This window comes from Camelus dromedarius, chromosome 31 (assembly GCF_036321535.1).
Source record: "Camelus dromedarius isolate mCamDro1 chromosome 31, mCamDro1.pat, whole genome shotgun sequence".
NCBI lineage: Eukaryota > Metazoa > Chordata > Mammalia > Artiodactyla > Camelidae > Camelus > Camelus dromedarius.
The window spans coordinates 16,041,165-16,328,407 of record NC_087466.1 but is presented as its reverse complement, the minus strand read 5'-3'; the positions used below and the strand labels follow the sequence as shown (position 1 = coordinate 16,328,407).

At 43.4% G+C, this 287,243-nt stretch overlaps 7 protein-coding genes, 2 long non-coding RNA genes and 1 pseudogene across 23 annotated transcripts in view; 7 read left to right on the top strand and 3 right to left on the bottom strand.

Moving 5' to 3' along the window:
* RPH3A (rabphilin 3A) overlaps positions 1 to 18,560 on the top strand; it is an 89,284-nt gene extending 70,724 nt beyond the window's left edge. For 2 of the 3 annotated variants that reach the window (XM_031442762.2, XM_031442765.2), the window contains 8 exons: positions 1,917 to 1,991; positions 3,371 to 3,480; positions 6,845 to 6,971; positions 8,591 to 8,647; positions 9,349 to 9,503; positions 12,718 to 12,799; positions 15,475 to 15,571; positions 16,386 to 18,560. In XM_031442762.2, coding sequence (XP_031298622.2) covers positions 1,917 to 1,991; positions 3,371 to 3,480; positions 6,845 to 6,971; positions 8,591 to 8,647; positions 9,349 to 9,503; positions 12,718 to 12,799; positions 15,475 to 15,571; positions 16,386 to 16,516 — 834 coding nt within the window. In that variant the 3' untranslated portion in view covers positions 16,517 to 18,560. The remainder of the gene's footprint in view (positions 1 to 1,916; positions 1,992 to 3,370; positions 3,481 to 6,844; positions 6,972 to 8,590; positions 8,648 to 9,348; positions 9,504 to 12,717; positions 12,800 to 15,474; positions 15,572 to 16,385) is intronic. The other variant, XM_064481209.1, reaches the window with a different exon arrangement.
* Positions 18,561 to 22,582: 4,022 nt separating this feature from the next.
* On the top strand, positions 22,583 to 47,491 carry OAS1 (2'-5'-oligoadenylate synthetase 1). The gene is made up of 13 exons (XM_064480952.1): positions 22,583 to 22,856; positions 23,686 to 23,974; positions 25,419 to 25,603; positions 27,717 to 27,955; positions 28,662 to 28,814; positions 34,210 to 34,408; positions 34,637 to 34,864; positions 35,694 to 35,982; positions 39,758 to 39,942; positions 42,329 to 42,561; positions 43,467 to 43,620; positions 44,722 to 44,875; positions 46,274 to 47,491. The coding sequence occupies exons 1-12, from the start codon at positions 22,680 to 22,682 to the stop codon at positions 44,854 to 44,856; spliced, it is 2,466 nt and encodes an 821-aa protein (XP_064337022.1). The 5' UTR covers positions 22,583 to 22,679; the 3' UTR covers positions 44,857 to 44,875; positions 46,274 to 47,491.
* Positions 47,492 to 70,412: 22,921 nt separating this feature from the next.
* OASL (2'-5'-oligoadenylate synthetase like) lies at positions 70,413 to 87,398 on the top strand. 5 transcript variants are annotated; one of them, XM_064481207.1, is made up of 6 exons: positions 70,419 to 70,867; positions 75,451 to 75,508; positions 76,494 to 76,669; positions 82,229 to 82,470; positions 84,635 to 84,779; positions 86,381 to 87,398. In XM_064481207.1, exons 1-6 carry the CDS (start codon positions 70,670 to 70,672, stop codon positions 86,879 to 86,881), a joined length of 1,320 nt encoding a protein of 439 aa, XP_064337277.1. In that variant the 5' UTR covers positions 70,419 to 70,669; the 3' UTR covers positions 86,882 to 87,398. The 5 variants fall into 5 exon arrangements, with proteins under 5 accessions (XP_031298628.1, XP_064337278.1, XP_064337277.1 ...); XM_010995246.3 differs by having other exon boundaries at positions 75,373 to 75,508; XM_010995245.3 differs by having other exon boundaries at positions 70,420 to 70,867; positions 75,223 to 75,508.
* A 1,623-nt stretch (positions 87,399 to 89,021) lies between these two features.
* On the top strand, positions 89,022 to 101,301 carry C31H12orf43 (chromosome 31 C12orf43 homolog). 4 transcript variants are annotated; one of them, XM_064481205.1, is made up of 9 exons: positions 89,022 to 89,172; positions 89,411 to 89,555; positions 89,707 to 89,780; positions 90,814 to 90,831; positions 91,158 to 91,200; positions 91,380 to 91,478; positions 93,750 to 93,823; positions 94,370 to 94,460; positions 94,964 to 101,301. In XM_064481205.1, the coding sequence occupies exons 1-9, from the start codon at positions 89,052 to 89,054 to the stop codon at positions 95,316 to 95,318; spliced, it is 1,020 nt and encodes a 339-aa protein (XP_064337275.1). In that variant the 5' UTR covers positions 89,022 to 89,051; the 3' UTR covers positions 95,319 to 101,301. The 4 variants fall into 4 exon arrangements, with proteins under 4 accessions (XP_064337275.1, XP_010993551.1, XP_010993552.1 ...); XM_064481206.1 differs by lacking the exon at positions 89,411 to 89,555 and having other exon boundaries at positions 89,026 to 89,172; XM_010995249.3 differs by lacking the exons at positions 89,411 to 89,555; positions 89,707 to 89,780.
* HNF1A (HNF1 homeobox A) lies at positions 96,930 to 112,437 on the bottom strand. 2 transcript variants are annotated; one of them, XM_031442769.2, is made up of 11 exons: positions 111,655 to 112,241; positions 105,040 to 105,239; positions 103,307 to 103,493; positions 102,680 to 102,921; positions 101,719 to 101,870; positions 101,383 to 101,584; positions 100,526 to 100,717; positions 99,275 to 99,396; positions 99,047 to 99,191; positions 98,833 to 98,894; positions 96,930 to 97,587 (listed from the first exon to the last, which is right to left on the bottom strand). In XM_031442769.2, exons 1-11 carry the CDS (start codon positions 111,981 to 111,983, stop codon positions 97,399 to 97,401), a joined length of 2,022 nt encoding a protein of 673 aa, XP_031298629.1. In that variant the 5' UTR covers positions 111,984 to 112,241; the 3' UTR covers positions 96,930 to 97,398. The 2 variants fall into 2 exon arrangements, with proteins under 2 accessions (XP_031298629.1, XP_031298631.1); XM_031442771.2 differs by lacking the exon at positions 98,833 to 98,894 and having other exon boundaries at positions 111,655 to 112,437.
* Positions 109,826 to 128,166, top strand: LOC116150000 (uncharacterized). Of its 4 annotated transcripts, XR_010378591.1 has the most exons (6): positions 109,826 to 110,173; positions 111,660 to 111,875; positions 124,909 to 124,994; positions 125,943 to 126,032; positions 127,311 to 127,365; positions 127,492 to 128,165. It is a non-coding gene; the product is annotated as an uncharacterized LOC116150000 (long non-coding RNA). The 4 variants fall into 4 exon arrangements; XR_010378590.1 differs by having other exon boundaries at positions 111,544 to 111,875; positions 127,311 to 128,166; XR_010378588.1 differs by having other exon boundaries at positions 127,311 to 128,165.
* Positions 128,167 to 142,829: 14,663 nt separating this feature from the next.
* Positions 142,830 to 249,676, top strand: SPPL3 (signal peptide peptidase like 3). Its single transcript, XM_031442773.2, has 11 exons — positions 142,830 to 143,370; positions 213,282 to 213,359; positions 232,240 to 232,328; positions 238,078 to 238,197; positions 238,946 to 239,024; positions 240,326 to 240,438; positions 244,913 to 245,019; positions 245,507 to 245,670; positions 246,426 to 246,625; positions 247,684 to 247,793; positions 248,539 to 249,676. Exons 1-11 carry the CDS (start codon positions 143,348 to 143,350, stop codon positions 248,608 to 248,610), a joined length of 1,155 nt encoding a protein of 384 aa, XP_031298633.1. The 5' UTR covers positions 142,830 to 143,347; the 3' UTR covers positions 248,611 to 249,676.
* Positions 159,753 to 160,562, bottom strand: LOC105101983 (small ribosomal subunit protein eS6-like; annotated as a pseudogene).
* Positions 249,677 to 256,658: 6,982 nt separating the features above from the next.
* LOC135319745 (uncharacterized) lies at positions 256,659 to 265,057 on the top strand. The gene is made up of 2 exons (XR_010378587.1): positions 256,659 to 261,861; positions 263,850 to 265,057. It is a non-coding gene; the product is annotated as an uncharacterized LOC135319745 (long non-coding RNA).
* Positions 265,058 to 284,132: 19,075 nt separating this feature from the next.
* ACADS (acyl-CoA dehydrogenase short chain) overlaps positions 284,133 to 287,243 on the bottom strand; it is an 11,056-nt gene continuing 7,945 nt past the window's right edge. For both annotated transcript variants that reach the window (XM_064481202.1, XM_031442774.2), the window contains 7 exons: positions 286,896 to 287,007; positions 286,327 to 286,478; positions 285,858 to 286,028; positions 285,638 to 285,775; positions 285,366 to 285,461; positions 285,100 to 285,156; positions 284,133 to 284,922 (listed from right to left, as the gene is read on the bottom strand). In XM_064481202.1, coding sequence (XP_064337272.1) covers positions 284,770 to 284,922; positions 285,100 to 285,156; positions 285,366 to 285,461; positions 285,638 to 285,775; positions 285,858 to 286,028; positions 286,327 to 286,478; positions 286,896 to 287,007 — 879 coding nt within the window. In that variant the 3' untranslated portion in view covers positions 284,133 to 284,769. The remainder of the gene's footprint in view (positions 284,923 to 285,099; positions 285,157 to 285,365; positions 285,462 to 285,637; positions 285,776 to 285,857; positions 286,029 to 286,326; positions 286,479 to 286,895; positions 287,008 to 287,243) is intronic.

Here is a 287,243-nt window from a genome sequence, read left to right as displayed (position 1 = left end):
CATTGTCTTGCTGAAATAATTAAGAACTCCTCCTTTTACTCACAAAGGATCCCAGTTTGGATGATCAATGATGTGTGAAATGCTTAACATAACTCCTAGAGCAGCACACCCAGGTCACTTCTTCAGCGAGCACCTACTGTGTGTCATTCACTGGGACGAACACTTAGATGTGTTTATACCTCATCCCCACAAAACACAGTGAGGTAAAGACCTACATTATCTTGTTTCATCTTCATAGGAACCTCTGAGATAGGGATTGTTATTGGCCCCATAGTACAGATGGGAGAACTGAGGCTTAGGAAGTTAAAGCCTGGGGCCACACAGCTGGTAAGGGATAAAGCTGGATTTGAGTCCAGATGCAACAGTCTCAAGCTCTATGTCCTTAACCATTCATTCACTGTCTTTGCCTTCAGCTCCAGAAATAGGGAAAGTCACACGTTACAGCCCCCTTGGGACAGGGGTACAAAAACTCAAAGGCTCAGGAGCTGGGCTGGTAACAGAGTTGAGAAAAGTGTGTAAGATGTTAGGGAGTGACAGTAAATGTGATAAAGTCTTGTGAACAGGACCCAAACAAAGATGTCCAAGTGCAGATTTGAAAAACACAGCGTCTGCCAGTTTGCAACCTCACAGTCCAAACAGACATTCCAGAAATGTTTATTCAATCCCTACTCTGTACCAGGCACTACCCTAAACGCTGGGGGTATCAGAGTGAGCGAGCGTAGGCTGCACCTTCATGGGCTCTGTTGGGAAAATGGACAAGAAGCCACCACTACAGCATTTCTTGAGTATTATACACCCTCTGGGGCTTTCTCCAGATTATTTTATCCCATTTAATTTTCACAGGAAAGGTTCTGTCATCATTCCCATTTTACATATGGGGAAATCGAGACACAGAGAGATTAAGTGGACTTGCCCAGATCACACAGCCAGGAAGTGGTGGAGCTGGGATTTGAAGCAGTGCTGTCTGGCTCAAAGGCCTGTGCGCCTACCCACTCGGCTACCCCGCCAGATTTCCCCCTTGCACCCCACTCTGTGGCTTCTCTCCCGGTCTAGTAGAAGCAAACATCGTTCATACTTACTCCCAAGGCCAGAGCTCAAACTTCACAGGTGGGATCTCATTTAATCCTCCAAGATTCCATGAATCAGGGACTATGATTGGCCCCATTGAACAGATGAGGAAACTGAGGTCCCTGGAGATCACAGAACGCAAAACATGGGATTGGGGATTAATGTATGAGAGGGGACAGTGGGAGCCCACAGGTGAGACACCTGCCTCCGCCTGGGCAGAGGGGGATGGACAGAGTGTACCTGAGCCCCAGGAATTTTGGAATTGCTCATATTAACGAGCCTAAATTAACTTCTATCCCAAACTCCTCTCCCACAGTGTCACATTTGAGCCTCATGCCAGCTCTGTGAGAGGGGGCCAGGCAGAGACTATGGTCCCCATGACATGGATGGAGAAACTGAGATCTCAGAGTGCAGGAGCCAGAACCCAGCCTCCTTCCCCTAGTCTTTCCTCCTCTCCTGCCCCTTCTGGGGCGTGTCCTCACAGCCTCCCAATAACAACCCAGCCTTGACGGGACACTTCCTAGGTGCCAGGCCCTGGGCCAGGCACCTTACAGGTGGGATCACCTTTAAATCTCCCCACCCAATGAAGCATCCCATTTGACAGGCAATGAAAACAAGGCTCAGAGAGGTTACAAAACTTGCCTAAAGTCACACAGCCAGTAAGTGACCTGGCCGGGCTTTAAACCCTGTCCGCCTGATTCCAGTGCTCATTTCAAGATACCACATGTCCCTTCTCTTTCCTTGGGAAAGGAAGCACACAGGGTGGACGGATGGCCATGCCCACTCCTATGGTAGCTGAGCGTCCAGCCCTCCCCAGGCCCTCAGGCTGTTGCCTCCTTCTCTTACAGGGACTGAAGCCCATGGATTCCAATGGCTTGGCCGATCCCTACGTTAAGCTGCACCTCCTGCCGGGAGCCAGCAAGGTACCATATGGCCTGGGCCTCTCGGCAAGCCAGGCACACAGGCTCTGGAAGGCATCCAAGGTTCCCAGCTTAGAGCCTAAAATAGCCCTATCTGCCCCCAAACCCCCTCCTCCCTGATTGGCAAACTCCTTGCAATGAGTAAGGGATGGACCAGAGCCATTCTACGTCAAGAGGCAGGGGTTCTGCTCACTTATCCAACTCAGAAACCGGGGATCCAGGAGAGAAGCAGGTGCCCTGATGCTGCCCTTGACCTGCTCAAATACCTTCAGTGGCTCCCCGGTGCCGACCTTGGTCCACCTCCCACACTCAGTTTATGCCCCAGCCAAACTTCTCGTCTCTCAACAGAAATCTCTCTCCAGATAACTTGAGAAAATATTCTATTATTAAGAGAAAATATACCCCCATGCCCCCCACCTTTCTCTTCTGCTCGCCTGCTGATCATTATTTTGCTCTGGGGAGGGAAACTGGGATTAATTCTCCTTTCTTTGAATTGACCCACTCAGGGGACATGGCAGGAAGTGGAAGCGTGCCTTCTTGGGTTTTATTTTTTGCTTTGTTGTGTTGATTTGACATGGATGCCCTGAAAATGAGGCTGACTGTATACTTGGTTACATGATTTTAAGAAAATGCCTTTCAAAAATTTGCAAGCATTAAATACCCTATAAGACAAAGAAGGACACACATGCGTGCCTACACACATACTTTATGTCACTCTTTTTGATTTGGATCAAGGAAAGGCAGTCCCGTCTGGCCATGTTGGCCACTACTCCTTCTACCTCCCCAGTGACATTTGCTTCTCCTTGATGCTCTCTCCTTTGCCCACTCCTAAAACCAAACCTACTTTGCCAAAGAGTCCAATCAATCATTTACATGTTAGTATGAATTAGATGTGTCACAGGCCACCAGCTGCATTTCTAGCCTTCTCTTTTAGAGTAAAATGAAAAATGTTGTCCCCTCTAAGGAATTTCAGGTATGGAGGATGCTATTTGGGGAAACAGAGGGAATCATTCCAATATACCCAGAAATTATTTCCTCACTGCCTGGGAGTGGGTGACTCTCATTTCTGCCTCCCTGGCCTAGAAATAATACTGTTTCCCAAAAATAAAATCTCTTTGCTTTGTAATCTTTATGAAAAGTTCAAAGAGAGGGCCCAGTACCTGGAGGGAGGTGTGACCCAGTGTCCAGTGTTGGGGATGGACCCTGGAGGATGTCCCCCACTCTCTTGAGAGTGTGCATTTGGGAGGAACAGAGCCCCTGGACGCTCCTAAGGGGAGTGGACTCCTGTCACCCACCCACCCCAAAGAAGCCCAAAGGAAGGGGCTGCAGAGCTAGCTCCCCATTGAGGCAGATGTCTGTCTGTCCATCTCTCTGCATTCTAGTCCAACAAGCTTCGTACAAAAACCCTGCGGAACACCCGAAACCCCATCTGGAACGAGACTCTGGTGTATCATGGCATCACGGACGAGGACATGCAGAGGAAGACCCTCAGGTGCCTGACGGGCTAGGGGCTGAGAGGGGACTGAGGCTGGGCAGACCGAGGCATGCGTGGCTCCTGGGGGCCACTCTTTAAAACATCTCGGAGTAGTTTCTCATTTCTTTATTTCTTCTAAAAAACAATCTATATTTCTGGCAAACACTTCTGAAAATACAGATAAGTGGAACTGTTAACATCTTGGTGTCTGAACGTCTGGGTTTAATATGTGTCTGTGTGTGTGTGTTTGTATGCAAAAGTATTCTATAAAGTTGAGTGTTTATAAAAATGGGCCATACTGTTAAGTGATCAGCCAGTTTCACTTAACCATATACGGTACTCATGCCACTGCATGTTCTACAATGTTGTATTAAAATGCATTTTAAATGATGTAAGTAATAAGTGAATACATTCTTCTTGTGAAGAATTACAGAGAAAGCAATGCTGCTTTTAAATGTTAGTTCTCTCCCCCAGCCTCAGTTTCCTTCTTCTGTGAGTCTGTGTATATTTGTTATATACATACATATACTATATATATACACACACACTATTTACAACATAAGAAATGTCACATTATGTGTATCTGGAAATTGCCTTTTTTCTAGACAATGTATCTTGGGGTTATGGCCATGAGAAGACATTTAGAGCTACCTGATTTTCAACTGCTTCAGAGTATTCCACAGAATGGATTTATCACAGATTTTTTAAAATGTTTTATTATTAAATGTTATGGTACAATAGCCAAGATGTGGAAGCAACCTAAATGTCCATTGACAGATGACTAGATAAAGAAGTTATGGTATGTTTATACAGTGGAATACTATTCAGCCATTAAAAAGGATAAAATAATGCCATTCGTAGCAACATGGATGGTCCTTGAGATTATCATTCTAAGTGAAGTAAGTCAGAAAGAGAAAGCAAAATACCATATGATATCACTTATATGTGGAATCTAAAAAAAAGACACAAATGAACTTATTTACCAAACAGAAACAGACTCACAGACATAGAAAACAAAATTATGGTTACTGGGGGGAAAGGGCATGGGAAGGGATAAATCAGGAATTTGAGATTTGCAGATATTAACTACTGTATATAAAACAGATAAACAGCAAGCTTCTACTGTATAGCACAGAGAACTATATTTAATATCTTGTAGTAACCTATGCTGAAAAAGAATATATATGTGTATGACTAAAACTTTATGTACACCAGAAATTGATAAATTGTAAACTACCTATAATTAAATTTTTTTAAAAAAAGATAGTACTGCTCAGAATAAACAACTCTAAATTGAGAAGGGAAAAAACACTTGAGGATAAATAATAAATAAATAAATATTATGAATATACAGAAAAGTAGAGAATATAATAAAACAAACACCCATGAACCCAAAACTTAATCTTTTAAAAATCTTAATATTTTGTTGTATTTGCTTCAGCTTTTTTGGGTAAGAAATAAAGCATGCCATAATTACCTCCCTCCCCCAAAATTAATTAATTAAGTAATTAAAAATAGAAAGAAATCAAGCAGTACAGATGCACATTGAAGCTCTTGAAGAAATTACTTCGTCTGGAATTATGTATCTACAAGCATTGCATGGTATTGTTTGGCATTTTTAAATTTTTATGTAACTGCTTACCATTTTATTTAGCCAGTTCCCTGTGGATGGACATTTAGATGCCTTCCAGCTTTTCTCTTTTACAAACAGATTTGTAATGAGCATCCTTCATGCTTCCTCGTGTTCAGATGAGTATTCCCTTAGAATAGGAACAAAGGAGGACTATTTGGTGGATCATAGGATCTGTGGTGGGGTTATTTCTGCTTTTTCACAATTATAAACAAAACTGGGGTAAAGATCTTTATAGTGACATATTTCTGCACTTATCTTCTGTCTTAGAGATAAATTCCTGTATGTGGCATTACTGGGTCCAAAATGGTGATTATTTTTAAGTCATTGGAGACACACTGTCCTGCAGAAGAATGGGGTTGCCTACAGCCTGTCCAGCTGAACAGAGACAGCTTCTTTTTCCAACTGTGTACAGTATGGGGCTTGGCAGGAGGCCATTTGGCCCTCTAGAACTTTGAACGCTGTTCAACAAATGTTGATGGCCAGGGAGTGAGGTGTTGTTAGTCTCTGTCTGCCCCCCATGCCTTGGGGGAACAAGTCCTGTCTTCCTCTTAGTATATGTCAGGCTGATTACTGTGTCTTGACTGGTCCTTTTGGCCTCCTAAGGGATCTTTCTCATGACCTGCTGTTTCTACACCTCTAGTCTGCTCAATGCTGTGCAGAGTGGATTAGAAAAGACAGGTTAGTGTTCTAGGATTCAGGAGACCTGGATTCAAATCCTGGTTCTGCCTCTTACTAGGGAAAAAATGATTCAGCCTTAAAGTGGGTAACTTAGAGGTTTGAGGGGAGGAAAAATTAACTGAGGTCACTAAGCTCCTAGCCTCGCTTTGCAAAAGGTGGTGCTTAAATCGCCATGAAGTAGATGAAAAAGGGGGGCTGAACTTTATTAATCATCCAGGAAATGTAAATTAAAACTACAAGGAGCGACTATGGCCCCCTCGGAAAGGCTCAAATTCAAGACTGACACAATAAAGTTAGAAGGAAGAGCAACCAAAACCTGCAGAAACTGCTGGTAGGAGTATAACTGAGGGAACCCCTTTAGAAAGCTGTTTAGAAGTTTCTACCAAGGCTAAACTTATGTGTAGTCCATGCATCAGCAATCCCACTCCTAGGAAGGTACACGATAGCGGTATGTACACGTGCATACGGAAAGCCGCGAACACGGACGTCCCATTGCAGCCTCATTCGTAACAGCTAGAGACAGAGCTCAAAGGCAAGTGCCCATCCGTAACAAAATTATTATGGTATCTTTACACAATGGAATACGAAAAAAAGGACAAACTACTCTAGACATGGATGAATCCCACAGACACAATGTTGAACAAAAGAAACCAAACATCAAAGAATCTCTATGTCTGATTTTATTTATATAAAGGTCAAAAACAAGGCACTGAATCTTGCCAAGAGGACGAGACCATGGTTATCTCTGAGGGAGGCAGTGACTAAGAGGGATTGTGAGGTTCTCTGGGAGCTAGCGTGTTCTATATCTTGATCTGTCTGGGTGGTGGCTGCACGTGAGTGTATGCATATGCAAAAATGCAGCAAGCTAGAATTTTAAGATTTGCGCGAGTTACTGCTTGTTAAGTTATGCTACAATAAAGAATAAAAAGAATCTGACCTAGTGCTCAGTGAATAGGGAGTTGTACCATTCCCGTGCACATCACACACTCCAGTATCAATCACAGCTCTTAGCACATAGTAGGAGCTAATATATGCTCTTCCTTCTTCCCCCACCCTTTGTGGCCCCCACAGGATCTCTGTCTGTGATGAGGACAAATTTGGCCATAACGAGTTTATCGGAGAGACCAGATTCTCCCTCAAGAAACTGAAGCCAAACCAGAGGAAGAACTTCAATATCTGTCTGGAGCGGGTGATCCCGGTGAGTGCCTTTGCCCCGAGGGTTCTGTGGGGGAACAGAGTTGTGGGGTTTGGGGTGTTGCCTTCTTCGGGGCCAGCAAAGGATGTGATGGATCTGTAGGTCACCACACAGTAGAGGGGCTGTGGCAGCTGTTGGGAGGAGGGTGAAGATTTCAGGTCAGAACATCGGGGTTGCATCCTGGCTATGCCTTTCACCAGCCCTGTGTTAGCACCACTTCTGAAGGGCCATGTGGTGTGGCAGGTTGGCCTGCCTGGGCACAAAGCCCAACTCTGCCATTTCCCAGCTCCCTGGCCTCACCAAGGGTCTGAACTATTCTGGGCCTCAGTTTTTCTTATCTATAAAATGGGTATTACAACAACACCTGCCTCATAGGAGGGTTGTGTGAAAGACATAATTAGAACAGAACCTAGTACATGATAAGCACTCATGAATTAACTGTTATTATTATAGGAAATAATACTGCCTTACCTGCCTGTCAGTCATGAAGTTAAAAAGCATCATGCAGTTAAGCAGAAGTCAGGATAGCAAAGTGCCTAAGAGCGTGGGCTCTGGAGCTAGGTTCCCTGGGTTTGAATCCCAGTCTCTGCCACTTATAGTATAACCTGAGCCAAATTACTGAGTCTCTCTGTGCCTCCATTTTCACATCTGTAAAATGGGATAATGTAGTCCCAAAACCATAGGTCTCTTAAGGATTAATGTGAGAGCACATGTAAAGCGTTAGAACTGTTCCTGTGAGATGTGATGCTCACCTTTTGAGAAAGCTCAAGAACCAAATTGAGATTGTTCCTTAGTCTGTGCTACAGAATATGGTGTGGCTCACAGGTCGTCCATCCTCAGGCTGACCATCTGGTGGGAGGATGCTACAGGACTCCCCCTCCTACCCTCCATGGCTTCCGCATGGGGAGCTGGCCCACTGCCCGGGGGGAGCAGGCACACAACAAGGCAAATTGCAAGGAGGAATTTACACTGAATGCCAGGCTCCCTATAAATCATTAAAGATGTGCCTGGCAGTGAAGCATTTCCTCTGGGTCTTTGCCTGATAACAGCTGGTTCTTCAGGCTTCCTCTTCCTCCCCTCCCTCAATGAGTCCAGTTGGTCAGGACAGGGGCCAGGCCCCCGTCTGGGTCATCAGCTCCTGGGTCTGCCCACCTTGCCATGATGGCAGCAGCCACAGAACTCTGCTGATCATCTCCTTGGCTCTTTGCTCTTAACCCTCCCAGGGACAGCTCCCCTCATATGCCCCACCAAGGACAGGGCTGACAGGCTAGTCCTTAAGACCCCTGTGCCACTTCAGCCAGAGCAGAGGAAATCTTACCTGTCTTATTGGCTGTGTGACCTTGGGCAAGTGGTTTAACCACTCTGACCCTCAGTGTCTTCATCTGTAAAATGGGGATAGTAATACAGCCTACATCATAGGCTGCTGTGCATTGACATGGTCTCTTAAATGGTTAGTGGTATATACATCTTAGCTAAAGGAAGGAAAGCTGAAGGGCCATGGAAGCTTGGCTCCCTGTGGCTCTGGATGCTAGTGGAGTGGTGAAGGGTTTCTGGTCTTTCTTCTGTCAGGAGATGCGCCCCATAGACAATGTTATCTTTTGTTTCTATTTCTTTCCTTTAAGATGAAGCGTGCGGGGACCACCGGAACAGCCCGAGGCATGGCCCTTTATGAGGAGGAGGTGAGGCCTGAGTGGGTGTTGAAGCCAGTCAGGGTCTGGCATCCCCCTTTTCTCTCTCTCCCTGGCCTCTTTCCCACTCTTTCTCCCCAAACCATGAGAGATACCCTTGCCTAAGGCATTAGAACATGAGACTAGGAGGCCACTTTTCCCATCTGGGGCCCCCAAGGTGGGGAAGCCCCATCCTCTCGCACACCCAGGAGACACCATTGATGTCCTCGGCCCTGTTGGTCCTCTGCTGCCCTGGAGCAAAGCCATGTTCCCTCTGTGGAGACAGAGGGCAGGTTCTTTGTGCTGTGTGTCTGGCAGAGGCTGGGGTTGGGCTGCAGGTCCATGCCCTCAGTCCAAGTTCCTCATGCCACCCCAGAGACTACACTTTGAGAAGACTGGTTGTAGCGGGGTGGGGAGTCTGAGCTCAGAGTCGGGCTAGGACCAGGGTCAAGCTCAGCCTATGATCAGAGTCAGGCTCAATTCGTGTCTAAGCCAGAGTAAAGCTACTGGTCTCCCTGTGCCTGGGAATGGGCCCCTAGACTTTCGTCATTTTCTCCTCCCAGGAGGCTGGTGCATTCACTCTCCATGGTGCTGATTGCACTGGCGCTGGCCCAGCTCTTCCTACTTGCCACAGGCTCTGTCTTAATGCTCACCATCCATACTGTCTGGACCCCTCCCCTCCTATACCCACACACCCTCTTCTCCTACTGCAGCAGGTGGAGCGTATTGGTGACATAGAGGAACGCGGCAAGATCCTGGTGTCCCTCATGTACAGCACACAGCAGGGAGGCCTCATTGTGGGCATCATACGCTGTGTGCACCTGGCGGCCATGGACGCCAATGGCTACTCAGATCCATTCGTCAAGCTGTGAGTCAATGCCTTGGGACCATAAATGGGCCGCAAAGCCGGTGGGTGGGTCCTAGATCCTCGCCAAAGGAGGACCAGAGAGCTTCCCTAAGATCATTGTGCAGTGAGGCCCAGAGAGGGCAACAAACCTGCCCAAGGTCACACAGTGAGACGGATGTCCGAAACTGGCTAGAGTGTGAGTCTGGAGTCTCAGATAGCCACACTGGTATGTCACCCACTTGTATGAGAAAATTTTGTGACTCTGTTTCCTCCTATTGGAGAGGAGCAGTCAGCAAGGTTGCAGTAATCCCATTTGTAGCCCCCAGGAATCAACAACACATCCTTCCATCAAAAGAAGCAACCTGGCTTTTTCTGGATTCAGTCTGGAAATGCTCGAAGAAAAGACCTTAGATTTCGGGGTTATTCCAGTCATCTCAGTCACGGGGAACAAGAGAGACTTTGTGATCTGTTAGTCTGGGTCCTCTTGAGAAGATACCAAGAGGGGATTAAACAGATAGGATATCACTAGAAGAAGTGCCTGCGTGAGGGAAAATGAGGAGAGAGTCGGGTGAAACGGGACAGCTGTGAGATGGCCATTGGAGTCTGACCCTGAGTGAGGGGAAGAGGGAGCGGGGGTGGGTAGAAGCATCCCAGATGCAAGTTCAGCAAGGCCATCAGGGAGTCCTCAAGCCAAAACGGGCCATCAGGTGAGCCCACATCCCTCAGGAGCAGGTCTGCCATAAGTATCCCTGCCGTGTTCAGTCAACACCTGGAGCGTGGCTTGGCACATGCATGGTGTGGATTTCCAAGCCCAGCAGCTGGATCCTTGGTCAGTTATGCTTCTTGTAGTTGGAGGACCACCAGGCACATCCTCCTGGCTGCCACTGAATAAGACATGGGGTCCTGCTTCCCTGTGTCAAGTAACTATAAGCAAGTTACTTGACCTCTCTGAGTCTCAAGATTCTTCATTAGTAAAATGAAGACAAAACTTCTGTTTATTTCCAAGAATGGCCATAAGGATCAAATGAGATATCCTGTAAAAGGAATAAAATTGTGCCTGGTACAGAAATATTTAGCTACTCTCAATAGAATCCTGCCTTGCCTCTGGCAGTAAAATGTGTGTTTACAGGTTTGTGGTTGAGAGCCTGAGCTCTGGGTCCAGACTGCTTGGTTTGAATCCCGGATCTGATAGTCTTCAATATTCTCTAGCTGTGTGACCTTGGGTTCATGCCTTCATATCTCTGGGGCTCAAGTCCTCATCTATAAAATGGGAGAAGTAATACTGCTCATTAGGTCCTGTCTTCTAAGAAGCAGACATGAAGATGAGATGTGTAAGAGATTTGTTGGGGAAAGTGCCTGTGAAGGAAAATTGAGAGGGAGCTGGATGAGGACCACAGAGACAACAGGCCTGGTACAGGTCTGATCCCTGTGGAGGAGCCGGGAGGATGGTTGGGCAGGACGAGTCTTGGGTGGAGGTGCAGTCCTGCAGAAGTTTCAACCAGGGTGATGGGGAATCCTTGAGCACAAAGTTGCCCATTGGAGGAGCACTGCATCTCCCAGAAATGGGGCTGTCCGCTGTCGCTCCTGGCTCAGGTATTGGCTGGGAGCAGCCTGTGGGGCGCATGGTCACATGAGAACATGGTGGTGAATTCAGAGCCCAGCAGCTTGTCAGTTTTGCCCCCTGCAGTTGCAGATCTGACAGGTGCATTTTCGTGGGATCTGGTACATAGTAAGTGCTCAATAAATGCCTGCCGTGATGTTTATAAATAATTACCGTCACGGTCTTCCTCATGGCAAAGAGTGTTTAAGTAATGTTCTCTCCAGCCTGGAAAACGCTCCCTCCCCTCTTGCCCTCTGCCTTTCATAACAGAAAGCAATGCTTCCCTTAAGGTCATGGCTAAAAATGAAGCCAGTGTGGACTTTGCTCCAGATTTTCTTTGAAAGAGGACTTAGTTAACGAAAGAACACAGATGTCAGGAATGAGTTCAATTTTTAGGAGTAATTTGGTGTAATTTTCTCATAGGGTCCAATAGAGAACATTAGCTCATAGGCTCCTGTGCTGCACTCCTTTGGACCCCAGCCACATGCAAATTGTTTTCCTTAAATGATTCTCCCCACCACACCTTCTCCCATCCACCCAGCCCTCCAGAAGAAGTAGATTTGCTGCAGTCACCAGTGAAACAGCTGTCCTGGTGGCTGTTGTAAAGAAAGGGAACAGGAGATCATTAATCAGTTTAAGATCCAGAATTGCCCTTTATTTTCACTCAGCACTTGATACCTTTCATTTCCTCTTTTGTGTCTCTTCTTTACGATTATCATCAAAAGCAGTTCTGTGAGTGAGAAAGAAAAGTCTGCTCTCTGCAGATTGGGACATGGGCATGCTGAAGTTACATTCATGTTCAGAGTTGCACAGCTAGTGACAGCTTGCATCGGAATCCAAATGTCCAAACTCTTAGGATTTGTTAGCTCATTTTGTTTATTTATCCAGAAAATATTGATTGAGCACCTACTATGTGTCATGCATTGTGCCTACACTGGGGAAGAGATTTCTAGGCAGAGGAAATAGTATGTGCAAAGGCCCTGGGGTGGAAGGCAGAGTGAATGATGGTAGGGTGAAGCACATGGTGCAAGATCAGGCTGGACAGGAGAGGGGATCCAACCAAGTCTTAATGCCACATCAAGGATTTTGAACTTCACCCTGAGGTCAAAGGGGAGACACTGAATAGTTTTGAACAGGGGACTGATCGTAATCAGATTTGCATCTTCTCCTTTCTGTCCATACTCTCATCATCTCTCTAGGACTTGAGGGCAACTTAAGAGATAATCAATAGTGAAGCCTCAGGCACCATCATCCAGGTACTTAATTTGATCCATTGAGAGAAAGGCCTGGCTAAGGGCAAAGACTCCAGAGGGAGCAGCTGGATTGAGTCCCCAGCTGAGTGACCGGAGGCACATGTCTCAACATCTTTGAACCCTCAGTTTCCTTGTATGTAAAATGAGTGGTTGTAATTCTACCATCTAAGGTTTGTTGAGGATTAAATGTGCATAGGATGCTTAGTGTAGTGCCTGGCACCAGGTAGATGCTGTAATGCACACTGGTCATTATGAATGTTGACTCATTTTCTGATCTGTTCATTAATTGTTCTCCTGACATGGGAAGGATCTTTGGGGTCATCATGAGGCTGTTCTTATTCATGAGTCTTCATCCATAATAGCCTCTCCTCTCTCCTCTCAGCTGGCTGAAACCAGACATGGGAAAGAAAGCCAAACATAAGACTCAAATTAAGAAGAAAACCTTGAATCCTGAATTTAATGAGGTAAGGCTGCCCCATTTTTTGTCCTACTCTGGGATATTTCCTATATGTGAGAGAGGAATCAGCTCCCTGCTAGAAAGTTGTGAAGCATGTCCAAAAAAAAAAAAAAAAAAGCTTTCTGTCATAGATCAACTCGAATTAGCTAAAGGAGAAGGAATGAGTTCCTTGTCACCAGGAGGAGTCAAGCCTGAGACAAAAGCCAATAGATTTGGAACAGCACAGGGAAGTCTTTGCATTTGAGGTGAAATTGAATTGAATCATCTCTAAAGTCTTTACCAATTCTAATAGTACAGAATGCTGCTATTTGAGGGAATAAATAGGGGTAATTGTGCCCTTTACCACTCACCCAGTTGGCACAGCCCTCTCCCTCTCCCTCAATCCCCAGGTCCATCCAGTGCATCAAATCCTGCTAAAGCCACTGTCAAGATACCCACTGAATGTGTTTCTTCCTCTGTATTCTCACTGTTTCTTGTCAAACATTCCATGTCTGGACTATTGCAGTAGACTCCTGACTCACTTCCCTGTGGTTGGCCCATCCTCCACATAAGTGTGAGCTTTCTAAAACATGAATCTGAATTTATCACCCCTTTGCTTAATGCAACAATAGCTCTCTAACTTCCTAGCATGCCAACCAAGCCCTTTCAAACTCACACCCCAGCCCGGCCCCATCTCGCACTCCTTGTCCTCTAGACACACTGAATGCCATGCAGGTCCCTCCCTGGCACACCTCTCAGCTTTGCACCTGCTGCTCCCTTTTCCTGGGATTCCGTCTCTCTCCTTTCCTCTCTGGCCAACTCCTAGTCATCCCTCAAGAGTCAGTGTAAGAGTTCATTCCTGCAGCTCTGTCCCCAGGCTTGATGCTTTCCTCCATCTTCTGCTGTCCTTCTGGATTTTAATTACCCATTGGCAAGCCTGTCAGATACTGAGGATCCAGAAATATCTGTTGAATATAATGATCTTAAGTTGGGTCAGAGTCCCAGCATTGGTTTTTACCAAATGTTGAAAAATGGGAAAGCGAAGCTACCATACATCTGTTTTGTATTGTTTGATTCTTTAAAAACAAGCACCCACATGTGCGCATGTGGGGAGCATTCTGTGTAAACAAGAGCCCAGAGCACTTACTGGCTGGTTGGTCCTGTACCCAGGTCTCTCTTTCAGCTGGACCCCTGGCTTCCCAACTCGGACTTACAAATTTTGAGTAAGGAGCCAAATATTGCTGCCCTGCCCTACCTTCTCCTGATATGTGAACAAGTCACAGAATAAGAAATCCTAATAGTCACTAAACTCATTAGCAGTAGAGAAAAAGGCAAATCAAGACCAGACGTCGTATCTCGTAAGAAACTGGCATGCAAATGTTGTAAAATGTTGATACCCAGGATTGGGAAGCATGTGGAGAAATGCACACTCTGTGGGTGAGAGAGAAGAGTGGTCCTAGTTCTGAAGGGGGGGTTGTCAAAACGCTACAAAAACCTTAACATTTTAAAAGTCAGATTCCATTTCTGTCGAGAAAGGAAGTATAGTCACATATCTGAAAATTCCAAACGTATCAACATGTATCCAATCCAAATCCCCTTCTTTCCCCAGCTCCACCATCCACTTCTGTCCTATCTTAATCCATTTCCGGGATTAATATATATATGAAGCAAATATCTGTGCAGCCAGCTTTCTTGCTGTACACAGAACGTACCATAGTATATACCCACTGTCCTTAAAATTTTACAAATTCAGAAAACACTTTTTGGAATTTATCCTAAATAAGTCACCTTGGATTAACACAATGATTTAGCTACAAGGATGCCTTGTATCTTATCATTAATGATAGTGGAAAATTGGAAACAACCTAAATACTTAATTATTGAGCATTAGGTTATGGTCCAGCCACATAACTGTTAGAGGAAGCCATTAGAATAGTGATGTAGGAAAAATATTGCTAACAAGTAAAGTTGGTTTTTACTATATGTTATAAAATGGGAAAAGGAAGCCACAGTACTCATATTACTCATATTATATTTCTATAATATAATACTCAAATATTTCATATGATAGAAAATTCAAATTAATAGTCATACTAATTTTTTAAAACATACATCAATGTGGTCACACACGAGGAATGTCGACAATGGTCATTCTTGGGTAGATAGAGTACATGTTCTGGTTTTGGGTTTTTGGGTTTTTTTGCTTCCTTGTTTGCTGTAAAGGAGAACATGAATGAATTTGATGATTAGGCAGAAGAGTTATTGACAGAATCAGATTATCTGAAAACAAGCACCTAACCTTCATGTCAGTATCAGTCCCCTCAAGGACCTTTAATCTCTGAATGATGGAGAGGATGGAAAACTCACTTCAGACGTTATCAGAATGGAAGAACTGAGTTCATGGCCATCTGGCTTCAAGGAAACTTGACCAGGACCAGCCCTCTTAGAAAACCCCCGCCAGTCTTCACAATTTCAAATAGAGAGTCATTGGAAAAGAGAATTACAGAGCTTGAGGGGCTTTGTTCTACAGAGTGTTTGTTGAAAGGGGATTGTCAGGCCTGGGGCAAAGGTCCCCTTGATTCCAGACACTCAATACAAGGGCCTCCCCTTGGTCCATGAACCCCTAGGACTCAGCCCCTTAGCTCCTGATGCCAAAGGCTCAGAGAACTCTTTCACTGACGTGGCTTCCCCTGCTGAATCCAGGAGTTTTTCTATGACATCAAACATAGTGACCTGGCGAAGAAGTCACTGGACATCTCAGTCTGGGACTATGACATCGGCAAGTCCAATGATTACATCGGTGAGTGCTCCCAGCTCCCGGGGAAAACCCATCCTCTATTCTCCCAGGAGAGGATAGCCTTAGCCAGGGACGCAGAGGGTCGAGGCCATCGCTTTACTTTGACAATTACGTTGTCTAAACACTAATTCGGGACCCATGGTCCTCATTTGGGTCCAATTTGCAAATGCCTTTATGTGAAAGAGCTTTGAAAGCTGGGAAGATTAGGTCATGATAGGTTATTTGCTGAACAGTTCACCTCCAGTGGGATAATTAAATTACAGAAGAGTGGGATGTGTGGCCCCTGCAGAACATAGGGTGCAAAGGAAGTCTCCTTAATCCATTTGGAAGTCCAGATGAAGGTCCTCGTGTTCCCAGTACACCTCCAAGTGGTGAGGAAGAACAGTCCTTACATGTGGAGCAGGGAGGGAATTCCGGACAACAGAGACAGCATGAGCGAAGGTGTGGAGGCTGGACTGAGCCGGGGGTGAAACTGACTTTTTGGAAATAGACAATGAGTCCCCAGAAGTAGTAAGAGAGAATTTCAGCAGATAAAGTGGTGTCTTGAAGAAGGTCTTATAAAATAGACCATGAAGTTATGACTTGATGCTACAGTAGGGAGCCGTTGCAGGTTCTCGAGTAGGCAGTCTGTAGGCAGAGAAGGCCAGTGGTAATAATACCTTAACAACAGCCCTCCAGAGAGAATGGATCCCAAGTGGCTGGAGGACATCACTGCTTGGTGGCAGTTTTTCTCCAACTAGACATTTGGGTCCAGAATGAAAAGTCCTGTGCGTGCTTCCACTCTGACCACCTGCCCCTATCTTCCCGCCTTGTCCAGGAGGCTGCCAGCTGGGCATCTCAGCCAAGGGAGAGCGCTTAAAACACTGGTACGAGTGTCTGAAAAACAAAGACAAGAAGATCGAACGCTGGCACCAGCTACAGAATGAGAACCACGTGTCGAGTGATTAGGATGGAGCCCAGGCCCCCAGCCCCATGCCCCATCCCCCCAGCCTACCCCAGCTGCCCTTGCGCTCTGGTCTCGTCTCTACACCTCCCACACCCCATCCCTCCCAGAGCCTGCCTTTGAGGTCTGCCCCACACCTTGGACGTTGCCACCCAAAGCCTCCCCTTTCTGTGATGCTGCGATGCAGCCCCTCTCTGATCCCTCAGGGTTGGAGCCACAGGGATCAAGATGGAGAGATTTTCACAAGAAGGTTGTTAATTTAACAACTACTCAGCCTGGGTAAATTACAAAGGTTCTTCATCATTTGGGACTGTTTTTAGACCCTCCTTGTCCTTGGACTCACACTCACACACACATACACGCACACACACAAAATTTGTGTTTCCTACATCTCATCTGCCTGTATCCTCAGTTGTCAGCAGAACTAGACAAGGCTGTGAGGCTGAGCATTGGGGCAGACATGGGGCAGACATAGAGCATCCAGGCTCCCGTCCAGGTACCCACCTCTTCCACATCAGACACCCTAATTGCCATGAAAACAGACCCCCGTGTTTAAAACCTGCCCCCATGACTAGGAACCCAGCTTCCCAGCTACAGATGCATCAGGAAATGACCATGCAGAATACCCAAAGGGGCTTACTTAGTAGTCCCCCTCTTTCAGGATGTCCTCTATTTGCTTCCTAGCAGAAGACAGCTCCCATCCTCCACCAGCCCTCCTTCACTCTCCTCCTCCTCCTCCCCGTTCCCGGTCCCTGCCCCTGCACCACACTGAACTCGCCCTCTTTTCCCCCACTTCTCTGCTCTCCTCTCACCTCTCTCCCCTTCTCTTTTCTCCCTCCCTAAGGAGATAAAATAGCAAAAGCAAAAAAGTGTATCTTAACGCAGCCTCACCTTCTCGCCTCCCCTCACCAGCCTAACCAGCAAACTCCGAGGAACTAACAGAACCCGAACTCCCACATGGGTCCGCGCTTCTGTAACCACACACCTTTCCTGTTGGCAGAGCTGGTGTCCTCACGGGCCTCAGGCTGGCTGCTGGCACTGCCCCAGGTGCACGACAGCATCCTGCAAGCTGTGTAGACGCCCCAGAGAGGGGCTTTCTCAGCCCCTGGCCTCCCCACGTGGGTGCACAAGGTGTTTAAACCAGAGTTCTGGGTTGCAGGGGGCCTCCCCAAAGCCCCCAGCCTTTCTCTTTCCTTTGCTCTGAGTTAAATGAATCAATGACACCCCTTGCCCCTGAAACTCTCTCTCTCTCTCTCTCTCTCTCTCTCTCTCCTTCTCTTGCACCGACTTCATTGTGTTGGGAGTATAGATCCCCATCATGGATCTCAAACTTTACAGAGTGACAGATCCTGACACCAAAGGCTTTGTCCCATCATGGATTCTTCAGTCTTTCTTCCAAAATAAAAAATGTTTTAAAGGAGGAAAAGGCAACGGGGACAAATGTTGTAAGTTTAGGGGTCCGACAGTCTTCAGTGCCCTGTGAGAATGGCTTGATTTCTCTGGATTTCCAGGAAGTCTTACCCCATGAAAATCACCTCCCTCTGTCCAACACCCCGTCATTAGCTACAGAAGCCGTCAGACAGACACTGAAACTCACTTTCTCCAGCCACACACCTTGTAACCTTCCATTTCAGTGCCCTCCACCCCTAGCTCCCTTGACAAGTCATGGGAAGTCACTGATTTCTCGCCTTGAATAACCATTTTCTAGACACAGAGTACTTAGTATTTCCACCTTCTCCGAGATGGCCAGTGGCTTCCTGGCTGCCATCTTCCCTACTGACCCTCTCTCTCCCCAGTGGCCCCCTTGGTGCCCACTCTCAGCCCACCTCCTTTTCATGGTTGCCTGTAGGAGAAAGCATGCTGGCTGTGTCGCCCAGGCCTAGCGCTGGTATCGGTGCTGGAATCAGCATGCAGCTAGCTCACGGTGCCCCCGGTCCGGGCACACGGTCTCCCAGGCACGTGTCAGCACCTCCCTGCCCTCTGGTGCATGCAGAACCACCCATCACCATTCTTTGTGATGATGTAGGCAACAATAAAGTAGCAATATCCAGGAAAACAGGTGGCCTGGGTTTTTCCTTTCTGGTTTCTGGCAGTTCTTTCTCCCCACCTAGGGTACGTGACGTTCCTTGGATAGTCAGTATTTAATGGGCGTCTACTATGTTCCAGCCACTGGGGATACGGTGGTGAACAAGGCAGATGTGGTCCCTGCCCCTGTGAAGTTTGCTTTCTGGTGGGTTTCATCTTGGGCAGGGGGGCTCAAGCCAACTTGGCTGACCTCACATCCTCCTGGAAGAATGGTTTTGGCTGGTGTCCACCCAATCAGAAGGCGGCATCCTCACCTTCTCCCCTCTACTCCAGCCTTGGGGTGAAAGTCCACTTTGCTCTAAAAGTCCCTAGGGGTTGTGGAATCAGATAATTTCAGGGCTGAAAGAGACCATCGCGTTGAGCCACGGACTAGTTCAACTAACACACTTATATGACAGATAAATAACCCAAAGCCCAAAGCAGGTAATGACACATCCAACGTCTCATGGCAGCAATGCCAGGAAAGGAGCTGAATCGTTGGACCCCCCCGTACAGTGCTCTTAACGCTTTGATTATAAGAAAGCGATCATCAAACACCTCCTTTGTACTCTAGCTCTTTCCAACTTTCCATCCTGCAGTGAGTCTTTTCACAGATGGCCCCTCGCTTGAGATTCTCCTGAAGGTGAGCTGAGTAGGTTAACCAACTTCCCAGAAGGATTCCAAATCTCACTACAGGTGAGATTTTTGGCTTAAGCCAAAAGTGCTTAAGCAATTCCTCGAGAAGGTTGGTTACTTCTCAGAAGGAGCTGACAGTTCCATCCAATGGAAATTGCTCTTCCATGCCGAGCTTGAGACAATCTCCTTTGCTCACCCCAAGAAGGGTGGTTCTCGATGTTGGGGGCAGAAGTTGACATATGGGAGTCACCTGGGGAGATCTTTTTTTTTTCCAAACTACCCATGTCTGTCTGCCACCTGCACCACCACCCCGCCTCCTTTGGATTCTGTTGCACCCTGGGGACCAGAGGTATATTTAAAACTATTTCCTGAGTGTTGGCTTCTGCTTCCCGCCTCCATCATGATTATGCAAACCGCTGCCCTAGAAGTCCATCCTTTTTTCCTGCAATTCAGCTAGCTGCCACCAAGGGGGGAGAGGCGCTGATTAGAAACACACAGGCCTCTCGGGAATGGCAGGAGACACTTGGCCCCACTCTCCCTGTGTTCATGGCAGATAACTGATCAGCGTGGCAGCTTTCCCACCGAACCCACTAGCAACATGGGCATCCTTCTCAACACAGCATTCTGCACACAGCAGCTACCACCAGTCAGCCATGGGCGGCCGACAAGAAGCCTAATTTCCATCTCTACAGTGGTTGATCTCCTTCCCTAGGCGTGGGGATACGCCGAACAGGCTGAGATGAATACACACAAGGGAAGACTTCATAAATATCGGTCCACCTGACTTGGCTAATTATTATTATTATTATTATTTTGTCCCATGGAAATCAAACAACGTTACAAGAGGCAACCTGGTGTGGTAGAAAGCACTTGACCAGAAAAACACACCAGCTTTTTAATCCACTCAGTGCAATATTCAAATCCTGACTGTCACTTCTGAGGAATCTAACCTTCCTGAGTCTCAGTTTCCTCATCTAGAAAATGGGAACAATAATAAATACTTCAAAGAGATGACACCAAGTGGCCAAGGTCTGGTCTCGCCTAGGGGCTGACAAAGGTGAGGCTGGGAAGGGGGAAGGTCAAGGGGCTGGTGGGTCCTTGAAAGTAGTGCACACGGCCAAGTGGACTAAACCCTCAGGACTCTGACATCTGCTGGGCTGGCCCCGACTCCGCTCAGTCAGATCTGCATGGGCCTGATGGGGTTAATTAATAATCCACACACCATGGAAACACAAAGTGCTGTGCGTACACATAACAGGTAGATTTTGCTTGGCTCTGGCCCAAACTTGCTGTGTGACTTTGAGCAAGTCCCTTCCTCCCGTGGGCCTTCAGCTCCGTAGGCAGGATGTCCGAGCACCATGATTCTCTAACTTGGCTGACAGGGCCCAAACACAAACTTTCATTTCCCAGTTGATCAAAGAAGAGCTAGACCTCTCTGCTGAGGGCCCCCTGACTGGAGTCCTGCATTCTCTGTCTTGCATAAAACACACAAGAATGAGCCGCCTATAATTTCCTGTCCCTGTTTCTGTAACGGGAACAAGAACTTAGAACCACCTGCAAAGGCATGAGGGCATGATTTGGGATTTTCCCAATGATGCCCTCAATCTTTTCCAGTTGTCTCGCGTACCTAGTTCTACTCAATGTTTCATGGAACTTGCTTTGATCACATCTTTCCAAAGAATTCAGTGTGGTTTTTCTAAGGACAGATCTCTTTCACACTCACGTGGAATTTGTTCACACATATTTTGTTGAAAGTATATATTTCATTAACAAGTACAATTGCCCAAAACACATTTGGGAGCAAACAGAAGCTTGGATATACTTATAATCCAACTGTATGCACAGTGTCACATAAACGGACACCCCTCCCCCTTCATGGTTCCAGATGCCTCAGGCATAAGTCAACATGTTATACAGAAGGAGTGTGAGTGTCAGTTAACTGATAAGCGGGTTAAGGCAAGGGTGATTCAGAAAGAGAGCCAGTTGGGCACTGATAGACTATTTCACCCAACAAGAGCTAAATACACATTCTTCTCAAGTCCGCATGGGAACTATGTTCACCAACATAGAGCATATTCTGGGCCAGAAAACACACATTAACAAAGGCAAAAACAACAGATAGCAAACAGTTTATGCTCTCTACCACAATGGAATTAAACAAGAAATCAATTTTTAAAAAAGATACCTGGAAAATTCCAAAATCTTTTTTTTTTAATTATGTTTATTTTGTATTCTTTTGCGGGGAGGTAATTAGGTTTTTATTTATTTTAATGGAAGCACTGGGAATTGAACCCAGGACTCTGTGCATACTAAGCATGCACTCTACCACTGAGCTATACCACCCTCCGCCTGAAAATTCCAAAATCCTTGGAGATTAAATAACATGCTTCTAACTAACACATGGGTCCAAAAGTCTCAAGGGACACTGAAAAAATATTTTGCACTCACGGAAAAGGAAAAAAAAACACCAATTAAATTTTTCACATTCAGGGAAAACAGTGCTTAAAGGAATATTTTTAGCACTGAATGCATATATGAGAAGAGAAAAACTAAACTCAGAGAGGGATGACCAGGTGGACCAAGAGATGAGAATATTCTGCAGTGATTTCATAATTGGTGGAGATGAGACATTACAATTTGGCAGTCCCATAAAATGTCCAAAACAGACTGAACCCTAGTGTAAACTATGGACTTTAATTAATAATAACATATCACTATCAATTCATCTTGCAGTGAAATGTACTACACTAACATTAGTAATAGGGGAAATTATGGATGGATTGAGAGGGGACATCAATGAACTCTGTACCTCAATTCCATCTTTCCATAAACCCAAAACTGCATCAGGAAATACAGTCTGTGATCAAAAGGGGGAAACGCATAGGACAATCTCATTTTAAAATGAGAGACACTGTAAGAGTTTGTGTGTGTGTGTGTGTGTGTGTGCTAGCCTAGGAATAATATCTGAAAACATCTACACCAAAATGTTTATACTTATAGTCTCCGAGGTTTTAGGGTCATGAGTGGTCTTTAAGCTTCCTGATTTTTCTGATATTTTTGGTTTGGGATATGCATGCACAGCTGTAAAGATCATAGGAGACTATAAAACAACTTTTTAGACTACAGAAAAGACAAAGGAAACCAAAAGATGTTTTTACTTGATTTCTTTTCGATGAGGTACTAATCTTGGTTAAAAAGCAAAATTTTTAGAACACTCTGAGAAAGGCCAGATATGCTAGCTGCTGGTTAAAGGCAAAGTCTCAGAAAACTGAGGGAGAAGCTGGGAGACACACATCAGGATCAAAGGGGTGGTTGATTGGCTAAAAGGCAAAGAACAAGGGTTTGGCTCCTCCCTTCCAAGGAAACGAAACTAACAGCAGCCCAGTCCCCGGCAGCAGGAGAGACAGAGGCTAAGAGGCTTTGCCAGCCCGCTCTGCCTGCGCTGGCTCTCCTGCAAGGAGCATCGTGATGGCGCTCAGAGATACCCGAGCCAATCAACTGGACAAGTTCATCGAAGACAACCTCCTGCCAGACACCCCTTTCCGCACCCAGGTCAGAGAAGCCGTCGACATCATCTGCACTTTCCTGAAGGAGAGGTGCTTCCGAGGGGCCGCACACCCTGTGCGGGTGTCCAAAGTTGTGAAGGTGAGCCCGGGACTGCCTGGCCGGGGACAAGGTGGCTGAACCAGTAGGCATTTCCATAGAGACAGAGAGAGAGAGAGCAAAAGGTTGAGTTCTCCGGGGCTGAGGTTTCTGATTTATCTGGGCCAGAAATGTAACCACAGCTCGTGAAAACAGCTCCTGGGGGGAGGTCCTCCACCTGTAAGTGTTTACCAACTGCCCAGGTGAAGCCTGTCAACCACCTATGTCCCGTCCTTTTCCGACGTAGGAAACCCGAAGCCCGGCTCTGCCAACCATCTGCTGATCAATGGCCAGGCTGGGGACTCACCATTTCTGCAGAGTCCCGAGCTGTTGAAAGTTTTGAAAGCAGATAGCACCTACTGGCTGTGAAACCTCGAGCAACTCACTTAACCTCTCTGTGCCTCAGTTTCCTCAGCCACAATTCCCAGTAGCTTACAGGGCTTGCAGATTAAGTAAAATACAGCATGTCACCCACCCGGCATGGGCCAGTCTATAGTATTAATAATACAGGATCAAAAGGACAGGGGGTACAGAACACAGACCCTCGAAAAAGGCAACCAGGTTGTGAATTGCATCTCTGCCACCCACTAGCTGTGTGGTTGGGCTGACACACAATCTCTCTCCGCATCTGTTTTCCCATCTGTAAAATGGGAACAAACAGTAATAGTAGGTAAATCACAGAGTCCCTGTGAGCATTCTAGGAGTTAAGTCTGGTAGTGCCCTCAGAACAGTGGCTAGCACTCAAAACTGTTAGTGATTGTTCTCAGCATTTTACATAGGGAGGCTCTTCTCAGTAATAAATGTTAGTCCTCATTCTCATCACCTGTTTTAGGGTGGCTCCTCAGGCAAAGGCACCACCCTCAGGGGCCGGTCAGATGCTGACCTCGTCGTCTTCCTCACCAATCTCAAAAGCTTTCAGGAGCAGCTTCTGCACCGAGGAGAATTCATCCAGGAAATTACAAGACAGCTGGAAGCCTGTCAGAGAGAGAAACGATTTAAAGTGAAATTTGAGATCCACAATTCGTCAAGGGCGAATCCCCGAGCTCTCAGCTTTATGCTAACATCCCCCCAGCTGGACCAGGGGGTGGAGTTCGATGTACTGCCCGCCTTTGATGCCCTGGGTGAGTGTTCCCGGCCATAAGGGGTTTCAGCTTTTGTCCTGTGTCAGGGCTTCCTTCTCCCTCTTTTCATGTTTCTGAGCAGAAATCTGCCTCCGTTCAAGAGTCTGTTGAAACAGGGCATCCCTTCAGCATGGTGGGGGAGATCTTAGCATCTGTCCCAGGGCAAGAATGACTAGGGTCCTACTCAGCCACCACAGCGACATTAAACAACAAATTGGTACAGTTGGGGGCGAGACATTTCTTATAGAAACCCTGCCAGGCTCACTAGTTCTACTTATGGCAAAGTGTGTGAATCTTATCTTCTAAAACTGAGGCAGCAACAGATGCAGCCTACTGCATATAAAACAGATGACTAACAAGGATTTACTGAATAGCACGGGGAACCATATTCAGTATCTTGTAATATTGAATATTTATATATAACTGAATCTGCTATACACCTGAAACTAACACAACATAAAATAAACTATACTTGTAAATAAACTATACTTCCATTTAAAAAAAGAACAGATAAATCCAAAAGAATCAGTCAGCATAGATCTGATGTAAACTCAATATGTTAATTTCATACTTTATCCAAAACATGAGAAAACCTCATTAAACATATGCTGAAGGTTGGAATCGATAGATAATGTGCAGGAACATTTGGACAGGAAGCAATCCATCTCTGAGACTCAATTTCCAGTGAGTGCAGTCAATGTGCGAGGCATCGTTCTATGGCCATGATTGAGACAGACAAGGAAACTTTCTCCTGGAGCCTAATAATAATAATGTAAACACCATAAGTGATAACTTGCTGTGACGAAAGCTAAACATAGGGATCCAACAGAGAGCAGTGGGGGCTTGGACGACTTTTTTAGATGGGGTGACAAGGAAAGACACATCTGACCCAAGGCCTGAGGGATGAGAAGAAGCCAACCATGGGAAGATCTAGGGGTTCCAGGACGAGGAAACAGCAAGTGCAAGGCCCTGAGACAGGAGTGAACTTGGTATATTCGAGGATGTGAAATAACCAGAGGAGTAAGTGGCAAAGGGGTGAAGACGGGAGGTGAGGGGGGAGGTGGCAGGAGACAGACCACACCAAGCCTCTAGGCTACCGTGAGGACTTGGGATTGTATTCAGATGACCTGGGAAGCAAGAAGTGGAATGATCAGAGTTTGAGAGGCCTCTGTGTGGGCTGGGAAGAGAATGGGCTGTGGAGGACCCAGAAAGGAGGCTGTTGCCATCTCTGCTGTGTCCAGGTGAGGAAGGATGGTGGCTCAGCCGGGGTGACAGCAATGAGGATGGGAGAAGGGAGGACTGGGGGTCGACCTCAGGCCTCCTAGCTCTGGGCCTGGTAACCTTTCCCTTGCACCCCGGGGCCCGTGAACTTGTCTCCCCAGGGTGGCTGAAAGATCCTCCAAGCAAAGCTGACATCTTCACCTTATGGATTCATTCCCAACAGGTCAGTTGACCAGAGGCTACAGACCCGACCCTAAAGTCTACATTCAGCTCATTGAAGAGTGTGAGTCCCTGGGGAAAGAGGGCGAGTTCTCCCCCTGCTTCACAGAGCTGCAGCGAGCCTTCCTGAGGGACCGTCCAACCAAGCTGAAGAGCCTCATCCGCCTGGTGAAGCACTGGTACCAGGAGGTACGGCCGCCCTATCCAGACAGGGAGAGAGGAGGAGGAGGACAGAGAGCAGGACGACAGTGAGGACAGGAGCAGGAGGGAGGGGAGGGGAGAGAGAGGTGTTGGGAGGCAGCAGGGATGAGGCAGGGGGAAGGGGAAGAAGGGAGGGGAGGGGAGGGGAGAGGTGAGGAGGAGGGGAAGGAGGAGAGGAAAGGGAAAGGATTCGGAGGTAGGAGGGAGATGGACAGAGAGGAATGGAGTGGAGGGAAAAAGGAAGGATGGGAGAGGACAGTGGTCAAGGAGGGAGAGGACAGAAGGGACAGGAAGGCAGAGGGGCTGAGGTTGTGCGGAGGAGGGTAAAAGGAAGGGAGAAGGGTAGGGCCTGGGACAGGGATGGGTGTGTCCAGGTATCTCATTCCTCCTGGTCATCCTGTATCAGGAAATGACAACCCCATCTTTCCAGTTCATCTGGACAAAACCATGGGTCTGTCTTACCTTACACACACACACACACACACACACACTCATCCAACCAGTCAGCAAATGACTTCGTCCTGTATCTAAAATACATCCACTGTCACCAACTGTCACCACCTCTATCACTGCCATCCTGGCCCAAGTCACTTGGAAGGCTCACAGGATCTGCCTTTGACCTCTCTGAACCCCCATCTCTGCCCCTTCACCATTCCCCCACACTGTGCCATCCCCCTTATTGTTTCTCCAAAAGGGAAGCTCTGCTCCAGCCTCAGGGCCTTTGCATGAGCTTGTTTGTTTATTGTCTGTCTCCCCACACACACAAAAAAATGTCCATAAAAGAAGGAATTTGTATATTTTATTCACTGCTGTATCCTCAGAACCTAAAAGGGTGCCTGGCACATAATAGGTCCTCAGGAAGTAATTGTTCAATAAATTGAATGGAAACCCCACCCCACCCCCACCCCCACATCCTTCAGCCAACTTCCTAGCTGTCTGAATTTAGGCAAGTGACTTCACCGCTTGTGCTTCCTGTTTTCTCACTTGCAAAAAGTAACATCCTACAGCAGTAGTAAATCACATCCCATAGTGACCCCTGTATAGACTGTTTGGGGTGGTATGCACATTTTAACTGTATTAATTCCTGAAATCCAAGAGTATGGTATGTCTTTCCATTTATTTGTATCTTCCTCAGTTTCTCTCATTAATGTCTTAAACACTTCAGAGTGCACGTCTTTCAGTTCTGTGGTTCAGTTTACTCCTCGGGTTCTTTTTTTTTAATTCATTTTGATGCAACTGTAAATGAGATTGTTTTCAAATTTCTCTTTCTGATAGTTTGCCATTCATGTATAGAAATGCAATAGGTTTCTGTATATTATTTTGTATCCTGTAATATTCCTGTATTCAATGTGTCATTCTAAAAGTTTTTTGGTGGTGTCTTTAGGGTTTTCTATGTATAGTATCAAGTCACCTGCAAATAGCAATAGTTCAAATACTTCCTTTTAAATTTGGATGCATTTTGTGTATGTGTGTGTCTGATTGCTATGGTAGCACGTCTAATACTCTTTGGAATAAATATGGGGAGAGTGGGTATATTTGTCTTGTTCCTGATCTTAAAGGAAACGTTTTTAGCTATTTACCATTGAGTATGATGTTTGCTATGGGTTGGTCATATATGGCGTATATTGTGTTGAGTTATGCTTCCTCTATACCCATCTTATTGAGATTTTTGTATTAGAGGTGGATGTTGAATTTTCTCAACTAATTTTCCTATATCTGTAGAGACGATCATATGATTTTTACCCTTGGTTTTGTTAATGCAATATATCACATTGATTGATTTGTGGATATTGAACCATCCATGAATCTCTGGAATCAATCCAACTTCGTGACGGTGTATGATCTTTCAACATATTGTTAAATTTGCTTTGCTAATATTTTGTGGAGGGTTTTTGCATCTATGACCATCAGGCTGATAATTTTCTTTTTTTCTAGTACCTTTGGTTTTGGTATCAGGGTAATGTTCTCCTCATAGAATGAGTTTGGAATCATTTCTTAATCCTCAATTTTGTGAAATAGTTGGAGAAAAACAGGCATTAATTCTTCTTTTAAAAATGCTGCTGAACAAACACATTTTTCTAATTTTTTTTCCCCTTCTCAGTGTAAGAGGAGGAATGGGAAAGAAGGGGCACTGCCCCCGCAGTATGCCCTGGAGCTGCTGACAGTCTACGCATGGGAGCGAGGAAGCGGGAGCCCAGAATTCAACACGGCTCAGGGATTTCGGACAGTCTTGGAATTAGTCCGGAAGCATCAGGACCTTTGTATCTACTGGGAAAACTATTACAGCCTTGAAAACCCTATTATTGGACGTTACCTGAAGAAGCAGCTCGGGAAACCCAGGTACTGTGTCCCCGCATGGCTGAGCCCCCCACGTAAATGAACCCCTGCCCACAGCGGTGGCACCTTGGAAATGCAGGGAGTGGGAGGGCTCCCCATTTATTGGTCATCATCAATTACTAATCACTGTGCTGGGCACGTGACTCCTACCATCTGATTTAAATAATCACCTTGATCCCTGCGAGGCAGGCGCTATGCTAACCATTTTACAGATGACTGAGGTTTGGAGAAGTGCGAGCTTGCTGTAAGACTAACACACTGTAATAGAAGAGTAAAATGTGGGTTATTAACACTGACAGGTATTGACCTTCTGTTACGTTGCAGTCCCTGTGCTGAGCGTTTCGCGTGCTCGTCTAGCTCCTCCTATGACCACCTTTGAGGCAGGTTGCTTACATCTCCCCACTTCACGAATGAGGATACTGAGGATGAGAGATTCAAGTTAACTGCCCGAGGTCACAGTGCTAAGAAAGGGCAGAGGTGAGAGTCAAAGCCAGGTCCATGAAGACTCAAAAGAAAAGCTCTTTCTCCTTGTGATCAACACCCAGCATAGGGCAGGCACTCAGGACACAGCCCTGGGAGCCAAGCCCTGCGGGGCCCCTCCTGCTGCCTGTGTCCCAGCCTGCGCAAGGTTGGGTCTTTGCTCTGCCCGGAGCTCTGGCCTCCCAGAGACACCCCAAGACCTCACTTGGCCCTCTCTGTTACTCTTCAGGCCTGTGATTCTGGACCCGGCTGACCCTACTGGAAACGTGGCTGGTAGAGACCCAGGCAGCTGGTGGCTACTGGCCCAAGAGGCGGCAACCTGGCTGCGGTATCCATGCCTTACGGAATGTAATGGGTCTCCTGTCAGCACCTGGGAAGTGCAGTGAGTCCTCCTGGTTTTTATTGTGAGCTGACACTGATCGTGCGTTATAATAACAACTTCGAGAAACTTTGTGTTAAAGTCATTTTCTCCTGTGTCTTTCTACTCTTTTAAAGGAGTTACTAGAAAATGTCATGTTGCACCTTTGGTTTGCCTGATATGATGTTCTGCCCTAGAAGGTGAATCACTGGGTTAGGCAATGGGCCTACCAGTTTACATTGTCACTCTGTCACACTGTCTCAGTACGAAAAAAACAGCATCCCATTTACAAGCCTATCCTTTAAAAACTCCCATAAGTACCCAGCAAAGAACCAAGCACGTTCTTAGCACCGGGGTGGCTGGAGAACAGTCTTTGGCTTGTCCATCTCACTATTCCTCCTTTGAGTCCTCCAGCACCTCTGGGAGATGGGTTTTGTTCTTATTCTCATAATAAAAAATTGAGATGTGGGCACTCGCTCAGGATCTCCTGGCTAGTGAGAGACAAGAGCCTCAACTTGAACCCTGGTCCTTCTCACTCTGAAGCTCATGCTCCTAATCACCGTAGTGTGGTCTTCATGCATCTTCAGTCATGGAATTTCTATGCTTCCCTCTCGTGACCATGAGAAGGGATCCAGCAGAGCCCCAACTAGAGGGAGTGTAATCAGCTGAGGGCCCCAGCTGCTCCCTCTCAGATCCGCCTGCACGTTTACTGCCTCCCTGCAGCTCCCAGCCAATGACCGAGGGTGGCAGGGATATGAAGGCAGCCCCCTCCCTGCAAGACACAGGCCCCTCTGATGAGTGACCTTGGCTCCAGGGCGCCCCACTGGCCTCGCGGGATCTTCTCGAGACTGCAAACCAAACAGTCCTTCCATCTTTCCTTCACCCAGAGTCAGACTGGATCGGGGTTGTCAGCTTTCCCAGCCTCTCCCAGACCCCTGCCCAGTATCTCTCACGTGGGTGTTTCTCCCTGTCAAAATCCCCGACATTTAACTCTCCACTGGCATCTGCTCCTTGGAGTTACCCAGACCGACCCAAGCCCTTCTGCTGCCACCGTCTAGGTAGGTGTGGGCTGTTCCACAAATCCAAGCTGTGATAAAGGACTGAGGCCCACCCTGGTCATCTCAGTTCATCACCTCTTCTCAGTCAATGTCACTGCCGACCAGGCGGCTCCTAGAAGAGGCCACCACCTCCGCCTCTCTCCGCCCCATCTCCAACCTCACAGCTCCTCCTGTGCGGTCCAGCTGTCCTCATCAAGCCTTTCTCTTTTTGTATTTTCTGACGCTTTGACACCTGGGGCCTTGCTGATCCTGGACAGACCACCCTCCTGGGGCCCCTTACTTCCTAGACACAGCACCCAGCTCCCCAGAGAGCTTGCCTTTCCTAGGGACACCTGTTCAGCAATTCCAATCTGACCCACAGCCCAGACTCAGAGCCACTCTGGGCCACAGTGCCACCTGCCCCGCTCACCCCAGGACCAGACAACTGAGGAAGACCCCCACTCTCCAGAGCCCACGTAGCTGAGTCACACTGGCCCAGCCAAAGGCTGCCTTCCCTGCCTGGCCTGGCCTGGCCTGGCCCCGGGAAAGGTCCCCATATAAGCTCTTGGCTTTGCTTCCTTCCAGCTCCCTCTGCCTCATGAAAGACCCTGGTGCTTCCCACGTGGCCCTGCGTGGCAGGCTGTCTCCTGCTTGTACAAATCTGTGAGGGTCATATTGAGATATTGTCTTTAACGTCAGCACAATAAGTGTCACTGAAAAAAAAAAAAAAAAGACTGAGAGTCCTGTAGTCTCTCCCTCCAACCTGTTACAGTTTGGGACTTGACTCTCCAGGCTTTTCTCTGACTCTGCCTATTTCCCTGTCTCTGTGGAGTTTTTCTAAAAATGGGATTCTGCTCCCTGTGGGATTGTGTTACATGCCTGGTCCCATTTATCACAGGTATCCCTCCACGCTGAGAGGAAAATATTGGAATCACATGTAAGGCCGGACTGTGTATTACAATCTGAGTGATCCACTTGCGTTGTTTTCTGAGAGTGTTTCATCATTATAAATGATGCTACAGTCATTAGTCCATTAACTGAATGAGTAAATACTCAAATGCTTAATTGAAAAGCCACATAGATCATGTGGTGGTACTATTTTTAATCTGGGGGGGGGGGGACTCCCATTCTGTTCCCAGAGTAGCTGCACCGTTTTGCATTCCCACCGGCAGTGGACAGAGTTCCAGTTCCTCCGCATCCTCACCCACACATGGGTCTTTATCAAGACACACACATATGTATCTAATAGCTACGCTCACAGGTAAAAGAGATCCCCTATGATCTGGATTTCCATTTCCCTCAGTAATGCTGAGCATCTTTTTCATATACCTACTGGCACCTGCAAACCTTCTTTGGAGAAATAACTTTTCAAGGCTTTAGCCGATTATTCATCAAGATTTTGCTTTTTTGCTATCAGGTTCCCAAGCTCCTTGTTATTTTGCAAATAAACCCCTTACCGGATATATGGTTTGAAAATATTTTCTCCCTTTCCATTGGCTGCTTTTCTACTTCATTGGGTGTTTGTTGTTTTTTTTTTTAATTTCCTGTGTAGGAACTTTTTAGTTGGAGGTAGTTCTACTTGTCTGTTTTTGTTTTATTACCAGCCCTTTGCATACACAGTCAACTAATCTTTGGTGAGTTTGTCAAGAATACAGAAAGGGGGAAGGACAGTCTCTTTGACAGTCAAGCTAGGAAAACTGGAATGCCACATGCAAAAGAATAAAATTGGACCTGTTTCCTACAACATACACAAATATCAACTCAGAATGGATAAAGTCTTAAGCATAAGACTTGAAACTGTAACACTCCTAGAAGAAAACAAAGGGAAAGTTCATGACATTAGATTTGGCAGAGATTTTACAAATATGACACAAATAAAACACAGGCCACAAAAGGCATCCCATTTTATACGGTGTGAGGTAGGGACCCAGCACCACTTCTTCTACCTGGATGCCCAGATATCCCAGCAGCATTTGTTGAAGGGACCATCCTGTCCCCACCACTCTGTGAGGCCACCTGTGACATATGTCCAGAGACTGCCTAGTTGTGAGTCTGTTTCTGGACTATGTTCTCATCCATTGGTGAATTTTGGTATCCTTGAGTTTATAGAATCTTGACTAATTACTCTAGCCTGGTATTCTTGATTTCTTGTAGAAAACTCTGTTCTCTTTTTATCAAAAATCAATGTCTTCTCATGGCTCTTTTTATTTCTATGTTAATATTATACTAACATCATTCTCTGTTTATATAATACTCATATACTATTTCTACATTAACGTCACCCAAATGCAGGAGGCATTTGATTAGAATTCCATAAGTTAGTCCAGGAAAAATGGCGTCGATGTAATATTGAGAATCCCAATCCATAAACTTGGAGCTTCTTTCCATTGCTTTTACTCTTCTTTCATGACTGTAACTAAGTTTTCTAGTTGATCGCTGCATTGGTCTTCTATGTGTTTTGTCATATTATTCCTAGACATTTTTTCTTGTTCGTGTACTTAGTATGTTTCGTTTCATTTCATTTTGTAATGGTTGGTCTCAGGAAGACTAAATGTTTTCAGTAAGTGTATTTGCTTGTAGCTTTATGAGTGATCTTTATACTTCTCTGAATTTTCTGGCTTTATTAACTTGTTGCTGTGAATTTATTTTACTTGTATTAACACAAGAAACAATAAAGCAACTTTCTTTCAAAGCCTTTTTTGATAAGCCTTTGTCAGCTGAGGTCTGACAGTGTGTGCAAAGCTCGCAGACCTACGTTCTAGAAAGCTCTAGGGTGCCGCAGTTTGGAGCTGCTGGTTCAAGGACAATTTCAGAAGGTTTGGAAACAGAGGAGCATGTGTGTAAGGGATGACGGGAATGCTGGTATGAAACTCAAGCACCCGAGTCATCAGCTCCTGATTCCCCAGGGACAAGACCCCATTCTGGGCAACTTCCCGCTGAGGAAAGGAAACTGAAAAGGACTAAGGTTGAGGCAGCAGAGATGAGGGTGGAGGCCTCTGAGATGTGTTGTCTGAGATGCCTGGGCCCTCGGCTCCACCAGGGGGCGCAGAGTGATGTGCTGCCCGCCTCCCATGCCCTGGGTGAGGGCTCCCAGCCACGTGGGAGTCAGGGCTTCTTTCTCTCTCTCTATTCACACTGCTGAGCAGACGTCTCCCACAGTTTGAGAGCCTTACCGAAACAAGATGTCCCTTCAAAGTAGAGAAGAGAGCATAGTATCTCTCCTGGGACAAGAATGATCCAACCATGCAAGCGACGGTGAACAGCAAATTGGCACAATTTGGGCGCAAGACATCTCTTAGAGAACCCAGGCCAGGCTTACTTGGCTGGCTTAGGGCAAAGCGTGTCAACTTTCTCTTTCTAGCAACGGGGGAGCATTGATCTGTCCCCTGCACCTGGGGGTCTGAGAAGCGCACGTCTGTGGGGTTTGCTGCATTGGAAGCACTGTAACAACACCCAGCAGTATCGCTATGAATAATTACCATCACTGTCTTCCTCCTGGCAAACAGTGTGCATTCATGGTCTCTCCAGCCTGCGAGATCCTTCCTCCTGTTTCCCCTTCCCAAAGGCCTCTCCTGATAATAGAAAGCAAACCTCCCTTAAGGTCACGGCTAAAGGCAGGCCGGTCTGAACTTTGCTCCAGATTCTGTCAAGTGAGGATCTACTTAACAAAAGAACACACGTCAGGGATGAGTCTGATTTGTAGTAATTGGCCTTTATTTTCTCACACTGTGCATGAGAGAACATGAGCTCATGGGCTCCTGCCCCTTAAATGTCCCTAACCCCTTACATCCCAGCCACATGCAAGTTGCTTTTCCTAAATCGTTCTCCCCACCACCCCTTTTCCCATCCACCCAACCCTCCAGAAGCAGCAGAGTTGCAGCAGCCAGAAGCTGCGCTGGTCATTGTGAAAAAAGGGACCAGGAGGCCTTTAACCAGTTTAAGATCCAATAAAGATTTGATAGAGTCAGGTTTGCCCTTTATATTTGCCCAGCATTTGGTACCTTTCAAAGCCCCTATTGCGTCTCTTCTTTAAGATTGTCCTCAAAAGCAGTTGTGGGTGTGAGAAAGAAAAGTATGCCCTCTTTACAGATCAGGACACTGAGGCACACCCAATCACACTCGTGTTGAAAGCTGCACAGCCCAGGGCAGTTTGAAACATTTCCGTCAACCTAAAACTGCTTTAGAAATAAAGTCTGTTTATCGAAAAAGTAAAAAGTACATGATGATGCCATTAAAAAAAATAAGAGAGACTATGTTTCTATGTATGTGTGCATGAACCTAGAAAAATATCCAGAAAGATCTACAGCAAAATATTTATATTGTACCCTTTAAGGTTTATATCATGGATGGGTTTTATAGTTCCTGATTTTTCTGACTTTGAGTCTGTTTGCAGTACACACTACTGATGCTGTAAAGCTCATAGGAAACTATAAAATAATTGTGTCGGCAACAAAAGAAAGGAAAGGAAAGCAGAAATCTGTCTTCATTCATGACTTCTCTTGGATGAAGCACGAACTTGAGTTAAAAAGTACATTTTCAGAGGGCAGTCTGGAGAAAGGCCAGACATTCCAGGCTGCCTGTTGAAGGCAGAGAATAAGTCCGGGAGAGTAGAAGAAGCAGCTGGGGGACCAAACATGGTTTGCGGTCAAAGGAGTGTTTGATTTGCTAGAAGTCAGAGACTCAGGGCAGAGCTCTTCCACGGAAGCGAAACTAAGAGCAGCCCAGACTCAGGGCAGAGCTCCTCCCTTCCAAGGAAACGAAACTAACAGCAGCCCAGTCCCCGGCAGCAGGAGAGACAGAGGCTAAGAGGCTTTGCCAGCCCGCTCTGCCTGCACTGGCTCTCCTGCAAGGAGCATCGTGATGGCGCTCAGAGATACCCGAGCCAATCAACTGGACAAATTCATCGAAGACAACCTCCTGCCAGACACCCCTTTCCGCACCCAGGTCAGAGAAGCCGTCGACATCATCTGCACTTTCCTGAAGGAGAGGTGCTTCCGAGGGGCCGCACACCCTGTGCGGGTGTCCAAAGTTGTGAAGGTGAGCCCGGGACTGCCTGGCCGGGGACAAGGTGGCTGAACCAGTAGGCATTTCCATAGAGACAGAGAGAGAGAGCAAAAGGTTGAGTTCTCCGGGGCTGAGGTTTCTGATTTATCTGGGCCAGAAATGTAACCACAGCTCATGAAAACAGCTCCTGGGGGGAGGTCCTCCACCTGTAAGTGTTTACCAACTGCCCAGGTGAAGCCTGTCAACCACCTATGTCCCGTCCATTTCCGACGTAGGAAACCCGAAGCCCGGCTCTGCCAACCATCTGCTGATCAATGGCCAGGCTGGGGACTCACCATTTCTGCAGAGTCCCGAGCTGTTGAAAGTTTTGAAAGCAGATAGCACCTACTGGCTGTGAAACCTCGAGCAACTCACTTAACCTCTCTGTGCCTCAGTTTCCTCAGCCACAATTCCCAGTAGCTTACAGGGCTTGCAGATTAAGTAAAATACAGCATGTCACCCACCCGGCATGGGCCAGTCTATAGTATTAATAATACAGGATCAAAAGGACAGGGGGTACAGAACACAGACCCTCGAAAAAGGCAACCAGGTTGTGAATTGCATCTCTGCCACCCACTAGCTGTGTGGTTGGGCTGACACACAATCTCTCTCTCTGCATCTGTTTTCCCATCTGTAAAATGGGAACAAACAGTAATAGTAGGTAAATCACAGAGTCCCTGTGAGCATTCTAGGAGTTAAGTCTGGTAGTGCCCTCAGAACAGTGGCTAGCACTCAAAACTGTTAGTGATTGTTCTCAGCATTTTACATAGGGAGGCTCTTCTCAGTAATAAATGTTAGTCTTCGTTCTCATCACCTGTTTTAGGGTGGCTCCTCAGGCAAAGGCACCACCCTCAGGGGCCGGTCAGATGCTGACCTCGTCGTCTTCCTCACCAATCTCAAAAGCTTTCAGGAGCAGCTTTGTCGCCGTGGAGAATTCATCCAGGAAATTACAAGACAGCTGGAAGCCTGTCACAGAGAGAAAAAGTTTAAAGTGATGTTTAAGATCCACAATTCGTCATATGCAAATCCCCGAGCTCTCAGCTTTGCGCTAACATCCCCCCAGCTGGACCAGGGGGTGGAGTTCGATGTACTGCCCGCCTTTGATGCCCTGGGTGAGTGTTCCCGGCCATAAGGGGTTTCAGCTTTTGTCCTGTGTCAGGGCTTCCTTCTCCCTCTTTTCATGTTTCTGAGCAGAAATCTGCCTTCGTTCAAGAGTCTGTTGAAACAGGGCATCCCTTCAGCATGGTGGGGGAGATCTTAGCATCTGTCCCAGGGCAAGAATGACTAGGGTCCTACTCAGCCACCACAGCGACATTAAACAACAAATTGGTACAGTTGGGGGTGAGACATTTCTTATAGAAACCCTGCCAGGCTCACTAGTTCTACTTATGGCAAAGTGTGAATCTTATTCGTGTAAAAATCAGGCGGCATAGATCTGGCATAAACTCAATATGCTAATTGCCTCTTTTATCTAAAACCTGAGGAAGCTTCATGAAGCCTCTGCTGAGGGTTAGAATCTACTGATCATCTGCAGGAACATTTGGACAGGAAGCAAGACCTGCCAGAACCTCAATTTCCACATTAGGAAACCTGGGACACTGCAGTACTGATGTCACACTGTTGTCTCCAGTATTAGGAGATTGTCTCCATTCAGCCCTTACACAGGGCCTGGCACATAGTGGGTTTTCAAAAATGTGAGTTCCCCCACTGTGCATCAAGGCACCCCAAGACACCACAGTGACTCACAGGGGTGAGCAAAATCAAGGGGAGAGTTCAGCTTTAAAAGTTTTAAGGGAAACATAGTGATATCAGTCAGACCCCAGGAAAACTAGATGTGTGGACTAAACTACCTACGCACAGCTGCTTGGGATTTCTTTGGGCCTAGAGGACGGGTAGGGAACACACTGAAACTCTAAAGGCAGCGGTAAATGAGACTGTTTGGGAATTTCTCCTTGTTGCCATGTCCTGTGTGGGATGCTGGGGTACAGTGGTTGCCAAGAAGTAGGAGAGAGAGCAAGAAGGGGTCGGGGGTATGCCAGGCAGAGGGTCGAGTACAGACAAAGAGCTGGAGGTCAGAAGAGATCAGAGTGTGGTGGGGGAATGGCAGGACCCTGAGGATGAATGGAGGGGAGGGGGCAAGGACCAGGTGACCGAGAAACGAGCCAAATCAGCTGATCCTGCAGAAGCCTGTAGCCTTAGGAATCGGTTTCTAAACACAATGGATAGCTGTGGAAGATTTTAAGTGGTGAAGTAACACGATCCCGCTTGTGGTTTAGGATGGTTGAGGGGGAAACTGATTGGAAGAGAGGCATCCAATCAATAACCATCAGCACAGATTATCCACTGAGCACCTACTGTGTGCACGGCAGAGTCCCATGATCATGAATGAGCCAGACAAAGGAACTTCTCTCCTGGAGCCCAACAATAAAACGATCCACAAGATGAATGCAGTGATACTTGCTGTAAAAATTAAACATGATGCTCCTAGAGCGTGATGGGGCTGGGAAGGCTTTTTTTAGACAAGGCAACAAGGGAGGGGACATCTGACCCGAGGTCCGAGGGATGAGAAGAAGCCAACAATGGGAAGATGTAGGGGTTCCAGGAGGAGGAAGCAGCAAGTGCAAAGGCCCTGAGACAGGGACGTGGCTCGAGCTTGAGGCACGCAGGGCTGGAGACGCTGGGTACTCGGGACGCAGAGCAGCTCGGAGGCGATGAGTAATAGCTCTTCAAGTCTGCAATAAAAAATGGCCTCCAATAAAGCTACATTGCAAAAAATGGGAAAGAAACAGAATGGAAAGAGTTAAAAAGTCGAAGAGGCAGAGCCTGAGGAATTTGTGGTGGAAAAAGTGCTGGGCTGTCGTTCTTAATTCTCAAAAAGCTGGTAAAGAAAAAGATGGAACAAAAAGAAAATCTTTATCCAACAGTGAATCGGATGATAGCAAATCAAAGAAGGAAAGAGATGCTGCTGATAAACCAAGAGGCTTTGCCAGAGGTCTTGATCCAGAACGAATAATGGGTGCCGCAGACAGCAGTGGAGAATTAATGTTTCTCATGAAGTGGAAAGGTTCAGATGAGGCGGACTTGGTGCTGGCAAAGGAGGCAAATATGAAGTGTCCTCAAATTGCAGTCGCTTTTTATGAAGAGAGACTAACCTGCCATTCTTGTCCAGAGGATACAGCTCAGTAATTGTTTGCATTGCTTTTTATATATATTTATATATATATAAAATCTGGGTCTTGGGTTTTTGATTTATTAGTGTGAAGAAATATTAATATTCTAACAAAAATCAAGTTTGATATGTTCGTTTTGAAATAGTATTGGGGAAGTTGTTGGGTTTTTTTTTTTGCATCTATAGCACTGGTAACTTTGAACAAATAAAAGCTTTCTGTAGTTGCTTCCTTTAGCAGAAAAAAAGACTTGATATATTATTATTATTATATTATTTTTATTATATTATTTCCTCTGCATTAGGGAATAGCTTTTCTAAATGTTGGGGGAAATCCCTAGTCATTACTCAATCAGAATTTACATTTAACTCATATGCCTAAGGACCATTCTTGGTTTTGTGTGCATATATATATAAAATACATATGTAAATGGTTTTCTTTTCATTGTTTTTGTTTGTTTGGTTTTAATACATTTACCAAAACAAACAGTATTTCACAACCGTGGATAAGCCCATGTTTCTGGGATTCCATCATTTTGAGCAATCTAATAAATCACTTCAAGTTAAGTTGAAAATTTTTGAAGCCTTAACTTTTCAAATTAGATAAGTAATCTTCTAATTAATTGGACAGTTTAAATAGAATGTAAACAATTTAAATTGGACAGTTTTTTAAAGCAGCCATTTCAGAATCCGTATCCATATCTATAGTCATATAAATGCAATTTTATTTGCAAAACCCCTGAAAGAAAACTTTTATCACTACTGACAACTTCCCCATCACCCAAATGAAAAAATTAGACAAATTCTGGTGTTTTTTAATTAGCCAAGCAAGACTTGCTTAAATGGACATTTAAGGGTTCCTTCTGGTGAACTGTTCCTTTACAGGAGATTGAAGTCCCTGTGCTATATTTACTGAAAGCTCGCGATCCATGGAATGTGTAAGACTTGTTCATGGAAACCTAATCAGATGGTTAGAGATGCTGTCAATTTAGGATCTGCAGGAATAAATGAGTGAACAGACGTTTGTAATCTAAACTCTTGACCTGCATGCTTTTTCTTTACTCTAACCCATTCCTTACATTGTACGTTCTCAGTATTTGGGTTATTGGTTCAGCAGAAGCCAGGAAAAACAGTAACTTTGTAGTAATCAGAATGTTACTCAACTGTATATTGTTTACTTTATTGTGAATACTGGTGAACAGTGGTCAATAAATAGTTTTATATTCCTTTAAAAAAAAAAAAGACCCTGAGACAGGAGTGAACTTGGTATATTCGAGGATGTGAAATAACCAGAGGAGTAAGTGGCAAAGGGGTGAAGACGGGAGGTGAGGGGGGAGGTGGCAGGAGACAGACCACACCAAGCCTCTAGGCTACCGTGAGGACTTGGGATTGTATTCAGATGACCTGGGAAGCAAGAAGTGGAATGATCAGAGTTTGAGAGGCCTCTGTGTGGGCTGGGAAGAGAATGGGCTGTGGAGGACCCAGAAAGGAGGCTGTTGCCATCTCTGCTGTGTCCAGGTGAGGAAGGATGGTGGCTCAGCCGGGGTGACAGCAATGAGGATGGGAGAAGGGAGGACTGGGGGTCGACCTCAGGCCTCCTAGCTCTGGGCCTGCTGACCTTTTCCCTGCACCCCGGGGCCCGTGAACTTGTCTCCCCAGGGTGGCTGAAAGATCCTCCAAGCAAAGCTGACATCTTCACATTATGGATTCATTCCCAACAGGTCAGCTGACCAGAGGCTACAGACCCGACCCTAAAGTCTACGTTCAGCTCATTGAAGAGTGTGAGTCCCTGGGGAAAGAGGGCGAGTTCTCCCCCTGCTTCACAGAGCTGCAGCGAGCCTTCCTGAGGGACCGTCCAACCAAGCTGAAGAGCCTCATCCGCCTGGTGAAGCACTGGTACCAGGAGGTACGGCCGCCCTATCCAGACAGGGAGAGAGGAGGAGGAGGACAGAGAGCAGGACGACAGTGAGGACAGGAGCAGGAGGGAGGGGTGGCCTAGAGGGAGGGGAGGGGATAAGGATGGGGTGGGGACAACGCCATCCTTCCAGTTACTCTGGCCAGAACCATAGGTCACCTTTGATTTCTTCACACACACCCATCCAACCAGTCAGCAAATGATACTCATCCTGTATGTAACATATACCATAATCCATAAATTGTCACCACCTCTATCACTGCTACCCTGGTCCAAGTCACTTGGGAGGCTCACAGGATCTGCCCTTGACCTCCTGAGCCCCCATCTCTGCCCCCTCACCACTCCCCTAGGCCATGCTCTCCTCTGTTAGTCCTCCAAGGAGATGCTACTCCAGCCTCGGGGCCTTTGCATGTGCTTACTTGCGTGCACATAATGGGAGCTCAGTACATAATTAGTGGATGCATTAGTGAGTGCTGTATGCCCACACAGACACTACAAACACAGACACACACACTTCTGTTCGCTTCAAAATAACTGTCTGGCTTTGGGCATGTGAGTGAACGTCCCTGAGCTTCCTGTTTCCTCATTAGCAGACAGCCACATGGCACAGCAATAGGGAACCACATACCAAGAGTGTCTGGCAGAGTTCGTCCTAATAAATGTGCTTTCTCTGAGATGCTGCAAGAGAACATACCCTAAAAGCTAACGTGGACTGTGTGCCTGCCTCGCCACAGTTCATCCTTTGTGGATGTGACATTCGTTTCTGTTTACTTGTAAATAGCCCATATTTAAGCACTGTGGTGCTTCTGTGAGCTGGGTAAGGGTAGGTATTATTAGTAACCCCATTTTACAGAAAGAGAAACTGAGCATCAGAAGACACTTTCAGCTAATAAGCAGCAAAACGAAAACATGCATCTGGGTCTTCTGATGGAAGGTTTGGCCTAATACATAATAAGCATTCTATATCATTTTAGATGAATAAATTGAGTTATAGAAAATAATTCAGGATAACCTTCCTACTTTAAAAACAACACTTTAGGCAAGGTAAGACAAGCATTTATTTGCTAGACGTTTCAGTTCACTCTCCAGGCATTATGATTATGGTGCCTGTGCACTTTAGAACTTACAAAAGTGGTTCCTGACAAGTGCAACCCTGTTCTCCAGGACATAGTAACCTCTTGAGAACATTTTCGTGATGAGGGACTGTTGCAGAAAAGTGTGTTATAGCTCAGCGTTACAGCTCATTGTTACAGCTCAGTCGTGACAGCGATCCAGGCAAGACACCAAGCAGCACTCAGGCAGTTGGAGAACTAGAGTTTGTTACCCTAATGGGCCCAGAGGACTTAACACTGGAAGCTCTGGACCCTATCTGTGCGTTTACACAGGCTTTTATAGGCTGCCAGTTTACACTTTGCAACATTATATGCAAATAAGGTATAACAAAAGTTGACTAATTAGAAACAAGCTTTGTAGAAATGGACCAATCAGGAGTGAGAGAAATAACCAATCAGGAGCGAGCTCCATGCAAATGAAGTACTACAAATGGACCAATCAGGAGTTAGCTCAGGGCACCAATAGAATTTTAGGGGTAAGTTCCACTCTCCTAGAAGTAAGCGTTTCAGAGCCAAAAAGTGAGATAATGCGGCTGGGCCAGGGAACCGGATGGTGCTGGCAGGAGAGTAGTGGCCCTGCCTGGGGGTCCTGCCGGTCTTTTTTATGGGGCTTCCCACCTCAGGACTAAGATACACTGGTAATGATCGGAAAGAAGCCAGGAATACTAGGTGTTTTCCAATGAGCAAGACAGTTCTGCTTAGCAAAAAAAAAACTTTATTTCCTTCTTTCTTTTTAATTCCTTCCTATTCTGATGTACATTTTACTACTACACAAACAAACAAATCTTTTTAAAAAAGAAAAAAGTTTCAAATTCAAGTTTTGTGGATTCATTACCATTTGCCTTTTTATTGTTGTCGGTCATCACTCTGGGTGTTTTGTTTCTTTGTGTGTCTGGTTATTTACGTGCTGGTCATTGTACATGAAAATTATTTGTGAAAGAATTGGAGGCTTTGGATTAAATATCTTCCTCAAAGAAAAAAAAAAACTTGTTTGCTTCTCTAGGCTCTCAGGAACACAAGTCCTTATTCTCAGTTACTTTTCATAGCATCCTTCTGAGGTCCGTGCTAATATTACTATTCACTTGGCAGAGGAGAACAATGAGGCGCCAAGAGTCGACCCTGTCTGCTCTCAGAATCAGACAGTAGTGGAGCCAGGATTCAAACCCACATCTCTCAGAATCCAGAGCCCAGGCCTTTCACCAGGGGTCAGTTGCTTTACACAAAAGCCGGACAGACCTGTTTTTTCTGATTGTTCTTCCTCTCAGTGTAAGCAGCAGCTTGGGAAGCCACTGCCGCCTCAGTATGCCCTGGAGCTGCTGACAGTCTATGCTTGGGAGCAAGGAAGCAGGAAGACAGAATTCAACACGGCTCAGGGATTTCGGACAGTCTTGGAATTAGTCCGGAAGCATCAGGACCTTTGTATCTACTGGGAAAACTATTACAGCCTTGAAAACCCTATTATTGGACGTTACCTGAAGAAGCAGCTCAGGAAACCCAGGTACTGTGTCCCCGCATGGCTGAGCCCCCCACGTAAATGAACCCCTGCCCACAGCGGTGGCACCTTGGAAATGAAAGAAGTGGGAGGGCTCCGCATTTATTGATCATCATCGATTACTAATCACTGCGCTGGGCACATGACTCCTACCATCTGATTTTAGTTATTTAGTTACTTTGATGGAGGCACTGGGGGTTGAACCCAGGACCTCGTGCGTGCCAAGCACACACTGTACCACTGAGCTGTACCCTCCCCCACAACTACCATCTAATTTTTTAAAAAATGTGTGCACAACCCTGTGGGGCAGGCACTGTGCTAACTACTTAACAGATGGGTAAACCAAGGTTCTGAGAGGTAGGGAACTTGTCGAAACCTTAACAGAAATGAGCAAAACGGCTGAAATTTCACCTAAAACACCAACAGCTGCAGCAACAATGACAGTTGCCACCAGGGATTAGGAGCTTGCTCTGAGACTAACACAGTTTCGTAGAGGAGGAAAAATAACGCTTATTATAACTGATATGTGTTGACTTACCATGTTCCAGCAAGTCCGCTGAGCGTTCACACGCTCGTCTAGGTCCTCATGCAGCATCCTTTGAGGTAGGCGTGTACCGCTCTCCCCTTTTCACAGATGAGGGCACTGAGGATCGGGGGTCAAGGGACCTGCCCCAGGTCACACCACTAAGAAGGGGCAGGGGAGCGATTCGAACCCAGGGCTCTCAAGGCCCCAAGGCAAGGCTCCTCCTCCTGCTCACAGTCCTCCTGAGGGCAGGCAGTCAGGGCACAGCCCAGGCAGCAGTGCCCCCGGGCCCCTCCCGCTGCCCTGAGCCCCAGCCTGCGCCAGAGCCTCTCCACCCCCAGACACAGCCCCCGCTCCTCACCTGTCTCTCTCTAACGTTGCTTTTCAGGCCTGTGATTTTGGACCCGGCGGACCCTACAGGAAACATCGGCGGGGGAGACCCACGCAGCTGGCAGCGGCTGGCGGAGGAGGCTACAGCCTGGCTGAGTTACCCGTGCTTGAAGAAATGGGATGGGTCCCCAGTGGACTCCTGGCATGTGCCGGTGAGACCTTCCTCCCTTCTGCCCTGCACACCCCAAGCCCCAGCTCCACACAGCGTGGGCGGTGGGGTGAGAGACCACTTCCTTCCAAAGACATTGCCTCTGCTGGAGGTCGCCACATTCATACAGTTCCAGGATGCACTCTCTATTTTATAACCATCGGGCCCCATTCAGAGGGTTCCCGGATTTTTCGCATCCCTTATCCAGAGTTCCTTCTTCAATTAGTGCCCCCTTGGCTGGAAGTAACTTTTTTAACACCTCCGGCTGGCTCATCCACTAAGAAGAAATACACACAGTAACAACCACTTCTGAATGAATACCTACCTGCTTTGGGTTCAGTCTCTGTCCTAAGCCCTTTAAAACACATTATCTCATTAAATCCTCACTACACCCCCCTGAGATGTGTGTTGTGCTCCCATCTTACAGATGAGAACAAGGGGCTCAAAGAGGTGCAGTCACCTGCCCAAGGCCGCTCAGCTAGGGAGTGGTAGAGCTGGGCGGCCACCCCAGTGGATCACACGCCAGTGCTTATTTCACTGCCTGGTAGCCTCCAGGGTCACGTGACAAACGAGGCCCAGAGTAGCCGAGGACGGGGGCGTGGCACACAGCCAAGTAGGGACAGAGGGCCCAAGCTTGGTCTCCCCACTACAAGAGCCGAGGTCTTTCTCATGTAGGGTGGGGAGGGTTGATGATGCCCTAGGTGGGTTTCCTAGGAAACAGACCGTGGGATGAAGTTTAGAGTGCACAGTGTTTCAGGGGGCCCTTGGCACCAACACCTGTGTAAAGGAGGGGAATGAAGCAGCCCAAGGAGAGGTGCAGCTGGAACGCAGCCCAGTGACAATCTCAGCCCCCCTGCCCCCCAACCCTTCAGGGAGCCGTGGAGATCCAGTGGCCATTAGAGTTGTCCTGCAGAGGAACAAGGTGGCCAGGTCTGTATTCCCCGACATGGATCAGCCACTGAGTGTGGACACCTCAGGGGCTGGGGTGGCCTTCCTCAAGGGGATCCAGGGGGCATGTCCGTGTCCAGCAGAGATGCTCACTGAGAGCCAGTGCCAAGGTGGGAGGACCAGCTCTCCAGTGTGATCGTGTGCTTTACCCTTGCAGCCCAGAAAAGACAGTTACTGGACACATGAGGCCTGTGATGATTGTCAGCACTGGGAATTCTCTCCAAGACCCATTACACTCCAGGGAGGGCGCCCTCCCTTGGAGGAAGAGAACTGGAGCTGTGTCATCCTCTGAACACCGGAGGATTTTAAAGGCAAGTTCTCCAGAGCCACCTGGGCCAGCCCCGTCATTTCTAGGGGTGGAGTTGGGGGGTGGTCCTTGATCTGTAGAGGGCAGAGAGTTGGTGTCAGACCTGGGACCACAAATCCAGGTCCCCTGGCCCCCACCCTTCCCGCTGTTCTCCGCTGTCTTCTTTTGAAGGTAGGCTTTCCCCAAGGCCCCCTCCCCACTGGAGCCTGTCCTCTGACAATATTCTCAGAGAGACAACAGGAGAGGCTTTGGCCAAAGAGTGGAATCTCAGCCTTGACTTTCTTCTGTGTACCTGGTGGGAGGGTTAGGGTCTAATTTATAGTCCATAACAATAGAAATAATAGCAAATGCCATTCAGTGGGTGTTAATTAACGACAAGGCACAGAGCCAAGATGTGCATCTGCATGTTGTATGTGTGTGCTGTGTATTCACTGATTCAGCTGCCCTGTGGGATACAGTGGTCACTAACCACATAAGGCTGTTGGGCACTTGAAACATAGCTGGACCAAATCAAGATGGGCTGATCTGTATACTTTTCTGAATTTTCTGGTTTTATTAATTTTTTGCTGAAAATTTATACCACTTATATGACTGCAAGAAACAATGAAGCAATTTTTCCTGCAAAAAAAAAAAAAAAAAGAAGGTTAATGAGTACTTCCGCTGAGCTCTGATAACGTGTGCAAAGTCGGCAGGACCAGGTTCTAGAAAGCTCTGGGGTGCTGGTATTGGGAGCTGCTGGTTCAAGTCCAAATTCCTGAGACTTGGAAACAGAGGAGCAAGTGTGTAAGGGTCAACGGAAATGCTTATATAAAAACTGAAACCTAAAAACTGAAGTCCTGAGTTTCTGATTCTCCAGAGGTAAAACCCCAGACTGGGCAACTTCCTGCCGAGGAAAGGAAACTGGGCGGAGCAGATGTTTAGCCAAAGGAGATAAGGGTGAAGTTGTAGAAGGAGATTAGGACTAGCTGGTAGGCTATCAAAGAGGGGAAAATGCATATTCAGTGGAAATCCAGGGTTGCAGTAGGAACCCCAGTGTGCTTAGCTTCGTGCTGAGCTCCCCACAGCTCATCAGGAGCTGGGTTTTAATGTACTGCCACCTCTGAGGTCCTGGGTGCGTGTTCCCAGATACCCCCTCATCCTCACACAAACCCCATCGCTGCCCACCCCTCACCTGCGTCTGCAAGATGCCGGGGCACCTCCCTGCAGCTCCTCAGAGCCCTTCCCACCCTGCACAGGGACCCTCTACTTCCTGTGTTTTGGGCTGGATCCAGTCCCAGATCCAACCCCTTTATCCAATCCCGTATCTCCCTCAGCGGCTTCAGTCTCCATTTCACCCAAGGTACCTCGACGTAGGAGCCAGCAGCACTGTTAATTGTCTTCATCTCTTTCCTGTTCTTTCCAGAGGTCTTGGGTGAGAGTTGAGGACCCGTGCCGATGATCAGTCCACCATCGTGATCCAATTCTTGAACCTTCTGCTTTCTACCTTCTTAAAAACTCATCGAATGTGTTCTGGCCCCTTGGTGGCTTGCTTCCTCAATCTCAAACCTGTTGAGTCACACGGTACTTTTAACACACATTTGCTGTCATTTCAGTAGGCTCTTGAGTGTGTGTGCAGCCTACCATCTCAAATGGAAGATTTCTAAAGTGACCTGTGAATCTGGAAGATGACTATGACTAATGGGGTGAGCAGGAAAGTCACGGTTTTATGTCTGAAGTCACCTGGCTTGCATTCCCTCTGCAACATCCAGTCTTCTTCCTGTACTTGAATGCCTCCCGTGATGTAGCACTCACTACTCAAAATATAAACTGGGTGTACACACTGACAGTCTACCATCTCTCCTGCGACTTCACCACGACCTCTGAAACTCACCATCTGACCACATCTACGTCCTTTCAGTTAAGGTGGATTTCAGGAAGCCTTTGTTAGCTTTGTCTCCTGACATGTACTCAGAGGCAGAGAAAACACTGGATTCCTGACCTGATGGGACAGAGGACGAATGAGTTTTTGAGTGAGCTAGGGAGGAGGAGAGGGACTCTGGCATGGGCCTGGCCTGCCAAAGAGCTCAAAGGTGCAGATTCTGATCACCTGGCTGGAGGGGCAGCGGGGAAACAGACGCGGCCAAAACAGGAAGGGACAGGCCACCATGAAGATGGCAGCAGCCAGGGACGGCCACGTAGCTTTACATCTTCACGCTGAGGGCACCTGCTGCCTAGTTCTCTGCCGGCCTCACAGGGATTTACCTGTTACAGCTTCATCAGGTTTTAGTACGTAATTGTGTGTGAGAGTTGCCACTGTAAACTGATTTTCCTTTCTCATTTTTCCTCTTTACAAAAAAATTCCTTGTCACAGCTACAGAGAACAAACTAGTGGTCACCAGTGGGGAGAGAGGAGAAGGGAGAGGGGCCAATATAAGGGTAGGGGATTACGAGGTACAAACTATCAGGTATAAAATAAGCTTCCAGGATATATTGTGCAACACAGGGAGGATAGCAAATATTTTATAACTATAAATGGAATATAACCTTTAAAATTGTGAATCACTATACTGTATAACCTGTATCTTATATAATGTTGTGTATCAACTACACTTCAATAAAAATTTAAAAAAAAATTCTTTTACATGCAATATAATGTATACGTGCAGTCAATCTGTAATAATTCTACCTAATAAAACTTCAAAAAGGAAAATAAATTCTTAATGCTTACAGGTAGACTTTAAAATGATGTGTTAGAAGTTTTAAAAAAAACGGAATGTTTGTTGGGATTGCCCTAAGTGTATAAATTAGTGACGGAGAACTGGCAGCCACACCCCTGTGGCTACTGGACAGTCAGCTGCAGTTCAGAGGACACAGCTCTCAGAACGAGCCACCTAGGCCAGCGCCCGAAATCCAGGGGCAGACCCGCTTGCCAGTTGCCTGCCTGGCTTCACCCTTCTCACAGCAGTGGCTAGTGCTGTGACCCAGGGGAAAATTTTTTTAAAGCTAAACCTGATCAATCAGCAATTGAAATCCAAGCATAAGCATCAGAGGTGCCCCCTTGGTGGCCTGTGAAGAGGCCCCCTTCCTCTGCAGCCAGAAGGCAGAGAGAAGTAACTGAGTCCAGAACTGAATCCCCAGAGATGCAGAACTCCAGAGGAAGTGTTGGCATTTTAAAATTTTCACTTTGATTTTTTCATTTTTATAAAATTCTTACTGAAATGTAAGTCACATGCCATAAATTTCACCTTTTAAAGGGTCCCATTCAGTGGTTTGAATATAGTCACGAGGTTTGTATTCATTGTATTCACATGGTGAGCCGTATCATAAGATACACTCATGGTACAAAGTCCAGAACATTTTCATCGCCTCCCGAAAGAAACCTGAAACCCAGTAGCAGTCACTCACTCCCTCTTCCCTCCAACCCCTTTCCCCTAATCCCCGCCAACCACTAATCTGCCTTCTGTCTCCATTACAGCGTTTCATAGACGTGAATCCTACAACGTGTGACCCTTTGTGTCCAGCGTCTGTCACTTAGCATTAGGTTTTCAAGGTTCATCCATGTTACGGCGTATATCAGTGCATCATTCAATTTCACCACCTGAAATCAATGCAATGTTGTTACACTTCAATTTAAAAAAAAAAAAAAAAAAGATGACCTCCAGCCCCCTGTGAAATGTTTGCTTAACAAAGACTCACAGAGCCCTAGCCATGAGCTGGGTCCTGTTCTAAGCACTTTACAAGTATTTAATCCTTGCAGTTAAGCCCACGAGAGGCACTGTTGCGATCCCCACTTTACAGATGGGGAGATCAAGGCACACAAAGACACAGATCTAGCATGGAGCAGGCTCTCATAATCCAGCTCCAAAAGCTGCATTATTAACCACCGGGATTCCTTCAGAGCAGCAGAAACACCCACAGCTGCGGGGGGCGGGCAAGACGCTGGAAGGAGGGAGTCCGCAGGGAAGGCTGTGAAGTTCCTTTCCTCCTGGCGGGAGTTTCTGTTTTCCGGCTCCTGGCACAGGAGTTTCTCCTTCTCTTCTGCCTCCCTCCCGGGCCTGGCCGTTAGCTGTCCGCTCAGCAGCCAGCCAGAGCCACGGGAAAGTGGGAGTCCCAGCTCTGCTCACTGCCTGCTCAGAAGCTGCGCGAGTTTATCCAGAACAAGCTGAGGCCCTAGGAAGACTGTCAGGGACAAATCGACCAGACCGCGGATGCCAGCTGTCCGAGCCGTTCCCGCTGGTGGTAGCCAAGGCCAATGTGAGTAGAGAGCTGGGATCTGGGCTTCCGAGATCCAGAAGGCAGAGCGACTTGGTGCTGAGCACCTACTGAGTGCCAGGCTCCGGGCCCACAAGACGTCATCTTCTCTTCCCCACACTCTAGTGAGATGCTGGGATCTGGTGTAGTGTTTAGGGGTACAGCCTGGGGAGTGCTGCCCTTTACTACTGTGTGAACCGGGGCAGGTTGCTTAACCTCTCTGTGCCTCAGTGTCCAAATCCATAAAATGGGAGAGGAATACTACTCATCACAAAGTGTTACGAGGCTTCTTGCACAGCGTTTGGTACATACTTAGTGCAATCAATTAACTGTGATTGCTATTATGGTTTTTAATTGTTCCCATTTTACAAAGGAGTAAATTGAGGCCATAAAACTTCAGTAAAACTACCCAAGGATGCTCTGCGATTTCTCAACAGTAAGCAGGTGGGGGGCTCTCATCAGTTAGAAATGTTTGGTGTTCTGAGCACAAATCCCAGGGCTGAGGCTGACGATTCTGGATCTTTGAGTGAGGGAAGGCTCTGGGAAGCTGTCAGGACCCTGAGGTGCAGAGGGGATTATTGATGCCCACGCCAAGCCCCATGCTCTCTGGCACTGAATCCCCTGCTCTGCAGTCTGAGTGCTTTCTGGCCTCAGCCCTGACACACCCCCACTAGTCCTAGCAGTAAAGATACCTGGACACTTGGTGCCACCTGCCTTGTCCCAGAAGAGGAAACTGAGGCCCTAGGAAGTTATTTAATAGCTGGCACCTGACCTTGGATTTTAAGCTCAGGTAATCTGCTTGGGAGCATGCACCCTTAACCACCACGCAATCCTACCTCTCAATATTGTTAACCTTTTTCTGATTATAATAGTACACACAAAAAGGGTGCAGATCTAAGGGTACAGCCTGATGGATTGCCACAAACAACATGCGCATGTAACCTACATCTGGATGGAGAACTAAAACATTCCCAGCCCCCACCCAAGAGCCCCTATCTAGTCACCGCCCTCAACCCTAGGCAAACACTCTCCTGACTTCTAACAGCATAGATCTGTTTTGCCTGTTTTTAAACTTTGTGTACATACAAGGCGACCAACCATCCAGGTCCGCCCAGGACTGAAGGGTTTCCTGGGTCACGGGCTTCTGGGTGCTAAAACTGAGACTGCCCTGGGTAAACCGGACAGGTTGGTCCGCCTTTATAAAACAAGTCATGCCCTGTACGGCTTTAGCGTGTGGGTGTTTCAACCCATCTGTTGGTGGAATGTCTGGTGTCGTGTGCAGCTGTGGTTTATCATCCATTGTTGTCGTGTGCCCAGTGTGTGGGGACACCACACGTGTCCATTCTATTGTGGACGGCTGTTCGAGCTGCATGCAGCTTGGGGCTCACATGGAAAGTGCTGCTGTGCACCCCGATTCTGGTCTTTGGGTGGACAGATGAAAGCCTGCCACTCAGCCTTACGACTGTGTTGACACTGGGGGCTTTTGCTTGAGTTGAGAAACGCTGCCGCCTGCTGGGGTGCCCTGTGACTCCAAAGGGTCCAGTCTCACGTCCACTTCTCCGTTGCTGACAAGGGTGCTTCCTGCGGCCAAAAAACAGTCTTGAGGGGCTAGAAAGATCAGACTAGAAACAGTTACTTAGCCGGGACTTTAGGACAATTAGGGTTGAGAGTATGTGCCTGCCTCAAACAAGGGCTGAAGTCAAGGTGAAGAGACACAGTGTGACTCAGAAATCCTGTGTTCTCTCCCTCTGGTTCCCTGCAGAGTGGTTAGGACCCAGACCAGAGCGCCCTCTGCTGGGCTCACTACATCATTATAAGAATGAGCAGCTCTTCCTCACGTGTAGTAACCAGAAGATGCCACCAGATGGCGGTAGAGCTGCACATTCCAAATAGTCCTTTTTCAGAGGGAAACAATAATGGACGCTTTCTGAGAAAAACAACCTGCTAGGGAATTTTTAAATTACTCTTTATTTGCTAAATATTAGCCTAACTAATCTGGCCTATTCTCCACACCAACTTCCTTTAACTCTACGTCTCGTTCCACTGCCGCGGGCCACCACTGCTCTCTCCCCAGGGTCTTTGACCCAAAGCAGGACTCCCCCATTTACTTGACTTCTTGGTGTTTGAGTTTAATTTGTAAATCTGTAAATGAGCAGCTCATTGCACTAACCACGCAAGAGTTTCACGAGGCTCACATATTTCACTGAACACGAAGGGCTTAAACTGTGCCTGGCATAGAGGAGATAATGCTCTTTCCCTCACTCGCCCTGCACGCCAAGTGCCCAGAACTGTGCCCGGCTACTGGTAGGAAGTCAATAAATACCTGTCGAGGCGAACGGAAAGAATAAATTCTCTGGCTGCTGTCTCCTGGTTGTGTGAACAGTAGGGCTCCGTAAGTGAGAGAGCTAATCCTGTGCTGAAATTCTGGAATCTACTGCCATCCTATTATATTTGTTTTTGCATTCCCACATCAGTGGTCCTCAAAAGTCAGTGGATATCAGAATCTCCTGGGGAACTTAGTAAGAAACACAGAGGCCCTGTGCTCTCTCCCACTTGGGGGTCAGATCTCCTGCAGAGCTAATCTGCAACCCAGAGGCCCAGGCTCACTGACACAGGCCGCTTCTTGGCTTGTGTTCCACATTAGCTGTGCAGCAGGATTCTGCTAGGCACCCAGTCTGAGAACCACTGCCTTGTATCACCCTCAACTCAGGGGGTCCAGCTCTGCAGGGAGTGACCCTGCCCACTGGCCCCCATCCCCGGCCTCCAGTGCTCTGCCTTCACCTCACCTGCCTGTACCCTTGACTCTCTGATCTCAAACATTCACTGGATAGGCTGAACAGCAACCTATACTATATGTGAGACACAAACTTCATCTTCTTCCGGGTGTATGCCAATGGTGCCAACACCGTTTTTTTAATTTTTAAAAAATTTTTATTGAAGTGTAATTGATTTACAATGTTAGTTTCAGGTGTACCATAAAGAGATTCAGTGAAACATGTACATACATAAATTTCTTTTTCTTTTCAGATTCATTTCCATCATATGTTATTACAAGAAATTAAATACAGTTCCCTGTGCTCTACAGTAGGTCCTTGTTGTTCATCTATTTTATTTATAGTATGTGTGTGTCTGTTAATCCCCAACCTCTGATTTATCCCTCCCAGCCCTTTCCCCACGCCGATAACCATACTTTGTTTTGTATGTCCGGCAGTCTGTTTTGCCAACACCATTTTTTAAAACTTTTTTTATTGAGTTATAGTCATTTTACAATGTGTCAAATTCCAGTGTAGAGCACAATTTTTCAGTTACACATGAACATATATATATTCATTGTCACATTTTTTTCTCTGTGAGCTACCACAAGATCTTGTATATATTTCCCTGTGCTATACAGTATAATCTTGTTTATCTATTCTACATTTTGAAATCCCAGTCTGTCCCTTCCCACCCCCCCCGTCCCCCTGGCAACCACAAGTTTGTATTCTATGTCTGAGTCTGTTTCTGTTTTGTATTTATGTTTGTTTTTTTTTTTTTTAAGATTCCGCATATGAGCGATCTCATACGGTATTTTTCTTTCTCTTTCTTGCCAACACCATTTTTAAAGTAACCATTCTTTCCCTACTCTTGGAACTCCCCTTTTTCGTTTCTGTGTTTCTCGTCACTCCATTTGGTACTGTTCAGCACGTCTCGGCAACAACCATGCCACCTTCACAACAGTCATTTTATTTACTTGTTTTTTTCCATAACAGTCACTTTAGACTTTGTTTTATTATCCAGCAGAATGAGCAAGCCCTTACCTTTCATGCAGATACACCAGACCTCTTACAGATTAAGCAGTGGATGTGTGCTATCAAACCACATCCGACCTTCCTTGTGGGCTCACTGAGGCCAGGTTCCAGGAACACCAAAAGTTGTGTTTCTCTTGAGGGCTCAAAAGATCCTTGGAGATGACAAAAGCCAGCCCTGGTGAGTTCTCAGTCTGCTTCACCAAACTCCAGGAGAAGTTTTTTAACAACCATCCCAGAAAACTTTAGGATTTGATCCTCTCAGTAAAGTACTGGTATCAACAGGGAAATTTCAGTTTGCCTGTCTGTTGCCATCATCCCTTCCCCTTTTACTGAGATCATTTACATCCGGTAAAGGACCATGATCTTAAGAATACAGCTCAGTGCATTTTTATAGCCTTTTAAGCCACACCCAGATCAAAACAGGACACATTTCCGGGACCCCAGTAGGCTACCCACTCCCAGTCCACATTCCCCTCAGAGAACCACTGTCCTAACTGTCTGTCACCACAAATTAGCTTTGCTTGTTTTCAAACCTGCTGTCAATGGTATGTACTTCGTGTCCACCATCTTTTGCTCAGTAGTATGCCGGAGGGACTTGTCTGGGTCGTGGCACATGGTGGTAGGTCATTGTTTGTAGTATTTCACTGGAGTAACACACTGCACACTGATGTATTCTACTGCTGATGGATATTTGGGTCATTCCTAAACTGGGGCTATTATGAATTAATATGTTACTGCCCAGGGAAATATAAAAATGTAGGTGAATCAAAAATCATGACGCTTATTTTAAATGTTTCTGAGATTCAAAATATGGGAAGGTCATAACGAACGTTCATAAATTGTACATTTAAAAAATAGCCTTATTAATAGTGAATCCTCAATGAAATTTGAGAGTTTGCTACTGTTGTTGTTAAATCTGTTCTCACATATTTTGGCTTCTTTTCTTCCAATATAAAAAGCCTGGACAGGTTTTAGTTCTTGACTGTTGCAGACAGACTTAACAACGTTTCATTGGAGAAATAATACAAGTACGTCAAGGCCATCTCACAGCCGCCCTCTAGGTGGCGCTGTCAAAGTATATGAAAGGACGTCGCTCCTCCCCGTTCTGATCCAGGCTCCCTGCCTCCTAGATGCTACTTTATGAAACGCCCACCAGAAGACAAGGACCCGTTTGACCCTGCAGCTGCTCACTTCTGTAAATGTCTCTGTCTCTTGATAACTAGGGATATCCTGACTACATGCTCCCGACAGGATTGTTTACAGAATGACAGCGGATTAAATCCACAAGTAAACGTTCAGCCTTCCTTCTCCCTGAGAACCTTCACCCCTGAATGACGTGGCCATTGCGACTTGACCACCCCCAACGCCCCAATCAACTAACTATTCCTTCCTCTAGGAATTTTTTATTTTGTCCCAGGACAAAGCATTGCTTTATGTTGCTCTCCCAGGACAATTTATAAATATTCCTTAAATAATCTGTCACTATTTTGTTGTTGGTGGTGGTTTAGAATCATCTATGAACTTAGCAGAGAACTGAGTGTGTGGCCGTGATCTTGGTTATGAACCACAAGGGATATCAAGTCAATAGTAAACAATGAACAACGACTGTTGGCTTGACATATAATTGAATTTAATCACTTGAAATCAGTCTGATTTGCTGTCTATTTTCTCCTGGTTTTCTTCCTCCCTGCACTCTCCTGGTTCTCCAGGTGACATCTCCTTAACAGTAAAAGAACTCGAACAGCCTCACACTTCCTGACCTGAGTAAGAAACCCAGTTAGCCAGAAGGGACTTCTGACTTACAGAACTATGTGATGGTAAATGGCTATTGTTTTAAGCTGAAAAATAAATTCTGAATTAATAATGTAATTGTATTCGTTGACTAAGTGGGTGGTATTTACCCACTCACACTTATCTGATGACCCAGACAGATGTACCCTATGTTTCTTTGTCCATGGTTTCATTCATCAGGGACACCTACAGAAGATGGGGCTGGTTTTCAAACCCTGACCATGATGCTTTTGTAACAAATTTATAGTCTGTTACATTTACTTCAACCATTTCATTTTTCACTTTCCTGGTCTGTTTATTAGAATATTCAAAATTACATGTGAACCTGAGGCGGGAAGCCCCGTAAAAAGACCGGCAGGACCCCTAGGCTGGGCCACTGCTCTCCTCCCAGCACCGTCTGGTTCCCTGGCCCAGAGACTTTACCTCACTTTTTGCCTCTAAAGAGGCTAACTTACACCTAGAATTCTATTGGTTCCCTGAGCTCACTTCTGATTGGTTATTTCCTTCACTCCTGATTGGTTATTACTCTCACTTCCGATTGGTCCATTTGTAGTACTTTATTTGCATGGAGCTCACTCCTGATTGGTCTATTTCTATTTCCTGGTTGGTCAACTTCTGTTATACTTTATTTGCATATGATGTTGCAAAGTGTAAAATTGGCAGCCTATAAAAGGCCTGTGTAAACCTACAGACGGGGTCCAGAGCTTGAAGTGTTAACTCTTTTGGGTTCCCTGGTGTGATAAACCTGAGTTCTCCAACTCTGTGAGTGCTGCTTGGTCTCTCGCCCCAATCGAGGTTGCTGTCACCACTGAGCTGTAACACATTTTTCCGCAACACACCTGGCATGATATAATTTTTGGTGAGTGCTCATCTAGAAAATGGAAAGTTATGCCCTCTTCTTTTACCCCTTGAACTCAACTCTGCTCCGGGGTCATGTCCCAGCCAGGCAGGAGCTGCAGATGGAGCTGGAGTTGCTGGTAAGTTTGGCTACTCTTCCTCCACCTCAGCTCAAAGCCCAGAGATGATTCTAGACTTTGATTCCAAATCGCACGTTTCAAATCTCCCTAGGTTTGGACTGTGTACCCTTTATTTTGTGTGCACATTGCTTAAAACTAGAAATGACATTAAATGAGGACATGTGAACTATTTCCATGTTAAGGATGAAAGGCTTTCAGGAAACAATAACATTTAAATTGCAATTGACCTCATTAACCTATCCAGCTACTATTCCTTCGAGAAGCCACCTTGGAAGACACAAGGGGAAGTTCTCTCTGCCTTGCCTCTTTTGAGAAGCCTCTTGTGGTATAATAAACAATATATTTCTTCTTCATCCCTGGTTCCTGGCACGGGGCTCCTAAAGGCCCTTAGAATTTCCTGAATTCCTTGGGACTGCACCTGTGTTTATGATGCTAATAAGGTGATGGGGGAGGGTGTTGAGATTGCATCAGTATGGGGCTGGTCACCAGAGAGATCAAAGATGTGGTTGGTTCAAGGATCTAGAACATTGGCCATCTGTGAGGGGAGCGGCCTGAAGACTGGGCTATAAAAACTCTTGAAAGAGATTCAGGGAATCTTCTAGTTTGACGGATACATTGTTGTTCTGGGCTGGAAACTCTCCACCACCCCATCTATCTTGCTCTATGCATCTCTTCCATTTAGCTTTTCCTGACTTGTATCCTTTGTAATAAACTGGTAAATGAAAGTAAAGTGCCTTTCTGAGTTTTGTGAGTATTCTAGTGTGTTATCAAACCCAAGGAGGGGGTCGTGGAACACCTGAATTTAGGGTCAGGTAGGTAGAAGTGTGAGTAGCTTGAATACCCCATTTGTGACTGGCATCGGAAGGTGGGGGCAGCCTTGTAGGACTGAGCCATTAAACCTGTGGGGTCTGACTCCAGCTGTAGGTAGTTAGTGTCAGAATTGAATTGTGGACACCTGGTTAGCTAATTTGGAGACTCAGTCCTGGTTGGCAACAGAAAAGACCACACACCCAGGTACTTGAAACATGGACACGTCTGCTGTCTTCACTGCATCAGTTTACCGCAGAAGGACCCTCATGGGGGGTCCTCTATGCTCTGAGATTTCTTGGAAGAACTGCATCAGGCTCAGTTGGCAGCGGGGGATGTTGATTTCCAAGATCACAGATTTGAAACCTTAGCTGAGAGCTCGTCTTCTAGGTGAACCCAAGGATGCTGAAATTGCCAGGTAAGAACCTCCACCCACTGTCCCCTTCTCTTCTGATTAAATGTATTAAATTTATTCTTTGAAATTCGGGGAGAGCCTAGGAGGCTAAAGTTTTTTTTTTTTTTTTTTTTCGAACAAGCAGGCAGAAGCCCTGGTGGGGTGGAGTTTGTCCCAGGAAGTCCCCATAGGGTCCTGTTCAGTTACATTTCCCACCTCTTCTTAACCCTGGCCCAAGTTCAAGAACTTTTTGTCATAATGAAGCCTCAAGTTGAATCTCTGTTGTAGGCAAACCACCTATTTCTAATGCTGATTTCCTCAAGATATGTAACACAATCTTGCCATTTTCCTTAGATTTCTAGGGAGGAAATATAATACTAATGTGTGTCTAACTGACTTGGGATAGGATGCGGGCAATACAGATGGGAAAAAAGCTAAGTACTTCAAAATTATACTGCCCATTTGTCTTAGGTTGCTTATTTTCCTCATTCAAAATTTGTTGTAAGTGATCTACCATGAGACAGGATATGGGTTAAGATGGGTCATTTATTGAATCCTGAATTGGGAGTTCAGGAAAGATTTCTGTGGAAAGATTTTATTGACTGTGGAAAGAGCAGAGATAAACCAACTTAAATGCAAAAGGAATATATGGGGGCCTGCTCTGATTGGGCCATGCATTCTGTCTACCTGCTCAATTATTTTCACTCTCCACGGGCTAGAGAGATCCAGTGACAACCTCAGGATTTCTGACAACCTGAGGAGTGTCCAATGTTGGTATTCATTTCCAACAGAATTAGAAAGCCTTCAACCTGACATTTCTTGTGTGTGTGTGTGCATGCGTGTGTGTAGATAGATGGATGGATGTCAGCGACAATTTGCTGGGGTCTTTTTTCTTTGTTTGTTTGACAGGGGTGGTTAGGTTTCTTTATTTTTGACAGAGGTACTTGGGATTGAACCCAGGACCATGTGTATGCTAAGAATGCACTCTACCACTGAGCTCTACCCTCCCCCTGAACATGACACTTTTTAATTGACTTGCAAAAAAAATCAAAGGTAAAGAAAAATCTTGAAAGCAGTCAGTTATACATAAAAGAATGTCAGTTTCAAGACTTGTGATTTCTCACCTGAAAACAAAAGCGGGAATAAGGTCTTTCAACAACTGAAAGAAAAGAACTAGTAACTCAGGACACTAATGTAGCAAAGATCTCCTCCAAGATTAATGGCAAAACAAACGTGAAAATAAAGCCAAGTCTGGTGAAGGTGAAAGAAAACAAAAAAGTTCATTATCGGGTAACTCAATACAAAATGATGAGAAAGGAACTTCTTCAGGTTGAAGTCAAGTGACACAAGAGTTTCTAAAATCAGAGCTTCAGGAAGAAAGGAACAAAGCACCAGAAGTCGTACCATCTGGATAAATGAGATAGCCTATTTTTCTCCTCTGCAATTCTTTTATTGTATATGTGACATTTGAATGAAAAAATGATACCCCAGTCTCAGAAGGTGAAGTTCAATTCATGTTGATATATTACACATGGCTACTATAACATAAAGGCCAAAGGGTAAGAAAGTCTATATTGCTGTAAGTCTTCTACCCTTTACTTTCATCAAAGCAAAAATTACACCCAAGAAAGTTTAAACAGACAAGGAAGATGATATCTAAGGCTATTGCAATAAGGGGAAAAGGCCAGAACTCAGTCTGAGCTCAGCTTCCCTGAAACAAAAGGCAGGGGAGTTTTCAGTGCTGAGGTGAGGTTGATCTGTGGAGTGTGTCCAGCACATTGAGTTATGCCTGAGTTTGCAATGGTTTTTCTTGGTGATGAAGACATCTCTGTGTGCTATTTAGTACCCACCAAAGTTAGGCTCCTGCTCTCCCACAGAAACTGGGAAATATATATGGTATATATGTCCCTCCCAGGCCACCCCAGCCGCCACTTCAGTTGCCACCCTAGCAGGATCTCGGTGGCATGGGCACTTCTGAGCGGCGTTCCCCTCAGATGGCACCCAGGGAAAGGGCGAGAGGATGGACAGGCGCTGATGCCAAAGCTGCTACCTCCGGCAGCGGCCGCTGGGCCAGGTACCCTGCTCCCCAGCAATTCCCGCTCTGCGGCCGGGGTGGGGTGGGGGGACCGTCCTGTACAGTTAGTTCCCAGACAGCTCTGGGGCCCTGGCCAGGGTAGATGCTCATCGCCCTCAAGGCAAAAGCCTCTAATCCACAGACTGCAGGAGACTCGGAAGCGCCAAAGGGTCGGGGGAAGAGTGGGCGGGGGGGGGGGGGGGCGCATCCCCATGTATACAGCCGTGGGCCAACCCCCAACCCTCTACCGTGTCTTCTGTGCATGCGCCGTCCCGCGTGGGCCCTGTGCACATGCGCACATTCTATGCTCGCAGGTTACAGAGCTGCGTCCCGGCAACAGGCCAAACAGTGTGCTTGGCCTTTGACAAAGTTGGCAGCTAAAGGGCAGAGCTCAGGGCCCAATTCTGTATCCAAGAACTGACCTTATCCAAGTGCTCTATAGGCAGTTACCTGGGCAGATCTTGCCCCTCGGCCCCGCCCCCGGCACCGGGGGGGTCAGCACCTGCCAGGAGGGCTCGGCTGCCTCCAGCCCGCTCCCCGTGCTCTCCGATTTCCCTGGGCTTGTCCAGGTCACCCAGCTGTCCATGAGCTGCTAGCCACTTGCAGGCCAGCCTATAAGTATCCAGTGACTTTGCATCCACGCTTGGTCATAGCATCTCTGAGACCACATTCAATGATCTCACAGACCCTGCCCTCATTTCTGGGCATCCTTAGCTCCATCTGCAGGCGAGGCCATCAGAGGAAGGCGGTGCTGTGTACTCAGACCTCCACGATGTCCTGCAGCTCAGTGACTTCAGTGGGCATAGTCACTGTCTGTGCGGTGCAGGAACAGCTACTCACCCCTAAGCTGCCCACAACACCCAGGTGTACCCGGGACTCGTGCACAGAGATGGTATGGAGGGCCCTTGGTGAGAGCGGGAAAGGGATGGCCAAGCAGGAGAAAGACCTGGCAATCAGAGAGGAAGGAGGATCAGAGGCGCCCACATGGCACTGGGGGTGAACAACCTGAAATGAGGCACCTGTGGGTCCAAGAGGCCTCTCTTCCTTCACATGTCAAGTCCTGGGTCTCTACAGAGAAACCTCCACATCAAGAGCTTAGAAGACAGATCCAACAAGAAATCCCAGACCTCCTCTATGAACTCCTGCCCCCAAAGAAATGCCATCAGGGGCTCATACAGTTCCACCCGAGGTTTCCCGCCAGTGCAGAGGAAGAGGGGTCCTGCACACACCTGGTTGCCCCCAAAGTCCTCAAAGAAAAGAAGGGAGGAGAGCCCTTGGCCTCCCTCTGCAGCTCAGGTGGTTTCCCAGCAGAAGAACCAGCCTGACTAGGATGCACATGGAACAAGAGGGCAGAAAAGAGCCTGAAAGAACTGCTCACTCACATCTCATGGTCCCATGCCCCGAAGACGCAGGATTCCTGTTGCCACACAGGCAAGGGGAGCCCCTGAGGCTGCCCACACCCTCTGGACTGGATTTCTGAGTCACCGCTGAAGACCTAGACTTGGAGAAGGAAGCCAGCATTCCACCACATCAACAGCACACTGCGGGGTGAGACCCAGGCCATTTGGGGCTGCGGCACCAGCACCGCACAACCTTCCTGTTCCTTCCTCCTGCCTGCCTCAGGGGCTGCTCCTCTGCCCGCTGTCCCTCCAGCCCCCAGCAGGAATCCACAGCTAGAGGGATGCAGGAGGAGGCAGGACCCCCCCCCCCAGCCCCAGTGAACATCCGGGCATCTGCTGGAGGGGCCACCTCGGTGCATCCGTTGTCTGAGAGGAAGCACAGCTCACCAGGCCTCCTCCTCTCCCTGTCACAGCCCCTTCCAGGCACCTCTTCGCACTCACAGCCCTCAGCCCCATTCGCCTTGTTGACCTGGTATCAGACAGGGCTGACCTGTCTGTTGGGCCCCCAAGCCCCTCGGGCTCTGCTCCCCCTCTTCCCCAGGCCTGGCAGCTGCTGACTGGCTTGCTCCCGCTGCTGCTAGGCTTCCCTCCTCTGCTTCAAGTTGAAGCCCATCTGGGAGCCTCCTAAGAAGGGGGCAGGAGGAGGCCCTTTACCACCCAAGGCAGCTGTCCCCGCTGCAGCAGGTGCCATATCTGCCTTCCCTGCAACCCCCAGCACCTCCAGAACGGAGTCCCCCTCACCCATGTGTATAGACTCTCCTGTCCTCGCCTCACAGAGCCCCCGCCATCACCAACCCTAGTGCCCCTCCCCCCACAAGCCTGCTGATCACCTCTGCTGTCAGTTCCAGCCCCTGGACCAGCCCCTCTGCAGGCCTGGCTCCTCCGCCAGCTCCACACACTGAGGTCACACCCATGAACACCACTCGACACTCCCAGCATCTCTCCTCTTGAGGGCTCCCCCTACCTCTAGTAGAAGCATCTTCCCATCTATGCAGGCTCTGCAGACGCCCGCAGTGATAGCATGGACTTAGTCACCACCGCTCTGGACACTGAGGTCACCCCCATGGACACTACCCCACCCTCCCAGCATCTCCTCTTGGGGGCTCTCCCTACCTCTGATGGGAGCATCTCACCACCTATGCAGACCCTGCAGATATCCCTCAGTGATAGCGTGGACTTAGTCACCACCACTCTGGACACTGAGGTCACCCCCATGGACACTACCCCACCCTCCAGCATCTCCTCTTGGGGGCTCCTCCTGCCTCCAGTGGGAGCATCTTCCCATCTATGCAGACCCTGAAGACATCCCCCAGTGATAGCATGGACTTAGTCTCCACCGCTCTGAACACTGAGGTCACCCTGATGGACACCACTCCACCCTCCCAACCTCTTGTCTTGGGGGCTCCCCCTATCTCCAGTGGGAGCACCTTCCCATCTATGCAGTCCCTGCAGACACCCCCCAGTGATGGTATAGCCTTAGTCACCCTCACCACCTGCCTGTCTGCACTCAGGTTGTACGAACCCAGCCCAACTTTGAGACTTCCTGTTACCCCTGGAGCCTCTGCCGAGCCCATCTTTGCAGCCCCTGATGGGCAGCAGCGCAGAGCCACTGCCTGTGACAGCTCTCCCCAGTATGGAAAATGGCCAGCTCCAGCCCCAACCTGGGATGCATTCTCTGCTCCAGGTCCACTAGCCTTGCCCCCACCCCAAGCATATTCTGATGCTTCATCACCCAGAAACTCCACCGTGGACACCCGCGCCAGCACCCAACCGATCTTTGCTGCCACCTCGACTGTATTCCCCCTGGCTCTGCAGCTGCCACCTATGTACCCAGCACTGTGACCAGGGCTGGGCCCCACACTTGAGGGCACTGCTCAACATCTGACATCTCAAGTCCAGCCCCCTTCAGGTTGGGGGTCTCAGCAGCATCTAAGGGCTTCAGGAGCCAAGTGGCTGACCTAGATCTGAGCTGCCCCTTTGCAGCTCTCAGCATTACGGGAGGAGTAAAGGGAAACCAGAACACCACACACTGCTGTGGGGGAAGCATTGGCCTGAACACCTGGGGCCCTCCTCACCAGAGCACCCCCATACTGACCAGGGGACCCAGCACCCAGCCTGGATTTGGAGGCCCTACATCCCCCATCTTAAGTCACATGCCCGGGGGCACACCCAGGCAGAGCCCCTTTACTGCCAGCCGAGGGACCGGCACCACTCCCAGCAAGGCTGCCCTTAGGGGCATGTCTGTCCTGGCCTCTGCTAGCAGCCCTGCCTCCTCAGTGAGCACGGCAAGGAGCAGTCTTGCTGTTAGGGCCCCCTCATCACCTGTCCAGGCCTTGGTTGGACACAGAACTGCTGAGCGGTCAACCAAGTCAGTTTCCTCCAGTTTGGGATCCACTCCCTTGGGGTCGAAGAGGTGAGTGATGGCCTGAACTGGTAACTCTGGGGAGAGGCAATCAGTGTCCATCCTCCTTCAAGGCTGGACCTTGTGTAGGCCCCATTTGGATGTGAAACAGAAGTCTAGTCCTAACCTTGGTAATCCTGGAGCAGCCTGGGCACCCCCTGTACAGCATTCTGTTCCTGCTCCCTGCCTACGATCTTGTCCCCAAAGATGCTTGATTTGAGGCTGTTGTCTCATCCCAGTGGTCAGAGTGCTTAGGACAAAGGCCCTTGTCCTGTCCCCTCGGGTCCTAGAGCGGGGGGACACCCCTGTTGCCTACAGCTGACTCCTCCCCTCTCCCCATTTTCCCCCCAGGACCCTCACGTCGCCTTCATAACTTATAATAAAGTTTTGTTCTTGTTCCTTTGCATAATTCTCAGTCTGCAGTCTGTAGATCAAATGTGAAAAAGCATTGGCTTGTATGAGTGGTGACACGGGAAACCAGACGTGTTTACAGTCTCCTGTGACCCGGCTCATGGGGTGTGGAGAGAGAAGCATAGCTGACGGCTAGAAGGACTAACAGGTGGACATTAAAAGTGTGTTTGGGGTTTAAAAGATGCAGCCCAGGATAATGTGGGCCCAGGGGGAGAGGTAAACAGGGAGGATCATCCTGGTCTGTTGGAATTGCTGTTTCTCACCCACCTCTCTGACCTGGAGGAGGCTGGACCATCCCGACTGTACCCCAGGAGCCCACACTCCACATGTTTACTGTTTTCTAATGTAGCAGTTTGACTTTTTGTTGCTTTCAATAAGTCTTAGGCAAGTCATGTGTACATACATCTTACCCAGCAAATACATGTTCATGCTACCCAGGCAGTCTGCAGATTCAGTGCAATCCCTATCAAAATTCCCATGGCATTTTTTTTTACATAAGCAGAAAAAAACAATCCCCAAATTTGTATGAAACTGCAGTAGATTTCGAATAGCCACAGCAATCCTGAGAACAAAGCTGGAGGCAATTGCTTTCCTGATTTCAAACTATCCTGGAAAGTTATAGTAATCAAAATAGTATGGTACTGGCATGAATACTGACACAGACACCAATGGGACAGAATTAACAGCCCAGAAATAAACCCACACAGGTACAACTAATTGACAAGGGATCTGAGGATACTCAACAGAGAAAAGATAGTCTTTTCAGTAAATGATGCTGGGAAGACTGGACAGCCACATGCCAAAGAATGAAACTGGACTGCTATCAAACACCACTTATAAAAATTGTCTTAAGGGGGAGGGTATAGCTCAAATGGTAGAGCGTATGCTTAGCATGCACAAGGTCGTGGGTTCAATCCCCAGCACCTCCTCTAAAAATAAGCAAATAAATAAATTGCCTCCACCAAAAAATTTTTTTAAAAATTAACTTGCCATGGTTTGAAGACTTAAATGTAAGCCCTGAAACTGGAAAACTCCTAGAAGAGAGTGTAAAGAAAAAGCTCCTTAACTGTGGTCTTGGTGATAGTTTTTTGGATATGACACCAAAAGCACAAGCAATAAAAACAAAAAGCAGTGTTACTCCGTCAAACTGAAAAGCTTCTGGAGAGCGAGCTAAACAATCAACAAAATGAAAAAGCAACCTAGGAAAGGGAAAAAATATTTGCAAATCGTGTATACGGTGAGAGGTGTATATCCCAAATCTATAAGGAACTCATACAAATCAACAGCAAAAAAAAAAATCTGATTTTAAAGTGGGCAAATCAAGACATGGAAACAACTAAGTGTCCATCAACAGATGAACAGATAAAGGAGAGGTGGTATATACATACACGACGGAATTTTATTCACCACATAAAAAGGAGGAAATCCTGCCGTTTGTGACAACACAGATCGATACTCGAGGGCACTATGCTAAGTGCATTAAGACAAATGGAGAAAGAAAAATAGTGTATGAAATAGCTTATATGTACAACCTTAAAAAAGGAAAAGAAAACAACCTCATAGATACATAGAACAGATCAGTGGTTGCCAGAGGTGGGAGGTGGTTGAAGTAGCTGGAAGTGGTCAAATGGTACAAACTTCAAGTTATAAGTTAAATAAGTCCTGGGGGTGTACTGTTCAGCGTGGTGACTATAGTTCACAATACTGTGTTGTGTATTTGAAAGTTTCAAAGAGAGTAGATCTTAAAAGCTCTCATCACAAGAAAAATAATAATGATTTGTAACTATGGGTGGTGATGGATGAAGCTGGTGGTGATGAGAAAACATGGAGGAAGCTTAAATGCCTATTGCTAATTGAAAGAAGCCAGTCTGAAAAGACTGCACACTGAATGATTCCAGCTATATGACATTCTGGGAAAGGCAAAACGACGAAAACAAGAGGACGTGTGCCCTCAGTGGGCAGCACCATCTCTCCTTCCAGGAGCCTGGAGGGGAGCAGCATTGCTCAGCAGCTGGTGGACCCTGGCAGATACAGGGTCTTCTCTAAAGTGAGTGTCCGGGTGCTGCAGACATTCCCTCCCAAGATCCAGGTCTTTGTGATGGACTCCAGCCACCAGAGCAAGCCTTATGCCATGGGCCCTGATGACTCCAGCCGTGACTTGAAAGAGAACACTGAAGAGGCTGGAGGACCTTATGTGGAGGGTAAACTGTGCGATCAACATAGCCTCTCAGACCTGCACCTCAAGGATTGTGACACCATCACACTCATTAAGAGAGGCCACAAGTCCCCATAAGTGCCCACGGTCGGGCTGCTCGTGATGTAGACTTCCATGGTCCTGTCCCCCTGCCCACCCCTTTTATCCCCAGGCTGCTGTGCTCTTTCTGAAGCATAAATATGAACATTACCCTCACCTGCTTAAAAAAATCTGCCAATGTGAATTCCCTGGAGAGAGGAAAGAGCTTGACATGGTCCCAAAACTGACCGATTGGGTTTCAAGGCAGGGAAAAGAATGGAATCTCACTTTAGAAGCTTATTGAAGTTGTCCAGGGGGAGGTGATAATGAGTTGGGCCGGGGGAGGCGTGGAGGTGAAAAGAAGTAGATGGATTCAAGGCCCATGGCTGATGGTTAGAATGTGGGACAGGAGGGAAAGAGGGAAATCAAAGCTGTCTCTCAGTTCTCGTAGCGGGTTACTGATAAGCACGCAGTTGAAGGGACCCTGCTGAGATACTAGAAATGGTTTCTTATCTTGATCTGAGTGGTGGTTACAGGGGCATATGCAAATGCATAAACTCTACCCAGCCATACATCCAGGTGTCTTAGATCGGGTTCCCAGAGAAACAGATTCTGAGATGGACATGTATGTACAGTAAGTTTACTAGAGGGTAATTCTCAGGAGCAACACCTGGAAAAGATGTGAAAGAAACGGGACTGAGCAGAAAGAAAAGCTGAAGTGTGTTACAGTCACAGCAAAGACTTCAGCCAACCCACAGGAGCACTGGAGCTGTGTGATGGCCGTTCTGAGTTGTCCTCAGCTGAAGCAAGGGACCAGGCCTCTAAGCCCCTAATGCCAGTCAGTCATTACATGCAAGCAGCCCCAGGAAAAAGGGTATCACCATGGACAAAGCAGCCTCCCTTTAACTGAGGGTGATGCTCAAGCAGGGACCCAAGTGAGCGTTGTCAGCAGCAACACTCCCACCAGCCGAAGAGGTGAATGTCTCAGTCCTGAAACGGGGATCTGGGTGGCGCATAACAGTATCCACTACACTTCAAGTCTGTGCACTTCATTGTGTGTAAGTTACATCCGCTGGAATAATCAAGGAAATAGAAGGACACTCAGATTTCTAGCCACATCTGGTGGATGGTGTACCCTGTAATTTTTGCTATTCATACTCATATCATTAGCAATTCTGATTTGAGGTTCGTCTCCCCTACTGTAATAACAGCTCACATTTATCGAGCACTCACTATGTACTGGGCATTAGCTGAGTACTTTTCCGCCATCATTTCATTGAAGCATCATTATAGCCCTAGGATGTAGGCATTCTTATTATCGCCACTTTTTATAGCTGGAAGGAGCTGTTATTGGCTCCTTCCCCTGCCCTCTCCAAGCTCACCTTTCATATCCCAGGGTAGAGGAAGAGGGATTTCTCTAGAGCTGTATCCTCTCTGGTCTGGGGCCAAAATGGCAAAAACAGAGAATGGATGTTGTAGTAGCAACTGCTCTCCTCCCTCCCCACATTCTTTTCTCCTTTTCTTCCACAGCAGCAGAGTTTTTAGGTAGGCACGTCGCCAGAGTCTGAAGACTACATTTCCCAATCTCCCCTGTGGCCATGTGATTAAGTTATGAGCAATGGCATTGATTTGTATTTCATGCATGAATTTACATGTTCAACCTCGACAACCTTGATTTGTCTGTTGGGTCCAGAGTCCCCATGAGCTATTTTCCTCCTGCTTTATATCTGGCAAAGAGGATGGAAAAAATGTTGTGATATTAGGCATTTGGCAGCATTTGGGTGAAAGTTCCTGTCCCCTGAGTAAGTTTTAAGACTGGGTATGGCTTTCCTTCATGGAGAAGGCTCCTAAGAGCCACAAGTCCAACAGAGCTACATCTTGCCTGAATACAAGATGAATGATGAAGATGAGCAGGGAACGGGCTCCCTAGTTTTTTTACCTTTCAATGGGGGAGTGTTCAGAGCTCTGCGGACCTCTGGGTGCCTGGAAGGAAATGGGCTGATATGAGGTAACATGGGTTCAACATTGCTGAGGGAGATCAGGAGGCAACCCATGAATTTGACCCAGTTCCAAGAAGAGAATCAGAGAAGGAAACCCTAGTGTTTCAAGGAGGAAGGACCTTGAACTACCCACCCTTCCATTTCCTCTCCACCATGGATTTACTTCCTTTTCTAACCAGCCTAGACCCCATGATCAAGCCTACAAGTCACTCATTAGTTGATGTCTTCATCTTTCCTGCCCGTTTGTCCGTGTAGTCCATTCAGTTTTGGATCAGCAAAGACCCCTTTTGTTGCAAGTGGTAGAGACCCAATTCAAATTAGTCTAAGCAAAAATAAGTAGACTGTAATGGCCCATAAGAGTCTAGGGGTAGCTAATGTCAGGCACAGGTGATTCTCAGAATCCAGATGATGCCAAAAGTTGTGTCAGTTAGTTTATGCCACCTAACAAACCATCCCCCAAAACCCATTAATTTGCTTGTGGTTCTGTGGATCAGCCGAGCAGTTTTTCTGCTCTGAGCTGGCTCCCCCGAAGCTGAAGGTCTACAACATCCTCACTAACATGTCTGGCAATTGGCTCAATATCAACTGGAAAAAAAGGAATGCCTTAACTACGTGTTCTTCATTATCCAACAGGCTAGTGTGAGCTGGTTCAATGGTTACTGGGTTGTATAAGTAGCAAGAGACAGGGCAAGCCCCAACATAAGCCTCTTCTTGCATCATGTTTGCTGATGTCTCACTGGTCAAAACAAGTCACGTTCCCAAGCCCTGCCTCAAGGGATGGAGAAATAGGCTCTACCTCGTGAAGAAAGGAACTGCAAAGTCAGCATTGCAGAGGGGTGCATACAGGGATGGGGAAAATTTGAGAAGCTTGTTTAAAATTTCTTGGATAATCTCTCTCCACTTAGCATAGAAAATGACCCTGCTCTCTACGGGGCATTCTCCGCTGCTCCAGAGGAGCCTCTGTGGGCATCCACTCAGCCATCAGGATGCACAGCAGACATGGAAGTTCCAGGGAGTTAACACCCCAGGGGGCAAGCCTTGACCAATGGAAAGACAGGGAACCAGTGAGTGCATACTCCCCTTTTCCACTGCTCTTCCACCTCTCTGGTGTGTAATTTTGAGGCACATTCTGCATGGCTCCTCAGAGGGTCCCCAGTGGGATCAAACCTCAGCTGCCCACAGTAGTAATCAATTTCATAATATTTCTTGGATTGGTTTTTCCTTCCTCCTCAATTCCCCAGCCCTGTCCCATAGGATCATTTCCCAAAACAAGTCTCATATAAATCCTTGTCTCAGACTCTGCATTTGGAAGAACCCACACCCAGATAACACTCATCTTTATTTCCCTCCTTGCCAAAACCTAGTCCACACCCTCCCTACCCGCCACTAGCTCTTCCGCCACCTCCGTAGAAATGTACTCAGCTGGGTGGCATTTTGACAAACCATAAAGCCAACACACAACCGACTCCATGATCCCTTTTTAAATCTTGAAAGCTGCTGAATTCCCAGAGATTTCATGAAGATGAATCCAAATTAATATGTGAGGTCTCTTGAACAACGTGGTGGTTACCAGTGGGGAGAGGAAGGCCGAGGGGCAAGATAGGCATAAGGGATTAAGAGGTACTGTGTATAAAATAAATAAGCTACAAAGATGTATTGTACAGCACAGGGATTACAGCCAATATATTTTAATAACTTTAAATCGAGTATAACCTATAAAAATATTGAATCACTATGTTGGACACCTGAAACCAATATAATATTGTAAATCAATTATGCTTAAAAAAATTTAACCAATATGTAAGGTCTGAATGTTTATTGTTGGAATAACTTTTAATATTGCCTTGAATTTCATTATTTGTCATTATAAACATATGGCAAATGTTTAGAGTCTCACTTTATTGTTGACCTACATTTGTGAAATTGCCACTACTCTTGAAACTCTTATAATATGGGACTATTTAAGGACCAAACACAGGAAATAGGGGGACTTACAGAATTTGTCATTAAAAAGATGATTCTTTCCATCTGGGGTTAGCCAGTTTGAAAACTGAAATTGAAACATGTCATGATTGAGGTTTGTTTTTTTTCAAAATAGTGTTTAAAACAGTAAACCTATCTCTTCCTCTAGCTCACGCCCTGTCTTTGTCCTCCCTTTCATGAAACTTCTTGAAAGGATTCTCTACATTCCTGCTGCTAGAGGAAGTGGTGAGAATGAATGAGTGAATAGCACCCCCAGATTCAGGAGTGAATGGCCAGTCCAGGTAGATCTCTCACCTCCCCACTCCTTCCCCTCCCCCAAGACAGATCTGACAGCTGAGTCCTGGGCCACACCCTTCTCAGCCTTATCCTCTGCTGTGCCCTCTGCCTCCTGGCTGCATTCCCAGTCTTTTAAGACTCATCTTAAGCAGGTGTCCACTAACACCACAGGTGACCCAAAGGAAACTCTTCTGCCTGAATTTCCATCAGGTCTCTGTGCCTTTTTTTCTACCTAGCACTGGTGACACTGGATTCTCAGAGTCTCTTGGCTGCTCTGGGAGCCCTTTGGGATAGGAACCACGTCTTCTTTTGTCTTCTTAGCATCATGTCTGGCACCCAGGAGGCACTCAATAGATGTTTATTGACTGAATAATAATACTTGCACTTACTTAATACTTTCTCTGCTAACTGTTCTCATGCATAATCTGCACAACATCCTTGGGATAAGGATTATTATTATTAAGCCTATTTTAAGGATTAATTATGTAAGGATCAAAGAATTTAAGAGTCTGGTAAAAGGCAGACTGGAATTCAGAGTTCGTTTTGTGTGACCCTAGAATTCCCACTGTTCAGCCCAGCCTTGAGCAAGTCCTTCCTCTTTGGGACCTGTATCGTATGACAAGGTGGGGCGATTGGATTGTGGATACCATCCAGCTCCCATCTGCTAGGGAAGTTGCCTCTTCCGGGGCCAAACTCAAGCCAGTTTCAGTTTCCAAATCATAAAAAGGAAACTAAAACTTTAGAAATGAAACCTTCAGTGGAAAGGCTGAGCGAAAGCCACTCCTGTTAAGGTGGCTCCAGACCTTCCAGGCTAAACTCAGTGTCCTTCAGTGCCCCTGCTGCAGTGGACGGTCTCCAAAAAGAGGCGCCCCAGGTCAGCCAGACGCCCTGGTGTCCTCTGCACTCTGGTCCTTTATTCCACAGGGTGCCGGAGGTCAGCTGAAGAGGAGCCCCCTTAAAGAAGAGGGTGTGTGCCACGAGCTGCGTAGGTGTGTGGCTATATATCTCCAACACTGGTACCCTCAGGACAGAGATGGCACTGCCACAGGAGCTGTTTGACACCCCTGCTTACAGGCTGACTACCTTCGTGCAGCAGTGCCTGCACCCCAGTCGGGAGTGGAAAGAGGAGGTGCTGGAGGTTGTGAGGACTGTGGAGTACTCCCTGAGAAAGAAGTGCTTCCAGAGGAAGAGCAGACTGGACAAGGAGGTGTGGGTGCAGAAGGTGATCAAGGTGAGACTGCTGCCCTCCATCCCTGGGCCACACAGAACCGAGCATGAGGGTCCACGTCCCTGAGGATGCTGGCAGACCTCTTGCCTCATTATCCCTAGCCCATGCCACTGACATCTCAAGACCTTCCACCTAGCTGCCGGCACCCCAATGCACTGCTGCCTTGAGCAGAATGAGTCCAGTAAGGAAGCCAATGATAATAGTTCACTTTTTTGGATGCACTAGCTTAGCCCCTTAACATGTATTATCTCTAATTTGCGTACCCTGTGGGGTATGTGTTACTCTTTCCCCATTTTACAGATGAGCAAAATGGAAACTCAGTGAAGACAAGGTTTGTAACAACCAAATGCAATGCAAGGTCTCTGATTGGATCTTAGTGTGAATGGACCATCTGTGAAATATAATTTGAGGACAGCTGGGAAATTTCAATATGGCCTGAATATTAGATAACATATATAAGGGAATTTTTTTTTAAGGTGTAGTAGTTTTGTGGTTATGGGAGGAAATGTTCTCTTTGTTGGACCCAAATGCTAAAGTATTTAAGGACTAAGTTCCTTAGTGTCTGTATTTACTTTAAAGTGGCTTCGTTGAAACAAGTGTAGCAAAAAATTTAGACTTGTTGAATCTGACTGTTTGGAGGTATAAGGGTTCATTGTATTCGCTTTCTATTTTTCTATGTTTAAAATTTTTGATAATGAAAAGTTTTTCTTTACTGAAAGCTCAGAGAGGTAAGTTAACTTGCCCAAGGTCACACAGTTAGTGGTGAAGCTGGGATTTGAACCAAGATCTATCTTACTCCACTCCAGGCTGCCTCCATGGAGATTTTTTTCCCCCAAGCCCTTCCTCCAGCTGCGTCATGTCACCTCCCCTAGCTAGGATCATAATTCAAGAGGGTCAAACAATTAGAAAGGTGAGATGAGAAAAACAACTTTTAAGGAAAATAATTTTGCTTTCCTAGCATTTTACAGTATGATGACCCAACTCATACCCAGAATCTGGACACTTAGATAAGGGCTTGAGTTTAGGATACCCCCGCAAGTTCCTGCTTTGACTTTCCTGGGGCACCTTTTAAAATAACCACTTAAAAGAGTTAAGCTTGTGAAAAGCTGGTAACCTCCAGCCCAACCACCTTATAAGTAACAGGTGCTTCTACCCTGCTCTGTGGCTCATTTCTGGCTGGGACAGAGGACTGCTCTTTCCCTGGCTCACTTGCGTCCCCTGACTTTTGGGATCTGTAAGTAATCAATCTTACGACTGCTTCCCTTGTATGGGTGTATTGAAACTGTGCCTTCCATCCAAACAACTGGGTAGGTTTCATTTCCCCACAGAGGGAGTTTGGATGCTGAGGGAGCTACCTGCCCACACTGTGTGGGTGGCTTGTGCTCCCTCATTCATCAGGTCATAATCTACATATTCTTTTGGGTTTTTTCCCCCTTTTTTTGGGGGGGGGATGCAGTAATTAGGTTTCTTTACTGATTAATTGTTTCTCTATTTTAATGAAGGCACTGGGGGTTGACCCCAGGACCTTGTGCATGCTAAGCACACACTATACCCTCCCACCAACATATTCTTAATTCAGTCACCAGCTCCAGTTTCCCAACACAAAAGGCCCTGGTGACAGACTATCTTGGCCAATCCTGCATGTAAGCACTAAGGAGACAGAGGCACAGAGAGGGTGAGCGACTTCCCAAGTTCACACAGCGAGCTGGGGACAAAGGCAAGACTCGCATTAGGACTCCTGATTCCCAGCTCAATGCTCTAGTTCCGCCTTGAAGCTTCAGGGCCGAATCACTTCTTTACTCTTATCCTTAGCACCTGGATCCTGAAGCCATACAATTTAAGTGAGAAACCATACATTTTGACATCAGACGTGGGTTTGACTCTTGGCATCTTCTCTTACAGCTGTGTGACCTTAGATTTACCATCTTTTCTCTCAAACCCTTAGTCTTCTCATCTGTAATTGGGGTAACGCTGTCATCACCTTCATCATCTGTCTCTCATCAAGTAAATGGGGTGATGCAGGCTACATGATTAGTCAACGCTCAAAAACAAAAACATCGATATAAGCTCTTGTTCGAACTTTCTTCTGGGCCTGAGGCATCAGTGTGACTCATGTAGACCCTCCCAGACCACCCCCATGAAAACCCTGAGAATAATGGGGTTGGAGTGGGGGATGTCTGGGGATGAGAGGATACCTCAAACAATATGAGTTTTGAAGGCAGGAAGTGGTATTTACCCAGCCCTCAGATCCTGACTGCAGACCACAGCCATTTCTTCATCCTTGAAACCAATCGGTAATAGAGACACCCAAAAAGCAATGGTCAATGAGAAGTTAACATTTTATTTGGGCTCTAAACCCTCCCCCCACCCCCTGAAAATCTGGTGAGCTGTGCTGGTCCACATGAATGCGTGCTTGTCTTTAAATAGTTTAGATTCTAACTGAAGCAACTCATGAAGCCTATGCTAGAATGCCTTTCTCTCTCTGCCTGTATCTTAGTACAGGGAAAGGTGAGGAGGGCAGCCTAGGAACAGACTTCAAGGGGGATGTGCCCTTCATCCACACACAGGGTGCCATCCCCTGCCCTCTCACACAGGGTGGAAACCCTGAGTCTGGTTGCAGTTGGAGAAAGAAAATGGAAAACTAAGAGGGAAAAAAAAAAGATGGCAGACTCCTCCTCCACAGAAGCAGGGTCTGGCACGTAGGCTTGTGTCACAGGGAAGAAAGGGGTAGAGGAACCACACCGTGTGCTCTGACCCTCTATCTGACCGTGGCTATGAGTCCTGGCTATGAGTCCATGGCAAGATGGTTAACCCCCAACTTCCTCCCTTTTTCTTATCTGTACCAGAAGGATAATGATACTAGTTCCCTCACCTCAATCAGTGGGGATGAGGGTTAAAAGGTATCAGATGTATAAAGGGCTTTCAGTAGTGCCAGACAGTGAGGGCTCAGCTGCTGACAGCTGGGTTAGGATCAACTCCACCCACCAGCAGAGGAAGCCGACCTGAGGTCTGATGTATCCCTGGAAAATTTCACCTCCCGACTTGGAGTGAGAAAGAGGGAAGGACAGAGAGTTGGAGGGCTTTGTATATTAGAGGAAACAGGTTCAGAGAGCAAGTCTAGAATCTCAGAGCATGAAAAGGACCCCTTAAAAAATCATCCAGCTCAGGCTTCTTCTGTTCAGATGGGAAAGTCGAATCCCAGGCAGCAGAAGAGCTGATCTAAGTCAGCAAGATTAAGAGGAGGAAGAGAGATGTATTGCTGACTTTCTGAGGGCCGGGCACCACGATCTTATCTAATCCTCCCAATAACCTGGTGACTCACATTCCATCATGACTTTCACGTTACAGAAGGATCCCACAGCTGAGAAACAGGTGCCAGAGGCAAGGTCAAAATCGGGCTGCCCCATTCCCCAGCCCGTGGCTGTTATCCATCAGGCAATCCTGTGCCCCGCTATTTAATGCTCATAAAATTGCTCAGACCCCTCACTTCCCACACCCCAGGATCCTCAAACCACTCTGTGGAGTAGACAAGCCTGTTCGCTCAGAAAGGGATCACTCCTCAAATAAGGTGAAGTCTCAGAAGCAGAGCAGGGTAAGGAATAAGAAACCTGGCTGTGGTAAGTCAGAAACAGAAAGAAAAATACCATATGATATCATTTATATTTGGAATCTTAAAAAGAAAAAGAAAAAGATGAAGGTATTTAGAAAACAGAGACAGACTCAAAGACATAGGATCAAATTCTTGGTTCCCAGAGGGGAAAGGGAGTGGGAAGAGATAGACTGGGAGTTCAGGATTTGTAGATACTAACTACTATATATAAACATAGATGAACAACAAGGCCCTACTGTATAGCACAGGGAACTATATTCAATACCTTGTAATGGCCTATAATGAAAAAGAATATGAAAAGGAATATATATGTATAAATGAATCATTATGCTGTACACCAGAAATTAACACAACATTGTAAACTGACTGATTTCAATTCAATTTTCTTTTTTAAAAGCAGGGGAGGGGAGAGTATAGCTCAGTAGTAGATTGGTCCTAGGTTCAATCCCCAGTACCTCAATTTAAAAAAAATAAATAAACCTACTTACTGCCCCCCTCAAAAGAGGAGAATGTAGGCTGTGGAGTCAGCCTACTTGGGTTCAGACCACCCCCTGTGTGACCCTGGACAAGCTGCTTGTCCTCTAGAGATCTCTTGTTTTCTCCTCTTTGAAGGGGGATGTTAGCAGTAACCACCCATCCCTGAGGGCGGTGGTGGGCATTGAACAGGATAATTCATCCGGGTAGAGAGCCTCAGGGATTGCCTGGTCCAGGTAGAGGCCTTGGGGTGATGGGACTCTTTGTTGCGCAGGTGGGCTCCTTGGGGAATGGCACCATGCTCGGGAACACCACGGAGGTGGAGCTGGTGGTGTTCCTGAGCTGTTTCCGCAGCTTCCAGGAGGAGGCCAAGCACCACCAGCGCATTCTGAACCTGATTTATGAAAAGCTGCTGTATTGCCAGGACCTGCTGGCCCTCCAGCTCCAGGACCTCAGGCTGGTCCAGGGAGCCCCCTGTGAAGTTGTCTCTTTCACCGTGCAGACCAGGGAGACTGGAGAGCCCATCACCGTCACCCTTGTGCCTGCCTTCGGGGCCCTGGGTAAGCGGAGGGGAACCCACCCGACTCACATTCCCGCCCTCCCTGCAGGACCCTCAGCTCCCTCAGCCCCCGGTCATGGCCGAGTGCAGACACCCGCATTCACGCGTTCAGCCCATGTCCTGCGCTGGGCGCTGTGCCCCCCGCGGTGCCTGGGACTGACCAACTGTGGCTGTCCCGTGGCTCAACTTGGGAAACAGAGGTATCAAAGAATCATGCACATAAATATATGCTTGGAGAGGAGGTGAGACCCAGGGAGGGAAAGGAGTAAGCGCAGCCCCGGCTGCTCCCAGAGCCGTTCCCGGGCAAGGGGGCGGGGCACCGTGCGGGCTCTCCCGCAAGCCGACCCTGAGACCCGGGTCTGAGGATAAGCAGGCCCAGCCAACGCTGTCAGCGGAGTCAGGCAGTGAGACGGAAGGGAAGGAACATTGCAAGGTGCACACCGAAAAAGTCAGCGTGGTCAGCCCCTGGGCTTGTGACCCTGGGGAACTGCGGTAAAAGTACGGAGCACCGCTCAACCGACCGTGTCCCACGTGGGATGTCGGAATGTCCCGCCCACCAGCTTCGCGACAGCCGTTGGCTGAGGGAGCGGGAGCCGTTAGCGGTAGTGACACCTGCCCACCTTTGAGCACATGGGCTATCTCCCAGCCCAGCTCTCTTATCCGGAACTGGTTCTCCCCTGTGATGATGGAGGTTCCAAATCACTGAGAGAGCGAGATCCAAAACAAACATTAAGGGAAACTGAGGGTGTTGGGCACAGCAAGAAAAGAGGACAGTCCTTGAGTGGCCTGCCGAATAGAAAACCCACTTTTGATTCTCCCCAGAATGACAATCGAGAAGGGAAACCTTTAGTGTCTTAGGCTATGTGGTCCCAGGCTCCCCTGAAGAGAGACTCCAGTGAATTAGCAGGCTCTCCCCCACCGGCTAACTCATCAACCTGGGGCTTCCTAAGCGCTTACTCTCTCCCTTTTGCCTCCTCTCTCCTCAGAGCTTTATCTTCACAAACCTCAGCCCCCGCCAGAGGTCTATGTGAGTCTGATTAAGGCCTGCAATGTCCCTGGAAATTTCTCGCCATCCTTCAGTGAGCTGCAGAAAAACTTCATCAAACACCGGCCAGCGAAGCTAAAGAGCCTCCTGCGGCTGGTAAAACACTGGTACCTGGAGGTGAGGCGGCTACTAGGATGAGGGCAGGAGGGGAAGATGGAGGAGGGAGGGTAAGAAAAGGCAGGAGTGAGGTCTGCCATCTCAGCAAACAGCACCCAGGGGCGATGGAGGTGGGGTGGGAGAGAATGCTAGTCGTTTGAAATGTTCAGTGAAATATGGGAAGAAGATGGAAATGAAGGAGGATAAGAAGAGGGAGAGGAGACAGAAACAGAGAAGGAAGGAGAAAAATAAGGAACGTACAGTATTTCAACAAACAGTCCTTGTAATGTTCCGGCTACAGTCCAGTGCTGGCTAACGTTAGCTTCTCTGGGTTATCTGGATGTTAATCTCAGCTGAGTCAGGACTAACAAGAGGAAAGATTCATTTAAGTCCATCCTGCACCTATTCCCCCTTCCAAATGATTGGAGTAGCATCCTGTCTCCTGACCCTTACTGAGTGAGCACATTCAGAGAGCAGCTTCTTTTTAGATTTTTACATTTGAGATCTGCATGGTGTCTGCCAAGTATATTTCAAAATACCCAGATGGACAGAGTCATCTGGACTTGTGAAAGGAAGACTCAGAAACAGACAAAAAAAAAAAAAAAAAGAAAAGAAAAGAAAAGAAAAGAAAAAGACGCTTTCTTATTTTAAAAAATGATGAGTTGGATTTTAGACTGGCTTGGTTAAAAAAGAAAAAAAAAGTATTTAAAGATAAAAATCAGAAAATTACCAAAGTTAGTTTACAGTTACTATGTCCATAGTAGAAAAACAGCAGTTTTCTCACATGATTATCACCTCAACCAAGGTTGTGATGTATCTTCAGAAATTAGCATCACCGAAGCCAAGAATGAAATTGGTTTCTTTGGTCAGGCACATAACAGCAAACAACCCTAGGTTCTGCTGGATTTGGAAAACTAGAACTCAACAAAATGATCGGGGTGCTTTGCTTGTTTGTGTGACTAAGGATACATATAATATGCACATTTATGCTAATGTCCACAGAACAACACACCAGTTTTACTTCTATAGCTCTTCCTTTGTTCAAGTCTTTGCTTCTAAGACAAGAATTTGACTACATATGGTTTTGTGAAACAGTTTTTTGATTCAGTATTATTAATTTGACATTTTCTTTTATGTGAGTTTTATTTAGCTAAGTGTTACAAGATGTGTTAATCAATACACAAGGACACAAAGAGTTTATATTATGCATGTTAAACAAAACTAGAGTCCTCTGATGTTAAAAAGGTTACTAGTTCATTTTTGGCTGCAGACTTCATAATGTCCTGGGAGTCGTCATTTACCTTCATGGTTCAAAAGTATTTTATGGTTCTTACCAATTCATCTGCTAGGGTCAGGGTCCAAGGAACATGTAAGTTAGCATCTCTGGGTTCTATCCGCCAAATCTTACCTGTAAGCGGGTATCACTGATTTCAGAAATGCCCAAGTTTATTCATGCTTGTGACCTACCAAAAAAAGTGTTCTTTTGACTGTCTGTAGTGCTGGGCTTTCAAAAGCTTTGCAACAGTAACAGTTTCCAAGAGAGACTTTATAAGCATCATTTCCACATCAGAAGAGTTGTCCTTGATTTTTTTGTTTTTTGGGTTTGGGTTTTGGTTTGTTTTTTATTTACCAACAAACTGATGTTTATTTTCTATCTTTTGAAGTAGTTAATTTAATGCCATTCTGGGAACAACATGAGACTTTGTTTTTTTTGTTAATTTGTTTTGTCATTTTAAGTGTACAATTTAGTGGCATTAATTGTATTCACAATGTTGTATAAATATCACCACTATCTATTTCCAGAATTTTTTTTTTTATCATCCCAAACAGAAACTCCTCTTTCTATCCTCCCCCTGGCCATGATGTCTGTTATATTTTCTGTCTCTATGAATTTGGCTACTCTAGGCACCTCTTATAGGTGGAGTCATGCACTATTTGTCCTTTGGTGTCTGATTCTTAATCGTGAGATTAGCAATACCTAATTGAGATTTCTGACATGGATACAAATTTACTTATAAATTTGATGTATTGATTTATCTAATCGTATCCTAGTAGGAAGGAGGACAAATTTTTCTGAACGTAGGTAAACACTACATAGTCCTGAAAAGGATCTTAATATAAAGACACTTTGTGAATATTCAACCATCATTCTAAATAGTTTTGTAAGCAAAACCAACTTAGATATGCTATTATTTTACAGAATAATTATATTTGTTTTCCTGAGGATTTGTTACTTCATGATCTATACTAGGAATTTGTATGGGGATTTTCAAATTCTGAGGTGTCAGGTAGAATGATCTATCATTTGAAGAATGTATCTTAGCTTGTACATGGATAGCTGTATATTGATGGTAGGAGATTCAGCAGAAACAAAGGTTTTTTTCCTCTTCTCCTATAGCCATTAAAAATAGAGCATTAACCTGGGTAATTCTCATTTTGTTAAGCAATCTGCTTTTATGAATTCATCTCCCTTTTTTAAAATTAATTTTATAGACTTGTTTTGGTTTTTTGGTTTTGTGTTTATGATTTTTCTTTGCAGGGAGAGGTAATTAGGTTTTTGTTTACTGATTTTAATGGAGGTACTGGGGATTGAACTCAGGTTTGAGCATGCTAGGCACACACTCTACCAATGAGCTATAGACTCTCCCCACCCCAAGTCACCTACTTCTGAACTAAAAGATTCTGGTAAATTCAAAAGTCCCCTTTGGCGACCATATGAATCCTTATCTACAAATTTATTACACTCCATTAATTTCCTATAGTGGAGTTGTGAGGAAGAGGTGTTTCTGCAGATATATTATATCATAATGAGACCACTCTTTTGTGAAAAGCTTTTTTCACTTATGTACACAAAGACAAAAGGAACTGACAGCTTTAGTTTTACTACTTTAATTATGGGTCCAAAATAAACACAGCATAATATCTAATAGTCCATCAGCTCCTAATTTTATAGGGTTGTTTTTCAGGAGTCGTGAACACACACACACAGACACACACACACACACCAATTTTTGAGTGATTTAAATTCGTAATGGCATGAAAGACAACAATAATGGAGCTCTCAGGAGATATCTGAATTCTCAAGACAAACAGACTGAAAGAGAGAGAGAGAAGCACAAAAATACAAATTCTCATCAACTGCCACCCAGCAGAGATTGATTAAAAAAAAAAAATACAAGTACAATCGAATGAATAAAGGCGTTAGATGTCTAATCACTCTACCCAGATCAAGAAACAGAGCACTGCGGTCATCTTCCCTCCCCTCCCCAGTGTCCCCCACTGCTATGCTGGAGTCAAAACTCTCTCCCTTCTGTGGATAACCCCCATCTTGATTCCCATGATAGTAACTGTCTTCCCAGCAGAGAGTCAATTCCTACCATCTGTCTCCCAGCAGAGGCCACCAGATGGTCAAACCATCAAACCAGACTCCCAGGTTGTAGTCACCAACAGGGACATAAGTGGCCCAACACAATTAAGTACAAGAACCAGAATCAGACTTGACCAAGAATCAGATTTCATCTAGAATCAGAAAGAAAACCAGAGCAGAGGTGGGGAGGGAGTAGACCAAGTCAGAAGAGTAAAAGCTGTGGTTGTCACCCTCCAAATTGAAAAGGTGCGGCATGTTTGAATCTAAACAGCCCATGGGGTGGGTGCATTTCTCAGGCAATGTGGTTTCCTCAGCTTTGGAAATAAGTCCTCTGAAACCATCTCAGTGGGACCTCCAACTGCAAAAAGAAACTAAGATAAAAATCATATATTAAATCAGAGAAGTTGCCAGGGAATCAGGCTGCAGAAGGAAAGTCTTGATTCAATTAAAAAAATTCAATAGGTGTTTAAGGAAAAAATGATCACCAAGATTATTAGGTTTAGAGCGTCTCTGTTGATGCTGGGGAAAATAGTGATTTTTCTCACATGCTTATATCTAGAAAGGTCATGACACACTGCAACTTCACAAGAGTCAGAGAAATCCAAAACACGAAGAAATCAGAGCATTACTAAACATCAGCACTGGAAGGGAACAGAAATCCTTTCTTCTTTTCTTCTTAATGGACCATTAAATAGTCTATTTAAGATCCTAGAAGGAATGAGTGGCTCATTTTTCCTAAGGCTTATATCTTATGATTATAGGCATTCTGCATTTTCTTTATCATCTAAGTTTTAAGAATCTCACTAGTAAAACCTCACCAGTATTTGAATTGTATTGTCATGAGTTTAAATTCTTTTAAAAAATTATTTTATTAGTGAAGATTTACAGCTTTGTTAGGTGTGAACTCACAAAATGTTACAAAAACAAATTAATTAATAAATACATTTGAATTTCATTTAAAAGATTTTTAAAGTCAAAGATAAAGTTGTTTTTGTTAGTGAGTCAATAACTTACAGGCAAGGCGTGAGGTTTCATTTATTTGGGGGGCTAGAACTAGACAAGATGACCCTGTTCTGTTTGTTTCAAGGTCAAAGTGGGGTTTTGTCCATTTGACTGTGGGGTATGATACAATACTTATTTGTAATGGCCAGTGGACAAGATGTCAGTTTTGCTTCCACAAACCAAATAGCTGGAAGTTTGACAGAAATTTTCACTTCCTAGCTCAATGTTAGAGTGGTTTCTAGGCAGGAAGTGACTGATATCAGTTAAGATGCTTTCTTCTGCAATTAACACACACCAAAAAAAAAAAGAAAAAAGAAAAAAGAAAAAAAACAGAAAAACCAACTCATACTGGCATAACAGAGAGAATTATCAGCTCATGTGTGAAAACCCACAACAGTGAAGAGGGGACTTCAGATGCTGTTTGGTGAAGACTCCAGCTCTGTTTATGGTACTTTCAGCTTCTCTCAATTCTTACATCACCTTGGTGCTCAGGCTGGTTTCCCTCATGGTGGCAAAATGGCCACATCTGTTCCTGCCCTCACATCCACATACAAGAGGGGACTTTTCTTCCTTCGACCACTGAACAAAAGAATTAAGCTTGACTCAAATTGAGCCAACTTAGATCACAAGGCTTCTCTTGAACCAATCACTTGGCAAGGGGAATAGGTTTATACTGATGATCCTGTCCAGTTAAGGCCAGCCCTGGAGATGAGGGGCAGGTCAATCCCATTCAAACAGCAAGACTACTATACAATGGAGAAGGAAGAAACACCTGTTAGAGAGGCAACCCTGATGCTCACCATAGATTCTCAGCTACTACCTAGTCCTGTAATCCCCCAACACACACACTATTTTTTGTTTTTTTGGCTAAGAAGACTTTTCCTTAAAGGAAACCTTTCAGAAGCCCAAATAAATTTAAATGGAGCTGCTTAGTCTGGGGTGCTGATGGCAGACCCCAACCTGCTCGCTCTTTGGGACACCTCTTCATCACTCCATTCCAGGAGTAACATCTGTCACAGTCTGAAACCAACTAGACTAACCCAGTCACTTAAATTCTAAAGTAGAGAAACCCATTTAGAGCCAGAGAGGGAAGGTCACTTGGCCAAGTAGGTAGCAGAGCTGGGACAAGAATTTGGATTTTCCAGTTTCTGGTCCAATGTCATCTTTACAAGGAATCTTGGGGTCTCTTCTCTTTCCATGTCTTTCAACAGTACGTGAAAGCTCTGTGCCCCAGGGCCAACCTGCCGCCTCTCTATGCCCTCGAGCTACTGACCATCTATGCCTGGGAAGTGGGTACTCAGGAAAATGAGAATTTCGATCTGGACAGAGGCCTGGTCACTGTGATGAGCCTGCTCACAAAGTATCAGTCCCTCTGTATCTTCTGGACCAAGTACTACACATTCCAGAACACGATCATCGAGGACTTTGTCAGAAAAGAGCTCAAAAATGAGAGGTACTAGATCACCACATGCCAACCACACCTCAAAGAGGAAAGAAAGAGAGTTGAAGGAAAGGTGGCATCAGGTTTTATGGGTGGGCTTTATTCAGTAGGAAAGCTGAAATCTCACCCCGACAAGGATGACAACTCAAGTTGGCTGCCTTTCAAAATTACCAGGGCCTTAGGGGCTATAAGCCTTTTCCTTGTTCCTGAAGCCACCACTCCACCCTGCTTTAGCCCTCTTGCCCTCAGATAATTTCAGTGCTTTTTAGTGACAGTGTGGGAAAGTGGGAAGAATCGTGGAGACTCAAGTGTAATCCCAGCTCTGCCATTTTCTCATCTCTGTGAGCCTCCATTCCTCACCTGCAAGACAGGAGTGACTGGCATCAGTTACTGTTGGGAGAGCTAGAGGAAATATATGTAAAGGGCCTACGGTATCCAGACTATGGGAGATGCCCGATAAATGTTCAATATTATAGCACATGCTGCCAGTGCCCACTCATACTCCCTGGGCCTTTACCATTTCAGGGAAGACTGGTTCAACCTCCCAACTGTCAGCACCTTCGTCCCTTTGTCTGTGGTTTTTCAAGTTCCCCCAGTGACTGGTGGAAGTTGGCATGTAAACACCCCAGCTCCCTCCCATCTCAGATGGAAAGACTCTCTGGGTCACATATTCTGTACTGGTTCCCAGAGTCCACCCAGTGGGACTAAACCCCAGTTGCTCACAGTGGTAATCACCTTGATACATGCCTTGTGTTGTCATCCTTCCCTTCCCTTCCCTGTCTCACTTTGCCAGTCCCTCACTGGTGCTTCCTGGCATCTCCTTCCAAATAAATGACCTGCACTCAAATTCTTATCCTGGGATCTGCTTCTGGGGGAACCTAGCTTGAGACAACTCTTTATATTAGAAGCAAGCAGTATCACAAGAGTGTTTACTGTTCCGTTATGTGACTGTTTTTTACAAGGAAGAAAAATCAGGTCTTCTTCTAAAAAGCCTTATTGTAGGGATGCTCAGAAAATTGACCTTGGAAAACCACTGGGACCTGAGCAAATGCATAGACTCCCTCTCTCTCTTTTTGCCACACGGTCCCTTTCCTCTCGCTGCCTCTGCCTCTCTCTCCACACCTGCCCTGCTCCCCTCTTACTCTTAGTTGATGAGGTTGACTCCCATCATCGCTGGTCCAAATTCCAGAGGGAACCAGTCTGTTCACTGGGCACTGGCCCTGCACATCAGGTCACCTGGTGGGTCACTTTGAGTCAGGTGACCCTACCCCATAGGACAGCCTGGCACTGCTCCCTGACTCCTTTAGGCAGGACCATTTCAGGAAGCCAGGAATGTTGGGAGTCGAGAGCATGGAGCCTAAAGTGTCCAGTTCACAGCAATAACCTTCTATCACATTCTGTCACATAGATAAGGTAGCAATGCGCACCTGAGTCAAAAGCTCCCAGAGTACAAGGGCCAGGTCTTGATCATGGGTTTGACATCCTACACATGTGGTCACCCTGAGCAGCCCAAGTAGGCTATTAGACCCCCTTCAAGCCAACATTCTTTAAAATATTTATTCATTTACCTGGAGGAGAAATGCTTAGAGGCAGCCCAACCTGTCGTCTGTTGAGGCAGGAGAGATGGGTACAAGTCCCATCTTCAGGTTGGGAGAACCTAAGGAGGTTTGTGCCTCAGTTTCCTCATCTGTAAAATGGGGGAAACCATCATCATCATCATCACCATAGCTCCTTCCTTACAGACTTGTTGTAGGAATTAGAATAGGTTCATTCAGAGTTTGGCCCAGTGCCTCAATAGCCCCCAGTAAATGGCACTGGTGGTGTTACTATCATCCAGAGCAGTTCAGCAGCCCTAGCCTCAGCTCACTTATGTAGCCTGCCCAGCAAAACAAAAGCTCTGAACTTAAGAGGCCCACCTGCCTGAGTAGGGTCTACAACTCAAAAATTCTTTGCAAACACCTACAGTACGCTCTCCAAGAGAAATTCTTGGAAATAGAATCCTCCCTGTTCTGTTACTCTCTGGTGATGTTTTGGGGGCCCTCCTGGACTGGCTGCTCTGGGTTCTGGACATAGCAGAAGCACAGAGGCTGGAGTAGATGATTGCCAAGGAGGCTTCTTCCTGGCTTACAGGCCCCCAAACTAGAGCGAGCCTGCACACCCTCTCTCTGCATTGCAGGCCCATCATCCTGGATCCGGCTGACCCCACCCACAATGTGGCGAGAGGCTACAAATGGGAAACAGTCTCTCAGAGGGCCAGACAGTGCCTGAAACAAAACTGTTGCTATAACAACAAGCACCAAGTCTGCAGCTGGAACGTGAAGGTAATGGCTCTTCTCTGGGCTGCCAGGGGCTTGAAGCTCAGAATGAGAACACCACATAGTATTTACTTATTTACTTTGGTGTCAGTGGAGCCAATAGGGCGTGAGTGTCAGTTTGAGGCCTGGCTGCACCACCCACCAGCTCTGTGAACTTGGGGAAATTATTCAACTCTCTGAGCCTCAGATTCCTTATCTTCAAATTCTTGTTTCCCTGTTCTTTCTTCTTTCTGTAACCTTCCAAAGAATCACTGGGATTCTTTGCTGTCAATCATTCTTTGCATAAGTTGAGCCCACACAAGTCAATTCAATCAGCTGTTCCGTGCCAGCACTGGGCTGATGGGAGGTGGCCAACGGGGCAACACTGGTACAGAAATAAGGCCTGGCCCCTGCTTGAAGAAACTCACCAGATTTTGTCAGGAAACAAGTCCGTGACACAAACTTGCACAAAACTGCTAATCAGAATCACCAGAGAAGACACTCAGAAAAGAAAAAATGCCATTATAATATTATAATGTGATGCCAAACCTATGGTATAGGTAAAGATCGTAATAATGTATTTTCATCACATTGTGCTTTTACAATTTGCAGAGCACTTGTCCAGCAACAGTTCTGCAAAATAGAAAGATCAAGTACTATTATTATCATTATCTTTAACATTATTATCCCCACTTTACAGATGAAGAAACTGAGGCTCAGAGAAATTAAGGTGATTAACCAAGGTCACACTGCTAAGAAGCAGCAGAGCCAGGATTCACATCCAGATCTTTGTGGGGCTGTGGAATCAGAAAACAAATGTCACCAGAAGTCACCAAGGAAGATTCCTTGAAGTGAGGGCTTGAGGTGGGCCCCAAAAGCCAGGGAGGGATGTAGACTCAGAATGAAGGGTACTCCATCCAGGTAGAGGGTCAGGGCAAAGGACTGGAGGAGTGTGCAAAAGACTAAGCTACTTGGAGCAGAAGGCATAAGCAGACTCAGAGGATCAGGCACAGACATTACAAACTGGGGCCGTACCAGCCAGAGGAGGCCCACAGATGGGCTAAAAAGTATATCCCTCTGGATTTTTCCTGAATATAAAAACCCTCATGCATAGATTTTCATCTTGAAAAATCAGAAGAGTTGGCAATGCTAGGCCTCTTCCTTCTTGAAAGAAAAAAGGATCAGCTTGAACGGATTAGCTAGGGGTCTGCCTACCATCCCCCTCCCCCAGCACCTTCCAGATGGTGTTCTCCAGCCACCTGGGGCTCTTGGGCCCTTGAGTGTGGCCTCAGGTGGTGATAAACAGACTTTGGAGTCTGACTGACCTCAGTTCAAATACCTGCTCTGCTCCTTGCTCCTTTTGTAATGGTCAGTAAATAACTTAACCCTGCTCAACCACGGTTTCTTCATCTGTAAAATGGGCTAATAATAGAACCAACCTCACAGGGCCACCGCGAGAACAAAATGTGTTAAGAAGACTATGAATGGTGCCCAGCCCAGAGCCTGGAAAGGGGTTGGCACCCTCTAAATATGTGCTGCTGTTGTTGCAAAGATGAGGACAGGTGAAGGGAACTTTTGCACTCAGACAGGGATGCGGACTTAACCCATCTCTCTCCTCTCCCTTCCAGAGCGCACGAGACATCCAAGTGACAGTGGAGCAGTGTGGTTACCCTGATTTAACTCTCACGGTGAACCCTTACAAGCTCATAAAGGAGATTAAAGAGGAGATCCAGGAGACACTGGGCTCCTCGGCTGTACTGCGTCTGTCCTTCCAGGAGCCCAGCGGGGAGCGGCAGCTTCTCAGGAGCCGCGACTACTTGGCCAGTTATGGGATCTTCTCCAACACCCGCATCTGTCTGCTGGAGACCGTTCCTCCTGAGATCCAGCTCTTTGTGAAGAATCCCAGTGGTTGGAGCCACTCCTATGCTGTTGACCCCAACAGCCTCATCCTGGATCTGAAGCAGCAGATTGAAGAGAAGGAGGAGCTGTTCAGAGAGGAGCAACAGCTGGAGTTCCAAGGCCAAGTCCTGCAAGATTGGTGGAGGTTGGGGATCTGTGGGTTCCAAGACAGTGACACCCTTATCCTCTCCAAGAAGAAAGCTGGGGAGGCTCAATTTCTACCCAGATAGTGTCCTCTAGGAGACGTCTCTGTGCATTTCTGCCATTTGATCCAGGTCCCACCAGCTTCCCCTTACCTCGCCAGTGAACAAATGAGGAGGCATATGAGAGACTAGATGCACAAACTGACAATGGCAAGACTGCACTTGACAATAGAATTCTGACCCACCACCTCAGCAGCCACCAGCCCGGAAGCCAAACCACAACCTCTGCATCAGTCAACCCCAAACCATCAGGATTTGGTCAATAACTGCCAGCTTCCCTATTTCCCCCCTTCCAACTTAGGACCAACCAGAGAAAGCCAAACAAGCTCCCTAACCAATCACATAGGATGCCCTGCTTCTAGTTAGCCCGCCTCCAGCTTCCCCATGGAAACAACCACAATTAGGATATACCTGAAGCCTTCCCTTTTCCCCAGTATGAAGCTTCCCCATTGCCCTGACTGTGTTGGAGTCTTTGCCAAACACAAGTGATGGTGGCTGACTCCCTTGCTACTGCAACTTGGAAATAAATAACCTTTGTTCATTCTCTTCTGGGTGGTCTTCATTTCTTTCCATAGGTGCTAAGGCTGTCCTCGGGGGTTAATGTTTAGTCACTTGAGCCTCTCAACTCTGGAAGGTGAAGACCGTGGGGAAACTGAGATGAAGACAGGCAAAGTCTGGGAGAGCGAGGATGACGCAGTGTTAAAAATCTGCTCAATTCCTAAAACACACACACAAACAGTACCTAATGCTCCAAGGACTTAAGGAAAGTAATAGCATCTTTATTGTCAAAGGACATCATGTGATTAGGTTTACTCCAATCAACCCATAAAAATTTCCTTTTTTCCCTTCCCCTTTTGCCCTGTTTTCTAATGGACTACTCACCATAAGGGTTAAAAAAAAAAAAGATACTTCATAATTGGTTCTCAATAGTCTTTGGGCACTTTATCAATAATAATCTGTTTCCCACCTCTTTTTGCCTTCCGGGGCAGAAAGAGTGCCACTTTTCCTTGGGGTAGACAGGGTAGCCCACATCTTTGTATCCCTCATAACACCCAGTATAGCCCACGTTCTAGACAGTGGGCCGATTCTTGTTTCATAAAATGATGAACAAGTCTCTTTCATAATAGAAAATCTGAAGCCAGAGAGTTTATTTTAAAAATGATTTTTACACAACTTCAAATATAAAATAAAAAGAAAAGCATTACGAAGACAAAAGTGATTTCGTTCATCTTTCACAGTGGAGTATCTTAATTTTGGAGATTCTAATGTGTTGGTATTGGGTGGATCTTAGGAGTCAGTATTTAAAAGTTTCCCAGATGTTTCCCGTGTGCAGGCAGAGTGAAGTCTTGATGTTAGAAAACCGCAGAATGTTTCCCAAACCAAACCGTGCATCAGAATCACCTAGGAGAGTGCCTCTCAAACATTAATGTGCACACAAATCACCTGGAGGTCCTGTGTAAAGGCAAGTTCTGATTCAGTAGTTCTGGGCTGATGCCAAGATTCTGCATCTGTAGCAAGCTCCCATGAGTTTCCAATGCTGCTGGTTCACAGACTGTATCAAATAGTCAACGCCCTAGAATATTGGAGGAAATACAGATTCCTGAGTCCCACCACTTGGAGACTCTGATTCAGTTAGTTTTAGTGAGACTCAACAATGTGCGTTTTAATGAGTTCCCTGAAGTTCTTCCGATGCCCAGATGGATTTCGGAATTACTGGAATAAATGGAAATATTGAAAGTGCCCTGGATCAAAACCTGCAAACCAATCCTGGCTCTGTCATTAACCCCCTGCGTGACCTTAGGCGATTCCTTCCCCTGAGTAGGTCTCATTTTCCTCATCAAGAAAAGGATGCATAAAAATATAACACACATGATTACAAAGAAAACAAATGATCCTGAAATTCAGTTGTCATTAATAGTAAAAAGTCACATTTGGGATATTACTATGTATGAGTCTTCATCCATGCATTAAATAAGAGATTAAATCATGCATTAAATAAGAGATTAAGTCGATCTCTTAGGCCCTCCTAGCTCTCACGTTTGAGGAAACCTCCAAGACCTTTTGCGACCAATGGCGGCCTGAGGCTGAGAACTACAATCCCCACAATGCCTTGCGCTTTTCCGCTGTCTTGTAGGATCGTGGAGGCGCTCCCCACAATCCTTTGCGGTGGTTCAAGGTGGCGGCGCCCAATGGCACCATGAGCGATATGGAAAGCAGCAGCAGCAGCGACGCGGAGGAGGTGGAACGATGTCGCGAGGCGGCGATGCCGGCCTGGGGCTTGGAGCAGCGCCCGAGGGGGCCGGTGAAGCCAACAGCCGGTAGGGGACTGTGTTCAGGGAGTCTGGCCGAAGGGCGTAGGATCTTACCCTGCGGCCTAAGAGGATGGATGGTGAGGAGGGAGTCACCGGGATTCCACTTCTTTCCCCGAGAAGGCTCCAGGGTTGGGAGGTCTTTAATCCACTGATGAGGAACTGGTCGTCCAAACCCTCAGACGCCTTTAATTTTAGGGCAATGTACACTTTTGACTCCTTTTTGCAACATTTATTTTACACCAAGGCACTATGCCGAGAGCTGGAGATAAGATAAAAAGAAGCAGACCATGTACTCCGGTAGCTTACAAATCCAGGGAGAGAATGGACATGCAAACGAAGTGTCCGAAACAACATAAAACTTCATTATGTCCTCAGACTCACCCTGGAAGGTCAGTAATCTATCCCTATTTTATAGATTAGAAAAAACAAAGGCTTGGGGAGGTAACATGACTTGTCCAAGGTCGTCAGTAGAGGAGCCAGGGCTCAGCTGAACTCTTGTCATCTGGGGCCTGGGATCTGACTGCTTCTGTTCCGTGACAGAACCTCACATCCACTGGTCTGTGGTCGTGACAGAAGAAATCCTCTTCTTCCTGTGATCACTCAAGAAGGACCAGGTCTTTAAAGACCGTGTATCCCAGGCTTCCAAATTCCTCAAGTCCAGGAGCATCGGGCACTTCACATCCTGCATTGTGCTCCAGAGCCGGCGACACAGACCACAGCGTCAGCTGTGTCCCCTGGAGTGTTTGATGCGCTGTGGCCCTGCTTTGGGTCGAATTACCAAGTGTCCATTTGGCTCAGTTGGCCTCTTAAAAACACAAGCACATTTTGTCCCAGGATTCACAAAGCTCAGAGCCATCTTTCACTCATCTCCCACACTGTCTGTCTAGACCATCAGCAAAATCCCATTGATCCATCTTCAAAATACTCACATCCCGAGTCCTGCCACTTCTCACCATCTCAGTTACTACAGCAGTCTTCCGCCTGCTTCCGCCCTTGTCCCTCTGCAGTCTGGCTCCTCACAGCAGCCCCAGAGATTCTGTAAAATCCTGAATGCATGTGTGTCCCTCCTCAGTGCGCAGCCTTCCTGTGGCCCCTCACCTCCCTCAAGGCCCAAGTCATCACGTGGTCTGGCCCCTACAAGTTCTCCGTTTCTGCTGTTACCCCTGCTCCCTGGGCTTCAGCCCCACTGGCCTCATTGCTGGTTCTGAAACACACCAGACAGGCCCCTGCCTCAGGGCCTTTGCAGCTGCTCTTCCCTCTGCCTGCAAGACTCTCCTGGATAGCCATGGTCTCCAATCTCTGCTCACGTGTCACCTGTCAGTGAAGCTGTCTGCCCACTTTTATAAAGTGATCCCCAACCAGCACTCCTTACCTCCCTCCCCTGCTTTGTGTGTTTTCCCTGTACCTATTATCTAATTTTGTGTTTTAATTGTGTGTGTTTTTTGTCATCTGTTTCCACCAACTAGAATGTCAGCTCCATGAGGGCTGGGATCTTCATCTAAGTTGTTCAGCAGCTGGAACACCAGCCGGGTAATATTAGACCTTCAGTGTTTGGTTGAGCAGGTGACCGCCAGGCCAGGCATCCCCATTGTCTTAGCTTGAAAAATGTGATCAGCATAACTGAGTCCCCTTCTCTCTCCTCCACAGCACTCAGCACACAGCCAGGTACGTACTAGGTACTCAATAAATACTGAAATCAAATGATCCTTAGACTTGCCTGTTCAACATGGTGGCTAAGAGCAGGGCTCTAGGGCCAGACAGCCTGGGTCCTCAACTCTGTCGCTTACTAGCTGTTTGACTCTGGCTCAGCTCTTTTACATCTCCTTGCCTCAGTTTCCTCTTCTGCAAAATGGGGATAATTGTGACCCCTCCCCCGTGAGGTTGTTAGGAAGATTCAGTGAGTTACGCATGTAAATCACATAAAATACAGCACTTGACAATTGTTACTGTCATTTCCTCTATAAATGCCTCAGCGTTCTGTTTCTCCACAGGTGCTGCGAATACTCAGTTGCCAACCACCCAGCCGAGCTTCAGGTACCATGCATTGTGGGTTCAAATTTCATGTATTTGTTCACTGATGTTGCTCCCCTGCTGTGTGGCTGAGGCTGGGTGAGACCCTGCGATGTCAGAGTAAACCAGACATACATTGTCCCTGCCCTCACGGGGACAGCTTCTAAGCTTGCAGGAAGTGAGCCTTTTTGTGTGTGTTGTAGGCACAAGGCGAATGAGCACGAACAAGATGGCAACGAGCTTCAGACCACCCCCGAATTCCGAGCCCACGTAGCTAAGAAGCTGGGAGCCCTGCTGGACAGGTAACCAGAAGCTTCTGTTCTCTTCTCCCACCCTCAATCAATACACACAGTAATGGCTCCTGTGGGCTGGCATCCGTCACCTCACTGCTTTCATAATCACCCTGCCACATAGGGTCTGTCCAAATGTAGAAATAGAGGCTCCCCTCTGAGTAGAAGCACTTGCTTGAAGTCATAGGAAGGAAGGAGCAGAGTGGCTTTGACTCTGAAGGCCATGCTCTTAACCACTGCGCCCGGCCACCAGCAGAGTAAAAGGGGAGCCCGAGATGAGCGAGCTCCTTCCCACCGCAAGAGGGCAAGGGACCGACAGAATTACTGCTTCTTGGGTGCTTTGTGTATGCCAGGCACTGAGAGAACACAATCTGTAAAGATCCAGGCCAGCGTTCCTAAAGTGGGGGCCAAGGAACGCGAGTCTGGAGCGTGGCTCTCGACAGAAGGGGTCCAGCAACAAAGAGGCTGGGAAACGCTGCACTCTGTGTGCCCCCCGTGCCCTGGAGATTTGGATTCCTTGTAGAATAGTCAAGGCTCTGAGAAGCCCTGCTGTAGAGACCTGTGTGACTTTGTGTAGCTCAGCGTCTTCCAGAGTCATGTGGCCACAGTGCCTCTGTTCTACGGAGGACCCATAGCGGGGCATGGGGCACGTTTCAGGACAGGCTGGTCTAGACCCGTTTCCGATGGACAGAGGCCTAGCAGGATTTAAAAGGAAGATGAGGACATCCAGGCCACAGTCTTTCAATTTGAAATAGCCATCTAAAAGGACAAATGAACCTCCCAGAGTGCACAGTGGCTGCTCCTCTGATACAGAACGGTGGGCCAGGCCTCAGCAGGCTGCACCCCACATTAGTGCTCGTCCCCTGACCCGAGAGTGTGCTGAACGTGTTGAGGAAGGACAGTTGGCATTTTAGCCCATGGGAGCGGTTTTTCTCCACCTGGCATTGCAGTGACCTACATCGGCCGTTTCCCCAGGTAGAAATCCAGCAGGATGCTAGTTACACATGGTAACTAGAATATTCCCTGCAGCATTTCCGTATTTCTCTCTAAAGAAATGGTGCTCCAGTTGGTCCTGTGTTACATCAGGGTTTCTCAGCCTTGGCACTATGGACATTTGGGACTGGAGCTTTCTGGGTTGTGGGGCCATACTGTGCACTGCAGGATGGTCAGCAGCATTCCTGGCCTCTACCCACTAGACCCTAGTGGCATTCCCCCTCATCTTTTGTGACAACCAGATATATCTGTAGACATAGCCTGATGTCCCTTATGGACCAACCTTGAACCACTGCTAGATGCTCAGGTCAGAGTCAGCGCCTGGTTGGCATCATCTCCAGTTTTATGTGAGGGGTCCTGTGAGGCTCATTTTTTATTTCTACAATGGTAATCGTCTTCATCATTGTCATAGCTGCCGTTTACCGAGCACCTGCTTACAAGCCAGGCTCTGTGCTGAGTGCCTCATATCCCCTATCTCATTTCATCCTTGTGACAGCTGTAAGAGGCAGGGACTGTGACCATTCCCAGTGTACAGATGGGTAACAGAGACTCAGAGAGATGAAGTCCCTTGTTAAGTGACAAAATCAGGATTCAAAACCCAGGTCTGACGTATGAAAAAGCTCCATGGATTGTAGCAAAGTTGGTTTCCTAGTTGTGATGATGGACGCTAGTCACGCCCAGTATTACCACAGGGAGAAACTGGGTGACAAGTATGTGGGATCTTCCTCTATGTTATTTCTTGGCACTGCATCATGTCAGTATGCAGTTATCTCAAGCTTTTTAAAAATTTAAAAATTAAAAACAAAAACCAAATAAAACAGGTTTGCCCTGCTCTAGGCACCAACCTCAGAACAATTTTTTCTAGATTAGTCATATTTCCTTCTTCCTGCTTGCTGCCAGGAAGCTCAGAACGCAGTGTGTGCCCTCTGTCTAGCAAGTGTATGGGACTTCCTGACCACACTCCTGGTTCATTCTGTCCCTTGTGCTCTTATTTTCTCTTTGCCTCATTTAAAATCGCACTCTTCTGTTGGACTGAATATTTTCAAAACTTCTTCAGCACTTTCTGGAATCAAGTAGGGTTTAAACAAATGAGGCACTGCAGTGGGAGCTAGCAAGGGCTGTAAGCATGAGCGTCTTTATCGGGCCAGTATGCTCTCTCCTTTTGCACTTAACATCACATTACCCTGTCCCCTCCACTTAAAAAAAAAAAGGTTTAATTAAAGTTTTTTTTTTCCTTGTCACCCCAGATCACATCCTAAATCAACCATCTCCTCTTTCTTCTTCCCTTAGCTCCATTACCATCTCAGAAGTAGTGAAGGAGCCAAGAAAGGCTGAAGTACAGAGAGTCACCCCAGAGGATGATGGTGAGCAGTTATACTATTAATAACAGCTCTCGTCTATTAAGCACCTGCTGTGAGTCTGGAGCCGGGAATACAGTTTTGTATGCAACCTTCTTTCATCCCTGCAGCCCCTGTCTGCGGCTGGTATTGTGCTGACACTGTTTACAGGGGGAGCTGTGAGGGAGGCTGGGGCTCCAAGAAATGCAGGCACTTGCCTGAGGTGACCTCGTCTGTCTGGCCCTGAGCAGGAGCGCCTCACCAGTGCACACTACAGACATCCTGCTGGGGTCTCTGTCCCATGCCCGAGTCATCTGCCACTTGGGAAACTGCCTGAGGCAGGAGGCTCAACTGCTGCCTTCCAGATGCCTCAGAGGGCGTGCTGACCTGATTTGGCAGCTGGCCTCCTCTCAAGCACCCCGTCCTCTCGCTCCAGCAGGCAATAAGCGTGCCCCTCATCCTGTGAGGCACCATTCCCTGTGGACTGGGAGCTCCTTGAGGGCAGAGGCAGGGCAGCTGAGGCACCCGGGGAGGGGGCCCCTGGGATGCTGACTCCGCCCCTTTGGATTTCAGGCTTCCGGCTTTTCTTCACATCCATCCCCGGAGGCCCTGAGAAGGAGGCCACCCCCAAGCCCCAACAGAAACGGTTGCCTTCCAGCTCCAGGTGAGACAGCACACCCTTTCCTCAAGTGCCCTCGCTTTGGCCTTGTTCTGTCTTGGCCAGTTCTGCACCCCACCGCCTGCCTCCCCCGAATAGTCTAGCCGACTCTGGTCAGGTCCAGAAGGACCCTGTCAGGCAGCTGGAGAAATAGTGCATCAGTGGGAGGGGGAGAATTTCCACTGGGAGTTGGCTTTGGATATTTGCTGCTTCTTGAGCACCCATCTTGGCCAGACACCTCACTCCCAGGACATCCCTGGGAGCCCTGGGCTCTGTTAAGATCCTCATTTTATAGATGAAGACACTGAGGGTCAGAGAGCTTAAGTCACTTAAAGAGGCCACACAGCTGGGAAACAGAGAAGCCAGTACTGGAACCCAGGTCTACCTTACTGAGCTCCCTGACTGCTGCCCTCTCTGTGGCCTTTCTGGTGGCTTTGACTGAGGCAGCAAGAGACAGCCTTGGGGCCCCATCCCGACTCCAGCTGACCCTGCCTGCCCTCCCCTTGCAGCAGTGACGATGGCGGCGAGGAGTTGCAGCGGTGCCGGGAGGCGGCTGTGTCAGCCTCCGACATTCTGCAGGAGTCTGCCATCCACGGCCCTGTCAACGTGGAGGAAAAGGTGAAGAAGAAGAAAAAGAAGTTGAAAAAGAAAGCCAAGAAGGAGGCCAGCACCGACATCGTCACCGCCACCACCACCACAAGCAAGGCCGCCGTCAGGAAGCAGGAACAGGAGTCCGCTGAGCTCAACGGAGACCAGGCGCCACTTGGAACCAAAAAGAAGAAAAGGAAGAAAAAGGCAAAGAGGGCCAGTGAGGCCTCCCCATTCCCACCAGCAAGGAGTGCAACAGCTGTGCCTGCAAACTGAGCCCAGCCCGACTAGGGGCGCCCACTGGGGACAAGGTATTTCCACGCCCTGCCTCCCTCTCCCAGTTCAAGGACTTGGCTGGCAAGTCCAGACTCTGCCCATGACTGGGGCTTGCCCCAGGGCCAGGGCAAAGGCGTAGCTGTAGGGCCAGAAGCCTGAGCTGAGCCCTGCCCTTCCGGGCTCCCACTGGGGCTGGGGCCGGCCTGTGGTACCAGAGCATTCCATGGCCTCGGGAAGCAAGAGGAGCCTCCAGTTACCCAAGCTGATGGCCAAGTGGTAGAGCTTCCACCTCCCCAGTCCTGTCTGAGGAGAGCAAGGCAGGGGAGACCTTTTCCTTCTCCTCCACCTCCTCCACCTGATGTGGGAGACAATCTGAAGAAGACAGGGGAGGGGGACCCCGAGATGCAGAGGCCTGGAAGGAGTTTTGTGCTTCTCCCGCCAAACAACACAGACTTGATATAACATTGCCTGAAAAAGAAGGAGAGAGATTTCCCCCTCCCCCGGTTTTCCAGAATCCCCTTTCTCCACATGGGTGAATACGCCACACACAGTCTTGTCTGTGAGCCAACCAGATTATGGAAAATAAATTGTCAAGGAACCTAGCATGTAACAGAGTGATTTGGGTGCTGCCTCCCTGTCAGTGCTAAATCTTGATGAGCCATTTTAAGTAAGCATCACACGGGTGGGGTCTTCCTGCCTACATCCCTAGGAGTGTTCCTGCACCCCAGCTTCAAGGAAGTGTCACAGCGCTTGTGGACTGGGATTCATGGACCAGAGTATTCTGCAGGAAGGAGCAGACGTGCAAGGTGAAGGTGAAGTTCTGGCTTCATCACCTTGCCTTGGAGATTCAGCAGAGCAAGAAAGACAGGTGGGCTGTGAGAGTGGGTGTGCTAGACTCAAGCCACCAGGTCCCTCTGCTCCCCTCTGCCTGCCCATCCCACTCTGGGCAACGTGTGGACACACAAGAAGTTTCTGCTACGTTCCTCATTTGCTTTACTAAAAGTTAAATAAATGTACAGGCTCGCCCTTAGCCGGCTGCAAGCTGCAGGGGTGCCAGCTCTCCCCCTGCACCAGGATGGAGGCGGTCCACGAGGGCCAGGTTGTCTGCAGCAGCCCTGGGATGATGAGGGCACATGAGCCCTGGGTTTTCACGGCTGCCTTGTCCCTCAGGGCCTCAGGTTCCGGGGGTGCTGTGAATGCGTGGACCTCTCCCCATCGCCTCAGCCAGCCAGGCTCCAGGCTTCCAGGTGGCAGCCTCTCCGCCAGTCTTGCCTCTCCTCCCTCTGGGCACCTCAGCTCTGCCAGCTGCTCCTGCCTTACTGCCTCCTGAGCTCAGCAGCTTCTCCTCCAAACCAAGGAAGGGTCTGCTGCCCCAGGACCTCGACTTCACACCAGGCTCAGAGTCACGAGGCTCCCATAGGAATGAAAATGACGTCTAGCCCTGAGGGGGGGCTTTCCAGCAGCAGCAGGATGCCAGGCTGGCGTCAGAAGGCTTGATGCTCGGGGGGGACGTATGTCCAAGAAAATTGGAGGTCACAGGGGCAGGGAGAGGGATGGCTCAGGACGAGGGAAGCTGGTGAGGCCTGCGTGCCCTGGGCCCCTGGCACAGAGTAGCCACTCAGACGATGCTGATGTGAGTTGGGGACAGGGGTGGGTCCAAATGGGGGTTCACAGCAGGAAGAGAGGCTGGGCATAGGTGACAGAATAGGGCCATGTTGATCCATGACCTCTGTCCCTTGTGTCCTGAGAAGTGTGGCTGGCAATTTCCTTCAGGATACCAGGGCTTTCCACAGGCCCAGCCTTGGGGTACCAGAGTCCAAAGGCTGCCCCCTTTCTATTCCAAGTCATAAGATGTACCCTGAGTGGCAGGGATAGTCCCTCCCATGTCGCACTGGGAACAAACTGCTTCCCAGCTCTCTACAGTCCCCTCTTGTGCACTGAAGCAGCCTTCTTTGGGTTGGGGCACCTCAGAATCCCCATCTTTGATGCTGGCAGAGCAGGGTGGGGACCAAGGCACCGTTTTCCAGGGGAGAGCAGCAGCCCCGTGACAGCGGAAGTTTTGCAGGCTCAGATGTCCTCGTCACCCCTCAAGCAGGCTGTGGAGGCTCCAGGGCCCAGTCCATGGGAGGCAGTTGCCATGGTTACTGGGAAGAAGAGGCCATCTGCGTGGAGATGAAGGTCTCGATGACGCTGTGGTTGGACGGCAGCAGGTGGCTGTGGCCGTTGGTGGAGTCGGAGCTCTGGTACAGCACCAGGCTGCTGGAGGACACTGCAGAGGCAGGTGAAGCTGTTGGATTGCACACCAAGGCCAGCCTGACCCCTCCGGACCCACAGGGTGCTCAGGATGGGAACATGGGGCCTCGCCTCCTCCTGAGTCTTAGCAGGTAACCAGAACCCCAAAGTCAAACCTCTACCCTCAGGCCTTGTTAACCCCCAGCCAGGTTCCAGGGCCTCCCAGGAAATGGCCTCAGCACGTTTTAGTGGAAACATCAGAAAAGCCTTGGTGAGACAGTGGTGGTTAGTTTTATGCGTCACCTTGGCTGGTGTTTGGTACCTAGTCACTTAGCCAAATGCCAATCCAAGTGTTGCTGTGAAGGGTTTTGTAGACGTGGTTACCACTTGCGTCAGTTGATGTTAAGCAAAGGGTATTTCCCTCAATAATGTATCTGGGCCTTGTCCAAGCAGTTCAAGGCCTTAAGAGCAAAAGCTAAGGTTTCCCAGAGAAGGAATTCTGCCTCAGGACTGTAGTATTAACTCCTGCCCTGCCCTGCAGCTTTCAGACTTGCCAGTCGTGTGAGCCATTTCCTTCAATACATGTATGAATGTGTGTGTGTGTGTGTGTGTGTGTGTGTGTGTGTGTGTGTGTGTGTGTGTGTGTGTGTGTGTGTGTGTGTGTGTACATGTTCTTATTGGTTCTGCGTCTCAGGAGAACCTGACTGATTCAGACGGTTGAGAGAATGAGCTTTGAGTTTGAACCTGGATTCAAGTCCCGGCCCCATTACCTAGTAGCTGTCGGGGGCACAGCCAAGCCCCTCTCCTTGAGTGCTTTCTCATCCGTAGAATGGGGATGATGACACACACCTCAAGGGCAGAGCGTGGAGCCTGGGCCGTGGAGCCCTCGGTGACTGTCCCTGCAGCCACTAGGGCTGGATGCAAGGCCTGAGGCTCACAGGGGAGTAACTTGCCCAGAGTGACACTCAGCAAGCAGCCGCTCCAGGCCTCAGAGCCTGGCAGCCTGATTCCAGAGTGCCTGCTCTTCACCGTGACATGGGGGCTGCAGACTCGGGGCGTCAGGGTGGAAAGGCACGGGTTGGGTGGGACGTGGTGGGCTGGAGAGCCCACACTCTGATTGCTACGTGGGAGCATGAGTCCTTCCGATTTTCCAAGAGAAGTCAGAAACCTGTGAAAACTCTTAATTTTTAACCGTTGGCAAGGAGTTCAAAAAATGCTAAGCCCTGAGCCAAGGTAGCACATCCCTGAGTCACTTCTGGCCCACAGCCAGCCCAGTTCTCACCTCATGATTGCCCTTTACTGCCTCTTCCGGTTCTTTTTCCTCGACTGAGTGAATAGATGTTCCTGTGAGATAGGCCCGTTTCCTGTGGTTTCCTGTCCGCCCGGGCTCACTTTGGGGGAGTGCAGGTGCCCCTCCATTTACACCCGTCTGCTGCCCACAGCTTCCTCCCCAGCTGTGGAAGCAGCAAGGAAGGGGGCAGGGAAAGGCCGCTCACCGGTGGGGCTGGCACTGAGCCGATGGGTGGGCTGCAGGTGCTGGATGCCAGCAGGGTCCTGGCTTGGGATGTGGATGGTGGTGGCCTGAGATGCCGGCGTGTGAAGCCCGGACTCGCTGGAAGCCTCAGCATCTGAGGTAAAGACCTGGAGGAACAGCGGCCTCCTGAGCCCCCAGGGTGTGTGCTGGGGCTGGGCCCAGGAGGGGCCGAGGCAGGTCAGGGCCTTACCTGCTTGGTGGGTGTGAGGCTGGCCAGGGCACTCAGGTTGGTGGTGTCGGTGATGAGCATGGTCTGCGGAAGCAGGCCTGTGTGGGTGTACTGGGCCACCTCTGGCTTGTGGCTGTAGAGGGCTGGCCAGAAGGGAGAAGAGAGGAGGATGCAGACATGGCACCTGGGCTGGGCTGGGCTGGACCCCTCCCCGGAGGGCCTCAAGGCAGGGGAGGGGGACTCGGGGATAAGGGGAGCGTGAGCCTGGTGAACACCCAGTGGGATGTTGGGGACTCAGGGCTAATTTCCAAAACTGGGAGCTCCAGATGGAGGGGTTGGATGTTCTCCCCAGCTACAGGGGCTGCTCCGCCTGTCTCAGTGATGAGGAGCCTGGGGGAGACCAGGAACCCAAACCCAGGTCCTCCCATCACCTGGAGACAACAGGGGTGAAAGGGACTGGGAGGCACAGATACTACTGTACCAAGTACCAGCCTTGGAGGGAAAGGCCGGTGCCTCTGTTAGGGGGTGAGGCGGGCAGCACATCTCTGCCTTGAGGACCCCTCGCCACAGTGTAACCCAGCCTTTCACCGGCAGTGCCCAGCCCCACAGCAGCAGACGCCAGCAGAAAAAGCAACATAAACTGCATATTCTCACGTGGACCCCGATAAAAACACAACTACCCATGTGCACACATAAATGATGCTCTTAGCCAGATACTCTTAGCCACAGATACTCAGGTCCATGATCCCTTGTTCATGATTCCAAATTCCAAAAAGGTCTGAAAGCCAACAGGTTTTTGTCAGGTTGGCACTAAAGTTCATTTGGTGGCAAAATCTGACCTGAACGCGGTGTGAGGCTATGTGAATCTTTATTAGCCTACTTCATGGAATTCTGCCTTTTGCTGCAGGAATCATGGTGTTTGATGACGGGGTGTTGCCCCAAACCCTGCTGGGAGCATTATGTATTTCATGCTGTGACCACCATGTTACCTTTCTAAAGGCTGAGCAACAGTGAACCCTGAAATACATACGGCCCCAAGGGCGCACATCCACTCCCACAAACCCACGTGCGCACACACATGGCCACGCACATTCACACAGTGAAACGTGTTCTGGCCCACAGACACTCGCCTGGGCCCCTGGAGAGCCCCCGTCAGAGAAGCGCTCGCACTTGTACCAGACAGACGCGCAGGCCACATCTGCTAAGCCGCCCCCTTCCCTTAAGCCAACCTCTCCCACCGCCTCCCCCAGCGTGGGGCCAGGGGACGCTCACCGTGGGGGCTCTGTAGCTGGGCCATGGTGGCCATGAAGGGGCTCTGGGCCACATGGCTCTGCACCGAGGGCATGAGTGGCTGCTGGTAGGACGGGTGCAGGGGCTGCGAGAACTGGACCGGTTGCAGGGTGGTCAGGCTGCTGCCCATGCTGTTGATGACCGGCACGCTCTGGGCCTGAGTGGAGGCCAGGCCTGGAGCGGGAGGGGCAGGAGTCAGCCAGGTCTGCCACCCCTGTGGCCTCCCCGGACCCAGCCCAGACCCACTGGGGGCACCCTCCCTCCTTCCTAGAGCCAGTGTGCTGGAGGAGGGACAAGGCAGTCAGGAAACACCCTTGCACTAGGAACTGTCACTAACCTACATGGCCCTGGCAAGCAACTCCCCTTCTCTGGGCAGGGGGTGTGTCAAACTAGATTCCCTGGAGGGATTCCACAGCAGTGCAAAGGCCCTGGGGTTAACTCTCTGTACCCCTCTCCTAGCAGCTCCCTATGTGTCATATATATTGAGCTTCTGCATGTTAATTCCCACAAATAAAAGTCTTCCTGGACTTTAAAAAAAAAAAAAAGAAACACCTACAACCTAGAAAACGTCAGTCCTCCTCACCGCTCTGTTTTCCCATAGCTGTTTACCTTCTAAGGCGCTCTGTGTATAATTTATGTATTACGCTTGCTGTCTGCCACCCCAGTTGGGCCTCTGAGATTTTGGTCTGTTTGGTTCCTGTGTGTATTGCTGATGGAGCACGGGGTGGGCACTCAATAAACACACAAATGAATGAGTCCTGGAGCTCTAACAGTTCCTGGATTCCATGGGAGCCCCATGAGCCCCTCTCCCAGGTGCTCTCCCACCCCCACCAGCTTACCAATGACCAGGGTGGAGGCGCCTGTGTTGGTGAACGTGGGGCCCAAGGAGGCCGGCTCACCAGGCCCGATGGCCATGACCCCGGGGAGTGAGGCCATAATGAGGTTCTGGGGCTGCTGGTTAAGGCCTGGGGATGTCTGGTCCAAGCTGTGCAGTGCTGTCAGAGTGCTGACAGGGGGCAGGGGGCCCCCAGCGGCTGAGACCTTGGAGGGGAAGCCGAACTGCGTCAGGCTGAGGCCACACCCTGCCTCCCTGGAGACTGCTCCAGAATCTCCCAGCCAAGGGGAGGTGGGGTTGGAAAGGTCTCCCCCACCATGGGGATGGGGGAGACACTCACCAGCTTGGCTTCTGTGCTCAGCAGACTGTGACTCGGCTCCAGGCCTGTGGGGGACACTTGGTGCAAGGGTGCAGACACTGTCACCAAGGGACCGCCACTGCTTGAGGGCACTTCTGCCCCCTCACTGGTTGCAGACTGTCCATAGCGCACACCTGCAGTGGAAGCAGTGTCCAGCCTCAGCACCCCACTTGCCTACCCGCCTCCAGGGCCCCCATCACTCCACACTGCATAGGTTTGCGAAGGCCCCTTGTCCCATCTCTCTTCATGCAGCCAGCGAACTTTGCTTGAGCGTCCACTTCCCACCAGGCCCTGTGCTGGCTGCCTCCAGGTCCTTGAACACAAGGGCCGTGTTTAATGAGCTCTGTGGCCCCCACTGCCTAGTGCTGTACCTGACTTGTAAGTGCTCCAAGTGCTTAAAGACAACTGAACCAAACTGAACAGAGGCTGATGAAACTGCAGCGAACTGAGTTGAGTAGAATTGGAATTAGTTGAATGAAACTGAAGCTAGTTGAATCAAACCTGAACTGAATTGAGCTTGATTGAGTTGAATTGAATTGAACTGAGCTCTACAAAATTAGCCAGCCAAATTTCCTTGAAATACATTTAGTTAAGCTGAATCGATTGGGAGTTGGACTGGATCAAACTGTACCAAATTTAAAGGAACCAAATTGGATTATAATGAATTGGATTGAATTGAACTGAAATGAATTGAGTTGATTTGATCTGGAATGAATTGAATTGAAATCAAGCAGAGTTGAGTCAATGGCATGAGTGGAGTTGAGTGGTCAGTGGAGTGGAGAGGAGACCAGAAAGTAATGCAGATGGAATGGAGTGGAGCCCTACTGAAGTGCTGAGAGGTTTGGGTGGCTGCTGCCACTAGGGTGGGGCCCCCCAACTCTCCCACCTACCCCCATATTCCCTCTGCCCACCGTCCTAATCCCCTTGCCCGCAAGGCACTCACCGTGGACCTTACTGGGGGAGAGGGCGGGTGGGGGCAGGCCGGGGGAGCTGTGGGCAGGGAGCGCGGGGCCCGGGCCTGGCCCGGGGGGCGGCCCACTGTATGTGTCCATGGCCAGCTTGTGCCGAAAGGCTTCTTCCTTGCGCCGATTGGCAAACCAGTTGTAGACACGCACCTCCGTGACAAGGTTGGAGCCCAGCCCCTGCGCCTGCGATGGTGACACCCCTCTTTGGATGCACTCCGCCCTGCAGGAATGACCATTCGTGAGCGTCCAGGGCGGGTGCAGAAGAACCCTCTCCTGGGGTCTGGGGAGGGTTCTCAGAAGTAGGGCACTACCTGAGTGTTTAGGTTCCAATCCCAGGCTGCTGTGTGACCTTGAGCAAGTGACTTAGCCTCTCTTAGTCTTTTCAATCATAAAGTGAGCACAGTACGCATAGGTTGTAGAAAGGATGAGTGAGACTAGCAGCCACTCAAAGGTTGCTCAGGGTGGTGGGGGAGTGGGTACCAGGAGGTTTTAGACACTGAGCGGGAGTTGAGAACTCCTGGGCCAACAGCAGCCATGTCCCTCAGGACCCAGAGCCTCCCACTTCCCAGCCTCTCCCCAGGCCTGCTGACCACAAGCCATACTACCTATTGCATTCCTCCACCAATGCCTCTCTCTCCTCCTTGCTGGGGTTCTTCTGCCTCTCGTAGGCCTGGAACAGGATCTGCTGGGATGCTGGGCCCCATTTGAAACGGTTTCTCCGTCCTTTCTTGGTTGGTAGCTCATCACCTGTGGGCTCTTCAATCAGCCCACCCTGCCCAGCGTGAGTGAACTCTGTAGGCACAGAAAGCCATGAGCAGGACGCTGGCCAATCACACCTTCCCACATCAGCTTACCTGACCATGCCCCTGATTCTTTCTCACCCCTAGGGTGCTGAGCCAAATGAGCTTACAGCTAGAACTTAGAAATATCTGATCCAGCAGTGACAAACACACAGCACACGCACCACCACTTCCTTAGCCTGTGTCCAAGGCAGACATCACTAATCAACCCCTGCACACTTTTTTGCTGAGCCACGATATCATCTCACAATCCTTCTCAACACAAGGCTCCAGGTAAGCATCAGCATTTGTTCGTGTTTGACACATATACCACTCCATTCTGCAGATGAAGAAACTGAGGCTCAGGGAGGTTAAGTATTTTTCCAGTGTCACACGATAGAGCAGAAACTTGAACCGTATCTCCTGAGCTTGATTCAGAGCTATTTTCAACATTCCAGACTTGAAAATCAAGCTTAAAGTGCAAGTATTAGCCAGGAGAGAAGAAACCCACTTTCTCAGTTGGTCCTTTGGTAAGGGGGTCAGTTAGCGGCAACTCCAAATAATAGAACAGCAAGCAATCCTTAGAAGAGTGAGAGGTGGGGGGAATATGTATACATACATAGTTAGTATATTCACACAATATCTCTGCAAGGATACATATGGGACTGAGAATGCCAGTGGCTGCTTTAGGAGAAGGACATCTAATTTTTATCGTAAAAATCTTTATTTTCTTCCAGTTTTAAGCACTTTTAAACCAAGTGTGTATTGCCTTAAAAAAAAACTGGATAATTAATAAAAGAAACATCGAAAGGATTTTTTTACACTTAGGCTTTAAAGTATGAAAGTGCACCTGGGATTTTGTGGGGTGTGAGGCTTGAGATGTAAAATCCACCCATTCCCGGAGTAATAATGTAGGAATAAAAAATTTAGAAATAAGGTTTTCCCAGGTTTGCAATGGAGGATTCCCTGAGCATACTCCTTGCCTCTGAGCCTTTACTCATGCTGTTCCTTCTGCCTGAGACACCCTTCCCTGCATCTTCATAGGTCAAAATTCAACTCACACTTTAAGACTTAATCAAAAGATCATACTTCTAGCGTGATTCTTCCTAATGCCCCCACCTTCCTGAGGAAGAAGAGATTATTCTCTCCTCCCCCACCAGCTCAAGGCTTGGAAATGCTATCTGTAGTGCTCTGCCCGCCCGGGCCAGCACATGGCGAGAAGTCCATAAACACTAGCTTTTGTGGTTGTTGTTATCACATTGTAATACGTGTCTCATCATATTAAAATGATATTTTTCTCCTACTTCCCCTCTACACAGGGAGCTCTTAGGAGGCAAGGACCCAGTTCTTCCCTCTTTGGATGCCCAAGACCAACCCTCCTCCCCTCCTGCAGAGTGCCTCGTGCAGAATAGGGGAATAAATGCTGGTTGCATCCTGCCGACTTCCTCTCAGTCTGCCCATCTGAGCCCCAGCTGGCGAGGCTCCCCACCCCGACCCTCGCGCTGCAGGGCGTCCCAGGCCCTGCCCAGAAGTCGGGGCTGCAGTCGGTCATTACTTACGCTGGGCCACCTCTCGCTGCTTGCGGACGTACCAGGTGTACAGGGCGGCTCGCTTCTGTGTCTTCATGGGGGTGCCCTTGTTGAGGTGCTGGGACAGGTGGGACTGGTTGAGGCCCGTGGTGTCGACCACCTCCCGCTGCGGGATGTTGTGCTGCTGCAGGTAGGACTTGACCATCTTCGCCACGCGCCACGGGTCCTCCCTGGGAGGAGGGCAAGGACAGGGCCTGCTCAGCCAGGGCTGGCGGTGCTGCGGGCCAGAAGCCCTGTCCACTCTGGGGGTGGGGATTGTGGGTGAAAGCAGGTGTGGAGCTGGCGGCCTGCACCCTGACTCAGGGACAAGGAGGTATGGACACTCGCGTCAGGACACAAGGACATGGGGACAGAGACCTGTAGACACATACACATGGCAGACATGAGATCACAGGCCCCAAACAATCCCACACAGACATGGGAACAGATAAAGACTTAGACAGACACATGGACACAGATGTCGACATGAACAGACTCCCACCAGAAGCTACACAAGCCAGATGGAGAGGGACCTCACCTCTGAGCCTCCTTTAAAGATCCTCCCCTCATTCTACCTAAAAAGGTTATTTGTGGGTGTGTCTTATCCACTGTGAGAGACTGTAAACACCTTGAGGGCAGGAACTGTCTGGTACTAAGCACCCAAAATAGGCCTGACATAGAGTATGCCCTTGATGAGTACATGAATGAATGAGTGTAGAGATGGATGGATGGATGGATGGATGGATGGATGACTTGGTAATGTGTTGATGGTGGATGAGAGGCTGGATGAATAGTCGGATTGGTAAAGGGCTGATGTTGGATGAGAGGATGGATGGTTGGATGGATAGATGGGGTGGCAGATGGTGGTTGGGTATATAGAGGACGGTTGGTTGGATGAGAGAGACCAACTGGAAAAGAGATTGGGTCTGAAAACAAGAAGAGAAACATGATTCTGCCACTTTACAGCCTGGGCCTCTGAGGCTAAGAGCACCTGTGTCGCTTGTATCTCTTGCCCAAGGTCACAGGACCAGCTCAGCAGAATCCCAAATAAAGGGATTCGGCTCTGAGTCAGCCTGTCATGTAAAAATCACACAGGTCAAAATGCCTCCTGAAAATCTTCACTGAACCCTGGACGGTGGTGTGACCAGTCTTTCCACAGCACGAGGCAGGTGGCCAGTCTCTCCAGAGTCCTAGGGGAAGGGGTTGTGGGCTGGCATTCAGAGGCCTTGTTGTTGAGCATGGAATCCCACTCTGCGAGCTGAAGTTCTCTCACTAGAGGGATTCAAGGGACCGAGGCCACCTGTGGTTCCTACTCCATATGGTCCTCTGCTCACTGTGGGGTAATGGAAGGGGTCAGGTTGCCTGTACGATATAAATTCTCCTCTCCCTCCCTCTCCTGCTCTGGCTCAACCCTCCTCTCTTCCCTTCCCCCTCTCCTGGGCTTCTGTTACAACTGTGTCAGGTACAACCATGCTGAAACAGGCAGAACCAGGATTTGAACCCAGGTCTGTGAGATCCCAGGGCCTGTGTTCCCACCACCCTGATGCAGCAGTTGGCTTCTAGACTGGGAGCCCTCCCACGCTGGCACGTGTGACAGATGGCGTGTGCAGGAGGCAATTCATCACCGTGTCACTTGCCACAGCCGAAGAGTGGAAACAACCTAAGTGTCCAGCAAAAGGATGCTGATTAACTAAATTGCGGTGCCTCCGTACAAGGCAGCTGTAAAAACCCACTGAGAAAGTTCTGGATAACCCCTGATGGAACAGTTTGTCTGTTTGTGTAAAATTTCAGGTGGGATGAGAAAAGATTTCCACATACTTGCTTAGGTTCGCATGAAATACCAGAAGGACACAGAGTGACCTGGAGACGCTGGCTGGGTGCCAGGGAGTGGGTGAGAGGTGAGAGGGACATTTTTCTGTTGCTCTTCTGTACTTAGTAAATTACATAATATAGTATACTACGTATACATATATAATGTTTTCAACTGAATTCTAAAAAACTGAACTAAAAGCAAAGAAGCTCCCTGGTGCTCTAAAGCCAACCCGCACTGCCTTCTCCCCGGCCCTTCCTTCTCTCCTTTCTCAAAGAACCAGCCTCGCCAGCCCCCTTGACAATGCCCTTCTGAGACAGGAGGCCACAGAGCCTTTCGTCGGCTTTGGCCCTCTGACTTCCTCCTTTTTTTAATTAGCGGTTCCTATCCAGGCAGGGAGGAAGGGAAGGTGGGGACAGAGACAGTTAAAATAATCAGCAGTCAGTCCAGCAAAGTCCCATTTGTATAAAAATGATAGCTGTGGGAATTCTGTTCTTGAGTATTTACGGTGAAGAGGTGGTCATTTAAATCTTAACAATAACCCTAGGAAGCAGGTACTGCTCGTACGCCCATTTCACAGGTGAGAAGATTGAGGCTCAGAAAGGTGAGCCCTTGTCCAAAATGACCTAGCTGGGACTTGGGAATATCTCACTTTGCCAAGACCCCCCTGGACCTCTCCCTGAGCTGCATCTCCCTGCTTTCAGGGGCTCCTAGGGGCCTCTGCTCCACCTCCCCGACTCTCCGAGTACCAGTCAGAGCTAGGAGGGAAGGGCAGGACAAAGTCCAGCCTTGTGCTCTGTGGCAAACATGTTTATCTGATTCTGGGGCTGGGCTGCCCGATGGCCTCCCCCCCCCCCCGCCCCAGAGGCAGTCATCACCCTCCTGAGTGCCCCTCCCTCCCTCTGTCTCTCTTCTCCAGAGAGAATGAGCCCGATCTTCCTCTCAACAGGGCCCCTCCTGGCTCAGACTAAAGACTTACTATCTGTCCTTGTCCATATGACCCCATATGAGTCTGTCTTTGTTTCTCTCCATCTCTCTTTTCTCCTTCTGTCTCTGTGTTTCTCTGTTTTCTGCTCTCTTCCTCCCACCCACCCCCAACCACACACACACACATACACACACACGCACACGCAGAGTCTCTACCAAGGGCGTGGCTCTTTTCAGTTTCCCCAACTCAGAACTAAGGGGCCAGGTCTCCAGGCATCTCCTGCTTTCACTCTAACGGATTTGAGAGTGAAACCAACCTGGGTTCAAATCCCACTGCTGCGACCTGGCACCTGATGTGCAGATGCCCCACATCTCTCCTATAACATGACGGTAAATCCATGCCTACCTCCCAGGGCCGTTGGGAGAACTGAATGAGTTTCTACTAGGATTGAAATGCTGAGGTCAGGGCCTGGCACACAGTAAGAGCTCAGTATTTGGAAAAATATTGTCATCATCATCAATACGATGTAGTCCTGGGAACTCCCAGCCCCACAGCTGAAGGAAGAGGGCCTGGGAGAGGTGAAAAGTCTGCCCACATCTCCCTCCTCCTGCCTCTGCCAGTCCTGGGGTCAACCAGAAGTTCAAGGCTTTGGGTCTTTTGCTCACTGGTCCCTGGGGTTTCAAGTGGGTCCAAGGTCACAGAGCTGGGAGACAAGCCTGAAGGGCCACTCGACTGGAGGGTGAGCTAAGTTCTCAGTGTGAATCCCAGCTCTGCCACTCAGTCTCCGGGTGGCCCTGGGAAGTTGCTTAACCTCTGTGTGCCTCAGTTTCCTCCACTGTGATATGAGGCTAATAATATTTCATAGGCTGTCAGGAGGAGAAAATAAGTTCAATGCATTCATAAGCCCTTCGTGTAAAATGAGACCACTAATAATAGCAATCATCTGTTGCACTTATGTGCTATTTAACCCTGTGGGTAAGCATTATTATCAGCTCCACCTGGCAGAGGTCCTAGGGCTCAGAAAAGTAAAATCACCTGCTGGAGCTAGAATGGGGCAGAGCTGGGATTTGAGCCCAGGCAGGCTGGTCTCAGTCAGGGGTGTCAGACTGACCCGCTAGCCACTGTCTTCCTGGGTCTCAGTGCCTTGGTGCTGCCTGATGGAGAGGATCAGAGACCCTCAAGGTTGAGGTGTGAGCTGCTCAGGGATGGAAGGACCTAGGAGGACACTCAGGAAGGAGCCTCCCTTAGCCAGAGCAGCAGACGTCCCCAGCGGCTCAGAGAAGCTTAGTCACTCATTCATTCCTGCTGCACGTCAGCTGCTGGGCTGATATCAGGGGTATAAGTGGTGAACAAGACCCTGCCCTGGAAAAACTTCTGTTCTCATGGCAGGAGCTAGAAAACAGACAGACAAATAAGGTAATGATAAGGGACAGGTGAAAATTAATGAAAGTCACGGAAGAGGGAGTGACTGGGGTGGAGCCTACCTTTATTTAGATGGGGTGGTCAGGGAGGACCTCCCTGAGGAGGTGATATTTGAGCAAAAAGGAGAAGGAATTGGCCCCGGGAAGATCTGGAAGAAGAATTCTAGGCAGAAGGCACAGTGCATGCAAAGGCCCTGAGGTGGGAATCAGCAAAGTCAGTGTAACTGAAAGGAAGTGAGGAAGGGAGAGAGGTCCCTCAGAAAGAGGTCAGGAAACCAAGGCTGGGAGTTTGAATTTTATTCATTGTTGAGGTGGGGAAACTGAGGCAGGAGGAGGAAGAGACATTAGCCCAAGGTCATACTTGGTCACACTTAGTTTGTGTGAGAAGTCCTGCCTCTTCACCATCCTTTCTAGCCCGCCTGGGCTTCATCAGGGGTCCCCTACCCTCTCTAGCCTGTGCCCTGGGACTCGAGGCCCCACTTTTTCCCTTCGGGGCGTTTTCAGATCCCTTTTGTTACCTGAACAATAAGTAACCCGGGTAGTTAGTTATAAACTCCGCAGGAACAAGGAGCTGGTTGATAATTTATAGCAACATCTCAAATTTAAATGGAAAGTAAATAGCATGCTGTTAGCATTAAAGAAAACCCAATCGGGGCGGGAGGGAAGCACTCCAGCCTTCTCTCAGCTTGGGGCGCCTCACTCTCTCCCCAGCCCCTTCTCCCAGCTGCCTGTGAGCCCCTCTCCCCTCCCGGCTTCTTGGCTCTGCTCTGCTTCTCCAGGCCTCTCTCTACCCACATCCTGTCTCTTCCTCCTTGCCTCCCCTCTCTCCCTCAGCTTCCAGGTCTCTGCTGGTCCCCAGGGAGCACTTTGACCCCTGTTCCCCGCTCAAGTGCTGTGGATCAAGCCTTCCCCTCCACCCACCATCCCACCAAAGGGGCTGCTGGTCAAGAGGCCCCACCCAGCCAGGTAAGGCCTTTGGCACCCCTTGCCCCCACTCCCCTGGAAAGCCCCCAATCCCATCTGGGGCCCTGAGCAAGTCTGGCCCAGCCCCACCCTGTCAGGGCTGCCCTTGCCCTGGGCCTGGCGATGCCTGACTCTTTGCCCCTCCCCTGCAGACAGAGGCCCTTTGCCCTCCTCTTCCTGCCAAGTCAGGGGGCCCTGGCTGCTCCCCTGCCCCCTGCCCAGGCCCTCATGAGGCCTGGCAGACCCTGAAGGCTCCCTGTGGCAGGGATCCAGCCACCCCCACACCCCAAGCTGGGATCAGGACCTTGGACAGAAAAGAGATGGTCTCTGGGACTCTTTCTCAGTCTCCCCAACCCACCCCCGGCCGGCCCCTGGCCCCCAGTCATGGAGGAAGAGGGCACCAAAGAGAGCGGGTGTGGAGTCCCAGTTGGGTGGCCTTCATCAAGCTACTTCCCCTCTCATTTCCCTCATCTGTGAAGCAGTTATTCATAGCTGCCTCCAGAGTTCATCTCAGTGTTGCCAGAAATCACACATGTGAAACTTCAGCACAGTGCCCACCCGGCTGTTAGGATGGAGGTTACAGAGCCTTAGGGGAGGGGCAGTGCTTGAAGCCCCCAGACCCCCTTCCCCTCACCTTTACCCTCCCCATCCCCCAGCCCGCTGGGTGGGAAGTTGGTTGGCTCAGGCCTCCCCAGGCCACCAGCCCTACAAGTTAATGATCACAGGCCTTATCAGAGCCTTTTGCCATGTATAAATTTATAAAAACAAAAGAGAAATAATAAAGCCTGTGGGTAATTAGTAACCAGGTCAACTCTGCTGAGGAGAGGGGAGGCATCAGGCTCAGACCCACCCAGCTCTCCGGGATATGGGGAGCCAGCCAGTGGGTGGGGGTACGGAGCGGGGAGGCCTCTAACTGCACCTGCTGGAGAGGTGGGGGGGCCTGAGGCTGTGCTGGAAAGGGGAGCAGCTCCTTCCTTGAGGCTCCATTTCCCTCAGGTAAGAAAGACTGGGCCCTCCTGGCCAAATGTTTGAGTTCCGGGGAGGCCAGGGAAGCCCCCGAAAGCCCAGTTCTCGCTCCCCAGTGGTGCACCTGGTGCTTGTCAGGGAAGGTAGGGCTCGGGGAGTGGAAATAGGGATGGTGGCTATAAACTCCCTCCGCCCTCTGGTTGTCCGGCCACTTGAATTGTGGACTCTCCCGCTTTGTCCCCATCTTGGAGCTCCCCGGGGGGATGGCCCCACTTCTGAAGTGCTGGGCTGAGAGCCTTGGCTCGTGGGGACTCAGAGGACCAGGTTGGGGGCTGGAGGCTCCAATCCCCGAGCCGGGACCACCCCCCCTCCAAGCTCCAATGGGCCCTGTCCCCCTTAACCAACAGCCAGAATGAAGGCCACAGCCATGGGACTCTGGACTGGGAAGGGCTGGTCAGGAGCCGAGGGTGGGCCCCTCCAGGCTCCTTGGGAGCTGGGGACAGGAGAGGGGTCCTTACTGCAGCAGGGTCTCCACCACGGCTTTCTGGTGGGCTGCCTCCTCCGGGCTGAGGTTCTCCAGCTCTTTGAGGATTGGCGGCGTGAAGTCTTCCCCATCGTCGTCCGTCTCGTCCTCGGAGCCCCTCGTCTCCCCGAGTCCGTTGGGAAGCTCGGCCAGCTCCCCTCGCCCACCACCGCCACAGGACTCCCCCTTGTCCAGGGGGCCATCTCCGGCCAGCAGGTAGGGCGCCGGCTCACCCAAGGCCTGGATCAGCGCCTCTTTGCTCAGGCCCGACTCGAGCAGGGCGGCCAGGAGCTCCGTCTGCAGTTGGCTCAGTTTAGAAACCATGGCTCTGCTAGCGCTGGGCCACGCGGCCCTGGGCCACCCAGCTGGCCGCCTCCCCAGCTGCGTGGGCCGGCTCCGTGCTGGCCGGCCAGCAGGCAGGCCCAAACCAGGCTCCTTGCACCCGCTGCCCCCCCAAACCCCACTAGCCAAGCCCTGTGGGCACCCCCAACCCCCAACCCTGGCCCCAGTGGCCAGTGAATCAGGGCCCCTGCCCGCTCTGTTTACATTGGAGCTGGGGAAATTCTCCAAGGTTCATATTTATCCGTGTGCTTAGAGAAGGGACTGAACTTTGGACTTCACCCTGCAAACTGCAGGCCTCATGGCAGCGCCGAGGGACGGGGAGCTGCGGCCTTCACTGGGAGTAGGCAGAGCAGAGGGTGGGGGAGGCGGCAGTGGGGGGCCCAGGGCAGCTGGGACGGACGGTGCTGAAACAGGGAGGTCTTCAGGTGACCAGCATGGGGTCCCACCCCACCAGGACCTCGTCGGGGATCAGGTTGAGGCAGGAGAGCAGAAACAGCGGGTTTCCCTTGGGAACAGAAGCAGCAGGGAGTTTTAGGCCATTGGGCCATCTCTCCTCAAGGGCAGGGCTGGGTCACATCCATTTGGGGAGCTGCCTTCCTGCCAGCCCCAACATCAGGCCTGCTGGGAGGAACACTGTGTCGACTTAAGTCTGCTGTGGGCTGGGTCTGTAATGTGCATCATTACCTCAGAGTAGCCCCTAACCACTGTGAGTAGGTACAGGAATTATGCCCATTTTACAGAGGAGGAAACTGAGGTTCTGAGAGGGTAAGCAACTTCCCCAAAGTCACACAGCTAGAAGACTTGTGGGATGGGAATAGGGTGAGAGCAGTCAGGCATTTGGCTCAGAATTTTAAGGGGGCACCAAAAAACTCAGTAAATCAAGAGAAAACAATATTTGTATGCAATATATTAAAAATTCAGAATTAATGCTAAGCCCAAAAGAATTTAAGATACTACCACATAAAAACTTGCATGTGAATGTTCATAGCATTATTCACAATAGCCAAAAAGTGGAAAAACATAAATATCCATCAACGGATGAATGGGTAGATAAAATGTTGTCCATCCATGCAATGGCATGGTATTTGGCCATAAAAAGGAATGAAGTCCTGATTCATAAGGGTGAATCTTGAAGACATTATGCTAAGAAGCCAGACACAAAAGGCCATCTATTGTATTATTCCATTTATAGGAAAAGTTCAGAATAGGCAAATCCACATGGACAGAAAGTAGATTGGTGGTTGCCAGGGGCTGAGGGGACAGGTGCGGGGAGGGGGAGAGGGAGGGGAGGGAATGGCTGCTTAAAGGCTACGGAGTTTCTTTGAGGGTGATGGAGATGTTCTAATGTTGATTTGGTGATGTTATACCATTCTGTGAATATACTAAAAATCACTGAATGGTGCATTTTTAAAGGGTGAATTTTATATAGGAATCAATAAAATATATTTTTAAATCAATGCAAAAAATCTGTGATGAACCACAAATATCAAAATGTTAAGTAAAGGCAGATTCCAACCCTCACTCACCCCCACCCACCTCTTCCCTCTTCCAGTCAGAGCCTGGACAAAAATTCCTGCAGTCTGTCCCCTGGGGTGGCCCTAAGCTCCCAGAACAAGGGGTGTACACCATTGCCTGGAGTACGCGGAGTGGGTGCTGCGGGGCTGCCCCCCAGGCTGGGGCATCTCTCAGGGGTCTGCAGAACCAGGGTCATATGTTTGGCAACAGAAGCAGGGAGAAGGTACCATTGGCCAGAAGGCCCTCCCTGCAGGCCAGGCCAGGCCAGGCCAGCGGAGAGGAAGCGGGGCTGAGGAAGGATGATAGCTGATCTATCAGCTCCAATCCCCCTTCTCTGTCGTCTCCCAGACCCAGGGCTCCAATCCCCCTTCCTCTGATTTCTGGCTTCATTTTTGCACGCACCTAATGTGCTGGCAAATGTGCTGCCCATGCTGCCACTAAGCACTTGAAATGTGGCTGATGCCTCTGGCTGAAATAATAATATTTTGGATATATTGGGTAAAATTTTTCAATTTGAAAACTAAATTTAAGGGGGGGGAGGGTAATACATCCATGGTAGAGTCCATTAAAAACACACACACAAAAACAAAACAATATATAAACATAATTAAATTTTTTAAAATTTTAATTAAAAATTATTTTTACTTGTTTCTTTTTGCTTTTTGTTTGTTTTATGAGAGAGAGGTAATTAGGTTTATTTATGCTTGGAAGAGGTACTGGGGACTGAACCCAGGACCTTATGCATGCTAAGCATGCACTCTGTCACTTGAGCTACACCCTCCCCTGTTTTTTCTTACTTTTATAATGGTACCACCAGAAACCTTTATTTTTTGGTGTATATTCTTTTTCGATTGTTTGCTTTTGTTTTTGTTTTTTATTGAAGTATAGTTGATTTACACTGCTGTGTTAGTTTCAGATATATAGCAAAATGATTTCAGTTATACATATATTCATGTATTCTTTTTCAGATTCTTTTCCATTATAGGTTATTACAAGATATCGAATATAGTTCCCTGTGCTATACAATCGGTCTTGTTTTTTTATCTAGTTTATATATAGTAGTGTGTATCTGTTAATCCCAAACTCCTAATTTATCCCTCCTCCTCCCCTTTCCCCTTTGGTAACCAGTAAATTTGTTTTCTATGTCTGTGAGTCCATTTCTGGTTTATAAATAGGTTTATTTGTATCATTTTTTAAGATTCCATGTATAAATGTATCATATGATGTTTGTCTTCCTCTGTCTGCCTTACTTTGTTTAGTATCGGAAGCTTTTAAATTACATTTGTGGCTCACATCTTTCTGTTGGACAGCACTGCTCTGTAATTTACTTAGATATTATGTTTGTTATTTATGGTTTGTCTCCTTCTGCTAGAATGTAGGGCAGGGCTTTTGTCTGTCTTGTTCACTGCTATATTCCCAGTGCCTAAAGTATTGCCTCATCCATACATAGTAGGTGCTCAGTAAATATTTGTGGAGTGAATAGCTAAATTCCATTGCACACCGAACACGTATATTTAGCTCTGCACTAAGCTTTAGTAATATATGCAATTTGCAGACCCACCCTGTGAAGTAGATACTGTTGTTACTCCCATTCTGCAGAGGAGAAAACAAGCTCACAGGGGTTGCTCAGAGTCCCCCCAGAGCCAGGCAGTCAGACTGCACATGATGATGCTAGCAGTGGCCCCTTGGGAAAGTGGGACCCCCTGCGTTTTTCCATTGCTTCCATTTTCCTCCAGTGCCGGTAGGTTTGGAGTCAGGCAGCTCACTGCTGGGGGCAGAATTTTCAAGTCCAGGCTAAAGGCCAGGGAGGATGCTGTGTGCTGTCCCTTCGTGGTTTCATGGCTCTCCTGCTTGCTGCCTGCAGCTGCCCCTTGGTAAATTTCTCCTAGAAGGGAACCAGAGGGAGCCAGTAGGGTGGGGCCTGGATCCTCTGCACAACTTTTGAACTCATTAACTGTTGGGTCCTCTGGCAGCCAGCTGGTTGAGCCGGTGACTCTGGGACTGAAGGTGGATTTGGTTGGGAGCGGGACCAACAGCGGGCTGTGGGGAGACCCTCCAGGGAGTCCAAGGAGAGAAGATCCCCCAGAACCCAACTTCAGCTCCCAGTATACGGAGAGGCTATTGTCCTGGGCCCCCTGAGTCAAATATTGATGCTTGGCAAACAGAAAGGGTGGTTCCAACCCCACCCTGCCCTTCCCCACAATCAGGGGACAAATCTCAAGGGACTCCAGAGGTTGGGAGAGGCATTTTGCCTTCTTGAGAATCGCACAGGACCTAGTGTGCATTTCATAGGCCCCTCCAACACCCTAACCCCTCACTGGGTGGCCTCAGGCAACGAGTTCCTCTTTCTCGACTCATTTATAAAGCAGAAGTATACCTCTCCTAGGGTGGCTTAAGATAACATTTTGTAAAGAGCCTAATGCAGAGAGATTCCAAACTTCCTTGGTTCTAGGCACCCTTGGTGTCTCAGTAATTTTTTTTTTTTTTTTTGGCATCTCTTCCTACCCGCCTTCCAGCCCCAGCAAAAAAACAAACAAACAAAGAAACAAAACTAACAGTTTTGTTTACTTAGTAAGTAGTTAACTAATAAGTATTTATGTCCTAACAACTTAGTAGCCACTTGAAAATGCATATAACTTAAAAGAAAAAATAACATTTTCACTCCTTCTGAAATAATCATGGGTATGTACTCCAGGGACGTGTGGGTTTGTTGGGCTCTACACAGCAGCTCAAACCGTGGAATTAAATTAGACATGACCACCTTCATTTCTGGCTCCACAATAACTTTTGCATTTTAAAATTTTTACTTTTTAATGAGAACAACTACCATAAACTCAGCTTCACAAAGTCACTCGACATTCAAACCGTGAACTGCCTTGGGTTGGTAGTTTGCGAGGTGTCCGACAGATGTCGCTGTGTTCCTTTCAAAAATCCTCTTAAAATATACTGCGGTGCCCAGGGGCACCTCGGTACATAGTTTGGGAACTGCAGACCCCAGAGAGATGATCTTGGACACAGATGGTGTTTGGGAAACCATAGCTGTGAGCTTTATCGCCATTCTCTCCTACTGAGCAAGCAGATGTTTGCAAAGCCAAAGTTCAGGCATGTTGTAAAGCTTCTCCTTGGCCTTAGGAAGAAGCACGAGAGGGGTGCCCTGTCAGCCAATCTCAGGGCTCTCTTGGAATGTGATTAACCCCACCACTCCCACCTCAGGGCCCCCCTGTATTCATCCTCAGACTATTCTTCAAGCCCCGCTACCATTTAACCTTTATCAAACAGTCATCGGTACATGCAATTTTCACGCAATTTCTCACTTACCATCTCGACAGCCTCATGAAGTAACTACTACTCAAGCCAGACTGCCTGGGTTTGAGCCTGGCTCTGCCACTTACCAGCTGTGTGACCCTGGGCAAGTTGCTTAACCTCTCTGTGCCTCAGTTTCCTCTTCTGTAAAATGGGGGTGAAAATACTGTCTGTCCTGTAAGTTGTTAGGATTAATGAGGCAATACACATAAAACACTGTGCCTCGCACATTGTAAGTGCTCCTACGACTGAATGATTATTGTTACCTGATCATTAACCTGGCTGCCCTACTCCCACTGGTCAGGCTAAATTCTCTTCTTTTGCAAAAATTCTCCATGTAAGAGTCCCTGCCACCCATTTTATGTGACTCCTAAGCCCTGATTCTGGCATTCAAGGCTATCAATACCTCAACTCCACTCTCTCACCAGTCACACTACTCGCCATCTCCAGGGCATCCCTGAAACTCTCTCTCATCTGTGACTTTTGCACCAGCTGTTTTCTCTGCCTGGAGACCGCCACCTCTTAACCTGTCCTCAAGATCCTCCAGGGTCTTCTGCCCACAGCGATGTGAACCTTCACTAGCCAGCCTTCCCTAACTCACTGGAGCAGGACAGCAGCGACAGAAAGCCCTGGGCTGAGGATGAGAGATGCGGCTTCCGGACCCCACGCTCAAAGGGTTTGATTTAGTAGGTCTGGAGTGAAGTCCACAGTGTGCAAGTGTCTTGCATCAAAGGGCAGAGAATTGAATGGTGTTCTCTGCAAATCAACCATACATGTGGTGGTATGTGTGTATCTGAGGAAGACGTGGAAGAACATACGCCAAGCTGTCAACATCGGTTATCTTTGGCAGAGAGGTGTGCACAAACAAAACCAAAAACAATAGTAGGGAAGAGAAAAAGAGATCAAGAAAAGAAGCTTCAAAGAAAGAAAGAAAGAAGAAAGGAAGGAAGAAAGAAAGAAAAAGAAAGAAAGAAAGGAAAGAAAGAAAGAGAAAGAAAGGAAGAAAGGAAGGAAGAAAGAAGGAAAGAAGTTGTAACTATGTGAGGTGATGGTTATTAATTAAACTTCGTGTGGTAATATTTTGCAATATATACAGACATATATCAAATCATCATGTATACCTTAAACTAATACAATGTTATATGTCAACTATACAATAAAGTTGGGACAAATTAGATTGTGATGATGGTTGCACAACTGGTAATACACTAAAACCACTGAACTGTCATTTTAAATGGGTGAGTTTTGTGGTATATGAATTACAGCTCAATAAAGCACTTAATAAAAAAAAGAAAGAAAAGGTGCCTCAGTAAAATACTGCATGTATAATGAAATGATGGGGTGTGTATATGTGTGTCGGTAGAAACCAGACAGCCACATCTTGTAGTTACTGCTAGGTGGTGGGATTTCAAGTGTTTTTTGGGTTTTTTTCACTTTGTTTATCTTTTTCTGTATTATTTGAATAGTTTAATATGAATGTTTATGTTCCTAGATATAGAAAAACAAAGTTATTTTTATTTGAGTGGTACCTCCTCCCCACCTCTCAAAATGAGCCAGACTCCCCAGGATATGGTGAGGCCCACAGTTCTGTTCCCCATCTCGGGTGTTTGTCCCTGGACCCCTACCTGGCTATGGGCCACAGATGGCAAGAACCGTGGTATGTCTATTCCTGGGCACCCAGGGCTCATCAGTGCGGTACCTGTACTCACGGAGCTCCGGACATGGCACATGCCCAGGAAATACTTTGCCAGATGGAGACCCTTCCACTCTTTCTGAACAGGATTCTCATGATTTCCCGTAGTTGTCAATCTAATTAGACTGTAAACTCCATGAGATCAGAGAGAACCTTGACCTTCCTTTTACTCCCCTTGCCCCTGCCTAACTCTGATCTAGGTGCGTAGTGACATTGAAGGTTAGAAAAAAGCCTCAATGCAGGAAAAACACCTGCAGGAGGAAGGGACCAGACCAAGACCTAGAGGGCCTCCATCTGTTTTAGTGTCATCCTCTTCATTGACAGCAGAGGCCACTCTAATTCCATGCAGCGAAAGCTTCCAAACCCGCGTTACCTTTAAAACACCCAATCACCAGGGCAAAAAAGAAAAACATAAATCCAAGGCCCCACCCCCACTGTTTCAGACTCAGACTTGCCAGCAGGAATGCCAGAGAATCTCTCCTTTGAACAAACACCTCAGACAAATTTTTTCTGGATCAAGCAAGTTGCAGAAACTGCCTCACACAGCCCTCTAGCTATTAAGAAGACAATCTGGTTCCAACAAGCAAAAGCCCAGAGAGACTTAACTATAATACAAGGAATCAAATTGAGCAAACCAAATTCTTCAGCCAGGATGTCACACTGCTGCCCGAGGGCTAGATGATGGCACTGCCCAGAGAGCAAACTATTACAAGCTTTGCTGTGTACTAGTTGTGCGACTCTGAGCAAGTCCCGTGATCACATTAAACCTGTTTCCTCATCTGTAAAGCAGGTATAATATGTGCCTAACAGGGTTGTTGTGAGAATTCAATACAGCAAGTAGGCATTTGGTTAAATGTCAGCTTTCATCCTAGTAAAAATAGCTAGTTTTTGATCACCTACTACCTTGCCAAGCCCTGCATAAGTGCTTTACATTTATTTTCTCCTTTAACCCTGGCAGCATGGCATGAAGTGGGTTCTGTCATCCTCCCATTTCACAGATGAGGAAACTGAGGCACAGAGAGGTTAAGCACCTTGCCCATCGTCTCCCAGCTAGGAAGTGGCAGATCTGGAGTTTGAACCCGGGGAACCTGGCTCCAAGCCCCAGGATGAACTAGCCCCATGGGAACAAAACTACAGAGTCTTTCAGGAATCATGAAAATTGCCCCTTGGCTTCTTTGGGGAAAAGTAGACCACCCAGCTGAGCCAGCCCAAGAATTAGCTGAGGGGCCAAATGCAGGTGCAGGCTGTCAGCCGGCATTCTTAGTCCTGTGAATTTTCTCTGATTGGCACCTGAATTCCTGGGACCGGGAAGTGCTGGGTCTTGCTAAAGCGGGTTCTCATTGACGGACCGCCCACTCACTCACAGACAAGTGTCAATGCGTTGCAGCCTCAACACAGGACAGGGGCAATTCCAGAAAGCCATGGTTTCTGGACTCTGCCCACTGAAAACAAGGGCTTTGTGAGCATATAAAGGGACAAGAGGGAAATCAAGCTGAACCGCTGTCCTCGGGACCTGGCATTGGAGTCACGTCCACTCACGTGCTTGGCTTGGCTCCCAAGTTACTGGTAAACCCAAACAAACAAACTGTGTGGTCATGTTTCTGGGTGGAGAGATGCCAAAGAGCCTGGGAACATTGGTCGTTTCTGGGGAGGGGAACCCAGAGACTGGAGGAGAGGTGGGACAAAGGCTTCTCTTTTGTGCAGCTTTAGTTTTACTCCCTGAGCGAGCTGGTCAGGGTCCTGGCGGGATACCACTGGCACTCTCAAATGAGATGATGCGGGCAGGCTTTCCTGAAGGGGCTGTTTACCAGAGTGGGAGCAGACATAGGTCAACCCAAGGGATGGGGTATCCGGGGTGGGGCTGGGGCCAGTAATAGCAGGGAGCTGTTGGCAGGCCTGCACCTCTTTGGGTGAGGGCTGGGAATGGCCACCAGCGCCTTGGAAAGGGCTGCCCTGGGAGGACAGAGCCGGGTGACTCAAAGCCCAGGGGTGGGATGGTCATTAAATACCTCCGCCTCCACCTCGCTCTGGTCCTGCCCTCCAGTCTTCTGCTGGCCTCTCCGCTTGCCAAACCCAACCACCAGGCAGAGACAGGGAGACACTCCGTGGGGCACAGAGCAGGGTGGAGACAGGCAGAGAGGCACCTCTGCAGAGCAGACCGACCACTGCACAGTAGGCATGGTTACAGCGATACGGTGACATAATGAGAAATACGTATTTGGCCTTCATTCTTGGTTCCTGGCACAGAGCCCCCAAACCCTTGTAAAACTGAGTGATGGGGTGATAGGAGCTTCTTTTGTTATACTATTTGATCTTTTTTCTTTCAGGTTTTTTTTTTTTAAGGTATAGTTGATTTCCAGTGTTATACTAGTTTTCAGGTGTACAGCAAAGTGATCCAGTTTTTTATATATATATATATATATACTTTTTCAGATTTTTTTCCCTTATAGGTTATCACAAGATATTGAATATATTTCCCTGTGCTCTACAGTAGGTCCTTGTTGTTTATCTATTTTATATATACCAATATGTATCTGTTAATCCCAAACTCTTAATTTATCCCTCCCCCCACCACTTTCCCCTTTGGTAACCATAAGTTTGTTTTCTACATCTGTGAGTCTATTTCTGGCTTGTAAATAAGTTCATTTCTATCATTTATTTTTAGATTCCACATCTAAGTGTTATCATGATATTTGTCTTTCTCTGTTTGACTTCACTTAGTATGATAATCTCTAGGTCCATCCATGTTGCTGCAGATGGCATTATTTCATTCTTTATTTTTTAAAAATGTTTGGGGTTTTTTCTGGAGTGATTAAGTTTATTTATTTATTTATTTAAATGGAGGTACTGGGGATTGAACCGCAGTTCCTCCTGCATGCTAAGCACTGGGCTGTACTCTCCCCTCTCGTTGTTTTTTATAGCTGAGTAACTTTTGATTGACTGAATACCACATCTTTTTTATTTGTTCATACTATTTGATCTTAGTCCGCATTCCTGACATAGAGCTTCTAAGACCTTTGGAATCTCCAGAGTGATGAGTGTCTTTCTGTTATGTTAAGGAGATGATTGATTGACTAGGGGCTCCTGGGGAGTTATCTTCAGAACCAGAAAGACCAAGGCAAAGTTAGAGGGTTAGAATTTTCAGCTTCAAGTGGCAAGAATGTATACTAGGTATGTAACTAGCTACAACTAGCCCCCACCCCGACCTCTGGGGAGGGGAAAGGGGCTGGAGATTGCATTAGTCATCGATAGCTGGTGATTTAATCACTTATGCCTAGATAATGAAATCTCCATGAAAACCACAAATGAAAGGGTTGGCATTGTTCGTGCTTGGGAAGATATTCACAAGCCTGGAGGGGGTGCACCCCAAATCCACAGAAGCTCCTACACTTGGGACCCTTCTGGAACCTGCCTAAGTACCTCTCCCTCTGGCTGGTCATTTGTGTCCTTTATAATATCCTTTATAATAAACCTGCAATAGTAAGTAAAGTGTTTCCCTGAGTTCTGTGGGCCATTGCTGCAGATCAGCCAACGTAAGGAAGGGGTCAGGGGAACCCCTGATTTGTAGCCAAGTCACACAGAAGCGTGGGTGCCCTGGGAACCCAATACCAGTGACTGGCATCTGAGGTGGGGTCCGTCTTGTGAGACCAAACTCCTAACTTGTGTCTGCGCAAACGCCGGGAGGTTAGTGTCAGAACTGAATTAAAGGCTGACGCTCCCAGAAGCTTCATGCGATACTTCTGCCTATGGTTCATTGAACAACATGCAGTCATGTGACCCCATAGCTATGCCATAGGAGCTGGGAGATGTCTTTATTTTTGACAAGGAGAGCAGGATTCTGTTATTAAGAAAAAGTGGCAAGAATGTGTATTAGGTATGTAACTAGCTACAAAATGTAACAATTGCTTCTCAGTTTCCTGAGCAGTTACTATGTGGTAGATACAGTGCTAAGCACTTAATAAGTGTGGTCTGATAAACAAGATTGCCCTCTTATAGTCAGGAACACACACACACACACACACACACACACACACACACACAGAAGCCTTTTGGATGTGGTCCCTTCACTGTGAGCCATTGATGTGAGAAGTCTTTGTAATGCGACCCAGCAGGGAGGGAGGAGTAATGTTCCCTTAGCCTAATAAGGTCAGGATTACTGGTGCTCATGAAATTAAATCAAAATCTGTAACCAGGAGGAATATGAGTTTCCCATGTAGAAGAGAAGGGGGGAGGGATGTTTTCAAAAGGAAGTTCATCTTTGTGGTTTGAGACGTGTTTGATTTTAAATATATCGAGAGAAAACCAGCCACTACCTGGCATGGAAACCCCCCACTGTTCCAGCCAACTCCATCCTCCCCACTCGTGCCCCTAGAGGAGTCAACAAATGATGAGACCAAAGTCCCTCTGTTCCCCTCTGCGAGTCAGCAGAAACTCGGAGAAGAAAGACTTTTCGACAGTCAGCAGACTCCGGGAACTGTGTACTTAGCAATTTACAAAAAGGGGCTTTGGCCGGGACTTTGACATTTTTACAGAGAAGGGTAATGTTTCATGAATTGTGAAAAGGTCGGAGACAGAAGTAGGTGGTGCAGAGAGGAAGGGAGCTTCACAGGGCTGCCATTTTGCACAACTCCAGGGTCACACCCACCCACAGAGAAGAGAGGGAACACTGGTTCTAAAGGCTTACTGAAAGGAGATGCCACAGGACCCTGTGGGGAGGGGGTTGGAAGAAGGAGTTGGAGGGTTAGAGGCTGAAGCAAAGGGAGATGCCCCAGGACTGGAGACTGGTTTGGGGTTCCTGAGGATCTGGGGAGACTGGATCTGAACTATGAGTAGCCAATCTGAATGAAGACTCCTGCACCAAAACTTGGCACAGAAATAGTGGTATTCCCAGATTCTCAAAATAATACTAATAATAATCCCAAATGTGAGTGGGCTTGATAGCATTAGGACCCCAGGTTCTCTCCATCTGCCCTCTCAGCACAGTATCAGCTTGCCTGAAGGTCAGCTTCCCTCGTGGTCACAAAGTGGCTGTCACCACTCACTGAGGCATCTTGTTTTCCAGGGGTAGGCAGTGGCAAAGGAGAGGGAGATGCTGGTCACACCTATTAGCCCAGACCAAGCCCGTCTTCACACCTCATTGGTCCACCTGCTCAAGCTTAACTCTGAATCAATCACTGGCAAAGCGAGATGGAATTACCATGATTGAGTTAGGCCAATGGTTTTCTGTGATACCAGCAGTATCAGCCTCAGCTGGGAGCTTGTTAGAACTACAGATCCTTGAGCCTTATCCCACATCCGCCAAATCACAAACGCAAGGGGTGGGACCCAGCAGGCTGAATTTTCTCAAGCTCTCCAGGGATTCTGATGCACACTCAAATTGGAGAACCACTGCCTTAGGTAACATTCTTCTTAAACTGCTCTTAACGTCCAGGTGTGAGGGTGACTTTGGAAGAAGGTAGGTGAGGTGGTGTGAAGCTGGGGGAGGGGAAGAATGCCTCTTCAGTGGGCACTGCAGCTCATGCTGTGGACAGCCAGATGACAGGAATGGTGTGGACTCAGGAGTCACCATCGGCAGTAAGGAGACAGCAAGACTAAAGTGTCTTCCTACAAACCTCTCCTCCCCGACCCCAGGGGGAAAGGATAAACCCAGTGAACAGGGAAAAAAGAAAATCTACATGTGTATCATGTCATTTGACCTCACAGCTATCTTTTAGAAGCTATGTTATTAATTTCTAAATTTAGTGATGAGGAAATTGAGATTCAGGGAAGTCACTGCTACACAGTCACACACAGCCATCCATCTGCGTCCTATCCTCTACGCCACATGAGATGTCCAATCTCTTGTCCATGTGACCAGTGCTATGCCAATGGCAGGGCAGTGGAAGCCATTGGAAGCAAAAGGGAACACTCTGTGTAGAGAATTTTAAGACATTCATAAAACAGGCTGAAAGTTCGTCCTTGTCAAAGTGCAATAGCAGTTTTGATTATTGGAATGCAAAAGCACTTCTAAACAATGTCAGAGACAAAATACCCTTCCCCCAATTGGTTTGGGTTCTAAAGAATTGCCACAGTGATTATTGAGTTTTAAGAACAGACATGACGGTAGAAGAATAACTGTAGAAATAAAAAGAGAACAAATAAGCAACAAGGATATATTGTATAGCACAGGGAAATAGAGCCATTATTTTGTAATAACTTTAAATGGAGTATAATCTATAAATTATTGAATCACTATGTCATAACCTGAAACTAACATAATATTGTAAACCAACCATACTTCAATTAAAATAAATAAATAATATAACTAGGTAAATAATGGAAGTTAAAATATAACACAAATAATATAAATTAAAAACAAATACTTTTTAATAACTCCTCTTTTAATCAACATTGTAGTCTACATGGAGGAAGCTAAGTCCGAGAATGCCTGCTTATACAACTGGTCCCCAACACAGCTGGTCTCAACTACCTTGGTTTCAAAGGTAAGTTTATAATAATACGAAATCATAGGGCACAGTGTATCACTCTAGCCCCTATGGTACTACATACTCCTCATTTAAACAGTAGATTTAAAAAAAAATACAGTGATTGTAAAGATGAAGAAATAGAACTTAGCCTACTTCAATTCTGTCATTCTGTGTGGCCACTTGGGGTTTTTCTTTGGAGTTAAAATTTAAAACTGTGAAACAGCACATAAGAGACAAGGTGTAATGATTTTGTGTGGTCAGTACTAACTGTAGTTCATGCATGAAATATTTTATGAAATATTTTACTGAATTTCAATAATGTCTTTAAAGCTGAAATGTATCCCCACTTCCTAATTGTTAACGGTTTTAAAATGAAAGAATGAATCAAGAAAATGATGATGATGATTGTTACATCATTAACACTGAAAATATTTCTATCATCTAGAAGAGGGGAGTTAAAAGAGGTTACATTCTGGGTCAAGTGCACTCCTTCAAATGTCTGAAGACTGTTTTCACGCCACTACTGAGAATTCTCTTTTCTGGTTAAACGGCCCTAATTCCTTTGTCCACTCCTCAGCTGACACATTTCAGACAGTCCACTTGCACACCCCTGTTAGCTGCTGAATAAGATCACGTTGTGGAGATCTTCTAAGATTGTGGCATCCAGAACAGAGGATTCTGCAGGAGAAAAGAGCAAACACAAGTTTTAGAATCAGATGTGCCTGCGTGCAAATCCTGGGTCTGGCTGTGTGACCTCAGACAGGTCATTTTCTCTCTGAGCCTGTTTCCTCATCTCTACAATTTGATTAAGGATCTTTATAATCTCTTGGGGTTCACACGAGGATTAGATGAGCTAGTTTATTATTATCTAGGTGTGATTATTCATACTCTCCCTCCCCACCTTCAAAGGGGGGGAAGATTCTTGCCAACTCAGTTCCATCATACCTTTCCTTTATCATGCAGAATCCCAGCAACGGGTTACATCTTGGGAAAAAAGTGGTTGGGGAGTTCGAGACCTGAGTGTACTGCCTTCTCCAGGGAGACCACTGTAAGGTAAGAAGGAGGGTTCTGAAGAAGTCTTATTCTACATGGGAAATGCACTTACTCCAAAACCACACCTATTAGAAAGGCTAAGATTTAAAAAGACTGAGCAGAACAAGTGCTGGTGAGGATGTGGAGCAACCGGAATGTTCATGCACTGCTGTTCAAAATGTAAAGTTGTGCATCTACTTTGGAAAATAGTTTGCAAGTTCTTAAAAAGTTAAATATGTAACTACCATATGATCTAGTTGTTCTACATCTAGATATTCACCCCTGAGATATGAAAACATGTGTCCAGAAGTAAACCTGTACCACAAATTTCTTAGCAGCATTATTTGTAATAGTCCCAAATTGGAAGCAACACAATGACCATCAACCAGTGAGTGTGTGAACAAAGTGTGTCCTATCCATAAATGGAATATGACTCGGCAACAGAGCGGAATGAGTTATCTATACACAGAGTGCATGGATGATTCTCAAAATAGTTATGCTGCATGAAAGAAGGCAGGCAAAAATGAGAACATACTGTATATTTCACTGAGATGAAAGTCTAGAAAACGCAAATTAATCTAGAGTGATAGAAGGCAGACTAGCGGTTATCGGGTGTGAAGGTGGGGTAGGCAGGGAGGAAAGGATTACAAAGCGCAGGAGGAAACTTTTGTGAGTTACAGGAATATTCATTATCTTGATTGTGATGATGGTTTCACGGGTGTGTACTTATACCAAAACTCATCAAATTATACACTTTAAATATTGTACGTCAATTATACCTCCACAATGCTTTTGTTAAGAATATACTCACCCCTTTGCATTTTTTGACAGATTGGGAAAAGATTTTCATTCCTTTCAATTACATTTTTTCTGACAAATCAGTCACCATGCAGAGACAAGACCACCAGAAGCCCTGAGTGTATTTGGCTCACTTATAGTATGCGTGCAGCTAGGTGCCTGGCCCCATAAATAGCCGAGATTGGGGTTACTAACGCAGTGTTTCAGGTATTGTCTGACTGGCACGGAACTCTATTTAGACCAGAAGTTGCAAACTCAGAAGCTTTTAGGGCCCAGGCAGGTGAAATAAAGCAAGCAAAGTGGGCTGAATTGGGCAAGTCCTTGGAGCTGGGGTGGTGGTGGTGGTGTAGAGTTTACTTCATTGTCCCAACTACTTACCTCATGTCAAGTAGGTCCATGCAACTCAGTGATTCAATAGTAACAGTTGACATTTTATAAAATGCTTTTATTTGGTCCCCCTGACAATGCTGTCTGCTTCATAGGATTATCTCTATTTTCTAGACGAGGAAACTGAGGTTCAGAGAAGTCATCAAGACTCCCGCCCAGGCCAGTGAAAGTAAGACCCCGCCTTGCTCCTCCTTGAGTCTTTTCGCCATCCGGCCACACCTGTGTTTGTATTCACTTTGTTTCCTCCCGTGGAGAAAACTCAGCTACCTCTTTCTTCCCATGATGGTCGCTTCAGGGGCCACGGATGTTTTGGAAGGAGAAAGAGCTCAAGAGCCCTCTTGTGGACGTTCCAGGAAAAAAAAGAGTTGGAGACAAACACACTGCCTGTAATGACTCCAGTGTTTTGTTTTTCTAAGTTCCCTTTTTAAGGATTTCACCTGTGCCTAAATATCCTGGGGTATGATGGAGGTATGTAGTATCTTTCTATGGTGACAGATGGTAAGCCAACTTACGGTGATCATTTTGAAATGTATAGGATTATCAAATCACTATGTTGCAGAATAGGAACTAACATAGTGTTGTAGGTCAATTATACTTCACAAACAAGCAGACTTATAGAAAAGAGATCATATTTGTGGTTATCAGAGGTGGGGGTAGCGGGAGGAAGAACTAGATGAAGGCATTTGAAAGATACAAACTTCAGTTATACTAGGGGTATAATGTACAACATGTAAATATATTTAACACTGCTGTATGTTACATATGAAAGTTAAGAGAATAAATCCTAAGAGTTCTCATGACAAGGAAAAATATTTTTTTCTATTTAATTTTATATTTGTATGAGTTGATGGGTATTCACTAAACTTATTGTGGGCATCCTTTCATGATGTATGTAAGTCAAGTCATTATGCTGTACGTCTTAAATTTATGTAGTGCTGTGTGTCAATTTTATCCCAGTAAAAATGGAAGGAAAAAAATAAGGGTACTAATTCCATGCATGAGGGCTCTGCTCTCATGACCTAATCACGTCCCACAGGCCACCATCATTTGAGGTGTTAGGATTCCAACGTGTGAATTTGGGGGAGACACACACATTCAGATCATAGTACCTTCCACCACACCAAAGGATAGGGTTCCCCTCCAAAAAGAAAGTTATTATATAAGAACTTAAACCTGCAAAATACATTTGCTTATTCAGTCCACAAGTACTTACATCAGGTGTGTGACAATCTTAACAGTTGGTAGGGCCAACTACATATCCGGTTCAGTTTTAAGTGCTTTGCAGGTATTAACAATTAGTCCTGAATAAACAATTATTTATCTGGGTTCAGTTAGGTCTTAGTCCATTCAAGCTTCCATAAATATGCCATTGACTGAATGACTTAAACAGCAGAAATTTTATTTCTCACAGTTCTGGAGGCTGGGAGTCCAAGATCAAGGTGCCAGCAAGGTGGGTGTCATTCTGAGGTCTCTTTTCTTGGCTTGGAGGTGGCTGCCTTCTTACTGTGTGTTCACATGACCTCTTCATGCTCTGGGAATGTCAGCTGTCTGGTGTCTTTCCTTTGAAGGACACTAATCCTATTGGATCAGAGCCCTACCCTTATGACCTCATTTTAACCTTAATTATTTCATAAAGTTCCTATCTCTAAATGCCATCTATTGTGGGTTAGGGCTTCAACAAGTGAATTGGGGGCTGGAGTGGGGCACAATCATTTGGTCCTTACCATCCTCATTTTACAGCTGAGAAAAATAAATCCACCCTCCTGAGCTTACAGTCTGGTAGGAGAGACTGATATTCAATTACAAATTACTATCATCACCAGGGAAGTGGGACCCAGCCTGGTTTTGGGAGTCAGAGAAAGGGACTTTCCTGAGGAAGTGCTGGGTGAGCAAAGAGGGGTGTGGAGTGGAAGGTGGCGTGGAAAACCCAGAGGCATACAGGAGCAAGGCACATCCTAGAAACCAAATAAATGTGGACATCGTGCAGAAAGCCAGTGGAGGGCCCAGTGGAGGAAAATGGCTGAATTTGAGGTATGTTTTGAAAATGGGCAACTTGGGACAGAGGGGAGCAGGGGATGCCCCTGGATGTGTCCCTGCTTCCCTCAATCTATTACTGGGGGAAAAGCAGAAGCAGCAGCAACGGTGGGGCCCCAGACTGAGCTGCTTAGGGAGTGGAAAGACCGTGCAGCACTGGGACTCAGACAGCCTTAGATTTTGAAGCCTCCTCTCAATGGCTTATTGGCTGTGTGTTCTTCTGCAAATAGTTTGCCCTCTCTGGGAGGACTGCAGGGCGTGAGGCTCTGAGCTGCCTTCTCAGCATTTCTCAGGACTTTGTCATCTGAGCACATCATGACAAGCCCCAGGCTGCGCTGACAATTACAAGAGTCCACACGCCACCACCTTCTCCGCGTGGCTTCAGAGTCCCCAGGTGGAAACCTGACCCCGCCCTGCCAAGCCCAGCTCATAAACAACAGAGCCCTGCGTTAGGAGAGCAATTCCCCCTCTAGAACCTCAGCTTGGTTCCGCTGCTTCTTCAGCCCAGCCTTGCCCTGATCCACCTCCAGGATTACTCCAGGCTCTCGTGTTTGCTAAGCTCAAATCCTGCTTCTCCCACATCCTGGCTATGAGCTTGGGCAGGTGACACGCTCTCTGAACCTCAGTTTCATCACCTGCATAATGAGGATTTGTGTGGATCCAATGAGATCTTACGAAACATAAAGTGTTCAACCCATGACCTGGTACACAGCGACCCCCAGTAATGGTTTTCATTTCAAAAAGACATTTTGTTATATAATGTCTGCTACATGCCATATAGCATATTCATTTCAAAAACATTTATGAAGGACCTGCTGGGTACCAGACCTGGTTGTAGATGCTGGGAATACAGCAGGAACTTAGATCTAATTGCTGCTTTCGTAGAGCTTACCTTGTAGAGGGTGGGATAGATGATAAACAAACAAAAGCTAACACTTTCCATCTCTCATATGGTAGTAAGTGTTCCAGGAAAATGTAAAATAGGAAAGAAGTTAAGGAGCACAGAGTGGGTAATGGGGGTATAATTTTACCGAGTGTGACCTTAAAAGCTTCATTGAGGAGGTGAATTTTGAGCAAAACCCTGAAATATGCTATAAAACTTAATCACAAAATGAACACCATCCATGAACAGACCTGCTAATTTATGAGCTAGAACATTATCTGTTCTGAATCTATGATATATATTTTTTTGCATTGCTTTTCCCACGCAGAACAGAGCATTGCTTTTTTTTTTTTTAAGAGAGCATTGCTTTTCAAACTTTAATGTGCACTAAGATCACCTAGGGGTTTGGTTAAAACGCAGGCCAGGCTTGAGGCTCTACATTTCCAACAACAAAGCTGTGGCTTTTACGGTATTTTCACTCCCCTGTTATGGCCTCCCCTAGCTTTACCCATCTTAAGATGTTCCTCCATCTTTCTCCCTCCTCCTCCACCAAGAGAACTTCCTGTCTGCCACACCTCACATTTGTTTCCTTTCTCATAAGTTCTGAAGGGCTTTAAAACAGCTTAGAAAACCTGAGTCAGGAGGTGGGTTCACAAAGAATCTTGACCACAAGCTCTCTCGGTGACCTTGAGCAAGTTGTCAGCCTGCTCTGTGCCTCAGCTTCTCCATTCTGAAAATGAGACAAGAGGCTCTTCAAGATCTCTTCTAGCTTAGACCAGGGGTTGGACTCTGTGTGTGTCTTTCCAGCATCTGAACCTCATTCCTGTTTTTGAATGTTTGGAAAATCCACCTTGTAGATCAAATATCAGATTTTGTGTGGAACAAAAATATCAAAAACTTGTTCTCCTCAAGCTCGATCGTTTGGACAGGGCCCCTCAAAGCACAGACTGAGGGCTACATGGGAGGAGAGGTAGTCTAGATGTCACGTGGCTGCCAGAGTCCAGTGGGGGCAGCATGCTATTTGTGGCACAGCCCTTAGCTGCGGTTCTAGCGATCCAGGTCCCCTGGGTTTCTGCCAATTTTCTGATCCCATCTCTCTTAGAGAATTGTCTCTAAGCTTCCAGATATCCTTCCAACAAATTCCATTCTACCTGAGTTACCTCGAATTGGATTCTGGTATTTGCAACTGATGGGCCCAGACCCTCAAGTGGTCCTGTAACACAACTATGTGTCTTTTCTTAAGTGTGTCTTGCCACTTGGATGTGTATGTCTTATGTCTCCCTGCCTCCAGTCTCCCTTCCCCAGATAGAGGGGTATCCTGAAGGCCCAAACATAGTGCCAAACTCAAAAACAGCTGGTTGATAGACATGGAATCCTTCCAAAGATTGGGGAATATCTTCTAGTCCAGGGGATCAAACTGTCATCCTGATATAGCCAGCATGTGGATATCCTTTGTTTGCAAATTTCACATAAAAGTTTCAGATTTCTAGATTTTCCTGAAAAATCAGAAGCTCTGGCCACATTGACCCACAGTTCCACATGGCAACATTTGGTTAGAGCTAAGTAACACCTACCCTCTTTGGCTGGGGTGTGACTTTTCCAGTTACCCACAGTCTCCACTCACCCCTTTTGTGTTACAATTGGACCACTTCATTTAAATGATCTGTTTGGGTCTAGGAGGCATCTGAGTTTGCACCCCTTGCTTAGGGGAGTAGAATGTTGTAGTTCATGCCTTGTTTTCCCTGAGTATGTCTTTTAAGGCCACAACTGGGGATAGGATGTGGCAGGGTGAGATGAAAACAGGCTTTAGAGTCATTTACTAGCTGTATAATCCTGGCAATGTCCCTTAAGCTCTCTAACCCTCAGGTTCTTCAACTCTGAAACAGAAATAATAGTTCACCAGAATATTGTAAAAAAGATAAGTGATAAGCCTAACACAGAGTAGATGTAGACTAAAAGTTTATTAAAGAGTTAGAGGATTCTTTCATTTTAATTTTATTTTTTATTGAAGTGTAGTTGGTTTACAATGTTAGTTTCAGGCGTACAGCAAAGCAATTCAGTTATACATATACATACATATATAAATGTATATATATATTTTCAGATTCTTTTCCATTATAGTTTATTATAAGAAATTGAATATAGTTCCCTGTGCTATACAGTAGGTCCTTGTTGTTTATCTGGTTTATTTTATATATAGTAATGTGTATCTGTTAATCCCAAACTCCTAATTTATCCCTCCCCCCGGCTTCCCCTTTGGTAATCATAGTTTGTTTTCTATGTCCGTGGGTCTGTCTGGTTTGTAAATAAAACCTGTATCTGTTTTTAGATTCTACTTATAAGTGATGTCATATGATATTTATCTTCCTCTTTCTGACTCCTTCACTTAATATGATAATCTATAGGTCCATCCATGATGCTGCAAATGGCATTATTTTATTTTTATGGCTGAATAATATTCCACTGTGTATGTATATATATAATATTATATTATTATGTATATATATAATATATTATATATATATAGCTTTTTTATACACTCATCTGTTGGTGGGCATTTAGATTCCTTTCATGTCTTGGCTATTGTAAATATTGCTACTAAGAACATTGTATGTATATATATAATATTATATTATTATGTATATATATAATATATTATATATATATAGCTTTTTTATACACTCATCTGTTGGTGGGCATTTAGATTCCTTTCATGTCTTGGCTATTGTAAATATTGCTACTAAGAACATTGGGGTGTATGTATCTTTTTGAGTTAGAGTTTTCTCCAGATATATATGCCCAGGAGTGAGATTGCTGGATCATATGATGAGTCTATTTTTAGTATTTTAAGGAGCCTCCATAGTGGCTGCACCAATTTACATTCCCATCAACAGTGTAGGAGGGTTCCTTTTTCTCCACATCCTCTCCAGCATTTATTATTTGTAAGGAGTTAGAGGACTCCGAGATCTTAAATTTGGAAGGGCCCAGCAGGATGCTTGGCTGGAAGCGGGTGCTTTGAAAATGTGCTTTCTCTTCCCCCAGCTCCTTGATTGTTGGGCAGAGTTCCTGCATAAGGATGCTTTGGCTGAGCCAAGGTTGGGCAATCAGGCCACGGTGCCCTCCAGTGGGGCCCTGTGGGCTAGAAATAGGCCCGCCTCCAAATAGCTATGGGACGTTAGCTGTGAGGGGGCGGGCGTGACTGACGCTGCATGGAGTGTGGCCAGCCACACCCCTTGATTTGCATGGGTCCCATGGGCTTCTTGGGAAAGAACTGATAAACTTTCCAAGTGTGTGAAACTGGGGTTCAAACCAGCCCAACAGGCTTCAAGGGACGGACAGAAGCTAGACGGAGGGAGGAAAGGGATGAAAGGAAAATCACAGGAGGAAGGCAGTAGGCAGAGAGGGCCTGACAGAGGCTGGGCCTAGATTGAAGAGAACATACGGTCGGTCGAGGAACTGTCTGAAGGCTGTGTTCCCTTCTTCGTGCTCAGGCTTGTTTCGTAGCCCTCGCTTGCTCTGAGCTGGAGAAGGCTGTGTGTCAAGGCTAGAAGGGGCTCAGATGGAGCCCAAACAGCTCTGCTAAAGGAGCCCTCTCTCTGTGGAAACACTGCCAGAGTCAGCAGAAAGCCTCCACAAGAGGCAGGCCCGGGAAGGAGGCTGGCAAGAGGGCAGTGCCTGAGACCCACAGACAGTAAACAACAGCTCTAGCCATACCTGAGTCACCTCCTCCCTGCCGAGGCGTCAGAAAGAGCCACAGCACCTGTCAGAACCCAGAGCCTCACTGGAATACTTGGTGAAAGGGACCGATGTCCAAGATGGGGCTTCCCGCTGGCCGGATCGGGGCTGGTGAGGGGCGTGGAGCACCAAGACTGTAGGTGTGGGCGTGGCTGTAACCACGGCCCCGTAATGCGCACGCGCGTCCGCACCTATTCCGCACCTGCTCTGTGTCAAGCTCAGGCCAGGTGTGCAGTGGGGAGCAATAAGCAAGAGCTTCCAGGCAGCAGGGGAGATAACAAGCAAGGGGTCAGAGGAGCCAAGGGAAACTCGGAAGCGATGCGTGTCCTGAAGGAAACAGGGTGATGTGGCAGTGACTGAGGTGGGTGGGGCTGTGTCCAGGGCACACTTGGTCCTTGGTGTCACCAAGGGATGAGCTCGGGGCAGAAGGCCACAGCTGTTTCCTCCTTGGCCTTGTCTTCTAGGGGCCCCGCCCCACCGAGAAGCAGGTCCAGGGAACAGCCTGCCCACGGGCGCAGGTTAGCCTGTAGCCCCCTCAGCAAGCCAACCGCCGGGGTGTCGTCTTAGGAAGGAGGCTGACTGGGTGAGTGTCCTCGGAACCACTGGGGTTTGCGATGTGCTCCTACCTGCCTAGGGAGGTCCAGGCTCCAGGGCTGGGGCGTCACCTGTGAGTCATCTCAGGTAGTGCTGGGGAGCATCCTGCTGCACCCTACTGCCCACCAAACACACGCACATACGCACACGCGCGCTGACAGAAATGCTTAAAGAAATACGGGCTTGTGATCAGAGGAGCAGCAGCCGTGACCCCTTCCCCCCACCCCACCCCCACAGTGGCCGTGATGAAATTGAAGGTTCGTTTCCACCTCTTCCTGTGGGCGGGGCGTGTGGTTCTTGAGGAGCTCCATTTCTCAGGGGAGTGGCCTGGGCTGTTTTGCAGCACCCAAAATACTTGCTCTAGGAGGCAGCCAGCGGGCTGTAGGCCTCGCCTTTGCTCCTTCATCCTCAGAAGCGCTTCCTTCAAAGTCCACTCGGTTTCTCCCTTTGCACCCCCATCTCATTCACTCAAACCAAGAGCCCCCCACCTTTCACTTCCTGGGTCATCAACTTTCCCTGGATTCAAAGCCTGGCCCCTGTGCATTTATTACCTGTCTGCCCTTCTACCGCCACTTTTTTCCCGCTCTGCATTTTCACATGTCCTCTTCTGTAATATAGAAAGAGTCTAGCCTCGTAGGGTAGTTATCAAATTTTTCATCCAGGAAATACTGTGAGTTAAGAGATACAAAGCACTTTGAACAGTGCCTGGCATGAAATAAGCACTCAATCAATGGTCGCGATTAGCATGATTAAATATTTACCGTCTATTCTGCTAGGCGTTGAGGATTCACTGGTGAGGAAAAACAGACAACATTACAGTGGCTGAGGTAAGATAAAGGGTGTGCAGCGTCTGGCACAGAGAGGGCCCCCAATAAATAGGGGGATCCTCCTCTCTTCCTTCCCAGGAGCATATCCCAGCTCTGAGAACCCCTCTGGTCCTCAGTGTTCACTGGAACCTGTAGACCTGACATAGGATGGAGGCTGAGTGGATGCTTCTGGCTGGCAGAAGAGTCCCAGGAGTGTCTGATCATCTTAGGATGGGCCGTGTGCCGCCTAGGAAAGGCTTCCTGGGGAGGAATCCTGAGGACAAGTCGGGCAGATGCGGGGCCAGCTTCGCGGGTGGTAGTGAGTCCTGCCTGCCCAGTCAGCTTCTAGAAATGGGAAGTTAGAAGCTTGCCTTCCATAAGTCCTCTTTGGCCGGGCCCTTGTTCCCCTAGGACATTCTGACTCAGTTCTGATTCAACAGGGGTGGTTAGTTTCAGTGATTTAAGTCTGGTTTTGTGATTTTCACAACTCATCCTGGTATTCAGAGTTGCCACTCAAGGCTTTATGGAAGGCATGACCTATAAGGTCCAATTCACAGGTGAGAAGGGGCACAAGCTGAGGCTGAGGGCATCTTAGTCACTTCTAAGAAGCTCTTCCAGGTCTTGGCTCAGTTTAAAATGCTTCTTGCTCCAGAGCAGAGGGACTTGGATGGAGATGGATCAGTTGCAAGAATAGAGGTTGTGTTAACTTTTGGGAGAGGGGGATTTTGAAATACCTTGGAAGATATGGGGATGGTTTAACTCTGGCAGTTGGATTTAGGTAGGAGATAGAGCAGAGTTCAAGACACCAGAAAAGCCGAGGATGTGTTCACAATAATAGTTACTATCTATGGAAGGCTTCTAGGTGTCAGACGCTGTGCAAAATGCATCACATGCATTATCTCATGTATCTTTACAACAGCCCCGTGAGGTTGCTGCTATTATCATCTCCATTTTTGAGGAAAGATGACAAAAAAGCTCAGAGAGGTGGAGTCACCTACCCAAGGCTACACAGTTAACGTGACAGAGCCAGGAAGTTGATCTAAGTGGAGTGACCCTAGAGCCTTCAGCCTTAGCACCAGTGTTGCTACCTAGAGGAAGCATGATGGAAAAGTGAGAATCCTGAGCTACAGTAGACAGAGGAAAGCTGGTGGTAGGTACTTTGCCTTTATGACAGAGTTTTTTTTTTCTTCTTCTAATTTTTAAAGATTATTTTCCATTTACAGTTATTACAAAATACTATATTCCCCGTGTTGTACAATACATCCTTGAGCCTATTTTACACCCAATAGTTTGTATCTCCCACCCCTATATTGCCCCTCTCCACCACTGGTAACTACTAGTTTGTTCTCTATATCTGTGAGTCTGCTTCTTGTATGTTATATTCACTAGTTTGCTATGTTTTTTTTAGACTCCACATATAAGTGATATCATGCAGTATTTGTCTTTTTCTGGCTGACTTATTTTACTTGGATATGCCCTCCAAGTCCATCCCTGTTGCTGCAAATGGCAAATTTTCATTCTTTTTCATGACTGAGTAATATTCCATCAGTCGTGTGTGTGTGTGTGTGTGTGTGTGTGTGTGTGTATTATATATATTATATATATATGAGTTTCTTTATTCATTCATCTGTTGATGCACACTTAGGTTGTTTCTGTACAACAGGGGTTTTAAACTCTGGGCATTAGAATCATCAGGAAACAGGATAAAAGGTAGGTTCTTAGTCCCTACTGCTAGAGATACTAATCCAGTAAATGGGGCCTAGCATCTCTATTTTTCCTTAGTTTCTCAAATGATTCTGATGATGTGGGTTGAAAACTACTGCCGTCACCTAAATAGGGGTTTTGAGGGAATCTCACCTCTTCCTATCCTTAAATATTTCCAAGTGGGCTCTAGCTGGAATGCAAACCACCCTGAAGATGTTTGGGCATGGTTGTGAAGTGAAGCAAGGCTGGGGTCATGTCATTTGACTGGTTTCAAATTGTGGCTCTCTTATGAACTAACTATGTGACCTCAGGCAAGTGGCTTCACTTTTTTCAAAGCCTCAGTTTCCTTAGCTTAACGATGGGGGCTAAGTATACTGAACTTAAAGGGCTACTGTGAGGAATAAAAGGGTTAAAGAATATAAGGGGTGGTAATGGCAGAGCAGCTTTGTCAGAATAATTATAAAATCTGAATGAAATATGGACCAAAACACCCCACTTCTAGTCGGGATGTTTTGGTCCATATTTCATTCAGATTTTATAATTGTTCTGAAAGAAGCCTAAAGCCTGATAGATCAACATCTTTACAGCACTGGGAGGGGAAAAACCCGTTTCAAAACAGGTTTCTACTTCCAGTAAAGATATGTTTCAAACATGAAGGCAAAATGGACACATTGTCATCATTCTAAGAGAAGTAAGCCAGAAAGAGAAGGAAAAATATGGTATCACTCATATGTGGAATGTAAAAAAAGAAAAAAGAAGACACTAATGAACTCATTGACAAAACAGAAACAAACACACAGACATAGTAAACAAACTTATGGTTACGGCAGGTGAGGGGGAAGGAAATGGGAAGGGATAAATTGGGAGCTCAAGATTTGCAAATATTTACTACTATATATAAAATATGTAAACAACTATTTTCTTCTGTATAGCACAGGGAACTATATTCAATATCTTGTAGTAACCTATAATGAAAAAGAATATGAAAATGAATATATTTGTGTATATGTATGACCTGAATATTGTGCACCAGAAATCGACACATTGTAAACTGACTATACTTCAATTTTTTTAAGAAGTCAAAAAAATAAAATAAAATAATTTAAAAAGCTCCCACCAGGCAAAATGGGCCCAATGTGAAGTCTAATGTGGGCCTCTGAGTACCCTCAGGGGAACTTATTTTACTGAAAAAAAAAAAAAAAAAAAAAAGATAGCTGGGAAAGCCCCAAATATTTGGAAATTAAACAACACATTTCTAAAAATCCTACGGTATACCAAAATAAGTTGAAAAGCTATGTTCACACAAAAATCTGCATATAAATATTTTTAGCTCTTTTATTCATACTTCCCCAAATCTGGACTCATCCAAGCTGTCCTTCAGTAGGTGAATGGAGAAGCAAACTCTGGTAGGTTCATACAATGGAATATTATTCAATGATTAAAAAAAAACAACAAGATATCAAGCCCCAAAAAGACAGAGAAAACTTAAAAGCATATTGCTAAGTGAAAAAAAAAAGTCAATCTGAACAGGTTAATACTGTATGATTCCAGCTATATGATATTGTAGCGGGGAGGGTGGAGCTCAGTGGTCGAGTGCATGCTTAGCATGCACAAGGTCCTGGGTTCAATCCCCAGAACCTCCATTAAATTAAATTTTAAAATAATCTAATTACCTCTCCTCTGAAAATAGTTAAAAAAAAAAAAAAAGAATCTGTACCCAACTATATGACATTCTTGAAAAGGCAAGCCTAGGGAGACAGTAGAAAGGTTGGTGATGGCCAGACGTTTAGGGGGAGGGAGGATGAAGAGGGGATTTTTAAGGCAGTGAAACTATTCTGTATGATGCTGTAATGGTGGGTACATATCATACATTTGTCAAAACCCGTAGAATGTACACCACCAAGAGTGAACCCTAATGTAAACTCCAGACTTCAGTTAATAATAATGTACCTTTATTGGCTCATCAATTGTAACAAATGTAGACTAATGCAAGATGTAGATAATAAGGGAAACTGTTGGGGGAGAGGGAGTAGGTGGGAACTCTCTGTACTTTCCCATCAATTCTTCCGTAAACCTAAAACTGCTCTTAAAAAAATAAAGTATTAAAAAATACCATGATCCGGGGGTGGGTATAAGTTCAGCGGTAGAACTCATGCTTAGCATGCATGGGGTCCTGAGTTCAATCACCAGCACCCCCATTAAAAACACACACACAAACACAAACAAACAAAAAACCCATGATCAAAGACTGCAAGGGGCTCGAGAGCTAATAAGCTCACCATATACCTTATTTCCAATCTTTTGTCTTCCCATAATGTCTCTAACAGATTTCTTTCCCTTTGGGATTCTCCTTCTCAGTCGGGGGATGAGGTGGGAGGCTGAATTTGAGATTACGGAGAGAATCATGGGAATATCAGGTAGAACCAGATGTTCTGAAAGCTGGTTTGCCTTCTCCCTCATTCAAGCATCCATTCCACAAACTTGGAGCTTTTCCTCGGAGCTGAGTTCTGCGCTGGGCACTGAAGATGTAACTGGCAACAAGGCACAGTCCCTTCCCACAAGGTATTCACAATCCAGAGGGAGAGTATGATAAGTATACAGGCAGGGACAGCTCACTGTGCTAAGTGTTATGACACGGGTAAATTCAGGGGTCTGTGTGAGCACAGGGGAGGAGTATATAACCCAACCTAAGTTTCGTCAAGTAAGATTTCCTGAAGGAGGGGCCATAGAAGCCAAGCCTCAAATTTGTGAGTAGCAGTTAAGAAGCAATCAGAGATTTGGAAGCAAAAAAGAACATAGTACATCAGAAGCTGCAAGCAGTTCACTCTGTGTTTGTGTGTGTGTGTGTGTGTGTGTATTGCGAGGCAGTGTTGGGTAGGGGTGAGAAATAGGCTGGAGAGGCAGGAGGGGATCAGTCAGACCTGAGCCTCTGACCCTCTTTGAAGCACTGCCTACGCAGCCCAGTTAAACCTGGCAATGCCTGCTCCCTGGAGTCTGTGCCTGAGGCAGATGACGTGTCCTGGGGAGACTCACTAAGTCTCTTTTGAACGCACTTGGTGGAAAAAGCAATCCTATAATTACCGCGGTAATAATTAGAGGAACTTCCATCGCCTCTTTCACAAACATTTCACAAGCTGTAGCCCTCTCACGTGGGCCAGGTGGGGTGTGGTGGGAGCCAGGTACCCCTCCTGGAGGAAGCCAGTGCCTGTGTCTCCTGCCAAGCACACCGGACTCCCCGGCTGAGGCCCAGGGGTGCCATAGCTACCACCTGGGGCCGCTCCATCTTGGAGCTGAGTGCTGCTGGTAGAGGGACTGAAAGTCACTCCCCAAGTGCCCCAGGCTGGGCGGCCTTCAGTCACCCCACAGACTTCAGATTTATTCAAGGAGACTTCAAGCCTGCAGAGGTCCTGAGCAGGACCTGGGGGTGTCTTCCATGTCTGGGCAATCCTAGCCTGAGATACAAAAGCCATTAGGTTCTGGGCTCACACTCCATCTGCCTGGACACAGGCTTTCTGTGGCCTGACACCTCCCAGCCCTGCCAAATGCTGTTTGGCTTCTTATACGTTGGCATTCACACATTCACATTTGGAGGGCCTCTGGTTTAGAGTGAGAGAAGAAAAGCTTTCTTCTCATTTCTGACCCCATACCTTCACCCAGACCCCATCTCCCTCCTTTCTTCCACTAGACTTTTCTCAGTGCAAAGAATGGTCCCTTTGCTTCTGGGAAGGCCTTGACTTTCTTTCCTTAGCACATCCTATTCCATCCCTCCCATACCAAGCTTTCACTTGACTTTGCCTTCTGTGACTCACTGGGAACGAAAGCCCAAGTGGATTGCCCAGGGGCTCGGCGTGTCTTTTTGTTTCATTAGCGACCTGTCTTGTCTGTTTTGTTTTTAGCTCTCCAGGGAAGGAGTTTCTGCACCTCCCATATCCTTTTGTGCCTTTCCCATGGGGCCTGAAGTCTCACCCATTCGAGACTCAGAATGACTTTGTATCACATTCAAGGGTACAGCTGGCATTCTGTAAAAGCACCTGGCCAAACCGTAAGAGCTACATGAATATCAAAAAAGTAGGCTCTTTGCTTTTCCATCTCCCCATGATACCCCTACATCCAGTGCCATTTAGAGCTGGGCAGATATTTGCAGGCTGGTATCTTCCTGTGAATGGTCAGAGGAAGGGCCCCTGGTGGTTTGGTATATACCTGGGGCCCTGCCTCAAACCCTCTGGGGAGACTGTGATCTTATCAGCCAGCTCTTTCCCAGGGCTCTCTGATGGAGCTTCAGGAAACATGTTGAACCTGACTGGTCCTGGCTCCTGGCAGCAGGGGAAGGAGGAAGAAGGAGAGTTTGTTTCTGAAGGAAAAGTGTACTTGGCTTTCCCATGAAAGGGTTCTTCCCCTTGGGGAACAGGCAAGTGGCAGATGTATGGGCAATGGCCAACTGATCCACTTGGAGATAGATTCAGGGTGTGGTATTCCCCGTAAGGCTGGGCAGGTCCTGGGAAACTGGGGCAGAGCTAGATCCCGGCCTGAAACTGGGCAAGCTGCAGAGGATCTTGAGTATGCTGGTTTCAGGTGTGCCAGCTCTGCTCCTGGTGGAGACTAGGGGTCCGGGAAGGCATGTGTGTCTGTGGCCCAGGCGTGCTTCTAAAACCTGGAGCTGCACTGATCATTTTTATTCACGAACGTAGTAACTGGCAGGGAGGCTTAGCTAGGCCCTTCAAAGTCTAGGTTCAGAGTGCTTTTTCAGTCTCTTCTCTTAACACTCGGCAGCACAAATCAGCCACCCCACTCCTGGATCCAAGCTCACGCCAATTCTTCACATCTTTGGGCCTTGCCTCATGCCATTCTCTTTCCCCAGAGTCCCTTTTCTCTTAGTAGCCGCTCACTCTTTCAGACTGCCTCATCCACTCCTGGAAAAGCCTTCCCCAATGCCCCGGGGCTCAATTCATCTCTTCCTCCTGTCTCCTCCTAAGCCCCAGATTCACTCTGTCAGTCTCTTGTCTAGCTCTATTGAGTTTACTTCTGTGTCTGTCTCCCGTCCTCCAGATGGGCTGTTCCCTGAGTTTTGCCCTTGTGTGGTCAGCTCCTTCTTATCCTTCGGGTATCAGTTTAAATGTCACCTCCTCAGCCAGCCCTTCCTTCCCCACTTTATCAAAGGAATCCTCCACCCCTCCACACTCTGTCCCCTTACGTTGTGTTTTCACCTTCATAAAACTTAGCAGCATCTGTAATTATATTCACTTATCTGTTGGCTTGGACTATGTCTTTTCCTCTGGAATGTAAGCTCTCAGAGGGCAGAGACCCAGCAGCATGAGTTGATACACAGTTGGCACCCAATAAATTTCTGTTGATTTGATTACATGAAGGCAAGTATGGGATATTCAACTTAGCACCCCCCGGAGGACTTGGCACAGAGCCTGGGCGCAATAAAACCTGGCTGCGTGGAATATTTGCTAAACGAATGAATGAACCAACGAATGTACGAAGGAAGGGACGCAGCGTTCTCCCTGCTGACTGACAGATTGACTGACAGTTGGGAACCCGTGGCCAGAAGACTCTTGATTGATGAGTGACAGCTGAGTGGCAGCGAACAGACGTGCATCCGGGCTCCTGACTGGCTGGCTGCAGCAGCCCCTCGGAAAAGGTAAGAGAAAGGGGTCCGAGGCGACAGCTCCGCGTGGGGAGGGGGCGGCACCAGGCGGCGGTAGGCGGCCCAACCGCCAGCAGCGATGCTAGCAACAGTCGCCGGGAGCCAAGGAACCGACATCTCCGCGCATGGGCCGGCGCGAGGGGCGGGGCGCGCGCGTCACGTGAGTGTGTTTTGGGCACGTGACTCGCGCGGGTCCAAGGCTCGCCCCCGCCCCCTCCTCTCCTCCCCTCCGCGGGTGTGAGCCGAGCGGCCTCGCCTCATCGCCTAGCGCCCCCCTCAGCTGCCGCCGCCGCCGCCGCCGCTGCCTCCGCCCGCCGGCCATGTACCCCGGCCGCCGCCGCCGCCGCGCGAGCGCGGCGCTCCCGCCGCCCAGCGCGCAGTGAGAGCAGGGCCCTCTTGCCGTTCGCCCGCCGCGGGGCCCCCTTGTTCTCAGCGCCGCCGCCGCCGCCGCCATGTTGGGTTTAGAGCCGCAGCGGAGCCGCCGCCGCCGCCGCCGGTGAGGGAGGCCGAGAGCGGAGCCCGCCCCGCCCCGGGGCCCAGGGAGCGGGGCCGCCTCGGAGCCCGGCCTCTCTCCGCCAGCCGCCTTCCCGGCCCGCCCGCCCGCCCGCGGTGTCAGCGAGCGAGCGAGCGAGCGCCCGGCCGCGGCCGCGCCTTCCGCCCCGGGCCGGAGCGAGCCCGCCGGCCGTTCGTTCTCCCGCCGCCGCCGCCGGCAGAGCCTGCAGTGGAGCCCTCGAGAGTCAGCGCCATGGCGGAGCAGACCTACTCGTGGTGAGTGCGGGGCTCCGGGAGGCCGGGGCGCGGCGAGGGTGGGGGGTCGGGGCGCCGGCCGTGGGGGGAAGAGGAGGAGGAGGAACAGGTGCGCGCTGGGGGGGGCGCGGGATAGGGGTGCACGCCCCCTTTGCCCCCACTGGAGGGGGCGGCTGGCGCTCGTGGGAGGAGGTGAGCGGCCGGGGACCCGGCGTCCGGGGAGGGGGATGGAAGAGGCGGCGGCGGCGGCGGCCGCGGCGGATGTCATCTGGTCATGGGCGGAGCAGGTGATGGAGAAAGGGAGCATGACCCCGGGGGTGGGAAGCCCACGGTTGAGAAGTAGAATCCCAGGGGAACCCCGGAACTGACCTGAGGGGGTGGCTCCCTGGCAGGAGGGATTGAAACGGTGGAGAGGGGCGGGCCGGGGCACAGGTGGGCCACCCAGCTGAGAGTCATTTTCTGAGAACAGGTGATAAGAGGCCGAACTTGGAAGTTGGGAGGGAGGAGGAGCCTCACCTACTGGGGCTGCTGCTTAGCCCTGGGATGGGGAGTGAAGGGAGAGTTGGTAAGGTGGACAGAGGCCCAAATGTGAACGGAGGAAAGCCGCGGAAGGAGAGTATCTTGGAAACCCTGGAGGGGACTCCCTGGTGAAGAGGTTGGAAGGGGAGCCTCTTTGGATAACTAAATTCTGGAAAGGAAGTCGTTGGTAACAGTGGAGCGTGGGCAGAAATCTTTGTACGGGTTGGTACTCTGTTTAGAGTATGACTCGGTACCCTGGGTCAAGTACGAGAATGGAGGATCTGCAACTTATGTTCATTTTAATGGGACTTTTAAAGTTATAAGATAGCTTGTTAAGGACTCAGAAGGGTAGTATGTAGTTTATGGTGTGAGGACATACCTATCCTGAGAAGGGAGTGCAGAGGTTTGGAGAAAGGGGGATGAGACGCCTCCCTTTAGCAGGGGGAGGTGGAATATTTGCAGGAGGGGCTGGAAGGAATGTTGATAGTATTTGTGAGGGGTGGAAATTGGATAGTGGGGAGGAAGCAAGAAATGAGGTGATTGTAGGTGCAGGATTGGAAAATCTGGTTGCAATCTAGAGAGATTGTTCGAGGATGGTTTACTCTTTGAAGTAAATGTGGTTTGGGACGGAACTGTGGCCTTTCCCTTATTTGCAAAGAGCGTAATAGAGTGGGAAGAACATGGGGTTTAGGATCGTGTTCACTAACTTCTTAATGACTAGACAAGATAGTGAGTTCCCCATTCCGTTCGCCTTACCTACAAAATAGGGGAATTACCTTTTTCGTAGGCTGTAAAGATTAAATGAATAACTTTACAAAGCACAGGGTAAACTGTAAGATGCTATATATTACTGTATTATAATTAGGGAAACAGCAAAGAGATGGGTGGGATCTGAAAACAAGGAATGGCTTTGGGTAGAATGCTTTAACTGAGTGGATTATTTGTAGTGGTTGGGGTTATTTTAAGTCAGGAACTCATTGTGTCTTCACATAGGGAAAGAGGATTGGTGATTGAAGATTATTCAAAAGGGAACTTCAGTGATCTATATACAATCTCAAAAAGAAGGTAACGCTACAGGAAGAATTAAAATCTTAGTGAACAGTTGTGACAGCATATGTATTTTTAAAAAAATGTTTAACCTGCTTCGAACGTTTTGCGCAACAGTGAGCTGCCTCTCAGTAACAGGTGAGATGCAATACAAAATTACAGTTCCAGCTTTCTTATGGTCAGAGTGAGAAAGGAAGTGAAGGTGCCCCTGCATGCATTGTAACTAACTAGTCGTGAGCTTCATAACATTCTGGGGGTGTTGAGAGTCCTCATGACGTATGGCCCTGCTGTTTGTACCATGCTGTGTAGAGGCCATGGATGGTTCAAAGAGTAAACACAGGGGCCAAGAAGTGGGGATAATGAGAGTGTTTTACACCGGTAGATTGGCCACACACCGCCTCTGTGTGATGTTGGGTGGTTCTGCTAGTTAGGGGGAATTACTTTGTGAAGTTTGATAGTTTGTAAGATTTATTCTACTAGAATACTTTCTTCAATCTCAGGTCCCTTTATTTGCTTTACAGATAAAGAAATAAGCTGCTTGAAGTCAGAATGCTTAACTCCTTACCTTTAGCATGTTTTGAGATGGAGAAAGTGTTTACATCATCTTGAGAAAGGGTGATATGTGAGGGGAGAGGATTGAGAAACCAGGCAGCTTTCTTCCTGACTGGTTCTTCCCAAGTCCACCGGGTAATAACATAAAGAACTATCTATGTGGCATTTATGGAATTTTTTTTTTCTTAAAGCCTTTACTTTTGAGACATGATAGGAAAATCTTACAGAACACATGGAAAATACATGATCACAGCTGAAGGTGAAGACAGTCTAATCAGAAAGCTTTTTTTTTTTTTAACTATGCATCCATTTAATTATCACAATTCCTTGAGGTAGGTGTGATCTTTCCCTATTTTATAGAGGAAACTTAGGCTCAGGAGGCCAGATGATTTGTCTGAGGTACTTCACCTGTGATGCTTCGTTTTGTTTGATGTGAATTCTCCCATCATTTTATTCATTCTCATTGAAACAAATATGGAAAAGGTATTCCCAAAGCATATGTAAACTGAGTTTTGGATTGTCTATCATTTTGCAATCACTTTGTCACTGTTCCCTTGGTTTGTGCAATCAAAAGAGTTGATTTTTTTGAAAATAGATTTGTACTTTATTTGTATGTGGCCTTTAGGAAAATCAACCTTGTGGAGACTACTGTGGCTGTACGGGTTTGACTGAGGATGGAATTAGTGAAGAATGTAGGAACATATGAAAATAGGTTCCTTTAGGATTTTTGTATAATAAGACACATAAATTATAAGATAAGCTTGGCCGTGAGTTGATTATTGTTGAAGCTCAGTGGTGAGTCCACAGAGGTTTATTTTATTGTGTATACTTTTACATGTTAAAATATTTTATAAAAAGCATAAAAAAAAAGCCCCCAATCATAAATTCATGCTGTTCTGGTTTCTTGTGCTTGATTTTTTCCCTAGAAAACTCTATCAAAGTTCTGTTACCCAAGGTCTCCAGCTCAAATTCCACCTGTGAAGTATTTTCTGACCATCCCAACTGAAAGTGAGCTCTTTATTTTTGACACTTGTTCTGTCTGTATCACTCCTTCCTTTTGTGTGAATACCTTATCTCGTCACTAGATTGTAAACTCTTTGAGGGTAAGGACGCAACTATACTAACCTTGGTCCTCCCATGGTGCCTCACACGTTGTCTTGCCCATAGCTCCTGCTTAGTAATACTGAACTATTGAATATGATAGATTTTCAGGATGGTTCATCCTTTGTTGAAAGAATATTAATAAGAGGAGCTACAGATAGATGAGTATTTGTAATCCATGTACTTAAAATAAAAGAGAGCTTTTGGTATCTTAGTTTCCTGGTGAATAGTGCTGTAAGAATGAAGAATAACATTCCTTAATAACATTTTAAATGAAAGCAATTGACAGAAGAAATTATAATAATTGGTAGTAACACCACAATTCTTTATCATGATTAACCACAAGATGATGCTTGTATCCTTTTTTACTTATAAACACTGAAGAAATAAAAGAATGCATGTGAAAACACACATTGAAAGTGCAAACTAGACTTTCATTAATTTGAGAAAAACACCTTGCTCAATGTATATTTATGAGCAGTTGTTTTAGCATAAGTTCTGTGAGAAAGAAGAACTTGTCTCTTGATGGAGTAGATTTGGTACTCGTATATAATTGTGCTTGAATCTTAGTAAAAATTACTTATGTTAGGATTAATGTTGGTGTAGGGGAAAAAAGTCAGTCCACATGAACCTCACTCAGATTAACTTCTTTGCCAAAGGAATAACAATAATTTATTGTATGTTTTCTGTGTGCTGGGACTTAGCAGGCGTTGCTAACTAAGGAAACTGAGGCTCAAAGAGTGTAAGTAACTTGCCCAAGGATGTAAGTCAAGACTGTTTGACACCAAGATTCCAACACTGAATCTGTCTGCTTCCTTGTGTACAGTCACTGCTCCAAACCAATTCCTCTTCTGCTTGAGTTCCCCATTCTCCTCCTCACTGGTTCCCTCTGTTCTCTGCACAGTGGCCATCTATTCTGAGCGGACTTCTCATAATGTAACTCAGATCATGTCAGTCCTCTGCTTAAAACTCTTCAATGGCTTTTGGCCACACTTAGAATAAAATCCAAATTCCTTAGTAGGGCTCTTCATGGTCTCATTTTGTGTGTGTCTCGGAGGAATGACAGACAATAATCAAACTAAAAGTTACAGAAGGGTAAGAGTCTTTCTGTTTTGGTGCTCAGTTCGGTGACTGGCATATACTAGGTGGTTGGCAAATATTTACTGAACAAATGAATGAGCATGCCTTCCTCCGGTCTGAAGATCTGTGCTAAGGACTGCATTATATTGAGGTGATACATTGTCCTGTAAGGTATTTACAAATAATGATAAACTGGAGAATGAAAAATAAAGATCTCCAGAACAAATGGAAGTTTCTTCTATTTTTGGATTTCTGTTATGTATCTCTGTATCTGTTATGATCATATCTAATTGTCTTGTGATCATTGCATCTGATGAAAGTTTTTCAGAGAGAAACATTTAGTTGAAAATGTTTGTCTAGCATTATAGACTTTATATTTACTTCTTGTTTTAAAGACATGTTTTGCCTATAGTTAAATGTTATGATAATGTTTTGGCGATGCCATGCGTAATTTAAACTGTTAGCCAAAGGTAAGATCATAAATTTGTATTGAAATAATTTTCCTCAGTGTTTGATGGCAGTGGGGGGTGGGGAGCTGGAGAGTTTGTAACCATATCAGTCTGTAATTTATCAAGTAGTACGGTGAATTAAAATGTCCAGTGTTCATGCATTTCTCAAAATAGATTTCTGTGATCATTTATTTTAGAGCTGATAAATGTCACTGAATTGAGGTATTAATGTAGTTCTATATAATTGGATTTTATTTCAACCTTAGTAGCTTACTTAGTTTTTATCATTCTTACATTTCATCAAACCATCTCATGAAAAGTCAAGGATGTCCTAGGAAGAGAGTGTCTAAGTGCTGTTTTAGTTGGCTGTATTTAGCATCTGAAATTTTATGTGATTGCTGTCCTTGAAAGTAGAGCCATAAGTATAATTTTCAAAATCGTGTAATATATTTTCTGGAGTTTAATGGTTCCTTCTTAGGAGTTAAAGGAAAATAGTGGTTTTATTTGTTGTATGTATAAATCAAGAAATGTTTGCAACTTTGAGTTTCTGTAGCATATTTTCTAATTCTCATTTAAAGAGTTAGATGTAGAGTGCTTCTCTTCTGGAATTTTAACCTGTAAGGTGTCTAGAGGGGCTCCAGGTGACCAAATTCAGTTTCACAAGGAAAATCTAGTTAGTTCCCATGATCCTTGCAATAAATTGTTACCTCTCAGATTTTGTTAATAGGTCTCACTAGGGCCGCAGCTCACTCATTTGCTATGATAAGACTAGATTGAGCCCCTGTGAAAAAGTAAGGTTTCAAAATATTTTTAAGGCATTAGACCTATGAATGTGAGTTACCCTAACAGAGACTTGGTTTTTGGTTTGTAGAGTTCACCCTAACCTTGTGTGAAAACTTGATGATCTCTGTTTTAGAGTTCCAGTATTGATAATAAAGAACCACTAAAGAATTTTTTTAATGCACTAAAATAGAGATATCTTAATTGTTTTTTACATGTTTTTGAATTATACTGGATATAAGTGATCAAAGTATTCAATTCTGAAGATTTGTCTTGTTTCACAATTTAACCAGCACTTAAACGTTGAGATGTCCGTTCTAGTTTGAATAATGCTATATAGAAAGAAATAGAAAGTTATCATTGATTTCTGTTTTTGCCTTTGAAATGTGATATAAGATTGAGGTGCGGAGGGTATAATTCAGTGGTCCTGGGTTCAATCCCCAATACCTCCGTTGAATAAACAACCCTGATGACCCCCCAAAATGTGATATAAGGTCATCTTTAGTCCCATGTTTCATAGTCCATTGCTACTTTCCACAAAACAAGAACAATGTGAACTGAATAAAGGCTAAATTTTTTTCATAAGATAATATTAATTTAATTTAATTTAATTTAATTTTAAAAATCTTTTGAAGGCAGTTTCCCTCATAGTCTTCTTAGTGGTGTGGATAATTCTGGTCTTTGCCTGTGTTTGTTTATTTGTTTTGTTTTGTTTTTGGAATGTTTAGGAAAGTTTCCTATCTTAAAATGCCTGAGGCGGGACTGTTAGCAGTCACTTATCTGTTTCCTTACTCCACACCAAGTCTGCCAGGCCCACCCACTTCCCTTTATCTGACAGCTTCAGGTTTGGGCTTCATTCTTGACCTAAATAGGACATATGTAGCAAAGTTTTGTTAATTGTTTCTTCAACCTGGTTATACAGACTTTTTGACCTAAATACAATGCTTGACTTTTTGTTGTTTCTTTATCTTAATTTTTGCCCCAAATTGTCTAGCTTGACCTTCCAAACTTGACTAAATCTTCAGGCTTTGCCTGACAGCCTTAACTTTTAAAGCTTTGACTGGATTCTCTGATTTTATAAACTCCTAGAAATTTACATTTATTTCTCAAAAAAATGCATGCAAAAATACTGTTTGAAGAAAAAACAAGTTTTAGAGAACAAATTCTCTTACCTATGCCATTGATTAGTGTAAGGACTAATACCTTAAAAATATTAAGGTCTAATAACCTTAAAAATATTTTCAAACGTAACTTTCATAGAACTCAGTCTCGTCTTATTATAAATACCTCCTGGAACCACAGCTAGGCCAACTAGAGTTCAAGATTTGAGATAAGGTCAGTTACCCAGGAGGGAGAGTGTAGAGAGGACAGAATGGAAGACCATAGTTGAGGCTTGGGAAACTCACAGTTGAGAAATGGGAGGAAGGGGAGTCAAAGGAAGCTTCATCAGAGGTAGGAGAATTCAGAAAGTGCAATAGAGATGAAAGAAGAGGCAGAGAGAATTTCTAGGGGCAGTAGTGTAAAAAGCCACAGGGTTCAAAAAGAATGAAGGAAAAACAGGCTGTCGAATTTGCGAAGGAAGTCATTACTGAAAGTGCACTAATAAAGATCAGAGCGGTGAGGGTGAAAGCTAAATTAGGGATGGTGGTGAAGAAATAAGGGCATCCTTTGGGTGCTGACCATTTGTTTGAGAGATGAGAAAGACATAAGGAAAGAGGGTTTGATACAGACAGCAGAGTCCTAAGAGTCTTTTTATTTTATTTTAGTAAGGGAGAGGATTGTGTATTTGAAGGAGGAGAAATTGGTCTTGGAAAGAAATTTTTTTTTGCTGTTGTTTAAATTTATAGAGATTTCTACCTTTTTTTTAAATCATGGATTTCAGTTAGTTGTGAAGAGAATTTAATGAGGAATGAATGCTATGTGTGTACATTTTATTCTTTGTTTCTTTTTGTCTTTACATTGTCTCTAGTCTGGATCCTATTGCATTTAGATTCCTAGGGTTTTTTAAATTGCCTGCTGTATAAAATCCAGTCTTTGTTCTGATTTTCTAAACAACCTGGCCTTGTAACCCTACTTCCCTATATTTTCTTTAAAAACTCATTATTTCAGCCAAACTGGATTAGTCACTGTTTACCTTTTTATTTAAGCTGACCAGTATGCCTGGTTAGGCTTTCTCCCGTCTCTGAAATTTGTGAGACCTTGTCTTTCAAGGTCCAGCTGAAATGCTGTCCTCCTGTTACAGAGCCTTCTGATTGGCCCAGGAAAGATACTCTTCTGATGCCTGTAGTTCTTTATCTGATCCTGTCAGATGGCAGTGCTTTTACAATTTTCTGACCTTGTATTGAATGTATTTATGTAACTATCTTCCCACCTTGACCATGAACTCTGTAAAGGTAAGATCACAGTCATTAATTCCATGGTTTAAGGACCCATATACATGACAGATACTAAGTTGTTTTTTTTTTTCAAGAATGGATATTTTAGAGGTGAAGTTGGCCAGGTGCTGGGTTTTAAAATAGAATGTTTACTTAAAAATATAATGACAGGGCATATAGAAGAGAGGAAGAATACTTACCTAATGATCTCACTGCTCTTTGAAGAAAATACAAAAGTAGAATTGTTACTGTTAAGTTGAGTGAAATGTTATGGCCAGATTTGCCTACCTTCCTAATATCCATAGAGCACCTAGAGAATGAAAGTAGCTCAACCTGGGAACTGATCACCTAAAGGGGGCACTTACAAAGGACCACAGGCCCTGTAGACACCTGCATTTATCTCCAGTCTTCTTTAGCTGCCCACAGACTGGCTACTATTTATTTATAATTTATCTCCCAAATAAGCACTTGTTCAGTATGTGACATATATGATACATAATATAAATGGAGAAGCTCTGCTTTTTTGTTTTTGCAATTAGCAAAACAAATTATTGTAGGGAAAATTTTTTCAAATGAAATATTTTGCAGGAAACTCCCTTTGAGGTGTGAGGAGAGCCATAAGCTATGTAGAAATTGGCTCCTGAACAATTTAACATTTTCTCTCTCTTTTGCTACTGTTTCAGAAATTCATACTTTTTGTACTTAAGCTTCTGTTTAAAAGTTAATGTTTTTAAAAATAGAAACTTGTGTTTCATCTTTTTCCTGTTTCTAAAAGACTATTTTCTCTTTTCACTCATTTTTTTCTTGTGTTTAATAATTATTATTCACAAAGGGCAATTATTAAAAAATCTCCTGGCCTGGTGTGGGCATATTTTAAATTTCATAGATAGAGTAGTGCCTCAGTCTTAGGTTAGAATTAAAAATCTAGTCATCTGGAATAGGCATAAACCAGAAGTTTGGGGGATTATGAGTTTGTTTTTGAACCTTTGCATGCTGTGCAATGGTGAAAATAACCTACGGGCCTAATGATGATGTTTTAGGCTGGTATTCATGGATATCAAAGGTTCTCAAAGCCAAGCTAAAGGTTATCAACAAGTTTATAAAAAAGGGAGTAGCAGGTAGGGGAGAAGTGGGACAACAGTGAATGGCAGATGTGACTCTACAGTGGAACAAAGGCGAAAGAGACTCCAGCATCAGGAACATTCAGGTAGTGAAACCAAATGGTTTAGAGCCAGCTGCTAGAGGACAGGAAACCAAGCCAGTCTCCATGTATCCAAGGTACAGTTGGCCCATGCAATTCTGGAAATCCAGCTTTGTGCTTCCGTTTAGACTTAACCAAATTGATAATGAGTCACCATCTCTTAACATGTCCCATAGCTTTTGAAGGCATCTGGTTTGGGTGTCACAGCTAGAGACCTTGAAGAAATTCTCGATTCTCATCAAACAAGTCACTAAGTCCTGGTGATTGAGATACCTATGTATCTATATCCATAGCTCTCTTTCTGTAATTAGATATAATTGTTATTAACTATTATATGTTATAATTGTATATGACTATATATAGATAAAATTTTTAAAATTTGCTGCCTCTTCATTCTCATCTTTATTCCAGGATGGGCCTGCTTTGGTATCCCTTGGTACACTACACTTGCCTCTTTGAACTGTTGTTTCCCTCTTCATCTCCCTGTTAAGTTTTAAGGACGTGGATTGTATTTTGTTCATGTCTTTATCCTCAGTGGTTTGATACATAGTTTATTTAAATTAGTATTATTCTATATTTGATTTTTTGGATAATAACCCTAAAAATAAAATTAGTAAGATGGAAAGAGTATATGATATCTTGAGTTGCTCTCAACCTTCAGTTTAAGAGCTTAAAGGGACAAACATTAAATATTTGAGGTATATGGATCTCTCTCTCAAGTTAATGAAACTTTTTATTCAAGGTGTTAGTCTGGAACTTGATAATCACTTTCATTTGTAGAACCTCTTCAAAATACAGTGGGAGAATTGGTTACAGTATTGGTTAACTATTATTGCCACAATAATACTGCATAACAAATAGCCCCAAAACTCAGTGATTAAAATACTAATTGATCTGCACATTGGCTGGGGCAACTTTGCTTCTTGCTTCAGATCTAAAGTCAGGAGGAAGACTCTGCTTCATGTGTGTTCATTTTGGAGCCCAGGCTGAATAGGCAAGATGATACAAGATGTCTTCAGGGTTCATCCTGTTGTAGCATATATTAGTGTGTCATGCCTTTTTATTGCCAAGTAACAGTCAGTGGTATGTATATACACATTCTTCTTATCCATTCATCAGTTGCCGGTTGTTTGGGTTTTTTCATTTTTTGGTTGCTTACGAATAATAATGCTGCTATGGACCTTCATGTAAATGTTTTTGTGCAGGTATATGTTTACGTTTCTTGGGTAAATACCTGGCAGTGAAATTGCTGGCTAATAGGGTTTTCTGTGTTTAACATTTTGAGGAACTACCAAACTGTTTTCCAAAACGGCTACGCCATTTTGTATTCCCACAGCAGTGTATGAAGGTTCTGATCGCTTCACGTCCTCGCAAGTTCTTGTCATTGTCCATCTTTTTAATTATAGCCTCCATAGTGGGTATGAAGTGGTTTGTCTAATGTTTATATTGAAGAGTTTATGAAAGAGGAAAAAGCAGTGGTTGAGAACTTTAGATCTGCTTGTTCTTAATAGTGTAGTACCAAAGTTGAACCTCAGTTTTAGTTACCTAAAAATCTATCATTGAGGAAAAAAGTACGATCTTTTGGCTCACAGGTTTTTGCTCAGACTACTTCTTATTTCTTTTACGTGCTAGAATCATTTAGGAAGAAATTAGTCTCAGATGATTATTAAACTAGTTACTTCCCTTTGGGTAAGTGAATGACCAAACTACTCTGGCAACCTACTGCGTCATCAGTAGTCCTGGTTTAACGACTGAAGGGTGTGTGTGTGTGTGTGTGTGTGTGTGTGTGTGTGTGTGTGTCGGGGTGGGTGGGGAGCTCTGTGTGTGTGTGTGTGTGTGTGTCGGGGTGGGTGGGGAGCTCTGTGTGTGTGTGTGTCGGGGTGGGTGGGGAGCTCTGTGTGTGTGTGTGTGTGTGTGTGTGTGTGTCGGGGTGGGTGGGGAGCTCTATGTGTCTTCTTGCCAGGAGGAGGAATTGGTTGTAAAATATGACCTTTTCTTGGGCAGCACAGTCCACATATATAATTTAAAGTTTTCTAGTAGCCACATTAAAAAGTAAAAAGCAACAGTAGAAATTAATTTTAATAATATAGTTTATGTAACCCAGCATATCAAAAATGTTTACCATTTATTTATTGGATGTAATCGATACAAAAATTAAGATATTTTACATATGTTTATAGTACAAAGTCTTCTCAGTTCATGCTAACCACATTTCAAGAGCTATATGTGGCTAGCAGCTACCATATTGAACAACATAGTCCTGGAGGTCTAAGAGCTTATGATCTAAATTTCTGCTGACAGGTATGATGATCTGTGTATCTTTTGGAAAAACAGATGAGTGCTTGATCAACCTGTATTTCTGGTTCTTTAATTTTATGTTGTTACTGCCCTTTTTTTTTTTTTTTAATGTGGAAGAGGATCTGTAGAGGGGTATAGAGAGGCATGCTCCTTACAGCTCAAATTTTTGATTGTGAGTAGGAATTAGTTAGCAGAAGGAAGAAAAAAATTTGGTCTCTGTCATCATTAAGGATGTACCAGTTTCCATAGTTCTTAGCAAATGAACGAAATCTGTTGGAACTGCTGTTGTTTGGTCTTTATTGTAATTGTTCTGTATGCTCAGGGTTTGCTTCGGCTTGTTCTTTATCAGTTACACACTACTTGAACTGTTTGACCACATAACTCACTTGGTTAGACAGAATAAGGTTGTAGATTTGATCTTTATAATTAATGGATGACTTATGCCTGCTGGGGATCCACCATAGTAACTAAAGCAGAATAAACAGGATCCTCTCTCTTCTATGAGTTTGCAATGTTGTTAGAGACTGTTGACATTTGCTGGGTCACATGCCAGCAAATGTAATTAAGACAACTTTGAGAGAAAAGAGATTTCAGAGTGGGCCTTTAGGTAGTCTGTGTGTCCCAAGCAGTCATTTTATTACTAGACGGACTGAATTTAGTCAAAAGTGTCTTAATATTTGAGTACCTTTACTCGTAGCATACAGTTTCTAATTTGCCCCAGTCCCTCCACTTTCTGGTCCTGTACAGTGACTCTCTACATCACTACTTTATATTATTTACCTAGCCCCTGAAGGCAGTTAAGTTTATGGTCCCCTGATGTCTATGATCAGTTCATCGCCTCAAGGATAGGTTAGGGATAAGGAGATAGTTGATCAGTGCCCCAGTGACACTAGATATGGGCATGTGCATACTTAGACACACATACTTTCACCAAATTTGACCATTGCATTAAGTATCACAGACTATTGGATACCTTAATGTTCTAACAAATGTTCCATCAGCCATTGTTCTGGTTTTCTGAGTGTGGACTTGCAGTTACTCTAAATGGAATTCACATGCCTTTGGATTGGGGTCTATGAATGGTATCCTGACTGAGAGAATGGGGTCACTACTGAATTTACATCATATAACCCTATTGCACTCATCTTTGAACTCTTTGACATTTGTGATAGTGTGAACCCAGGGCCCATTTGTGAGTTCATGGATTTGAATTTGAAGGCCACGTGAAATCTGCATATTGTAGGTCCTTGGTGCACAATTGTGGAATTAAAGAATACCATGAGTGGTGTTACTTTTTTGGTCAGCAGTTTACTTGGTGCCTTTGTTGTGTTTTTGATACACATTATGATTTTGATAATTTCCAAATATAGCTTGACTCTTTATTAACTTCTTCATTTTTTGAAATGGACTTGAAAGCTTTAGCCTTTCTAAGAGAGAAGGGTCTTTCAGTTGTTGAGTGTTAAATGCTTTGACTTGTTGGTAATATGAAATATAAATTTAAAGGCTATTTTACCTGTTCTCAACTGAGTGCACAGTCTGCAAGTGGCTAAGCTCTAAGTTGGTTGGACCAATGGGGACAGAATTGGAAACTTCACTTCTCTGGTCCTGTGGACTAAATAATTCCACTCCTTTGGTGGTAAAACCTAATTTAGATCTCTTCTGGTAGTAAAAACACAAGACTTTAAGTGATGTGAAGTTATTTACCAGTTTATTCCACTTAGTGTTAACTCTTTGCTGCCGAAATGTTTGTGTTTGACTATGGAGTACTGCTTGAGACCCTGCTGGGGGTGTAGGTAATCCTAGTATATGTACTGTGTTCCCTTTCTTAAAGCAAAAAAAGTCAGGATTCTGAAACATCTCTGGCTGCAAGAATATTAGATAAGAGATTATGGAACTGTAATACATATTATATTGGTACAGTTTTGGAAAATGCAGGTAAACAGTAAAAGACAAGTATACCACTGGTAACCCTACCAACCCACATAAGTCCTTTATTAAATTTTTTTTTTAACCATTCAGGGCTTTAAAAAAATGCACATGCTTGTGACTTTTAAAGAAAATTTTATTTGCATAAAACAAGTGCATTGAAAATCAGAGATCCTAAGTAAGGGGTAATTAGAAAATTATAGTTACCTAAAACTTAACTTACCTAGAAAACTGAAGGTAACATTTCATGTTACTCTTTGGGAATTATATATATAGGAACTATAGATCATTTTTTACACAAAAATAGAAACAGGTTCATACGATGTTTTCATTTTTATGTTTAATATCTACAGAAGAATGTATGTTCTGTGTATGTACGTTATGAGCCACAATAAACAAACATTCATGAACATTACCAAACAACTGAAGAACTACAGGATTACCAGTAGTCTTGAAACTGTGTACTCCTTGATCCCTCCTCTTACCTCTGTCCCCTATCCCGGCTAGGCAACCACTATTGTGAATTTTGTGTTTACAATTTCCTTGCTTTAAAAAAAAAAAAAAAAGCCAAACAAACCAGTTTTATGTTTAATACATTTTTATGTTTTACTGTACAACATAATGTTTACTTTTTGCTCTATTTTTATAAAGTTGAGTATTAAAAAGATGATATCTTTTATAATTTTCTTTTTTCAGTCAGTATCGTTTCCAAGACTTGTCCGAATTATTACACTCTTTACTGCTGCTTGTATAGTGTTCCATCCCATATATAGCCCATAATTTATCTATTCTCCTGTTAATATTTAGGCTTTTCTAGTTTGGGCTATTTCAGAGAGTTCTTCTGTGAGCATTTTTGTACATATTCCCTGTGTTCATGTTTATGAGTTTTCCTAGGGTTTATACCTAGGGCTGGAATTAGTATCTTTCATGGTGAGTGCTTTTGTGTGATAAGAAATCCTTTTCTGGCTTGAGGTTTTAAGGCTATTCTGCTATATATCTCTCCTATATTTTCCTCTACGTAGGAATGGGTTGGGGTAAGCATCAGGGGTAATACTTTACCTTTCATGTATTAGTTTTTAATCTAGAGTCTAGATTAAATTTAGAGTGTAGTCTAAATTAAGATGGCTTTAGATAAGACTAAATGACATCTACAATTAAGTTTATTTATCTGTGCATGAGTGAGGAATTCGGTTGTAGTACCATTTATGGAATAGTCCCTTCTTTCCTTAGTGATCTCTAATGTCACCTATGAGACTCTTCTGGCGGGTGGGGAGGGGCATGTAAGGTTAAATGGCAAATAGTACTTTGTTATAAGTGGTAAATAATACTTTGTTATCTACTTAATATGTCATGAACATCTTTTCATACCATATTATAGATCAGTTTCTACTGTGTGCATAGGAGACCATTATATTCAGCCCCTCTTCATTATATTGTGTTCATTCCTGATTACCTTCCTCTCCAAGAAAACTTGTAACATGTTTTCTCTCCACCCTTCTAGAAATGTATGCTAAAGGCACATGTATGTATATAACTCAATGTAATTTTTAAAATTATTGTGGTAAAATATACAAAATTTTTCATTTTAACCATTTTTAAGTGTAATTCATTGGCATTAAATACATTCACATTGTTGTGCAGCCATCACTGCCGTCCATCTCCAGAACGTTTTCATCTTCCAGAACTGAAACTCCATACCCATGAAACCCCATTTCCTCCATTCTGCCCTACCCCTGTTCCCTGGCAGCCACGTTCTACTTTCTGTCTGTATGAATTTGACTAGTCTAGGTAAGTCATATAAATGGTATCATGTCATATTTATCCTTTTGTAACTGGCTTATTTCACTTAGCATAATGTCTTCAAGGTTCATTCATGTTGTACTGTGTGTCAGAATTTTCTTTTTAAGGTTGAATAACATTCAGTTGTATGAATTTATCACCTTTTGTTTATTCATCTATCAATGAACATGGTTGCTTCCACCTTTTGGCTATAGTGAATAATGCTGCTGTGAACATGGCTATACAAGTATCTCTTCAAGACTCTTTCAGATCTTTTGGATACATACTCAGAAGTGGGATTGCTAGATCATGTCGTAATTTTATGTTTAATTTTTTGAGACGTTATCATATCATTTTCCATAGTAGCTGTACCATTGTACACTCCCACCAGCAATGCACAAGGGTTCCAGTTTCTCCACATCCTCTCCAACACTTGTTATTTTCTAGGTGTTTGTTCTGGTGGTGGTTTTTTTTTTTTTTTTTCCCCGTAACAGCCATCTTGATGGGTAGGAAGTAGTATCTCATTGTGGTTTTGACTTGCATTTTCCTAATACTGTTGATGTTGAGCATCTTTTTATGTGCTTGTTGGTCATTTTTGTGTGTTTGGAGAAGTGTCTATTCAAGTCCTTGGCCCATTTTTTATTCAGGTTGTTGAGTTTTGTTGCTAATTTGTAGGAGTTCTTTATATATTCTAGATATCAATCCCTTATCAGTTATATGACTTGTAAATATTTTTTCCCATTCCATAGGTTGCCTTTTCATTGTGTTAATAGCATCCTTTGATGCACAAAAGTTCTTAATTTTGACGAAGTCTCAGTTTTTTCATTCGTTGCCTTTGCTTTTGGTATCATATCCAAGAAATCACTGCTAAATCCAAGGTCATGAAGATTTTTCCTAAGTTTTCTTCTAAGAGTTTTATTGTCTTGGCTCTTTACACTTTGGACTTTGATCTGTTTTGAGTCTGTTTTTGTTCTTTTGTGTAATCCTTTTTAATAGAATGATAACATACTATACACTATGATGCTATATCTTGCATTTTTTTCCCTTAGTAATCTATGTTAACCTCAGTAACTTGTTTCCTTTTTGTTCTGTCTTCCAATATTCAGTTGAAATGTGTGAGCCCATATGTAGGAGAGCTTTTGAGTATGACTAATAGTTAAATTAAAAGAAAATCACATAGGAATGTTAAACACAGGTATCACAACTGAAAGGAAAAGACAAAAGCAAGGAGAGAGGGAATGTATGTGACTAAGTATCATCCACTTTTGCTTACAGAAGGAGAAAGTGCAATTTTTTTTTTTTTTTGGTCTGATCTTATTTATTTGTCACTCTTAGAACATCTCATTTTTGACTGGATTCAGACTTAGAGGTAGAAGCTCTCAGAGAGGACAGCCTCCGTCTCTTGGCAATCTGTTCCTGGCGTTTTTCTTTGGCCTCCTTCATCCTCTTAGCCAAAAGTTTAGCACGTTCTGCAGCCTCTTCCTTGTTTTCCTTAGTACACTGTCTCTTCAGAGCAATACGCTGATGTTTGTGTTGCAGAACACGTGGAGTAACAACACGCTGAATCTTGGGAGCTTTGGTCCTAGGTTTCTTACCTTTTCTGTTGAGGGGCTTCCTCACAACATACTGGCAGACATCATCTTTAGAGAGGTTGAAAAGTTTGCGGATTCTGCTAGCTCTTTTGGGCCCCAGGTGACAAGGCACGTATTATCAGTGAGTCAGGAATAGCCTTCTCACCTTTTTTCACAGTGACCAAATTGAGAACACTCAGATTGGCATCCACAATACAACCCCGTACAGATTTGCGCTTTCTTTCTCCAGTCCTCCTTGGTCTGTAATAGGAGTGCCCCTTACTCAGTAGCAGGCCGACTCGACCATGGGTCAAGACACCCTGCTTCATGGGGAAACCTTGCTTGTCATTCCCACCACTGATTCGGACCAGATAACCCTTCCATTCTTCACCCAGAGCGTCAGCAGCAACTTCCGTGGCCATGTGCTTCTCATAAAAGGTACAAAGTTTACGTTCATCGTCTACTTAAATGAGTTTCTGGCAGCCGGTGGCCAGGAAAGAGATGTTCAGCTTCATTCTGAAGCAGCCGACTGCCTCCGAGGCACCGTGAAAAAGGGGGAAATGGCAATTTCATTGAAAGTTTACCAGATGCGTTGTTAACACTCTGTGTGTATATAACTTATCCTTAAATCAGTCCTCAAAAGTACATTGTTTCCCCCATTTTACAATTGAAAAAACTGATTACTCACCCAAGATTATATAGTTAATGAGTGGCAGAGCTAGAATTTAAACACAGGTATTTTTAACTCCAAAGCCAGGGCTCTTTGCCATTAATGGTTCTCTGAGAATAAAGGGAACCTTTGATCAAGTAAGCTTGAGAAAGACCGCATATTAAATCTCTCTTTTGGAAATATGTAGTCTGAATTAGCATATTATGAGCCCTGGTAAGTTGAGTGATAAAAAAGAAACCTGTTTAATTTTGTTTTAAATGTTAAAAGACACTTGCTCAAGGGAAGAGTTTGCTTGATATCTTAACAATATCTGAAGCAGTTCTCTTGTAACACTGTTTTGGGAAGTACCACTAACAGTTGTGTTCAGTTTCTTGGATCAAATCTCAAGAAAGACTAAGGACAGGAAATTAAATACTAACTTAGTGAAGAAAAGGAACAGCATGTAGAATTAGCTTTTTGGGGAGTGAGAGTCAGCTTATACCCCAGAGGCTACTGTGAGGTAACTCAGAAGAACAGGTGCTGTTCCACAGGTGAATTGCGTGTGACTGCAACTTCCGGTGTCCACATGACAAGTAAGTATTAGGCTCTAGCTTTATTCCAGTCTGTATAATATGGTAAAGTTATAATACAATAGAAGGATTTAAGACATTCATTTAGAAATATTTAAGAAAAAATAACATTTGGCCTGCAGTACTTATTATGCATGAGCCTTGTGTTAAGGATTCTATCTTGGTCATGAGTTGTTCATTTTAGCTGTACCACAGATAGCATAAACTATGATTTAGGAAATGAAAGATTGTCTGTTATGAGGGTACCATTTAAACACTGCACAGAAACTGGTGTCAGAGATGGTCAGCAAATGAATGAGTCAGTAGCCTGTTTGCATTTGTTTTGTAAGGGAGTCATTTATCAGTTTGAGACCCAACCCCTTGATAAGGCATTGCTTTTTCTGTTCCATAGGGCTGATCCTATCTTTTTGTTTTTACATATTGCTCTTTGATTTTTAGTTTTCATTTATTTTCCCAGGTTCTACAGTTCTGTGAAATATCTTGCTAGTGTTTTAATTGGAAGTACATTGCATCTCTTTTTTAACTTGGACAAAATTGTCTCCTTCATGATACTATGGTATATTTCTTCTCTGCAGCTAACCAAGTTTTTACTTTTGTTGCTGTTTTAATGAGATACTGCCCCATTCTTTCTCTGGGTAGCTTTTACTGGTTATAGAAGTAGCACTCATTTTTGCAGATTTGCTTTATATCCAACAACTATAGAAAACAAATTATTCTAATCATTCTTTGCATACAGTTTTGTATAGAATCAAGTAGTGATAAATATCTTTCAGTAATTTTTGTAATTTCTCTTGTTTTATTTGCCCCTTCCAAAAAAAAATTACTCAGAAGTGAAGAATCTGTAATATACTGTTATAAATAACTGAATCAAGTGTCCCTTGGTCTTTTAAGTGGAAGGTGTTTAACCAATCAAATTTGTGATGTGGATTGTTTTAATTATATTAAAAAAGAAGAAAAAATCTTTACTGCTTTTTATAGAATCACTAAAAAAAAGGAGTGGGATTGGTTGAATTTTATAAAAGAGTATTGCTGTCGTGACATTTTGCATGAATCCTTTGCTTGTACGATATCAATAGTTTTACTTATTTAAAACCATGCATTCTTAGAACAGAACTTATTTAATAGTTTTAAGTAAATCTTTTGAGGTGTTGCCTTAATTGGTTGAGTTTTAAGATTCTCACATCATTATTGATAAACAAGTTTGTTCTGTAGTTTTCTTTTTAAATTTTATCTTACCGAAGACCTGAATAATATTTCTTCCACAGCACTTGGAGATCAGTATGCCACATTTTTGTTAGAAAAATTTTTTTAACATTTTTTTATTGAGTTATAGTCATTTTACAATGTTGTGTCAAATTCCAGTGTAGAGCACAATTTTTCAGTTACACATAAACATACGTATATTCATTGTCATATTTTTTTTTTTCGCTGTGAGCTACCACAAGATCTTGTATATTTAGAAATTTTTAAGTTTCTGTGTAATTTCATAGGGTTTTAGTGCTCTTATGGGGTAAAGATGGGTGTTTGGGTAATTTTTTATCTTGGTCACTGTCTTCTGTTATGGATTTGTTTCATGTTTTCTTATATTAGTTTTGGTATTTAATATTTTAATAGCAAATTATTCATTGAACTTAACACCCTTAAATGTATTAGCTTGTAAATGTGCATAGTAGTCTCTAATCTGATCTGTTTTATCTAGGCTTTTATGATTTCTCTCTCACTTCCCAGTATGAGATTTTTCTTTTCCAATTTAGCTTGCAAAATTTTAGTCAGCTTTATGAGTTACAGTTACCTACAGTAAAATTCACCCATTTTAAAGTAATAATTCAGTGGGTTTTGGACAAATACATACTATTAACGAGAGTACCATCACAGGCAAGATACAGAACATTTATTTCCATCACTCTTAAGCAATTCCCTCGTGTCTCTTGTGCCCCTTTACAGTTAATTCTCAACTCTCACTCCTAGGCTCTTAGGAATCACTGATTTGCTTTTGGCATTACATAATGTAATTTTGCTTTTTCTGGAATTTCATATAACTGGAGTCATACAGCAATAGTCTTTTGATCCTGGCTTAACTTAGTATTATGTTTTTGAAATCATCTCTGTTGTTGAGTGTATCAGAAGTTTGTTCTTGTTATTGCTGTGTAAATATATCACATTTTGTTTACCATTCACCAGCTTATAGACACTATTTCTCAATTTTTTTGGCTATTATAAATAAAGCTGCTATGAATATTCAAATACAAGTCTTTTTGTGGATGCATGATTTTATTTCTCTTGTATAAAACCTAAGTGTGGGAATGCAGGGTCATACTGTAAGAAATGTCTAATTTTTAAAGAAACTGTTAAACTGTTTCTGTTCCCACCTGCAGTGTCTGAGTTCCAGTGGCTGCATTCTCATACCAGAGAGTTCCAGTTGCTTCATTTCTCTGGTCATTCTAGTGGTGGGTAATGGGATCTCATTATTGGTTTTAGTTTGTATTTCCATGGTGCCTGATGATATTGACCATCTTTACAGGGATTTAGTTGCCATTAATGTATCTTCTTTGTTAATGTCTGTTGAAATCTTCTACCCATTTTTTCCATTGGCTCTGTCTTACTGAGTTGTAAGAGTTCTTTATATATTCTGGGGTACAAGTTCTTTGTCAGACACATGCTCTGCAGGTCTGTAACTTGCCTTTTCATTTTCTGAACAGCATTTTTTTTTAACTTTTTAAAATTAACATTTTTATTGAAGTGCAACATTAATACAGAAAAATCACATGAATCTTAAGTGTATAGCTCCATTCATTTTCATAAAATGAAAACACCTTTAAATGAAGACCAACCAATAAGACATTCCAGTATCCTAGGTCAAGAAATACTACATTTCAGCATGTCTTTCTGCCCACTTCTTGTCACTATGTTTAATGGCATTTGTTGAAGAACAAAGTTTTTTAAAAAAAATTTGGGGGGGGGGAGGGTAATTTGGTTTATTTATTTTTCACTGGAGGTACTAGGGATTGAACCCAGGACCTCATGTGTGCTAAGCATGCACTCTACCACTTGAGTTATACCCTCCCCTCTCAAAGACCAAGTTTTTAAAGTTCTGATGTGGTCTAACTTACCCTTTTTTTTTTTTTTTTTTTTCCTTTCATGGTGTATACTTTTTGTGTGCTATCTGAGAAATCTTTAAACCAAGGTCATCATAATTTTTTTGCTGTGGTTTCTTCCAGAAAGTTTATGTCCTTTGTTCAGGTCTTAGATCCATTTCAAGCTAAATTTTTGTATGATATGAGGTAAGATAATGTTTGTTTTTTATTTTCATGTGAATTGATCCAGAGCCATTTTTTGAAAAGGCTATCCTTTTCCTATTGAATTACTTGCACCTTTGTCAAAAATCAATTGACTGTAAACATGTGGGTTTACTCCTGGACGCTCTGTTCTGTTCTGTGGATCTATGTGTTTTTGTCTTTACAGCAATATTATACTGTTGATTAAAACAGTGTTAAATTATAGCTGTATGTATTATACCTGTATAGTAAGTCTTAAAATAAGATAGTATAGGTCCTCCAATTTTGTTCTGTTTTAAAATTGAGCTATTCTAGGTCCTTTCTATTTTAGAGTGAGCTTGTTAATTTCTATCATAAAAGCCTGCTGGAATTTTGATTGGGATTGTGTTGAATCTATAGATTCAATATTGAATTTTCTGCTCCATGGGCATAGTGTATCTCTCAGTTTGCTTAGACCTTCTTGAATTTATCACAGCAGTCAGTGCTTTGTAGTTTTTGGTATACAGTTCTTCCAGATATTTGGTTAAATGTATCTCTTTTCATATTTCATATTTTTTGATGTAGTTGTAAATGGTGTTTTTGTCAAATTTTCAATTTCCAATTTTTCACTGTTAGTATATAGAAATATAGTTGATCTAATTTCTCTCGTACTCTGCAACCTTGCTAAATACACTTATTCTACTTTCTGGTAAATTCTTTACAATTTTGTACATGCACGATTATATTATTTACTGATAAAAATACTTTTACATAGTCCTTTTTAATTTGGCTGTTTTTTGGTTCTTTTTCTTGCCTCATTGCACTGGCTAGGACTTTGAGTATAATGTTGAATAGAAGTAATGAAAGTGGACGTCTTGACATTGTTGATCTTAGGTAGAAAGGATTGAGCCTTTACCATTGTGTGTGATCTAGGTTAAAGAAGTTTCCTTCTGTTCCTACTGTCATGAGGTTTTGTCAGGAATGGGTATCGGATTTTGTCAAATGCTTTTTCTGCATCTAGTAAGATGTTCATACGGATTTTTAAAAATCATGATATGGTAAATTACAGTGATTGATTTTAGAATGTTAAACCAATCCTGCATTCCTGGGATTATAACGTATTATGCTTTTTCTATGTGGCAAGATTTGATTTGCTAATGTTTTGTTACAGGTTTTTGCATCTATATTTATGAGATCTGTTGAGCTGTTATTTTTTTTTGTAATGTTTTGGCTTCAGGGTAATGCTGGCCTCATAAAATGAGTTAAGAAATGTTTCCCCCTCTTCTGGAAGTTTGTGTAGACTTGATTATAAATGCTTCCTGTAAATAGTTGATAGCTGACCAGTGAAGCCATCTGGACCTGGAGTTTTCTTTATAGAAAGATTTTTAATTATAAATTCAATTTTATTACCAGAGACTGGGCTATTTGGGTTATCTTTCTTCTAGAAGTTAATTTAGGGTTTATGGTCTATATCTCATCACACTTTTTATTAGAATTGGTGGTTTGTCTTCTCATTTCTTCTAGGTCGTCTGATTCTTTGGCATAAATTTATATTTTCTTATTCTCATAATATTCTTTCTTATTTTCTCATTAAGTTTTATATTTGTGCTGTTGTGACATCTCTTGTTTCATTCCTGATATTAGTATTTTGTTTCTTATTCCTTTTTTCTGACCAGTCTAGCTAGAGTTTTATTAATTTTATTTATCTTTTTAAAGAATTACTTTTGGTTTTTATTGCTTTTTCTCTTGTGTTTTTTTATTAATTGTATTGATGTTTACTCATGTTTATTTCCTCCCTTCTTACTTGACATTTTATTTGATTTTCTTTTTCTAGTTTCTCAAGGTGAAAGGTTCATTGATTGATTTGAAACCCTTCTTCTTTTCCAGTATAAGCATTTAAAGCTATGAATTTACCCCAAATACTTGTTTACCTCTATCCCATAAATTTTGATCTGTTTCCTTTTCATTCTAATCAAAATATTTTCTGATGTCTCCTATAATCTCATTTGAGCCATCGCTTATACATTTAGAAGTGTATCTTTCTATTAATTTGTAATTTAATTCTCTTGTAGTTAGAGAACATGCTTTTTATTATTTCAGACCTTTTAAATTTGAGAGATTTTTGGTTGGTTTTGTTCTGTTTTGTTTTTTCAGTAGTCAAGAATATGGTCCATACTGGTGAATGTTTTAAGTACACTTAAAAAGAATGTGTATTTTGCTGTTATTGGGTGAAATATGTAAGTATCTATTAGGTCAAATTGGTTGATAGTGTTCAAATCCTTGCTGATTTTTCAAGAATTCTGTCAATTACTGAGAAAGGTGTGTTGAAGTTTCAAACTTTAATTGCTTTATTTCTCCTTTCAGTTCTTTAGAGTGTTGAAGCTCTGTTAACAGGTACATACATATTTAGGATTGTTGTGTCCTTTGATGGATTGACCCCCCTCCATTATGTAATAGCTCTCCTGATGTTCCTTGTTCCAGACTACCTTGCTGATACTTGTACCACTCCAGCTTAGTGCCTGCATAGCATATGTATTTTTTTTCAACCTTTTATTTTTCAATCTATCTGTGTCTTTGTATTTAAACTGTTTCTTATAGATAGCACATGGTTAGGGCTTGCTTTTTTAATCCAATTTGACAACCTTTGCCTTTAATTGGAGTAGTTAGATCATTTACATTTACTGTAATTATTGATATGCTTGTATTAAACATATTTTCCTTCTTGCTGTTTGTTTTCTATTTGTTCCATCTTCTTCCTTTTCCATTTTACCTGCCCTTTTTTTTTTAAAACACTAGCTGAGAATTTTTATGATTCCATTTTATATTCTTTCTTGGCTTAGTAGTTTTATGTCTTTGTTTTATAATTTTAGTGGTTGATAGAGGATTTTACAGTATACATCTTTAATTTATCACCATCTCTGCTGAAATAATGTTATACCAGTTCACCTGTAGTTTAAGGAATTTACAATGGTACACTTTAATTTTTTCTGTTTCAGTTTCTTTCATGGAATAATAAGAAGCCAGCAGAGTGAGTTAATTAAAACTATATTATTAATTTTGCATACCTATTCTGTGGGTCAGGCGTTTGATTGGAGCACACTGGAAATAATTTACGCGTGTTCCATGATGTCTGTGGCTGCCACTGAGGCTGCTCAAAGTGGGCACTGGGTTTATCCCAAGGTTTACTCACTCACATGTCAGCCAGTTGATGCTCTCATCTCATCATTTTTATCTTCTAATTCATTGTCTGTATCATTAATAGGTCTGTTTCAGTTGATTAACTTTTCTTCTGGACATTGATCATCTTTTCCTGCTTCTTTGCATGCCTGGGCATTGTGAATTTTACATTTCTGGGCACTGAATTTTGGTGTATTCTTTTAAAAGAATGTTAGGTGTTACTGTCACACAGTTTTAAGTAACTTTTGGGTCATTTTGATCCTTGTGAAGCTTGTTTTTAAGCTTTTTATGGCTGATCATAGCAGTCTTTTATCTTTGGACTAATTTAGCCCCACTGCTAAGGTGTGATCCTAGTCACTGTTTCTCCCTTCTGACCAAAAGGATCACAAGTTATTTTCAGCCCTCTGTGACCTCTGGGAATTGTTGGGTCTGTTGCTTCCCATTAGTTTGTTCTCTGCCTTTGGGAGGAAGATTTCACTTGCAAATCTGAGATTCTGGGGAACCCCTTTGGAGATCTCCAGGGCTCTCTATGCATGGAACACCTTGCTCTTTCTTACTTAGCTGCTTCAGCTTCCCCCAACTCTGTCGTCTCCTCAATACAATCAGACGCCATGCTTTGTTTCAGTGTTCTGTCTCTGCAGTGAAGCCTGGAAGTTGCCTCCAGGCAGTCAGTTTGGTTAATCATAGAATTTACCTTCCTTTCCTTTCTCTCAAGGATCATAGTCATGTGTTGCCTTTTTGCCCACTGTCTAAAAACTGCTGTTTCATGTCTTTCGTCTGGTTTCTAGTTATTTGTAGTAGGAGGGCAGTTCCTATGCTACTTATAGTTTTATGTTCAGAATTGGAAGTATTCCTATTTAAATTGTATTAATACTTTCAACGATTATCAATTTCATTTGCCAACAAATTTTGTAATTGTGAAAAAATTTTAGTGTAAAAGGTAGGATTACTGTAACTTGGGTTTATGACTTCAGATAGTGACCTCTACATAATTTAGGAGACATGCACTTAAAAAAATTATTTACGTTTTCAAGCATATATATAATGATGTGATTTTATGTTATCAGCAACTGAAATGCGTAGTGATGGAGCTGGAAAGAGCAGAGTTTTTGTATGTTTTTGTAGTTAGGTAACTAACTGTAAATTCATATTAGGATGTTAAAACATTAAGATGTTAAATGGGAATCCCTATAGTAGCCACAAAGAAAAATTGGTGTGGAATATACACAAAAGGAAATTAAGAAGGAATATAGACATTTTATTACAAAATATCAACTAAATACAAAAGAAGGAAGGAATGTAGGAAATGAGGAAAAAAATATCATAGGGCATGTAGAAAACAAAGAGCACAATGAGAAAAGTAAGTCTCTCCTTTTAGTAATTACTTTAAATATAAATGGATTAATCTCTCCAATCAAAAATCAGAGATTAGCAGAATGGATAAAAACAAAACAATCCAATGTCATTGTGACTTTGATTGGAATTTAATTGAATTTGTGGAATTTCATTGAATTTGTAGAATTTTGTGTACTATGGACATTTTCACAAAAAAGTTACAAATTTTTCCAGCTTGAGCACACAGATATCTTCCATTTGTCTGTGTCTTTAATCTCTTTCATCAATTTTTAACATTTTTGTATTAAAATTTTTTCCATTTTCAGTTTTATTAGGTAGAATTGTTAGTTTGACTGCATATATACAATATATTTTATGTAAATACATGTACACAATATACTGCTCATATTTTTTAAATTTACATATATGTACTGTTCATTGTTTCTAAGAACGTTCAAAGCTTTAGCTTTTTAAACTTATACAGTTATCAAAGGAATAAAGCCAACCATAAAGTAAGAATTAATTCAGAAAGGTACATACACCCCGCTCTTAATAGCAGCATTCTTTATAATTGCCAAGATACGGAAGCATCCCAAGTGCATATCATAGATGAACGGACAAAGAAGATGCAGCACATATATGCAATGGAACACAACTCACCCATAAGAGAGAAGAATATTTTGCCATTTGTGGCCCTTCACTTTTTTTTTCCATTTCACTTCAAAAACCAGAATTTTATAACTGGCATAAACATTTTCATTGCATCAAAAACAACAAAACACCCAGAAATAAACTTAATTAAGGAGGTTACCTATACTCTGAAAACTGTAAAACATTAATGAAGGAAATTGAGCCCCCGGCCCATTTATTAAATCTTGATACTAGAGCACACATCTTTTTAATAGTCTCTGTGATGTAATGGGAAGTACGTGTAAGGCACTTGCTTCTTCTGCAATTTGAAGAACTATGTGGTTTTAACATGGAGGATTGTTTGAGTTGCATGCTGACCTAGCAGCATTTTTCGTGGAACACCATTTTTACTTGAGAGAATAATTGACAGAAAAACTGTGGTTATTCAGATTTCGGTACTTGGCAGAATTTTCTCAAAAATGAAGGAACTGATAATAATTGTTGTCAGCGATGAAATTGAAGCTTGACAACTTCCTAGTATTTAAAGATTTCTCTGAGGAGATCAGTGGTAATGTTAAATAGGAAGTTTTAGTATTGAATTGTGAAGTGTATCACCATTTTAGGAACCACACACACAACTCAGTGAATTATTTGCTGAGTAAACATTGATTCAAATTGCAGAATAGGTGGATTTTAGTGTAACGGAAGACAAAAAGTTCATTGGTGGGATTTCAGATTCTACATGCATGTAACCTTTAAGAAATGACCATCAGTTGAGTTTTGTTGCAGTATTAGAGAACAATATCCAGTTATCTGAAAGGCTGTTAAAATACTTCCCCTTTAAACTACAGATTTGAGTGAGGCTAGATTTTCTTCCTATACTTCATCCAGAACAAATTATCACAACAGATTAAATGCAGAAGTAGATATGAAATTGCACTTGACTTCTGTTAAACCAGGCATTAAGGGTATTTGCAGAAATGTAAAGCAGTGCCATTCTTACTATCTTTTGTGTTTGTTTTGGAAAAGTTATGTTTCACTAAAACATGTGATTTATGTGAATATGTAATGGGATTTTTTTACTTAAAATTTAACATTCTCAATTTTAATTCTAATGTAAATATCAATAGAATGTAGGTATAATGTTCATAAACAAAAATTTGAGAACAGCTTCACTAGACACTATGGACGTTATTTTACAGTTGTACTGGTTGCATTACAATTATTGTTGACTAATTTATCGTGGTTTTTGAGTCTTGGTCCTTTCAAGCATGTTGGCCAAAATTCTAGAATTGAAACTATATGGAAAACATGAAAATGTTGAGAACTACTACTCAAACCTGTGTTACAAATCCTTTAAGAGTTCTCTCTTACCCTTAACTTCCTTATAGCCCCTCTTCTTGTTCTTTTTGGTAACTGGGAACTCCTGGGTGTGAGGGATCCAGGTCATATTTTGAAGGGTACTACGTGCTTTTCTGTCCTCTCTACCACATCTGTTATCCTTGTTGCTCCTGGAGTACAGTTATTGGCCTGCTATTTAAAATTGAGAGATTGTTCTTCAGAGATATTTTAGGTATCTTTTAAGTTTCTGAATTTTATTTTTAATGGTTGGAAATCTGCTCATGGTGGAATTTTGTTTTTTATATGTATTGAGGCAGTCAGGGTCTGGTGAGAAAGTTTGAGTAATAGGGGTTAGGAAATTTGAATTTTGGTCTTAAATTTGCTTTTAACCACCTGTGAAATTTGTTTCCTCGTCTGTGAAAGGCAGGTGACATTTACTCACCTTTACTCAGACCTCACTCATTCATCAAATAGTGAATTGATTGGTTGGTTGATTGATTTTATGTGTTTGGTAGAGGAGCTGCAAAGAGGAATCAGACAGGAATCCTCTTATGTAACTTAGGGTCTAGTAGGAGAAGTAATGTCATTTTTGCCTTGTATTTTGGCTATTTATAGATGTATCTTATTTTAATCATTAGAAAATAACTTTTTTGAAGGCAAAATCTTATTTTTGTACCCATAATCTACCACCTGTGGAGTTTTGCACCTATTAGGCACAGAAATTATTTCTTAACACAAATAATGAGGGACAGGACTAATATGTTAGGAGATTTGATTGTTTTTATATGTTATGATTTCAAAGATGTGATTAAAAAGAAAAATCTACCAGAGATTTGATTGTTTAAGTGTGATATCAGACAGTGTTCTCCCCTGCCTGTTAAACCAGGATTCAGTCCTTTGGTAGGATGTATATAAAGGAAGACGTCTTACCTGTGTAGTATCAACATAGGTCACTATAGTTTATTATAATAAAGTGAGGATCCACCACGGCCTGATTAACATGCAACTAGAAACATAGCTGATGGCATAGCTAAATGATATCTAGACCAGTCTGATAGCAGTCTTTCAGGACTGGTTTCCAAAAATCGTACTCTTTCCCCCTTTATTGTCAAACCCTTTCTAAAGTTCTGTCCTTTTGGAACATTGTGTGCTTTGTCTCCTTCCTCATTCTACTTTTCTTGAATGTTACAATACAGGAATCAGCAAACTATGGCCTGCAGGCCAAATTCAACCCACCACCTATTTTTTTAAGTAAAGTTTTGTTGTAACAGCCATAGCCATTTTGTTTACGCGTCATCTGTGGCTGCTTTCTTGCTATGGTGGGAGAGTTGAGTAGTTGCATCAGAGACTGTATGGCTTGTGAAGCCTGAAGTGTTTACTCTCTGGCCCTTTACAGAGAACTTTGCTGGCTTCTGCTTCTCAAACTGGTAAAGTACTGGTTTCTCCTACCCTCCCTCCTCCCAGTGTGTCACAAACAGATTTTTTTTTTGATAAAATACACTAAAAATAAATTACCAGAAAAAAAAACTTTACAAAGTGCATGTCCCAAATTTTCATTATTAGGATTAACAGACATAAAATTACCAAATTGCTGTAAAGATTTTGAAGACTTGTGGTTGCCAGAGGAGGGGTGTGGGAAGGAATAAACTGGGAATTTGAGATTTGCAGATACTAACTGGTATATATAAAATAGATAAGTTTATACTGTATAGCACAGGGAAATATATTCAGTATCTTGTAGTAGCTCACAGTGAAAAAGAATATGAAAATGAATATATGTATATTCATGTATGACTGAAGAACTGTGCTGTACACCAGAAATTGACACAACATTGTAAACTGACTATACCTCAATAAAGTAAAATAAAATAAAATAGATTTTGAAACATTTATTCTGTTTTTGTGCTTACCTTGAAGTGCATCAGTTACCGATGGTTTGTGAACTAACGCCAGTGCTGAACCACACTTTGAATAGCCCTTTTCTAGTAGTCAGTGCATTACTCAAAAACTTTTATATTTGTACAGTTTATTCACTTTTCCTGCAAGTTTTTAAAAAATATTATATTTTCTTTCTCCAGATAGGATGGGTATAAAGTTAGAAAATTTTACCAAAGTTTAATAATACAGTAATCCTTGATTCTTCAAAACAGCCACCAGCTTTTCTGGACACACAGTTTACACAACCTTATGAGACTGATTCAACCAGAAATACGCTTTCTCAAGAAAGCACAGAGACAGTCAGTCTTTTTCAAGAGGCTTTCCTGCAAGTATTTTTGTAGACCAGGCATATTATACATTTATATGTTTCTGGTTAAATATGCCAAAAATTGATGAAGATATATCATGAAAGTGATGAGAGTCTTCCAGTGGTGAGCCAAGTCCTTCCTAGGTAATTTATGTATTCTCTGACGCCCTAAAGACCCTGCTCAGTGACTGAGTAGACTTTTTGACTCTGTATGTTTCCTATTGTGTTTAAACTTAACAGCTTCCTTATTAATAGAGACAGTATGGCTGTAGGTATAAGTGTTCCAAAAATGTTTTTTAAATCAGTGGTTCTTACAGGATTTCTGTTTCAAGAACTGTTGCTTTTGTTTGGAGGGGGTGCAAAATAAACTGTGTACACACACTACTATAGTATGTATACTGTACTATACTATCACAATTTTAACCTCAGTTATCACATGATAAAAGCATTTAGATTCAGCAATTTTTATCTTATTTAGGAAAATGTTAGCACTTTCTTATATTTTGCTTATAACACACTTCAAATTTTCTTTATAGATATAATCTCCCCATTGGAAAGTTGTTTTACTGTGCCTCCAAGAAACATGAGGAGACAATAAAAAGTGAAAACATAACTTTTTAATAAGGACCCTAAATACAGTTAATAAATAAGTAAAGGAAACACTAATAGGTTCTGAAAAGAAACTGGTTCTTAAAAAATTAAACAAATTTACCTTATGACCATGCAGTTTCATTCCTGTTAGTTTGACTGCCTGTAAATTCTTGGCTCACATTTGGTTTACTCTGTTGTCTTCTGCCATCTAGCATTGCTGTGAAAGACTAATAATATTCTGATAGTCTTAACATTACGAGTGGTTTGGGCTTTTTGCCTGGGTGCCAGGACTTTTGCTTTTAAAACATCCAGTAATTTTACTAGATTATTTCTCAGAATTGGTCATTAGGGATTGATTGATTCAATATAATTTCTTTTTTTTCCCATAAAACTTTTCTTAAATTATTTCTTATGTTCCATTGCTTGGATTTTTTTCCCTTTGGGACATTGTGACATTGTTACGTCATTTTTAAAAAATTCCAAAGCTGATTTTGAAATACAATTTTCCTGTTTTAAAGGATTGTTTTTGTAGGGTGCTTTCATTATCTTTAGGAATGCTATCTGCACCACCATCGCCCCCCTCCTTTTTTTCTTATAATAACTTTCAGGTATAACCACATTACTTTCTCTTGCTCATTTTTAAATGAAATTAATTTTCCTAAACTATTAGAAAAAAGAGGTGAGTCTTGAGAGCTTTTCTAGCTTCATGGTTCTAGAGCTCCCTCTTCTGAATTTTCTGGTGGGGAAGAGCAGAGAGAAGCCTTGTACTTAAATTGACGTTTCCTGGGCCTTACCCCTCCCAAAGTTCCTTATCTGGGCTACCTCTTCCTGTACCACTCTTGTCTGTTCTGCTTAATCTTGGATTCTGTTCCCAGTAGTTTCTCTTCGGTACGAGACTCTGTCCTGAAAGCAGCGTCGCGTGGTTAGCATTGAGTTTATAGGGCCCAGAGCACTCCGTCCCCTTCAGATTGCCAGTCTCCTTGTGCTCAACCACAAATTGGAATGTGCAAAACTCCTTTCAGTTTCAGCTGCTGTTCTTAGTTTGGCCCATGGCACTTTCCAGTGAGTATTATCTATTGTCTCTTTGGGATTTTCCTAATTTCAGGCTCATCAAATACCCCATTGTTTCCCTCTGTTTTTCTCACACAAGTAGCAGTTGCACAAGAGTCTTTAGCAGTCAGTAGTTTGTTCCCACCTGCTTGTATTTTGGGTTTCATAAGGATACCTTATCACTTAGTTTTGTTGTAAATGCAAACTTTAAGTTTTGCTATTCAGATTGCTCAACCTGTTTTTATGGGAGAATTCAGGAGGATTCAAAAATAGCTATGCCCTGGCTGCTGCCATCATTCTGGAACCCTGCCCCATAATTAAATATTAAAATTTTTTTTTTGTTTAGCAGAAAAGTGGGAAAACTGAGAACCAATAGTCTTTTTTCTTTTTTAATTTCAAACCTGCATGTAGTCTGTTTAACATGATATGGTGGGAAAGCTCTGGTGTGATACACTATCTTGATCCATTAGGGGTACCAAACAGATTTGAATTATTTCACTTTGGGAACATGATTTAGTCTGTGTTTATATGATTAGTAAAATTAATAATGTGTTATTGGAGTATTCTTTGGTTTGAGAATAATTAGATAATTTAATGCAAATTTTATAATTGTTTAATTTAAAACGGTAGGGAGGTGAATGGAGGAGAAATTAAGTTAGAAAATTTTTGTTTGTACCTACATCTTAATAGTGATAAGTTTAAATGAGTCCTTGGATGGTAGTGTACAGGTGGTTAGTTTACTGTTAACTATTTTATTAATGTTCCTTAGTAGTCAGGTCTTAATGTTTGCTAACAAATGATTTTTAACAAAGTACTTACAACCCATTATTTAGGATCTGTTTGTTCTAGAAGTATTTCCTTTGAAATTGACATCAGTATCTGACCTTTAAATGCCTAAGGAAAACAGTTTACTTCATCCGCTTTTACCTTCTTTTGTGAATTAGTATATCTTCAGCTACAGTTAACCGAAAAATCCTGATTTGACTGACTTAAATAATATGGTTTTACTCCTATGGACAGTTGTGCTCTTTGCTGTGTCTCTAGTCAGTGCTTAGGAAATACCTAAATAAATGAAAGCATCTAAAACATCTTAATAAATGAATAGGTGAAATGTTGTCTCTACAACAGTGGCCAGGCAGCTCATTGCTAGTTTCAAGGGGCTGTGTTGTTCTTTCTGTTCTTCCGCTCTGCTCTCTTCAGTGTATCTCTCTCACCTGTAGGCTTGTTGCCCTGCTCTTTGCAAGATGGCTGCAACATTTCCAAGACATCGTGTCCTCAGAGGCCACATCCAGAGCCAGAGAAAAGAACCTTCTCTTGTGTGTGTCTTTTTTTTTTTTTTTTTTTTTTGGTACAAGAGAAACCTTTTCCTCCTGTTTCGTTGGTCAGAATTGCATCATAAGCCCGCATCACTACCAAGGGGCCTGGAATCTCCAGGATTTGCTTAGATCTGTGCTGTCCAGTAAGGTAGCCACACATGGCTACTTAAATTTAAATTCATTAAAGTTAAATAAAATCACAGATTCAGGTCTTCAGTAGCACTCACCACTTTCAAGTGCAGATCTACTGGACAGTGCAGATTTAGAATGTTTTCATCATCACAGGAAGTTCTGTTAGACAGCGCTGACTTATATTAATCATGATTCACCCTTCGGGCCTTTCAGAATTACACTCTTAAGACTAGAATTCTCTCGGCTGCCTTGCAGGAACATCTGCATGGGGAATAGGCACAGTATCTGACAGTGATTCCATCATGATGTGGCTCTTGGGCTTCAAGTGCACCTCCAGTTCTTTGCAGGAGTGACATATTTCCTCCACGTATGAAAAAGAGTAAGGTTATTTTACTGCCGGAAAGAAGACTGAATACATTTCTGAAGCAAGTGTTTTACTTGACACCAATAACTTTTGAAAATTAAGCTTTTAAGTCATGATGCTAAATAGCAGGGATCTATGATTTACTTGACAAAAATTGGCTTACATATATTTGTCAGTTTCTAATTGGGTAGTTGAAAAATACCATTAATCTGTGTTATTTCTGTTCATTTATTGTGCTGTCCGGAAGCTCTTCTACTGGGAAGGTCTACTTCATAAGTTATTAGAATCAGCACCCAGAGGTGCTAACTTAAGTTGTTAGGACGTGAGTACTTACTAAGTTTGGATCTAACAGACTATTAGGCATTTCTTTTGGCCTATGGCATGCCATGAGAAAGTGACCAACATTCTAAGGGAGCAGTGGCCTGAGAAGGTTTAAGAATCTCTGGTGTGGTCTAAAGCTTTTTGGTAACTTGCAGTTTGGACTTTCAGTATGTTAAAAATTCAAGAAAATGAGAGGAGAAAGGCCAGGGAATTATAAACAGCAGTGTGGAGGAGAAGCCAGTAGTGGCTCTGGTTTTGAGTCCCAGTTCTTTGTCTGACTATATGATGCCCGAGAAATTAACTTTTCTAGATCTACTTGATCATTAATAAAATACTAATGATAACAACTCATAAGGTTTAAATGAAATGTGACACCTTTATAGGTAAATGTGCTTTTATGGAATTTAAAATCTCTGTACAGGTGTGTGGTAGGCTGAATAATGGCCCCTCAAAGATGTCCACTTCCTAATTCCTGTTACTTGGGAATATGGTTAAAGAGACTTGGTGGATGTGATTAAGTTAAGGATTTTGAGATGGGGGGCCATCCAGGGTTATCCATGTCGGCCCAGTATAATCGTAGGGGTCCTTAGAAGAGGGAGGCAGGAACTCAGAGTGCATGGTGGAAGATTTGATGACAGAAGCAAGAGGTGGGAGCAATGTGATGAAGGGAACATGAGCCAGGGAGTACAGGAAGGCCTCTGGAAGCCGCACATTTCCCCTCAGAGCCTTCAGAAGGAACCAGCCTGCCAACACCTTGATTTTTAGCCCTGTAACTCATTGCAGGTTTATGACCTCCTGAATACATTTGTGTTGTTTTAAGTGATTTAGTTTGTGGTAAGTTGTTACAGGAGCAATAGAAAATTCATACAGAGTGTTAAGTTCAAAAGCGGAAATTTTGTTTAAGAAACCATTAGTCCGTTATCCAGAGACTCAGCGTTCTTTTTCGTAGTGTGAAGTCTGGCATAGCAGCAGTTGACTTTTTAGACTTCCCTACACTGTGGCATAAATTTACATGGTATGTACATGTTGAGACGATTTCCTTTGGCCTTTAACAGTCAGATGGCTCCAGAGACTGAGTAAGTAGATTTGAAAGGGGTAGTGGGGAAGACTCATAAACCTCTGGAACATAAGAGTGTTTCCAGAGGCTTAATTTAGTGGGAAGGGGTCTAGGAACAGACTTCCCTTGGTACCTTCTGGAGCTGTCCTTTATTGATCATCCATCTTATTTCTAAACCTGGCATGGTCTAGCAAGTTACTTTAGAACAGTTTCTCCAAGCCTAATGTGTTTTAAGTTTGCACACCAGAGGGTAGTATTTCAGAACCTCTCTGAGGTACAAACTTGGGGTTTTCCTTGGCCTAGCGATTCAGCTGAGGGAAGCGTCTGACCAGCGTCTGCCTTGTATGTGTCTGTTACACTGTTAGGAATGTTTTTTTTTTTTTTTTTTTTTTTTTCTTTTAGTTTTTTTGTTTGTTTTTTACTGAGTCCTTGTCAGCATCCTTTCAATCTTAAATTTTCAAATAAAAATATTTAACACTAGAATTACGGATTTACAGAGCAGCACCTGTCATAAAGAAGTGGTAAGGCTTGAGGACATGAAAACTTAAGGGGAAGGGATGCATGTGAAAAGATTTGGAGCCTGTAACCCAGAGTTGTTTTCAGGAGTCTCAGCTCAGTAGGGTTTGCCCAGTTCCAAAAGGTGTAGACTGCATGTAGCATTCACAGCTAACCAGAATGCCTGGTACAAAGCCAGACATTTTCTTGGACATATTCTCAGATGCCGCATGCAAAAACCATACAGAATATGTTGGTCTCTGTTTTTCAGAGCAATTTTGACCGTCTAAGTAATAGTCATGATTTTACCTGTATTTCCTATATGTTATTAACCTAACTGCCCCATATCTTCTGAACAGTTCCTGGTGTAAACAGATCACCCATTTCATCTGCCTCTGTGGTGGCTCATTAATCCATTAGTAGCTACCTAAACATTAGTAGCCTGGGAAACATCCTGCCATTTGACTACAACTTTGTAGAAGTTGGTACAAATTATGTGAATTTTTTACCTTTAGAAAACTGACTTAGTTGGTTTGATACACAAAATCTTTTTAGAGTTGATGACCCCATCTCTAGTAACTTTGTTAGAGGGAAGGGAGAGTATGGGAGTATGTGTAAATGTAGCTTTAGTTTTACTTTCATTAATGTAAAAACGTTTACATACAAATCAAGTTTATATTATGTCCTGAGCCCCAAAATATGGTTAAATAAATAATTAAATGTCATAAATCATCTCTAGTCTGCTCATTTTTTGGTCATCAATGTTGTATCACAAAAAGGTAATAAAGGATAGTTTACACACAATTGTTTTGAGAATTCTTTTCTTTACTATTTGCCTACTTTCTTTACTATTTCCTTATTCTTTAGATATAATGAGGTATTCTACAAGAGCAGTATTTTTAAAGTACCCTTGAAAAACCTAGCCTTTCCCTTGTACCTTCTGGATTTGAGTTTGACTTTTGGAAATGAAACAGGAAGTAGTTACAAAAATTGTAAATTTGGCTTCCTTTACTCTTAAATATATGGATTAATTCCACAAGCCCATGTAAAATAAGCAGATGATTTCAGTAGTGTAGCAGTTTTAGAATAATACTTGTTAAGCTAGCTCACTTGGATGGTTGGGGGAGGGGGAAGGTAAATTATTTTTAATTTTTATTTTTTTATAGAAGTACAGTCAGTTACAATGTGTCAATTTCTGGTGTATAGCACAATGTCCCAGTCATGCATATAAATACATGTATTTGTTTTCATATTCTTTTTCATTAAAGGTTATTATAAGATATTGAACATAGTTCCCTGTGCTATACAGAAGAAATTTTTTTAAAATCTATTTTTACATACAGTGGCTAACATTTGTAAATCTCAAATTCCCAAATTTATCTCTTCCCACCCCTTTCCCCCAGTAACCATAAGATTGTTTATTATGTCTGCAAGTCTGTTTCTGTTTTGTAGATGAGTTCATAGTGTCCTTTTCTTTTCTTTTCTTTTCTTTTCTTTTCTTTTCTTTTTTCTTTTTAGATTCCACATTTGAGTGATATCATATGGCATTTTTCTTTCTCTTTCTAGCTTACTTCACTTAGAATGATGATCTCTAGGTCCATCCATGTTGCTGCAAATGGCATTATTTTATTCTTTTTATGGCTGAGTAGTATTCCATTGTATAAATATACCACAACTTTACCCAGTCATCTGTCGATGGACATTTAGGTTGCTTCCACATCTTGGCTATTGTATATAGTGCTGCTGTGAACATTGGGGTGCATGTATCTTTTTGAATTAAGGTTCCCTCTGAAAGAAAAAAAAAAACTCAATTAAAAAAAAAAAAGGTTTCCTCTGGATATATGCCCAGGAGTGGGATTGCTGGATCCTAGGGTAAGTCTATTTTTATTTTTAGTCTTTTAAGGAATCTCCATACTGTTATCCATAATGGCTGCACCAAACTACATTCCCACCAACAGTGTAGGAGGGTTCCCTTTTTTCTACACCCTCTCCAGCATCTATTGTTCATGGACTTTTGAATGATAGCCATTCTGACTGGTGTGAGATGATACCTCATTATAATTTTGATTTGCATTTCTCTGATAATTAGCAATATGGAGCATTTTTTCATGTGCCTATTGGCCATTTGTATGTCTTCTTTAGAGAATTGCTCATTTAGGTCCTCTGCCCATTTTTGGATTGGGTTTTTTTTTTTTTTTTATTAAGTTCTGTGGGCTGTTTATGTATTCTGGAAATTAAGCCTTTGTCAGTTGCATCATTTGCAAATATTTTCTCCCATTCTGTAGGTTGTCATTTTGTTTTGCTTATGGTTTCCTTTGCTGTGCAAAAGCTTATAAGTTTAATTAGGTCCCATTTGTTTATTTTTGCTCTTATTTCTATTGCCTGGGTAGACTGTCCTAGGAAAACGTTGCTACGATTTATGTCAGAGAATGTTTTGCCTATGTTTTCTTCTAGGAGATTTATTGTGTCTTGTCTTATGTTGAAGTCTTTAAGCCATTTTGAGTTTATTTTTGTGTATGGAGTGAGGGAGTCTTCTAACTTCATTGATTTGTATGCTGCTATCCAGTTTTCTCACCACCACTTGCTGAAGAGACTGTCTTTTCTTCATTGCATATTCATGCCTCCTTTATCAAAGATAATTGACTGTAGGTCTGTGGGTTTATTTCTGGGATGTTCTGTTCCATTGATCCATATGTTTGTTTTTATGCTAATACTATGCTGTTTTGATTACTGTAGCTCTGTAGTATTATCTGAATTCTGGGAGGATTATTCCTGCTTTATTTTTCTTTAGTATTGCTCTGGCGATTCTGAGTCTTTTGTGATTCCATGTAAATTTTAGGATTGTGTTTGTTCTAGCTTTGTGAAAAGTGTCCTGGATAATTTGATAGGGATTGCATTAAATCTGTAGATTGCCTTGGGCAGTATGGCTATTTTATTTTATTTATTTTTAGTATGGCCATTTTAATGATATTGATTCTTCCAATCCAAGAGCGTGGGATATCTTTCCATTTCTTTAAGTCATCTTTAATTTCCTTAATGTTTTGTAGTTCTCCATGTGTAAGTCTTTCACAACTCCTTGGTCAGATTTATTCCTAAGTATTTTATTGTTTTGGATGGGGTTTTAAAAGGGATTGTTTTTTTTACTTTCTTTTCCTGCTAATTCATTGTTAGTGTAAAGAAATGTAACTGATTTATGTATGTTAATCTTGTATCTTGCTACCTTGATGAATTCTTTTATCAGCTCTAGCAGTTTTTGTATGAAGCTTTTAGTGTTTTCTATATACAGTATCATGTCATCCATAGGTAACAGTTTTACCTGTTCTCTTCCAATTTGGATCCCTTTTATTTTTCTTGCCTGATTGCTGTGGCTAGGACTTCGAAGATTATGTTGAATAGAAGTGGTGAGAGTGGGCATCCTTGTCTTGTTCCAGATTTTAGTGGGAAGGCTTTCAGTTTTTCACCATTGAGTACTGTGCTGGCTTAGGTTTGTTATAAATAGCTTTTGTTATGTTGAGATATGTTCCCTCTATATCCACTTTAGTATGAATTTTTATCATAAATGGGTGTTGGGAAGGTAAATTAGTAAAAACAAACTCCATTCTCATAGCAGCACCCCTGTTCACAGTCATTCAGACTAGACAGGAAGGAGCAGTGCTTATGTCCCACCTTCCTTGGGTCTTTCCCACACTGAAGGACTTTAATTTGAGGTCTTAGTTCTGTGAGTATGAGAGTAACTCTAGACCCATATGCATCCCTATACTCCTCAGTCCACACTCCAGGGTTTTAGGATCTAGTAGTTGTGGTTTGGCCTCTTTTCTCAGATTCTTTCTTTGAGATTTATATCCTGATTCTGTATATTAAGAAGAAGCTATTGGGGAAAATGAGGTTAGACATTGCAAGACTTTGCTTACAGTGCCAGCTAAAACAGCCCTGAGTTTCTCTGTCAAGGCAGTCCTAGTCATGTTCTTTTCCTTTAATAGATTCTGGCTGCCCTGTTCATCAGGAGGTGGTAAACAGTCCAGATCAGGGTCTGCTCTTGGACATGTATACCACCCTCTCAGCGCACGCCAGTGTTGATGAACAAGACTAGTTTTGTTTTGTTTTGTTGCATAGTGCCACCATTCAGCTGTTTAAATGAATCACTCTCTACCCAATCAGAGATTATCCCCTTTATCTCAGCAGTTAAGGTGAACACAGTTTATACTTACTGTGGCATTTAGAAAGTAAGGGTACACACCCAAGGTGATTATTTGTGGGTCCAGGAGAACAGAAAGACCAGTGCTCTGCTATGGAACATTAATTATGAATATTGGCACTGTTTTTATTAGATTAAAAGCCAGTTCAAATGGCTACTTTAAAATTAAATCCAATCTGTATTTCCAGCCTCCCCAGAGAGACTAACTAAATTAGTTTTTTCCTCTTCTTTTTTTTCTTTCTCTCTAGTTAGTGTTGAAAGCAGTGTTACATCTTTTTTGGGGGGATGGTAGTTATTCTGTTTGTTGGAATCTTCGTTTTCCTTAATGTTTGGTTCTGTGTGTAGTAAGCCTTGAGCCTGTTGGTGCCGGTGTTCAGTAACATAAAACTTCATTTACTTGTGTTTATAAGTCAGAATCCTATTTCACTTCTTCATGAGCCTGAGGGAAGATCTTAGAAAATGCCATTGAGATTTAAGTTATAAACACACCACTTAATTACCACACAAGCTTAAGCACAGGGTTTGCTGTCACAATCCAAATACCGAGATGAAAGCCTGAGAGAAGCCTCCACACTTCACCCCTGTGAACTCTCCTGGGCTTTCTCATCCTGCCTTCTGTCTGGCAAACAAAAATATGAAATCCATTCCAAGAGCTTCTGTGAAACTGGTTTAGAAACCTTATAAATGTCTCAACTAAATGCTCAAAACTCTACTACTTCCCTGATGTCTTGCCAGCTTTCTCCAAGCCACTTTTTTTAATTAAAAAAAAAGAATTGGTTATTTTTCTTAAAAACTGACAATATTTTACCCTACTTGCTGCAAGTTTTTAAAACTCCACTTTTAAGACTTGTTTCTCCTTCTAGTCTTAAGTATCATACACTAAATAAGTAAACCATCCCTGACTCACTCTCCAAATCCTTTATAGGATAAAACATGTTCAGGCTTTAGAATTCTCACACAGCTATTTTAAAGTGAAGTAGCAGCTGTTTAAGTAAACCAGAAACGAGGTTATTTTATCAATTTAAAACAGTTAAATATTGCTTTTACTGTAATTAAATATCTATTTAAAGAGCTTGACATATACATTTGATAAAGTGATACACTGAATAAATGTGCCATACTGTGCATGTGTTTGAAATGAATTTGTGAGATTAGAAAATTATTGTATCAGTCCCCTTAGAGTGTCCCTACTTTTCTGTTATTCAGTCATTTAAGATATGTACTGAGCTCCAGTTATGTGCCAGGCACTGTTGTAGGTGGTGGGGATACAGCAGTGAACAAAGCGAAGGTCCCCCCAGTGAAGCTTACCTTCTCTTGGGGAGCAGCAAACAAAGTACTGGGAAGGAATTCTAAGCAGAGAATGATACAGTGATTGGGATGGCCCTGACGTTAGATGGGCAAGCAATGCCTGTCTGAGAAGGTGACATTTAAGCTGATGTCCCAGTAACAAGAGCCAGCCCTGCAAAGATCAGAGGGAGAGGCAGCATGTTCTAAGCAGAGGGCCTAGTCCTACAGTTGAAATGAGTTGGTACCCACAATAGAAATGTGGTTAGTGAAGCCACATCATAGTGTTTGTGTTGGTTATAGCATGGGGGAGGGGGGGCCAGGGAAGGCGTGTTTCAGCGAATAAGGATGAGATTGAGGTCAGATAGGCAGACAGGAGCTAGGATTTTATCAGTACAGTGGGATGCCATTGAAAGATTTTAAACAGAGGCATAAAGAATTGTGCATGTGTTGGCAGAAGGAGGACAGATGTAAGACCAGTTTGGAGGCTGTTGTAGTAGTTTAGGATAGAGAAGGTGGTGACGTGAATTGGGTTGCTTATACTGGAGATAGAAATGGAAGGATTTGGGGTAGGTTTTGGAGGTATGCTTGATTTACTTGTGTTGTAGATTTTGACTTTTGAGTACCAGGATGGCTGATGCCTTTACTGATATGGTGAAACTGGGGAAAGAGTAGCTTTTGGGGAAAAAAAATTTGTTTTTGTTTTTGTTTTTGTTTTTGTTTTGTCCATTTTAAGTTTCAAGATACCTATTATTAGATAGCCAACTGGTGATCTCAAATTAGCAATTGAATATATGACTCTGGAGTTCCAAGGAGAGGCTAGGCCTACAGGTATAGATTTAGGATTAAGCAGTAGAGAGCAAGTACTATTTAAAGCCATTTGACTTTATAAGATTATTAGCAAAATTGTGTAGATTGAAAAGAGCAGGGGAAGGAGTCAGCAAAGGTGACTGAGAATGTACAACTATTGAGGTGGGAGGAACCAGTGGATTGTGGGATCAGAGAATCCAAAAGTTGAAAGTTTCAAGAAGGAGGGTTAGAAACCAACCTGCTACTGAGAGGTCAAGTTAAATAAGAACAACAGACATTTTGGCTTTGAGAGTCATTCATGTCCTTGACAAGAGCATTCTCAGTAGAGTCAAGGAGAGAATAGAAGTGAGGTAGGAACAGTGATTATAGATAGCTCTTAAATCACAAAGGATTATATCAATAGATATAACAAGTAATTATGTTTCTAAGAGAATAGGAATAGCAAACACATACTTTATTCCTAATGCAAATCAACAGAAATATCACTGTATAATTTATATATGTGTATTCCCTACCTGTGGACCCAGACATGTATTAGTAGAACTGTGATCCACCACGGTATGAATGCTATTGAATGGAGCAGAGGCACAGAGGTCCCGCATGTAGCTGCACTCCTGGGGATGTGCTCAGTAACTCACTCTACTAGTCTGAGGCTGTAATTTAATATATTTCAAGCTAGAAATAGTGCAAAACATACCGTTGGAAGGGGTGTGTGTGTGTGTGTGTGTGTACTGCCTCTTGCAGCTTCCAAATCACTGATCAGGTCCTGTTCTTCTGCATTTAAAAAAAAATACCTTCTTGGTGTTTTTTCCATTAATTGAATGTTAGAGCTCTTTTTGCTCTGTCTTTAATACTGTATTTTTTTCCTTTCCACTATTTTTTGAAAAATAATTTGTTTAGGAGCATTTTATAAGCTACTGGTAAGATCTCCACCAGCCCCGGCTGTATCTTGTTCGTATGTAGTATAATGTTCGGCCGCTATCTTACGTTGAGGAACAAGAGTTTCTGGTAGTTGTTTGTAGATGTCTTTAACTTTGTGGTGCCAGTTGGCATGATTACTTTTATCAATCAGATAGACCATCAGAGGACTTTTTGTGACTATTTTCTCTCTTACTGCTCTATCTAAAAACTGTCAACTTCCTGTGTGTGCTTCTGACCCATCATTTCAAAAATTGAACTCTCCTTTTCGTTTTGCCATCGCAGTTTATAGCTGCACTTTATTTTTTATCTGAACTTCAGTAGTCCAGCTGACACAGGCAGTCTGTGTTGGTGATCAAAGTGAATTCAGCCTGCAGATCCTTAGATTTACTATCCTAGATAGTAAGCTAGTACTGGGGTGTGAGAGAAGCTTTAGGAAGTGATAGTTACTGTGTCATATTTTGCCTTAAATGCCTAATAGTACTGGTGCTCGTTTAAATGTGCAAGCCAATAGTTCTATGACTCATGCTATTGATTAGTAGTAAGAGTATAAAGACATATTATGTTGATGCTTTGAAGAAAAAAGTTGTAATTGCTAGGTAGTCAGATACTGAGACACTCTGACCAAAGGAGAATTCAGTTATCACTCTGTGTCTGACCTTTCACTTTCCAGATTCAGAAACTGAATAGATTTGGATAACAAGGGATAGTTGTTTTTGTAACATTGGGCTAATTGTATAAAGCACAGACTGGGACTTGCCCAATTAACACATTTTGTTTCATATTCCAGAACTTCTGACTAACACAGTCATGTAATTTAACCCAGTTCATGTGAATGGGTAAACTGAGGCAGTTTCTTTTTTCACTCTTTTAAGGAAAATGTGTAACTTGGCCTTTTATTTCTTATCCTCATACAACATGAAGGTTTCAGAAATCTATAATAATGAAAAACAGTTGCAGGGAGGAGACAACCCAGATGTTTTGCATATAAGTAGTCTATTCTTTTCACTTAAAAGTGCAAAGCAGGGGAAACCAGTGAGTAATAAAGATATGAACAATTCAAAGCTTTTATTGTTTCTTTTTAAAAATAACAGCTTTATTGAGATGTAATTAACATACCATAAAATTCATCCTTTCATAGAACACAGTTGTGTAGTTTTTAGTTGTGCTGCCATCATTATAACCTAATTTTTATTACCCCCATAAGAAACTCATATGTACAAGCAGTCATTCGTCTGCTCCCCCAACCCCAGCCCTAAGCAACCACTAATCTACTTTCTGTCTGTATTAATTTGCCTCTTCTGACATGTCATGTAAATGGAATCATACAACATGTGGCCTTATGTGTCTGACTTCTTTCACTTAACATGTTTTCAAGATTCATCCATGTTGTAGTATGTATCAGTACTTCATTCTTTTTTATGGCCCACATTAGTCCATTACATGGATATACCACAGTTTGTTTATCCATTCCTCACTGGTGGACATTGGATTGCTTCCACTTTTGAGTGATTATGAATAATGCTGCTATGAACACCTGTGTATATGTTATGTGTGAACATGTTTTTTCAGTTCTCTTGAGTGTATACCTAGGAGTAGAATTGCTCCATTTTATAGTCTATCTTATTGTTAAATAACAGTTATTGACTAGTCCATTGAATGGAATACGTCATATGTAACTACATACTGAAAAAATAATTTAGCCATGGAGCTAAGGGTATTATTATGCTATTTTTTCACCTTTGGTTGTTTAAGGAGAAAGTCTCTTAAACATGAGTTGAGGAAAACTCTTTGGGTTTTTTGAGACTGCCCATTTTCTTGGAATGATGGCTTATGTACTTTGATAATACTTCTAATTCTCATTTCACATTTGCTTCTTGGTAGCTCAAAAATTTTTATCAGTTGAATGTTTGGAAGCAAGTAATAGAACAGAAAACCCAGTGGCTTAAGCAATAAGAGGCTTTTCTAGAACAGTAACTGAAAAGGCCAGGAAGCACTGGCTTCAGGCAAGACTTGTTCCTTCACTCTTGGTGTTCCCTGGTGGCTTAGACAGAAGGCCCAGGTGCATCTCATTGGTTTTCTTGATCTGCCTTCTGTCATGTCCTTATCTTGGGTCAGGATTTGGAATAAGCTCAAGCTGGCGATGGGTGCAGTCCAAGTCAGGGTTCTGCTAGGAAAGGAAGAAAGAATGCATGCAGAGATACCAGCAAGTGCCCACTGCAGGATCACACCTCTCTTCCTGTAGAGCTGATAAGGAAGAAATAAATACACATTCACTGCACTCGCGTCTGTATCTGATAACCTGCTGAATTCAGAAAGCCCATCTTTCCTCAGAAGACCAACTCTTTTTCTAGGCTTTCCTGCAGATCTTTAGATGTCTGTGCCTTTTTATTCTTAAGTATCTGCTTTGGTAAAGTATTTTATAGCTTTGTTAAACAAAACTAGTTCCTTTGTTTTAAGTGGTAAATGTGGTCTGTATTCATAATCACTGTATCTGAGTTTTCATTCTGAAGAGACAGTGAAGAATGTTTTACTTTTGCTCAGTGATTGTCTTGTTTGATACAAGGATTGGGTTTTTAGTGGCTGGTGCAATTTGAGTTTTGTCTGAAGCAGCTTCTCTATATGACCCTTCCAGCTAATTCTAATAAGTAACAGGACAAATCTAAATATGGTGGCTTAGACATCCTCTGGGCATCAGTGAGAAGAATGCAGATGAGCATTGAGTTTCTGCCTGTCATGTGAATTGTCTCCAGTTTAATAACTTTCCTTGTAGAACTCGATTGCCACGCCTCCCGGCCCCCAAGCGTAACAACCTCAAAACCTCAGTGAATTAAAACCCACAGCATTTATTTTTGTTCTTATGGGTATTCAGGTTGGTGTAGTTCTACTGATCTAGGCTTTGCTCATCTAGGCCAAGCTGGGCCAGGTTCAGGTCTCTTTCCTAAGTTTTTATTCTGGGGCCTAGGCTGAGAGGCAGTAGCTACCTGGGCATGTGGCTACATGTTCTCCCATAAGATCGCAGGAGTTTAAGAAGGATGAGTAGAAGCATGCATTGCCTTGTAAGGCATTTACCTATTGTAAATGTTATCTTACTTCATTTTGAAGTTTGAATTCCATAAAAAGTACAAAGAATAGGATAAGATTATATAACTTTATGCAATTAATGCTTGTTTCAAATAGAACTTCTCCTTTGCAGAGCAAGTTGCTGGAGTTCAAGTTACTTACCAAATTTAAGGATTCTCAGGGGGCCCGTGGTATTTGCAGAATAAGTGGCTGTTAAGATGTTAGGAATGGTTCACCTCTCTTTTATTTTCCCAGGCCAGCTGTTTTCTTGTGATCTTAAGATAGCAGGGGCTTGTATACATAGTTACAGCTTTCTATATTACCAACTTTAAGAGACATACAGATTTTTCATTAAACTTTTTAGGTAGGGCATAAGGATACTGCTTTTCAAGATATTTTCGACTTCATAGAAAAGATCTTTTAAGAGGGTATAAGGTTGTAGAAGGAAAGAGATACTCATTTCAGCTAAGGATTTGAAACCAGAAGAGCATTTTCTCTTAAGATTTTTTTTGACTATGAAATGTTACACTTCCCTTGTTGTGAGAGTGAGAGTAGAATGGGACAAAGGTTAGAGAGTCTGGACTTCATTGGGAGAATTTTTGATCATCTCTTACACTGTAAGGAATAAACTTCCATAGAATTTGTGGAAGGGGAGAGAATTTAAGAGCTATTGCTCAGGGAGGAATACATGCTTAAAGAGCCTCTAGTAAATTATGAGGATGATTAAGTATAGTTGTTGCTGCAGATATAGAAATGAAATCTTCACTCTGAGTTTTAGAACAATGTTATTTGGCTGAGAGTTTCCTTCCTGCCTTCCCTTCTGAGTGATAACTGATTTCACAATTACTGTGCACTCTCAAGGGTCCCTATCCTCCAGGAGATTATGGTCCTACAGGACAAATTAGATGTACACAAATAGCTGATACACAATACCAAGGTGATAACATAGAAGTTCAAAACAAGGAGAGAATGTTAACAGACAAGGTAAGCTGCCTGAGGCTCATTTTTCACCACTGTAAAATAAATGTGGACCGGTTCTCTTCCATCTGTAAAGTACTGTACTTCTGAAACGTTTGTTTTGGTTATTAGTTAGAGGCTTATACTTTTTTATAAAGATGCATCAGATTCCATGTGACATGGAAGATTTATTACTGTGTATTTTTTGGCACTTTTATGTACTGTGTACACAGATGAACACTTGTTTTGTTATTCATTAATGAAACAAGAGTTACAGGAAGGGAACACACAGAAGGTTGTTTTTATCTTTGGTTAAACCAGAGCAGTTTGAGACCTTCATTTAGTGCTTTTCATACCATTCATAATGGTGAGAATAGCACAGCTGATCCTTGTTCCCTCTGATAGGGAAGGAGAATGAATTTTAAATTGCAGAAGGAAGTATCACGTAGGCAGTGGGGAGGAAATGTCTTCCTTTGTTTTGGTGGACTTTTCTAACTTCTTCTTTGGCAACATCCACTATCCTCTTTTGCTTTCCACCTCCTGAATGTTAGGTGTTCACGTGAAAGCTGTCGTGGCCTGTTTTTTGGCAGTCTCTCGAAGGGTACTTCAGAGGGCAGAATCCCTGCCGATCACCCCTACTCACAGCCCACCTCAACCCGTTTTGGAGACAACTGAGTGGACTCCTGGACCAGTGAGTCCATCTCACCAATCTGTTGCCCTCTTATTAACCATGGCACAGTTGGCTTGAAACTAGTTAGCATACATACGTGTGCTGAAGGGATCAGGATCAGGGAGCTATGAGGAGTAAAAATGTTACGAACTGAAGACTTTTAAACCTGTGAGGTGAGATTTCCTTTGTTTCTGCTTTCCAGATCGTGATTAACATAAAGCTAGTTCTAACTGTGAACTCATTAACTAGGAAGAATTTATAGGTCAAATATTACAATTTCAGGAGAGAGTGATAAGTAACCTTGTGAGATAAAGATTACTGATCTCATTAGGATCAAAGAGAATGTAAATGAAAGTGTCTAATCTTCGACACCTGTTTATTCTGAGTCTTCAGAGATTGGTGCTATGCAAATTTAAAATCACCTTCCATATGTCTGTGTTAAAATGAAATCTCATTCCTGAGCTCTAGCCCCACATTTGCAGCCCATTTTACTTAAATAAAACAAAAGTGGGTCTCACCACTTTAATATATCCCTCTAACTCTTGAAATTCAGTATATTAAGAACAACTCTCTTTCCTGCCTCTACTTGCATGCATCTGTTTCTCCTCCTTTGCTCCATATGTTTATTATTTTTATTGTTGTATTACCACCCTCTCATTTGCCCACCTTCACTACTGTTTCTCTCTTGCTCCGCTATACCAAGTCAGCTGCCAACTGCTGTCCATTCTGCCTCTTAAAATGAGTCTGGTGTTCTTCCTAATAGCGTCCCATCTGAGCTTTCTCCTGGTCTCACTCCTTTTTTAAGGCCTGTCTTCACCAAGATTAACCAATCTGGCCAGTCTTGTTTCCCTCTATTTCCTTTCTGGTCCCCATGCTCCAAGTGACCTCCAGGTACTAACAAACCCCACACTTTCTTGTCATTATGCCATCATTCCTCCTGTATCCTTTTCTTCTGGATATTCTTCAACTCTGTTGGATTCCGCATACACAGATCCTGCTCATCCTTTGAGAACAATTCAAATATAGTGTCTTCAGAAGAAGCTAATTTGACCTCTGCAGTTGGAAATAGTCTCTTCCTCCTCTCCTGTAGCTGTCTGTTTTATTGAACTTTAGATCTCTTTCTGGTTCATTTAGAGTTGTTTATATACCTTTTATCTTCCCACTTAGATTGTAATCTTAAGGTCAGGAGCCATGAGTTATCACCGTATCCCCATGGTGCTAATGTAGTGCATAAAGCAGTCCCTTATACTTCAGAAGGGTTCAGTAAAACATCTGTCCAAAACACTGTTTCTAAAGAGTCTTCCTGTGCAGTTCAGATCTCTAATATTAAACAGCAGTGTGGAAACAAGCTGCCTGTGTACTACAGTGAGTCCTGAACTGCTGTGAGAGCAGCCTTGACATTTTCAAATAACCCACTTTCTTTAAGAGGGGGCATACCTCTGTTTTTCTTTTTCTTTTTTTTTTTTTTAATGTTAGAGCCAGAAGATAATAGTATAAGGTAAAACCCAATCTCTCATAATCTTTTAAGGATTAATTAAGTGTCCTACTGCTTAGTATACTGCCTAAATATTAGTCATTCAGACCAAATTTTAGGTACTTGGTGCTTGCTTATTTCTAAGGTTGACATAATACCTCCTGTTTTTATGAATGTTTTCTTGAATGCTGACTTTACATGTGTAGAATAGGTATAATGGTAATGATAACTTTGTCACAGGGTTATTCTGAGTATTAAATGGGCTAATTTGCTAAAAGCACATAGCACAGCACCCCACATATATTAAATGGTCAGTAAAACTAAACAGTGTGACTACTATTAGGAATTTACAGTTTGAAATTTCAGATTGTTGATGGTACAGAGGCAAGTGTGCTACTGGTTTTTACATATTGAACTGTGCCAAGTAGTTTCCTAGGAGTTAGATTAGCCCTGAAACATTATGTCAGCTGAGAATTTTGGTTTCTAGGTGACAGACAATGCTACCATAAGAAACAGGACTGGCTCTCCCTTTGGAGAAAAAAAACCTTTCAGTGGGAATCCATAGTAGCTTCTCTGTTTTGCTATCAGATTCTTCCCAACTCTCAGATTAAAATGATAGTCAGTGTAAAGGAGAGAATAGAGAACCTCTGCAGAAAGGATCAGGGGCTCCAGAACTTCAGAGGAACTGCTAAGAGATGGCAGAAATGAGAAGCAGTTTTTGTTTTGCTTTGTTTTTGTGTGTTAAGCATGCGCTCTATTAGTGGAAATGAAAAACTTCGTAATAGGAAGGAAAGGCTGTGTCAGAAATACAGGTGATTCAGACATGAATTCCCAAAATATCCAACCTCTCCTTCACATAAACCACTGGGGTAAACATTGAACGTAAGGAGTGAAATATAGAAATAGTAACATGGAGGAACTTCTTCTGAAGGGCTGTGAGTGGGGCCTGATTAAAGGGGCTATACACAGTACCTTTTCCCTTTTGATAAGGAGGAGCATGCTTAACTTGGGTGTGAGAGCTTGCGGACCCATCACGCTTCGATGAGCAGAACTATATGATGGCTGGGCTTCCTTTGTGGGGTCACAAAGTCTGCATAGTAAGGCTTCCAGCTGAAATGCAGAATGCAGTGATGTTTACAAAAACAAAACAATGAGTTACGTAATGACACTGTCTCCATTTTATAGCCGACTTGAGCTTAGAACTGAGTTCCTGACCTCTGCCCTCCTCCCCTCCACTTGTTTCATTATAGCATTCCCATCTCAGTTGATGGGGGCTCCATCTTTCCACTTGCTTGTGCTAAAACCATGGTACCTAGCCTTCACTCCTCTTTCTCTCATGCTCCATGTTCAGTCTATCAGGAAGTTCTGTAGACTTTATCTTCAACATATAACTAAAATCAGATCACTTCTCACCACACCATGACTTTCACCCCAGTGCCAACCACCATCTGTCATCTTTTGCCTGGATTACCACAGTAGCCTGTTCTCTCTGCTGCTGTACTTCGCTATAATCTGTTCTTTTTTCTCCCAAGGTTTATTTTATTTTATTTTATTTTATTTTATTTTATTTTATTTTATTTTATTTTAAGGTATAGCTGAGGTATAAGTTTTAGGTGTACAACATAGTAATTCATCATTTTTAAATGTTATATTCCATTTAGAATTATTATAAATTATTATTTTCCTGTATTCCCTGTATTGTACTATATATCCTTGCAGCTTATTTATTTTATACATAGTAGTTTGTACCTCTTAATCTCTCACCCCTATGTTGCCCTCTCCCGCTGGTAATCACTAGTTCTCTAAATCTGTGAGTTGTCTTGTTATATTCACTAGTTTGTTTTATTTTTTAGATTCCACATGTAAGTGATATCATACAGTATTTGTCTTTCTCTGTCTGATGTGTTTTACCTAGCATAATACCCTTCAAGTCCATCGTGTTGTTGCAGATGGCAAAATTTCATTCTTTTTAATGGTTGAGTAGTACTTGTGTGTGTGTATGTGTGTGTGTATCCTGTATCTTCTTTATCCATTCATCTGTTGATGGACACTTAGGTTGCTTCTATAATCTGTTCTTAATACATCAGCCAGTCATCCCTTTCCCCCCTACTTTTCTAGAAGTCAAATTTCTTAAGGTATAATTCACAAACAGTAAAATTCACTTTCTAGGCATAGAGTTCTGTGAATTTTGACAACACACGTCTTGTACTGATCTCCATAATCAAGTAATAGAGCATGTCCATTGCCCTAGAAGTTCCCTTATGCCCTTTTGTAATCAATCTCTTCCTCCCATCTCCAGCGCCTGGCAGTGGGTCTCTTTTTTCTCCCTTTAGTTTTACCTTTTCTAGAACGTCATATAAATGAAACATGTTTGTGGTCTTTTGAGTCTGGTTTCTTTCACTGAACATAATTCATTCAAGATTCATCCATGCTGCATTGTCAGTAGTGTGTATCTTTTTATTGCTGAGAAGTCCTCCACTGTATTAAGGGACCACAATTTGTTTATCCTTTCACTAGTTGATGGATATTTGGATAGTTTCTGGCTTATGGCAGTTCTGGATAAAACTGCTGTAAAAATTCATGTTCCTGATTTTGTGTGGGTTTATTTTCATTTCTCTTGGGTCATATGGTAACTTGTTTAACTTTATATGAAAGTGTTAAACTGATGCTAAAGTGACTGTACCATTTTGCTATAAATTAGGTACAGTAGGAGAATTGGCAGCATCATTACTCTTGCTTTTTAGGGGTCATTATTAATTAAAATAAGGGCTACTTGAATGCAAATACTGAGACACCATGACAGTTGATCTGATAACTGAGACAGCTACTAAATGACTAACGGGAGGGTAGGTATACAGAGTGGATACTCTGGACAAAGGGGTGATTCATGTCCGAGCAGGATGGAGCAGGAAGGTACGATATTTCATCATGCTATTCAGAACTGCATGCAATTTAAAACTTATGAATTGTTTTGGTTTTGGAATTTTCCATTTAATATTTTCAGACCACAGTTAACCGTAGGTAACTGAAACTGCAGAAACTGAAACCTTGGTTGGGGGCAGTACTACAGTGTTATGAAATGGTTTAGAGCATGGCCTCTGGATCTGGAGCCCCAGACCCCCTGGGTTGGTGGACTAGCCCTGCTTCCTCCTTGGCCAACTTAGTTCACCTCTCTGTGCTTCAGTATCTTCATCTCTAGAGCTGAGGATAATAAGTGCCTTTTTCAAAGGGATATTGTAAAGATAAAATGAGTTAGAGCAAACAGCTAGTATAATGTGGAACACATAGTGAGAGCCCCAGAAATGCGAGTTACTGTTAACTGTGACTGTTACTATTAACAGAAGTTTTATTTCTTGGTCCTATAGACCTTTTAGACAGGGCTTTGTTTGGTTGCTTGGACACTTTTTAAAGAATTACTCATCTTTTAAAGGTTGTTCTTACATTTATTATTTATGGGAGGCCAGATAACATCTGTTTTGAGTGTTTGTGGCACCAAGGTATAGAGGAATATTGAAAGTTTGGGAAATCTATATAATGCAAGCTTTTAAAACACCATAATTTAATCTCTAAACGAGAATTTGACTCTTAATAAACCAAGTTTTCTGTGATAGTGTTCTCACAAGTGGCAGATGTCTCTAACCATAAAACAGAGTCCAGCATCCTTTATAGCTACTAACTAGAAGAAGTCTTCTTATAGTATGACTTTAAAATTTTGACATTTCCCCTTATGAATGTCTTACTTTTTCTCAAGATTAATTAAAAAATTCATAAGTAAAATCACTCAGGGCTTCTCATTTTTAAGTTTCTAATAGTATATTTGTATTGGGGTCCCCCACCTCTTGGAGTCCTGGACAGTAGTTATTTGATCTGAATCCTTTTAGAGGAGTGAAAGTGGGTTAATTCCAGCTAAAGACCTCAGTCACTGATTCTTTGTGTATATGTCTAGAGAAAAAAACAAGGGTATTAAACATTCTTGTTACTGCTAAGGACAGAAGAGCCCTCTCCAAGCAGCCAAGTGTCTGTTTGGGGAGATATTTAGCATAGAGTACTTTAGAGCTCTGGGCTCAAATTGTCTGTATTTGAATCCAGACTCTGTTACCTACTGTGTTGTGAAGCTGGAGCTGGTGTATTGAATTGGGAATATGTATTTTGACCTGATGAGTGAGGGGACACAAGCCACCCACACAGGGTCCGCAGGAAGTTCCCTCAGCACCCAAGCTCCCACTTTCGGGGAGGGAAACCCATGGGGTTGTTCTGATGGAAGGCTCAGTTTCCGTGCACCCACACAAAGGAAGTAGTCGCAGATTTATGACTTACAGACCAGAAGCAAGGGGGCGCAGTGAGCTGGGGGAAGGGCAGTCCTCCATCCCTGGTCACAAGCCAGCAGCGGGAGATAGAGCAGGGTGGCAAGCACCTTTAACTTATAAGATGATTGGGCGAAGGTTGCTAACTTTTCTTGAGCTTAACTCTAAATGATTATTTTAAAGGGTACCCTGGGAAAGACAGTGGAAACTTAACGGCAGGCATCCTAAACTCAGATCGTTAATCCAGACTCTGGTGTGAGTGGGGCCATCATACTGTAAAATGTCTACACAGCAACTCAGAAAAACAGAGTTTTCTCAAAAGTTGTTTTTCTCGTCACATCTAGTAGCTGTGTGACAGTGAACAAGTGCCTGGATACTTCTCTGTTTGTCAGTTTCATCATTTTAAATTATGGATAATAAAAGTTAGCTATCTCAAAGGGTAGTAATGAGACATAATGAAATTAAAAACCATATAGTGATACTTGACACATAATAAATGCTTAACAATTATTACTTGCTATTATTATTGTGGTTGTTATTATTTGTATTTAGTTTTTGAATCAAGAGTTAGCAACCAGGTTTTTACCTGGCTTTGTGTTGGGAAAAAGATTCCATCTTTTAGGGCAGAGCTTCCCAAAGAGTATGCTGTGGAACATAAAATCTGTTTAGGTAGTCTAAGAAAAAAGGGGGGAGAAGGATAGGTTTTATGGAAAAATATATTATGAGCTTCAGGAGGTTCTTAAAATTTTTGTTTAGCTTAGCACTTACCAAACGTACTTGTCCACCACTGCTTTTAGTCATACAGATAAATTAAATTGCCTGAGAAACTTCTGTCCCATAGAATCTGCTCTGGGAAACAGATTTATTTAAGAAGTCTTTTTGTCTGTTTTTAGTGACTTTGAAGCTTGCCAAATAAATTTTATCACCCTTATTTTTGTCTTAAGACATTAGCCCACCGTGACTGATTAAAATTCTGTCTTACCATTTCTGTTCTCTGGGTCACTAAATCCTCAATATAATAAAAGCAATTGTGAAGTAGACACTACATTTCTTCCTATGAGGGGTTACTCTGTGTGGTAGAAATTGGGTTGCTTTTCAAATGAGGGTAGGATGGTTTTCCAAATGAAGATGGGATGGGGTTTGGGGAACTTGGAATTCAATTATGACCTGTGTCATAGTAGCTGCTTAAAATTTTTTAGCTCCCTTTTCAAGTGAAATAGGGTATGGAAGTTTGCTGCTGTTTCCTATGTGAAAAGCAGTGTCAGTAACCAGAATAGTAATATTTACCTGCAATAGCATTTAGTGCTGAATCAAGATCTAAATTTACATGATTATGTGACTAAAAAAATTTTTGAATATATCTGTAGTTGTAATGTTGTTAATGCTTTAAAAAGTTTTAGAAAACTTTTATCTTTAAGTTTGGCTCTTTGAAATAAAATTCTGCTATAGATGGGATGTACATTTAACTGTAAAACATAAGCTTCTAGCATATGGTTAAAATAAATAAAAAATATAGCCAAATCAGAAACCACAAACACTTCTTAGTCCTTTTCTTAAAATGTACACTAGGATCCTAAACAAAAATTTTAAAACATTTAGTGTTATTTAAAAATTGCAAATAAAACAGAAATGTAGAAATAGTGAGTCCCATTTTCAATAAAAGTAGGATTATGTGATATTGGTCTTCAGCCTGCTTCTTCCTGTAAGAGTTTTCCATGCTGTTCTTTAAAAATTTTTTTGTAGAAGAATGGATTATACAAAACATAGTGATTATAGTTTAAAAAAAAACTCATTTTTTTCATTTCATGTGTAAAATGGGGATAATAATGTAAAGCATTTAATACAGCACTTGACATGCTACTCAATAAAAGACTTGTTATTCTTAGAGAGAGGGAGTCACCAGCTCTGTAGGTAGCAGCTGGAGACACGACAGTGGACAGTATCCCCCAAAGACAATGTGTTGGGTAAGAAGTGAGGAGAACTGGTGACAGAGCCCGGATGATGGGCAGAGGAAAAGAGATTAAGATTAGGAGCCAGAGGGATAGGAAGAAATCCAGGAGAATATTGTGGAAGCTGGGATAAAATATTTCAAAAGGAAGTGGCCACTGTTGTCAGATCCTGCAAGGGGCCAGAGTGGGGCATGTCAAGCAAGATACTGACCAAAGTTTATTAGATGAAGCAACAAGATTGTTGCTGATGTTGGGAAGAGCATGGCCCATGGACCACTGAGGGCATGAGCCAGATTGTGTCAAGAAGACACCAATGGAGATAGCAGATACAGCCTGTTCCCCTAGGAGGCTTGATAACCCTTTATGGCCTGGCTTTTATTAACTTTTCTGGCTTTTCTCCTTTTCACCTGCCCCCTTCCCCAACACACACATAAACACGCACGCACACTTTTGTGGAAGTACATCCTAGCTCTTGCTCATTCACTGTCCGTCTTGCGCGTGCTTGCTCCCTCACATTTCTTGCTTTTCTTGCTCTCTCCTCTGTAGCCCAGCTGAACTACGTGAGTGTTTGTAGTCTCCCAGTAGGCCACACTCTCACATAGGCCTCCAAGCCGAGCTCCTATACCTGTCTATATCGTGGCTTAATTTGATAGCCTGTTTACTTCTCTGTATCCTCATTAGATAATTCTTGGTGGGTGGTACTCGCTGGGTTTTTACCTTGGAGTCTCTACATATGCAGTGATGCAAAAGATAGGATGGAACACTGAGCAGAAGCAATAATACTAGTTAGAGCTTATAACAGACATTAGATATTGCAAGATAATGGGGATATCTGTTTGGTTTTAGATGTGTTGAATTTGAGGCGACCATAATAATATATGCAGGTGGAAGTACCCCACGGGCATTGGAAATTTATGACTGAAATTCAGTCTGTTTTAGGAATTCCCCTTGTTCTGGGACATTCTTTTTGAACTTCTCTAGTTTATCTTGATAAAAGTAATGGAAGCACTGTGACTTAAATTTTCAGGCTCCTTTTTGCTTTTCCACAGAAATAGATTTGTCACTAGGAGATATTAACTACCAGGAAGTAACTAAATGTCAACATGTAGCATCCATTTTTCTAAGTCACTGGAAGTTTTCTTCTTGGAGTCCAGATTTGGGAATCGTATGGATGCTTTCAAGATTTTGTTTCTAGAATTATTTGTAGAGTTGCTACAGCTATTAACAGCATTAAATGGCGGAGAATAATCTTTTAATGAGAATGAAATGATCAGTGTAACCCTTCTTTTAAAAATATTTTTATTGTGATAAAATAAATGTAACAAAATTTACCAGTTTAACCATTTGTAAGTATACAATTCACTTGCATTAAGTACATTCACTTGTAGTGTCACACAACCATTTTCACTATTTCCAGACCTTTTTCATCATCCCACACAGAAACTCGGTACCCATTAAGTAATAATTCCCCATTCCACTTCCTGTCAGGCCTGGATGCCTCTCTTCTACTTTATGAATTTTTCCTGTTCTAGGTCCCTTATATAACTGATATTATGCCGTTTGTCCTTTTGCACCTGGCTTACTTCACTTCGCATGTTTTCAGGGTTCAACCCATGTTGTAGGAATTTCTTCCTTTTTAAGGTTGAGTAATATTCAGTGTCTGTATATGCCACATTTTGTTTATACTTTCATCCATTGATGGACATGTTGGTTGCTTCCACCTTCAGTAACCACCTGTGAATAATGCTGCTGTGAACATAGATGTACAGATAACTGTTCAAGTACCTACTTTTAATTGTTTTGGGTATATACCTAAGCCTTACTCGGTTTTATGGGCACATATCCTGAAAGACTATTTAGATATTCAGGAACAGTTCCTTTATGAAATGTTAATCCTGACCAGCATGTTAACACAACTTTCCGCAAGTTTTTAAGAAAATGTATTTAGTTCAAGTTCTAAAGCAGTCTTGGATAGTGATACAAAAATGTCTTTTAAAGCTGTGTTATAATTTTCTTTTCTGAAAATGAATCCCTTGGTCAAATAAAAATGCATTAAACCACTTTATTCCAGCTTTTACCTATATACTTGGAGGAAACCAACTGTCCAGTTTTCCGCCTGCCTTATAAATATGTCTGTTACAGCCAATATAGAGCTATTTCTAGCTGCTGGTGTTTTATTACAGGAGTCACAATTAGGTTGCTGGGTGTATTCTCAAATCACTAAAAAAATGCACATACATGCTTTTGAAATTGTAATACAAGGACCTATCTAAGAGAGGAATTCACAGGAGAGAAAAGAAGCATATTGCCATGGAAGCCTTCAGTGTGGGGTCGTCTTTCTGCTTCACCAAAACCCGGTAAATCCTTTCTTATCTTTTCTGGGCAATAAAATACGTCTGGAAACAGAATGACTCCAGATCATTTTTACTGCCTTGGAGACTAATGCCTTTCATGGGAATTTGCTCAGTCACATTTTGTATCTCTGATGGAAGTAATTATTTTTTCACTGTACCAGTTTGGTAATATTAACATATGGTGCATCTCATATATGTTTTTTTCCATAAAGTATTTGGTGCTAATGAAGGAATATGAAGAATGAAAATTCTTCCTTTCTAATCCAAACTATTCTGATAGTGGAAATCCATCTCATCTTTGTGGTGTGACTCAGAGATGTTCATGACTGTTCCTAGCCTCTACACACACATACCCTTTGTGCAAAATAGATAATAATTCCTCCCTGGCCAGCTGGGCTCAGGCTCATAAATATCACCTTTGTGAAAGGAAAGGATGCCTTTCCTCCAGGTGGCTGCATCAGTCCACTAGGACATAATGCTCTGCTCACCAGAGTGTGCCCAGTGTGGAGGGGGATGCATCCCTCGGGAGGAAAGTTGTGAGTTGTATTTTAATGCTTCTGGCCAGGTACCATCATGCAGTAATGACAGTATACAGTATATGACGAGGATTGGCAGACCTTTTCTGTATAGGGTCAGATAGGAAATATTTTGAGCTTCATGAGCCATATGGTCTCTGTCACACCTATAGTTGACCCTTCTGCAACGTAGGTTTGAACTGTGTGGGTCCACTTAGAGGCAGATTTTTTTCCCAGTAGCAAATATTACAGTATTACGTGATTTGCAGTTGGTTGAATCCATGGATACAGTTGAACTGTAGATACAGAGGGCCAGCTGGAAGCCAGCACTCCTAACCCCTACATTGTTCAAAGGTCAGCTGTACTCAGCTCTGCCTGTGAAGCTCTAGAGCAGCCATAGACACCACCTGAATGAATGAGTTTATTGGAATAGCAGAAGCCCCTGATTTGCCCACTCCTGGTGTGTGGCAACCCCAGAGCACTTCCAGAGCACTTCATTTCTCTGTTAACCATTACACTCTGCCACCTTATATCATGTATCTTTATTAGATTGTAATTTTCTTAAATGACTGTCTTAATTTTTGTATTTTACACGCACATAAAGATTTAATTTAGGGTTGGGTGTAGCTTAGTGGTATAATGTGTGCTTAGCATGCGTGAGTTGCTGGGTTCAATCTCCAGTACTTCCATTAAAAAAATTTTAGGATTTAATTTGTTAAAATTTTATTTGATAAGATACCTGTTCCACTACTATGCTGAGAACACATATTTGCACACGAAAAAATACTCAGTATTGTTAATTATCAGAGAAATACAAATCAAAACTACATTGAGATATCACCTCACACCAGTCAGAATGGCCATCATTCAAAAGTCCACAAATGTTATATGCTGGAGAAGGTGTGGAGAAAAGGGAACCCTCCTACACTGTTGGTGAGACTGTAGTTTGGTGCAGCCATTATGGAAAACAGTATGGAGATTCCTAAAAAATTTAAAAATAGACTTACCCTATGATCCAGCAATTCAACTTCTGGGCATATATCCAGAGGGAAGTCTAATTCGAAAAAACACAAGCACCCCAATTATCATAGCAGCACTATTTACAATAGCCAAGACATGGAGACAACTGAAATGTCCATCAATAGCTGACTAGATAAAGAAGTTGTGGTTTATACAATGGAATACTACTTGGCCATAAAAAAGAATAAAATAATAAAATAATGCCATTTGTAACAGCATGGATGGACCTGGAGATCATCATTCTAAGTGAAGTAAGCCAGAAAGAGAAAGAAAAATACTATATGGTATCATTTATATGTGGAATCTAAAAAAAAAAAAAAAGAAAGAAAGAAAAACCCATAAATGGACTTACTTACAAAACAGAAACAGACTCACATAGAAAACAAACTTACAGTTACCAGTGGGGAAAGAGGGTAGGAAGAGATAAATTGGGAGTTCAAGATTTGCAGATACTAACTACTATATATAAAATAGATAAAATAACAAGTTTCTACTGTGTAGCATAAGGAACTATATTCAGTGTCTTATAGTAACCTATAATGAAAAAGAATATGAGAATGAATATATGTATGTATATGTATGACTGAAATGTTATGCTGTACACCAGAAATTGACCCAACATTGTAAACTGACCATACTTCTATTAAAAAAAAAATAACTTGGTTTTTTGCCTTAAAGTAAGAGAAAATGTGGAAGAGAATTATTGTGGACATAATGATACTCAAATATTTTAGATAAAAGTGCAAATTAAATCCTATTTCAACATATTCTACCATGAAGAGAAAGATTGTAGCATTTCTTAGGCATGGAATGTAAGTCATTTTCTGCATATTATATTTTATGCTTTGCAAATTATTTTGCATTGCAAGAAAAATTATAGCTACCTCTTAGTATTTTGTGATGTGTTAGAATTCAGAATTTCATGTGAGGAAATAGTAGCAGTTTGTAGAGCCACGCGTGTGGGTAAATGTGTAAGGCAGCAGTTCAGAGTGTGGCCTGTGGATCACTGGGGGTTCCTCTAACCCTTTCAGAGAGTCTCTAAGGTCAAACTGTTTTCATAGCACTACTAAAATTATTTGTCTTCTTCATTTTGACATTTCCCCCTCTTATGCCAAAAAGCAGCAGTGAGTAAAAAAACCACCACTGCTGTGCTGTAACATGAATCAAGATAGTGACACCAAACTGTAATCATTGTACTCTTAACCACCGTGCACACACTGCTTTAAAAAAAAGAAAGGCAGTTTCACTTAGGGCAAAGCAGTGAAAATTGCTTTTATTAAATCTCAACCCTTGAGCACATGTTTAAAAAAAGTAAAATGAAAAATTTCCTTTGATTAAAAAATGGGCAGAGGACCTCCTTTTCCAAAGAGGACATGCAGATGGCCAATAGGCACATGGAAAGATGCTCAACATCACTAATCATCAGGAAGGTACAAATCAAAGCCACAGTGAGAGATTACTACCCCTGTCAGTGGCTGTTGTCAAAAAGACAAGAAATAACAGGAGTTGGTAAGGATGTAGAGAAAAAGGAACCCTAGTACACTTTGTGACAATATAAATTGGTGCAGCCACTGTGGAAAACAGTATGGAGGTTCCTCAAAAAATTAAAAACAACTACCATATGATCTGGCATCTCCACTCCTGGCTATTTATCCAAAGAAAACAAAAACACTAATTCAAAAAGGTAATGCCCCCCAGTGTTCATAGCAGCATTATTTACAATAGCTAAGACATGGAAGTAACCTGAGTGCCCATCAATAGATGACTAGATAAAGAAGATGTGGGGTTTGTATATATACAGATACACACACTGTGGAATATTAGTCAGCCATAAAAAATGAACATTGCCATTTGTGACGAAAGGAATGGATCTGGAGGATATTATGCTTATTAAAATAAGTCCAAAAAAAGACAAAACACTGTATGTGGACTCTAAAAAACAAAAGAAACAAGACAGAAACAGATACAGAGAATAAACTAGTGGTTACTAGGGGCGAAGAGTAGGATGAAATAAGTGAAGGGGATTAAGAGGTACAAACTTAGCATATAAGTAAGTCACAGCACAGGGAATAGAGTCAGTATTTTATAACAACTTTGTATGGTGTGTAATCTATAAAAATGCTGAATCACTTATGTGTTGTGTATCTGAAACTCACATTTTAAGTCGACTGTACTTTAGTAAAAATAAAACAAAAACAAAAAAAGAAAAGAAAAAAATGGAAACTTCCTGTTAAGGACGTCTGCTATATGATAAAGTACCATTGGTTTTATTAAATCTTAACATTTGTACATTCATTAAAAGTGCTACCTGAACTATTTGTTTTTACTTGACAAATGAAAAGAGGACAAACTAGAGTTACTCACATTTGGGTATATAGCAGACAGTTTCTAAAAAATGAATGAAGTGAGCCTGTCACTTCAAGGGGAAAAAAGGTTATTTTTGCCAATGATCAAAGTTGAGCTTTTAGGTGAAAATAGGAATTTTGAAAAATTTGTACCCATTTATCATTAGCCTCAAGAATGAAAATTTTTTTAAAAAGTAAAATTAACAAATGTGATTTTTCAGATTGCATAACTCAGTGACCAATATCTTCCAAATGACCACTGCATGATGTCACAGAATCATCCATGGGTAAAAGGTCCATTCAAAATATAGCATAGTTCATGGGATTTTAGCATAATACAGGCTTTAAAAAAAGTTCTGATGTGGTTTCAGATTACACATTGCAACTAAGTTGTAAGAAATTACCACTTGTTGAATTTTAGTGTAGTATCAAAGAAGAATATTCTCAGTTATCTGAAGAGGTTATTACAGTTCATCCCTTTTCCATCTATACATCTGTGTAAGGCCAGACCCCCCCCCCCGCCCCAGTTCACCTAAAGTAACATATGGCAACAGACAGAATGCGGAAGCAGATATGAGAATCTGGCTGTCTTTTATTTAAGCCAGACACTGAAGAGGTATGCAGAAATGTAAAAGTATTTTTTGTCTGTTTTGGAAAATAGTTATCTTTCCTTTAAAAATCTTATTTATGTGGCCATGTAATGATTTTTTTATATTTCAATGAATTAGTAAATAAATATTTTAAACTTTTCTCATTTTTAATTTCTAGTATTGTGAATATCAGTAGCTATAACCTACAGGGACAAAAGCTCTCAGGGACCTTAATTTTAAGAGTGTAGATGGTCTCAAGATGAAAAATTCTGCAAAGTGCTATTCTAGGTCAGTATCTCTGCAGGGTTGGAATAGTGGTTGCTTGGTTTGTTGGGTGGACAAGAATGCTTTCATTGTATAGCTGGAAGGCTGACACATAGAGCACGTTATAGAACAGTGCTCTCTGTGTCTCAGTTTGGCATGATTTTTAGCAGGATATGTGTCTAAGCACTTGCTGGTAAAGCAGCTAGAAATAGATGCTTGACTATGGAGCAGCTACTAAAATCCAGCCTGGTTCTAAAAAATCTTAGGGTGTAGAATATAATCTTACATATCAGAAAACTTTCTGGTAGCTCTTTGTCTATGAATGCTTGGGAAAATGTAGGTAAAGAATTTTCATAATGGTTTTCATAATGATCATATAAAACACTTCAGCTCAACAGCAGACCTGTACTAATACATCATTTGGAAAGTCTTCAAGTCTGTTTTTAGTACATTTGGCTAACCTGATTTCAGCGTGTCTCGCATGCATGTATTTAGTTTCTTTTTGCATTTCTGTAAGAATTCCAAATGAGTGTAGAGTAGTTCCTGTCTTTAATGTGCATCCAGAGTCTCTGGAAGCAGACACCTCAGTAGGAGGGCCTGAGAGATGACACACTGCTGCTGATGCACTGATGGAGCCTGAAGTGTAGGATAGGGAGAGGCTGCGAAATAAATAAGATTGCAGGACTTTGATTTTCTAGAATTGGCCAGACTACCCTCCCTGCCTACCCCATTCTAGTCCTACCCTAGAGCCCAGATCCCATTCCTGTAGGATCTCTGTGGACTTCTGAAGTGCTGATGACTCTTACTTTAGTTCTTTGGGCAAAGAGAAGAATAGAGAGATATGGGTGAGGCCCTCTCCCTCCCCTCCACTGTCAGCAGTGAAAACCCTTTAGATGTTTTAAAAAATGCTATTTGGTAATTTTTATGATCTTTTAGAGGAGTTAAAAAGTGAGCCTGTATTCTACCAAGGGCGTATACATATATTGGACAAAGCAATCTCTTTGGCAAAGGGAAAAAGGAGCTCTGGGTTAGGCCCCAGGGCTGGCCACATTTTTTAACAGGTAACCCAAGAGAAGAATTTACTCTGGGATGATTAAGCCCACAAGAGACTCTGCCCCTGTAATGGCTTACCTTCATCTGTCTCTGCTGGAATAATGTATGATTTACAGAAATCACTTTTAAATCTGTAAATATTGGGTGTTTAAAGGAAGAAAGTTAATATTCCAGTAGCCTGGAAACAGCATTGTCTTTGTCAGTACTGTTTTACCTGTAACATGCCAGTGATCAACCAAATGAAAGACAGTCATCTTGTAGAAGGTTATTTCTGGTTTCTCTCCCTCCCTCACTCCTTCCTTCTCACAATGTAAAAACCTGGAATCTTGAAAATAAAACTTAATTGGGCCTTCCGGTTCATCTAGGCCAAAAGAGGACTTTATATAAAGACCAGAAAGATGTAAAGGCTTGCCTAGGGACGATCAAATCACTGGTTATGGTACAATTAAAGACAGAAACTGGAGTCTCCTGATTGCAGATTTGTCATCTGGTTTAGGGTAGATGAGGAAGTCAACTTGGGAGACTCTGGAGTTAGGCTGCCTTTGCTCAGAACTGTACCTGGCTTCTCATCTCAAAAAGGTGGTAGTCCACAATTCCCCGAACCCCAAACCCTGAAAACCTCAAGTTTTTCTGTAATTCATTTGGAAGCAAAAGCTGATCTAAACTGATATGAAGCTATTTATAATCTTTATCTTACTGTGACTATTCATATGTTTTCTTACAGAAATATTAATATTTGATTAGCAAGTACTGCTCCAGACCCCACTGGGGATGCTTTCTTTGCAAAATCCAAAATCTGAATTCTGAAACACATCTATTCTCAAGCTATTTTTTTGGATAAGGGGCTGTGGACATGTAGGACTTACTTCATAAAATGGTTGTAGGTAATTAAATAAATGCTCAGTAAAATGTTAGATATTGTTACTGTTACTACCAATAGAACCCCAGAACCTAAGTTTTGAAATATATATAACACATGTATCTTTCTATACAGATGTATGTCAGCACAGTCACTAGAACTTTCTGCAGTGATGTAAATGTTCTTTATCTGGCCATCCAGTACAGAAGCCACCTGCTTTAGAACACTTGAAATTCAGCTAGTGCAACTGAGAAGCTGAATTTTAAGTTTAATTATATTTGAAGTTAAATAGCCATACGTGGCTAGTAGCTGCCATATTGGACAGCATAGCTCTGTAATGATTCATCTGAGTTCATGTTCCATTCAAACTTCACTTTGGCTATTTTTAATTATAAAAAATGATCTCTTTCTGTTTATTAAGTACACCATGACCTAGCAGATTTTTATTGGTTCAGGCAGCTAGTGTGAGAGAGAGAACTTGTGTTTCTAAGTCCTAGGTTTATCACCAGCCAATAGTTCCTTGTATCTCTGGGGGTTTTTAAAGACTTAATAGTTAAGTGTAAATATTTCTACTAGAACTTGACACAGGCAACCTCTAATGAAATCAGCTTAGGTGACTCATAAAATATAACACATCTATGCCAAGAAGTCCCTAAATTAAGAGAACTTAAGTGGCAGAAAGTTTTCTGGTAAATGAGGAAAAAGAAAGACTTCATTATAAAGTTGTTTTAGGATAGCAAAATGTACTAACATGTTCAATGTTGGTAATAAAATCTACTAATATGGTCACACTGAAGCAGGTGTTACTTTCCAAAAATGATTTCTATACACATTTAAAATGTAACATTATGTACAGTATCAGTGCTTTTATGATTCTCGTCTAGGCTAGACTGGAGTTGTTAGGGTTCATCTACCAAAGTACAAGATGCACTTCTTCCTAATATTATTTCACAGAGATTTGAATGTTCAGTATCATGATACGGGCATTACCTTATACCTTTGGGATTCTATGATTTGCCTTTGATAAAAGGGCAATAGAAATGTTTGTGTCTTCACTAAATCTTAAATTGACTAAAAAGAATGACTTAGGCAAAGGCATACGTTTGTTTCTATTGAGATTAGAAACAACAGAATACCTGCCTCATTCAGAAAGTCAAGATGAGTAAGTGTGAAACATTGGGAGATACCGCTGTTGTTAAGAACTTAGAAATGAAGATTTCTAGACAGTGTTCATGTAGTTAAAAGTTGTGTTCACTGAACCTAGAAGATTCCTCTTTATTAAAAAAGAAAGAGTGCTTTCTATAATGTCAGGTGTTCTGTGTCATAATTTCATAGCAAAAGGCCAGTAAGGTAAGGCCATAGAAAACAATAGTTCCTTATGCACAGTTGAGTTTTAAAAAGAGCAAATTATAGAAGAACACGTGTGTTTTCATTTTTACGGTGTGTGTCTATACTGTGCACACAATTTATATGTAAGTATGTGTACACCAAACTGTAAACAGTGTTAGTCTTCTTGGGAATAGAGATGCAGAAAAGGGAGGAGAGAGGATGCACTTGTACTTCTGCTTCTTAACTGTTATTTGAATTTTTACATGAACAGTTATTTTCATAATTTTTAAAAAGAAAACTGATAATAATTTTAAAATGGAAATTGGCTAAAATTAATTTTAATCCATGTTCTGTATTTTATAATAAATTCTTTCTGTTAAAGGGCTTTCTGTAAAACTTTCGTAATGGTGGTTTGAGTTGAAAATACATAAAATTTCAAATAACACCATGAAATAAATTACAACTTCTAATTAGGTGACATTTGGTACAGTTTACAAAGTTGTTAAAACTTTTTTTTAAGTTTTATTATAAATTATAAAATACCATGAACTATATTAAGAATCAGCATTAACCAGATTTTCTTGGTATAGACTTATTTGAAAATAAAATGGTCCAGCATAGAAGAAACCATGAAATGAAACATCAGAACGTTTTTTCTGAAACCATGCACATAGTTCTGCAGGGGTGACATGCTTCTTGCCAGGAAATGGAGACAGGACCTGGTAGCACTCATCAGCCTCTTCATAAGGTATTCTGCACATAGTCAGACCTTGACATTGAAAGAGACTTTCTTCACAAGAAAGTCAGTGACTAAGGATGGTCAGTCACACAGACTAGAGCACAGCACAGAGGATTTTTGAAGGAGGAAGAGCTGGTTTCACAAAAATTGAACCCAGACTTCTAGAAGTCTTAAGCGACAAGTCTCTGGAGAGTCTCCATTGAGTGGATAGCAAAAGGAATAAACAGTACCAGAGCTTAAGACAGTGCGTTTGGGAAGTTTGGCCATTTAATCTACCTTTTATAAGGATTGACAGTATGCTTCAGAATACAAAGAGTACAAAAAAGCCAAGTCACCCAAGTAAAACACCAGCAAAAGGAAAGTTAAAAAAAAGGCTGCCTTTATGTTTTGTAGCACAGGAGTCTGAAAAACTTCTAAATTGCTTTTTAAAATGCCTACTGGTCCTTAGTCTTACGAAAAGCTGTTCAAACTCACTTTATTTTAAAATTTAATTACATCAGAACATTAATTAATACAAATGAAAACCATATTGAGATACCAGTCTTCATCTGTCAGATTGGTAAAACTTCAAAAGTTAGACAACACTCGCTGTTGACAAGGCTTTGGGAACCAGGGATGCTAATCTATTACTGGTGAGCATGCAAAATAATATAACCTCTCTGGAGGGCAGCTTGGCAACATCTATCAAGTTGCAAGTGCACTTCCTCATCCATCCCTCAGTCTCACTTTTAGGAACTTCGTTCTACATAGATGTGTCATTTCTAGTGTGCACTGCGGGTGTAATTTATAAAGCTCTTTACTACAGAATTGTAACAGAATTTTTGGAAACAACCACATCTAAAAGGGATTTGTTTCTTGAAAAACAAAAACTGGGATATCCACATGATGGAATACTATGCAGATGTTTAAAGAGAATAAAAATAAAGAAGAAAAAGATCTCCATGTACCAATCCAGGAAGATCTCTAGGCTATAGTTTAAAAGGGGAGGGGATGCGGCAGTATAGAGTAGTATATTTAATGGTCTGTCTTTTCTGTAAGAAATGGTGAGAAATAATATGTTTATACGAATATATTTTAGAAGGCTAGACAAGAAACTAATAAAAGTGGTTTTCTGAAGACATGGGGGAGGGGCTAGGTGGGACTGAGACTTCTTAGTGTGTACTATATGTAGTTTTGATTTTTGTGCCATATGAATATATGAGCTATTCCCCAAAAATATTTTTTAACTTTAAGAAAATATTCCTTCTAAACAGGTTATTTATTTTCAGAATTTTGAAAGATATGCACAAAGATTATGGCATAGCAAGAAATAATTTTAGACTAAAGAGAAGTTGAATCAATCTTCCTAATGTATGAAATGTACTGTCTCAGGTATCTCTTGGTGGGTAAGCCCTGTCTGCATTGCATCATCTGGTTTTCTGAAAGAGGACACCCTGGCCAGCCACAGCTGCACTGCTGGACAGGCTTGCAGAGAGGCTGGCGGGTCCGCCCTGTCTTGTGCATTCCCATTCCCTTTGCTGATGGAAATTTCAGGAAAGGATGGTTGCCCTCTGTGGGATGCTGTGGGACAGAACTCATGACCCAGAACATACACTCCTGTGTTCGTCTGCCTCTCATGCTCTTCATTGTCTCACTATCTCAGAGACTTTGCTGTTTAAAAAAAAAAAAAAAGTTTTTGCTTTTTTTATTGTGGAAGTTTTCAGAACACACAGAAGCAAGGAGAAAAGTATAATGAACTCCCAGACACCTATCATCCCAGCTTCAATAGTTGAAAACAATTTCACCTTAAAAAATGGTTCCTCCTACCCGTTTTTAAAATTCTGGAATATTTTAAAGCAAATCTGAAATCATATCATTTCACCCAGAAATACTTAAGCATATATCTCTAATAACTAAAGATAAAAAAATGACATTACAGACCACAATATCTTACCATGAAATTCCATTATATTTCATGTTTTTTAAGAAAGATTAAAGGAAACTTATCCCTCACTGTATTCACTAGTCTTTCCTCTTCTAGTCAGCATACAAAACAGACTGAGTATCTTCTGTCTTTAAAAAAATATTTAAGGCTTCCTTACCTTACATTCCCCTCTAACTGCTATTCTCCTCTCTGTACTTTTCATAAAACTGTCTGTATCCATTTCCTTAGCTCCTCAGCCTGTTCTAACCTGACTCCCATTCCCACCACTCCACTAGAACCGTTCTTGCTAAGGTCACCAGTGACAGTTCAGTTTTCATCTTGCTTGGCATCTCAGTAGCCTTCAACACAGGCTACCTCCTAAAATGAACAGTGAACATTGAGTACTTACTTGTTCAGCTCTGTGTATGAATCATCTCATTTAATTCTCTTACAGCTCTTTGAGGTAGGTGTTGTCATTATCCTCGTTTTATAGATGAAGTTGCTAAAGTTTAGAGAGGTTAAGTAACTAGTCCAGCAGCTGGTAAGGGGTAGAGCACGTTAAGGCACCATCTCATCTGATCCTGCTGCCTCTCTGACAATTCATCACTTACCTTGCTACCTTGGGGTTTCTGGGGTTTCTTCCTCTTTCTGTTTCATTTTTATTTTCTTTGCAGCTCTTCCTTCTTCCTGATCTTTAAATTTTTTAATTTTGAGGCTTTCATCCTGACCCTCTTATCACCCAAATCCATGGCTTCATTTACCATGTAGAAGGTTATGAGCTCCCAGTATGTGTCCTTAGATACACATTGTGTGTAGCTTAGAGCTGCTTCTGAACTCTAGACCCAGAAGTCCAACTGTTACCTCAGCACATCCCAAACTTAACTTTGAATCTGCCCCTCCTGTATTGCCTTTTTTGCCAAATGGTACAATCATCTACAAGCTGCTTAGCAGAAACCTGGGTGTTCTCTCTTAGCTCCCATAAACAATCAGCACGTCTTGTCTCTCTCTCATTCATCTACCTCCCTGAGGAAAGCACCCCCAACCTCCCATTTCTTAGATAGCGTCCACCTATTATACATTCTCAGGGTACCCTGTACTTCTCTTTCTCCCCTTTAAACATTTTCAACAATAATATTCACTTGCTTATGTTAGCTTTTTGTTTTCTCCCTTTAGAACAAAATTTAATTTTTAAATTCTTTTAGGAAAGACATCCAGGGACAAGACAAGACAGTCTTGTTTGTTGCTATATCCCCGGGAGCTAGCAGAGTGCCGGGGCTAGCTAGCACAGAGGCATCATTAAATATTTGCTGAATGAAAAAAAAATGAAGAGGAATTTGTTTTACGAAAATCCCTAACAAGAATGGGTGAATTCCTGAAGGCAGACTAGCAGATAAGGTTTCTGATTGTCAAGCCATAGAAGGGAGCTGAGGAACTGGCAGTAGGATTGAGAGAAGTAAGGTATTTGGGGACGTGGAAGTTGTGGGACTTGCTGCCTGTCATCACATGTGGGAAGTAAGTGAAGGGGTGTCAAGAATGCGACAGATTTCTAGCTTTGACAGCGAGGGAATCATGTTATTATTCCTTGGGAGGGTCAGGTATGACGGGATAAATAATGACTTCAGTTTTGGACCTGTTGACTCTGAAGATCCTCCCATAGGACACCCAGTTGGAGAGAACCAGTAGGTAGTTGTAAAAATGGAACTAGAATCCAGGAGAGAGATACAGGCTTTAACTTCATCACTGAGTAAAACCAGTAAAATACTATTGCTAATTCAAGCGTACTGAGTTGGTACATATTTTGGTACTTTTTAACTTGGGAGTGGATGTTACAAGCACCTACTGTGTATCATACAGGGATAGGATATTTACACTGGTAACATTTTAACACCCTATGAGTGTTAACTAATAATAGCTGTGAATCTGTACATTTATTTTTTATGTTAAACTAGCAGATCTATTTTAATTATGTATTTTGTTAGTGCTAATTTACACCTTTTTTCCTTCTTAAAGACAAAAATAAAACTTAGTGGGGTTTGTAGAATTTGTTAGGCTGTAAACCCCATGAAGATTTGCTGCCATGTCTTAAAATTTTTTTTCCTCTTATTTCTCTAGGGCCTATTCCCTGGTGGATTCCAGTCAAGTGTCTACATTTCTGATTTCCATTCTACTTATAGTCTATGGTAGCTTCAGGTAAGATGCTCTCAAATGGGATTGATTTCAGTTGGAGGTGGAAGAAGCATTGCTCTGAATGTGTTGGCACCAAAACCTATTGCCCGAGGAGGAGAAACATGACTTTGACAGGAATTGAGTTGAATGGAATAATTCTGATGTTTATGCTTTAGTTGGCTGTTGTTAAAACGCTTGGTTTTGCTTACTGCTTTGGCATTTTAATGCAAACAAGCAAAAATTAATTGTTTAAATTCTGGTTCTGAAAATAGTGACTCACATAAGTACAGTCATTAAGAAGGTTTAAGGAGAGGACCGTGATCCTACAGAGTCTCAAAGAAAACGAAGTTTTTCTGAATAACAATAATAATAATAATAAAAAAGGCACTGACCTAAGTTGAGCCATATGAAACTGCTCATAGTCAGCTTTTTTGTCCTAATTTCATATGGTTCAGTATACTGTTATGAGGATTGTGCATGGTAGCATTTACCAAGTATGCTCTCTGCTGACCTTAATGCTGAGGCTGGATCTTCTCAGGATTCCCATCCTAGCAGGCAGCCGTAGGAATACAAATGAAAATCAGGAAACTTTTCACTTCTTTTTTTCACTACTCTTACTTGAGAGGAACTTTAGTGGTTGTATAACTCAAGTAGCTATAAAGTTATGGCTGATACATTTAAAAATGAAGGCTGCTTGAGAAATTTTACATTGAAAACATGAAAGGGAGTAACAGTGACAAATGAAATAATAAGGCATAAGGATTTTGAACTATCCAGGATCATATCTGAACTTTAATGGGTGCTTCGTAAAATCATAGACTTCCAGGCTTTATCTCAACACTGAGTAGAACGAGTAATGTACTGCTGGTAATTCCAGTATCAGGTGATAAAAGTTTTCATCATTGAGACTTCTGCGGAGTTCCCTGGGTTCATAACCACTCTTGGAAGCATTAGGCAAGCCAGAGTGACTTAGAACCTTATCAGCATAATCCTGATATTTTGTATCTTTATCCTTTGGGCAAGTTTTTTATTTTTTTGAGTATATAATATGTCAACATTTCAAAAGTCTTTATAATTAAAAAAAAAAAACTTTGGACTCCTTTCATTATTTCAAATGATCTTTTATTTGTCATATACTTACATACTGTGTACATTTTTATAGTTTAAATCATTCATATTCTGATTATTTTTATCTAATAAAAATATTTCCACTGTCATCTTCACACTGATTTTTAGTAATTTGATATTTCTTTGTCTTCCACTCTTTTGGACGTATGGGTTGTTAAGGTGACCGTCTTTTTATGTATTCTTTTGCTTTGGTTGAAAAGTATCCCTAAGAGAAATATCAAAAACTTGAAAACCTCCAGAAAATATAAACTGGCTCTTACTACATATTGCCTTGTTGTTTTCCAGAAGGGTTATACCAATTTAGAACGGGGCAGTTTCTAAACACAATTTTATGTAGTAAATGTACCGTAGAACTGTATCATATAGACGGAAAGAATTTCTCTGGTGAGTCTCCTTATTTTACAAATGAGGGAACTGAAGCCCAACGAGATGAGGTAACTTGACAAAGATTGTATTACAACTAGTTGGTAACAAAGTCTGGATTGAAACCCAATTCTCAAAACTTGTGATCAATACCTTGTGTATTTTTACTTTAGCACTTTCTGCAAAAAGTAAATCATGTTGCCTTTAATTACACATTTAAATTTACCTCACTGAGTAAGTTTGGAAGTATTTCCACCTCTTCTGTTTTCTGAAAAAGATTGTTTAAAATTGTGTTATTTCTTTTTCAAATATTTGCTAGAAATCACCAGCGAAGCTGTCTAAAGTTGTGCTTTCTTTGTGGGAAGATTTGTTTTTGTTTTTGTTTTTCCTGCTTTGTTTATCTTTTTTTTTCCTAAGTATTGGTAAGGGCTTTGCTATGTGTGTGGTAAAATATAAATAACATAAAGTTCACCATTTTAACCATTTTTAGGCATACAGTTTAGTAGCAGGAAAGGGCTTTTTAAAACACATTGTCTCTTTACTATACCCATTCTAGTACTAGGGTGTGAAATGATATCTCATTGTGCCTTGATTACATTTCCCTGATAACTGAGATCAGGATATTGAAAAGATGGCAGGCATCTTTTAATCTGTTTATTGGCCATGTGTTTTTCTTTTTTGGTGAAATGCCTGTTCAAATCTTGACCCATTTTAAAATTATGTTGTCTTATACCGAATTATAACAGTTCTTTAAATATTCTAGATACAGGTTCTCGCTCATTCATATGATTTGCAGATATGTTTTTTTCCGATCTCTAACTTGCCTTTTTATTTTCTTGATAGTGTCTTTTAAAAATATAAACATATTTAATTTTGATAAAGTCCAACTTACTTTTTTGTCTTATGGAGTATGCTTTTGGTGTACCAAAAAACTCTTTGCCCAGTCCATGGGCACAAAAATTTTCTCCTATGTTTTCTTTAAGAAGTTTTATAGTTTTACTGTTTACATTTTAAGTCTATAATTTCATTTTGAGTTGATTTTTGTGTATGGTGTGAAATATGAGTCTAAGTTCATCTTTATGACTGTGACTATCCAATTGTCCCAGCACCATTTGTTGAAAAGACTATTCTTCACCCATTGTCAAAAATCAGCTGACCATAAATGTAAGGGTTTGTCACTGGACTCCCCATTTCTGTACTTGTGATCCATATAGCTTTCTTTATTCCAGCACCCTGGAGTCTTGATTGCTATAGCTTTTATAGTTAGTGTTAAAATCTAGTAGTGTAAGTCTTACAGTTTTGTTCTTTGTCAAAATCATTTGGCTATTCTGGAGCCTTTGCATTTCTATATTAAATTTAGATTCAGCTGGTCAATTTCTACAAAAAAATTTCTTCTGGGATTGATAGGTATTGTGGATCTGTAGATTGGTTGGAAGAGAATCACTATCTTAATAATATTGAGCCTTCCAATCCAGAGACCTGGACTGTCTCTCCATTTATTTAGATCTTTAATTTTTCTTACTAATGTTTTGTAATTTTCAGTGTATAAAGCTTTCAGTTTTTTCCCTTGATTTATTTTTCGATTATTCATTGCTAAGTATGTAGAACTACGGATGATTTTTAAATATTAATCTGGTACCTGTAGCTTTGCTGAACTCATTTATTAGTGCCAGTAGTTTTTTGTGTATGGATTTCTTGGGGTTTCGTACATGCAGGACGATGAGGTCTGCAGGTAGACAGCTTTGCTGCTTCTCTTCAGATCTGAATGCCTTTAAGTTTTCTTCTTCTCCTCTTTTTTTTTGGCGGCGGGGACGGGGGTGTCTTACTGTACAGGCTAGACCCTCTGGTACAGTGTTGAAGTGACAAGAGTACACCTCCTTCCTTGCCTTATTCCTAATCCTGAGGGGAAAGTGTTTAGTTGTTCACCATTAAGTATGTTGTTAGCTGTAGGTTTTTCATAAACCGCTTTATCAAACTGAGGAAATTTCCTCCTGTTTCTGGTTTGTGAAGAGTTTTTATCATGGATGGATGTTGGATTTTGCCATATGTTTTCATGCATTTATTGAGGTTATCATGTAGTTTTTGTCCATTATTCTATTAATATGCATACATCATATTAATTGATTATTTAAATATTGAACCAACCTTGGTAGTCTTGGGATAAATCCCACTTAGTCATGGTATGTAATCATTTTTATATGCTTCCAGATTCCATTTGCTGGTATTTTGTTGAAGATTTTTGGGTCTGTATTCATGAGGGATATTGTTCTGTGGTTTTCTTATGTCTTCTTATGGCTTTTGTATCCAGGTAATATTGGCCTTATTGAATGAGTCAAGAAGTGTTTCTTTTTCATCTCTTTTTCTGGAAAAGATTGTGTAGAATTGTAGTATTTCTTCTTTAAATGTTTTATAGAATTTACCTGTCTAAGCCAGACCTTTTTTTGTGGGAAATTTTTTTAGTTTTGTTTTTTCCTGCTTGGTTCACTGCTTCCCACCCCCCCTTTTTTAAACAGCTTTATTGAGATAGAATGTACGTACTGTAATGTTCTCCCATGTAAAGTGTACAGTTTAGTGGTTTTAGCATATTTATAAAGTTGTGTAGTCATCATCATATCACACCGATTTTAGAACATTTTCATCATCCCCAAAGAGACCTCGTACTCATTAGCAGTCATTCCCCTTTCCTCTCTCCGTAGCTCTGGGCAACCATCAGTCTCTTTTCTGCTCTCGATGTGCCACCTCTGACATTTCATAGAAGTGGAATCATACAATATGTGGCCTTTTGTGACTGGCTTCTTTCACAAAGTGTAATGTTTTCAGAGTTCATCCATGCTGTAGCATGTATCAGTATTTCATTCTTTTTTATTGCCAAATAATACTCTTTTGTTTATTCATGCATCAACTGACAGATGTTTAGGTTGTTTCCACATTTTGACTGCTGTGAGCATTCATGTATGAGTTTTGTGTGGACATCTCTTGGGTAGATACCTAGTAATAGAATTGCTGGGTCATGTGGTAACTCTGTGCTTAAACATTTTGAGAAATTGTTTTTTGAAGCAGTTGCACCATCTTACATTCTTAACAACAATGTATAAGGGTCCCAATGTCTCTTATTATCTGTCTTTTGGATTCTAGATACTCTACTATTCTGGTGCATTTGAAGTGGTACCTCATTGTGGTTTTGATTTGCATTTCCTTAATGACTAATGATGTTGAGTGTCTTTCTTGTGCTTATTTACTATCTGTGTGTCTTCTTTGATGAAGTGTCTGTTTAGGTCTTTTGCTCATTTAAAAATTAGGTGGGTTCTTATTGTTTTCAGAGTACTTTATACAGCTGACCTTAAAACAGCGCAAGGGCTAGGGGTGCCAACTCTCCGCGCAGTCAGAAACCTATGTTATAACTTCATAGTCGGCCTTCTGCTGCCATGGTTCCACATCCCAGGACTCAACCAACCACAGATCATGTAGTTCTGGAGTACATATTTAGTGACAAAAATCCATGTATAAGAGGAACCATGCAGTTCAAATCTTATTTTCAAGAGTCACCTATATGTTGTGGATACAAATTCTTTATCAGATAAATGCTTACAAAGAGTTTCTCCCGGCCTGTGGACTTGTCTTTTCACTTTTTGCTTGTCTATGATTGTTATGTTTTCCTGGTGGCCTGACTGGGATAAAATGTCCCTCTTTTATTTTTAGCAACAGTTTTTGTCTTAAAAGTCTTCCATCAGTTGTTAGTATAGCCATTCCAGCTCTCTTACGGTTGCATGTGGGAAGATTTTTAGTTACCAATTCTGTTTCTTTACTCCCTGTAAGTCTACTTGGATTTTCTGTTTCTTCTTGAGTTTTGGTCATTTTTATCTTTCTAGGATTTTTGCATTTCCTCTAAATTGTCTCATTTGTTGGCATTAGTTTGTTCACGCTGTTCCCTTATAATCCATTTAATCTCTGTCGGTCAGTAGTGTTCCCTCTTTCGTTTTCTATGTTAGGCATTTATGTCTTCTAGCTAAAGAGCAGTCCAGTTTTGTTGATCTTGGCAAAGAACCAACTTCTGATTTTTTTTTTTTTCTTTTTCCTTTTTCTGTTTTTACTTTTCATTGATTTCCACTCTAATATTATTTCCTTCCTTCTGCTTGCTTGAGGTTTAGTTTATGTTGCTTTTTTAAATGCTTGAGGTGGAAGCTCAAGTTACTGATTTGAAACCTTCTCTTTTAGCACAAGCTGTTAAAGCTACAAATTTCCCTCTAAGCACTGCTTTAACTGTATCATAAGTTTTGTTATGTTGTATTTTGTTATTTTGTATTGTATGAATTTCATTCCATTCAACATACTTTTCCCGGTGATTTTTTCCCTTTGACCTATGGTTTCTTATTTTTGGGGGGGTGGGTAATTAGGTTTATTTACTATTTTATTGTTTTGATGGAGGTACTGGGGATTGAACCCAGGACCTCATGCACACTAAGCTCGCACTCTACCACTGAGCTATACCCTTCCCCTGACCTATGGGTTCTTTATAAATGCTCTTCTTACTTTCCTAATAATTGGAAAATTTCAAAATTCCCTCTGTTGTTTAAAAGAATTTCAGCAGCCTAATTCAGTTCTTGAATTCTTGAATTGTGTTGAGAGAGATACTTTTCATGACTGCAATCCTTTAAAGTTTTTGCAGCTTGCTTTGTGGTATAGCATATGATATGTCCTGGAGAATGTTCCATATGCACTTGGAAAAATCAGCCTTCACAGAGAGTTGAATGCAGGGAGTGACAAAATCTGGTTTGTGTTTTAGGAAGATTGTTCTGGGTTCTGTGTGGGAAATAGCTTGTTGAGTAAGAGGGAAAAGTGAAATAAAGAAACCTACTGCCCTAGTAATAGGCAAAAAGTGGTGGCACTTTATGCTAATCAGGGTAGAGTGAGGTATCAGTGGATTTAGGACAAGATTGCTGGTGGAGTGGACATGGTGTGTGTGAGAGAGAAGAGTCAAGGATGACTCCAAGGTTTATGGCCTGAACAACTGGAGCCAGTGGTAGTGCCATTTTTGAGGTGGAAAACGCTTTTAAGAAAAACAGATTTTTCATGGAAACTTGATAAATGGAGCCAATACAATTTGTCAAGAGACTGATATGGTTCTAGTTTGGCTCTTCCCACTGTTTAATTTGGGGCAGGTAACTTCTGTGGACCCATATCGTGACAATTGTTACTTCATTAGTTATGACATAATGATAATTTATGATAGTAGTAGTGTAATGTTAACTATATTCTGGCTTGTAATGCTCTCCAAGTTTTCTAGAGTGATTTGTAAGTGCACTGTTTTAGTAGTGCTCAAACATTTTTTTACAACCAATTTTCACATCTCTTTCTTTCTAAGTATTCAGTAAACAAACCATACTGAGATTACTGTTTTGATAGGTCAAAACTTGTCAAATATTGTATTCAACTGATAGGTTATTTTTACTTATTGACCTGGGATCCTGTGGAGGTTTTTAGGAATGCCTCTTTTAAAAAAATGTCTCTGTGGTAACAAATGAAAGTTGCAGAAGTCAATGAAGTAAAACTGGTAGCAAAGCAGTCTCCTTGATTCTTGCTTTAACATAAACAAGGGCTAGCTGGGTGAAGAACTGGCCTGTGACTTACTTGGACATGGATTTCCTGATGAGAATACTTACAGGGAGTTTTCCATTAAGTCATAACCAGTTGGGTACCGTAGGGTGCTGAATGATGCTTCCCAGGCTATCCTGCTGTCTGACTTCTACCATTTTTATCAGTTTAGATGCCTCTTAATTGTTGTGAGTGACTTCTGTTTCTTACTATGAGGCGGTTAGATAGAGATGCTTGATTTTTATTGGCTATTACAATTTTTTTAACTTAGAAATTGACTATTAAAGAAACCTGATGAAGAAAATAGCTAATATTTTACTGAGCATTTATGTGCCAACTGCTTTACATAAAGTCTCATTTAATCCTCACATCAATTCAGCAAAAGAGATGTTGCTGTTCCCATTTTACAAATGAGGAAACTAAGGCCTAGAAATGTTAAGTAGCTTACCCAAGTAGTAAGTGGGGGCTGGGATTCAGACTCCAGCTGTACTTTACTGTTGCTGGCTATTGAGAACAATAATAAAATTTCAAATATGAAGCAAATAAATTGATTTGGTAGTAAAGTCAGAAGGAATTTCTTAAAAACCCCTTTTTAATGATTTTTCCCCCTACATTGGTGGTTCTCAGACCTTATTGTGCATAAAAACCACCTGGGGAAGATTGTTCAGTAGGCTTAGGATGGAGGCCCAGCACAGCACCCTAGCCTCATTCAGATGACCTGCATAACACACTTTGATAAACTCTTTCCTAACAGTTTTTTAAGTTGCTGTTTCTTGATTGCTGATAGCATTTTAAGGACCCATTCACTGATATGTTATTTACCTCCTACCCTGTTGAAAGTCTTCTGAAGTTCTCAGAGTTTCTCCTCTTGCTAAGTCAAAAAGATTTCCCCTCAGTCTTCATCCTTGATAAGCCTTGATGGTTTACTGTCACTAATGTAAATTTCTCCTCCTTTGGCTTCCATTGTTCACTTTCATGCTCCCTTCCAAATGGGACATGCACAAAACATGTTTTCTGAATTTGAATAGCTCTGTTCCTATTGCCCCCCCACCCCAACCCAAATGCCCAGCCAAATATGTCATCTCCTCTGATTTGAGACCATAAAAATACATGATTTGCTCATTTAAATTATTACATTTTATTTAGAGCTGTGAAGACATGGAGAAAATCATAAAGTACAGGATAAAAGACTTGTGGATTGTACTGGTTATTCCCCACCTAAGCTTTCACATTTCTCAGATCAGAGAGGGAAACTGTGCCAAATAAAACTAGATTCTAAAACCCCAAACAAATCTTTGATTTAGGAACCCTTATGTTTGCCATCCCTGGGCTGAGTTTTGTTTGCTAGACTTGCTATATTACTTAAAGATGACACCTGTCTCTCCTTAATCTTTCCAGCTGCTCAGGAAAAAAAATAGCATAATTACACATCTAATCAGTATGTCCCCAAAGCCTTTGACAAACCAAGAGGAGAACATTAATTGGTGGGTGGGGTACAGGGAGAGAAAGGGACTGTTCTGATGGGCACATAGACCCAAGAAGCACAATGTGAACATGGCTTAGAACTTCTTAGGCAGCTTAGTACTGTCAAGACACTTAAGTTCTGTCCCATCAGGAATGATAAACAAAAAATAACAGCTTTGCAGTAGAGCTAAAAGGAAATCAAAAGGAAGAAACACTTCATAATCTATAGATTATATATCTATATATATAAAGTTGATATATAAATTAAAAACACTTTTATAGAGTAACTACTACCCTTTTTTTAAAGGCAAGCACTCACCTGTGCTTTCTTTAATGATGAGGGTAGTTTATTTGTTTATACCCAGACCTACTCTAGGAAGACAGTGTCAGCAGGTTAATAAGACTGCAGAGATAATAAGAAATGCACTTTCTATGATTATGTTACCCTTCATACTAAATGCATGTAATTGTAAGGTTAGACCAGGTTAACCAAAACAAATCTAACTATGGTTCATAAATGTCATGATATGTTCATCTTTTGAGCTATTCTTTTTGCCATCTCTTAACCTGTCTTACTTTAAGAAAACATACAGAAATCTGAATGTTACTAGATACTGTAGGGAATGGTTATGTACATTGTAATATATATGGACAAGGTCCTTGATATATTTAACAGTTTCATCAATTCCTTTTTCAGTGTTCCATTTATAAAAACCACTGTAACTTATCTAGGAACACACACATTTAGTTTAAAGCCAAGGTCAAACAGAGTGTTTACCTTGACTGAGTGAATTCTCCCCTTCAGTGTGCTTACTTCCAATATTAGGATAATCAAAAAACATGATATTCTTTTAAAAAATTAAAATAAAAAATTGATTTGCCTTTCTCTTTCAGCATTCACAATTGTACTCCGTTATCAGAATTCAAACAAATGAACAAGTTTAACTCTCAGTAAATATGATCTCAGCTCCATTTTGCTTCCTGCAATTCTTTATTTTTGCTCTGCTCTGTTCAAAAGGATTTAACCATTCATTAAGTTTTACAAGTTGTGATGAGATAAGGTAAATTAAAATGGGGCCAAAAAAAGGGAAAAGTATGGGTGGAGACAAAGTAGAGCCAAAAATAAGTCTAAAAATACAAGCCACATTGGCCAACACCCTTGCTCCTAGTGGTCCACAAATACCACAGTAAGCGTCCTAGCAGACAACTTTCAGAAGAAAGAAAGAAAAAAAACTTCACAGTGCCCTTGGATAAAAAGAACCCAGTTGTTTAGGTGAATTGCAACTTAGTCTTAAGATCAGACAGACCGTTGTCTCAAAGATACTCAGAAAGAGGATGCAACATTGAATTTCATAGCATTTCATAACAGGCATTCATTGTTTGTTGAATGAATTAAAGTACCCTGCAGTATAAGCTGGTGGCGTTTGTGAAAATAGATTTCGGCAAAAGCTACAGTTGGAGACACAACCAGCAGCAGAAAAGTGTGGTCCAGATTGCTAGCTTACTGTGGTCTAATGTTACATTTTATGATATCTGGAGAAATGAATGGGTTACTAGTTCTTCAGCTGATTATTCCTCAATATTGATCTCTTGATAAATGTTGGCAGCGGTCCAGACATGTACTCTGTGGCCAGCTGAATACTGACCTCTTTGTCTTAACAGTTCTCACAGCATATTTGCATTTTTTTTTCACAACTAAGGAACCTAAAAAAGCCAAACTGTAAGCCCGTATTTCCCCTTGTCCCGAGCAAGCAGCGGAAGTTCTCGTGGGCCTAGGACTTACTCAGAAAATTCTTTATAATCCAGTCTAGTGCCTAAAGATATGAGTAGTTGATTCCTGAAGTTCTATTCCTTATAGCTGAATTAGTTTTAGCCTGAAAAAAAATTGAGCGCAAATATAACCAGATCTCCATCTCAGCCAAATATCTTATTAAAGCACTCAGAGAATGTTAAACTACTTCCTGATGTAGTGTCTACGATAAACTGCTTGTTATACGTGCATCAGAGTGACCAAAAAATGCACACTGGGATTTATACCTTGAATGTTGATCAGTTTCTGACACTGATTATCTGCCAGGCTCAGCTGCATTTATACCTCACCCAGTTCAAGATCAAACCATATTATCTGCCTAATAAAAGGTTGCTTTTCTTACTATTTCTCTCTAATTAGGCAGAATAGATACAGTTCATCCAAAAGCGATATCACGTTAACTCGAGGAGAAATGTTCTTAGCTATTTTTTTTTTAATGAAAGAGGTGTGTCTATTGACGAGCAAAGATATGGTTGACATAGTATAGAATGAAAAATTAATTAGTGAGATGGCGTATATTAATCTTCATTTTTTTAAAAAAGGGAAATATATGCCAAGTTTATGTATCTCTGGGATAGGGATTATGGAGTCTGTTGTTTTGTAGCATTCTTTGTTGTTGGAGGTGGTAATCATATATATTACTTTTTTCAGAAAAAAAATAGAAGTTTGTTTTGTAAAGGGAGATAGTACAGGCAAGGCAGGGTGGTGTAATAAGAACCTTTGGCTTCCTTATTATAGGGCTAATAATAGAGCATCTCTGTACTAATTTGCCCGGGCTGCCGTAACAAAGTACCACAGCCTGGGTGACTTAAACAGCAGAAATTTATTTTCTCACAGTTTGGGAGGCTAGAAGTCTAAGATCAAGGTGTCGGCAGGGTTGGTTTCATTCTGAAAAGGCTGTAGACGTCCACCTTCACACTTAGATGGTGCCCTTCCCGTCGTCTTCTCTCTGTGTGTGCATGTGTCTGGTGTGTGTGTCTCTGTCTGTCTCTGTCCTAATCTTCTCTTCTTACAAGGACACCAGTCACACTGGACTAAGGCCCACTCTAACAACCTCATTTTAATTTAATTACCTTTGGAAGGCTTTTTCAAGGCTCTGTCTCCAAATGCAGTCACATTATTAATTACAGTATTCTATGAATCAGAAGTAATGTTGCCTGTGAAGCACCTAGCGTAGAGCCTGACAGTTTAAGCTCAATAAAGTCTAACTATTACTATTTTAATCCTCAGCTGCTTAGTCAGAAGACCATCTCTTCTACCTGGATTCTTAGTAGTAGGTTCTTAATGTAGGTTCTATATGAGCATCAGTAATTGGAAATTTGTCTGCCTCCTACAGCTTGACCCATAACTATTTTCTGTTCCATTATAGTTAATGAAAATAGCAAATAATATGCTATAATTTAGGTGGCTTTTTCTGGGATGGTTAATGGTTGTCTTTAATGGAATAGCCATAGCTAAAGTCTTTCTGTTAGTATTTAAACATTAATTTCAGTAACCCAGACTTGCTGTTTGTTAAGCACATAGCCAGGATGCAGTTTACTTGGAATATCTAGTAATAAGATTATGATGTATTAATATCACATCGTATATTACTGCACAGTAATAACAATAAGGTTGTGGTGGCAGCGTGGACGGGATTGAAGGATAGTCTTCTGTGAAGATGAAACACACTGTTCTAAGTCAGGCCAAGCCTATATTAACTCTGTAGAGTTAATATAGATTACCAAGTAAGTTGGGATAAAGGTCCGTAATTCAAAATGGTCCCTGGTTCACTCAGGAAGCAGGGTCTTCTGCAAAGGCTTTACTTAAATAGCTTAAGTTTGCTGTCAGCTATGCAGTATGGGTAACCGTTATTGGACCCCAGTCACCGTGGCCTGGTATCTGCTAAACTTAGGTCCACTGGTACTGTTTGTAAAGCTGGAATGTATGAATCTTCTCGGAACAAATTTGTGGGGTCCTACACCTCATTTAGCCAGATTACTGTTTTGTGAATAATGACCCATGGTCTACGTCTGATGATCAGTGCTTGATTTGAGCTAAGCTTTTTTGAGGCAATGAGAAATTGAAAGAAAGCTTTAAATTATATAAGCGCTTGTCCTCCACTCCCCGATATATTATTACCTCATTAGCTTGCCTAAAGCATTCATGTCCCTGCAGCCATTCTTATCAAACTAGGTTCTAAGGAAATGGAACGGCTAAAATTGGTTTTAAGTTAACCACACCTACTGGTACTTGAAAAACGGGGAAATTCTTGCCTTAGAGCAGCCAGAATAGAGTTTAAAATAGTCCTCAACTAATAACAGATTGAAATGGAGTTAGATAACCCTTAAGCCTATCCTACATAACTCTCGGCACCCAGTCCCATTTACCGAGTCTTAGGAGAGAGGCTCTGAACAGCTGTGCCTAGGGTCAAACCAGAGATGATCGGCAGCTTTCCAGTCCAGGACATCAGTATGCCAATGGAAAGCAAAGGAGAAGCTAACAGTCTGTAACTGCCAGCCCCCAGGGTAGGGATATGGGTAACTGTTTCTGTAAATTTACCATGCTACCTCCAGATTCTGAGCAGCAGAGTGGGCATAACAAGTGTTGTTGTTGTCGTCCATTCATATGTAAGGGAATTCGAAAAACACAATTTAAATTAATACAGGTCTTTTCCAAAGCATGCCCACAGGGAAGAAGCAGTCTTCATGTTCCAGTGATTCCAGACAGGTTCCCATGAATTGCATCACCAGAGAGTTGAGCTCTCCAAAAATGATTAGCTTTCCAGGAAAAGCATGAATTAAAGTTTGAAGGATCATAGCAATAAAACCATGTACTGAAAACTAGAACAGTTTTCTTAGCAGGGAAAATATACTCAAAATATTATATCTAATTTGTATGGAACAAATCACAGTTGACAGAGAAAAGTTCTCAGGAGCTGACGAATCACCATAACAATTCTCCAGGGTTGACTGAGGTGGGAGCATCTAGTGTACTTTTTGATCTCTGTTAAGGTGTCTTCTGATGGCAGAAGAAATATAAAGCCCCAAAAATTAGATACGAGAAGTTGAATGTTCTAAAATCCAAGGCTTTTTAAAAATTAAAAACTCCCCGGAAAGCCAGCACATCAGCATATACAGAAGAGGAGTTTTAACCACACTTCAGAGTTTAACCATGTTTCAGGCATCGAAAACTATCCATTCTTTGGTCTTACTGGGGAATTTGTCACCCATTAGTGCTGGCCTTCTAATGGAACAGTTTGCTAAATAACTAATTAGCCAAATTTATAGGGGACAGGGTGAAGTGTGCCTGACCAGTCTGTGCTCCAGGCTTTCCTAGCCAGGTCACCAGTGCTAACTGAAGACATAGCCAGTGGAGGCTTCTTCTGCACCAGTAGTTTCAGACAGTGGATGACAGTACAGGAAAGCAAATGGCAGACAGAGTCAACCTGTTGTAGTAGAAGGGCCATTCTCTTGAGTCCAGCAAGAGATTTTGAGTCACAGGAGTAGGAAACTATGAAGTGAAGAGCATTACTAGGACCTGAGCCTAGTGATTTGCTTGAGAGCCCCTTCAGGAAGAATTCTGAGCTCTTGAGAATAGAGGGATACTCTATCCTTAAACTCTCCTTAAAGAGAGGGATAAAACTCAACCAGGTGCCAGTACCCACCGGGACTTGTACACGGCATAAACAAATGAAAGGAGACCTCTCCTTCACTTCAATATCTGCTCAGTTTGGAACCTGAGTATTTAAAGAACTGTCTAGAGGCGCTTCTAATTCTAGCCAAGCTGAAGTAACAGAAACTGGATTTGCCATTCTGTTCTTCATAGAAAAACAGAGACGATAAACAATCTTCCCAGCTGTCTTAAGACAATTTCTATTGCCCTTCTGACCCCCCACCAGAAAAAAAGGTCAAACTTACAGTTACAGAGGGTAGTAGGATGGTTACTAGAGTCTGGAGGGTAGAAGAAAAGGAGAGGGATTGATTAAAGGGTGCAAACTTTCAGTTAATAAGTTCTAGAGCCCTGACGTACATCATGGTAACCATAGTTAATAATAATGTATACTTGAAATTTGTTAAGAGAGTAGAACTCAAGAGTTCTGACCCCACACATACACACAGAAGTTAACTATGAGAGGTAATGAATGTGTTTGACTGTGAAAAGGGAGCTGCAAAGAGAGAAGACCCCCGCGATCTGCAGGTGCACCTCTTGAACATTCACCAGAGTATATGGTCATTGGAGTCCCTGAAGGGAAGGAGAAGAAAGGGACAGACTAAAAAATGCTTAAAGAATTAATGGACAAAATTTTTCCAAAACTTGAAGTAAACTACAACCCACAGATCCAAGAAACTGAATAAAACCCCATAGCACAAGAACCATAAAGAAAACTACACCAAGGTACATCATAATCAAAGTACTCAAAACTAGTGATAAAAGAAAAAAAAAATCCGAAAAGCAGCTGTAGGGTGAGGAGGCTGAGGAACTGCTAGGGGGCAGGGGAAGGATCAGATTTCTCATTGAAAACAGTGTAGATAAGACAGTGGAACAGCTGCTTTCAAGGACAGAAAGAAAACACTGTCAACATAGAATTGTATGGCAAATACATCTTCCAGAAATGAAGGCAAAATAAAGATGTTTTCAGACATACAAAACCTGAAAGAATTCTTTACTAATGAACTTATACTACAAGAAATGTTAAAGGAAGTTCTTCGAGCAGAGCTTTAAGCAGATTAAAAATGGTACCAGTTGGAATTCTGGGTCTACACAAAGGAATGAAGATCACCAGAAATAGTACCTACAATGATAAATGTGAAAGGGTTTTTTCCTTATTATTTAAAACTCTTTAAAAGATAACTGTCTAAACAAAAGTAATAATACAGTATGAAGTTTGTATCATAACATATAAAAATAAAATACATGGTAATAATAGTACAGAGGTTGAGAGGGAAATAAGCTGTTGTCAGGTTTTTATACTATACATGAAGTATTGCCATATAACTTGAAGGTAGACTGTGTTGGTTAAAGATGTATACCATAAACTTTACAGCAAACACTAAAATAAAAGAACAGAGAGTTATAGCTAGAAAGACAACAAAGGAAATAAAACCAAATCCTAGAAAAATAACTGTATTAATCCAAAACAAGGCAGGTAAAGGGAAGCAACAACAAAAAAGATAGAACAAACTAAAACGTAGCCTCAAAGCTAATCATAACAATAATCACATTAAATAAATTGGCCTAAAAACTCGGATTAGAAGATGGAAATTGTCAGATTGAATTAAAAAGCAAGATCCAATGATACGCTGCTTACAAAAAGCACGCTATAGGTATAAAGCCAGAAAAAGGATTTAAAGTTAAAGTTTGGGAAAAGATATCCCCTATACTCATCAAAAGAAAGCTGAAGTAGCTGTATTAATATCAGACAAAGCAGCTTTCAGAGCAAGGAAAATTACTAAAGACAAAAAAAAAACCCCTTACTTCATAATGATAAAGGGATCATTTACGCAACAAGACATAATAATCCTAAATGCATCTAATAGAAGATTTTCAAAATGCATGAAGCAAAAACTGATACAACTTCAAGGAAAAATAAAAGAAACCCACAAGTGTAGCTGAAGATTTTCATACCTCTCTCTCAATAACTGATAAAGCAGAGTGGTCAGAAAATCAGTAAGGAAGGATATAGTGGCTTAAACAATATTTTTCAACCAGTTTGACCTGATTGATATTTATAGAACATTCCAGCAGTGGAATGAATACACATTCTCACGTGCACCTGGAACATTTACCAAGATAGATCGTGTTTGGGGGACATAAAACAAGTCTCAGTAAATGGATTCAAGGCATACATAGTATGATCTCTGATCTCTAGCCCGCTGGGGCTGCCGTAACAAAACACGCAGACTAGGTGCCTTAAACAACAGGAACTTGTTTTCTCACAGTTCTGGAGGCCGGAAATCCAAGGTGGGTTCTGGTGAGCACTCCCTTCCTGGTTTGTAGATGACTGCCTTCTCGCTGTGTGTCCACATGGTCTTTCCTCGGTGTGTAGCTCCAGGAGAGAGCTAGCAAGCTCTCTGTGTCTCTTCTTAGAAGGGTACTAATCCCATCCCGAGGACCCACCCTCAGGACGTCAGCAAAATTACCTCCCAAAGGCCCTGTCGCCAAATACCATTCATCACATTGGGGGTTAGGACTTCAACAAATGAACCTTGTAGGGGACACCACCATTCAGTTCCTAATGAATCACAGTTGAACACAAAGATGTCTGGAAAATCCACAGATATTTGGAAGCAAAAATAACACACTTCCATGTGTTAAGAAATCAAGAAAGGAAATACTTTTGAATTAAAAGAAAGTAAAAACACAACACACCAAATTTATGGAATGATGCAAAAGCAATATTTAGGGAATTATAGCTCTTAATGCCAAGGTTAGAATAGAAGAAAAAGTAACAGTAATCTAAACTTTTACCTTTCTTAATAAACTAGGGGAAAAAAGAGCAAGTTAAACCCAATTAAGCAGAAAAAAGGTAAGAATAAAGATCAAAGCCATGTAGTAACCTGTAATAAAAAAAAAATGTGTTTGAGTATATATACTTACGTGTGTGTGTATATAAACTGAATCACTGTGCTGCACACCAGAAGCTAATACAACATGGGAAATCAAAAAATAAAAATAAAAGAGGAAAAAAAAGATCAAAGTCAAATAGATTTTCTCTGTTGGAGAAAAATCAGTGAAACTATAAGAGCTGATTTTTTTTAAAAAATCAGTAAAATTAGTAACCCTCTAGCCATACTAATTAAGGAAAAAAGACAAATCTACCATCAGGGATAAGAGAGTTGGTAATACTAGAGCCTACAGATATTAAAAGATAATAAGAGATTAAACTCTGTGCTGATAAATTTAACAACTTGGGTGAAATGGACAAAATTTTTGAAAGACACAGTCTACCAAAGCTCACTCAAGAAGAAATAGATAACCTGACTAGTGCTATATTTATTAAAGAAATTGAAAATTGACAGGCTGTTCCAAAGTGGTTGTGCTAGTTTACATTCCCACCAGCAATTTTATATGCTTGCTAACACTTGGTTATTATCTGACTTTTTGGTCACAGCCACCCTAGTGGATACGAAGTGAGTACCTCATTGTGGTTTTGATTTGTATTTCCCTAATGACTAATGATGTTAAGAACTTTCCATGTACTTATTTGCCATTTGCTTATCTTCTTTGGAGAAATACTTATTCAAAACTTTTGCCCATTTTTTTAATCATGTTGTCTTTTTATTATTGAATTGTAGGACTTCTTTATATATTCTAAATACAAGGCCCTTATCAGACACATAACAGCAAATGTATTCTCCCTTCCTGTGGGGTTGTCTTTTCACTTTTTTGGAAGTGTCCTTTGCAGCATACAGGTTTTAATTTTGATGAAGTCTAATTTATCACTTTTTTCCTTGTGTTTTTGGTGTCATATGTAAGAATCCACTGCCAAATCTAGGGTCACGAAGATTTACCCTATATTTTTGTCTAAAGTTTAATAATTTTAGCTTTCAAATTATTTAAATTAATTAAAGTAAAAGTAAAATGTAGAATTCATTTCCTCAGTTGTGCTTCCACATTTCAAGTGCTCACACGGCTCACATCTACCAAATAGGTCAGTGCAGATACAAAACATTACCACCATCACAGGAAGTTCTTTTGGACACACAAATGCTTTAAAGGAACACAGCAGTAAAAAATGAGCTAAGGACTTGAAGAGTTATGTCACAAAAAAAGACAGACATGGGCAAACTCACGTACATAAAATTGTTCAACAGTTAAGAGAATTCTAAATTAGAACAGAAATAGCATTTTTAGTTCCCCAGATTGACGGTGACTACTTCCTTCAGGTCTTGACTCAGAAATCGCACCAGTGAGGTCCTCCCTGTCCACGCTGTTTAAAATTTCAGACCTACTGTCTCCATTTCCTGCCTTTTCTCCTTAGCTCTTAGCATTACTCTACCACATATTTAACCTATTTTTCGTGTTTACTGTTAGTTTCCCTCCCCAAATGTAAAATCCAGGAGAGCCTGTTTTACTCACTATTTATCGTCTCTTCAGTACCTAGAACAGCCCCAGGTACAGCACAGACTCGGGTATATGCTGCTGTTGAATGAAAGCTGGCCAGGTGTAGAGAAACAAGTGCTGTCATACCTGCTGTCTGTCCGAGAGTAAACTGGTACGCCTTCTGTGGAAGCAGTTGTGTAAAAGTCTCAAAATTGTGCTTGTGTTTTGACCTAGTATTTTTCCTCCTAGGCATTTAGCATAAGGAAGTAATAAAGATGTGCACAGAGATATGGCTGGAATATTCAGTCACAATGGAATGCTTTTATCTGCAGTCAAGAAAACTCTTGAACTGATGTTAGAAGGAATATAGACAGTTTTTTTTAAAATGTGGCATCAAGAACTATTCTGCAGATCTGTTCCAGAGAGCTCATGCTTTGCATTTAAAAATATGTCTCATTTGCTGACTTTTCTGGTCAATTTCTTAAGCAAAACTAAAACTTACCTATTCAATTTCTCCCACAGGTCTCTTAATATGGACTTTGAAAATCAAGATAAGGAGAAGGACAGTAACAGTTCTTCTGGGTCTTTCAATGGCAACAGCACCAATAATAGTAAGGCATTTTGTGTCAGTTGACTTTCATACATGTAGTTGTCTTAATTTGATTCTTTCTGTAACTCCAGTTGATAATTTACTGGGCTCAAGGATTATTTGTTATAACGATAAAATCTCATCTGTATCGTATAGTTTGTTAAAGTCTTACATTCTGAATCTGAACTACAGAATTCTTGTGTACTGCTTTTAATTCATGCCTAAAAGCTTGCTGTCCTGATTCTTTATTTTCTTAAAGACAAGCAGGATAGATAGGTATCTGTCTGCTTATGTCTTCATTTGAATCCTTTGGCGAGGTTGATAATTTTGTAGGGGTTGATCATAAATTCTTCTAGTGACTGTTAAAAATAGCTACGTGAAGTACTTGTAAAACTAAGTATTGTGAGTGTCTCTCCTGATATTTAAGATTTTATAAGAATATTTGCTTTAAAAAAAAATAGAAGTGTGCTATGTGGCAAGTGTTCAGCATTATTCATAATAGCCAAAAAGAGGAAGCAACTCAGAGACCAGTAAACTAGTTAATGGATAAGCAAAATATGGTGTGTCTACACTATTCAGCATTAAAAAGAATGAAGTACAAAACATGCTACAACATGGGTGAACCTCAAAACTTGTTAACTAAAAGAATCCAGATGGAAAAACTCCATATTGTATGAGTGCATTTACATGAAATTTCCAAAAAAGGAAATATATGGAGGCAGAAAGTAGATGAGTGGTTGCCTAGGACAAGAGATGGGAAGGAGAATTAATGGTAAACTGGCATGAGGGATCTTCTTGAGGTTATGAAGACACTCTGAAACTAGATTATGGTGATGGTTTCACACGGTAAATTTACAAAAAAAAAAAAAATTGAATTACACAGTTAGGATGGCTACATTTTATGGAATGTAAGTTGTGCCTTGATAGAGTTGTAGAAAATTGGTGATGCTTATTATAGAAAGAGAACTGAATTAGAAATAAGGAGACTTGATAATATTAAGACATTCATATTGGGTACCTCCCAATATGCACTCAGCATTTATTAGATATTTTGAAAGATGCAAAGTACAAGAGCTTGTACCCAGACTGTCACCTAGGCAGTGTGGCCAGAATACTTTCCAAGGTGTTAATAAAGTGCTAAGACAGATCCCAAATACCACTTCCCACCCTGTACCTAGAGCAGCTACTTTTTCTTATGGATTCTTACCATAGCCTCAGAATCCTTCTGAACAAACATCTGCTATCAGTAGATCAGAGTACACACTAAAGGTGAAGTCATTTAGACAGCCAGGTACAAAGAGAGTAAAGAGAAAGGCAAGCCAGGGTGAGCAACAGTGGGTCAGGTTAGTAAGGGACTCTTTCCGGCAGAAGGTGAGTTTGACTTGACGCAGTAAACTTGAGTTGCTGGAGAAGTCCCTCCAGGTAAGAAGAACATGTAAAAACAGGCCCAGAGAAGGAGGATAGCGGGACTTACAGGGCAAATTAAAGTTTCCACCTAATAGGGAGGAAAGACTGGAGATCTAATATAAAATTGGCTAGAATATTGATGGAGGATCTTAGAAATTAAATTGAAAAGAGATCACTTAATGCCTATTTCAGTTTCTCTAGTTATTTTAATATTCCATCAACCAAATTATGCTTGCCCAGTTTTTACCCAGTTAAATGTGTTTCATTGTCCCCAACAGTATAAAGTGGACATGATAAATACAGTAAGTAGAATCATTTAAATATAAGGAGCCTTTTCTTAAATTTATGACACAGATCCTTGCATAGTAAAATACCATACCAGTAACTTACCAGGAACCAGTTAAAACCCAGTGTCAATATCCAGTTTTCAGGTTAAATTATTACATAGCAACTTTTCTTCTATCAGTATTTTAAACCCAGTCACTCCATACACTTTAAATTCCTGTGTTATACAGCATATATACAAATGATGTACTTAAAACAGATTGTAAATCTGTTGTGCATTGCATCACAGAAACCTGAGAAATCAATAGTATGTGTTTAAGTACAGTTTTACCTGCAAATAAATAAATCGTTAAGTCATTCCACACAGTGGAAGGAATTTACTTGGTGACATTAGTTTTGTATTTCTCATTGTTAATCAATATCTAAAGAGTAGTAGATGGTTATTTAAATGGTCATTTTCTTAAATCTGCCTCCTGTGATGTGCTAAATTATCCTCAACAAATGTATTTCTTCAGCGCCTAATCTGGGCCACGGATACCAAAAGGGCTAATAAGCACAGATCAGGATAGAACGCAGTCCACGCAGGAAAAATACAGAAAGAAATGACCATTACAGAGAAGGCCAGTACTTGATTATGGAGTATGACCCCATTCCAGATTGAAGGGGTGGCATGGAAAACAGGATGCATTTATCAAAAATCAAAGAAATGATAATAGCCAGAGAAATGAACAGAGGAACATGGGATTGTGTAGGTGCGAAGGAGATTGAAATACTGAGTGATGAATAATGTAGAAGAATTGGGGGGAAAGTTCTGAGAAAAGGAAGGTATGACTTTAGTATTAAGATTTTGTCAAGAGTGTTGTGAACTAATAATGTATGAAGGAGAAAGTGAGTAGATAGAGGGTTTTTTTTTTTTTTAAGTTGGCAGTTGCCTACTCCCAAGATAAATAAGAATCAAGGAATTTGTGGAAAAGACATGAAAATGAGTGAACTACAGCTCCATATAACAGCATGGTTGTTTCTCACAATGTTGAGTGAAAGAAGCCAGACCAAAAAGAAAATACATACTACATACTTCAACGTATATGATAAGGAAACAGGCAGAACAGATACTAACATTTTAGGATGCATGCTTGGGTAGAAAGCATAAAGTAAAAGTATCATAAAAGCTAGGGAAGGAGTAGTTCCCTTTGGAGGAAGGAGAAAGAACAGTGATTGGGAAGGGCGTGAGAAAGACTTTGGACCTTGGCACGGTTCTATTTCTTGACCCTGGTGGTATTAGCCATGTGATGATTCACTGAACTCTATTTTTGTTTCATGTACTTTTCTCTGTGTGTGTTATGTTTTACAATAAAAAGGGTTAGAAAGTAGGGGTGGGGGGAGTTCCCTCCAGGTCCTCTCTGATTTTCCCTAACCTTTTTTCTAACTCCTGTCTCATCTCTACATCTGCCCCAGGAAACCTGTATAGAGGTTCCCACCCACTGCCACTCCCAGCACACCAGTCCTTCACTTAATTAACATTAAGTGGGTTTTCTTTAAAAAAAAAGTGACTCCCCTTCTCCCCCCATTACCTGATATCTTGAAGTCCTTTTCTTGGTTCCCATATAATTTATTTGGACAATGAAGACTGATGGGGATGATGTACAGTTGGAATTCTCGTCCTTAACAGAGAAACATAACTTAATCTCCCCACCTAGACTGTAAACTCCATAAGCTCTGAAAGTGACTTTTTAAATCCCTTATGTTGCCTACTGTGTAAATGGTCAATAAATATTTAGTCAAGGCATGCTTCTCTCATGGAGGTACAAAATCAGTAACTTTTTTAACAGTTAGCAGTACTACACTGGTGTATGGCTCCACATCTGTTTCATGACCAGACATATATTTAGTCTGCAGCCTTGTTCACTGAATACAAAAAATATCTCTGTACATAATTTTTAATTCCATCACCCTGCCTATTTCTTAAGCTGATTTTGCCTTAAAAGATAATGCAACTGTGTTTGAGTAAGTCTCTCAGTTATGACTGTTCTGTTTTACTTTGCTCTGTTTTGTTTTAAGTCATTGGAGTTTGGCTAAAATTTCTGATTAATTAGGTCCTTCCCCTGCAGGACCATTATTTCCAGACCTTTAGGAAGCGCAGTATTAAAGTTGTATACATTATTTTTGGTAGCATATTATCAGCAACTAAAGGAGTTCATTGCTGTTTGATAAACTCTCTTGAGCATCCTTCTGTAAAACTAATGGAAACAATGTCTAATGCCTACTGGTTTAAAATCTATGCTTTCAAAAAACAGAGATCTGCTCATTTTGTCTAATATTTTTTAGAAAGGTTCTTTGTATTCAGTTTTGCATTTTAATTGTAGACTGAACTTCTAAAACTTAGGTGTATTATAAACAAATATTTCTCATATACCTGACTTAATGAACATTATTTGTTTTAGCCAGTCATTTGATTTCTCTGTTCATGTTTTAAACCAGTATAGTTAACCTGTGGGCTATCTGATGCTTTGTTTTACAGAAGATGGCGGTGTGGGTGTGTATTTTAAGATTTATAGATTTTTTTTTCAAGATTTGTTTCTTACATAACAATTTTTTTTGAGAAACCACTGTTTTCTGTTGTGAAAGGCCCCTAAAGTCTAGTTTCCTCAAGTAGTTCTTTGAACTATTGTAGAGCACTCAAGTTAAAAAAAATTAGTGAAATTTACTGATTTCATAGTTTTGCCTTGTAAATGCCCATAAGACACTTGCGTCCCTGTGCCTCCCCTCCCCTGCCCCAGGTGGATTTGACTGAAGTTCAGGTCAGACTCTTCTCCAGATCATTTCTGTTTGTCTTAACACACAGATCACTCTTCCTAAATTGAATTGCCCTATTCCTAAATGAATTATTTGACCCAACTGCCTAGCCAACAGGAAGTAATTTTGTTCTGTAGAAACATTTAATACTTCATTTCACCAGAATCCCTAAAAATAACTTTCTTGGGGACAGGTAAATTTAAATACTGAAGAGCAGTTTTTAAATGTTGGCTGATGATTGCAGCTCTTTGTGTCTAGTTATGTTCATCCTGGTTGCACAGTATTTTATTCATCACCTTAATTTAATGAAGAGAGGCTTTTACTTCTAATATTTCTTTAATTTGAAAATTTCTTCTTTGGTTTCTTCCATGAACTTTATAACATTTCAGCATGGAAGTAGATACCACATAAGTTAAAATGGATAATTTTTTCTTTTCATTCAGTGGTTATCAGATTTTGCTGTATGTTCCTTCTCTAACAGATAATCTGATAATGTTTCTCAACCCTGGATGCAAAATAAAATTTTGTGGGGCATTTTCACTGGGCCTACTAGCCCCCAGATATTTCATAGTTTAGTTGATCTGGAGTTGGGCTTGGGCACTGTGATTTTTTTTTTTTAAAAGTTCTCCAGGTTATTCCAATGAGCAGCCAAGACTTGAACACTACTGTGCTAAATTTTGCTGTGTCTTTCCAGGAGATTCTATTTCCCCCATTTATCTCCTATTTATTCCTTAAAATGATCCCACAAAATAATTTTTTTGATTTGCTATTTCCAGGTATATCTTATTCTCTCCTCCTCTACCCTCCAACCAGTCAGGCTTCAGCTGTTAGCAACAATGGGAAAGAATGAACATAAGTACATTAAATCCACCAATGATGAGAAGTTATTTTAGTCAGGGGATTTAAACCACCTCTTTTACCAAACCTATATATACAAGACCACAAATATACTCAAATTAACTATTATGAAATTTTACTACCTCTTACTGTTCTTGATTTTTGTTTGTTTTGGTACTCTGTCATCTAGATGGTTAGCACCCAGAGATAGTAATTCAACTCACCAAGTATTTCTTGAGCACCTACTATAAGAAGACACTATGAAGATAGCAAGGAGCTCATGGTCTCTTAGGGATAGAAAGAATCAGAGGGCCTAGATAATCTGCATTTTATGTGCTAATCCCTAGAACTGTCTGCATTTTAATGAATTAACGTATCTAAAGTATGGGTACGGTGCCTGTTACGTGCCTGTTACGTAAGGTGTTAATATGTCCCTTTTTCTCTTTCAGGTATCCAAACTATTGACTCTACCCAGGCCCTGTTTCTTCCAATTGGAGCATCTGTCTCTCTCCTAGTAATGTTCTTCTTCTTTGACTCAGTTCAAGTAGTTTTTACAATATGTACAGCAGGTAAATGAGTGCCTCTGTCTATTCTTAACGTTAAGCTAAAAGGAAAATTTTTATTCTTTTAAAATCATCATTCAAAAATGAAGATTTATACATGATACCATGAAAGTTTTTGTTGATAGTCTGGCTTTCTCCCCCCTCCCCCCAACCACTTGATGCCCGTATCATTAGTTTGGACCTGCCGAACGCAATCTGAACAAAAGGCCAAGGGGTTGAAAACTCTTGAGTTTTGTGACACCAGAGCAGGATTGCTTTGGCTGTAGCTCCTTGTCTGGTAGGTTACCAGAAGGTCCAGTTTGGCAGAATAGTCATTAGCAACCCTAACCCATGTTTCTGCAGATAGAAACATTGATAGCTAATCAAAGTAAAATAGCTAATCACAGCAATTCAGCTTAAGCTATCCGATCAGTTTGCAGGCTGAGCAGTGATGGATGTGTATAAAACATCAAAATACTAGACTTGTTAGAAGATCATAGCCTAGCCCGCTATTTCTTTTCTTGCTGACATAGAAGAGAATGAGAAAAACCTACCCATGCTTCTCCTGTTTCAAATCAAGTGCTTTTTTTTTATAAAGAGGTCATCTGTGCAGTTACAAAGGGAAGCTACTTTTCTTATTTAGTTAATATTATTGTATACAGTTGTTGAGAAAAGTATTTTGGGCAATAGTTGTTTCCATAAGTCATTGCAGTTTTTCTTATGATTAGTAAAATAATAAGCAAAAAGAATTTAACCATACGTCTTCTTTCTCTAGTTCTTGCAACGATAGCTTTTGCTTTTCTTCTGCTCCCAATGTGCCAGTATTTAACAAGACCCTGTTCACCTCAGAACAAGTAAGGACCTGGGATTTTCCTCTAAGTTGTAAACTTGTGTATGTTTTTCTCTCATACTTGATAACAGTATTAGGAGTCTAAATTTCTGCTATTGACTGAAGCACACAAATGCCTAAACACTGGGAAGTGAAATGTTTGATCTTTAAAAACTGGAAGGTAGTACTTCTTTTTTTACCTTTTCATAGCAGAGGAAATACAAGTAAGTCTTAGGAAGTCAGAGGCAGTGTAATATGCTTCCTTGCTTAGATTATTAAAAGATGAGCAGTTTTCTTTTGAAGCAGCATTTTCATTCCTTTACTAGTGAGTTAATGGAATACAAAATAGTGCTTGACTCAAACATTCTTCTTTGCCTTTTGTCTTTGGTGACCTAAAATATATACTAGCCACTTAGGGTTTTTGTTTTGTTTTGTTTGTGTGTGTGTGTGTTTCTGGCTATTTATTCACATATTTTTTCTCCTATTGATATGATTTTTTTTTAAAACATGTTTTGTTTAATTGATGTGTAGTTAGTTTACAATGTTGTATCAATTTCTGGCACATGGCACAATGTTTCAGTCGTATGTATACATACATATATCCCTTTTCCTACCCTGTTTCATTGTAGGTTACTGCAAGATATTGAATATAGTTCCCTGTGCTATACAGTAGAAACTCGTCTCTCTATCCTATATGTAGTAATTACTATCTGCAGATCTTGAACTCCTAGTTTATCCCTTCCCATCTCCTTTCCCTCCTGGTAACCATGAGTTTGTTTTCTCTGTCTGTAGCCGTTTAGGTTTAATCCCAGTGTTCACACCTTAACTCCTAAAGCCATTGCTCCATGGAGACAAAATGCCATCTCAGTGGAGATGCTCTATGCACTTGGGAAATCAGTCACTTGGGGCAGCTGATTTTTCCAGAAATTAGTGTTAACCAAATAGATGTACCATCTTAAATTTTATTCATTTTTGCTTAATGAATTGAGTTGTTGACTTTGTTCATTTTGTTTTCCTCATAAGAATTAAAATTTCCCCTATGCTTAGATTCTCCAAAAATTGATATTATCATTTTGGACTCCTCAGTATCCATGTTGATAATTTGGGGTGAAAAATGCATTTTTGAATGAGTGCAGAAGTGTAATTCTTTTGAACTTTTTGTAGTTTATTCCAGAGAGATTTGGGTATTTTGAATTTCTGGGTATCTAGGTATTGCCTACTGTTCTAAAAGGCCGTCATGTATTCTGATCATGAAGAACCAAAGGACTCTGGTTATCGAATGTAATTTGTTGTCCATGAGTCCAATAAATGTTGTGTGTTTTCCAGGATTTCCTTTGGTTGCTGTGGGCGTTTCACTGCGGCTGAGTTACTGTCTTTCTCTCTGTCTGTCATGCTCGTCCTCATCTGGGTGCTCACTGGCCATTGGCTTCTCATGGATGGTAAGTAACTAACGTGACCAGTTGAAAATGTAATATCATTTATAGTTAAGTGGTTACCAGAACTGCTGTATTTCCCAAATCGAGAGTTTGTGCTTTCAGTATTCTTGTGGGTTGGTGTGTGATGCTTCAGTGCTTCTTGAAGGTTGATAATCAGAAGAGGAAATCACATCCAAAGTCACACAAGCTGCTTGCCCAGCTGATAGGAGAAGGGTAAATGGCTGTTTTATACGCACTAGATGTTAAGAGTAGTAATGTGGCTGGTTTGTGGTCTGAGGGCTCTGTAATTACACTCCTGAATTTTGGTGGCCCTGCTCTCATGGAACTCTTTAGTCATGTGATACTGTTTACAGGTTTTGCTAAAGGTTTTAAGTTTATTAAGCTACTGACCCAATTTTGTCTTTTTAAGTGAAAGCAAGTTTATTTAGAGAGAGAGACGGATACCTCTCAAGACAGCAGGCAGTTCTTAACTCTCTGTTCTCTCCCTTCCCCGAGCATTACGTGGAACAGAGGAATACCAAAGTAGTGTATCACTAAAAAAGAAAAGGTTGGCATGAGGGAGGATGGCATTCTTTACAAGATAAACTGATTTACACAGCCGTCTGAAACTCGTATTGGAGAGCAAGCAGGTCAGCAGGGTTTTCCTACCTGCACCCCTGTGCAGGCAAGGGTGGGGATGGGCTGAGTAGCCTCACTGCAGGAAAGGAGAGTGGGGTAAGCAGCTCTCCAGCAGCCATTCTCAAGGGTCCGTCTCTCTACAGGATTCTTTGCTCTAGACCACAGTCAATAAATATTGGCCATAAAGGACAAACTTTTATTTTCCCAGTGACCAAGATCAAAAACAAACTTCCACTGTGAAATTCACCCCATGGTTGTAATATTTTGAGTGTTCAGGGAGGCTCCCCAAACCCTTACTGGCCCTAACTTGTAGACTTCTATATCATTTTCTGTCATTTTTGTTACTTCCCAATATTAACTTGTCCAAGGATCTTTTCTTCTTACAATTTACGCTAGTTAAACTGCCCCTGTGGCCAAGTTTAGAGTTTTCCCTCAAAAAAACAGAGAGCACCTTTGAGCTTTTTAGTTTGTCTCTCAGATTAGTGTTCGACATGTGTTTGCCTTGTTTCCTGCTATTGCAGAAAGGAGCTTTCTAGCCATGTGTCTGTGACATTCTGAAATGTGTTCTTTGACATGTGTAAATTGTCTTTCCAGACTTCTCTGCAGAATCAGAAATCATTTCATAGGCAGAAATAATGTGATTGTAGAGTTTTTTAAATGAGTGTTTTTTAGTTAAAGCCTGTTCTTTGAAGTTAATTTACAATGACAACAATGGTAAATATGGTTGTTTTAAAGGGCAAGGCATAAAGTATATTTTCAAGGTTATACCAAGAAGCATTAATTTTAAGAAGAGACTTCAGAGTTTTCTTGAACTAAATCTATAGCTTTTTTATCTACTCTACTCAGTTCTGTCTGAAAAATTAACCTTTTAAATTTGGGAAGACTTGAAAGGATTTGACCAGTAACTGGGTTTGGTATGTTTGCAAAAGCTGAGGAATCTTGTGCATGCACACCCTATGTTCGCGGACCACTGAGCAGACTCCAGTCCGCTTCCCCTGACCAGTTCAGGGCCTGCAAGAGCCCTGACAGATGTCTCTCTTTATAGCACTTGCTACTAACCTGTAATTAGAAAATATTCAGTCCCAGAAATCTAGCAATTGATTTTTTTTTCTTGTTTTAAGATTCCAGACTCTGGCCCTTAGTCCACATCAGGCTTAGCTTCTCAGAGATCTTTTATTTTAGAAGTGAGCCCTGCTTAAGACCTTATAGATTGAATAATCCTTTTAGAGAACATTTTAGCTTGGTTTGGTGTCACTGTCCCTGGCCCTACTGTTTGTGGAAGACAGAGATTATATCAATAATATATTGGAAGTAATTATAGCTAAGTGGCTGAGATTAATTTACTTCCCTAATACTTTAGGTTAATTTACATTTAACTAAAAGTTAAGCTTCTTGGTAAAGCTACTAAGCAAAGTCTTAGGAGTTTCTCAAGCAGCGTATCACAAGGGAAGTTACCACCTCTCTTCATTTTGGCTTGGAAAAGCCCAAAGGAGAAAGTAAGATTTTTAAGGATTACTTGAATGAAAATATGAAGAAAAAGAGAGGCAGACTAGATGAATAGCAGAGAGTGTGTTTCGGGGACCAGTCACCTGCATGAGTTGCAGAGGCATATACGTGCAACGCTGGAAGCGTGCCCTTTGGCCTGCCTGTCCATTCGGTTTCCATATTCCTCTCCTGGTTTCGTCAGTCAGTCCTCGGACCCTCACTGCCCACACACGCGTGTCTGTCCATCTCAAGCCTTCATTTCTTCCTTTGTTCTTTTGATACTTTGTTCTCCACATATTCACTTGCAGGTTCCTGAGCAGATCAGCTGTTGCTGCCCTACCGCCATCACCCCAGCCGGCATTCACCCAGCATATTTGACCTGTTGTCTGGTCGTCAGTCCCCGCCACTGTGCCAGGGCCTCCCACCCACCGGTTACCACAGTTGTTCCTCAAGCCCGCTGAGCTTACCCCTGCCAGCATCCTGTTTATTGATTCACAACACAGCAAACACTGGTTTCCTAAGATAACTATAATGGGGAATCACGTTACTTAAAAATGGGCATGGACTGGCTGTGTCGTGGGCCTTTGGCACATCTCAGCACTGTACTTCAGTTGTCCCTTTGCACCTTGAAGGCTTCAGTCTCCTGCCAAGCCTAACTGATCCTAACTGGTTAATACAGTTTACTACGTTTGTTTCAAATGGCATGAATTTGCATACATTTTACCAGTTTGGTTCTGTTTTCATAAATTTATTATTTTTTTTTAATTAAAGGAGACCCTAGTAAAATGGGCATCCTAGAATATATAAAGTCAGGAGTTATGTCTTGACTGCATCAGTCCAAAACTCATACCGCAGTACACGCTGTGGACCTCAGTGGATGCTTGAGGACAGCAGTGATGGGGGCAGAGATGGTCTGTTCTTCTTCCTTGTTCTACTGCCTTCTTCCCAGCCCTTCTCTCTTGTAGGGATAGGAATAATTTTTCTTCTCTTGTTTACGCAACACCATACCCACAGTAGGAACTCATTAAATATTAGTGCCCAGGGTCTGCCAGGCTGCTTTGTTTGCCCACCTTGCTGCACACACTGACAGTTTACTGCCAGTTTGATTAAAATGAGAGGCATCTGTATCATAGCTTTACTTGCTTTTCTTACTTTGTTTAGAAATTATAATTTGAAATTTGAAGTTGATAAAACATAATTTTTCATTCATTCTGCAGATATTTATTCAATGTCTACTAAGTGCTGGGGATCCACAGAAAAAATGAGCCATGGTTTCTGTCTACTGGGAGCACCTAGTTCAGAGAATGAACTCACTTTTATATAATCCCACTATTATTAGAGTGGATGGATGAGTTGAGGGAGATTCAAAGTTCAGTGGCATCACAAATCAGAAACAGCTTACTCTGGTTAGGTCAGGAAAGACCCCCAAGCAAGGGCTCTGACATGGCTCTTAAAGAATGAGGATGAATTGCCAGGTGAAGCCCAGGACAGGGCCTTTTGTGTAGAGCATGAAAAAACATAGGATGTGTTGAGAGGTGTGATCATCTTTGAGAGGCTAGAGAACAGAGCAGCAGGAAGTGCATGCTCAGGGCAGGAGGGGGAGCTGCACTGCACAGCAGGGAACGCCCTCCTGTACATCCTGCCAGTGCCTGGCCCAGGAGTTCCACTTCTGTCCCACCGTGACAGAATCCGTGGGAAGAGTCTGTAAGCAGCTACGTGGCCTGATGAGACTTGTGTTTTCAGAAGAGTGGAGGGAAAGAACTGAAGGCGGTGAGAGACCACTCATCTGCCAGGCCTGTTGTAGACTCCATGTAGACTCCAGGGAACCATGCCCTCAGGGACCTTACGTTTTAGTTGAAAAGATTTTAGTTGAGAGAGAACTTTAAAAGAAAAAAAGATCCTACGTCAGAGTTTGATTGGTGCAGGGATAGGGAGGAAATACGAGGACAGGGAGAGAGGAATGAATTGTTGGAACAGCGAGCATCCTTAAGTAAATGAAGAGGATGTGATCTAGGATGTGAGTAGCTTTAAAGGAGCAAGGGTGATGTATCCGCAGTGATGGGGGAGGCAGGAAGCAAGGACTGTGAGGTCCCGAACTGAGCTTGGCTTAGAGCTGTATCAAAGTGGAGAGTCTCCTGGGTCTTAGATGTTTGAGTACCATTTACAGCACGAGAGAAGGGATTTCCCCAAATTCCAACCAGTCACAATGGACTCAAGTGGGCACTTTGCAGCAGGAGTAGGGTATAAATGTCTTAGACTGGACTTAGCTCTGTCTGATCTTTTGAGGGACTTCGACTCTGTTAGGTCTATGAGCTGAACAGCTTGTGGAGAGAGGCTGAACCTTGCTCCACACTGACTGCTGTCTCCTCCCCAGCCTTGGCCATGGGTCTCTGTGTCGCCATGATCGCCTTCGTCCGCCTTCCCAGCCTCAAGGTCTCCTGCCTGCTTCTCTCAGGGCTTCTCATCTATGATGTCTTTTGGGTGAGTGTCTGTTTCCCCAAGGCTGCCGCTCTCTTCTGTTTCCCCAAGGCTGCCGCTCTCTTCTGTTTCAATTGGAACATTAACTCCTGAAAACTGTTAACTGTAAGTATCCAAAGTCTGCCTCCCGTCTAATACCACTCCACCGGTCCTGCACTGTACCTGTTAAAAGCTGAGCAGGCAGCCATCCGCGCCTTCGTTTGCTGAGACTTGTGACTGTAGATAGTACGTGTGTGACTCTTGGGAGCGGGCAGGCAAGGTTCTCCTCCCTGGGAGCACTGCCAGCTCTACCGTAAGGGGTTCGTCTTGGGTGTGGAGAGAAGAAATCTGCAGATACGCACAGGAGCAGAGTTTCTTCCTCCTCAAAGCACACAGTCAAAAAAGCTTGATGATGTAGGACTGAGACTCTTCTGTTAGGAACAAAGAGGGCTGGTGCTGAGATGAGGGTGCTTCCAGCTACCTGTGTTAAAGGTCGCTCTCCACTCGGCAGGTGTTTTTCTCCGCCTACATCTTTAATAGCAACGTCATGGTGAAGGTGGCCACGCAGCCGGCTGACAATCCCCTTGATGTTCTGTCCCGGAAGCTCCATCTGGGGCCCAACGTTGGACGTGATGTTCCTCGCCTGTCTCTGCCTGGAAAACTGGTCTTCCCGAGGTAGGACTGGTGTGTCAGGCCTTGTCTTGTGATGATGAAGACACTGTCTTCCCCTGCCCCTGTTCCTCCGTTAGTCTGTCTTTGTCATCAGCATTCTGATTCTGGGCTGGAAAAGGGGTGTGAGTCATCTCCATTTTACAGTGAGGAAGAGAACGCTGACTTGACTTGCAGAGATTGATCATTAAGTGCTACAGGTGCTGCTTTTTATTGTTGCTGAATGTTACCAAACAACCGTATGTCACTGCTGTTGCCATAGTTCAGAGTTGGCTGGAGGCCATCAGCAGGAGAATCTGGATCTTTTTTACTTCTAAGACGTTTGTAAGAAAATATGTCCTAATGCTAAAATTATACAGTTCCTGAAACTATAATCTTGGAAAAATTAATGTGCTGCTTTAATCTCCCACGTCTGGTAGTAGGTGCTTATTTGAAGTCTTAGCAGTGAATGTGTGACAAATAGTGAATTGTTAGACGTTTCTACAGGAGGCAGTCTTCCACAGTCAGTCGTGTGGCGCTCTCCCGAATCACTGAGGGGTGGGGTTGAAGACCTCTTTTGCCAGTACTCTTGGGCTTTTAATCTCTAAACTCAAAAAAACAAAAAAAAAAAACAAAAAAAAACCACCTAGTTTTGTTAAACCAGTAGAGATTTCCATCTCTCGTTCAGAATAGTTCTTTGACTTCATAGAAAGCGAACAGACTGCACAGGAGAAAGGGGGTTGTAGAGGGCGGCACCGCTGACGCGTGACACTACATTCCAGCTCCACTGGCAGTCACTTCTCTATGTTGGGCATTGGAGACATCGTGATGCCTGGACTCTTGTTGTGCTTTGTCCTTCGTTATGACAACTACAAAAAGCAAGCCAGCGGTGACTCGTGTGGTGCCTCTGGACCCGCCAACATCTCTGGACGCATGCAGAAGGTTTCCTACTTTCACTGCACCCTCATTGGATACTTTGTAGGTAAGAGAACCACAGAGGCTGCACGTGATCTCCCCTCTGGCTGTCCTCCAACCCCTGGAACTAAATCAGATCTTCCAGCTGCAGATACGAGATGCAAGGAGAACAGTAACTCTGGTTGCTGTTATAAACAACCACAAAGAAAAACAGAAACACTGGCCCTTCAGATCAAAGATGCTCTCTGTATTGGCCAGCAGCCTGCCCAGTTCCCAGTAATCTGTCTAAAGAACACTAGAGGAAAAGTGTGGTCAGACCTTGAGGTTTAGAACACCTACCACACAATGACTGTGAATCAGCCTGTGCTTAGTTAAATCTTCAGCTTGAGTGTAATGAATGTCATACTTATTTCCTGCTTTATTAGACAGATACCTCCCCTTCATCTGCTCTAACGTTTCTGTCATCTCTGATCTCACTCTTCCTGTGCTAGTCTTTAGCCAGCTCCATTACAGGCAGACAGGAAGAGACGGTTATAATTCGCTAGGAACAGTAGTAACCTGTCCTGCAGCAGCTCCGTCCAAGTGAGTGGAAAAGAGCAGCTCTCTCGCCTCTGTGCCTCCTCCTTAACATCGGCACGTCACACTTCCACAGGCCAGGCTTCATTTCCACTCCACTGCAAACACTCTTGAGAGGAGCAGGGCGGCTGGTGTTACCCCCTTTGACAGATGAGGCCGAGGCTTAGAGATGTGAAAGGCTTTTGCCAGGGTTACGTAGCTGTTGTGAGCAGCAGAGTTGGAACTTGAACCCAAGTCTTTTGCCTCCGAGTCTGACATCATATACCACAGGAGACGGGGCGGGGCTGGGCGCACGTGGGGTTGAAATGCGGGCTGGAGCCAGGGACCTGAGCACAGAGTGGGTCTCGGGCCACTCACGGGTCCTTGGAATTGTAGGTTTTTAAAAACTGCTGCTCCCTGTTTCTCTGCCTGCTCAGGCGGGGGCATCTCACTCCCTACTGTTGGACAGAGTGTCACGTTGAGCTACACAGTCTGAAGACTGTGCCTAGAACCGGGGACAGAGGCCCCGCTTTCACGGGGCTGCCCCTGGGAGTCACTCTCCCCCCGCAGGTCTGCTCACGGCCACTGTGGCGTCCCGGATCCACCGTGCAGCGCAGCCTGCTCTTCTCTATTTGGTGCCGTTTACCTTATTGCCACTCCTCACGATGGCCTATTTAAAGGTGAGAAAAGCACTTGTAAACCAGTGAAAGCAATGACGTGGCATTGACCCTGCACTTGGGTACGTATTCTTCCTGTTGGAGGTGGTTCTGCTTAAGACTCTAAGCTCTTAATCTTGATAGTGGGGTCTTTTTGTTTTTATTTCTGTTTTTTGTTTGTTTTAGGAGGGTTTGTTGGTTTATTTTTGCTAACCTAATATTAGCGGCCTCTTCCAGATTCTTCCGGTCATTGGTGGAAAATACTGACGAGTAGACCCCTGCAGCACCTGGTCGTGGGCCAGTTAAATCCCTAAAGCCCAACCGCAGAGACTTCCTGTTTCTCTTTAAAGCAGCACCCTGTTGCCCTCAACAGCTCTAATACTCTGCATTAAAGTTTGGACTAATTAAGAAATGTATTTTTAAAACTAAGAGCATTATCTGATTTATAAGATTTAAATTATCATCTGTATTTTGCAGATAAGGAAACCAACACAGGTTAATTAACTTGCCTAGGTCACCTGCTCCCTAAGTGATAGCCCTGCCACCAGGACAGAGTGGGTAAAAGCCCTTCCCTGCTCAAGGGGCCTGAGAGCTAGCTCTTCTAGTGAGTTCTTCAAAGAATGGTGGGTTACTTTTCAGTGAGTAAAATTCGAATGTTCTTTGATTCTCCCAGAAGCAGTCTGACCAGAGACCAGGAATCAGAAAGGACTTGTAGATATGTGTGCCTTGTGTTTAGACCTGTAACTTAGTCGAGTTCCTTCTTTCCCAGGGTGACCTCCGGCGGATGTGGTCTGAGCCATTCCACTCCAAGTCCAGCAGCTCCCGATTCCTGGAAGTATGATGGATCACAGAGAGTGACCAGAGTGGCCTCTTTGTCCTTTTCTGTCAACGCGTGGTTTTGTTTCCTCTTAGAGCTGGCCTGGTACTCGGAGACATACCTGTCTAAGGACTGACGTGTGACCGGATTTTGCATTTGCAGGAGCGAGGTGCTGGAGCCCTGTGTGGTTTCCTCTCTCCCTGCTGTTGGAGAGGTGCAACCCCCCTCCTGGAGTGACAGGCCCTCCCCAGCGCTCCGTCCTCCACTGTTTTTATGGATCTGCACCAGACTGTTACCTGTGGGGGATGGAGACGTGACTGTTTAAAACTGATGACCAAGAGTCGTTCTATATCTTTTGAACACTAAAATGATGAAAAACATTAGCAAATTTGTTTCTTCAGTGAACCCTCAAGAACTTTGGGACCAGTTTCCTATGGGGGACTCAGTTTCAGAGAACTAAGACAGAAGCTCTTCTGTCGTTATATTCCTCTTTCCTTTTTTTGGATTTATTAAATATTTTCTGTGGTGTGAAGTGACTTATTAAATCCACAGACATTGAGTGACTTCTTACAACATACACATAAGAATTTGTTGTAATGAGTTCATGTCCACCCAGATATCGTGTTGGCAGTGAACGAGGGCACGGTTTTTATACCTACATACATACACACACATGCACATAAATATATATGAAAAAACAAAAATTAAAACCTGCTAAGATCATGCTGTGTAGCAGACAGGGGCTTGCTGTAATTTTTAGCATGTAGAGCAGTTCACTCTGGCTTCCTTGTATATGGATAAGCTGCTGTCTTTCCCTCGACAACTGAACGTGCAGTTAAAAACCAGTATAGTATTTGTACTGATATACTCATGGACTTTAGGGGACTGTCATTTGGTTTTGATCAGTGTAGCAAATTAGGGATGAAAAGTTAAAACTTTTTGGCCCTTTTTTTTTGTTTTTACAGGCTTCTCCCTTGCAGGGTTTTTGGTAATTTCTTCTTGAACCAATGCATGTATTATAGCAGCAGGTGTCTTTGTGCTTTCGGATCATAGTAATGTACTACTTGTAAATACATTTTTCTATTTTCTATTTTTTTGTATTTTTTTTTTTTTGGCATTTTTGTTTCATTGGTGTGCTGTATTTTCCATGCCCTCACTCCTTTAAGAAAAAAAAAGGAAAAAAGCAACATGATCCTGTCCTTGCTGTTGTGATTATAGTCTGGGCTTACCTGTGGTGACAGCTGGGTATTGGGGACAGATGTCAAACACTCCCCGAGATGGGCCCTGTGTTCCAGGAGTCATGGGATGAGCAAGCTGCCATGACCCTTAGACTGACTGTGTGCCGTGGCCTCTGCTGGAGGGCCGTGTCCTGGCGGTCCCTCGTGTGAGTATGTCCGCTTGCCTTTGTCGAAGCAGCCACAGCTGCAAGATCGTCTGTTGTTTGGAGGCAGAGAGAAACCTGGGATGGGCCTGCACACCTGAGAGCAGGGGTCGGAGAAGGGCCTGCATGTCCTGGTTTCTTCCTGAAGCAGGTGACCCTCCCCCTGTCCAGCATAGCGACTGCACGCTGGGAGGGGTGGTGGGCGGAGCTTGGAAGTGGGGAGCCCCAGGTGGACAGGACGCCGCGCTCCTCCCTCATGTGTTCAGATCCTGTTGTGGGCTGGTGGTTTTGTTGGTTTGGTTTTTTGGTTTTTTTAAACAAATGACTCCTTTCTAGCTTTTGTTACCTTATCCTCACTTTTGGTTGTTGGTACCAAATGGAGCTGCCGTCACCTCCTGCCTGCTCTGCCTGTTCAGGGGACTGACAGGAAGCCCCTGTCGGTCTCTAGTAGACCGGGTCCCTTGCAGCTCTGGTTCTTCCTACAACGTCAGAGAACGGAGGCTTCTGCTGGCCACACAACTCAAAACAGCCTCCAGGTTTGGTGAAGACCAGAAGTACACCCCTGTACCCCCTGCTTAGCGGCTGTACTTGAGCCCTGCAGGATGCTAACGGCTCAACAGGGCAGGGGGTGGAGGGACTCTTCCAGAACGACTCTGATTAAGGGTAAGTGCCAATAACAGTTAAAAATAATGTCCTGGCAGTTTGTCATTTTAATTTTTCTGACTATTCATAAATACTCAAAAATAAAATATTTCTAACTTTTCATTACAAAACTAAATTCCAGACAGAAGGAATGTTCAGTTTTTGTCATCCTCACTTCTGTGTGGGTTTAGAGCTGAAAATACGCACACATGACTCCTGAATGTAATTTGGATTCCAGTTCTAGTCTTCAAAGCCCTTAAAACTTTGGCAGAGGAACTGCAAACACCCCTTTTGTTTTAAATTAAGGACAGCAGACACACTGGACTTCGTCCGGTTGTGACGTGCAGTGCTCTCCTGACCGGCAAAGGTTGAGGGGAGCTGCGGTTAAAGCACGTGCTTTTAGTTTCTCCTTACAGCCTCCCTCTCGCCTCTCTGCCCTGCCTGGTATGTTTACCTCCTCATCTTACTTTTCCCGGTTTCTCAGATTCTCTGGAGTTTGGGGGTTTTCTATCTAAGAAGTCTTTTGCATTAGGAAAGGCATCTTGACAAAGTTCCAGCATAGACCCACACCCTCCCTCCCTGGTCTGAGGATCTTCTTCCCACAAAGAGTCTGCATGTTGGAATTCTCACTTATTTACAGTAACTTTCTTCTTACTAATGTGAGCTAATGGAGATAGGACAGCAAAATTTATCCAAAGCCTAGCATGTTCCATCACAATTAATTACCGCTTATGCCTCTTCTGAATGAGACAGCCACACAGCTCCCTGTGTGAGACCAGTTCAAACTGGGGGAGCTTGGGTTGGGGGTAGGGGGGTGTGAGTTGCCTTTGCGGCATGCCAGCACAGGCCTTAGTTAGGCAGGTAAGTCATGTTACTCAGGAGAAAAACAGTTTTTCTGTTTTCTAAGGGTGGAGGGAAGGGAGTCCTGTTTTGCCAATAAAGTGTTAAAAATAGAATCTGCCGTGTCTGCAGAGCAGCTGTCACATTACTGCCGACCAGCTCCAGTGCTGTATGTCAATGTGTGTGTTTCATAAAGCTTAACATTTACGTCAGCGCCTCAGAACGTGGCAGTTTTCTGCACGTGTGAGTATCAGCTGTGCGGTTCTCCACAGCAGCAGCACAGGCTCAGAGGGAAGCAGTCCGTTCTGCTTTTGGTCTTCCAGTGCATTCTGGCCCGGGCAACTTCCTGCCTTCACTCAGTCCCATTTCTTTAGCAATTTCCAGCAATGAAATCTCTGCAAGCTCCCCAGCTCCTGACGCAGGTGTCAGCCTTGCCGCAGGAGTTTGTACTGAAGAGCCGCAATTCTACTCGTAGAACTTGGGCCCTTCCCTTTTCTGGGACGGATGAGCCAGGTAAGAGTTGTTTATTTGTTTTTTGGGGGGGTTTTAAAACATTATTACTATCTTTTAGGGGAGAGGTAGTTAGGTTTACTTACTTATAGAGGAGGTACTGGGGATTGAACCCAGGACCTTGTGCATGCTAAGCATGTGCTCTACCACTTGAGCTCTACCCTCCGCCCTGTTTGTTTTTAATCCAGAAATTATTTCCATTCCTACACAATTTGCAGGCTGTTTTCTACTTGCAAGACTTAAACGCTTAACTTTCGGTTCAGACTCCAACTTCTCATGTGTGTGGAGAGGAGCCTCTCCCAGGACAGTACTTTTTCCCACTCCTTGTGGCTGTGTCAAGCCACAATCTGTTTCCTCCTCCACCTTTCCCTCGGAATTCAAAGCCCTCTTTTTCCCATCCATCTGAGGTAACTCAGTCACGTTCCAGCCTAAGCTGTTTGGCACTGGGTGCTCCTGGAACAAAACCAGACATCCTGATCCCTGCCCTCGTGGTCTAAGGCAGGCCTGTTCCAGCTGGCGTGGCCTGTGGGGAAAGTAGGGTGGTGGTCGTCCCCCTGCGAGGTTACTCAGCCCCGCAGCACAGAGCAACAACCCACAGCTTTCTGTGTGCGACGCTGGGCCTAGTGGCAAACAGCAAAGGCGAGGCTGGGCACACTTCGTAGGACTCGACGAGTCTTGCCAGGGGAAGGTTAAAAGCAGGTTCGTAAGTGTTGTGGGCACACGACGAGGCAGCCAATCGGTGGCATGGTGATACGCGCGAGTTGGTAAAAGAATTTACCAGAGATTAAGTATAAGAATAGAAAGGAGTTTATTAGGGTACACCGTCATAAGGAATAGCAGGCCAGACAGACAAGGAGTGCGTGTGTGAGCGCTGCAGGCCAGTTGTTGGGGTGTTTTGTAAGGTCAGGTCACAAGGTGCCTGATCGGCTTGTGTACAAGTGTGATTGGTTGTAGGTGAGGAAAGAGGCTTAGGGTCTGTCAAGGGCCTTGGGGTTTACTCTGATAAGGTGGGCATTACCTGGGGCAATTAGTTTATTGGGGGAAACATGCCCAGTAAAGAATGTACTTTACCTGTTGAGGGATCACATAGATCTGAGCCCAAGAATGGGAGTCATTGGACTTTGAAGGACATGAGTGGGCCCAACAATAAGTGCTCCTTTTTCCTGTACCATTGGTGCAGCTGAAGCCCAGTGCTCCTGATGGACACAGGCCAGCACTGGGCCAGACGTACCAATGACAGCTGAGAGCAGCGCCAGGCATGGTTCGGAAGCCTGACTTTAAAGCCAGCAGTTAGCAGGCACTTCGTCAGGGTCCCGCGGCCCGTTGTGAAGTTTGAACTGGATGCAGCTGGAGCAGCGACCCCTCCACTGTCCTGTGGAGATCTTGGGTATCTGAGTTATGAAAGATTCACGTGGAAGAGGCAGGCTTTGTTACGGTTCTGATGCAGGCAAAACGGATGTGGGGCTTGAGGAGGGCCGTGTCCCAGGTCTCAGTGGGGCCCCTGGGACGTGCCCTGCCAGGTATGGGTCCTTGGCTTTGTGCAGAAAAGAATTCAAGAGCGAGCCCCAGTTGAGTAAAGGTAGATTTATTTAGAGAGATACATACTGCATAGAGTGTAGGCTGTTTCAAAAGGCAAGAGAAAGGCCACGAGGTGTGGGGGTTGGGTGCTCAGGCTCAAGTAAAACTAGGTACACACTCCACAGACAGGGTACAGGCCGTCTCCAAAGAGGGAGCAAGAGAGAGGTGACCACAGGGCGTGATGTTGCCAGTTTTTATTGGCTTGGTAGCTTCACATGCCTATAAGTGGGAGGACCATTCCAACTACCCTCGGGAAGGGGCTGGGATTCCCAGGAATTTGGGCCACCGCCCACTCTTTGACCTTTTGTGGTTAGCCTTGGGACAGTCACGGTGCCTGTGGGCGTGTTATTTATCATGTTAATATGTTACTGTGAGCGCACAATGAAGCTCAAGGTCTACCTGAAGTCAAACCTCCTGGCCACGTTAACCCTCAAGGCTTACCGTTAACCCTCAAGGCCTACCGGGAGTTGAATCTTCTGCCGTCCTGGTGTCAGTTGCCTTCCTTCCTTGAATGCTGCCCTCTGCCCTCCTGTCTGAGTTCCTTTCGTTTGGATTCTGCCCAGTTTAAGTTCCAAGAAATCTGTCCCCTGTTGGGTCAAGCCTGTAAAACCTGCCACTGTTACTGAAAAATCAGCCTCTAAACCCTGAAAAGTGAATTCAAACTTAGAGGCAGAGTTTTGGGAGCAAAGAAAACAGTGGCTTTCTTGCTTTGCCCGGCAAAGGCAGTCACAGCAGGCTGCTGCCTTAAAGACTGTGAGCCCAAGCTGGGGTTGGGGTCCTGAGGGTTTATAGACAAACTGGATGGAACAGAAAAGGCGGTAACAATCAGGGCACTTTATAGGGTGCTGTATTCCTCTTAACCTCAGTGAATCTGCAGGAGGAACTCTGGAGGGTCTGTCCACTCTTCTGAGATTATCAGCCTATTACCTCCTTCCTGGAGCCCAGCCTCTGGGTTAGTTACTCTCAGCACAGAATGAATCAGCAGTTTCCCATCGGGAAGTCAGCTTATTAGTTTGCTTTGTGCTCCTTCAAATCCCCGCTGTTGGTTAAATTTTTTCCATTTCTATGGAAATAGGGAAACGGGCGTTGTTCTCCTCTGGCTGCTTCCTCCTGGACTGGGGCGTCATCTGGGGCACCCGAAAACCAGTCGGAGATTTTGACACTCACCTCTGGTGCACAGGCCTCTGCATCTCCTTTGCTCTGAATTTGAGATCTCGTATCATTTAAAAGTAAGGTAACATTTCTAGACTCATCAGGTATAAAAGTACAACAGGTAGGCAGTGTGAATCCCAGTACAAGTTCCCTCTTGGGAGGCAGAGTGAAATACCCGAGGCCATTTGGTTTTGCAGTGCTGCCTTCCTCCTCAGACCTTAGTGTTCAGCAGAGAGAGGCTCCCTTAGGGAGGCTGCCACTTAAAGCCTCTTGCATTAAAGAGACTTTGGTGTTGTGATCGCCCAGGTACCCCCAATATAGGAATGGTGGTCTTGCTTAAAGAGGCTAACTTACAATTTAGAACAGAGTAGGTGGCTAAGAAATTCACCAACTGAGACCCCACAGTTGTACCCAGAGCTCCTGTGAAGCTCCAGTTACTGGGGTCTCTAACACTGCCAGGAACCCTGTGTTCCCTTTACTTACTGTCATCATTCATTTTATCTCTGAGTTACCATGACCTCTCGGGAAGTCTTGTTGCTTTGGGAAGACTGTTGTGGGACACAACGGGGTGGCAGGGTCAGTGAGCCAGTGACACACAGGTTGGTAAAAGAACGTACCAGAGATAAAGTATGGGAATAGAAGGGAGTTTATTAGGGTGCACTGCCACAGACAATGGCGGGCCACACAGATGACCAGTGTCTGTGTGAGCACTGAGGGCCAGTTATTGGAGAGTTTTATAAGGTAGGGAGGGTCACAAGGTGCCTGACTGGCTTGTGCACAAGTCGCTGATTGGTTGTAGGTGAGATAAGAGGTTTTGACTCTGATAAGGTAGGCATTACCTGGGGCTGTTAGTTTGTTAGGGGAAACACACCCAGCAAAGAATGCCAGACATCTGAGAGCCCAGAAATGGGGGTGATGGAACTTTGAATGACATCACCCAACAGAGACTTAAAGCCAAGTAGCCAGTTGTCTAATGCCAACTTTTGATGTGGTATTTACATATACATAATAGGAGCTATGACTACTACAGTAAGTTTTTTCTGTTTTCTATTAATATCTGATCTAAAGGAATTTCATTGTCTAGAAACTTAATGATTACAAGAGAACTTAAAGCCAAAAGGTTGCAACTACAAGTTGCCAGCAGACACTGCTTTGAGAAGGGCTGGTGGCGTCCCAAGTTTGACACAGCTCAGAAAACTCAAGTTCTCAGCGATACACACATGTGTCTGAAATCACACCTGCAATGGTTACCTAGTTTTACCTTGGATGTCTGAACTAGTTATTCCATTTTGATTTTCAAATGCATTTCTCTCCTTAATGGCCAGAGCAGATGTCAATAGTAATGATTTTATGGGTTTTCTAGTGCTAACTAAAAATTGGCACCTACCATCTACCTCTGCTTGGATTGACTCATGAGCTGCTGCAGCTTTCAGCACTCCCTGAAAGGAGTTAGGATGGAGGTCAGGAATAAGGCGCCCTGTGCTCTAGGAAAACTGGCTGAACAGGCCTTCAGAGAGTTGGATATTTTGAGGAGAAGGGTTTGTAAGCCCAAATTCTTGTGTCTCCTTGTATCTAGAAAATCACTAAAATCATTAACATTGACATCTGCTCCTCATGACTAGCAGCAAGCCTCTGCCCAAATGTGTGCTTGACTGCATGTACCCCACTTCACTGTAATCATACTTAATACTGACTTCCCCCCGCCTCTCTCAAACAGTTTCTCACAGCTATCTGAGATGCTGTCTCCCGGGCTATAGTCCTCATTTTGCCCCAAATAAAACTTAACCCACAACTCTCACGTTGTGTTACTTTATTTCAGTTGATAGTTTTGGCGACCCCACGAAGGGTCCCAGAGCAGACTTCTCCTTCACCTGAACTCTACAAGGAACCGGAGCCTTGGTACCAGCAAAGGCCCTTTGTGCCCATCCCCCTCTCCTCAGGGAATCCTGACGAATTTGGGTGAGTCTCTTCTGGTTCTTGGATCTCCCATGGTTGATGATCCTGAGTTTTATTGGGCAGTGTATCCAGGTACCTCGCCCTCCAGTTGAGAGATACTGGGGAGAAATACCCACCCAGTGGAGATGTCCTGGGTGGGGCTGGTTGAAAGATACCAGGGTCTGGACTGAGTGGTTAGGTAAGAGGCTGAGCTGACACTTTTTCTCAGTTTGGCTACCTGAATAGAATTTGCCAGGGATAAAAGTGAAATTTTATCCCTAACAAATTCAACTGAAAAATGAGAAATAGAGTTTTTCAAACAGAAATGAGGGGTGTCAGAAAACCAACCTCCAACTAACACCCCAGCCAGATTGATATACAGAGCTCATACTCGCAAGTACCTCCTTAATTGGGGAAATTCTACTAAAGGAGATCTCAATCTAAAATGGCCAAATTGGGGTTCTTTTGACACTCCAAAATTGATGTTTTTGTGTACATAGTTAGAAAAGGCGGGCCATAAAATCAAATAGACTGAATGGAATGCTTATTTGGTATTTAGAAGCTTCTAAAAGAGAAAATGATAAAGTAACTTCTTTGCAGGAAACCAAGAAATTGCTTGAAACTGTACCAGAACTAAAAAAAAGGCCTCTAGCCCTGACACACTCTCCCTCTGCTCCCCCTGCGTGTCCTCTCCTATCTGAATTGCCTGGTCCAGACACTGTCTCTTTTTCTCTTGCGTCTCTTCCACCTCCTGCTGTTCCCTCTCCCCTGGTGAAGGAGGATAAAAAATCAGAAGTGATGATAGCTCCCTTTAAGGAGAAACTTACTACAGGGGGAGGTGAACCGTCCTCAGTGCTTATGTACACACCCTGGGCCCAAGCTGAAATTAGAGCCTTGGCTAAGGAATTTCCCAGTCCAAGTCAGGATCTATTGGGATTTGCTAAGGAGTTTGAGTTAACCCATCGGGAACCTACAAGCCTGGGTTTTCAGATCTATATTGATTTCTGAAAGCAGAGCAAGGGAATGGACAGAGAAAGCAGATTGGAAACTACCTCTAACGGACTTTGAATTCCATAGTCCACAGGCTCACACTTAAATGCAAGAAATTAGCTCAAAAATTACTTAAACATACCCCAGAGCTTTTTCCAGAAACCGTAGATTGGACAAAGATTCAGCAGTGCAAGCAAAGACCTGATGAACCAATTCCAGACTATTACGAAAGGTTTGAAAATACCGTTAAGCGATATTCTGGCTTGACACCTGAATATTCTCTAATCACCAAAATGATCCTTTAATTAACTGCCTTTTTAGAACGCTTAGATGAGGAATTGACTACTCTAGTCAAAAGACAATCTAGGTTGGTCCGCATTACCTACAAACGCCCTTGTTACACCGGCTGACCAACTTTTCAGGACCATTAAAAAGAAAGAAAGGGAATATCCACAAAAATCATGAACATCAAGTATTCAATGCCAGTTGAAGTTTAACCGACCCCTGTGCAATCCACAACTGATAGAGAAAACCGAAGTTTACTTTTACTGCAGAAAACCAGGGCATCAGAAGATGAATTGTAAGTTAAGAAGGCAGAAGCCTAGAAGGAAAACTGGATTTTAGACCAGAATTACGAGTTAAACAAGAATAGGGCTGGGGAGTCTTTCCCCTTCTCTCTGACACCCTAGGAGAAGTAGAAATGGTTCTACAAGGAAAAATAATTAAAGCCCTGATAGCTACAGGGGCCACCTTTTCAGTTTTGAACCCTACCAAAATTAAAGGACCTCTGCCTCAGAGTATTCCTCAGTACAGAGGGTAAGGGTTTCTAATGCAGCTACTAAGGCTTTTAAATCATTACCTGTAGAATTCTACTTAGGGGAACATAAAGGAAGGTACCCCTTTTTTGTATAGAAAAGGGCTCCCGTTAACCTGATAGGCAGAGATCTATTGGAAACTTATGAAGCCCATATTTCCTTCACTCTTAAGGGAGAAATGTTTCTAGATCTGAAGGACCAATGAGATTTCCTTCACCATATAAAGTTCGTGACTCCTAATGAGGATGATGCTGAACAAGACAAGTTGCTAGGCTTAGTACTTAAACAATTATGAGGACTTGATTCTGCTGACATTGGAAGAATACATTCTGCATCACTCATTAAAATATTTGTGATTCTGTAGTACCAGACCCCCATACCTTATTGTCCATATTCCTAAAAACAGTAACTTCTTTACGCCTTTACTTGGACTGAGAGGCGATGTACGTGGACTGTTGTGCCACAGGGCAATACTGAAAGCCGCACTTCTCTCAGATACTAAAAGCAGACCTAGACAATGTTTTCAGAATTCTGACACTTGAGGGACCAGGTCCTTCTAGGAGAACTTGCTTTTTTTACCCTGTGGCTTAGGACCAAGGCTCTCAGGAATATTTATTTTATCCAGACCATCTCTAATTCCTGAGACTGCAGAAAGAAAAAAAGGCGGCTTTTTAAATTTAGCCTATTCCAGCTGTGAAGACTAGTGAGTTTTATGTTGCAGTGCCTGACCTCTTGACCAAGTTTATAAAGTGGAGCTATGGGATCTCTGGTTGTATCTGTCTGGATGTCCATATGTCTATGTGTTTGTTTACCTTTGAATGGTATTATGAAAATTAATTTGTAAATGAGCTCTACTTGGTTGCCCTAGAGAAAATTAAGTGTTTATATAAATTCTTTTATAGAAATATAAAAGGAAACTGGCCAGAATGAACTTCAGGTTCATGTGAACTGGGAAACTATGCAATATTAAATCAATACCCGTATTAAAGTTTGCTGACTTAATTAATATAGATATGTCTTTCTAGTCATCAACATTAAGTATAACACCTTTGTTGTACCTAGGTTTAGTAGAAGTCAAATAAGATCTTACTATATGTTGCAAATTTGTCAGCAAGAAAAATAACAATATTGTGAAATTTTTAAAAGTAAGTTGAATGCAAATGAGATAAGAGCCTTTGGATGAATTCTTTAGGAGTAATATATTTTAGAGATGTCTACTTCAATATAATTTCTCTAGATATTTACTAACTTGAAATTTTAGAGTTGTGCTAAATTAAGTTAAATGACGGAAGTTTATTGAATAGTTAGGTTATTCCCAAACATAGTATTGGCTTCCGTTTGCAGAGAAACTAAAGGTATCTAGGAATATTAATATGTTTAGTGCCAAAATGAGATATTTTCTATAAGAAAACTTGTTTAGAAATTTCTTGATATTTGTTTGCCAGCCAACAGAATACTAATGTAAAAAACAGTTCATAATTGCTTACTTAGTTTTCGTTAAAAATCTCAATTTCTAAGAGTTGAGGATTCTATTTAAAAAATTTAAAGCTACTAGGAAAAATAAACATTTCAGTATACAGTAGGAAAGTAGGATATGTGATTCAGTAAAGAAGTTACGAGGAATGGAACTGCATTTTGTTAAGGGAAAGTAAAAGTAGGTTTATCCTTTAGCTGGTTGTTTCCAGATGGAGAAAAATAAGGAACAAACTAATATGGATACAGAAAGTAATGAAAGGTTTGTGGAAAAGGAACCCTAAGAAGAGAGCTTTGTGCATCATCAGGATTGGTTACATTTAGATTTAATTTAAATAAGTAAATGGATTTGGTTGTTAAAAGTAAGCTGGTGCAAACCTTGAATTTAGTTTTTCTCTGTTATCAAAAATGGATCAACATTTTATGAAAAATTTGTCCTCTTATCACAGAATATAAAGTTTCTTTTACCTTTAATCATAAACCTGTTACAGCTTTCCATATTTGCCTTTGAAATGTTTATCACTTTGGCTAAGGGAATAAGTATTGTTTCACAATGATCTATGAGCCCATCTGACCAAGTGTTTTAAAGCCTTTTTGATATTTTTTTTTTTAAACAAATTTCCCATATCAAATTTTAATAAAGCTTCTTTGACCTCTGGCTAACTTTCAGGGTGCTTCCCCTGCAACATCCCCAAAAGAGATATTAAACTAATTTGGTTCATTTGGTATGTTAAATTGCATGGGAGGTATTGTCAAATAAGTAATCTTCTTAAGTTATATTAGGAAAAATGTTACTAATATATATATTCTAAAAATTATGGAATTCTTTGAAAAGACGTCTGATATATGCTGGCAAAATGCTATCAATCATAGTTCTAGCTTTTATCTTAAAATATTGTATGTCACAGCAGTACCCAAGTTTGTCAGTTGCATTTTAATAAGGTTTTTTAACTGTGCCTTAAGTTTTTTATCATTCATAGATATGGTTTACTCTGATGCCTTTGCAAAATGCCTCCTCTTCAAGAATGTTTATAGAAAAGACTTCTTTAATAAGCACAAATCTGTGTTAACTTTCAGACCATAATGTTGAACTGAGTAAGAAATTAAAGAATTCTAATAGAAACCTGATGGGTTCATAAAACTGTTAACAAAAAGGATTAGTTACATAGGACTGAGTGAACTGGTAAATAATGGTTGTAATTTTTATGATTCCTGTCTGAAACACTACTGGCTTTTTTTTTTTTTTTTTAACTGGTTTTAATCTCTGTTTTCCAGATACTTAAAAAAAAAAACAAAAAAACAAAAAACCTTCTCCTTAAGCTAATTATGATCCACAGCAATTTGGTAAATTATACCTATGTAAGCCAACTTGGAATAGTTATCTTTTCTCTCTTAGGTTCCTAGTGGCTTTATCAGATAAGTTAGGAAGACCACCTCCTAACAGGTATAGGAATCTCAAGGTATTTTGGGGACCTCGAAAAGAGAAGAATGTACCTAAGTCTGTAAGGCAAAATCTGTGACAAGCCCTTGACATGGCTTTCCTGGCCCTAGGAGACCATATTAAAATTTCAGCCTGAGACACCTTATGAAAAGTTGTGGCACAGCCAGTTTAAAAAAGCCTAGACGATCACATAATCAGACTTAATTTGCAGACAGATTAATCTTGATTTGGCTACATTTGATAAAAATGAGGGTAACTTTAGAGAGGAAAAATTGTATTTCAGTGAATATTAAATTCTAGTTTTGTTAATGGAGGTCTGCATTTATGGCCTAAGACTCATTTGCTGTTTTGTTATAGAATTATTAAAAGGACACTCTAAGTTTGTTTCTGAAGCTCATCTCATAAATCTCTTTGGATGAAGATCCGATGCCCCAGGACCTGCAACCAGAAGATTATGCATACTGGAAGAGACACAATTTAAGGACTGTCTCCAGCCTAGATGGAAGGAGCTTTGTCAGGTACTCTTACTTAACTAGCTTACGCACAGTGAAATTGAAGGAACTGACTCTTGGATTAATATTCCCACTTACAAAGGGACTCTGCAGTAGCCAGTTTCTTTTATATTTCTGAGTATTTATATAAGCATTTAATTTCCTTTAAGTCAATTAAATAGAGCTCTTTTACAAATCAGTTTTGTCAATACCATGCATCTGTGACACGCAAAGCACAGAGACCTCATAGTTCTCATTCCAAAATGTGAGCCACGGATTGGGTACGTAACATAAAACCCAACATCTAACCCATCAGTTAGAAGAGTTTGGATTCAAATTGGGTTTCTGGCAGATGGAACAAATCAAAGTTGCCTGTCTAGATGGCTAAACATTTTTACTAATTTCTATGGAAGACATTTAAGATTTCTATTTGTCCTCGACAAGCCAAGTTCCAAATTACCTGCCCACTTTCTCAAAATTTGCATTTTAAAAAGATGGCAGAGACAAGGAGAAGACCAGGTAGAATATTTGCATTTCAAAGGCATAGAAAGGTACATTCTTCCTAGATGACTTTGTTCCCTTGAGGCCAGAAAAAAGGCTTTATTTTCCCTCAATACTTAAAAGTCTGTTAAGTAGGGGAGGTTTTTCTGTTTATTTTTCTTTTCCCTCAAAAAATTGGGTGGTCCTTGGTATCAAAGGACTGACACACCTATTCCAGCATGTTGGACAGTTTTACTTCCCCTCCCCCCAAATTCCTGTCAGGCTCTCAGTATCAGCGGTGGTCAGCTTAGTCAGACCAGTGCCCTCTCATTTTGGTAATCCATGTACAGACTCTTCTGAGGATCCTCCCTGGGTATAAAAAGTTCTCTTAACTGTGGCTCTCAGTTCAAGCCTTTGATCTGAAGAGGCTTGCCTATAACCTCACATGCTCCCATGTAATAGCACCTTCTGAGTAGAAAGGCAGTTCAGAAGAGTACTAGAATGAGCACTGAAAGGGTAGAGGGGAGCAGTGTTCACATTTCAGGCACCTCATATAGCATGGCTTCCAACAGCCTCCCACCGCAGGCCTTCCAGGAGGCTACGCTGGGCTTGAGGCCTCCGGGGACTTCCGCGTGCCAGTTACGTTAGGGGCGGTAGTTTAAGAGCTCTCTAAAATTAACAGTTTGGATGCTTCTCCAGTTCAAAGGCTCCATGGAGTTAGCCTTACAAATATTTTTCCCTGCTAATCTAATTTTAGAATAAAAGAAAAACACCACTGTTGTTTCCAGTAAACTGCAAGCACAGAAGACTGCTAGTTTTAACTAAGTGCTCAAAATTTAGTTTTGGGGTGTCAAAAGAACCCCAACTTGGCCATTCAGTACTTACAAACATGTATAAGCAATGAACCATTCAAAGGCCATTCTCCTAAGTGATCGTACAACTAAAATCTTTCCAGTCAGACAGACTTCGGCCAAAAGGGCCCTGTGGTGGAACAGAACCAGAAATTCCCATTTTACAAGACAGAAGGGCGATCACAAAACATGAGACACAAGATCCAAAGCTCACACGGCCATACACACAAAACACAAACAGATCCAAGGGACCGTCTGATAGAATTGAAACGGTGCCACCCATTTTGTCAATTTATGCACACATCTACACGCAGAAAACTTCAAAGGACTCGTACAGATTCAAAACTTACTGGTAGCTAGAAGCACTAGACCAAAATTTCAGATCACAGAGGCAGGCTTTACAGATAACAGATTACAGAAGACAAATGCCAGCAGGAATTCAAAACACAAGTACAGATTCCAAGGGGCTTCCAAGTTCTCTAAGCCCATGACCTCCTATCCAGTTGGCACCTATTCAGTCAGGAGTCGCTTTCAAAGAAGGCGATCCCAACAGATGGGGATTTTTCAGCCTGCCAGGTGAATCCCCAGATAGGGTCAAGGGGCCTCAGTCATCACTGGGAAACGTCCCCTAGTCTGGGCCGAGGAGTCGCTGTAGTCCTAACAGTGGTCTTTTCTCTCCCAAAGATGCGTCAGAGTCAAAGGTCCAGGCTGGGGCTGGAAAGCAGAAGGAAGAAGTCCCCAGAGCAAAGAGATTCCAGCGGCTGCTGGGGCTTGATCTGTCCTGTTCCCGTTTCCCCACTCCGGCGCGGCAGACCCTGGGGGCTCAGGCAGAAATGCCCTTCTTAGAAAAGAAGAGGGGCCCAAGGTTTGTTACTGAAAAATCAGTCTGTACCCGGAAAAGCGAATTCAAACTTAAGAGGCAGAGTTTTGGGAGCAAAGAAAATAGCAGCTTTCTTGCTTTGCCCGGCGAAGGGAGTCACAGCAGGCTGCTGCCTTAAAGACTGTGAGCCCAAGCTGGGGTTGGGGTCCTGAGAGTTTATAGACAAACTGTATGGAACAGAAAAGGCGGTAACAATCAGGGCGTTTTATAGGGTGCTGTATTCCTCTTAACCTCAGTGAATCTTCAAGAGGAACTCTCTCCTTCCTGGAGCATAGCCTCTGGGTTAAAGTTACTCTCAGTAAGGAGTGAATCAGCAAGCTATTCCTCATCAGGGAAGTTAGACTGCTTTATGCTCCTGTGCCACTGGTTCACAGGCAAACAGAGGCCCTGCGGGGGCCCTGAAATAGGGCAGCCCCTGAGCTCGCTCCAGTCCCCACTGAGTCCTGGGCTCTCACTTGCCCTAAAGAAGACCGAGGAGTGGCAGCCAGTTAGGGAGAGGAAGCCCGACTTGAGACTAGGAGTCGCGAGCTGGGCCAGGTGTTGTGCCACAGACTTTGGCCTTGTGAGGAATGGAAGACAGGCAGGAAGTGGGTGTGCAGAGGGCAACAAGGTGGCCCCTGGCCAGCATTCCAGCCTCAGGATGCTGAGTGCCAAAACTTGCTACCACATCAGATGCAGAAGGTGGGGACCAGAAGGTGACTCTGGCTTTTGACCTCAACAGTTAATTGCTACAACTGAGATAAGGAAAAGATAAGAGTTCTGTTCTAGCCAGTGGAGTAACTAAAGCTAAAAAATTCGGATGAAGGCACAGAAGTGGTATTTAAAGGCTTGAGCAACATACAAGATGTTCTTAGCAGTGAGGGGAACTGTGTGTTAAGGCACCTGCCAGCACGTAGCCCTCTCACAGCCCCATGTGACCTTGCCTTAGAGCCCTTCTGAGCCTTGGTTTCTTAATCTGGAATGGGAATAAAGATGCCTTATTTAAAGTATTAAATGAATTTTAGGCACTGTTCAGGATTGTTGAGTTTTCATGTTCTCCACAGACAATTTACCAGTCTTCATGGAGTTAAAATACAATTAAAATACTCATTTAAACATATATACACTTTCTTACTTTATTGTACTATATAGCTCTGATGCTTATTCTGAGGGAAAAGGTAACTGCTACACTGTAAAACTACCCTCTCGGTCATTGTGAACCTGTGTTCTCAAATCTGAAAGCTTTTCTTGAACACTCTTGGAACAAAAGACTCAATGGCTACTCCCTCACACCATACACAGAAATAAACTTGAAAATTGCTTAAAGGCTTAAACATAAGACAAGACACTATAAACCTCTTAGAAGAAAACATAGGCAAAATATTACCTGACATAAATCTCAGCAGTGTTCTCCTAGGGCAGGCTACCCAGGCAATAGAAATAAAAGCAAAAATAAACAAATGGGACCTAATTAAACTTACAAGCTTTTGCACAGCAAAGGAAACCATAAGCAAAACGACAACCTATGGAATGGGAGAAAATATTTGCAAATGATGCAACTGGCAAAGGCTTAATTTCCAGAATACATAAACAGCCCATACAACTTAATAAGAAAAAAACAAACAACCCAGTCCAAAAATGGGCAGAAGACCTAAACAAGCAATTCTCCAGTGAAGACATATAAATGGCCAATAGGCACATGAAAAGTGCTTGATATTGCTAATTATCAGAGAAGTGCAAATCAAAACTACAGTGAGGTATCACCTCACACCAGTCAGAACAGCCATCATTCAAAAGTCCACAAACAGTACATGCTGGAGAGGATGTGGAGAAAAGGGAACCCTCCTATACTGTTGGTGGGAATGCAGTTTGGTGCAGCCATTGTGGATAACAGTATGGAGATTCCTCAAAAGACTGAAAACAGACATACCCTGTGGTCCCGCAATCCCACTCCTGAGCATATATCCAGAGGGAACCTTAATTCAAAAAGATACGTGCACCCCACATGGAAACAACTTAAATGTCCATCGACAGATGACTGGATAAAGAAGTTGTGGTATACTTATACAATGGAATACTACTCAGCCTAAAAAGGAATAAAATAATGCCATTTGCAGCAACATGGATGGACCTGGAGAATGTCATTCTAAGTGAAGTAAGTCAAAGAGAGATCACTCATATGTGAAATCTTAAAAAAAAAAAATAAAGACACAAACTTATTTACAAAACAAACAGACTCACAGACATAGAAAAACTTATGGTTACCGGGGAGGGAAGGGGTGGGTAGGGATAAGTTAGAAAGGAGTTTGAGATTTGCAGATACTAACTACTATATATAAAATAGAGAAACAACAAGTTCGTGCTGTATAGCACAGGGAACTATATTCAAAATCTTGCAGTAACTTACAGTGAAAAAGAATATGAAAATGATTATATGTATGTTCCTATATGACTGAAGCATTGTGCTGTACACCAAAAGTTGACACATTGTAAACTGACTATATACACTCCAATTAAAAAAAAAAATATATATATATATATATTTTAAATGACTCAGTGGGCCAAACTCTCAGCCTGTTTTCAAATTAAAAGCAGTGCCATTTTAAGCCTCTTGACTCAAGTCAATCCACAAGATAGGAGAGGGACAGGAACCAGACTAGGTCTAGGTGTAGACTTCAACAAAGCATTTGAAAGATTCTCTATCCTCTGGGTCAAGGTGGGGAAATCAAGGCATCAAGCTATCATGAATGAAGTAGATTAATAATGAGCTGAATGACTCTCTTATCCCAATGAGCAAAGGAATGGCCCTAGCCTTTGTCCTCAGCCCCGCCCTGCCCAACATTTCTCTTGATAAATTGTTTGAGGACACAACTGCCAGGCTTAGCACATTTGAGGAGGACGTGAGGCAAGGAGAAAGAACATAACCATGACTCAAAGAGAGCGCCCAGGGCTGGGACAGGGGGTCGAGTCAAGCACAGGGAAGTTTGATGGAGAGAGCCCCTCCCCTGCAAATGAGAGCCACATCCCAGACATCAGCAACAGCCCACAGGAGCCCTCCGAGGTGGGTGCTACCACTGTCCCCAGTTTTACAGAGGAACTCGCCACGGCCCCAGGATCGCCGGCTGGTCAGTGGCAGAGTAAGCTGTAAACACTGGCGGACTGTGTGCCTACCCGCTGCGCTTCCTCCCCATCATGCAGTTACAGATGGCCCCCACCCTCAGGAAACACAGGGAAGTCTTTAAACACTCTGACAGCTCGATGGCCTACTCCTGGCTCCAAAACATTTTCAATCCAGCCACGGCCCAAGGATTGTTACAAGCTCTGCCCTGGTCTTCCCAAATCCAGTGTACATCCCACACTGGGGGCCAGAGTGGTGGTCAGCCATCTCAGACTTTTAATAAAATCTCATGATACGATAATAGGCAGGGCAGATTTTATTATCCATTTTACAGACCAGGAAACAAGTTTCAAGGCCAACTAATTTGTCCCAGGTCTTTCTGCCTCCAGAGCCTGAGCTCATTATCAAAAGGTAGTCACACCCGGGTTTTGTTTGGCTTCAACAAAAGCAGGGAAGTTTAGGTAAACAGGGAAGGACTGTGCAAACACAGTTGAAGTGCGGGACCACTGACCCTATTCGGAGGCAGAGAAGAGCTGGAGTTTGGTTGCCTGAGCCCTGTGCTGACCCAGCCGCTGTCCAGAGGGGCGCACGGAGACCACCCGACCAGTGATGCTGCAGCAACATGGACCGCTCCTCACTGAGAGGTGCCGCCTCACGGGGGCCGGGGTGCACGCCTCCTAGCAGCCAAACCAACCAGGTTTCAATGTGAAAGTTAGGAACCCCCCATTACTGTCATTAAAACAACAAACCATAAAATAAATGAGAACAACTCTCAGCTGCTGTTCTGATCGCCAGTAATGGCAGACTGATTCAAATCAATCCTCCTGCTAAAGTGACTTTAAAATGTAGATTAAGTATCTTTGGAAAAGAGATGGATAAGATTCTGCTTCTGCTAACAGTGGAGGAAAGAACTCCTATTCATCCAGCCCTCCCGCAAGCGACAACTATAAATTCTCAACAAAATACAGAAAGCAGCTACTTTAAGGCAGTGAGGAGCAGCCGAGCTCAGGAGAAACAGGACGGGAGCTAAAGCAGCTCTGGGTAAGTTCCCATTTTTATGGCTTTTTGCTTGAGGATAGGCCCTGACAGACACCAGTGTGGGGGTAGTTAAAACTTGTATAGAAACTTAGAATCTTACCGGCTCCAATAAGCAAAGGAAACGGTTCAAAATGACCCTAACCCAGCACCTAACAAGTAAAGGAGTAAATTCCAGAAATGAGCAACGGAGCCCCACATTCTGTGTACAAACTCCACCCAACTCCGTGATCCCTAAATACACACTCGTGAAGCAGATGCCAAGCAACCAGCTAAAAGAACTAGAGAGAAATACTAGTTGCTGCTGCCCACCACAGGGGACAGAGTTTTAAGTCTGAGTTCAGCCAAGTTAACTGCCTCCTTTAAAAATATTAATTCACCAGAATTTCTACCACAGCAATATTCAGGATGTAATTCAAAATTATTATACATATGAAAACACCAGTGAATGTGATCCATACTCATAAGAAAAAGCAATTAATGGAAACTGAGATGACCTAGATGTTAGAATTAACACTCAGGATTTTTAAATGAATCACTATAAAGATGCCCAAGAATATAAAGGAAAATACGCTTATACTAAATGCATGATAGTTGTCAGCAGAGAAATAGTAACAAAAAGATAAATAAAAATTACGTACCTGAAGTAAATGTAATAGATGGGATTAACAGCACACTGAAAATGACAGACTAAAGAATCATCAACCTTGAAAAAGAGCAGGGGTTAGGAAACCTTTCCTTAAAGAATCAATAGTAAATACCTTTGGCTTTGAAAGTCAAAGGTCTCAATTACAAATACTCATCTCTGCCATTCTAGCGTGAAAGGAGTTCTAGTAATCAGTGGGGATAAACAGATTCAGCCTGGGGTGGTCTGTAGTTTCCCCGGCCCTGAAATAGAGCAGCAGACATCCAAAATGAGGAACAGAGAGAAAAAAAAAAAAGATTGAAAAAGTATTCAGAGTCTCATTGATCTGTGGGACAACATCAAGCAGCCTAACATACATAACTACACTCCCAGAGTGACAGGAGAGAGAGAATTAGGAAGAAAAAAATTTTTGAAAAGAACAAATGGCTGAATTTTTCCAAATTGAGGGAAAGTTTAAGAATCACAGCAATAAACAAGTTTCTACTGTACAGCACAGTGAACTATATTTAGTGTCTTGTAGTAACTTATGGTTAAAAAGAATATGAAAACGAATATATGTATGTTCATTTATGACTGAAGCATGGTGCTGTACACCAGAGATTGACAGAACATTGTAAACTGACTGTATATATACACACACACACAAAAAAATTATTTGGTTCTCTGTAGCTAAGACTGGCATAGAATAAAATTCCAGTGTACTTGGAATTTATTATTATAGAATGAAAAAGTTATTACAGAATTAATAAAATTATTGGTGATTTTTATACTTACAAATTTTCTAGAGTGAATATGTATTAGCCATATTATCAAGAAAAAAACAAACATAATATTTCAAAGGGAACAGTTTCCAGCAAAATTACTGCCTCGAGAAGAGAACTCGGCCATTTTAAGAGCTAAGCTGGTGGAAAAATTAAGTATAGTGTATTCAGGTAATTGGACTAGAACACAGAAAATATGGAAGGAAATGAGTGAGGCTTGATGAGAGAAACATTAAGTAGTTTCCTGAAACCAACTCATACTAGTTCTTGAGAGCTGACTGTTCTTGAGAGCTGACTGCTAAATTTGGGGGACTTTTGCAGATATATAGCTATTATTTAAGAATTAAATTATAAAACAAGTCCATACTGTATCACACAGGGAACTATAGTCAGTATCTTGTAGTAACTTATAGTGAAAAAGAATATGAAAATGAATATATGTATGTTCATGTATGACTGAAGCATGGTGCTGTACACCAGAGATTGACACAACATTGTAAACTGACTATGCTTCAATTAAAAAAAAAATTTATATATATATATATATATATATAAAAAAGAATTTGGGGTTAACAGATAGACAATACTATATAAAAATAGATAAACAAGGACCTATTGTATAGCACAAGGAACTATATTCAGTGTTTTATAGTAACCTATAATAGAAAAGAATCTGAAAAAGAATATATGTATACATATATACACACATATATATATATAACTGAATCACTTTGCTGTACATCTGAAACATTGTAAGTCAATTATACGTCTAAAAAAGGCAGTACTGGACTCCTATAGATGAAAAAAAGCATCATAGTAAATGTTGAAAGAAATGAGCAGAAAATAAGAGTCTGAGGAAAAAGTTACTCAGAAATCCGTGTTTAGGGGTGAATTTTGCTCATGATTCCTCTAAGCATTGCTTTAATCAACTGTATGAATGACATTGTCAGATTTTTTTTCTTACATATGCTTGCGCTTATAATCATCTGTAAAATGTTTTAGGTATAAAAATAAACTTACAAATTCTAAAACAACCACAAAGGAAGATTTTAATTGATGGACTGAGTAAACAAGAGAGTGAACTGCTAAAGCTGAGATGACCCAGGAGGTGGTACAAAGGGAGATGGAAATACGAACAAGAGGTGGAGAAATACAGGCGACAGAGTGGGAAGGTCTGAGTGGCATCTCCTAGGAATTCCAGATGGAAACGGTGCCCGCCAGCCAGGTTTGTTCTGAGAATTAGAAGAGGATGATGAACATAAAAGCTCACACGTATAATGTTTACTCTGTGCCAAGGATGCTCCGTGCAGTCATCACTGTAGTAAAGATAAAAGACCTGATGAAAATGCCCTCCAATCAGTAGATTTAAGTCATGGTACATCCATAAAAGTGCCATGGAGCTTTTTTTTTTAAAGAAGTACAAGGCAGACCTACAAGTATTCATTTCTAAGCAATCTTTAAGATGCATTGTTAACGGAAAAAGCAAGGGACAGAACAGTAGGTAGTGTGGCCTGTTCATGAAATGATACAAAGCACAGGTACCACTGTCCAAGCACAGACGGCTCTGGGAAGTTATAAGGATGTGACTTACAAGGTGATGGTCACTGCTCTGCCAGGAGGTGGGACCAGAAGAAGGCTGGCTTCACTCTGGGCACTTTTGTACTGTTTGAGTTTTTAAATTCGTGCCTGTATCAAGTAGTAAAAGACTTTATTAAAAGAAAGTATTGCCAGGTGGTGGGACAACTAGTGCAAGGGCTGGGAGGCAGGAAAGAGCCAGTAGTCACTGAGTGTCCACCACCGCGTCTGTGCCCCCAGGAAAGCCCTGCCATTGACCACAGACTCCTGGCCTGTGCGCTTCCCGGGACTGAAGGGGTCCCAGCTGCCTCCCCTCCGGGCGAAGGTGCCTCAGGCCAGTCCCACTCCCAGTGGTGAAAAAGAGCAAGATACACTCACTTCCTCCTCCCGGAAAGGAATTAAAGTCATAAAATGATGTCTCTTGTCATCATCCCTGAAGTAGAAGATACGTGATGCAGTAATAACTGGGGCAAAAGCAGTCACACAACAAAAGTGTGAGGTGACAGGCAGAGAAGGAAGCAGAAGTGCACAGTGATCTCTTGTTTCTGGGAGAAAATACCCTGTTCCAGTGCTGACGATGACAAGCTGGAAATACAGACCTAAGTACGTGATTTAAAGTTACAGACAGGACACAACCTAAATGTCCATCGACAGATGACTGGATAAAGAAGTTGTATATATAATGGAATACTACTCAGTCATAAAAATGATAAAACTGCCATTTGCAGCAACGTGGATGTCCCTGGAGAATGTCATTCTAAGTGAAGTAAGCCAGAAAGAGGAAGAAAAATGCCATATGATATCACTCATGTGTGGAATCTTAAAAAAAAATGAGTTTATATATAAAACAGAAACAGACTCACAGACATAGAATACAAACTCGTGGTTGCCAGCAGGGAAGGAGGTGGGAAGGAATAAACTGGGAGTTTGGATTTGCAGATACTGACTGGTATATATAAAGTAGATAAACAAGTTTATACTGTATAGCACAGGGAACTATATTCAGTATCTTGTAGCTTATGGTGAAAAGAATATGAAAATGAATATATGTATATTCATGTGTGACTGAAGCATTGTGCTGTACACCAGAAATTGACACAACATTGTAAACTGACTATACCTCAATTAAAAAAAAGTTAAAGATAGCAACAAGAAGAACTAAAAATGCCTTAATTCCCAAATTACCCAGGGGAAGACATTACAGCAAAAGATGAAAAGCAAAGAAAGCAATAAGGAAGCATTAAAAAAGGAGATAATACGAAAAAGGGGAAAGTTAAAATCAAGAACCAGTATTAATGGAGGTGGGATAAAGTCATTTATTAGAAGAGAAAATTCATATTTGACCAAAAAGATAAATCCAAGTACTTGTGACTCAGTTCCAAAGTAAAAGTTCGAGCAAAGATACATGGAGTAAATACACATGAAAGGAAAACAAGGGCGTGATAGGCACATCCAGCAATGCTGGGTTTTGGTAAAAAGCAGTAAATACAACAAGGGTCTCATAAAGGTGAGGACCACAACCCACACAGGATTTCATCATGCAGCCTAAGCTGTGAACCAGTGTTACGTTCAGAGAGGGAAATGGGGCTGGGCGTTAAACATACAGACTGTCCCATAATTTCATACCTTTAATGATAACATTTTCCATTATTTCTATGATGATTAAAAGTAAAAATCTTAAAAACACATTATGAACCTTTGCTGTCAAACATATCAAACTATAAGCAAAAATGCAAGATAAAAATAAAAACGTAGTTGAAGAACTACGCAGTCTCTTTCAGTCCCGGACAGTGCGAGCAGGAAAAGGAAAAAGTCCAGAAAGAAAAAGCTCATCCTGCCTAAGCCAGATCTTGTGCTCTCCCAGCACCACCTCCAACAACGGCGTCCCTCTTCTGCACGAGAGACCCCCCATCCGTGCAGCTGGATGAGTCCCCCCACCCCCATGACCAGTCAGTCCGTCACTGGCCCATTTAACCTCCTCAGTGCCCTTGGCGTCACTCCATTTCTGTCCATCGCCTCTGTTTCCGTCGGATTCAAGATCCTTCCATCTCCCATCACCTGCTTTGCACACCACAGAGTGATCTCTTCAAAATGGAAATATTCTCATACCCTTCCTCTGGGTCCATGAGCCAAGGGCTTCCCATTGCTCTCAAGATAAGGCAGAAATCTGTTACGTCCCCGTCAGCGCCCAACACGGCCCCTCCCAGGCTCCCAGCTCCTCGCACACCAAACTCCATCGCTCTGCCCTCCAGATGTCCTTCCATTCCTCAAAGAACACACTCCTCTCCCACCACAGGGCATTTACCTCCACAAGCCACCCCTAGAGCTGGACTGTCCACCTCCAGGCTCTTTGTCTCCCTACGGCCAACTCATCCTTCAGAGCTCAGTTCAGCTCAGCTCACCTGGACAGGGAAGCCCTCCGTGCCCCGCCACTCTAGCTCTAACGCTCTCAGAGAACTCTGCGCCTTTCCTGGATAGTTCTTACCCCACTGAGGCTATGACTTGATTAATGTCTGCCCCCGCCGCTACCCCCACCACTAGCCTGGAAGGACTGTGAGAAAAAGAATCCTGTTTTTGCTCTCCTACTATTTCTTCCAGTGGTTTGCATGGTATCTCAAATATAGTAGCTGCAGCAGTAAATGTGAGTACCATGAATGAATCTGAATCAAAGTATCAATATTTATTAGATCTTATTAATCTCTGCTTACTGCCCTAGAAAACATAACCTTCTTAGTTCTCACGGAATATGGGTGGAAACTGATCATAAATTAGATCTCCTGTTCTGAAAAGTGGAAACAACCGACTGCTTTCTCTGACCCTGCACGACACGACTAGAAGTACACATGAAAACTAGAAACTGAAAACAGCAAGAGCGTTGTCGTTCACTGCTGTACCTCCAGCACCGGGAATAGACACTCAATCCGTATTTGTCAAATCAACAAATGAAAATACAAAGATGAAACTGGAGACACCCCCCCAGAGTGTAGGACAGAGAGACAAAGAAGGAAAATAGGAGAGAAAAGAAAGTTAGAGGTTCAAACAAGAAGGAATAATAGGAGTTTTAGAAAGAAAACAAAAGAGAATAAAATGATCAAAGAAATAATGTAATTTTCCAAGAAGTTAAAAGCATGCATCTCCAGGTGGAGGGAGTTCACCAAGTGCCAAGCCAAATGGATGAAAAAAAGATGTGGGACAGATACTAACCACTCTATATAAAATAGTAAGTTTCTACTGTAGAGCACAGGGAACTATACTCAGTATCTTGTAGTAACCTTTAATGAAAAATTACAAAAATGAACATATGTACATATGTATGACTGAAACATTATGCTGTACACTGGAAATCGACAACACAACATTGTAAATTTTTTTCATATACACATGAAATGGTTTTCATATATACATATATATACAATTGAATATATATAATGTGTGTATACACACAAACACAAATGGAATACTACCCAGCCATAAAAAAGAATGAAAATCCCATCTGTAGTAACATGGATGGACCTAGAGATTATCATACTAAGTGAAGTCAGACAGAGAAAGACAAATATCATAAGATATCACTTATATGTGGTATCTTAAAAAATGATACAAAGGAACTTATTTACAAAACAGAAATAGACTCACAGAGAAAACAAACTTATGGTTACCAAAGGGGAAGGGGCTGGGAAGGATAAATTTGGAATGTGAGATTAACAGATACACACTATTCTATATAAAACAGATAAACAACAGGACCTACTGTATAGCCCAGGGAACCATATTCAGTATCTTGTAATAAACTATAATGAAAAGAATCTGAAAAAGAATACATATTTTTATATATATATGTATAACTAATTACTTTGCTGTGCACCTGAAACATTATAAATCAACTATACTTCAATTTAAAAAATTAAAAGTAAAAAAAGAAAGGTTTGACAAAAAAAAAATCTTCCCTTTGAGTGCAAACACCCTGTGTGACCCTATAAAGGTGGGTACACATCATTATCCATTTGTCCAAAGCCACAGTACGTACAACACCAAGGGTCCTGTACTATAAACTCTGGTGACTCTGGGTGATGCCGTGTCAATGTAGGGCCATCCCTTGTAGCAAATGTCCCCCTCTATTGGGCATGTTGATAGTGGAGGAGGCTGTGCATGTTGGGAGCGGGTGGGATATGGGAAATCTCTGTACCTTCCTCCGCATTTTGCTGTGAATCCAAAACTTCTCTAAAATAAAGTCTTAAAACTGAGTTTTAAAAAATCCATCCCTTATCCATAAAAAAGCATCTCATAACAAGTGTCGGTGGGGATGTGGGGCAACTGGAGCGCACCCTCTCATGAGCGGGAGAGTAACAGATACAACCTCTGTAGAGAAGCAGGCAGGACCTCGTAAACGTGTGTGCACGCCAGGACCAGCAATCCACCCCAGGCAGACATGCAACAGAACTCAGTGCTGCGTTCCCAAAACACAGGCAAGAATGCTCATTTCAGTGTGATTTGTAATAGGCAAAAACTGGAAACAAGCCCTAAATCCATCAGCAGTAGAGTGGGTAAATAAATCCTGGATAAATAAACAAACTCATACAGCAAATATACAGCTAGAAACAAAAGAATAAACTACTGACCGTAATCTGATGTCACGGATGAATCCCATAGACAATGTTGAGTGAAAAAAGTTAAGACTCCAAAGAGTTCATGTTGTATCACTGTAATTATATGAAGTTCAAATGCAGGCAAAGCAAGATGGAAATTAGATTTTGTCCTTGTTGCTTAGATGAAATGGTTTTCATTTTTAGATCATCCAAACATACTTAATATAAAAACCGTTTAATACACAAATTGTAATCACAGCAGCATCCACGTACCAGCAAGGAGACGGGGCACAGCCAGGAGCTTGGCAGGGGCTGGGGGGAGAGTTTTTCACCATCCCTGCTGCTTCCCTCGCCCACAGTCACGCTGCGGCCTGTGAGAGCACAAGGTCTTAGCGGAGGGCAGATCAAGGCTGCCAGAGGCAGAGGGGCCCTGATGTCAGCACTGAGACGGACAGAGCACAACAGGCCATCCTTCCAGCGTGCCAGCCTCTGGGGAAAGCCAGATCCAGTCAGGGAGTAACAGGAGATGGCTGTGACTGCGGGGAGAGTCTACCGTCATTCCTCAGCATCGTGCTGATCAGGAATCCCAGGGGACACAGCTTTCCAGGGACCCTCTGTGAACCACAGAGATGTGAGGTACCTGCCCAAGGAAAGCCACTCAGATCTTAGACCAGAGCTCGTACGAGAAGGTGGTCACATTCCTCCTGTCTGACCGGCACGGTGACTAAAACTTAGGGCTCCAAACCAGGCACCAGGTGCACATCATCAGCCTTAATGTTTACAGTAAATATTCTGACATCTGATCATCTGCTCCATCAAATCCCCAGTGCCCTAAGCCTACAGAGCAACGTCATTATTCTACGGGAACATTCCTAGGCTTTAGTTCTCAGGGCTCGTCCAAGGGTCAGTACCGTGGCTCCAGGTGCCACTGGAGATCAGCAAAGATTGAGTAGAGCTGGGGAGCTGCATTGACTCTGCTTGCAGCAGAAACACAGACTGGGGAAAACCCTGGGCTCTGCACTTCTCTCTCTGCCCCATCGCTCTAGCCTCTTCCCCACTGAGGGAAGAGGGAAAGCAGGGGCCCCAGCTGTGAGACTGTGTGAAGGGTGGATAAGATTGGGGGGGGGGCGTTTGAAGAAGGGGGCCAAGGCCACTCGATGGGGAAAGGACAGTCTTCAACAATGGTGCTCGGAGGACTAAACATCCACATGCAAAAGAATGAAGCTGGACCCTTCCTTTACACTAGATACAAAAATTAACCCCAAATGGATCAAAGTCCTAAGTGTACGAGTCAAAAAAAGAAAAGAGGAAAAGCTTCATGGCATTGGATTTGGCAGCAACTTCATGGATAGAACACCAAAAGCACAGGCAACAAAAGAAAACAAAAAGATAAATTAGACTTCATCAAAATTCAAAACTTTTGGATATCAGAGGACACTATCAGAGTAAGAAGGCAACCCACAGAAAGGGAGAAAACATTTGCAATTCACATGTCTGATAAGAGATTAATATAAAGAACTCCTGTAATTCAGTTAGCAAAACCATCACCACCACACAACCCAACTGAGAAATAGACAAACATGTTCCTCCAAAGAAGACACACAAATGAGCAATAAGCACATGAAAAGACAGATGATCGACATCCTTAGTCATGAAGGAAATGCACATCAAAAGCACAGTGAGAGACCGCTTCGCACCCATTAAGACAGCTGTTATCAGTGTGGTATTGGCATAAAAAACAGACATATGGATCAATGCAACAGAACAGAGAGCCTGGAAATAAACCCACAGACCTATGGTCAATCAATCTTCAACAGAGGAGGCAAGAATATACAATAGAGAAAAAGCCGTCTCTTCAGCAAGTGGTGCTGGGATAACAGGACAGCAGCATGTAAATCAATGAAGTTGGAATATTCCCTCACTCCATACACAAAAATAAACTCAAAATGGCTTAAAGGCTTATAAATATAAGACAAGCTACGATAAATCTCCTAGAAGAAAACATAGGAAAAACATTCGCTGACATAAATCTCAGCAGTGTTCTCCTAGGGCAGGCTACCCAGGCAATAGAAATAAAAGCAAAAATAAACAAATGGGACCTAATTAAACTTACAAGCTTTTGCACGGCAAAGGAAACCATAAAACAAAATGAGCCAATGAACCAACGAACCAACAGAATGGGAGAAAATACTTGCAAATGACACGACTGACAAAGGCTTAATTTCCAGAATACATAAACAGCTCATACAACTTAATAACAACAACAAAAAACAAACAACCCAGTCCAAAAATGGGCAGAAGACCTAAACAAGCCATTCTCCAATGAAGACATACAAATGGCCAATATGCACATGAAAAATGCTCAATATCACTAATTATCAGAGAAAAGCAAATCAAAACTACAATGAGGTATCACCTCACACCAGTCAGAATGGCCATCATTCAAAAGTCCACAAACGGCCCTCCTCCTGACCCACACTCTCACCACTCCCCCTCCCCCCAAGCAAGACATGACCAGCATCAGCAACCCAGAGTGACCAGGGTTTGCAGGGCTCTGGATCCAGGGGAGCACTGCTGTCTTCAGTAGTCAGTGCGGAGAGTAGGTAGTTGATATACTGAAAAGTAAAAAAAAAAAAAAAAAAAAAAAAAAGCCTGCCAACTACTGTGTTTGAGCAGAGGAAAACAGCAAAAGCCCTTTTACCAATTTGTTTCTCAACCATAGTGCACTACTCTCTGCCCTAACTACATTCTACAATCGTACTATGTGAGTAGCTTCTTGGCTTCTTGATTTGCCCATTCTAGGATTTTTTCTAAATAAAAGTTCAAGTAATCTTTCAAAAAAAAAAAAAAGTCCACAAGCAGTAAATGCTGGAGAGGGTGTGAAGAAAAGGGAACCCTCCTACACTGCTGGTGGGAATGCAGTTTGGTGCAGCCATTATGGAAAACAGTATGGAGATTCCTCAAAAGACTAAAAATAGACTTACCCTATGATCCAGCAATCCCACTCCTGGGCATATATCCAGAGGGAACCTTAATTCAAAAAGATACATGCACCCCACATGGAAACAACCTAAATGTCCATCAACAGATGACTAGATAAAGAAGTTGTGGTATACATATACAATGGAATACTACTCAGCCATAAACAAGAATAAAATAATGCCATTTGCAGCAACATGGATGGACCTGGAGAATGTCATTCTAAGTGAAGTAAGCCAGAAAGAGAAAGAAAAATACTCTATGATATCACTCATATGTAGAATCTTAAAAAAAAAAAAAAAAAAAGGCCACTATCAACTCACCTACAAAACAGAAACAAACTCACAGACATGGTAAACAATCTTATGGTTACTGGGGGAAGGGGATGGGAAGGGATAAATTTGGGAGTTTGAGATTTACAAATGTTAGCCACTATATATAAAAATAGATTTTTAAAAAGTCTCTTCTGTATAGCACAGGACCTATGTTCGATATCTTATAATAACCTTTAAATTAAAAAATATGAAAACAAATATATGTATGTATATGCATGACTGGGACATTGTGCTGTACACCAGAAATTGGCACATTGTAACTGACTGTACTTCAATTAAAAAAAAATTAAAAAGACAGGTGTTATCAAACAAATGAACAAAAAATAGAAAATAACAAGTGTTGGCAAGGATGTAGAGAAATTGGAACCCTTGTGAACTGCTGGTAGGAATGTACAGTGGCATAGTCACTGTGGAAAACATTTCCTTAGAAAATGAGTAGAGAATTACTACATAATCCAACAACTCCACTTCTGGGTATACATACCCAATTGAACGGAAAACAGGGAGTCATTAAACAGATATATGTGTACATCCATGTTCATAGCAACGTTATTCACAATAGCTGAAAGGTGAAAACAACCCAAAAGTCCATCAGTGAAGGAAGGAATAAACAAAATGTGGAATATTCATACAATGTTCATACAACAGAATATTATTTACCCTTAACAGGAAGGCAGTTCTGACACATGCTACAACATGAGGGTTCCTTGAGGATATTATGCTAAGTGAAATAAGCCAGTCACAAAAGGACAAATACTGTATGATCTCACTTATATGAGGTTCCCAAAGTAGTCAAATTCATAGAGACAGAAAATAGGATGATGGTTGCCAGGGCGCCGGGGGCTGGGGGAGGGTGAAATGGGGCGTTACCGTTAAATGGGTACAGAGTTTCAGTTTGGGAAGAAGAGAAAGTTCCGGAGATGGAGAGTGGTGATGGTTACCCAACCATGTGAATGTACTTAATGCCACTGAACTGTACCCTTAAAAATGGTTAAAATGGTAAATTTTGTGTTACACATATTTTTCCACAACTTTTTTTAAAAAAAGGAGCATGTGTAGACAGGCTGGCTGGCCCACGAGCAATCTCTCTCTCTAGTGCTGGCCAGTTCTTGGTGTGTGTGTATGTGGAGGGGGGGATCTTACTGCTAAAGAGAGGTTCAGAGAGGTCACTTGGTATTAAGGCCACATAATACACAGAGTATTCATCCCACTTGTGGGGGAAAATACATAACTGAGATGTTCATGGATGCACAGGAAAATGTCTGGAAAGGTGCCCACAAACTAACCCCAGGAAAGGGGACTCTCACTTTTGACCATGGAATGTGTATCTGAAATGTTTGCAGGGTATAGTTACAACTTCTGAAATTTTTTTTTAAAGTTTCAGAGTGGTCATTAAAATGTAAAATCACTTTAAAAAGTGAAAGTTTATATCACATTATATCAGTTTTTTTTTTTTTTGCAACTATACAGTTGGCAGGTGATTAGCATCCAAAATACCCACGTGGGATAATCACACATCAATAAGGAGCAGATAACCCAGAAAGAAACAGACAAAGGATGGACATGGCCATTCACAGCCGGAGCCAGGATGGCCGACCAGCGGCGGAAATACAGGCAACTCCTCTAGCAACCAGAGAGACGCAAGGGAAAAATCACAGTCAGGGTGAAGAAAAATTGCAAAATCTGATGGTTTCAAGGTCCAGACCCTCCCCTCCCCAGATAGAAGGCTGTGTGCTGATCAGACCATGGTGGAGGGCGATGTGGCAAACACCTGTAGCGCTGAAGAAACAAACAGCCTAAGGCCCAACAAGCCTGCTTGTATTTAAGTTCTCAGATCTCACACATGAACGAGGAGACACCTTCCAGAATGTTCCCTGCACCACGGATTATAACAGAGAAACCGGAAACTACCTAAATAGAGTATATTTACACAGGGGGACACCATACAGCGATCAAAATAAATGAACTAGAGTGCTGGGTATCCACGTGGAAAAAAGAATCTCTTTAAAAATGTTCAGGTTTTATAGAAAAAAAAAATGACACGGGGCCATGATGCCAAATATCAACAAATTTCAAAGAATTTAAATAATGCAGAAAACGCTGTGAGACCACCATGCAATTAAGGTAGAAATCAGTAGCAATGGGTATGGAGTTTCCTTCTGGGTGATGAAAATGTTGGGGAGCTAGCCAGTGGTGATGGTTGCACAACTCCATATGTAACTAGATGCCACTCAATTGTACACTTTTTTTTTTTAAGAAAAATGGTTAAAATGGTCAATTTTATGTATATTTTACCACAATTTTTTTTAAAAAAATCAATAAAAACTTTGTGTTAATAAAATAATACTCTTCAAAATAACTGATAAGTCAAAGGAGAAAGAGTAATAGAAACTGAGTGATAATGAAAATACAATCTATTGCAATTCACGAAGTGACGTTAAAACCATGCTTAGAAAGAAATGCCTAACTTTAAATTCATTTCTTAGAAAAAAGACTGGAAAAAAAAATAACATTGACCCCAGGAAGCTGGGGGAAGGAAGAGCCAATTAAAGCCCACAAAAGTAGATGGAAACAATGAAATGATCAAACTTAATGAATTTTAAAACCACAGTACTGAATGTCAGTAAAGCCAAAATTTGGCTCTCTAGAAAGATGAGAATAATTGATAAACCTCAGCTTTATTAAGGAGAGAAAATACTAATAATCATCAGGAATAAAACTAGTACTTCAAAAAACCACTGCCAAACATGTCACTACAGAGATATCACCAGACTGCTGCGGACAGAGGGCCAGTCTACAAAATTAACTGGCCTGGACACTTCAAAAATGCCAGAGTCACAGGGAGAGGGTATAGCTCAAGCGGTAGAACTCAGGTGCAGCATGCGTGAGGTCCTGGATTCAATCCCCAGTACCTCCTCTATAAATAGAAAAATAAACCTAACAACCTCCCATCAAAAAAAAGGCCAATGTCACGAAAAACAAATTCAGTCTGAGACCATCCTAGAATGAAAGAAACAAACTTCTCAACTAAATGCAACGTGTGATACTAAACGTCAGAACGCTGTGAAGGGCACGGAGGGCTTGCAAATGTGTGAGGCCTGTGGATCCCACCACGGTTAAGCCTCCCAACTCCGGTAAGTGTCCGGCTGTCATGTAACTGACTGTCCCTGTTTCTCAGGAAGTACACACTGGGCACCCGGCACAAGGCAACATGACATCCGTGACCTACCTGGTAGTTGAGGTTCAGGGGACCCGGGGCCGAGTTCAGCATTCAATTTGGGGCTGGAGAAGCTTCAACTAAAGGCGGGCTGCTCTCCAAGGGGTCGTGGTTGACTCCCTGCCTCCGCTGGCCTAGCCCTTGGCCCTGGAGGAGTGCGGTGGCTCTAGCTGGCTGGCTGCAGGGGCCCTTCAAGGCCCAGAAGCTTTTTGGCAGGTCGGGCAAGTGAGCCTGAACACCAAGCCAGGAGGGGCCAGAGTCCTGAGCACAAGAGCTGGGTTCCCGGCCTGAGTGTCCCCACCTGGGACTCGGGCTCAAGTTGGGCTCCCTCTGTTCCCCTGTGAGCCTCAACCCGGCTACCCGCCTCCAGTGCCCAGAGGAAAGGCCCGGGGACAGCTTCAGCCACGTGCCTGTGGCTGAAGTCCAGGCCAGGAGCCATCTGAGCGCCCCCTCCCCGTGTTTCTGGGATCAAAGGCTCAAGGAGAGCCTGTCCTTCCCCTGCCTCCCAGGTGGGATGAGTCAACCCAGGCTGCTCAGGGTCGGGAGGGTGTGGAGAAGCCCTGATACCAGCCTACTCCCCGCACCTTCCACCTGCACCCAGGGCCCCCCAGAGGTGAAAGCTGGGTGTTTACCTGGTGAAGGAGGAGGCGCAGATCGCCCGGACCTCCAGGCAGCGGGAGAGCGCTCTCTGCCCGCCCGCGCCCGGCCGCGTCTCGTTGGCAGGATCCCGCACCTGTTGCCCATCCTGGCCCCGCGCGGCTGCGCAGCGGGGGACACCTGGTCTCGATTAGCGCGCAGCGCCTCTGCCCTGCGGGCCGCGACCCGCCCCGCTCCCTCCCCCCCCCGCCCCACAACAGCACGTGCCGCGGAGACACGTGCGCCCCAGCCAGCCGCTCGCTGGGGAGCTGGGGAGCTGGGGAGCCTCCTCTCCTGGGCCCGGGAGGCCGGGCTGGAGTGCTGCCTCCCCCGGCGGGGCGGCGCCCGGCCCGGAAACCCGCGTACAGCGGCGGCCCTAGGGGTTGGTCTCTCTCACTCCTTTTCCATTTTCCCTTCCAGCAGCTCCACTCTCTACGCTGGGCCGCAGCGGTTAAAAGCGAGGGCCCCGGATCCAGAGGACCCTTGGCCCAAAGCCAGCCCCGCTGGCACCTGGACTGAAACCGAGTCCCCCCAAAACCAACTTCCCTTCCTGAGTTTATTATTAATCTCTCTACCCAAAACTTTATTCCCTGACTCCCACAATGATTAATCCCAGCCTCTGTTCTTCCCTTTAGAACAACCCTTAACTCAAAGACCACATCAGAGTGGATCTGAGGCTTCTCTCGCTTCCTTGCTGGGCGCCCTGCAATAAATGCTGCACTTTCTCCACCACAACCTGCTGTCAGTAGATGGGCTTTGCTGCACCTTGGGTGAGCAGGCCTGAGTCCCGTTCTGTAACAGGTCCCTCTCACTGCAGACTCCTTGCCAGCCCTCAGGCGACAAATAGTAAGCAAAACGGATGCTTTTAAGGTCTCCATTCCCTTGCGCCTCGGTTGCAGGCCATTTTCAGCTTTGCTCCTTCCCCAGCCTCCACCCCTAGCCCATCTGGCATCCTCCATCCTCCTGCTTGGAAGCTGGGCCCACAGGCACTGGCCGGCCCTCCCTGCTCGGCAGTCACTCTCCCAGACCCCCTCGCCCAGAGGACCCAGCTCCTTACTCCTCAGCTTCATCAACCCCTCATGCTGGAGCCCTCCTGGGGTGGAGACGGGCTCTCCTGCGGCAGCCGGGCGCACAGACTCACACAGGGTGGGGTGTGTAGGAGAGCAGGTTAAAGGCCCGTCTTTCCCTCCCCAGCAGCACTCAAGCAAGGAAACGAGGGCTGGGGGCAGGTACGCTTTATTACTTACACTCGGTTGCCACACATGATTATCCCAAAGCACGAATCATTCCACCCACCTGCACTCACTTATACTTGACAAACAACAGGCTAATGAGGCACAGGGGGGCTTCCACAAAGTCCCAGCCCCAAGACGGCCTCAAGGCCTGGTCATTCTGGCCCCCACCCCACACCTCCTCACCCCTGACCTCAGGGGAAAGAGCAGACACTGCCAAGAGCGGTCTCAGCTGAGCACCAGGACCCACAGAACAGGGGAGTCCATGAGTGGTCATTTCATTCTTCCCACGGCCCCGCCACCGGCTAATGGAAATAAGGCACAGTCGGTGGGTGGGAGGGAGCGAAGCCAAGAAACTGAGCTGAAGATGGGTGTCCTGAGCCCAGGTCACAGCCCTGCCTTCTTTTCTCCGAGTTGTACTCCCAGGCAGTTTGGTCTAGGGGAGGGAGGTGAGGGCAGAAGGTCCACCCGGAGGTCCTAGCAAGAGGAGACGTGGCCCCCGCCCTTCTGCCCCACAGTCTCTGCCTGGGAGTCAGGGTGAAGGCCACGGGGTTCCCACCCCACCTTCCTACGGTCCTCAGGCAGGTGTGGCTCCCGGTGGGCACTGGTAAGCCCAACAGAGGGCTCAGCTCCGGTAGCTCCTGAGCAGGTGCCCGGCGATCACCAGCCTCTGGATCTCACTGGTGCCTTCGTAAATCTCGGTGATGCGGGCATCACGGTAGTGCCGCTCAGCCGGCATCTCGGTCACGTAGCCCATGCCACCCAGGATCTGCATGGCCTATAGTGGAAGGCAGGGGACTCAGGAGGAGAAGACCCTCACCGGGTGGGGAAAGAAAGACAGGGCAGCACCAGCCACAGAGAAGGACCCACTGGGGGAGGGGCAGCTGGCACACTCACTGCTACTCACCCTCGGGGCCTTGCCCAGGCACCTGGCCCACGTACTGGGGACACTCACCTGGTGGCTGATGTTGGTTGCGGCCTCTGATGCAGCCAGCTTGGCCATTGCCGCCTCCTAACCAAAGGGAATGGTGGTGTCACACACCCTGCCTGGAGGGGAGCCCCAGCACCTGGCCCCACAGCAGGGTGGGCCTGGGAGAGCTGCCCCTCAAGCAATAAAGCCAGGGGCGCAAGGAACTGGGACCCCACCCAGGGCATCTCCCTCAGTCCCTCCGCCACCAAAGCCCTGGGCCGTGCCCGGGTACACCCCAGCCAAGCAGGCACCTTGATGAAAGGCTTCTTATTATCCTTCAGCATGGCAGCACGCCAGGTCAACAGCCGGGCACCCTCCAGGGCCAGGGCCATGTCCGCCAACTTGAACTGCAACAACCCCGCCCCACCCCACCAGTCAGTGGTCGTCCCCCCTCCACACTCCCTGCAAGGACAGGAGGGAGGAGGGCGGAGAACATGGGAGCTGGTGAAAGCTGTCTGGGCGGCAGAGAGGAAAGGCCAGAATCCCCTCCCTCCAGTATCTAGGCAAGGCTCCACCTCCTCACCTGGATGGCCTGCAGCTTGCTGAGCGGCACCCCGAAGGCCTCGCGGTTCTCCGCATAGTTCGCAGCACAGTCGAGGGCGGCCTGGGCGATGCCCAGGGCCTGGGAGGCGATGCCGATCCGGCCCATGTCCAGGGTTTGCTGTGAGGACCGCCCAGTCAGTGGTCGGCCAGCCAGGCCCCAGGGCCTCGTCCCAGGGTCCCCAACCCGCTGGCCGGCTCACCATGGCGATCTTGAAGCCCATCCCCGGCTCTCCCAGCAGGTTGTCCTTGGGAATCCGACACTCTTCAAAGATGAGGTTGGCAGTAGACGAGCCCCGGATGCCCAACTTGTCTTCCTTCTTCCCCAGCGTGAGCCCAGGTGTTGGCATGGGAACCAGGAAGGCACTGATGCCCTGAAGGGCAGACACACCCAGTGACTCTCTCAGAGGCTACCCAAGGCCACGCCCCTCACACGGACCACCAGGGACACAAACTCTGGTCCCTTCCCTCCATCTCCCCCAGAACCTGGGCCGAGACGCCCTCTGCTGGCTCCTCTGGGAAGGTGCAGACTCTGCCCCAGGCCACCAGCAGCCCAGGGAGGGAGAGGGCCACAGAGAGGTACCTCAGAGCAGGAACAGCTCAATAGGGCCAGAGAGATTTGGATCCAGACACTCTGAACGTCTCACTGACCCCCCCCTTTCGGGTTCCCACCTTGTTCTGCAGAGATCTGTCCGTGCTGGCGAAGACCACGGCGGCTGAGGCCTCCCAGGCGTTGGTGATCCAGGCTTTGGTGCCATTCAGGACCCATGAGTCACCGTCTTCCCTGGCGGTGGTGACAGTGGCTCCCGCGTCGCTGCCACTCCCTGCCCCACACTTAGACTCAGATTCCCCCTGTTGCCTCCACCCCCAGAGCACTGCCACCAACTCACCCGGGGAACCAGCCTCACCCTCAGCTGGTGAGCCAGACCCCAGTCCAGAGGATCAGGGTCTGGCTCCCAAGAGAAGGCTCAAGGGCGGTGCCAGCTCCAAGAGCTCTCGGGGCTGGGGTGTGGCGGGGAGTGTCTTCAACCCAAAGGGACCCCAGAGCCCAGGTCCCTCCTTCCAGCTCAGCTGGGCAGGTCCCAGCAACCGGAGCTCAACCTGCTCTCCCCGCTCCTCCTGCCCAGGAAGCAAGGAGCAGCTGAGCCGGGTAAGCCTCTGCCCCGGGCAGCCCGGCTCCGGCCTTAGTCGGCCACTCCGATTCTGAGGTAAGGGGGCAGACCACCATTCCACCATGGTACCTGGTTCACTGAGGGCAAAGCAGCCAATTTTGTCGCCGCTGGTGAAAGGAGTGATCCACTGCTGCTTCTGCTTCTCAGAGCCGAACTTCAGGACCGGCCCCAAGTAGAGGGACTAGGGAGGACAGCGGGGGGCGGTTGGAGGCCTTGCAGCCCAGCACACCTGCTGGCCCGTGGCATACCCCGACCCGAGGCTCTCCAGGGGCCCATGGGAAGGACCAGGTCCAGAGGCGGTGGTCAGGGGCTGGGAACCAAGGCCAGGCTGTGCCCCGGACGCTGGGCTTCGTGGCAGAGGGCCCACCTGCCCACAAGGGCCTGCCCACCACCGGTGTATCCAGGGCCCCGGCAGGA

Bases quoted from the DNA above. Each gene is read 5' to 3' on its own strand.
- OASL (XM_010995245.3), top strand. From the start codon at position 70,670: ATGGCACTGCCACAGGAGCTGTTTGACACCCCTGCTTACAGGCTGACT. The intron at 75,509-76,493 runs GTAAGCGGAGGG...CTCTCTCCTCAG, and splicing joins GCCTGCCTTCGGGGCCCTGG to AGCTTTATCTTCACAAACCT. The intron at 84,780-86,380 runs GTAATGGCTCTT...TCTCCCTTCCAG, and splicing joins TCTGCAGCTGGAACGTGAAG to AGCGCACGAGACATCCAAGT.
- C31H12orf43 (XM_064481205.1), top strand. From the start codon at position 89,052: ATGAGCGATATGGAAAGCAGCAGCAGCAGCGACGCGGAGGAGGTGGAA. The intron at 93,824-94,369 runs GTGAGCAGTTAT...TTTGGATTTCAG, and splicing joins AGTCACCCCAGAGGATGATG to GCTTCCGGCTTTTCTTCACA. The intron at 94,461-94,963 runs GTGAGACAGCAC...CTCCCCTTGCAG, and splicing joins CGGTTGCCTTCCAGCTCCAG to CAGTGACGATGGCGGCGAGG.
- HNF1A (XM_031442769.2), bottom strand. From the start codon at position 111,983: ATGGTTTCTAAACTGAGCCAACTGCAGACGGAGCTCCTGGCCGCCCTG. The intron at 105,240-111,654 runs GTAAGGACCCCT...CCCTCCTCCCAG, and splicing joins GTGGTGGAGACCCTGCTGCA to GGAGGACCCGTGGCGCGTGG. The intron at 99,397-100,525 runs GTGAGCGTCCCC...CCTTCTGGCCAG, and splicing joins CCAGCTACAGAGCCCCCACG to CCCTCTACAGCCACAAGCCA.
- SPPL3 (XM_031442773.2), top strand. From the start codon at position 143,348: ATGGCGGAGCAGACCTACTCGTG. The intron at 232,329-238,077 runs GTAAGGCATTTT...TTTCTCTTTCAG, and splicing joins TGGCAACAGCACCAATAATA to GTATCCAAACTATTGACTCT. The intron at 247,794-248,538 runs GTGAGAAAAGCA...CTTCTTTCCCAG, and splicing joins TCACGATGGCCTATTTAAAG to GGTGACCTCCGGCGGATGTG.
- OAS1 (XM_064480952.1), top strand. From the start codon at position 22,680: ATGGCGCTCAGAGATACCCGAGCCAATCAACTGGACAAGTTCATCGAA. The intron at 39,943-42,328 runs GTACGGCCGCCC...TCTTCCTCTCAG, and splicing joins TGAAGCACTGGTACCAGGAG to TGTAAGCAGCAGCTTGGGAA. The intron at 43,621-44,721 runs GTGAGACCTTCC...TTACCCTTGCAG, and splicing joins TGGACTCCTGGCATGTGCCG to CCCAGAAAAGACAGTTACTG.